The sequence below is a fragment of the Sander vitreus genome, chromosome 18 (assembly GCF_031162955.1).
Source record: "Sander vitreus isolate 19-12246 chromosome 18, sanVit1, whole genome shotgun sequence".
Taxonomy (NCBI): Eukaryota; Metazoa; Chordata; class Actinopteri; order Perciformes; family Percidae; genus Sander; species Sander vitreus.
Genome location: NC_135872.1, coordinates 7,917,050 through 8,205,407, shown reverse-complemented (window position 1 = coordinate 8,205,407; position 288,358 = coordinate 7,917,050). Strand labels below are relative to the sequence as shown.

Here is a 288,358-nt window from a genome sequence, read left to right as displayed (position 1 = left end):
TCAAACAGTGATTTCCATCATATTTGGTATGAGTTTTTTTTTCTGTGAGACAGCAGTCAACCAATGCTACCTCAAGCATGCAACCAGCTTAACTCTTGGGAAATGATTGCACTGATGGCTGTCTGGAGCTCTCCTTTTACTGTTTTACCCTGATGAATCATTTGTATGTGGATGCCTGTAAACCAAATGAGTCATACAAACAATCAAAATCTGTCCACTTAAATGCTTGGTTGAAAGGACACATTCAATACGCAGCCGAACCCAAAATAAATCTAAGAAAATCTGACTTTCAAGTCCAGATAACTGCTTTTCTAATTTCATTTTCTTATAAAATTCAGATGGTTGGATTGATTTCAAGAACTAAACCCAAATTGAATCATTGTTTGCTTTCCTGGAATAACATATTAATTCTGGGAAGAATCGCTTCATCATTCAGTCACATATCACATCAAATCCAAATGAATCAATTTAAACAACAATCAGGATTCAGGTCTTAGGATTCACTTGGCTAAAATTTGAATTATGACAGTCTCAATGTGCAGAGTTTCTAATGAGAAACTAAAAAGCAACTATCCTTGAACTTTCCATTAAAAATGAACAGATTATGTGTGTCCTTGATGCCTAACAAACATGCCGAATGCATTTGCCTTCCATTTATAACATTTTCAAAGTGGATGTTTCAATTATATTGAAACCTGCATTGTTCATTGTCATCAGCTAGCAGTCTTCTTCTTCACCTCTACCTTATGTTGGTTCACTGCTACCGCCATAACTGTTGATCAGTAGCATAGATACAAACAAATCAAGGAACCACCCAACATTGTGTCATGGCACTATTACTGGTTAAAAACTCCATGAAGTACCTTTAAGATTATCTGTTTAAGCCTTACTTAGCTGGGAGAGCATGAAACACACACTGGATCCTGTTATTTTATCCATGCTTATTATATTTCAAGGAAGAATTATATTTGTCATTAAGTCATTTAACTCTAGCCAGTGTTGTTTTAGGACTTTGAATGAAAGATTGTTTTTTTTCCATGTTAGTTGAAAACAGCATGAGAAAAAAAAAAAAAAAAAAACCTTGTGAAAAGCCATGTGACATGCTACCGTACATGTTGATAAAAAACTTTCATGATTTACACCTCCCCATGGCTATCGTTAGCCTTGTCTCTGACTGCCCAGAGGTCCATTGACTGCAGGTACATTCCAGGACCAGGAGTCTATATGAGCTCCATATTGGTTTTTATTAGCAGTAAAGCCTTTAACAGTCCTCCCAGACAGACCTCTGCTTTAGCAGATCCTACACGCCACTTAAATCAGGAAATAAAATGGTGGACTGACAGCGGGGATATACAGCATGATTTTGATGATGCTATGATGGATTTTGCTGAGGGTGAAAGGTTTGTAAATTGTCTGCTTGAGTGTGACTCGGACATGTGGTAGCGTGTGTCACATTATACTGACTGCCAGGCAAGCATATAAAACATGCCTGTTAGATGAAATTATGTTCATGAGGTAATGTCATCTTCAGTATGTGGCCTACTTTTGAATTATGCCAGCGAGGTTTACAAGAAAGGTTTAAATGATTTACAGTATGAGAGGTTTCGGGGTGCCATCAGCATTAGTTACACCATGTGGGAAACAGCCAAGACATTTTATTTGACATATTTCATACAGAAACCACCAAACTTGCCGTTTTTAATGCCAACCTAATGACATAAAGGCAACTTTTGAGAGCATTTTATTTGGAAGATTACTCCGGCCAAGCTGGATTTCTGGATGAATAGTTTCACGCCTTCATACCTCACATCACCAGTTTCTGGCGTTCACAACTCCACAGAGATGTGCACCTCACCCCTGCTAAGTGATCCTTCGTCTCATTTATAAATCAAAGTCAGTATTTTTGGTTATAAAGGGACACTCTATGCAGCTTAAGCTTGCCTACTTGGCCCCACCCGGCCCCTCTCTGACAGTCTTTTTCCTCTCTACCAGGGCAGGGTTACCTACAGTGCCTCCCGTGTTCTTTTCCCTTTGAAGCACTATTTTGATGAGGAATGGTGTTTTCCGTGTGTTAAACATTTCAAAGCCGGGGTGGTGAGGACGATCAAAGCAAATGTGGGCACATGAAGTCCCGCTGCCTCCAGCCTCTCTCCTCCAGCCTCGTAAACCTGAGAGGAAGATGTTTTGGTCGGATGCCGGAAGACCTTTCTTCCTCCTTGTTTTTCAGTGGCTGTGGCCTAATCCAATGTTGATGAGACAATGGTGATGACACCTACTCGCCCTGCTGCTGTCTTTTGATAGTAAAGTCAGGGCTTTCCTGAGGAATCTCCCCAGGCAGGGCTCTCTATCCTCATCTTTGAACATGCACCAGGTTTCCATTAGTAAGACTTGGGGGAGAAACGACTGGGGGCGATGAGCCCTTAACTTTATGAGGCCCACTCCTCATCCTATTGTTTTAAGAGAGAGACAAAGAGTAGCGGGGTATAATTGATGCAGATGCTGAAACAGAGCAGATGCATGGGAATCCTCAAACCTAAAGATGTTTGAACCCTGACATGTGGGGGGAAAGGGAAAGGATAGGAATCATTTATTACTTAAAGAGAGATACAGGGAGGATCTCTGCAGAGTGGCTATTACAGTAAAGGAGGATCCACACTTTATAAATTCTCCATGGAGAGAAAGTATTCGAACCAGCTAGAAATATGTGAAAGATGAACTGCTTAAAAAAAGTGTAGTGCTAATTTGTCCATGAGATTTATGCATTTATATGGAACTATACGGTAAATATGAGCAGCCAGTTAGCGTAGTTTAGCGCAAACACTGGAAACAGGGGGATACAGCCTGGCTCTGTCCAAAAGTAAGTAAGAAACTCTGCCTACTAGCACCTCTAAAGCTCACTCATTTACACGTTATACATCTCGTTATGTGATGACTTTTCTTGTCCTGGAGCGGTGACTTCCTGGGGTCTCTGCTGGTTGCCTTGCAACCTCGTGTTGATGACAATACTTCCAGCAAGAAAGCGATTAAGAGCATTTCCCAAAATGGTAGTTTTATCACTACAAGCGACACCATTTCACACAGTCATTTGATCCATTGTTAATATAAAACATTGATCAGCAGAGCTTTAAGTCTTTTAATGGCCCAAATGTATTGTCATGTGAATTATGAAACGATACTGATCAACATATTGGACTTACAAGCAATTGTTCAACCACCAATAAGGCTTTCTGTACAGCAGCGTGCCACTTACGAGGATCTTGTAATTTTACTGCAATTTTCCAATCATGGCTTATTTGACAGCTAAACATCCAAATGTTCATGCCTTTCTGTGTGTGTGTTCAGCTTTCACATGTCATCTTTCACCCTCCTCTGCTGTTGGATACAAACAAATTCACTTAAGGACGGGTGAGAATGTTTTCCAAAAAAGAAAAAAGGCCTTCAGGACAACCAAAGTCTCCTCACGCAAAAACACTTTTGTGTCAGAGTGAAAACAACTGGTGAAAAGAAGGCTCAGCTTTGTCTGCATATGATAAAGTTTATCCACCGCTCCTCCCACTGCAATAATTACCATCAATAAGAAATTGATGAATAGACTCCAGATGTTGAATTAAACATTCCCAGCCTTCCCTTTGTGTTTGATTCACAGGCAGGATTTGTCGTTATGCAACCTCTCGTTGTCATCCCCATTCACCGTCTCCTCCCCACAGGGACCCTGGTGCTCCTGCTTAGTCACAACAGATGATCAGATGATGCTGCATGAGTTGGACCGATAACACATGGACTCTGGAATTTACTGAAATCATCAACACTTTTAATGCCTGAATAGTCTCAGCGGCCGAAGATGAGGGTAGAAATTGTTGTACCAAATGGCATCTTTCCAACGGTTTATTTACTGTCACGGTGTGTCATTTTCTGTGTGATTGTCTGTGACAGTTGAGTTCGCTGAACAATAGGCATCACGAGATGACACCGGTAAACACCACCATGCTGTAAGTTGCAATGTCTGAAGCTGTCGTGAGAACAAACACATTGACTTTGTGGACCGTCTCACACTGACTGCATTAAGTAGTTGTGATTTTCAGCTGGATTTCATGAATTCCAAGTTAGATAAATCTGTGGTTGCCAACCTGGGGGTCATACTCTCTATGGGGTCACAATATACATCTGGAGGGGTTTAGACATGATCAAGAAGACAGACAATCAGTAAATGTTGCATTTTTATTGTGACATACAGAATCATTTTACCCTTCAGGTCAGAACTGCTCGCAACTTGTAGACATGGGCTTTGGCTCAGGAGGTAGAGCTGGTCCTCCGTTAGTAGCAGTCCCTCTAGTCCACTGCTACACCCCCGTTGTGTTCTTTTAAAGCTGAGACGATCGCTCCCTAACCATCACCACGTGTTTATTATTGTAACTATTGTAGGAGTCATAGTCATTTGAACCCAACTTATGATGTTTCCCGTACTTATTTTAAACCAAACATTAACCATAGCGTTGTCACATCATTAAACTTTATTTTTCAACAGTGATTTGTAACTGTTATAATAATACAAATAATACTGTCCTGCAGAAAAAGGCGTCAGATCAGAAAACACTTGTGTGTCGTTCTAGAGGCCATGGACAACGACATATTTTGTTGTTTAATTTTGAGGACAAAATTGCTTTGTATTGCTGTGTATGGGTGAAAGAAAAGTAAATAGTAACACTTTGTTTGCTAAGACATAAAAGATCTATATGAGTGCAGGCATCCGCAACCTTTGTTACAGGAGTCGTGACTAGAAGAGGGTTACTTACAACTCAGGATTATTTTCATTTATTAATTGTATAAAATGTCAGAAAAATACCCATCCATATTTTCTAAAGCACAAAGTGATGTCTTTAAATGTCTTGTCTTTTCTTGTCTTGTCCGAGCGATCGTCCAAAACCTAGATATATTCAGCTATTCAGTTCTTACTATCATATCACATAAGATGAAGGAAAGCAACACATACTAAATACTAATGCTTTACAGTGAGCACTTCATGCATCTTCTTTGCCTACTCATTCATCTACGGCAGCCTATTCCAATCCAGACAGTATATGTACACTTAAATTACTCCACACCACCTGAGTGAAATTTACTAAGTCTGAAATGTGGCTTGTTTGTATTTCGCATCCCAGCGATAAGGACAGAACGATCGTTGTGAGATGTGAAAACCTGCTTTGCAATCTCGACTGGAAATAGATGTTTACTTAAAACAGTTGCCGAAGGTTAGTTAAATACTTTCCATGAGCTGCAAAGAGAGGCGCCTGTGCATCTGACTGGGACCGAGGCTCGGTCTGTTAGAGTGGATTTACCTGCCCGACATCAGGCCTGTGGAGGACAGACTTGATAGTGTATGAATGAGGTTTCTGCTGAAAAAACATCTCACAGACATCTCCCTCTGGCCTTAGATGCTATTGAATTATGAAGCATTCACAAACATACCTGTGTACATTAATTAACTTCTGGCAACAAGTAAAATTAGCTTTTTAATTTCAAATGATCAGCCCCTTCACCTGACCCAAGGGGATACATAGATCGTCCTGTTGTGTTTATGTAAGGGATAATCCACAAAGAGCCATGCTGATATTGAAAGGTAATGCATGACATACAGGCCAGGTTAACATTATTTTATACGACTGCTGTAATCCCGTGAGTGGATTATCCTGAATATGTGATGGCCACTTGCCAGCAATCACATACACAGCACATACTGTATTATGTATTTTGTTTCAAGGCAATGCATTCTTAATACTTGAAAACCTGAGAATAAACTTTGATTTATTACGCAAAAGCCAAGAAACAGCAGAAATGAGTAGCTCTCCAGCTATGAGTATTCATTTACAACAGTAATCTCAAAGTAATGAAAACGCTCTTGCAAATCAGAATCAAGCACTGGACATGGTGTACATGATGAACACCAACGTCCCCCAGGGAAATGAGGACTCCATGCTAACACTGTACGATTCAGTACATGTATGGCTTTATGTTTTTATTAACTGCTTTATTTGTTTGGTTAATCCCAGTCATCTGCTATCATTCAACATACTGTAGTGTAAACTAGTATCAGGGAGCTACCTGTGACACATGAATGATTCCTTTACTGGGTACGAAGACCTTTTGGACTTTCTCATTACCCTCAGGTAAAATGTCTGCTCGGGGAGCCTGGGGAAACGTATCGAGTAACTCCCACAAATTGTGTGAGGCAAATTGTGGTTTGTTCCATTCTTTCCCTCAATTACAGGCTGATGTACTGTCACTTGGAAAAGGGCAAAAGAAAACTGAGTGAGAGCAGAGCAGAATGATGGGACTAGAATCAATCAATTGACCTTTTGTTGTTTATATTTATTGTTACAGGAGTCTGTTAGTTGAATGGATGTAATGAATGGATTTAAGGGAAACATGTAGAGGTGGTAATGGAGACTGAAAACGCATGCCTGTAAATTAGACAATCTGCTTAATATTTAATGTAACTTATTCTTGCTTTGGTGCATAACCACGACGAAACTAATTGCTAAATAAGTTTTGTTTCCATCGTTCATTTGTTCGTTTGTCTCAACCCTCCCTTTCTTTTTCTCCAATTCACTTTCACGTACTCTCAGCTCATTTGCACACTCTCTTTATCTTGTTTTTTAAAGACTAGTCAAGAAGCAGACAACATAACTTTGTTTTTAACATCAGTACACATCAACAATAACTGATGGTTGTCCTAATATTGATGATAGCAACAACCACTGCTTGCTTACAAAATGGCTGTGCACAAGTTGTAACAGCCCGTGAGTTTCGTGTTTGACCAATTATTACTTTTAGGACCGCAAACTTTGTCCTGATCAGAAAGTGCTTCCCCCTTATTTTGGCACCAGGAACTATGGCTAAGGAACTAAATTAGGAGCTTGGGTTGTCCTGTCAAAATGCATGTAAGTTGTGGAGTTCCTGAAATGGTTCCTGGTCCTCTTGAAAAGTTCCTGTAGTAAGTGTGTGTTCAGGGAGCCCTGGTGAAAGGTAAAAAAGTACCTTGTCTCACATGAGCAATTGGGGGTTTTGGTTAGTTCTTTCAGTGTAAGGCTGCTATACTGTCACTTTTTGAAAAAGAGAAGCGAAAGAAACAAAGTCAGGGGAAGCCTGGCAGCTTTTCTGTTAAAGCTAACCAAACTAAACACAACCTCCCTGTATTCAGGTTTCTTTGGCTTCACAGCATCGACTCGTCGCCCACATCCAGCAGCAGTTCCTGTACGCTCTGCCAGAGACATGTATTTACGTACTGTACTGTAGGTCCAGAACTCCGACTCGGGCCTGAAAACCCCTCTGTCTCAGAAGACCCCCCCCTCCCGCCCCCCCCCAGAACCGAACCAGAACCGTTCTGTGGAGCCCTAAAGGCAGCATCTGTAATGTTACCAGTGGGAGGTCTTCCTGGGTGTTGGACCAGTGCTGGGAAAGCAACTGACAAATTGAATTTCCATATGAATATTTGAGGTTTGACCTGCTTCCTGTGAGGGGTCTCAAAGAATTTCTCAGTCTCCGATTTTAGCTCCACATGAGGTAGAGCTGCGGTAAACAAGTCTCAAACAGATCTTTTCAACAAGACGTATTTGTCCCCCTGTCTTCTGTTATCATCCACTGATACTTAAAACAAATTAGCTTGCATTTTATTGGCTGAGATAATGGAGATCTCTTTTTCAAGAATTGCTGCTATCCTTTTTCAAGGATAGCAGCATGACTACTGTGTTTTGTTAATAACTTATCCATGCTGAGCATTGAGTAGTTTTTCCAGTCAGGAAAATCGATAAAAGATGATAATGTTATGATGCTGAACCATTTTGATCCTTCCTGCTATTGCTGGACTCTTTTAAATGCATTAGATATACCTGCTTATCCTTGTTGTTCATAGTAATAAGGAACATGTCACCTAGTGTAACAGTGGGGTTCATTGATGTCTTTTTAATAGTTTATGGACAATAATGTAACTCGATGGCAGGATAAAGATAATCAGGCTTTGGATACACAGGCAATACTTGATAGTAGGATCAATTTATTGTTGGTTTTGGTCTATTCGTGGAATTTGTTGACAACAAGACTAATATGGAATAGAGCCAGCCTCAAGCTTTTAAATGTGCAGAGCTTATTATTGTATCTCATTAATGTAACTTTAGCGCAAATTAATTATTTCAGTGTCAGAAGACAAATGACAAATGTCAAATGCTGCCTGGATAAAAGAAATACCGTCAATTTCCTCCACAGTTTAGCAAATTATATATGCAGTGAATTCATCATTGTAATTTTTTTCCAGACCATTTGACCTGGAGTTTCCACATCTCTAGATTTCTCAATTCTCTAGATTCAACATGTGGGACAAAGCTTTCTGTTGTGAGCCCATCAACCTTCAGCGGGTGAGGAAAAACAAGAAAGCCTGGAAAATCCATAAAAAAAAAGCCATAAATCTCATGACCTGGTAAAGTACTTGTTGAGTCATTGATATTGATCAACAGCCCCATTTACCATCCACAAAAAGATTACGGTCATTTTGAGTTATTACTTATTTATTCTTCAAATAATCTACAAGTCAAATCAAGTCTATCAGAAACCATCTGTATATACTAAATAGCTATTAAAGGACCAGTCTTGAGTGATAACATACTATTAATCTTTATGAAATGTACGTATGTGTTTTAGACATTTTATTCTGATTTATTTTCTATTAATCCACAAAGTGAAGAGGATTTACAGCTATGAGGATTCAGAGAAGGGGACTTCATGCAAGTTGGTCTTTGCCATATTAAACAAATCATCTTAATCACTTCATACTAGGTTTTTGAAGCTGTTCTGATGAAGACGTATTGATCTCTACGGGATGATTCTGGGAGGAGAGGAAGATTACCGTAGTCTCGTCCAGTGATAAATGACTTTCTGGCAGAAGGGGAGAGTCTTCACCCAGCCAGCAGACTGTTATCCCTTTTTTTAAATATCGCCACGAGCACAAGCCCTGACACACTTCTGGTAATCAGTTAATACAGGAAATAAGAATTTTCAGAGAACTGTGAGAGACAAAAAACAAAGATGCATCAACATTTTGTATTGATGGTTTATAGGGAAAAGTGGTTTAGTTATTGAGCAAATTGACTGTTTGGTTAAGCACTTAAATAGTGTGAAGCTTTCTTTTCTCACACTTGTTACAGGTGCAGATTTACTACATGAAGTTGTTAGTATTTTTTGAAAACAATGAGTCCTTGATTTCAAACAGAAGTTTGTTGCCGGCTGAAATGAGAACTGTTGCTAGCATATTGTATAAGCTGTAGCAACGTTAGCTTTATTACAGTGGTGATTCTAGACCATTTTAGACTATAGTTTTATATCGGAGCCCGCTACAACCTCTTAAAGTCAGTCTAGTTAGGGGGGGCCATAGGCTTAATTTTAAGGGGGCACTGGCCCCCACTTGCCACCCTTTAGAACCACCATTGCTCCAATGTGACACCATCTCCACCTGACTTTTTATAGTTTCCACCTGACTCGTTTGAAATTAGAATCGTAAAAATGCATTAACTTGTTAGTCCTAGTATTATACTTTAGTTTTAAGTATGAGAGATCATTCTAGCATAGCCTTTGGCTGTGTACACGTATCTTCTACTTATAGACAAGGGAAATGGCTTTGAGGATGAGGACTAACTAGTGTATTTGGCAAACATAATAATAGTTATGGCTGGTGTTGCTGGAGTGTAAGCTTACCTAAATCCAATAAAGAGCAGGACAGAGCTGCTAACTTTACCCCTAAACTCTGACAGCATTCGTTAGCCTTGCATGCTAACATTTGCAGCTTACATCAAAGCAGACAAACGCACTGTTTAGTCCTTACACTTTTGATCTTGTGTTTTTTGGTTTTTGACACAACCCTTTCAAAGTCTTATGATGCCAAGTCTCAATTTTACTACACACCCATTCACACCACCTCAACATGTGGAGAAATCCAGAGTTTCAGGCCTGCTTGGCCTAGTTATTGGACAATCACTGTTCGGTGGAGGGTTTTAGCAAGCTGTCAGTACACCTCATAAACTGACCGAGTGTTGCCCATCACTGTGCAGCACCTGGGCCTGAACGTACAGTAGCCGCCCCTGTGTCCTGCAGCGAGGGGAATACAGGTCCACTGTGGCAGGATGTTGACCCCAGTCTCCTCCACCTACTTCCCCTGATGGACAGTATGTCTCCTCTGCAGGTGTGCATCAGCCTCATAAAGGGATGTCTGTGTGCATCATGTTTGCCCTCTGCCCGTTTCATCATTAAGGTATCGGAATGAGAGAAAAAGTGCTGTGGGGGGAAAAGCGACCGGCCTTCTAGGTTTACCAATTTATCAAGCAGCTTTCATGAGTGAGAGGGCCCCCGCTGCAGTTCCTGTCGAACACACGGCTGTGTGTTTGCGAAGGGAACGCTTGCGGTCTGCCCATGCTGGCCTGTTGCCCCGTGTCCGTGCACTCCCCCTCCCCTTTGGCAACCCCTTATATATACCACTAACTGCACATTCACTCTTTTTTTTGTCTCTCACGCCTCCCCACAGCCCTACAATCCCTTTAATTCTCCCTCATTCCCAATCTTTCGTCCGCCTTCACCCTCGCTTGGAATGTTTTTACACAAGAGGGAAAATAAACCGCCAAATACACCAACGCCCAGCACTCAAATCTCCTCCATTTAAAGCGTGAGGGATAAACAGAAGAGGTGAGGATGACTGCACATCAGCTGACATGCAATTGTAAACTTAGCTGCCTTGGAAATGTTTACCCGGACATCCAGTGTCATCTTTGGGTTTTGCTGTTCCTCTCTGCGCCAGCAGAATGGTGCCTTTGTGAGTTAGAGTTCAGCACCTTCCTGGCCCCTCGGCTTCTCTTTCAAGCAAATGCTTCATCATATCCCTGCACGAGAGCAATGGTTCTTACTTGGGCCCCCAAAAGTCCATGTACTACGCAACCCCAGTACTTATTTGTTTTAACCCTTAGGAAATGTGTTTTTAAATCATGCTAATCCAGTCCTGACTTGCCTGACGTGTTTTCTTATGTTAAATTAGGAGGAAGTGCATTTCAATTGCATTTACCTGCACGGGCCACTCAGAGTAGATTTGCTTTGGCACCCAATGAGCTTCTTTTTACAGGACCGGCTTTCATGTATTACATAATGAAATGACCGATGAAGGAGTGAAAAGCACAGTCAGAAATGGAAAAAGGATTTATCAATGCCAAAATAATTTCCACACCATATCCACTGAGTTGAAGTCACAAACGGTTCCAGAGGGGTTTCAGTATTTTCGTCACAAGCCTTTGGCTGCACTGCTCACTGTGGTTCACTTTGGCTCCATTCTCATCTCTGTTCTGTTTCCAGTTCGTGCATATATAAATGTAAAAAAAATCAATGTAAATTTAGCTACGTTTTTGTTTTGCATCTAATGTCACCATGTAATCAAAAGAGGAAGACTGCATGTCTTTCTGCTTTGAGGTTCTAGCCGAGGTCATGAGGTAAAGATGCTGTGGTTTTTCCTTTTGTCTTGCATTAGTAGGCTACTAGTCTGCAAAGAAAACAGTAAAGATAAAGTGCAAAAGTTGTACAGCTATCAAAGGTCAAGTTTTCAGTCATTAACTGATAATGACAATTTTAGTAGCGGCTCTAGTTCCTATGCAACCACGGAGGTTTATGACACCCTTGATATTCGGAGAAACCTACGCTTACATAACAAGGAGACCTGACATACCAGAGCCACCTCTGCAGATGGGAGTTCTCTGTGTGAATTGTTAAAGTTGTCGAGACACTCTGATGGTCTGATGGCTATCAAACTCTGACTGATGCTGGGACCAAGGGCCCTTTGGGTCGCTGAGTTTTCAGGGGCCTTCAGGGGCACAAATTGTCCCTCAGGCCATGGCCAGCTTGGGTCAGTTTACCATGCACCAGCTCTACAGACACAGGGCCCATCAGATAAGATGTCCCAGGACATTCCTAAGAGGCGGGCCCCCTCCTCCAGGGCCCGGGCAAGGATTCCTCCAGGGCGCTGGGGAAACTGCTCCCTCTGGAATGCCAGGATTTGATTGATCCATCGGAGAATCAGGCTAAATCCACAGAGGCTGATCTAGACTCTGGTTCTATTTTCCAGACACACAGGAAAAACTTAAGCTAACATTGTGAGAGATTCATTGTTCTGTGTTGTCAGCACTTACAATGTACAGCCCTAAATGAGGGAAAAGTTCTCTAACTGTGGGTCATTCCTTGTGTACAGGGCATGAAGTTAACTTTTTTGACCACCAGCCAATGTGGCAGGTGGATTTTTAAATCCACCTGCCACAGTGACTTTTTACCAGCCAGTTTTTTTTTTTTTGCCTCATAAAGGTGAAAAACAGGAACAGGAGTGTCTCTATGATCCTATCCTGTCCTATTGATGGTAGCCTACTCGTGGACATTGCAGCGTCATCACGTGCTGTAGTAGGGGGGCCCGCCTTGATAATCCTGCATGGGGGCCTGGTGTTGGCTCGTTACGCCACTGCATATAAGAGATGAGATGACTGACAAAATCAGGAGTAGCCTACGCGCACCACAACAACGAAAAAACACTGGTGAATGCGCACCATAACACATGAGTTGTTGCAAAAAAGTTGAAAATTTTTTTGTATAGTTCTTAAAAATAAAGAAATAAATAAAAAGGAAACTTGTTTTGGGGAGAATAATAATTATTACTATTAATTAATTACTGTGGGCTGAGATTTTCTAGGAACCTTACCAAAAAGGCTCAGGATGCGGCAAATGTTAATCAGAATTAATCAGATATGAACATATCTGTCACTGTCAGTGGATTGCTGATCTTTACATTGTTAGTTAATTTCCTATCCTGGGCTGGGACACACATTCATACGGTTTAATAAAGTACTTATTGGACTTTAACTTATCATTGCACTTACAATAACGAGCATAGTTGTCCTCAATTTAGGTCATCTGTGTTTTTTCCTGCATCCACCGTGTGTGATTGTGTTTGTTTGTGTGTGTGTGCGTGTCAGTCGCGGGGAAACGGAGCAACAGCCCCGCCCGCTGCAGAGAGCCAACAGTATTGAAACAGCAGCCGCTGACTTTAGAGTGAAAAATTGTTACAGCGTACATTGATGTTAAAATGTAGCCTATACAGGTTGGTAGGACGGTCTGTTTTGTTGGTAAATGTGAGATTTTCGAGTCACACACACACGTCTCGTCTTCATAACAGAAACGAGGAAATTAATTTGACCCATTCTCACTCCATAGACAGTAGTCTCACTCCCGCTTGGTCAGTGGCTGCATGTGGGACTGCTGGGATTGTGTGAGTAATGAAAATGCGATAGGGGACCCCGGCTGTCAATCAATGTCTTCTAGTGATGCGGGCCCCTGATTGGACCAGGCCCGTAAGCAACCGCATACCCTGCTTAGTGATAGTTACTGATAGTTACGCGTCTGAATCACTCAATTCTCATTGGCTACCTGCCAATGTGGTAGGTAGATTGACAGTGTTACCTGCCAATTGCAAAATTCACCCACATTTGGCGGGTGGTCGGGTGTTAATTCCATGCCCTGCTTGTGTAACCAGGTAGTCTGAGCATTCATTTTAAGAGTAAAGTCATCTTACAGTGATGATAATATTATTTTATAAACTTTTATTATTATTAAACTACCCATATCTCATCAGGCAGTTGTGACAGTTTTAGAACAATTACTCCCTCAGTTATTGTGGTCCATTGGCTCCTCTAGTGGTGTAATCAAGAGAGGGTAGTAAGAGCGTTTTTTTAGAACGAGCTTGGGAAAAAAAGAGAGACAAGAGAGAGAACGCGAACACAGTTGTAGCGCCAGCAGGTAGCTCTTGTGTAGTTGAAATGGTCTAACCACTTTGATTAAAGTAGAAAACTAGAGAAGTTGTACAACGCCATGGAGCTGCCGACCCCATCCAAACGGCGTGTGAATTGAATATTCCGGTGAGTTAGCTTAGCTGCTAGCTAACAGCAAATTAGCACTTTCAGTGTTGTTAACCTTGAGAATTATTGCTTAATTTGTGTTTTAAAACCAGTCGGAATTAGCTACTAACCTGATGACTCTATAAATGGTATGGTTAATATTGAAATTGTTGTCATTGTACATTTAGGAAAATGTTAACTTAGTTGTTGGTTAATTCAGCTACAGACACGTGTATTTCCGTCCTTTTGTTGTGACTGCTATGTTTTCTGTAAGCTAGTCCATTAAGATGGACAAATAAGATTGAGTTTAAGCTAAAATGTTTAAGTGAAATGTGGTTAAAATGTGTAGTATGTAAGAGTATTTTGTATCCTGAGGAGAAACACAAGTGAACTGTTACTATGGACAGGCTGTTTTTTGTTGTTGTTGAGACTCAGAACTGTGCTGCTCAAGTCACCGTCGTCATACTGTCTCCTGGGGTTCATCTTCATCATCTTCTTACCGCTCACTGGATCTTCGCCATCATCATCTCCACTAGTCACAGGATTTTCTCGTCATCTACTCCATTCTCTGAGGAGCCAGGATGGACAGTTTTACCTGCTAAGGGTGGTGGTAGGAACTTGAGTGCACTCAAACTAATGAAACAGGGTTGAACAAACAAAGACTGATTTAGTATTCCACATTCCATGCATCATATCTGTCGTCCCTGCCCATATGACCCATTCGTTCCCTGCTTGAAATCAAGGGCGCTGGAGGGCAAACTGTGCCTGCCTTACCTCGGCTATGTGGAAGCCAATTTAACTTTTCCCCATACTGTCCCTGGTATGGAAGAGGAAGTGGCAGTGTTGGCCCTGATTGTTCCTGAATGCCACTTTAACAGTACAACCCCATTGTTAGTCGGCACTAATGTTCTACTACGGCTATACTAGAATGCTGTAAAGCATGCAGGGTCCAAGTTTTTAAAGAGGTCAGACAGCTATGCCCTACTCCTTCATCACGTGGCCCGCTGCAGTAAGAGTGAAAGTAAAGTGTGTCCTGTTAAGCTGCATGGAAAGAGCCCCATTTCCATCCCTCCCAAACAGAAAGTACTGTTCCTGGGAGATGTCAGAGTAGGAAAAATAACCTCCAACACCTCCTTCGTCCTTGAGCCACCTGAGTCTTCCTCACTGCCTGGTGGTTTAATTTTTGAGTGTGCTCTTTTGAACATATCCTGTAAGGCTTCCAGCAAGATTCCTGTTGTCATCCAGAACATGACAGACCACCATGTCACCTTACAGCCGAAGCATGTCATTGGTGAGATTTCGTTAGCGAGTACTTGGCCATGCCGTTGGTGCCGGAGTCCCGGTCGGTCGCCATGGGGATGGAGAAGAGGGCACCGATGTGCGTGTTCTCGGGGATGGACAGGGCATGGGGATGGGCGAAGACAGCACCCTGATGCAGCCCTCGATATACCACCACTGCGCATTCCTCAGTTTCCCCATGTCGATGACCGACACCTCGAATTTCAGTTTCAGGACTTTTCGTTTGCTGTCTGGCCTCTCCGTCTCCCCTGAGCCTGAGAGTTTATAGTCTGCATAAGAGTATCTTTGTGAAAGTGTGTTGCGCTGGAGTTCTCTCTACCACCAACTTACTATCTATATTTTTATCTATATTACTTCTCTCTCTTTTCCTCTTCTCTTCCTGTATGTTTCTATCTTCATTTTCTCTTATTTTTGTCTTCTTTCCTCTTTTCTGTTTTTTTGCTGCAGAGAGAGGACAGCGCTCCCTGCAAACATGCCCATCAAACTCTCCAACCACAGAATGTGTGTGAAGTGCTAAAGAAGGTTTTCTTTTTTAGCTCCGTGTGCTTCAACAGTCTAAATCCCAAAGGGCATGCAAATTGGTGTTTTTTCCATCACATTTACTGGAAAATCTATAATTCCTGCAACAAATAGGATTAATGTAAATATTAGTGCTACCCAAAGCAGTGACATCCACCTCCATCCCTCCACAAATTGTCCACGGCATTTCAGCGCACCCACAAACGCCTGGAGGCTCTTTCTCTTTCTTTGTCCAGCACAGTTCCAGATGCCGAGTCTGTGGCCGTGGATGGTCATTCACTAACTTCCCTTGGTGCATGAATGATAGAAACATTAGAGTAATGGTTTGTTTTCATTATCAAGTAATCGTTTAGTCCATAAATAATAGGAAAATCACCCATAACAAGTTCAGAGAGCTCAAGGTAACGTCATTAAACTGCTTTTTTTTTGACCAAGCGTCAAAATCCCCAAAATAGTCAGTTAACAATCATTTAAAAGAGAGAATATCAAAAAATTCTGCTGTTTGACAGTCTCGAACTAGCAAATATTTGGTATTATTTCTATTTGGTAACGATTACTCAAACGTCTGTCAATCGAATCATTGATTAATTGTTTTAGCAGTAATTGTGAGAGTGGATATTTTCTGGTCAACTGGATGAGATCTGAAGAGCTTTTATATTTTGCCTTAAAGCAAAATGAACTAATAAACCAGGACAGTCAAAGCTGAATGATTCGTGAAAGCAATAAACTCAATAAAGTTCAAAGTTTTTCAGCACCTTCAGACAGCTGTTGATTTTTTTTGAAGGCATATTTTTAAGCTCCAGCTGGTAGAAATCCTTTAATAGTACACATAAGACTTGGTGAAAACCTGTCTGAGGTGGTTTATTTTCTTTGCCCACCAGTAAGCCCAAAACGCCTGTAGACATAAAGTCATTCTTTGTGTGTAAAGATTAGCATACTTGCATAAGACAGCATTTTGTTCAAATGGGAAGGTAATTTTAAGTCTAAGGAAGTGGTATTGTTTTTTTTTTTTTGCTTGTGATATTTCTAGAAAGCCTCAAACTAACCTGAAACAGCCCAGTCCTGTTTGGTGAAACTGTGTGGTATGAGATGTAAAATTCAGATCTGCAATGTCTCACCGCAAATTAACTTCACCTTGGATTTTATACCCTGGCTGCAAGCATTTTGTCTGTTAGTCTGAATACCCAAATTTACAGTAAAATATTAAATGTTGCTTATTTTAAACCAAGTCTGGCCCCCAAAACGGCAGCAACATTTGTCTATTTTACTTTAGCAATAAAGAAGAAAGAAATAATGTAAGAAACAAACTGACTGCTTGCTTTGTTTTGGTAGAGCTAATTAAGAAATTAAGCCATTGTAGAAGATTCCACAAGACCTTTCGCTTTGCCTTAGTTACTGTTGCTATGCCTGTCCAGCCTGGTCAGTGGTCTCACAGAATTCCGTGAAATGATCACGAATTGTTAACGTTGTTACGTGGTGGTGTATCAGACTATATCAGACTGCAGGGTAACATTATGAGCTGTGTCCTGCTCTTTATTAGATTTAACAACTTACACAGAAACCACAATCCCTAGGAGGTTGGTTGGGTTTGGGTTACCAGCTAGCATGAAGCTAACGTTAGTTTAATTAGCGAAAACAAAAAGCTTGACAGCAGTAGTATCCAGGACCAGCTTACACACAAGGCCAGGAGTTAGCAATGTTATGCTAACTCTGGGTAGGGTTGCTACTATGAGCAGTAAGCTAGTTAGCTGGACATGCTAGCGTTTGCAGCCCACTTTAGAGCATAAAAACACACAGTTTAATCCATTCCTCACACTTTCACGCACATATTTTTGGTTTTGGAAAGGCTAAAAAAAAATACACCACCCTCTAAATCTATACTGAGAAGGCCTATTGCTTTTACAAGAGGCCCATGTTTTTATCTACATGCCCCAAGCTTCTGCATGTGGAGCTTGACCATGCCTACCATGCCTAGTATTAATTGCTAAGCCATGATTGAACAATCGCTGTTTGGGAATAATAAAAAGAATAATTCCAACCATGAAACAACACCTGACCCTGGCAAATCTGTGTTATAGTTACGCCCCCTTATTGATTTAGGCAGGTAAGACAGCATGTATTATAGAAGTTCTCATATTCCTCATACTCTCGTATTATTTCTTTTCAACCCACATCTCCAGCAGTGACCCCACTCCCTCTCGCTCCCCAGGTGCCAGATATTGTACCAGCGTTGTGGCTCTTTAAGCAGCGGTCGCGTAATATCTGAATAAAGCTATAACAAACATTTTCATAATAAATAGGCTACCTGTGTCTGAATCCATTACTTGTCACAAATTCAATGTCTGAAAAAGGCTTCTATAGATGCAGTAGGTTTCCATCAGATAAATCTGACTTTCTAAATGACTGTAGCCACGGCTGACAAACCAACCCCTGATGTTAATATGGCAGCATCAACTTCTCTTTAAATGTAATTATAATGATTTGACGCACAAGCTTAGAGCTATGATAGACAAATGGAAACTTCTCCCTCATTCCTTAATAGGGCGTGTGAATATTATCATAATGATTGTACTTCCCAAATTTATTTATCTTTTTCAGAATGTACCTATTTTTCTTACAGCCGCCTTCTTTAGTTCATTAGACTCTATCATTTTGCCCTTTGTATGGGCCAACAAGCCCCCCCCCCCCCCGCATCTCTAAAGCACACCTGCAGAAGCCTGCAATTGAAGGTGGTTTGGGCCTGCCTGTTTTGCATCATTATTACTGGGCCTGTAATGCCAGAGCATGGGTATTCTGGAATCATGCTCCAGTCACTGATGATGAGAGTAACCTCTGTCCAGCTTGGCCTGTGATTGAGTCCCACAAGTCAAAGACTGTTGGAGCTTCCCTTAGTGCTGTTTTATTTTCAAATCCAAATCTGTCCATCAAACAACTAAAATGTGACATTATTTTATCAAACTCTTTGAAGATTCTTAGACAAATTAAGGGTGTGCTGAATCTCCCAGAGTTATCCTTTTATGCTCCCATATGTCACAACCCTTCTTTCAAGCCAGGTCTAATGTACTCAGTGTTTACGCACTGGTCAGAGAAGGGACTTGCTACCATTAGCGATCTTTATATTAATAATTGTTTTGCATCTTTCACTCAACTTAAGGAGAAATATGTGGTATCATCCAGCCATTTTGTTTTGTTATCTTAAAATTAGAAACTTTGAAAAGGAGTCAGTGCCCACAACACAAATTTTACCAACTTTTGACTTGTAACCCCACATCCAAAGGTTTGATTTCACAGTTTGTAGCCCTCTTTCCATCAGTTACCGCTTCTCTTCACATTAAAGAAGCTTGGGTTAAAGACACAGGAGAGGAGATTTCAGATGGGCTATGGTCATTGGCATTAGAGAGAATCAAGGCATGTTCTATCAATGCCAGACTTCAGCTTATTCAGTGTAAAGTCATTCACCGACTGCACTTTTCAAAAACTAAACTGAATAGGATTTTTCCCTTTTTCTCTGCCACCTGTGATGAATGCAAGTCCAGTGATGGAACTCTGGGTCATATTTTTTGGGCATGTCCAAAGCTCATAGGTTTTTGGGTGACATTTTTCAACTGTACAGTGCCATATATAAAAGCCCACTCAGACCTGACGGCCTCTTGGCAATACTGGGTTGCTCCACCTATTCAGTGACTCTCTCTATAGAATTACAACAGGCCCTTATGTTTGGTATGGTCATAGCCAAAAGGGTTATTTTAAGGGAATAGAAATCAGCGTCCCCACCTTGCTTTAAGATATGGTTGAATGATACGGTATCCTGTTTGTACCTGGAGGAGCTGCGCCTCCTTGTCAGACACCCATCGCAAATTCCGTAAGATCTGGGGGCCTTTCACAGACCATATTAAGAGAGAACAGTCTCAGGATGAGGTTTAATGGTACTGGACTGTGTTGTACTGTATGATGTGAATTGTTTTCCTATTCTCATGATGTGAATTGCTTTCATGTAATTTGCTTGCTGGGACCCTGCCCTTGATTTGGGCCTTCTTTGACCTCACTTCTTCCCAGCTCCATGGAACTCTGAATTTTCAAAACCTGTGGACATTCTTTTCAGTTTTTGGACTGGAGTATATAGATAAATAGGCTACTGGTATATTTTATATGAACTGGCCAATTATGTTTCTGTTTTGTTTTGTTTTGTTTTGTTTCATCCTGTCTTTTTGGTGTTTGTCTATTCATACTCCCTTTGTGACTGTTATGCAGAAAATCTTTCAAATAAAATTATAAAAAAAAATAATAATAATAATTGCACAATGCACAATAGTTAACGGAACAAGAAAAATAAAAACATGTTAATGAGAAGAAGAAGAAAAAAAGAATATGGCAGCATTAACTCCAGTGTCTCATCATAAGACATGCATTTGCCTGGTCCTTGTCTTGAGCTGCAATTAAAATCTTTCTACACGCTCAAAACAAGGCAGAGGACGGAAGGGAGCGTGATCTACTGTGTCTCCAACTTCAGAGACAGAGAAAGTGCCAAAAACACTAAAGTTGCCAAAATACTTGCTCTATGTCATCATAATCACTAATGTGCATTCATGTGTTGGAGGGGAGAACATTACTTTTACCAGACGCTGATATAATTTCAGAGTAAATCCTTTTACCGTATCCAGCAGGGAGATGGGAAACTAGTCATGCACTGCTAGCAATTACTTTAATGGAAGATTTTCCACATTAATGCAAAAGATACAACATAGGACTGGATAGTATAATATGAATTCAGAGACCCTTTTATATAAAACTGTAGGATGAAACTTTGTGGATGGCTGCAAAAGGAGAATGCATGTATTTTCTCCAGCACCTGGAATCTCTACAGTAAAAAATTGAATCTAGAAATCAAACAGCGGATAAGAGAAGACAGAGCTCAGCATTCTTCTCAGGCCAAACATCCGTCTTTGCCAGTGACGTCTGGCCCTTGTGCATCAACAGCAGCTTTGTGCAGTAAAACTGCCCCTTTTGACTATTTCATGTGCAGCAGCCTGTACGCCGCAGGTTCTGTAGGTGTTCCAGAGTACATCAGCCTCTGGATATGACGTGTGGTGCTGTACCTACTGAGCTCGCTGTGAAAGGTCAAAGTGCCGTGAACAAGCTGAGCAATTGTCAGCACAGCAGCAGCTGTTTGCAGCACGACTCGCCAGCATCTCAAGTCTCAGAGGGGGTCAGATAACTTGGGAAGGAGGAGGGTGGAGAGTCTTCTGTTAGATGTGTGTAAAAGCCAAGTGAGCCTTCGTTTTATTGGGGAGTTTAGGTTTGACATGTCGCAGGCCACACAGCTGCTACAACCCAAACATTAGCCTTCAGTTAAAGATTTTGACCTCTTAGCCTCTTTTCCCCGTGAAATCATCAGCTAAGTGCTGCCAGACATTAATAGGTGTTAAATAATGCAGGTTATGGCCACTTACATGAGGTAATCCCACACTATAATTAACAAATTAACATGGGAGACTGTTGAGTGCATGATCACAGTATTTGTCGTTTTAGTCAGTGTTAACAGGAACCACAACATTACCCTACAATAGCTACATCACGTGGAAGGCAATTAACACATTAACTGGTGGGATAATTATGTGTATGTCCAAGCGCTTGTTTTTTTTATACTATGTGTTTTTTGCTAATTACTTTGATGTAATGAAGTGAAACTCTTGTTATAGTGTATCTAAGAGAAAGAGTGAGTCAGGCAGTGATAACAAAATGTTTGTAAATGCGCACAGATTGGTCTACAAGAAAAAGGGTTCTCATTGTGGGCCGAGGGGTTTATAGGCTGGTGACCAGTGACGGATGGTCACTTTCATGTCCACGGTCAACTGTTGACATTTTTACATTTCAACCAGAGTTACCACATAAACCAATGTTAAAGAGAGAGCCCACTGTATGTATCATATACGTGAATTCTTTACATAACTAAATCAACCATTGCTGCTGGTATAAAATTACATTTGATAGTAAGATCTAGGCCAATGGTTCCCAATTTTTGGGGCTTTTCACCCCTTAACATGAAGCAATGTCTACTTGCAACCCCATCCATACCCCTCATTGCTTGTTGCCTACTAGTTATGTCAAGTTCAACCAGTTATTGATTTAAGTGAATTCCTCCAGTAAATTATCCAGTAATTTGCAAGAAAAAAGAGGAAAGTTAGTGTACACCCTGTGGGGAACCAGTGATAAGCTTCCATCAATATGAGTTTTTTAGGGTGATAGGCCGTGTCCAGAGAGATAACAGCACTGCGTGTAGAAACACAGCTCCTTATTCAATTGAATGTGAAAATTATGGATTAACAGGGTGGAGGTGCTGGTGAGGATTAGAGCAAAACAAAAACAAAAACAGGATTGTTCAGAAAAAGCTGTATTTCTGCCGTTTACCTGACGATTGTTGTGGCGAAGGATGACATGATTGTTGCTTTTACTTTCCAGTGTTTCATGGTCATACCAGCACTTGAAACAACATGCTTCTACCTCCATTTGTTTTATTGATGTAGAGCTGATATCCGTTTGAACACCAGGTAATTCTGGCATTTTTAGATTGTAGTCAATGTTCTGTGATGTAACATGACAGTATTTTCAAGTTTGGCCATTTTTATGCCAACATTTTGTCAGAAAACCTCTCAAATTTAAAACAAAAACTCTGAAATCTAAATTTGATTATAGAATTATTTGCTTTGGGCCACTGGTTTCTTGAGGCAGGCTGTCTGTCAGACTATCCCCACATGATTATTAAACAATCAGATGACTAAAATGTGCAAAAAAAGTTAAAATTATCCCATTTTATAGATTTTTATTATTATTCTGTGGTCAAAGAGGAGTTTCCATCATACTCAAGGTGGGCCACGTTGTTGAATTGCCAGGACACATAAAGGTCATTAAAAATCATCACATCAATCTGATCCAGTAAATTTATTTTTGTTGTAGTGAAATTCAATCAGTGTTTTACCTCCTCAGCCAAAATGAAGAAACATATTTGATTTGAGTCGGGTCGATCACATCCTTGTGGTGTGGCACTGACCCAGTCCTTCACATTCTCTTCCCGCGTTCGGCATGAGCAGCATATGAATTAGATTCAGTGCTTGTGAGGCTTTCTGTCTTCGGATCTGGGTCAGCAGCACCTTGGCTTATATCACCATGTCATATTTACTAACTGGTACTGGGCCAGGGCACATACACACTAAAAGACACCCATAGTGCCCTTATCTATCCTCAGCAAGGGCCAATGTGAAGTCTGGATCACCAGGTCTGTAAGTATTGGTGGTACTAGCACCACTGGGTCAAAGCTTACACCCAGTGGTTTGTGTTATCTGCACAAAATCAGCAAAATAGTTGTGTGTCTTATTATCACAGCAGACGAAGTAGTGTAGCGAATGGTTGCAGCCTCCTGAATGCTACAACACCCTCTCTGCTTCACACAGACGCACTCAGTGAGTTGTTCATTCGCTCCCTCACACCCTGCAACTGTTTGGCAAACGTCCCTCTGCCCGCTGACAACCACAGGCCTGTCTCACAGATCCCTCCAGCAGCCCTCTCCTTTTCCTCCCCCCTCTAAATTTGTTGACTTTACCTACTTCGTTTGGGAAGGAGGAAAAGAGAGCAGTGGGCTGGGGGGCCTCCAGGGAGAGAGAGAGAGACACGAACCAGCCAAAGGCTTCAGTGAGGCAACCTGAAGGCCGGCCTCTGTTCCCCTGAACCCTCAGCCTGACAGGAGAGGTACTGAGGGACAGTGGATAAAAGAGAAGAGATGGAATTTAATGGGAAGATTTCCAATGACGGGTGCAAACACTGATACTGTAACAGAGTAGCTTTTTATCTACATTTTGTGCCAGTGCATTCAAACATCAGTGAAGCAATACTATCACCTTATAAAGTCCATATGGCCAACATGTTAGCAAACAGTTACACATTAGCATTTATTTTTTAGCTGTGTTTGTGTCCAACTGATGAAGGTAATTCCAATATTCACTTTCCTTTTAGCTCTGTTTTGGTCTCCACCAACTCCTGTATGGAATATCTGGCTATTTATCTGCTGCAGGCTCCACTGCCCCATGTACTTTTTGAGTGTCTAGTTGGTTATTATCACCCTCTAATTTAAAAAATGCACTGTCGCCTATACTGATTGTTATAACTGATGAAACAGAAGCAGAGTTTCCTCCACAAGTCTGTTATTTTCTATTATCAGGACACGTCAGAGTGTATTATCGCTCATATACCATGGCTACTTCCCATAGAGTTAAAGAGAAACTGTGTTTGAATCAGCATCCATTTTAATGTCTGTTCTTATTCACAAAGCAGAAGTTCTGTTGCCATGGTTACCTGTAAGTGACAGTTGTTCTTTGTACTCTTTCCACCCCTGCCCAATAACTCTGGATAGTGTCTGGACTTTAAACCAGCTCTGTGTCAGCTTTGTGTGGGCAGTGTGTTTTGCGAGGGTCTGCTGATGTGTTTTGCGTCCTCCTGCGCATTTAGGTGGACCTATGTGACGCGTCTCGCATCATCTGGCGGATCTGAGCAGACCTCCGCTGCTTTGCTCAGCAGGGAGCTCCGTGCACTGGCACCATATAGGGAAGCCAAACACTGTTCATCTAAACACACTGCCCACACTGGCATGACACAGAGCTGGGTTTAAATCAGCAAAATATTTATTTAAACACAACATTGTTGTTTTTAATTGTTTAATTGTTGTGAAAAGATGGCGGATGACAGCAAGGTGCAAGCGGCAGGCACCAGGCCGCGAGCGGACAAAGAAATTAAACTAAACACAGGCATAATGTGGTTTTGCCCATATTGCGAGGAAAGTATGGAAAAGAAAATCGCGATGGAGCAGATGATCGAGGAAAAGTGCCAATTTATACTCGAGTCCACCTGTGTAATGGCGCAAGCACAGTTTTCCCTCAGATGATTAAAAAAGTAGCGGGCATATGTCGATTATAAACAGTATTCAAAATGTAAAAGCCACTGTGTGTTGTTTTAAAAAATCCTTACTTTGGTGCCACCCAATGGTATTATCAAGGATGACTGTGACTGTGGTAGACAGCGCAGAGGCAGCTATACACGCATGACTGCACCAATTTTTTACTTTTTCTCTTTCTACAAACAAAAACTTACTACATCTGAGTAATTTGAAAGATGCAATAACAATATTTATGCTCTACAATTTTTTTAGCTTTCCCAGCACTGATCCTTCATTGTATCCAGTCCAGTGTTTGGGTCTGTCACGTTTGTTTTTCTACAGTCAGACGGCCTCCAAGCTGACCACCTCCAAAGTCTTGTTTTTAAAGCTGCAGGGGTTGAGTGCACGTGACACATACACACTAACACACACTGGAGGGGTCTGTTTTTTGGAGGTGTAAATTACAGGAGTACAGATGAGTGAAGTGAGTGGTCTTTGGTGTGGTTGTATGTTGTTATTATTTGACATTATTCAGCAGCTTATGGCACCCTGGTGTAAAGCCGCCTCCTCTGTCTTTTATCATGAACATAAACAGTAAAATGTGCACATGAATACACACTTTTTTAACAAAGTCCACACACACATCAGGGTGCTGAGTGTCAAAGCCTACTGCACTATCCAAAGCTGTTTACAATACATCTGCACAGTTGTACGTTACATTTCACATGGTAGTGACGGCTGTGACATCTTCACACAATGAGGTATGCAGTCACAGCACTGGAGACGCAGTTTGGCAAATTATCGCTGTAAAGTGTAGTGAAGAAATAACACATATGTCTTAACTGCAAAGATTCAGTTGGTCACTTCAAGGGTTATGGAAATTATTCTGGTTCAAAATCTCTCTCCTGCTGTGTATCTAAATTCAACTGAAGCAGAAAACATAATTTCCACCTTTAGCCAAACAGTTTTTTGATAGATTTTTGTGATAGGCTTTTTTCCCTCACATTTCCTTTCCAGATTTCTTATGTGCAAATGTGAATAACAACTGGATGAAAACTCACATGCCATCATTATGATCCCCTCTGACCGCAGTTTTTGATTCATGTATGTGCTATAATGATTACATGGTATGAAAGTACAAACAAAGATCTCAAACATTTACAGCAATGTTTCTTTTAATGCCCATGTTATGGTTATGGTGTCTTGCTGTGTTGACTCTTCCTCGCCGACTTTGAAAGGCTGTCTGCTGACAGCAGGGAACAGAGACCTGGACCAGCCAGACACAGTTGTTATCAGACAGTCTCCGCTCCATGGATGAGACCGCCCTCAACCAAACTCAAAACACTCAGAGAGGAGGAGAGAGCTGGAGGGGTGAAGATACAACATTAATATAACAGAGATAGGAGTAAAGAGAAGACAGCATCGATGTTTTGGGGTGTTTATTCATATGAAAATAGCGTGTGCTCGCAGTACTATGTGTGTTTTTGCACATCTGTCACAGAGCGCTACAGAAAGTCACGAGCAGGTATGACAGGCCAGTACTCCTCCTCCATTCTCGGCACAGCACTGCTCTGTCAGGAGGCCAAACCGTAAAACCACAGCCTCATTAAAAAGTTATATAACAGCTCAACAGATGCTCACTTTGACAGTCCCTTTACCAAGCTCTGCTGCTTCTCTAATAGACACTGATGGATGTCCCTGGAACAGCCCGATCGCATGATCCCCTCATGATCGAGCACATGTGGGGAATTCACCTAAAACCAGGTGCGTCACCTAGGTCTCTGGGTTTTCCACTGAGCTGCCTTCATGTCAACAGATCTGCACTTTAAATACCAGGAGATTACAATATATTTAGTATATACCCAACATAATTATCACATGGCACGCCAAAAGACACCTGATACTGAGCAGCTGAGGTGTGTTCAGCTCTGCCTGCCACATTGAGGGAAATTAGCCCTTTTCTTTTTTTTAAGCATCGAGTAGCAGCTGTAGATACCATCCCAGTAGCAGGTAGGGAGGAGTAGTGGGAGCTCACTTGGTTTTAGGATGGCACACCTGTGGATGTAACCCAGTAATTTTGATGTACACCTTCGTTTAAACCCTATAGAGCCAAAATAAAGTTGAAGGGTTGTTTGAAGACACTACTCATATTCTGTTAAATGAAGACCAAAACAGGTTTCTGATATCAAAACAGTTTCTACAGCTGTTTTAATAAAGATACCACCACCAAAGCTGAGAAGTGAAAGTCAACGTGGAAGCTGCTGTTTGTCTAATGGCCACTTAATGCTGGATCCAAGAAAATCTGACTGTAGTGAAGTCATGAGAAAATGTCCAGTATCCACTTTCGAAAAAAGAAAGTTCTTTCTGCAAAGGTCTAATAGTTAATTTCACTTCAATTAGAGAAGAAATCTGAGAATATTATCTGATATGTTCCGGTCCCCTTTGAAAACTAGGATCATGATTTATGTATGTGTATGACAGATTGTAGACTCTCTGACTCCAAGATCAGGGCGAGTACATTCAAAGAGAGATTAAAAATGCCCATATGACCAGAGCTTGTGACATGTGTGTCTAAGTGAGCATCCATGTGCGCTGCATGTGATTCTCTGCACAGGTGGATAATGCTCATTCTTGGAAGGATATAGCTGTGATTGCCAGAGCAGGAAAGATAAATTTGACCACAAGGTCACCAGACGGGCCTTTTCTCTGAGAAGACCAAGTCCAGTTTAAAAAAACGAAATATGCGGAGGCCCGAGCCCCCCTGTTTCTGTAGCCCTGGAGCATATCTGGTGGTAAAGGGGGTGGTGACGGGGTATGTGAGGGAGTATCGGACCATAGCTGAGCGGTCCAGACAGAGAGGGCCATTGTATGATTGGACTCACACAAACCCAAACCACCCGACACCCTCCTGTTCCCCCTCGTACTGTACCTCAACGTCTGGCTTCTCTTCGTTACACAAGATAACATTAATTCAATATTAAATAAACTTGGAAATGAGGCCTCGTTTGAAGCCCTGTTCCTTCTCCGTTTTCCTTCATATTGAACCCTGTATCTTCAACAAACCTCCCTGAATCCTGTCTTTAGCTTTCCCCTTTACATCCTCCTTGAATCCACCCGTCACTGTGAGTCTATCTGTACCCTCCATTTAAATAAACAGCTGCTTCCCCAGACCACTGACCTGACTGGGTGACACTACGGTTTAACTGTAACCGATCACTTTAATTGACTTTGGAAAGATTTCCTTTCCTGTTTTGGAACACCTGAGTGGCGAGAGAGTGATCCACAGTTCAGACAGACTCCTGAGCACTCATTTCCATCAGGGAGCCATCACTGAATGTGGACAGTTTACCTTTGATCCTTGGAAATTCAATATTGAGAAGTTACCCAGCCCTTTACAACACTTGGATTTAGACAGAGTCTTGCTACAGATTTTATATACAGAAACACTGCTGCCAGATGATGCAAGATGGCGACAAAATCGTCTGCTTGATCCCGGATTACATCACGTTGCCTGGACCAGCTTGTGATGCTCAGGGAAATCAAAAAGCCGCTATTTAAAATCTCATTGCAAAGCTCTGAGCCATGAGTTTGGCTTTTCTGGTATAAGTCAGTTAATTCAACCAATATTGAAATTATCACATGAGCTTGGCCCCCGCTGTTTGTTTTCCACAACAGCTGTTAGTTGAAAAACCTACCGGCACTTGCATCTGGAGGTCTGGGTATAAACATGCAGAACAAAAATTCAATAAAAAAATGCTTTAACAGAAACCATACACATACATGCAGAGTTATTTCTTTTCCTTTCAAACCGAATATTTTCCAACTTTTCAAATGTGGTGAGCTTCTGGCAGATATGACTGAAAGACAAGATGTTTATTGTGCAACTGTATAAATAGATCAAAAACTTCAAATGACCTTTTTCATCTAATCAATTAGCTTTTGTCTCTCTCACACACACTGCTCTTATTGCTCTTTTGTTCAGATGTATGAGCCTTTATGAAAGAAAGCAAAAAAATGATCCACATAACATTTGATCTTGAAAGCAGGAGTCTTGGAGACAGAAGAGGTCTCAGTGGGATGTCTGACTTTAGTTTTGGTGCGAGGTAACACAAAGTATTGACTATAATTACTGCAGTGGGGCTGCAAAATCAACATCAAGAATCCAAGAACAATTTTAGATCAACAACTGAAATCACTCTGTAAGTAGAACAAGTTTGAGTTTTATAGGTTTAATAATAAACAAATTACATAAATCAATAAAAGCTTGCATAATTACTATGAATGCCCTGACTATACGTAGAACTACTGCCCTTTTTGGGTGTTTCTGTCAAGAAAGTGAAAACTGTAAACATTGTGGCCTGACAACCATGACTCAGCCCAGACAGTCGCTGCTCACATTTCCTCGTGAAAAACTGTGAACATCTTCTGTAAACTGGTAAAGTAAAGTAGATTATTTGTCAGATTTTCCACAATATTCTCTTTCTCAGTTCTCTCCTCAGTGCGCAGTGTGCCCTCAGACTGAAACAAGCTGGGATTCAGTGAGGAGGAATGCTGATTCCTTCTCAGCAGTCTCTCTGATGCCGTTCGATTTGCATAAAACAATATTTGATGTACAAATATTAAATGAAGCATATGAATGACGCATGCTAATTCAGTATAAATTGCCTTCGCCATTAATTTATAACCAAACTTGGCTTTAGGAAGTCGCTTTAATTAATTATGTATAGAAGAAGGGTTATGTGATGTGCGTCACAAGAGGTGGCAAAGAAAAACAACTGCAGGTGTGCAAAAATGTTTTGATATGTGTGAAATAAAACTTTACTGCTGTAAAGTAACAAGAAAAATATGGATACTGAAGGCTGCTTCTAGTGCAAATGGTACAGAAAATCTTCCCCTTCCCCTGATGAAATTGGGACAGTCCTGTCCCGGGACAGTCAGTCAGACACTGTCCTGTACACTGTCCTGTGGCTCCCAATGACTGTCCCAGGACAGTGTCTGGGTGTCACAGGACAATGTCTGACTGAGGAGCAGGCAATCAAATGTTTGTTATTATGTATATATGCTATGCTATGTATATTATTATTTTCTGTCTGGCCTGATTTTCTGTTTTCTTTTACATCCTCGAAAAAAATGTCAATCCATCAATCAATCAATCAATCAATCAATGAATGCATCCCTTCAACTGAGGTTTTCCCCATTGAATCGTCATTTAAAAAAAATAAAAAGTGTTCCAGTGACAGTCAACACTGATTTCATCCATTTCAGCTGATTTTCATTTTTCTTATATATAAACTCATAACATGCACAGTCACATTTTGCATTCGTTATTTAAGAATTGTGTACTGAATTGAGAATTGTGCCATTACAGAGTGCGATTTACAACTTAAAAAATAAACTTGTCAGTGCTCTTTAGTGGACAAACCTATATCTTATAACTTAAATATCTTTGGCATTCCTGTGCTAAAATATCTTGTTACTTACCCGCCTACATGTACGCTGATACCAGTATATCTGCACAAAAGCTAATATTGGCCCAGCTACAATATTTATGTGAAGATTTAAACATGCAAACAGTGAAAAACATGTAATGCTGATAGCAACTCTCACTTCATGTGTAAACATGAACTGAGAGTTATCAGCCTATGTTCCTAAACCAGCGACAAAATAACTTAAAGCTATAGTCAGTCCCTCCAGAAAAACACGATTATGCGATCGCATATTTCAATGCATAATCAGCCAAAGTCTGCATATTTATGCGGGGGCCGCATTTTTTCAAATACGCCGCACTTTTGCCGCATAAATTGCCGATTTCTGCGCAAAATATGCGGGGCTTGCACGATTTCATAATCCCCGTATTTACGTTGCAAAAAAGTCACATATATCTTAGCAGAAAGTTGAAAAATGTTGCGTTTACTTCACACAAGAGCAGCCATTTTCCCCTGTTGCCATGGGAACGTTATGAAGTGAGGTTATGAAGTGAGGTTATGAAGTGACGTTATGAAGTGACGTTATGAAGTGACGTAATTACGCGACGTGAACATCATCGAAAAGCTGCAAACCCCGCGATGAAGCCATGATGAAACCGCAGTTTTTGCAAGTTCCCGCAATTTTTGCAAGTTCCCGCAATTTTTGCAAGTTCCCGCAATTTCATCGCATAAAATTGCATAAATATCCCGCATATTCCATCGCATTTTTTAAGAAAACGTGCCGCATAATCAAGAATTTTTGCCCGCAACAATCACAAAAAAAATTTCTGAAGAAATTTTCTTTCCTTTTTTCACGTCTCCCCCATGAGGAAGTAATGACAACAAAACTGTGATACAAGCCTTCTGTGATCGTGCACCGCCCCCACATCTCCTCCACCCAGTTGCTAGTAGCCAAAGAGGACACGGAGGATTAAAAAAAAACACGATAGACTCTTCAAAAGAGGTAATTATCTTCAGTCTTCTCTTTGAGTTTCTGCGCATGAAAGTCGCCGGACGACACCAGTTTCTGAACATAGCCATACTGAGAAATACAGAGAGAGTTGTGTGGAGCTGATAGTCTTAATTAGCTTTGTAGCAACTCATTTGGCAATAGCATGAATGTAACAGATGTTCATTAATATCAAAAAGTTACACACTAAAGCTTTAATTTTAGCACATGATTTTTCAACTTTATGAATGGCTGCTGTCACTGGAGAGTTGTGCAACCGACTAAACAAGAATGTTTACACAAAAAAAAACTTAAAAAGCATCATGTATGTGAGATCACCCTGGAATTTTAAGATGCTCTTTGATGAGACGGTTGTGCAACTTTTTGGAATCTCTGATGGAAGATAAACAGCAAAAACTGGCAAATAAGAAAAAGGCTTTGAGTTTATTGAGTCACAGACAGAGAAGATTAGACCTGCAGACAGAAAGAGATGAGGGGCGATGTCTTCTTAAAAGGCCTCTTCAATATCACAGGGGCGCGGGATCCTTCACGTTCTCCATATGAGGATCAGTCAATGTTTAGTTGAGAGGGTATCATGCTACTTTTAAACATAGTGAGTCAAACAAGTTTTATAGATAATGTAATACTGTACGAAGGGGAAACTCTACTGACAACAACCTTAGTTAAAGTGTTTAAATTTTCTTGGGAAAAGTCAGCAACACAAATGAAAGATGCTTGTGTGCAAGTTTTAAAAATAACCACAATATTAAAAAGTCACATTAAAACAGGTTTGAGTTTATACTACTAAAAAAGTGCTTTAACTTTTTTTTAAATCTGCATTTTTATATACAATATAGACTTATTTTTTCTACATCCTAAACTGTATCTTGTTAATGTGACACATTAGCAGGACAAAATCCTCCAAGTTTGTAGTTTCCAATCAGCCTTTAAGTCAGACTGAATTACAAATCTGTTGATTTTTTTTGTTTCCCGCTGATGTCATTTTCAGTCAAGATGGAAGCTGTGGGGGAGATTGCATTTCACATTTTTCCCAATGATAAAAGAAAAAGATTTCAGGGTTATTATTTCTGTAAGTCGACTTGCAACAACTCTGAGATGTCTGCAGTGACTGAGAGGTCTGGAGAACAAGGATAGTTCCCAGTTTGTGAAGGGAACAAACACTTTTTCTTCACTACAAGCTGCAAGCCTTGTGTTCTTCAACTGCCAGGTGGCTTCACATTTCCCAGCATTACATGGCCTCCGAACCGTCACCGTCGTCACTTACATCATGTTTAATCATCAAAAAGGTCGACCTTTCATCGGCTCCTGGTCATGAGTTGATAACATGTACAGAATGTGCCACATTCCTCTGGACCTTACCTGGGTAATTTGATTCCCTGTCTAAAGATCTCTATGAATGTCACTGATTAAGTCATGGTTGTTATTGGCCCAAGACCCAAGAGTAACATGAGATCTGCAACTCACTCTGAGCCCATTCTCCAGTATTTTTAAGAGCTTATCAGCAGGACACTGTCAGCTTAATGAGCAAAAAAGTAACTGTTAGGCTGTTATTGTGCAGTTTGTCTGATTTTAGTATCCATGAGTAACAACTGTGGTCTTGTATGTGCATGTGTTTTTCTTTGCACCAATGCAAGTCTGTAGCATCTGGCTGAGGCAACAATAAGGGTCAGTGGGCACAATCATGCTGTCAGTCAATCTTAGGCCGGTTAATTATTATTACTGTAATTAAGGTATGGACGCAATAGGAGAGATGATTTCACGGGGCGGGGATTTGGAGGCTGTAACCAAGCTATTAAACATGTTTACTGGTGACCAAAGACACCAAAATATCACGGTGCAGGTGTAACATCGCTGGAACGGAGCCATCCAAGTTTAGCATTTTATTAATTAAATTGGAATCCGTTTAGTTTTTGATTGACAGTAAAGTAGAATACCTCTCCAAAGAGTCTTAGTATAAGTTCATGACATATTCTCACACTACAAGTTCCAGGAAAACTCTAAATTCAATGAAACCACAAATAACTTTGGTGATCAAGTAAATATAGATTTCATAGCAGAATTAATTCGCAGATTGTTTAAACAAACCACAAAGCATTCCACCAGACTGCAATCCAGTCACATTTAAATTAGGTATTATTTAATTGCAGCCTGTTAACCACAGAGCAGAAACTGCAGCCTTTCAACAAGCCCACGTCTGAACGTCCATTCTTCTCACAGCTCGGTAATTCACAGCAATAATGTATACAACCTAAAGGGGAGGGGGGGGGGCTGTACAGAGGGCAGGAATTTGGTGGTGTTTAAGTCTCTTGACCTCAGATACTCTTGCAATAATAACAGCGGAAGGCTTAGTGAATAATCAGGGCCAGCAGGAGTGTAAGTGTGAGGAGAAGGGAAAGTGAGAAGAAGTGAAGATATTTTACTACTTAGATGGAGGCAGCATTAATGTAGAGGATGGCTCATTAATCTTAATTGTTCGTCAAGATCAGAGCTGTGGGTTTAAAGAGTGTTCACTTTATGTTATTACAACCATATTTTATTATTCGTTAATGGTGACTTTTAAGTGATTTTAAAGATGATGAACACTAAATGAGGTGGCATTAAATCACTTAAAGTTATAATATGCATTTATATATATATATATATATATATATATATATATATATATATATATATATATATATATATATATATATATGTATATGTGAGTCCACTACTCTGTGGTTTTATGAAAAAACTGTCCTGGTTAGAAACCTGTATTACAGTAGACTTAGCAGGTAGTTCATCTATGAAAAAAAGCTACAGTATGTGGCATTTATTGACCATTGTATGGCACTAGTACAATGTCATATTTTCTGTGCAGAATTTGCCACAAACCATAGTTTGTTCTTAAATGTTATGGGGCCTGTTATTCTTACTCAACATAGCTCATGTGAAATGGTCCACAATTTGACCCTTTCAGTACAATGGGTCTAGAAAAGCTGTTTGAATTAAATTTTACATTATTTTATGCCATTCATGAATGCAAGGAACCAACAGGAAGTCAGATGAAGTCCCGGACATGCAGGAAGCCCACAGAGGCATTTCTATATATCCAGTCCTCCTTAATAAATCCAAGTGTGCAGTGTTAATATGTTGCCTGTCTGGCAAGATCACGTGATTGTGTTGTCTGTGTCCTCATCAAGAGGACAATCCAGTAGCAACCTGGCAGTGTGCTTATCAGGCTTTAAAGGAACAGCCAGGTGTTTTCACTATCTATGCCTGACTTTCTCTCAGCTGACCTTTTCCACCCTGTGGGACAGGAGCTCGGTATGCTGCGCAGAACGTGAGCGTTTTTTTTTCTTCTTCACATGGCCATGTGTTGATGTGCAGACTGTTATTCCAGCAGCACAGAGAACCACAGGCGGGTTTCTCACATCTGCTCAGCATGTTGCCGTGTGTTCAGTTCCAGTAGGAGGCTGGGCTGTTCTCTGACCATTAGCTGGTGGTGACAGTGCACAGAGGCAGACCAGTGTTAATGTCACATGGACACACGTGTGGGCCCATACATCTTTATATACTTCTTCTATTTTTCATCCACACCGACTCAACACACCATCCGACAGAAGTAAAGCTGCATTCTGTTCCTGATATTTCGTTGTGGCTCACTGACAGAGCTGTTAGTTCTGCATGGGAGGTTGCATTCGCTGTGTGTCCCTCCTCTCCCCTCAGCTGTTTATTCCCTTTATCGCTGCCTTTTGGTTCAAATTGTAGTCAGATATTTTTTGGTTAAGTGGTCCGTGATTCATGCTCTCTCCAGGTGTGTCTAATTACTCATTGAGAATTGAAGGGTGAGTGAGAGAGCAGTGGAAATATTGTTATAGTCCAGCTGTGGCCAGTTGGTACAGTGGTAAGAAAGCACAGCATGGTGGAGGAGGAGGAAGGAGGCAGGGGAGGGGTTAGGAGGGGGGCACGGGGTGGCACCGGCCCAAATCCATTAGGCTATAGTGCTTTCAATCTGACAATTGTGATTTCCATTGGATCAGAGCACTGTCCCCCCCTGTGCCACTGCACTTAAAAAAAATCCTGGAATCATCCATGGAAGGAGGATGCGTCATCATCCAGCAAGCCAATTTGGAGCCACTAATGACACTCATGCAGTTGTCAAAATGTGTTATTGACAGGTGTTCAATTTAAAGGGACAGTTACCCTAAAAACACAATAAAACTTTTTATCTTCTAACCTGGAATGCTTTCTTTTTATTAAGGTTGTTTTAGTAAGATATACAGCTAAAACAATTAGTTGATTTAATTGACTAAACTGTTTAAACAGGAGAAACTATTCACTTAATCATAAGTTATTTAGCATGGAAGGACTAGGACATTGTAACGGGAATTTGTTACTATTTTTCGGACTTTTAACAGTAATCACAAAAACAAATTGCCTCAAAATTAGCTGTGACAAAAAAGGCAGTAAAAATGAATAAAATAAGGTATGCTCACCAAATGATGTGTGCTACGACTAAGCTCCTTCAAAAGTTGTTATGGCTAACATGTTAGCAAACAATTACCTCCAGCAGACATGGAGCGACATCAGCAGTCAATTTGAGTTAATTTAAAGAGTCGGGTGAAAGATCCGAGTGAGTCACGACAGGTTTACTGACTATCAGTTGAGTTTTCTTTATGCTATCAAAGCACACAACACGCACACAGGCAGGTGAGTTATTATAACAAGTCAAGTGAGCATCACTCAATATCAAGTGAGACTATCAGGTTTTAGGATTGAGGTGAATGGTGACGACTTGTCCATCTCTTTTGCCTTGGGTTAATGAGCTATAGCTACAGTTGATCTTATTACAAGAAGACATTTCTTTTGGTTTGGATGCATGTAGCTCTAGTTTTACAGTTTTACATTTTAGATGTTACACAAGAAAATGTATTTTTCCCCAACAGCATTTTGATTCTTCGCAGTAATATAAACTGATTAGGAATGCTAGAATTGAATATGATGTACACATGTGTGTTTTTCTTGTGTTGTGAAGTGATTTTCCATCAGGTTGAAGAGTTGACAGACTGGTTGCTGATTTGCAGGGCAGTATATCAGCCTTCTCTGGCTCTAGTTTGGATTTCAGTGTTTTAAATACCCATGCAGTTTGAGGTTAAGCTCCAGCCATAGAGATTAGTACCTGAATGTGCAGATGGTAGCTCCCTCCAGAGACCTGGTGGAGCTGTCAGGCAAGGCACGTACCACTAGTAAGGGGGTATCCAGAAAGTAACCAAATTTAACCGGCTTGCAATGTTTTGTGAGGGAAACACACACACACACACACACACACACAAACACACACACACACACACACAAACACACACTTAGGCCACATAGGGATGGGTGTAGTGTTTCATGGATGTGCACCGCTGACGGTACCAAGCTCTGCTTTAAAACGTCTTAAACATGAATCTTCTTTATTGCTTTTACATACTTCCTCTCACAGCTAATTATCCAGCTGTGCATGACTGTGGGGAACAACATAAGCAAGATATCCAGTACCAGTCAAAAGTTTTGAATTTTTTACTGGTACTGTACTGTATATTGTTGAGTTAACAAACTTATAAACATATATAAATGCAGAAAGTATATAGTTTCTTTTTTTCTGTTGCTTTAAAAAATAAGAATTCCATTTGAGTAGTTGAGTGGTTTCTGTGTGTGCTTGTCATGACTGAGCAGTCTTCAAATGTCTTATTTTGTTCAAACAAACAACCGTACAAGACCCACATTTATTCAATATATTATTATAAAAAGACATTAAAACCAGACAATATTAAACATTTAAGAAGTAGCAACCCCTGGATTTCTGGATTTTGTTTTTGTTTACTTTACTTACTTTACAATTAATCAATCAATCATAATATAAATATAGTTTTGACATTGCACACTCAAGCACACAGCTAGATAACACCTTGTGAGATAAATAAGTAAAATGTAAAGCTGTGAAAAAGAAAAAAAGAGTGATAAATGCAAACTGGTGAGAAAGAATTGTGCCTTGGGAAATGTTTTAATTACCTTTTAACAAACTATTTGAAAAATGAATCAGGTCCAATTCAAGATACTTTTTTTAAATCCTTGCATTTTGAGGTCAGGCTAATTCTTGTTGTTAGATAACAGATGTTGTGAAATGGTACAGAAACAGGCCTCTTGCAGAAATGTGATGCTGCGCCATCCTCTTGTGTACAGGACCTCCTTGCCATCGTGTAAAGCTGTTAGTATACTGTGTAATGTATGTACCCAGATTTGGGTACATTGTGTGCTTTAATTTCTATGTTTTTTTTTATCCTAACCCTACACATAAGTTTTTGTAATTCTTTTTGTAATGTAATTACATTTTTTTCAGTTGACAGACTCTTACCATCCTTTTTATACTCTGTGTGTGTGTGTGTGTGTGTGTGTGTGTGTGTGTGTGTGTGTGTGTGTGTGTGTGTGTGTGTGTGTGTGGGCTTGTTTAACTATATTTGTGGGGTCCAAAAACTGGGAGTCCAGTATACTTGTGGGGTCCCGACAGTTTTGTGGGGCCAAAATGCGAGTAAGGGTTAAGGTTAGGCATTTAGTTGTGATGGTTAAGGTTAGGGTAAGGGGCTAGGGAATGCATTATGTCAATAGCGGGTCCCCACAAAGATAGTGCCACAAACCTGTGTGTGTGTGTGTGTGTGTGTGTGTGTGTGTGTGTGTGTGTGTGTGTGTGTGTGTGTGTGTGTGTGTGTGTGTGTGTGTGTGTGTGTGTGTGTTTCCCTCACAAAACTTGCAAGCCGGTTAAATTTGGCTACTTTCTGGATACCCCCTTACTAGTGGTACGTGCCTTGCCTGACAGCTCCACCAGGTCTCTGGAGGGAGCTACCATCTGCACGTTCAGGTACTAATCTCTATGGCTGGAGCTTAACCTCAAACTGCATGGGTATTTAAAACACTGAAATCCAAACTAGAGCCAGAGAAGGCTGATATACTGCCCTGCAAATCAGCAACCAGTCTGTCAACTCTTCAACCTGATGGAAAATCACTTCACCACACACGAAAAACACACATGTGTACATCATATTCAATTCTAGCATCCCACACGCGTGTGCGTGCGTGCGTGCATGTGTGTGTGTGCATGAGTGCAAACATCAGGGCGCCACGATCATCCAAAGCCACATTTAAAGAGGAAAATCCTGACTGGCAAAGCAACAATAACGTGTTGTTAAAAATCAGTGTCACACAGCCTGACAACCTCTTCCTGTCTCAATTTTAAAATTAAAGCCAGTGGTGCGAATCACTCTTTCAGGGGACGCTAGTAATGTTTATTCATCCTTACATACAGTCAGCTGTATATAGCTGTGGAATATTGACTTCATCGCTGAGTGCTCGGAATGGGACAACTGACCTTCTGTGTGGGGCCACTCTTGCATGTCTGCTTTGGCCTGTAGGTTAGAGTGTTGGGATCCTGGGTTAAGAACTCCTCTTATTAATTGCTATATAGCCAAGGGCAGCTTGTTCATCCTGGGTAGAAACAAGCTGCTTAAACTCACCTTCGTTTGTGTGTGTGTGTGTGTGTGTGTGTGTGTGTGTGTGTGTGTGTGTGTGTGTGTGTGTGTGTGTGTGTGTGTGTGTGTGTGTGTGAGAAAAGAGGTGCATGGTATGCATAACTTTAAGAGAGATTGTAACTTTTAGAGATTTCTGACTTCAAGTCCGCACGTAAACCGGACACTGTCAATTGGCTTCTAATTCTTCCACATGTTCTTTAACCCTACTTTATGGCATGAGGTCAAACATGGATTCCCACACAGTCAACTATAAACACATATAATTTAAAGCCGCTACACAGTAATGGTCCAACCACACCGGTGCCACTTACCTAATCTCAGAACTGTGGTAGTGTGTACAGACTGTGCTTCAACTCTCTCAGGGATGGGTTTTGCTCCAAAAGAAATGGTTTGTACCTCGTGTTGTCCCCCATGTATAAAAAGTGTTCACAGCTGTTCTGAACAGCTATACTCAAAGGCAGGTGAAAAGTCAACCGTGATAGAGAGGGGTGATGTGATATTGTTTAAATATGGGGATAACAGTTTTCAGGCATCCATGGTGTTACCCTGAAAGATTGAGAGAGAAGTTCAGTTCCTCTCTTGCTTCTGCACACCTAGCCAATCATGGAGTGAAGTGGATGTGATTGTTGGATTATCGGGTTTGGAAATTTACTCAAATTGTCAGAAGCAGACCCCTAATTCCAACATCAGAGAAAAGGGTTTTCTGAAGCTATTCCCGCCTCATTGTTGGTCAAAAAGACATTCACTATATAGGAGAGTATACCTACTTCTTCTTTGGTAACCCACCCATCTACCCACCTCATCAACTAGTACTACACCACTACATCCGGCCATCTGACAAGCACTTCTGATAAAGCATATTGGAAGCTTTACTCTTCCTTTTGTTGCACCTGTTATGGCAGGACAACTGGCACCTTTATCATTGTATGATAAATGGTTATGCTTTCTCTACATTTTGAAATACTCAATCAGTGTGGTTCTTAGAATCTAGGAAAGATATGGTTAAACCCCATAAACAATCTTAAAGGCCTGTGAGAAAACAAACCACACCATCTTTTAGTCTGGCATGTCTTCTTTCGCTCTGCGCAGTGTGTGATTTTCTTCCCGTAATCTTTGTAGCTTCTTGGGGATGGAGACTGGCAGCCCTGCAACTGTGTAAAAATATTTGTGAGACCAACTGAGGGAGACTGAACAACTAGATCCCGCAGCCGCTGGCAGCAAACCCTTCTGTCTAGACACACAGCCAGATGTCCAGCAGCTACAGACACACACTGCCATCTAGTGTTGCAATGGGCTGTGAAAGGATGAGAGTTCATACCTTCAGCATCTGTTTGTTGTAAAGGGCCACCTACATGGAGATCTGTATGGATCCCACAAAAGGGATCTGCCACTCATCCAAACATGCCTCCACAGCCGACTAGAGGCTCAAATAAACCAGCACTTCAGTCTGAAATTGCAAACAAACAGATGGCAGAAAAGAGATGCCGACAGGCTTGATAACCAGTAACTTTCACAGCATGAAATAGACGTGACCTTTGTGGCCTTATTATGGATGTTTTGAAGCTGAGACATTCAATGCATGTGTTTGGTTTCTCTATGAATAACTGTGGTATGAACCTTAAGTACACTACTGACTGTGGTGGTGAAAAGAACACATAGATAAGCAAACAAATGCAAAAATTGATTTGTCGACTAACAAATCAATCAGAAAACAAATGAACATAACACAATAATATAATAATATATTTTAAACAATAATATGCAATAATATGCAGATTTCATACCATTAGAGTCTGCCAACTTCTTTTTATTTCCCAAACAATATCTCTTCTTTACTGTGAGGAAACAAAACTGTGCACAGAGAATGGAGTAATATTTAAAACAAGAGCCAGCAGCGGTCCCGTTTCAAATTTGTGAGATAAAATCTGAATCTAAACAAGTCCCTGATTATTTGACAAAGTTTGGAAACATTTCTACTGTCAGCCATACAGCTGATGCATGTTAGACATCATTACTTCAGTAAAATTACATCAGCATGTCTCCTGCTGGTCCTGTGAAAGGCCGTTGTGCTGCCCCGTGAGCGGAGGTGCAGATTAAAGGATCTGTAGAGGATAATATAAAGACTTCTATAGAGCTGAGATGCAGTCTAATTGGTTGGGAGGGTTTTTATACCATTCCCCGGGAAACTTCTCCCCAGGACTTAGGAGTCAAAACACTTGCTTGGTTTGAGAACTCCTGGGCATTTGTCCCAGAATCATAAGACAGGAATGCTCAAATCGCTGCCACCTCTCCCTTCCTGCCATCTTTGCCATCCCTTTGATTTTATTTGGTTTGTAGTCTGCGGACGAGGACCTCAAATCATTCATCGTGGCATCTGGCCAATCTGAGAACAGAGGTGCTGTGTGTGTGTGTGTGTGTGTGTGTGTGTGTGTGTGTGTGTGTGTGTGTGTGTGTGTGTGTGTGTGTGTGTGTGTGAAGCACCTCTCAAAACAGTCTTACATAATGTCAACACAATTACCCACATTAAGCTCTAGTGGCTACAAATAAATTCAAGGGCAACAGGCCAGAGCTTTTTCACTCCCTGATCTGAGGGCTTTTATGAAGGGGAAGGGGCATGGGGGACAGGAAAAGACAGATTAGGGAGCAAAGTTGATTGGTCTCTTCAGTACCGTGTCCTCTCCCTCTCTTGATATAAGAAAGTAGCAGATTAGTTTTGTTGTTTGTTTTCAGGCCCAAGGGAAGGAGCTTTGTGCTCTAACTTGTTAATGGCTTCAAATGTTTCACACTTTGAAATGTGCTTTATGTTGACTTTAGATCATAGATCTAGTTCTACATAGGCAGGCTCTGCAGGAAATTCAAAGCGGTGAGTTAACATGCGCAACAGCATATGTTTTAGAAAGTAGCCAAATATGTTTGTGACATAATTTGAACTAATTTAGAGAACTAATTACCTAATTAGCTAATTTAGCTAATCATTTTAGCTAATTTCTACTCTGGCTGGTTCATAAGCAAAATGTCCATCAGGTCTGATAACTGCCAACATTTTCACACTTCTTCGATGACTCTATGTGGTTATTAAGCATGTTGTATGCTAAAGAGTTAGCAGGTTTTGGTCTTGGTTTTCATGCCACACCCCCTGAAAGTTGGACCTGCTCATAGACGGGATTGGTTTTATTTTGTCCATTAGACTGTAGAGAAAACAATCTGGCTGGCTCATTCATGTTTCACTGCAAACAAAAGATTTGCCATTGCAAGTCATGCTGCTTCTTAGCAATAAGCACATCCTGCTACGAGAGACTTGAAGGAAATCTGCAGGAAACCTTGTCATATTAATCCTTCCGCGCTAATGTAAATCTCCTAATACTCTTACTGACTTTGTGGGTGGTTGCCTTTGTCTGAGAAAATCAGATTTAACGGTCCACGTTTATCTCTTAACTTGTTTTTAGAGGAAATATGTTTATAAAAAGGCCCAGAGGACTGGAAAGAGCACATTTTGTGCTTTCTCAAATTTTTTGGTTATTTTTTATATAGTTACAATAGTTATACATCAAACTACTTAAATGAACAGATTCTGTAGATATCAGCAAGTTATCTGACTAGACAGAGGGGTAAGGGCTGCAGTAAATATTTAAGTATTGTATTATTCTTCACAGCTTGGACAGACATAATCAACATCAATAATCCATTTCTAATGGACAATAACGTATGACTAATGTTTTGGAGGAAGAGAAGTTACCTGTGCTCTATGGATTTTAGACCCGTTAATGCACATCATATTTTTGTTCTCTTAAATACAGAAGGCATGCCCTTCTACTTTGCTAAGGGTTTAAGTTAATTGCATTACTCAATTACAATAATTCAATCTGCCTCAATTTTAAGCTAAAACATCTGTGTGCTAATTTGTTTCAAAGCAAAATGATACACTCTGTAATGCCTAACATGTGCTTAGTAGACTGCTATATGTAACAGAACCATCACTGTGAAGTATACAAGGGTTGGACACAATATCATGAACACCTGTACATCTAATGCAATGGGCTTTCTAATGCTGTGTCATGTGGGATGGATGGTAGAGATGGGAAAGATTCCAGAGCTTACATCATTGGACGACTCAGGAGGGTCGTATGATTGCAGTGTGAGCCGTGTGAGAGTTAAAAACATGTTGACAATAAAGCACTGTATCCATAAAATGTGGGTTTAATTGCCTTAAATGACAGACTTTGTGAGACGTGAGATGTTTGTTTACTTTTTCAGACACTAATGTATTATTAAGCCCAAGTCAGATATGTATTTAATTTCCCAGTCGCAAGTCATATCTCAGTTTCAGCATACTTATATATACTTATATATTACATACAGCGAGCCTGTGTTTCAGAATGGAAGTATGGGGTTGAAAGACGTGAGTGTTTATTAGGCAGGGAGACTCTAATGAAAGAAAATTGCATTTTGGGAACTGTGGGATCCAGTGTTTTTGGAGTTTGACACACACTAAGGTCTTAAAGTCAGGGTGACGGCCTCTGCTGATTTTCATTTTTGACCATTCTTTTTTAAATCTGTCTCTCACAAGTCCCCCACCTTTATGGAAGTGCAGTACAAAATTGCTGGAGTACCCCTTTAATTCCTTTCAAGTTATCTATGCTTACTTTGTGTCATGGCTCTAGTCTAGGCATGTCTGTTGGTCCACCACTTTGGTCCAGAATGAAAAATCTCAAAAACTATTGGATGGATTGGCACACAATTTAACAGAAATCATTTCCTCTCATGATGAATCCTAATAACTTTGGTGATCCCTTAATGTTTCTTCCAGCGCCTTCATCAGGTCAAGGTTTAAATGTGTCCAATACTTTGATTAATGACTAAATACCTGCAAAACTATTATGACATTTCATCCCATCAGTCTCAGCTGTACCTTAGGTTTAATGCTAATTAGCAAAGGCTAGCATGCTAACACGTTCAAATAAGATGGTGAACATGGTCAACATTATACCTGCTTAGCATCAGCATGTTAGCATTGTCAGTATGAGCATGTTACCACTCTGACATTAGCATTTAGCTCAAAGCATGGCTGTAGACTTTGAGTCTTTGACCTTTACTTCTGCACAGTAAACCGTGTCTGTACAACAAAAATACCACAATTTTTGTGACTACATTAGATGTTAAAGGGGCGCTATGCAGTTTTGGCCATTTCTTCGCTGTTTTCTCGCTTTTGCTCGCAGGTTTCTCTATAGAGCTCCCCCTATAGGTTTCTCTATAGAGCTACCCCTACAGCTTTGGAATAGATATTTGGCAGCTCCTATGTTTACTCATGTCTGATTCCTCACTCGGTCAGTCTGCCGTTTCCTCTTTCTCGGTTCCTCCGACAGTGCTTTCCTAGCTTTCTGCTTCTTTTTTTGCCGGCTCAGCCATGACGATAGTGTGAAATACTCCATTGCTACCTTGTTAGCCGGTTCCTGAATGGGCATATGTGTGCAGTGCCGTGAAGCAATTCGTTACATCGCAAGACCTGATATCACGTGATACTTCCTGACGCTGAGGCCGGCGACTCGCTGGCCCGAAGTTGCAAGGGTGGTTTTTCAGCTCACAGGCGCTACGGGGGAGCGAAACGACCACCATTCAACTCGAAAAAAGTCATATAACCATTCCAATGACTCCGAAGCTTCAGTTAGGAAGCTCAGTTAAGGTAAATTAAGCTAAAAAAACTGCATAGTTCCCCTTTAACATATAACTCCAGACCGATCTTGTTTTTGGAGCCTGAATGTTTTGTAACATGTCTGTTAAAGCAGTGTTGCTTTTCTCCACAGCATTTGATTGTGGCTTAAACGTGATTTAAATTTGCTAGACCAAGGGTCTTCAACGTTTTTCAAGCCAAGGACCCCTAACTAAAATAGAGACAGAGCAGGGACCCTCTACTACATACTCGTATTGTATAAATTGAATTTGCATAAGAAACTGGGCCTACAATAACGTGTAGGGGGACCTAAAGCCTTTATACATAAATTTTTTTGTATAGAACATTAAGCTACTAATAATTGTATGCATTATTTTATAAATCATGTTTTAATGTTAAATATACATGTGGCACAGTGAATCCTTAGGATTTACTGTAGCTGTGGATGGCCTTAGTGACTACCTTACCTATAGGCCAGTAAGAAGTGGGTTATATTTGGTCAAATATGTTGTATTCATGTTAAGACTTTTGAAAAAACTTTCAAAAATTAACAATAATTTGGAGGCCCCCCTGCATTGACTCTGAGGACCCCCTAGGGGTCCCGGACCCCCTGTTGAAGATCCCTGCTCTAGACTGGCACTGCACAACATCATTTACCAAAGATTTAGCTAAATCTAATCATGCTTCCATCAAACGACTGGAACATTTTGTTTTGGTTTGCTGTTCATATTCACTACTTGGGTTTATTTTCATGTGTGTCTCCAAGAATTGGTATGTTTGGGTTGGTATGTGTAAGCTGCACTCTGATTCTTGGACATGATAAACAAAAACAGCCACCAGGCATTTTCATTTTTGTGGCTGTCTGAGGACAGAGACAGCCATATTTATGAATAAGGTAATTGTAGGTAACTGCCAAAATAAAGGAAACACCAACATTAAGTCTTGGGCCACATGCCAGCTCCTTATGTGCTTTGGCATACATATGACATGTTTCCTAAATGCATTAACAGCAATATACTTTCTAGGAAATCCTATTTTTCAGTGTTTTACTTATAATTGTGGACCATGTTGTTTCCATTGCCACACCAAGATGCTGAATTGAGTTGAGAAGTGAGTGTGTGATACATATTGTTTTCATTTACATCCTCCCTCTCAATGACCACTCACAGCCTGAAGAGACAATATCGTCCTGAAAACATTCCACTTCCATCAGGATAGAAAATCTTCATCATAAGGTGATGAAGGCAATCATTCCGAATTGCTTTGTATGTTTTGGCATTTACGTGTCCAGGACATTTTCCTCTTTCGTAACAAACCACTCACTCAGCCTGGTGAAATCAAAGATATTTGTGGGAAATGCGCTTTTCTGCCTTCTTGCTGAGAATGACATGAGAAGATCAAGCCACTTACACATCACTATGGTAATTATGTAGCAGGAGACAGCATCTGGTTAGCTTAGCTTAGCATACAGACTAGAAACAGGAGTTACTATAAAGTATTTTATAGTAAAAGTAAAATAAGCGTACATTCAATGGGGCGTTTCTGAGGCTAGCAAGCCATCACCTCCCGTTAGCATTCCATTGACTCCCATTCATTTTGGCGTCACTTTGACAGCGAATAACTTTACATCTGAAGCGTTTAAAGACTTTATTTGTCCATTGTTTTTTCTAAAGAAACACGACAATGTATAAAAGGCTCCATTACCTTGTATCTCACGTTATGGCTCCGTAGCGGCCGTTTTTGTAAAAATAGGCTAACGATTGTGTCATAACCACGGGAGTTACTGTCGCATAGCAGACAAATTACCGTATAGTACAGGAGAAGCTCGCAGGCAGTTTCGACTTATATTAACTCCATCCATCCATCCATCTTCGTCCGCTTATCCAGGGTCGGGTCGCGGGGGTAGCAGCTCCAGCAGGGGACCCCAAACTTCCCTTTCCAAAGCCACATTAACCAGCTCCGACTGCGGGATCCCGAGGCGTTCCCAGGCCAGGTTGGAGATATAATCCCTCCACCTCCTGGGTCTTCCCCGGGGCCTCCTCCCAGCTGGACGTGCCTGGAACACCTCCCTAGGGAGGCGCCCAGGGGGCATCCTTACCAGATGCCCGAACCACCTCAACTGGCTCCTTTCGACGCGAAGGAGCAGCGGCTCTACTCCGAGCTCCTCACGGATAACTGAGCTTCTCACCCTATCTCTAAGGGAGACGCCAGCTACCCTCCTGAGGAAACCCATTTTGGTCGCTTGTACCCTGGATCTTGTTCTTTCGGTCATGACCCAGCCTTCATGACCATAGGTGAGGGTAGGAACAAAAACTGACCGGTAGATTGAGAGCTTTGCCTTCTGGCTCAGCCCTCTTTTCGTCACAACGGTGCGATAAATTGAATGTAATACCGCACCCGCTGTGCTGATTCTCCGACCAATCTCCCGCTCCATTGTCCCCTCACTCGCGAACAAGACCCCAAGGTACTTGAACTCCTTCACTTGGGGTAAGGACTCATTCCCTACCTGGAGAAGGCACTCCATCGGTTTCCTGCTGAGAACCATGGCCTCCGATTTAGAGGTGCTGATCCTCATCCCAGCCGCTTCCCACTCGGCTGCGAACCGATCCAGTGAGTGCTGAAGGTCACAGGCCGATGATGCCATCAGGACCACATCATCTGCAAAAAGCAGCGATGAGATCCCCAGCCCACCGAACTGCAACCCCTCTCCACCCCGACTACGCCTCGATATCCTGTCCATAAATACTACAAACAGGATTGGTGACAAAACGCAGCCCTGGCGGAGGCCAACTCTCACCTGAAACGAGTCCGACTTACTGCTGAGAACCTGGACACAGCTCTCGCTTTGGTCGTACAGAGATTGGATGGCCCTGAGAAGGGACCTCCTCACCCCGTACTCCTGCAGCACCTCCCACAGTATCTCCCGGGGCACCCGGTCATATGCCTTCTCCAGATCCACAAAACACATATAGACCGGTTGGGCATACTCCCAGGCTCCCTCCAGGATCCTTGCGAGAGTAAAGATCTGGTCCGTTGTTCCACGACCAGGACGGAATCCGCATTGTTCCTCTTCAACCTGAGGTTCGACTATCGACCGAACCCTCCTTTCCAGCACCTTGGAGTAGACTTTACCGGGGAGGCTGAAAAGTGTGATACCCCTGTAATTGGCACACACCCTCTGGTCCCCCTTTTTAAAAAGGGGAACCACCACCCCGGTCTGCCACTCCTTAGGCACCGTCCCAGACTTCCACGCAATGTTGAAGAGGCGTGTCAACCAAGACAACCCCTCCACACCCAGAGCCTTAAGCATTTCTGGACGGATCTCATCAGTTCCTGGGGCTTTGCCACTGTGGAGTTGTTTAACTACCTCAGCAACCTCCACCAGGGAAATTGACGACAATCCCCCATCATCCTCCAGCTCTGCCTCTACCATAGAGGGCGTATTAGTCGGATTTAGGAGTTCCTCAAAGTGCTCCTTCCACCGCCCTATTACCTCCTCAGTTGAGGTCAACAGCGTCCCATCCTTACTGTACACAGCTTGGATGGTTGATCCGCTTCCCCCTCCTGAGGTGGCGAACGGTTTTCCAGAAGCACCTTGGTGCTGACCAAAAGTCCTTCTCCATGTCTTCTCCGAACTTCTCCCACACCCGCTGCTTTGCCTCTTTCACGGTAGAGGCTGCAGCCCTTCGGGCCCTTCGGTACATTGCAACTGCCTCCGGAGTCCTCTGGGATAACATATCCCGGAAAGACTCCTTCTTCAGTCGGACGGCTTCCCTGACCACCGGTGTCCACCCACGAACTGAACGGCCTCAGTTCGTGGGTTACCGCCCCTTGAGGCACCTAAGACCCTAAGACCACAGCTCCTCACCGCAGCTTCAGCAATGGAAACTTTGAACATTGTCCACTCGGGTTCAATGCCCCCAGCCTCCACAGGGATGCACGAAAAGCTCCGCCGGAGGTGTGAGTTGAAAGTCTGTCGGACAGGGGCCTCCTCCAGACATTCCCAATTTACCCGCACTACCCGTTTGGGCTTACCAGGTCTGTCCAGAGTCTTCCCCCACCCCTTGACCCAACTCACCACCAGATGGTGATCGGTTGACAGCTCCGCCCCTCTCTTCACCTGAGTGTCCAAAACATACGGCCTCAGATCAGATGAAACGATTCTAAAATCAATCATTGACGTTTGGCCTAGGGTGCTCTGGTACCAAGTACACTTATGAGCATCCCTATGTTCGAACATGGTGTTCGTTATAGACAATCCATGACTAGCACAGAAGTCCAACAACAAACAACCACTCTGGTTTAGATCAGGGAGGCCGTTCCTCCCAATCACGCCTCTCCATGTGTCTCCATCATTGCCCACGTGCGCATTGAAGTCCCCCAGCAGAACTATGGAGTCCCTGACTCCACTCAAGGTCTCCAAGAAGGCCGAATACTCCGAACTCTTGTTTGGTGCATATGCACAAACAACAGTCAGAGTTTTCCCCGGAGATGACTCATATTAACTGTTTAAGTTTAATTACTAATGTTAACTAGCATTTTAGTTAGCAATAATTAGCCTGTGCCTATGTTATCGCCTTACATATACCTACGCTCTCCGTCTCTGCAAGATTGGGAATGATTGAGATTTCTCTTGGCACAGCTACCAGAAGACAAAATACTGTCTACAACAGACTGAAGTTACTTTTGAGAAACAGTGCTCGGATAAATTCATAAGTTGAACTGCCAATATCTATCCACGATTTAAACTCTGCTCAAGGCCCTGCTGTGACGAGCAGTTGATGACCACGAACGATGTCCAGACTCAGAGCTCCATTCATGAATTGTTCATCTGTAAGCAAAACAAAATAAATGAATCTCACATTCAAAAAGCAAAGTCCAAATGAAAACTATTGTGTCAATTATTTTGTGGCACATGTAAAAGTGATCTGCAACATATCAGCTTTCTGTTACGTACTCTCATGAACAGTTGCTGTGGGACCACTTCATTGAATGGTTTAGAAGTGAAAATATACCTGCAAACAGAGAAAAGTACTGTGTCATCTAGGTTGAATCTAATGGGCAATACTGTCCTGTAAAGCTCTTTAATTGTCAGGTCTTTTTATAAGTTGATAGGTAAAATATGCCACAGATCTCTATTCCTTTTTCATAGATGACAAACAGACTCCATGTGAAAGAGTTGACATATTATCCTGCATGTTTATTTAGTGTCTAGTGTAACTTATTGTGGTAATAAAAGCTTTTTTTCCGATTCTGATTCTTAAGGTAAGTCAATATTTTGAAGTTTCTCATTATTTTGAGATTCTAAGTCAATATTCTGAGATAATAAGTCAATATTTTGAGATAATATGTTAAGATACTAAGTCAATATTTTAAAGTTTCTCATTATTTTGAGATTCTAAGTCAATATTTTGAGATAATAAGTCAATATGTTAAGATACTAAGTAAATATTTTAAAGTTTCTCATTATTTTGATATTCTAAGTCAATATTTTGAGATAATAAGTCAATATTTTAGATAAGGAAAAGAGTTTTAAACCAGACCACATCGGAGGTGAGAGGCTGAAAACATTCTGTTGCCTTGGCGCTGTATTTGATCTGGTATACTTATTTGTTTCCTTTTTAAGGAACATTGCTTAGGGTGCTATATCATAGCCAAAGGACCGGATCATTGTTTATTGTTTACTTAAGGATCCCCATTAGAAGCACATGGGTGTGCCTCTAGTCTTCCTGGAGTCGTGAGCAGGATGGGGTCATTCAAATGTAAGACTAAAAAAATATGAATGATCTGTTTGGAAAAACTTTGTCAACAGCAACAAACCAATTAAAAGGCAGGTGAACTCCGGCCAACTTAACATTAAATGTTAACGTAACCTTATACTTCTCTCCTCTACAATGCTGTCCTGCCTATTGCTGGTTTATTTCACATTCATTTCACACAACTTTTTTGTCTAAACAACCTTCATCAGGAAGTTGTGAATATTGCGCAGACAATAAGTGTGAAGGAGTTTTTAAACTTTTATGCAAGTTCTGCTGCCCTTCATTGGTTACTTAATAATTCTGAAACCTTCTGTGCAGCATGTAACTGCACTGTAACTGCTGCACATATTGGTAGTTTTCATACTGTATATATCTAGCGTATTCATACTACTGTTAACTATTCTTTATAATTTAAATTACCACTATACATGTGCACATTACTTCTTTGTAAGTTTACTGCTTTTTGCACTTCTGGTTAGATGCTAAACTGCATTTCGTTGTCTCAATACAGTTAAATCCAATCTAAAAGAAATCACTCAACATGATTAATGAACTAATCGTTGCAGCTCCAAATTCCTAATAGGATTGAGATCCTATGAATAGAATAGAAGAAATAGGAGATATGCATTTACACAAAAGGCCATAGGAAGGGATCTATGATCATTGTTTTAAACACATGAGAGCAGGATCCCAATATCACTTCAATACAGTATTGATATTCTCTTCATGCTTCACATGGTGGAATGCTCAGCAGTGGAAAGTAGCTATGTGTATTTACTCAAGAACTTTATTTTAGTACAATTTTGAGGTACTTTTACTTTCCATTTTCTGCTACTTCATACTTCTACTACATGTATCTGATAACTTTAGTTGCTTTGCAGATTCACATTAACAATACAAAATATAATGAACAAATACATTATGATGTGTTATTATCATAGGTTAAGATAAGACTCTTTTTTTTATCCCCAGGGGAAAATCCACATTTGCTCAGCAGTATATAAAGAAAAATATATAAAATATATATGTAAAATTAGCCCCACGTTTACCAGCTGCAACATGTACATGCTGCACACCTTAATGCAACACACACACACACACACACACACACACACACACACACACACACGCGACACACATCACATGTATAACGTTATACAAAAGCAAAACACTGACAGGGTGCATTTTTCTGCAGAATGAGTAGCCTTCCTTTAACTTTGATAGCAGTCTACTTTAAGTATTAGTACTTTAACTTAAGTAAAGGATCTGAATACTTCTTCCACCGCTGAAGCAAAGAAGTTAGGCTGACATCTTTTACAAATTAAAATATGAATACATGGGGGCTAGAAGGTAGAGAAAACATAGCAGGCCTTTTGCATTACAGCCTTCAAGGCACTGGGTGGCGCTATGGCACACTATGGTTTAAATGTGTTTCGTAATATGTCCAGCAGTCGTCGCTAAATCTCTTGGTATTCTTTGCCAAAATCAATCCCACAATCCCCACACACCGGCGGTGTATTCATTTGAATGGTACAACTGTGCAACGCTAGCAGACCTGCTTAGAGGAGTTACTCTTGAGTTTAACTAGATTTTCACGTTTTGGATTTACACATCTGTGGAGACCTCATGACCTGTCACAAAGTGAACCGGTTGGTATTAAACTTTACTGTTTAAATGGTGAAAATAAACTGCCATTTATGAAGCCATATGTTCCCCGAGTTGGCAGGCTAACTAGCTAGGTCGCATTAGCGGCCCAGCAAGTTACTATCAACGTCTCCGTGTATTCTTGATAGTTGAACTACAAGCTAGCTAACAGTTAAAGCTAACTAGCTAGGAGCACGAGCTAACTTTCAGCTAAGGGATGTAACGTTAACAAAATTATCTTCTCCAAATGTCGGCTCTCCAATTTGTAGCAATACTTAAAACCTACTAACTTGAATTAACATGCAGTGACATTTGTTGCAGCTTACCTAGCTAGCTATGCTTGTATCGCAGCAGCCAACGCCTTTGTAACTCAAATGTAAGTTAGCGTTATTGTTTTGTTTATCTCACTTGAATGTTTGTTTTTGGTCTTGTTGAACCACATTGCTGTATGTTAGATCACATTGTATGTACGAGGGAAGGCAACTTATAAGTTGTTAGGCCACGAAAAGTGACTTTGACTCTTGCAACTCTTGAATTTGTCCTCCTATTTTTCCATAATTGTTTGTTCAACAGTGTCTCTTGTTATGGAAGCTGGTAAGCATGTCTGGTAACGAGAAGTCGTGAATGGTCAACCGGAATAAATCCATATGGCTTTCTGCGATCATGCCTGCATTTTTTTGCTGAAAAGAACATGAAGCAGGTATGGAGATGGGAAAGTGAATATCTTGTCTTATATAATTGTGTTTCTTAAGTCCTGGTGACTGTGAAGTACAGTTCAGTGGTATTGTAGTAATAGAAATTGTAGTAGTGGCTTCATTCCCTATCCTTTTGTTTTAGGTGGATATTATAAATAAGGAAGAATTAGATAAAGAGAGGTGAGTCTCTGATCCACATCTGTGGGATTCATCTAACTGTTATCACTCATTCACTCTGTGTCCCACAGATCTTCCCTCTCAGTCACTGGACCATTAAGGCACCTTTCCATAACCATTATCACCATATGTGTGGCTTTGATCTTTACGGTCTTCCAAACTATGACAGCTTTGCATCTGGTCCATGTTTACTTTCCTCTTGGCAGATTTCAAGTCCATTACGGAGTACACAGCCCAGGCAAAGCGAAACGATTGCCATCTTGCAAAAGGAAGGGTTGTCCATTGGTGGAGGTGGGCTTGAAGCTGCACCGCAGAACATCAGATGTAGGCCGTGTCTGTGATCCCGGCATGGCCAACAAAGAAAATGAGCTGACGTGCTCTGATGATGTGCGGGGCATGCACTACAATGACAACTGCGGGCTCCCTGTGAACTCTGCAGAGGCATCCAAGATGGCTGGGGCCAGCTCCAAGTACAGTGACTTAACTGAGGTGAGAGTTAAAACTATTGCTCTGTTGTTGTAAAAATGCAATTATTTTAATTCTTTCTTGGGGTTGATCAAAGTTGCAACACTGTTGCAGACTGAATTCCCTTTCTGCATTGTTTGTCTTTACATACAGTTATCAAAGGACCACGAAGCTATGACTCACATCCTTTTCGGAAGGAACCTACGACTAAAAGTAGCCCAAACACTATGGCAAAAAAATGCCAGTGAATTAGTGGCCTACCTGATAAGGTAAAACAGTAACAACTTACACTGCCTTTTGGTAGTTTTTGTGTTCATTCCTCAATCACACATGCTTCATATGTAATCATATGTTGGTTTCACAGAATTGAAGACACAGGGGTGCTGCTTGACTGCTTACCTGTCTTAACAAACAAGTGAGTCTCATCTGGGTGTTTCACAAATTAGTTTTTTTAACGAATAAGCTTCAGCTGTAATGACTGAACTGCATAATTCTCCAAACATGTATTAAACAAGATCATGTAGCATCATTAGGGCCACAATTAATGATTTTTATTATTGATTAATCTATCTGTTCTTTTTTTCAGTTAACCTGAAAGTCTGTAAAAATGTCAGAAAGAAGTGAACAATGTGCAGCATGGTTTTTCATAGGCTAAGGTTCCATCTCAAACTTCTTGTTTTGGCCACAAACTGTTAAAAACTTAGATATTCAATTTAAAACAATAATTAAATTAATTATTGTCATTTTTTTTTTTTCTTGTTAGATTACTTCAACAATGAATTATCCAAAATGTATGTTGATCAACTATCAATTGTTTTAGCTCTATATAAATGTCTATATATAAATGTATAGATCATATGAAATACACAACGGGCCAAACGGAGCATGAAGTTGCAACATTTTTAGATCAGAGAGGGAAATCCCCAAATCCTGAATAGCATCTTTGTTCTCTTTTTGTGTCAAATTTGAAGATTTTTGCTGATAATGTTTTTTTTCCCCCAATATTTTTTTATACAATTTCATTAACAGTAGAATCCCCGTCTCCCTTTCCCTCCCTCCCCCTCACACATATACAACATCACCCCCAACTCTAAACAATTCTTGAGTCTACATTGAAAATAATATTGATGATAATGATTAACTGATAACTTGACTGAAGTCAACAATTGAGACAGTTTGAGGTTGGTTTTTTTTGTTTTTTTGTGCCTGCCCACATTACTGACAATCGGCTCACTTTCATCTTGTGTTTCCTTGTTTCTCGTCAGCCTAAAAACTGAAGCACCATGTTTGTCACTTGGCTGCTGCGTTGACCTCATGCCCCAAGTGAAAGTGATTCTTGCCAGTAAATATGAAGAGTAAGTGTCACTGAGGAATTGCATACATGTGTAATAATCTCTTTTGGCGTTTTTTCCATTACATGGTACCTGCTCGACTCTGCTGCGGTGCCCCGTCCTCCATTTTTCATTGCAGATTTAGTACCGCCTCATGCCTGAGGCGAGCGTGGCTGGTCGTCATAGCGACGCCGCAGGAAACTGCCGTGACCTAACGCGACACACACACAGAACGTCGAAGGTGTGTTGTTTTGGACTCGGCATGTGGCTGTTGCCACAGCCAGAAGACACATTTTGTTTCAAAAGAAGCTGGAGGCAGCAAAAAAACCACCGCTGTCTAAACTATTTAAAAATGGCGGTTTTGTTCAGGACACCCCCGTCTGTCGCTAGTAATGACGACGCAGTGATTAGTGACGATTCTCTCTGACCAATCAGTAGTCTGCAGGTTTTCACGTCACCTTTTGGTATCGCCTCAGCTCGCTTGGAACCTCGACAGAGGTGATACTAAAAAAAAAAAGTACCTGTTAGCAGGTACCAGGGACTTTTTTTCGTAATGGAAAACCAAAAAAGGCGAGTCGAGCATGCAGCATACCATGTAATGGAAAAACGCCATTTGACATTATATCTAGAAATCCTGGGTTTAAAGTGAATGGATTTACCGTTTAAGTCTTTAAAGATGATTCAGATCTCATCCGAGGAGCTTCAGCTGGTCTGATGAATAACTAATGAAGTGATGAAGCCTCTTGGATGAAATGTCAGCAGTATCTCACGACCTGAACAAGTTAGACACATTTCACATTATGATTTGACAGACTTCTCTGCTTTGCTTCGTCTTTTTTTACAGAAACATAATGGTGGGTTTACACTGGGTTCAGTCCGTCATCAGGAAATGGTGGCCAGAACTTTCTAAGAATGAGAAAAGACTGCGGGACAGTTGTTCAGAAGACAGGTAGGCAATACATACTTAAATACAACCAAGTTACAGCTATTTTCAAACTTAGCCTCAGTTTCCAAGGTTCGATTCTATGCACATTTTTGAAATGACTTAACTGTACAACCAGTGTACAATATTCAGTAATATTAATTAAGTAGGAGAAACTTTACCACCAAAATGTAACCCCTTTTTAGATTAATGTCAGTTGGCGTGATGAAAAGATGGCTCTTTGCTCATGCCTTTTTAAAGTGTTTCTTAGTAATGAGAAATGGCTTTGACCTCCAGACAGGATACGCTATTGATCATTAAGAAGCAAATTCAATATTTATTATGAAATAATGTATGACGTTTTATAGTATTTATCTTTATTTTGCCTTTTACTAATACTGCTACTACTTAATATGCCACCATGCTACCTTTTTCCTCCTTTTATTTTCCTAAGCATTTAGCTCAGGATGAGGTCAAGGTAGGGCTGCTTGATTTTGGGGAAAAATATAATCCCGATTATTTCGGTCAATATTGAAATCACGATAATTTAACACGATTACTCGTTGACTTCTGGAAAGATGTTGCAATTATTGAACTTAAAAAACCGTGCAAAAAGTTAAATAAATCAACAGTAAAAAAAAACAACCCACAACTGTGAACTTTGCCTTAATACTTTTCCTGTTGAAGCTTTATTTTTTTCATTCAGAACACGAGAAAATAAGAGTTTACTTGCAAAACGTAATGAGCTAAATAATTGTTTTTCTCAGTTATTCTGTTTTTGTGATCACTGGGAGCCGAAATCATAATTGCGATTCAATTTTGATTAATCGCACAGCCCTACTTTGTCAGAACAGAGTTTACAAACAGCTCAAGTCACATTGCTGTCTTTTTTTTAAATAGGGACATTTAAAATGGCACCAAAGCTTCAGATTACCAAATTTGCACTTGCTTTTTCAGTGTTGCCCTCTTTGAACATTGAAAAGGTTTATGTGCCTCACATGTGAACTGAAATATTAATTCTGGTATTATATTAAAAAGTTGTCACACTGACCCACTCAGAAGAAGATATCCATTAAAGTGCTCATATTATGCTCGTTGTCAGGTTCATAATTGTATTTAGAGGTTATATCAGAAAAGGTTTATATATTTTAGTTGTACTGCACATTGCTGCAGCTCCTCTTTTCACCCTGTGTGTTGAGCTTTCTGTTTTAGCTACAGAGTGAGGTATCACACTTCTGTTCCATCTTTGTTGGGAGTCGCACATGCGCAGTACCTAGGTAAGGACTACTAGCCAGTCAGAAGCAGAATACGAGGGCGTGCCACACTAGCAGCTAGGCGAGCATTATAACGTGTGTTACAAAGTGACGCACGTTCGTCTCTGAAGTAAAGGCTGGACTACAACAGAGCTGTTTGGAGCAGTTTGTGAACAGTGTTTTCTGTTGGAGATGGTAAGTGCCTTTGGGGTGGACTTTGGGCTTTTTCACTTTGTAAACCTATTACATGCACAAAAAAGATATATAAAACAATAAAGGTAAGGGGAAAATCCAAAAAGCATAATATGAGCATTTTAACTATTGTCTTTTGTTTTAGTTTTTCTAGTTAGAGTTGGTGGTGATGTAGTGCCGCTAATTTCGAACAGCATTTGTAGCCTTGTAGCGCGAGGGCTCGTTGCAGGGGCGCGAGAGAGGGTGTGTTGGGGTTTCTACGGTCACTGGCTTTGGGGTCCTGTGTGCACTCAACGCATATTGCAATGGTAATGTTTGTATGTTTATTGCAGGAATATTGAAGTCATGAAGCAGCGGCTGAAGGACTTGTGGAAGGAAGGAGCCCGATTGTGTTTGGTTCCAGGATCTACGGGAGAACTGGCAAAGGTGAGATAGACGACATTATTTATTGTTCTACTTATCAGGGGTTATTGGATGGCGCATTAGCTGTAAAACATTTGTCTAAATAGAACTGGGAAAGTTAGAGAAAATACATTGAACCGTCCTTCAAAATATGGATTATTCAAATGTTCACTGTCAGCTTTGTCTGTGTTACTTGTTTGACGATTTCATGAAAAGTGCTTGTTACTTTATTTTAACTAAAGCAGTTTTTCTTCCAGTTATGAACAAAACTGAATGAAAACTATTGCAACAGAATTGATTCATCACAACTCTATAAAGGTTTTGAGATGAACATTGTGTTGCAAAGATAAATACAAGTGCTCCTGTTTTTTTCCACCCTCTGTTGATTTTGGGTGAACACAGCCAACCACTCCCATCCTAAAAGGTCTACCATAAGCTTACTAGCATAAAGTATTAGAGTTTGTATTGTGGTTCATTTGTTTCCACCTCCACACCCTGTTTTCTTCATTAGTTTTAAAAAGGAAAAATTGATTCTAAGTCTCAAGTATTGGTTGCAGAAAGCCAAATACACACTCCTTTTTATAGTCAGTTTTTTTTTTTTTAAGTTATCCAGTATGTTGTGATGTTTGTAATGTACATGTAAATGAAATGTTAGAAATTAGTGTTTGAGCTGTGATTTATTAAGTTATGTAAAACAAAAGAATATTTTAATGTATGCACCTTTTCATCTGGCTGTGCTGACAACTAATGTGTTCTTTTCACTTCACGTTTCAGGCCATTGAGTCTTATCTAGCACAGCTTCCCTGACGGTTGTCAATGTAGCACTATGAGGATGTGACCACTACTGCCGGATCATGGCTGTGTTTTGAACTGATAACGACGGCAGAGAAATGGACTGGTTCATTCCGACACTCATTCTGAACTGAACAATTCAGACAACTCCCTCAGACTCTTAAGGAGGGCTGAGAGAGCCTTTCTGCAAAAACACACACACACACACACACACACACACACACACACACACACACACACACCGCAAATGACTGCTTCACATTGAAGTGGACCTTGTGAAGGGGCATATTTAGTGGACCTCCATGAGACTGGGTGTAATGTCGCTCTATGAAGTGCCAAGCTCTTTGTCTCTCACTACGTCACTCTGCCATGGAATGCAAATGTACTTGTGGATGTAACGAATGCTCCGCTGTTTTTATGTGTTTTGCGCCTCGGTTCTCCGGAATCAGGAACTTGAATCTGCAACAGTCTTAAGTTATTAGAGCTCCTCGTGTTTTCATTTTGCCTCTTCATATGACATTTGACTGTATAATGTAAATTGTAAAAACAAGTGATTCTTTTAATCTTTTAAATAAATTTGATAAAAATCAAAACTGTATTTCTTTTAATATTCTGTGCGCGCATGCGTGTGTTTGTGTGGGTGTAACAGTAATGGCCTGTTATAGTGCAGGGGAAAAAAGCTGCTTAAGTCTTGCTCCAAATTTTTTATTTTTTTAAATATAAGGACAACTTTTGGCACAACAAGTAATGTAAGTAAACATACATATTTGCTATTGAAATCTTGCTTAATTTGTCATCCAAAGTGGCCAAACTAAAGTAAACCTGGGTATTAATTAAAAAAAAAAAACAATTTGTGAATGACAAATAAGTCCCTTTAAAATCATAACATTTGCCATAAAATACTTTCGGTCTGACAGCTTTATATTGTTAATAGCTACCAAAAAATTTGTATTTATTCATTATTAAACATTGTGAACATACAGGCATTTAGCAGGTCATGGACATTCTTATCTTACAATTAAAGATTCCAGTGTAAAAGTAAATATCAATCGCATGATATATGAAAAATTAAATATAAAACATAGGGTATCTAAACATAATACACAATGACATCAATAATTCAAAACTTAATCGGGGGCTACAGAAAATAGTTCTTTGCAATATAACTGTGTGTTCACTTTTGTTTTTCATTAGGGTTAATGTATTGTCCAAATTGAATTAAACCAGAAAAGTGTTAAGGTTTGGAAAGGACCTAGAAAATCTTGCCTTATGTATGTGAAATTTACCAACTACAAGTATAAGATTTGTCATGTAACTCAAAGGTGTATTACTACATTCGAATTTAGTGATAATGTCTTTAGGTATAATTGTTGGTGTCCAGTCTTTTCTGTCTTTACAAAAGATGAAGAGGGGAAGTGACAAAACTGTTTTCGGCTCAGCTTCACAAAAAGTCTGTAACAAATTTGGAAACGATTGTGATACATGTGTGCAAAAATATACTGTACATCAGCCATTAACTGTGTGTGAGTCTCGGATTGTGCAATAAAGGTTGTTGGTTTTTTAAAGTGACGTCATTGTCCGCAGCGACAGCTGATGTGCCAAGTCTTCCGCTCCAGAGCCGCTTCCGCTTCTTCTCCAAACTGCTCTTGAATAGACTTAATTTTAATTTGATAAAGACAGCCAATATGTTGCACAGGGAAAGAATACCGCTGCTATGGGTTTTCTTTCAGGCTGTGGTCTTCGTGGCGTGGTGTTTCACTGATATGGAAACGGGGCCTGGCGCAGGTGTATTGACACAGCCGAACGGTGATCGGTTCAAAATCGAGGGAAGAGCGATAGTTCCGGGGTTGAAAACACAAGACTGGGTGTCCACGGCCAGAATCCTGGTGGAAGGTGAAGAATACGTGGGCTTTTTGAGGTAAGAAACAGCATCAGGTACACCCGTTAGCTAGCGAGGCTAGGTAGCATTAGCATAGCAAAGCTAGCTTATACGGTTGCCTGACGTGATCGCACGACAGCTGCTGTCGGCAGATGGCAGGTCCTAACAGTCCTAGCTAACTAGCTAATTTACAGCTTAATAATTGTGGATGTAACTCGTGCCAATCGGGACAACAACATGGATATTTCATTACTACTTAACGTTAGTTGTTAATGTCACTATGAGCTTAGCCAGGCCTCTCGGTCTCAGTTGCTGTAACCATAACAAACCTTGGCCACCAGAGACGTGTCCATTGTTGCAGTCGTACCACCTCGCATGTATCAATAGTATTGGTAGTAGTTTAAATCAAAGGCTTACCACAAACCATCATAAGCCTCCACTGTGTATCAGTTTTCTAATTAAGCAGTAGCTCGCGGCAGGTAGTGGTATGTTGTGATTATATCGCAGCTAATGGTGCCTTGTTCGGCCCAACGCTCCTTAGCTGCGATATAATCACAACAACATACCACTTATAGTCCCATTCCAATTTAAATAGATTTGTATTAATAAATAGTTATGTTCACAATTAAATTGGCCCTCCTGGACAGGGCATACCGAGGCGCTTGCTGTGGGACTCAGCGCACGCACGTTAAGGTTAGCTTACACTAGCAGTTAGCACAGACTTTTTCATTTGCTCAAGTTAAAAGGCTGTTATATACTTCTGCGTTAACTCCACGCCGTAGCTACGGTGTCGTGACCCTTTCAGAGTTCTGGGTTGCTTTGCATTGCGGTGCATTTCACCGTCATAACGCTAGGGGGTGATAAGTCTCAGGTTATTTGCGAGGTGTCTGTCAGCCAGTTTGTTATGTTAGCAAGCAAACTTTAGCACAACTGCCCACAAAGTACTGCTTGCTGGCGAAGTGCTAATTTCAAAACGTTACTGACATATAGACACTTTACAAACGGATAACCCCGTCACTGTAACCAAAATATGTCTGAGTTTATTTGCAAAGCTTATGTTAGTGAACTAGCACGTTGCTACTCCCCACAGTAGGCTGCTTGAAACACCGACTATCAACACACAGGACAAGTTGACCAATCACAGTCCTTGCAGTCAACGCAAAGTTACAAATTTTTGGAGGTGCACGTCGAGCTACGGCGGAGGGCTCGGAGGGGGGTTTGTGGCAATGCATAGGGGTCTGCTGGGGTATTCCGTTGATTTGATGCAGAAGCATAAATCAGCCTTCACTAACTGATTGAAACGGCAGTAGACCAGCAACTGAACGGTCGAGGCAGCAGTAGAACAGCAACTCTGTGTTCCGCGAGGACTCCATTGTTTTTGTCAATGGAGTCTGGTGGCTTCGAGGAGAGCATAGATAGTGGCTTCTTCAGTTCCCCTGTCGGAAAGGGCTGTCTCTGACGGCAAGGTAAAGCTGTGAAAATATTCTAAATATAGCGTACACTTAAAGTGATACTTTGCCGATTTTAAACCAGCACTCTGTGTCATGGCAGCGTGTCTGCAGATGAACGGCTTCTCTCCATGGCACCAGCAGCTATCAGTTCGTTAACCTCATTCACACTGCTGGGACAGGAAACATCATTGCCTTTATCGCTGGCACAAGGAAGTTTTAAAACACTATGAGGGTAAACAACGAAACACAAGCACTGAGCTGCCCAGGAGTTTGTGTAATAGCTGCATGTTTCCTACAGCAACAAAGCACACGCTATGTCTCGCTCGTCTCTTTTGTTTCTCTTCTGTGAAATAAAGCTGCCTTCAAGTGCGGTCGGAAACATTGAGATCTATAATCGATCTGACGGAAAACAGTAATTGTGAAATATAAAGTGTACTTGTGCTACATTTGGGGGGGACTACCCTAGGCAAATTGCCAGATCGCTGTTTCCCTATCACGTTTTGTTTTTGTCAGAAGCGGTGTGCAACAGAATTAGAGAGCACCGCAACAAACCAGTCAGATTGCTTGATTTGAGCTACCTATTTCATGTAAAGCTATATATTCCAGTTCTTGACAGTGCTTTTTGCTACTAGTATATTATTGAACACCTCTTTTCCAAAACCCTAATGAACTGTATACGTGTGCAGTCTTGACAAAATCCAATTCTTGTTACAGAACTGATGGAAGTTTTGCTGTGAATGACGTGCCCTCAGGATCCTACGTTGTGGAAATTGTCACCCCATCCCATAGGTTTGAACCAGTACGGGTTGATATCACATCCAAGGGCAAAATGAGGTAAGACCTTACTATAGTGAGAAAACAGAAAGGCACAGAAACCACCAGGGTTTTCCGCAGCACTTTGCAGTTAAGGCGCCCGCCTTAACAACACGCGCCTGCCGCCTTAACTAAGTCGTTTAAAAAAATAAAAATAAAAAAAATATATATATATATATCCGCCGTGTTACTCTGTCCTGTTTGAGTGGCTGTAATGTACAAGTCACATCAACACAGTCTGTAGGAAACAAGGTAACGGCGAGTTGTCAAGATACCACCAATCACAACGGAAAGAGCATTTGCTGGCGGTGAGTGTAACTGTCATTTATTCACATTTAAAGGGATATATCGCCATTTCACCGTCGCATCGGAGTTTGTCAACAAATGTACGGGCGGCGGGGGCATGCCGGGGCAGAGACGGGGTGAGTGGACTTACCGGAGCGTTGGCATATGACAGGCAGAGAGCATTTATATATGTATCTCTGTCCTGTTCTTCACATCAGTGAGGCTTTCTTCTCTTGTTTCAACGAAGTGAATACATGACAAAGTGACTGGAACTATCCATCACCTCTTGCGCGTGGATTCTCAACGTCCCGGCTGTTGCCCGGTCTTTGAGACACAGCTGTTGTCGTCTGTTAAATCACTACAAATTTTCTGCTGGAAACCATGTTCACATTGGTTGAGTCAGCCTTGCATATTATTCAGCGTACTGTTTAGAGGCATCTCTAACCCACTGAAGTAAACGTGGCATTTCACAGGGCTCGTCTTGTGAACTACATCAAGACTTCAGAAGTGATTCGCCAGCCATATCCCCTTCAAGTCAGGGCTAATGGCCCTCACACCTACTTCATGAAGAGAGAAACCTGGGGCTGGACAGACTTTCTCATGAACCCAATGGTAAAGAAAATGGATTATGTTGCACTAAACTTGCCTAATTTGTATGATGTATACCCTCAGGGGGGTAGAGAGATTTCCAACAGGTCAAATGAGTTTGGATTGAGGTTAGTGAAGTTTTGATGATTACCAGTTACCAGGTGGTGTGCAAAAGTGTACTGCTTTCAAAGGTTACTCAGTAGTCAAACACACAAGACATGCTCATCCTTAATTCATTGAATGTAGGTTGCCTTTATACATTTTCAGTTCAGACCATTCTATACATACTGTATTCAAGTGTAAAAGATAGATCTCGTTCTCTTGTTTTAAATGTATTGTGTTTGTGGCTCCTGCAGGTTATGATGATGGTTCTGCCCCTGCTGATCATTGTTCTCCTGCCCAAGGTGGTCAACACCAATGACCCAGAGATGAGAAAGGTAAAAACAAATCCCTAATGGTGTTATTTTGGAATAGTATGTACAATGACTTTATCTTGCAGTGCCTCCAAATTGTATTAGATGCATTCTGATTAGTTTAATATGGATTTATTAATTGGCACTAGATAGTGAAAGTTTCTAAAAGACTAGCGCTTAAAATGTCAGTAGTTAAAGGACAACTTGTATTCATGATACCGGGGTGGCCTCTAGCTCACCTGGTACAGCGTGCGCCCCATATTGGCTCAGTCCTAAAAAATATCTTAAAAAAGAAAAGAAAATCATGATATAGGGCTGGGCGTTATATCAATATCATGATATGAGACTAGGTATCGTCTTAGATTTTGGATATCGTAAAGTGATGTCATTTTCTGAACTTACCAGACTGTTCTAGCTGTACTATTATTTGCCTTTACCCAATTACTGTAGTTTATTGTATCCACATGACTAAAATCGAAATGTGAAGATATTTTGTTAAAGCACCAATTGTCGACCCTACAACATCGTCGCAATATCGACATTGAGGTATAAGGTCAAGAATATCGTGATATCAGATTTTCTCTATTTCGCCCAGCCCGATCATGATACCGTATCCCTGCCTCATCTTAAAGTGTGAAATCGATTTATTTTAAATTGATGAAGATTTCCATAGTTTGTCCCCATGCTCCAGTATTCCATCTACAGCTGTTTTCATTTCACTACCGTCTTGACAGGAAATGGAGCAGTCCATGAACATGCTGAACCCCAACCCCGAGCTTCCAGACGTCTCTGAGCTCATGACCAAGCTCTTCTCCGGCTCCAAGGGCTCCAGCAAGGCAGGCAGCAGCAGCAGCAGCAAGGGCACCAGGCCAGCTGTCAAGAGGAGGTAGTACTGTACTGTAGTCCACTCAGTCTGTCTAAAAAAGCTTGAGCTATACCATGGAAGCAAGATTTTTAAGTGGCATTTTTTCCCCTCTGGGTCTATTGTACAGTTTTCTTTATTAGATGTTTTAAGCACATCTTGATTTCTAAAATGCTATTGGAAACTGAAAAAAAAAAAAAGATTTCTTTTTCATACTGCACTGATAGAAATTTCTTAAACCCCTGCAAAAGCTGTTATCATTCATTTGCTCTATACTTTCTACATGTAGCTCTACTACTCATCCATCTTGTCTGTGCTAACCCTCTGGTGTGCATTTCCACTGCTGCTAACTCCACTACCTGAAAGAGGACAATATATAAAGAGTTTTTCTTGCTTTTTTTTCGATTTCAGTAATGTGATTGTGAATAAAGATTAATTGATTTTAAGACTGATAAATTCTTATTTAAAAGCCTAGATAAATAAATTACAATGGTATATAACAACTTTGTTTTTATTTGAGACCATCTTATTTGTTTGAGAGTGAACACATGGCCTTCTCATTTTTTGAATTACTGTGTGGCATACTGTATGGCCAGAATTCACATACTGTACATTGCGTGCCTAAGCTGTAACCATTAAAATGGCAATAATTGGCAGTTCAAATGATGAAAGAGCTGTGTGGTTGTTTTCAAGATCTCTAGAGTGTAACCTTTAATAAAGCAACAGTAAAGTCCATATTAAAGTCACAATAAAATGTGTGTGATAAATGTCCTCAGTTTGTGATAAGTCACTCATAGTTGCTGATGGAATGGATATAACAACAAATGACTGTTCATCATTTATAACATTTGAAAAAACCCAACCTAAGGGTTGAGACCCATGACATGGTCCCAGAAAAAAGTAAATGGCGTTACAAGATGATTAAAGGGATAACAAACGCAGAAAATGTTTCACTTCTTCAGGCCTCTAGCAATCCTTTGTCCAGATTGTCCTGTAGCAGTGTGTAGAGAGCACACAGCTGCTGCTTCAATAAAGAAACTCTATAGACAAAAAGATCTGCACGCTGTACTGATGGCTCATTCGATTTTATTTAACAGATTAACATTTCTACCTAACAGATCTTCGTCAGGCACACTAAAGCCATAACCTGTGATAAGGGGATGATTTTAAGGGGTCACAGAGGTTGAGAACCACAGTTTGTGGCGATTATAGTTTTCTTATGATAAACAAATGCCATGAGAATACCAAAACCAACTGTTAGTCTGTCTCTCAATATTTCTGACTTCTCAGCCCCAAGGCCGTTTGATACATGAAGATGTAAATCTTTAAAAAAAACAACAGGATCATGCATATATGATAAATGATTTATTAAAACAGTTGCGGACTGTAGTTTTTAGCGAACGCTAAGTGTATTTTTATAGACTTTTTTTTTTTTTAAATTGCGGATTCTGCACTGGTGAATCTTTACGGCAGCAGAATGGTGTATGTGGGATTGACTAAAAACAAGCTACAGTGCCCATGTTCATTGTAATAAAAGAACATGTCACCCAATGGAACAGTGTGGTTTAATCTTAGGTTTTTAGTAGTTTTTGGACAACAATGGAGGTTTATGAAAGAGGAATAAGCTATATCAAGCTTTGGCTACAAGTCACTTTGTTGTTGGTTTTGGTCTTTTCACAGTTTTTGTTGACCATAAGAAAAAGATCAAATATCACCATACTTCCTTTAATAATGGAGTTGCATCAGACTGAAGTGGCAGAACGTCTGCACTGCCATGGAGTCTTGGGACCAGCGAGACCTCTAATGACTTCTCTGACAAGCTCTGTTCTCCACTTAGCAACAGTCATGCTATTTGTACATGTTATCCATGGCAAGTTTTATTTTGATGCTGTTGGAGCGGATAATACCATTTCTCAAGTACAAATGTACAAATCAGATCAGATTCAAAACATTTGATGTTGAAAATGTTCATGCTGACAAAAGTATAATTCTGCCTCTGAGTTTGTATTCCACTGTTCAAATCAGTACACACAGACTCCATTTCACAAAACTGAGCACACTGACAATGAGCACAGGTTCATTATCAAAGCTCTTTTGCCTCGGCAGAACAAAAGTCAACTAGTTTAGGGAGATAACATGACATTTCATCATTAAAAGACATAGAAGTGCAATAATGTACAACAGCATCACTCATCCATTAGAGAGACATGGTGGCTTCATTATGTTTAAATACCAAGTTTTTTTTGTTTTTTTTAACAGCAATCTGAATATTGACGGGAATAGAGATGTGATCTATTAACAAATGTCATGTTACCACTGTGAAACTAATGCAACTGTAAATGCACAGAAATGTACAGATTAGCCCTTGAACACAAGATGAAATATTGATTGCAAGAGCCAAGATAGAAAACACACACATCCACTAAACACTGATATACACTAAGCATTTACATATACCAATTGGGAGGTGTAAAATCCAACAGAATCAGTGAAATATATTGTTTCTACTATAAATGACTTTGAAATGTGTAACTCTACAATATGTCCTTTATATACAGTGCATGTGAGCAATAAAATAAAGGAGGATTATATAAGGTTTAAAGGTCCTTTAGAGGTTTACCCTCATGCTCATACACTATGTCCGTTAAAAGTATGTTGTTACTAGTTCCTGTAATCATTTCTCCTTTCCACATTGGAGTGACTCCGTCAAGTGACTCCAATGAATGAGATTTGCGCCAAATCCACAGTCCTCCTTACTATTAAAAATGTATTTAAAATGTTAGCCAAGGCTAAAGCAGTATATGGCTTCAGCAGTCTGTCAGCAGATAGCCTGATCCCATCATCGCTCAATGAGAAGATATTCTGATAATTCAACTCAACATTTTTTTGTTTTTGTAATTGGTTACCTGTCATCAGTGTTAAACATAAAGAATCACTACTGTCCAGCAATGTGTTTACTTGAAAAACAACAACTTCAGATCTATGAACATGCAAATAGTTTTTACTTTGGAGTCATGTTACAGTTCGCTTTAAGAGATCGTTTTACCACCAGTATGAAGAGGAGGAAAGATGAACTCTTTGTCATTTTCAAACTTGTAGTTTTCAGCCCTAACCAACACTGACTCAGGTGACATCACTTGAGGCAAATTATCAGACTTTGTGCAGCTCCATCAAGAGCCACGAAAGGCTTTATACTTTTTCACATATGTAGTAGTACTCCCCAACACCTGTAAACAGACTTTGATGTTTAAAATCAGTGGAGTTCCCCTTTGAAATAGATTCATATAATAATCTGAACCCATTTTTTTAACTTTTGTAATAATGTGTCGTCACTACTGGGTTTTACTTTTCTGCAATAATCTGGAGCATCGGTTTAAGTGCTGCATCAGACTCATCTCATTTTCTATCAACATGTACTTTAACACAAAAATAACATGCAGCACCTCATGCTATAGGTGACCGCCAACTACAGTATATATCAAGAACATCCACATGTGGGCAAAAGCAATAAGTCTGCTTTATATTGCAGTTCGCCACATTAAGTCATTTAATTGTTGACGTTTGGGTTTTGTCCACACCAGTACAGCTTGTCCTCCCCTCTCCTCCTCCTCTTCCTCCACTGGCAGAGCAGAAGCATGCGGAAGGTCTTCTGAAAAGTCTTGTTGCAGAGAGCGTAGCACATGGGGTTGATGGTGCTGTTGACGTAGCACAGCCAGTAGCCCAGGTGCCACAGGGACGTAGGGATGCACTCGGCACAGAAAGTGGAGATGAGCACCATGATGTTGTATGGCGTCCATGTAAGGATGAAGGCCAGGAGGATGGCACTGAGAGTCTGGGCCGCCTTCTTCTCCTTCACAAGCACCATCCTCTTCCTCTTGGTGATCTGGTTCTTCAGGACGGGGTCAAGGGGTTTGGAGGTGGTGGAGGAGGAAGGGGAGGCGTTTGTGGTGGGCTGCTCTGCTTCAGGCAGGCAGGGTGTGGCAGTTGTAGCGTTGCCATTTTTACCCTTTGAGCCAGGTTTCAATTTATAAGAGATGTGTTTTTTACTGCTCTTCTTTTGAGGAGTGGAAAAATACAGAGCTTCTGTATAATCACTCACCTGCCCGTTCTTATTACTTTGTCCACTACCTTGCTCTTTGAAAGATCCCTGTGGTGTTTCTATTGAAACATGCTGCTCCTCCTCTTCAGATGAGGAGTAGCTGTTGAAGGAAGTGATCTGATCTGCTTTCACCCATGCATCATCTGATCTGATGGTAGTTTTAGTGGCATTACTTTGGTTGGATGAGGACCACGAGGCCTGACTCCGATCTCTCCTTTCTCTGGTGAAATGAAAGCAAGAATGAATGATAGTTTTCTGTTGTTTAGTCCCCTCTAGAACATTTTCAGTTGCGAGCCCTTGCAGCTCTGCCAGATCTTTGGTCCGTCTCTGCGTCTCCTTGTAGATCCTACAGTAAAGGATGGTCATAACGGAGACAGGGATGTAGAAAGCAGCAATGGCTGTCCCAAATGTGATCACAGGCTCTGTTAAAAATTGGATCTGGCACTGGTCAGGAGGCACTTTTCTCTCTCCTACAAAGTACTGCCAGCATAGAATGGGTGGTGCCCAGAGGACAAAAGACACCAGCCATGCAAGGCCGATCATGATGGCAGCTCTCTTTGGAGTCCTTTTAGCCCTGTAAGTTAGCGGCCTTGTGATGGAGAAGTACCTGTCGAAGCTGATGACGAGTAAGTTCATAACTGAAGCATTGCTGGCTACATAATCCACTGATAGCCAGAGATCACATGCAAGGTTTCCTAAGGACCAGTAACCCATCAGGATATATGTGGTGTATAAGTTCATGGACAACGCTCCTATGATGAGGTCAGCGAAAGCCAAACTCAGTAGGTAGTAGTTGTTTACAGTTTTCAGCTGGCTGTTGACTTTGAAGGACAGCAGCACCAGCACGTTACCAACAATGGTTATCAAGCTGACAATGGCCGATACAGTAGCAATGGTTATAACCTCCCAAACATTGTGGGGAGCGGCCTGGGCATGTGATGTTGGTGTGTTGCTGGCGAAAGTGCTGTTTGGAGGGTTTACATCCATTTTGTTATCAGTCTGCATTACCATTGACAGGTCAGAGAGAGGTGCCCGTTTGTGATTCCATTAAGAATTTTCCTGAAATAAAAAGAAAAGCATTAGTGATTTGTTGATTGATTTGTTATATATATATTTATTATAATATTATTATATTATACTGATGATGTGTTGTTGCAATAGTAATCCTGCTCAGTACGAGAGGAACCACAGGTTTGTTATATTATATTTATTATAATTAATATACATATATTTATTATAATTAATATATATATATATATATTTTTTTTTATTCACAAGAACCTTCAAGCTGTTCTGAAATGTAATTTATTTCAATACACCTCGAAACTTAATATAATAGAATGCATGATAGTTACTGAAAACAATAACATGTTTATTTTTGTATGTAAACATTTTTTTCATTTTAAATTGTATTTATTTTACCCTCGATGAATGGTAGCCTATTTTATATTTCCGGTATTCCTTGAATTATTATATTGTTTAAACTGTTGCTTGTTTCCCATTAGAATAATTAAAAAAAATGTTGACATGCAACTCTGAAATGTAAAATTGATTATTGTCTATACTTCCGTCCACAGATTAAATTATGTATTTTGGTCCAAATGAGATTTGGAACCTACAATCGCCATTTTGTTGTAGGACACCATTCAATGTAACACTCATTACGTTCAACGTTGTGGTGTCACATGCTAAACTGTTCGGCCACAGTTGACAGCAATGGAGGTTAGACCGAACAGAAGCAGGGGAGGCAGTTGGAAAAGAGGTGGTCGGGGTGCAAACGACAGCGGCAGTTTTGGCGGTGAACCCCGGGGCAGAGGGAGAGGAGGCCGCGGCCGGAGTAAAAGAGACCACTACCGCGGTCGTGGACGCGGGGGAAGCGCCCTTGCAGCGGAGTTCCAGCACCGGGTGAGAGAGCATGGAAGTTGAGTTCCATAGGCTGCCCTAGTATCCCGCTCTAACGTTACCAAACCGCATTGAATTTGTTTTTTAATTTTGTAGTTTGGTCACCAAGAAAACGCACACAGTTCTTGGACGATGATGTACAACTTAATAGGACCTCCTCTTCAACTCGGCCTAAAAGTGATATTAAAGTCAGTGTAAATGTCCGCTCATTTGCATCAAAAACGTTTAAATATCGAAAGTTTCTATAAACAAAGTTAACGTTAGGCTTTGTAGATAGATAACCTGAATGCCAAGTTAGGCAAGGTGATATGACGTCAACACGTTTGTCAATAGGCTCGTTCGAGATGAACTGCGCCTTGCCTGTAAAGTGAACGAGAGCAGAAGCCAGCAGCCGGGGGCGGTATCCGCTATCCGCTGTCAAGTGGGACAGTTTCCAGCCGTTTCCAGCAACCTTCAGGCTGAACAGGAAGTCACATAAACACTCACATCCTGTTAAGTCCGATTCCGATTTAATCAAATGTTATCAGACCCATATATCAGCTTGAACACAGTCTCCAGTTGTTTTTGTTATGACAGAGTAGCTGTCAAAATGATCTACATGCGATCTGTGGCTGATTTTAATTAACAACAAGCTGTAGATGATCCGTATTCTGAACAGATTTAGTCTCTGATTTCTAAATGTAACCATCAGCCACACATGTGTTCTGTACAGAATAGAATAAGCCTTTAAATCAGACAAATAGCAATCAAAATCCCTCTAATTCAAAAACAATAACAAGTTTATATAAAACGTCATCATGTTGAGTCGATTCTGAACCAATCATCTGTTAGATCAGCTGAGAGGCAGGTGTTTCCCAGCATGCCCTGGGTCTTGCAGTCGGTGAAAAACAACTGCCTGCGTCTCAAACCTTATATACTGTCTATGTCTCAAACCTGCGGCCACCTTGATCTCGTGAGGTTATCGTTGCCCACGTGTGCATGACGTCAGAGCAAGTCGGGATATGTGCTGCGTTCATAGACATCGGAAGAACATTTTTCCGAGTGAGAACGTCATCGTTCACGTCCCTTCCTGTGGGAATCGGAGGTGGGAAACTCGGGCTAGATTTTGCTAACCGAGTTTCCCAGTTGGTGACGCGTTGTTGACGTTTGATGTAGGCGACTTTGGTTCACTGAACATATTTCAATGACAATAAACTGTTTATTGTGGACAAACGCCTCTGCCAAGAAACATACACAGACATGTTTGCAGCACAAGTCGGACACAAATCTAACCGGCATGCATTGGGCAGCGATCGCCGGTGATCGATTCTGCGCAGACCTGGCTCATCTCGAACGAGCCTAATATGTGGCTTTTTTTCCACACAATCTATCATAGCGATAGCATTTGTAGAGTTGAGTCACATTCAATATAACTAGCCACAGTTCACTGGTTGATTGCTGCGCATTAGAGAAGCGGGTTTGTGTCAGCATAATCACTCCACCCCCTTTACTGTGACTTACATGCATAATGCACATCATGTCATCCTGTCAGTATGTATAGATGTATTAGACTGAGAGTGATCAAGCTCTTGAACACTCTTCCACACTGTTGGATATGACACTAGAGAGTTCAGCTTCATTTCCACTGGGATGTTTGTCAGTTGATGCTCCTGCCATGGTAACAGGTACATAATTACAGTAAAAGGGAAACAATAGGGGCTCTGTAATGATTGCTATCAAACAAATCTCCTTTGGTACGTAGGGGCTCCTTGATTGCAATCATGAAAAAAATCTCCTTTGATGGATACATAGCTACCACGGTGCCACGGAGTTATGACACAGCACCAGAAAAACTAAGCATGCTTTGCCCCCAACACAACCGCACATTTCCATGACAACCTTAGTAAAGGTTTGTGCAGCTATGTCACAAAGCAGCAAGAAATCTATGACACAGACAAATTAGTTCAGTTTTGGATGTTCGTTGTCATACAGTGCGGCATGCCTTTTACCTTGACCCTTTTTGTTAGGTTTAGCTACCAATCATGAATAGGAGCTATGTGTTAGTGACCACTAATGTGTGTGGCATTATACACACATTTTACATGTCTTAATGACTTTTTCACACAATCTGCCATTTCTGTATGTTGTGATCTACACCAGCTGAATGACACCAAAGAATTTAATATCAAAATGCAGTTCCTTTTGTTTCTGGAAAGATGGTGTATTTCAGAGGTTATGTAATTGTGTGCCAGTTGGTGCACATACATTTCACAACCAACAATTCCGGTGGGAACATGGTACAGGAAAAGGAAGATGTAGAATGACCTGCACATTGTCTCCTTAGGACTCTGAAAGACAATTTTTGGTCACATTAATGTAGGATAAAAAACGGGGACCTGCAGTGTCTTTTTTGCAGATCATTGCACCTGCAAAATGTTGTTTATGTGTGCCCCCTGATAATTGCAAGAAGGTACGGTAGTACCTTTATGTGTAATGTTCGAGGGCTGCAACTAACGATTATTTTCATAATCGATTAATCTGCAGATTATTTTCTCGATTATACGTTGAGTCTATAATATGTATATCTCAAGTTGGCGTCTTTTAAATAGCTATTTTCTTTTCTGACAGCAACACTCTAAAACTAAAAGATATTCAGTTTATAATGATACAAAACGGAGAAAAGCAGCAAATCCTCAGATCTAAGGAGCTGGAACCAGCAAATTTTTTGACATTTCTGCTTGAAAAGTAAAACGCCAATTATTTTCTGTCGACCAGTCAGCTCTACAGTGTTCTTCTCTTAATTTGATTGTGGTCAAAGGCTTTTTGAACTTTGGAACACTTTATAAAGTCTGTCCTATCTAGGGTTGGGTATCGTTTGGGTTTTTTCCGATAGCGGTTCTAAAACGCTACTTTTAAAACAGTACTGGTGCCTGAACCAAAATATATATAATATATTTATAATGTATATAAAATATAAAAAAGGAGCACAAAGTGACAGTTGGCGACATTAAAGAACGGCTTGTTTATTGCTAAGGCCATATGGTCACAGTTAAATGATTGATTAATAATGTAATAACAATAACTTATAACAATGACTTATTTCACCAGTAAATTGCTGGTAAACGACAAAAACAAGCACCAGAGGGGAAAAGGGTATTTCACAAAAACTTCAAATGCACCACAAGGCTGGCGAGTTTCAAGTAAACGCACCGTCTGTGTTGTTTTTCCGACAACGGCAGCTGCCTGCGGACTATTACGTCCCGGTGTTGGAATCCTCTACAGAGAAATACAATCACACTTTACACCGCTTAACGTAAGCTGTCAGCATTTTAACCATTGTGTTTAATCCAGCTACTAGCTAACGGTAACGTAGCGTCCCGTGCAGCGATGCTTCTGAAAAAAAAAAAAAAGTCAGGCACCGAAATGTTCGTTCTTATTTGGTCTCGTTACTACCATTTACGTCGGAACCGGTGCCCTATTGGCACCGCGTTTCGGTACCCAACCCTAGTCCTATCCATGTGTCCCACACTACCATCTTGTTTCTTGGGAAATTATTGAATCATGGTTACCTAGTAATCAGTTTGCCTTACAGATGCTCCATGTAAACTAAACTGGTTAAATTAGCTTGATGGAATAAAGTGGATTAAAGCTAAAAGCGTCAGTATGCAACAAAACAAAGTGCTTTAAACTTCTTCAGTCACTTTTCATGAATACAATTGTCCAGAAGTGTGCATCATTATTCCCATTTGTAACTTGAATCACAGATTCCTCCTTGTTCTCTTTTAGGATCAAGATGAAGGGGACAACTTTCAGGGGGAAGGCGACCGGATGGAGGTGTTCTCCAGGAGGAAACTGGAGTCAAACTGGGACCGTTATGAGGTGACAGAGAGGCCGGAGCCTGATGATGACACGCCCACACAGAGAGGAACAGACTACCACGTCCTGCTGGGGTCAGCAGGTAACATCGGTTTGCTTTGCCAACCACACCTGTAGTGGTCAGTCAGCCATGAGCAGGAGAGACAAGTCAGGCATCTGAGCTTCCCAAAATATTGAAATATTCCTCTAATGCTTAGTTTCTTTGACATAGATTTGTCTACTCAACAAAGAAAATAAAGCCAATGCTACAAAAGCTTAAAGGAATACTCCACCCTCAAAATTATCATTTATTTATATAGCAATTACTACCATGTTACCTTGAATTCTTGAATAAAAATGTTTTTTCTTGCATGCCTCCACGTTTAAAAAAAAATCTGTTTATTGATAGAAAATGCACAGGAAATACATAGAATAAAGTGGGTATCAGTAGAAAAATAATAATTTCCATTTTTTTCTAACCTTTTTCTTCAAACATCCATCATAAACATCATTCATCAAAATACCTTGAACTAGCATTACAACACTACAAATAAAAGATCAAGAGTAAAGAAAAATCTAAAATTAAATGTAAAAGAAAAAAAAAAAAAAAAAAAGGGGGACGGGGGACATCAAGGCATCATATCGAAATGCCATAGTAATACTTATAATAACAGCCTTAGTAAATCGTTATGAGCCTGTGTACCACGCATTCTAAAAAAAAAAAAAGAAAAAAAGTGGAAATGTAAGGTAGATTGTATGGCTTCGGACTCCAGTTCTTTTAAGTTCTCAAAGTAGGTAATGATGGGTTGCCATCTCAAGTAAAAGTTTTTCATTGACCCTCTCAACGTAAATTTCACTTTTTCTAACTTAAGAAAAAGCATAACATCCTCCAGCCAACGGGCTAGCGATGGAGGTGTGGTGGGTTTCCACCCTAGAAGGATTCTACGGCCGGCAAGCAGAGAGGTAAATGCAATAACATCGGACTGGGCTCTAGTAACTGTTTCTGAGAGGATACCAAATATCGCGATCAAGGGGTTCGGCTCGATGGTTATATTGAGAGCCTCAGATAAAATTTGGAACACTATTTTTTATTCAAGAATTCAAGGCAAAACAGGGTGAGTAATTTATATACAAATGATAATTTTGAGGGTGACAAATTCTCAGTCCATTGTATTTGCTGCTCCACCATCTTGCTTACGTTTTTACTAATAATGAGCAAGCCATCATTGGATTCAAAAGAGTGTATTCAACTTTTGTGTTGACTTTTAATTTGTGTATTAGCCTTCTCCTGGGATAACGACATGGAAAATTCACTCTGTGTCAAATACTCCACTGAGTTTCATTGTACTAATTTGAAGTTGTCTCTGTATCCTAATTAGTTAAAAGGAAATGTGTGTGTTGGACACAGCTGTCAGACTGCTTCATAGAAAAAGCCTTGTTTGTCTTTGTTTGCTAATTTCATCCTTAGTGGTCTGTGTTTTAGCCCCCTGGGCTCTTGACAGTCCCATCCCTGTTTCTGTTGATATTTCATCTCCCAATGGAACACAAGTAGAAATCTCAGTGCTCTCTTATTAGGGCAGAGCTTGAGATTTTATTTATTTATATATGACTAATTAATAGATAACAGGCCGAATGTGTCACATTTAGCTAAATTTCAAAGCTCCCAAGCGTGCAGTAATTTAGCAATATTGCTCTGTCTGTTGGCTTTCTAGCGTTGCACTTCATGTATTATTAACTGTGGTTTAAAAGTCATGGAATGTTTGGTTTTATATTATCTAGTGTTGTTTCATTTGGATTTTATATATCAACAGGATGTGATTTGGGTATTAAGATGCCATTATTCAAATGAGGGTTACACCAACACATTGACCTTGTGTTAATTAACAAACATCAACCACCAGTCATTTTGTGCTCAAATGATTTGGTTTCCTTTTTTACAACGATGGCATGTAAATGAATTCGAAAGCATGTAAATGAGATTTTCCTTTCTTGCACATTTTATGTTTAAAGAAAAAAGATGTATTATCCATTTATGTTTTGGTACATTTTAAAAGCCTGTTGTGGGTTTCATAATGTTTGAAGCTGCACTAAGTCAAATGACATGTGTCATTTTAAAATAGTTTGCTAACGGTGACAAACAGAGAATAATCAGCTGACTGCCGTTCCCCATCAGATCTATGGATCATTTTAGTGGTTTTCAGCTCGTTGTTTTGGTTTTATGGCCCACAACTGTACTGTTTTGGTTCAGTCTTACAGCTCTCATCAGTGTTATCTTCAGAACCTGTTTCAGTGAAAAGCTCCAACAACCCACTGTGTGCTCCACCAAACAACAGCCAAATTTAGTGACTTTTTGACCGATTTGGTCAGCACAATGGAGCCTTTAACACCATAACAGCCTGATACAACCCCAAATACAGCCCCAAACAATTAATTCAAGTGTAGTTTCAGAGTCTTGGAGTTATAGAAATATAATACAATTCTGGGAGGAACACTATAATTATACAAATGTATGTATACCATTAAAATGAATACATCTACAAGATATGTCTTTAAAATATTGTTTTTATTATCAACCTTTAGGGGCAACCCACATTTGTCAAGCTATTAGTTAAGCATTTCTGATGGATGTGAAAAGTGAAATAGGCCATATTTGGACCAAATTTATTGAATTCAACATGTTATTAAATACTCGCTGAGCAAGTACGGTACATTATTCAGCGTAAAGTCTGACCAGATGTTTTGAACCAGCCATGTTTGATGGTGTTTTATCTATCTATCTAGAAGTTGACTCCTGATCATTTGTGCATGACTTGCTGTTTTTTTTAGCAGTAAGTTATGCCATTTTTAACACAGGATGGGTGTTTAAGCAGCTAAGTTTTTATAGGATTGTTTTTTTTTTTTCTTCCTCACGCCATTGGAGAGTTAGAGAGTGTTGCATCGCCGTGTCTCTCTCCCCTTCCCTTGTAGCATAAATGCCAAAGGTGCTCCTGTGAGTTGTTTGACTCGAATCTCTCGTCTCTGTGTTTTGCCCACATTGTCAGATTAGTCATGCCGTACAGCAAGAGGCTGCCGCTCTCTAGAGGATAGTTAATTGTACGTGGGAGTTGATGCTTTCAAGAGTCGTTTTTCTGGCCAATTAAGGTTGCCGTGAAATCAGGAATCTGCCACAGAAACCTCCCCTTTTCTCTTGGCTTAAGTAAGAGTACTTCTTATTAGAATACTTCTTATTGTGGAGCGTATTTCTCTGTCACTTATTGTAGCCAAGGTGTTGAAGTGTTGAGTATTCTGGTTGGCAAGAATATGCAGAATGTGCAGATGTTATGTTGTATTTTAGGATAGAAATGGCTTAGAGCAGTGCTCCTCAACCTTTGAAATGTATCTTACGAGATTCAGAATCCCAGAGCAGAGAGGTCGAGAGCAGTGCTTTACCCACAGTCTGTTGGAGGCGTTAGATGTGAGTGAGATTGAGAGCTGATTTTGCAACATTTTAGTATCAAATAAATACAATAAGCAGTATGCCATAATCTAAATACAGGGATGCTGCCTGTCATAAGAAGCCACTGATAATGACTCAAAGAGACTGATAATGTTGCCATCCACTGTTGTCAGAGCTGAGCACATATGAACAACCTAAAACAAAACTTTTTTAAATATATATCTGTGTGGGTGGAGATTGTTTTGTACTACCTGACATTAAGGGGCAGAAAGCATTGAAGTTTTGTTAAAGCAAGACCATGTAACTTTTGAAAAATTTTTTTAGAGCTGAAACAGTTAGTTGATTAATTGATTGACAGAAAATTAATCTGCAACAGTGTCGATAATCGTTTTACAAATCTTTCAAGCCAAACTTGTTCCAGCTTCTCAGATGTGTAAATTGCAACTTTTCTTTGTTTTCCATGAAAGTAAACTGAAAATCTCTGGGTTTTGGACTGTCAGCAAGATCAAACAAGGAATAGGGAAACTTTTGTTGTTTTTCAACCTGGACCCTATTTTCCTGTTTTTTTGCTAAGTGACTGAAGGGAACAGCAATCTTTGACATTGGTCAAGTATTAAGCAAGATGGCTGCAGTCTGCAGTCAGCGAAACAAGCTACATTGTAATCTATTGGGCAATTGCGCACCTTCAATTTACGTCCACAAAAGTGCTTGTTTTGCCACTGACAGGGTCAGATTATTTTTATATATATATATATATATATATATATATATATAAGGTGTCTGACAACATTATGGAAAGGATTTCTAAGGAGGTCGACCTTTCTGTTAAAGAGTGATTATTTTTTTAAACATAAAAACATCAGCGAAATTGCTCTCACTATAGCCACCAGACTCTATCTAAATAAACAGTAATTTTATCATTGTAAAATACACTGCATTCAAAGTCGACAGACACAAAATAAAACTATGAAAAGCCGTTTTGGTTCGTCTTTTCACTTTTCCAACAATTGCAACTCTTTTGGTTGAAATAAACACACAGTTTACTGATTACATGTGAAAATATGCTGGCTCTATACATGCTAAAAGTATTGTTATTTTAAATGGAGTCTGGTGGGTTTAGCGATATCGATCTGTGAGCTGTTTCGGGTAAAACAAAGAGGATTTTACTCTTTTAAAAAGGTCTATCTCTGTAAGGATCCTTTCCATAATGATGATAATCTGAGCCTTTCAATGGCAAAAACTGCACTTTCAGTGGACCAAATTAAGGATGCACATTTGCCCTATAGGGCTACATTGCAGCCTGGTTCGCGGCTGCTGGTCACAGCATTCTTGCTCAATACTGGATTGTTGGTCCCATCAGTCACTTACACACAAAAACATAAGAAAATAGGGTCCAGGTTGAAAAAAGTTACCCTTTAAGGAAATTGTGATGCACATTTTTTATTAACATCACATTAATCGAGAAATTTGGCAGATTAATCGATAATGAAAACAATCATTAGTTTACAGTCACATTTACTTTGAACATACACATCACAAACCTCAGTACGACACTCGATACACAGCTCATGAGTGATAAAAGCAAGATGGTGAAGGAGATGAGATAGCAGTTACAATGTCAAAATTAGCTAGTAAGTATAAAGCATTCCCCAGAATAAAAATACAAATAAAAGAAAATAAAAGATAAGTAAAAAGAAAAATCACCCACAAATATACATTCAGGTCAGAATTTTCAGTTTCACAAGGTGGTCTTGGATGGACAGTGTAATCTGCGACCATGCCTGGATGGTTGTTAGTTTGGCCTTGTTGAGGCGTGTAGTTGTACACTCAAGAGAAGTAATAGGCAGTTAGCCAGTATTGTGTTATGGGTAGATTAGGATGGATCCAAAGCCTTAAAGGTCCCATGACATGGTGCTCATTGGATGCTTTTATATAGGCCTTAGTGGTCCCCTAATACTGTATCTGAAGTCTCTTTTATATAGGCCTTAGTGGTCCCCTAATACTGTATCTGAAGTCTTTTTCCCGAAATTCAGCCTTGGTGCAGAATTACAGCCACTAGAGCCAGTCCCACAATGAGCTTTCCTTAGGACGTGCCATTTCTGTGTCTGTAGCTATTGAGGAGGAGAGAGAGGTGGGCAAGGGCGAGAGTGGCGGTGTGGCCTTGACCAACTGCCACTTTGCTCGTTTGAAAGCCATGATGCCTCTCTCTCATGGGTGGGCCAAATTCTCTGGGCGGGCAAAGCAGAGAAAGGGAAGATTCCAGGTCGACCCGTATAAGCTTTCATTTTCTCAAAGGCAGAGCAGGATACCCAGGGCTCGGTTTACACCTATCGCCATTTCTAGCCACAGGAAGGCTGGGGGAACTCATATTAATGTTAAAAAACCTCATAAAGTGAAATTTTCATGCCATGGGACCTTTAATGGTCTGTGAATCGTTCATCGTTAAGAAGGCACAGGGAGGGACTACGTTGTATGACAACATCCAGTAGTGATGACACTATAGAAAATACACTATGGATAATACTAAAGTATTAGTCCAGAAGAGTCTGATTGGGGTGCACTCCCAAAACATGTGCATTGTTGTGCCAAGTGCCTGATGTGGGCAGTGAGTGCAAATAGGATTTGGTACTAATTTCATTTTGAAGCATTTCAATGGGGAAGCATATGCCCGATGTATCAGCTTGTGTATGTGTATGAGTTGATGCGCAAGATTTTTTGAAGCACTACTCAGGTTTTCCCATATATTTTCCCATAATAGAACTGGGCCCAGTGTCTTCAATTCCCTTTCCCACACCCTTTCTACAGCTAGGTGTCCCGAATGGTGAAGGAGTATCGCATTGTAAATGACTGTTACAGTCCCTCTGGAGTTTTGCATGGGTCTGACCCACTTCTCCATGGGGTGCTCCGGAATCTGCTGATCCCAGGGCACTGCATAAGCCTTCATAGCAGATCTCAGCCTAAGATAGAGGAAATATGATGTACCTGGCAGATCAAAGTTGTTTTTTATGTCTAAAAATTGGCGCAGTGCTGCATTGTCAAATAAATCACTGAAGACAGTGACTCCTTTACGAGCCCAACATGGAAATACAAATGGCTTCCCACCTGACTGAAAGTTATAATTGTAATTGTAAAGTTTTATGAAATTTACTTGTTACACCCAGCATTTTTCGTTTTTTCTCCAGACATTAAGGGAATTGACTATGATAGTCCCATAATGTAACTAGACATTTTTGCGACCTGTGCCTGTATAAAGTAAGTCCTCTAAGCGGTGTGGTTTAACACGTGCCGCCTCTATTGCCCGCCATGGGATTTGTGAATCCTGGTGTCTCCACACCTGCAATGACCTAATTTGGAAGGCATAGTAATAGACCGCCAGGCCTCCTGTAAGCTTACTTCTTTGTAAAGTTGTTAGTTTAATTCTGGTGCGTTTTCCATCCCAGATAAGTTGTGACATGAGATATGCATTTCAGAAATAAATTTAGGTGGAGGAGCAACTAGAATCATAAAGAACAGAAAATTTACACGGGGCAAGATGTTCATTTTGATAGTTGAAATTCTGCCTTGCATCGAGACTTGAAGAGAGCCCCATCTATTTAGATCCTGTTCTACTTTCTTTTTTATACCACAAAAGTTTTCATTAACAATTTTATGAAGATTCGGATAAATCTCTATACCAAGGTAGGTGAAGGACATACAGATAGGGATGTCGGCTGGTAGCTGAGCATTCTTAGCTGCTGAATTCAAAGGGAGAATGGCAGATTTAGACCAGTTTATTTTATATCCATATATTGTGAAAATATTTGAAAAGAGTCATAACGTGTGGTAAGGATTAGAGAGGAAAAGAAGGCAGTCATCAGCATACAGCGAAAGATAGTGTCTAGAGTGGTCTACAGTTATAGGGGATATTACATTGCTGTCTCTAATGGCCTGCACCAGAGACTCTAAACAAACAAATCGTGAATTACACAACACAACTATGTACACACATGCAAACCGCCAGACTCTCGTAGAGCCCAAGGATTGCAACAACACACACGCCATAACCATTCCGGTTACGCAGACATGCAAAGCAGTCCCCAACAACCCTTAATAACGTTACTGATACTCCCTGTATTGAAATACAAATAAACGCATAACAATGTAGTTGGGGAGATCATAAATCAACCGATAAAAGGCGATAGACTGAAAAATAAGCTTGTGAGTCCCTCGCAGACTTGGAGCAGTCTGTAAATTAACGTTATATAACTTAGCTGAAGGAATGTTATTTACAGCTCAAGTGATACTGATTAATAAAATGTACGAAAAATATGCCAAGAAGTACAAGCTTACATGACAATAGGCTAGCTTAGAGGCTATTGTGGAGAGGCTGCCTCCATCTCATCTGGTTCCTGTAGCTGTGAAACTCCACGGAGTTGTAGACTGGAGGTCATCTGAAAAGTGTTGCGAAGAAAGTTCTCTGCGTCGGATGGGGTATCAAAGTAATCCAAGCAAGGTCATTTTCTTGTAGATTGGGACAGAAGCTTTTCTCTTGGTGGTCATATCTTTGCTGTAGTCGGGAAAGAACAGCAGGTCGTGGTCAGCGTGCTTAATCTTTTGGGCCCTGGCTCCCTTCAGAATCGCCTGGCGATCGGTATAGTCCAGTAGCTTGAAGATCAATGTACGTGGACGGTTGTTGTTAGCATCCTTCTCTGCGCTGTAAAGTCTATGGGCTTGCTCTATGCGGACAGGTCGGCCTTGCAACGCTGGTATCCACTTAGGTGGATTTGTAGTCAGAAAGCCGGCGGTATCGGATCCTTCCTCACCCTCCTTCAGCCCCACCAGTCTGAGGTTAAACAATCGGCTGTGGTCTTCCATCTGGGTCAGTTTAGAGGTGAGATCGCTAACTTGTTAGTGGAGGCCGTTAACCTGGTGCTTGCTAGCCCTCAGTGCAGCCTGTAGTGAGTCAGTTAGCAGTGTTATTTTGAATAACCTTTTGAGCACTATCCACATCTTTGGCCAATACACCCGTGGTATCCTCTGCATGCTGTATTTGAGTTTTTAGTTCTGCTAATTGCGGGATTAAGATGCTATTAATGGCTTCCTTTACAGCGGTCTGTATCATCAGGTTGAGGGCACTCTGTTATTCTTTCAGCGCCATATTCACTGCTGTGGCAATTGCGTCGTCAAGGTCCTCCTTCGGCATGCTTATCATCGTTTTTTTCTTTAACAGTGACAAGCAGTCCCCTTCTTGCCTGTCTCCCATCTTTCCTTGTGCCTTGATGTCTCGACTTTGAACTAGGTTGGTGGTTTTTTATTAAGTAAAATATTAAGTTAAAGGTGTTGTTGAGGAAGAGCTAGTAAGCTAAACGTGCATCGCAGACCAGTGTCAACCCAGAAGTCCGTACACCACGGGATTGACATTAGAGTCAGATCAATGACTATGATTGTATACTTGTGTTACACTATAAATAAGCATTACACATTATAATATTTTCACTTGTGACTTACAAACGCTTGCTTTAACTAATATGGTAAAAGTTATTACCACTTTGATTTTAACTCTGTAGTAGATTCCTGTAATTAAATGAGACAGGGCTTTACGCTTTTATGATAGTTTTGTCAGATGTGCCATAACTATGTTTACATGCACATAATATTCTGGTTATTGCCCCGACTAAGCTGTTTACATGGCTAATGAAAGTGAATATTCCACTAATATTACCGTTTACATGTACGTGCAAAATATGATTTTTTTCAACGTTTTCCAGCATATGGGGACTTATTGGACTGTGCGTCCCTCTTTCATTCCTTCAACCAGCTTCTCGAAAAGGTCGGCGTAGCGATGTGTGCGCATATCCAAAAACCTGTTGATATCCAAGTCTTTGATGGTGTTTAAAATAGGCTGTGTTTCTCCATATCGGGTCTGCAGCCTTGCAAACTGTTGGCTGGTTGGTTTGTGTACCGCAACCATAGCAACGCACAGAACTGACCATAAGCCGTAAACAAGCAAGAGGCCGTAAATTGGGCGTAAACTGCAGTAAAAACCCAGATTGAGACGCATATTCCGAATGCGCTGTATACATGTCCACAGAATGCCTCTAAAACCCGAATAATACCGGAATATCCCATGTCTTAATCGGAAAATGCTATATTCGGAAAAAGGCCTTATTCGGAATATCCAATATGCTGTTTACATGACCTGTATCAAATTCGGAATATTGTCATATTCGGAGTAATAGTGGAATATTGGTGTGCATGTAAACTAGGGCTGGGCAATATATCAATATTATATCGATATCGTGATATGAGACTAGATATCGTCCTAAATTTTGGATATTGTAATATCGTAATATGGCATAATTGTTGTCTTTTCCTGGTTTTAAAGGCTGCATTACAGTATAGTTATGTCATTTTCTGAACTTACCAGACTGTTGTAACTGTTCTATTATTTGCCTTTACCCACTTAGACATTATATCCACATTACTGATGATTATTAATCAAAAATCTCATTGTGTAAATATTTATGAAAGCACCGATAGTCAACGCTACAATATCGTTGCGGTATCGATATCACGGTATTTGGTCAAAAATATCGTGATATTTGATTTTCTCCATATCGCCCAGCCCTAATGTAAACGTACTCAGTGTTGCTTTACAGCACAAAGGGAAATTACTTTACTGCAGGCAGAGGGTGTTGTCCTTCCAGCACAAATGGAGCTGAAACTAACTAACTAAAGAAATCAGTATTATTCACTCCTCTTCCTGCCCAGGAGAGTAACACATTTAAACAATAGCCTGGTTCAACACCTCTGAATCACTGCACACAACTCTGATTTTTGTTCATATATTAAAAAATGTGAAAAGAAAGTGGAAAATAAAATGACAATGGTCTGATTATCAGTCCACTGTGACGGAGAGAACACCTTCTGGTTCCCCTTTTTAGATACCAATTTTATAATGTATATTCATTTATGAATGGCACTTAGTCAGGGGAAGTCTTACGTGGTTGCAAAACCAAATGCTTCTTTGAGCTTGCGTGTATGTGACTGAACAATTTAATCAATAAACTATAAACTAAGCTGTTATTCATCTAAAATCATTATTTCATGTTCACCACTTTTATTTAAATTAATGAATATTAAAATGTGATTCTAATGTAGTCAAAAATGGTAATATATACACCATTATTGTATAGTTTAAACATTTATGACATTAACAAGAAGTCTTTAAGGTGCTCAGATGAATTGGAAATTTGGACATCCACTAGGTAGGGGTGGGAATCACCAGAGGTCCCACAATACAATATTATCACGCTTTTTATGTCACGATACAATATTATTGCATTTTTAAACAAATTGCCATATTCTGCGATATATTGCAATTTATTATCTTTTTTCCAACTTCAAATTTTGTCCCCAAAAGAAAACTTTGCCAACATTGTTCATCTCACTTCAGTTTTGACTGAAAAAGCAATTGATTTTATTTTTTTTAGTACCAACAAGTTAAAAATTCTCATGTGCAATTTATATAATAAAAAATTATACTTGGCGTCCGTGTATTGATACTGTGTTGCCACGGAAAATATTGCGATACTATGCTTTATCGATTTTAAGTTTTTTATCTGATACGATCGAGAGCCCCAGAACAGCTTCTTAATGAAAGTTGAGATTGTTTTTTCAGCATTTCAAATGATAATAATCGTGTAGAATAATAATAATAATGTAGATAAATGTGACATGTTCAAGATTTAATAGTTATAACAGTTTAAATATTTTGATCAACTTCTAATCATCGAATTCAAGCTTCAGGAAATGTGTGTTCATTTTCTTTTGGTGCATTTTCTTTTCACATGATAACTTTTTCTTTGCCCTGGCACATTCTGCTGCTGTTGATTAATAATTAATAAACAAAATATAATCAACGAAAAACATTCTGATGTATTATTATAGATTCAAAATAAGAATTCAGTGATTCCCCAGTGAAAAAATAACAAGCTACCCAGCAGTATATTTAGTGATTAAAATGACTTACACCTTTACCAGCTGCAGCATTATATTGACGGACACACGCATGCATCAATAATCATAATCCTAATATATTGCATAATGAGTATTTTTTTTAAACTTTTGGTACTTTAAGTATATTCTGATGATAATACTTTGAATGCATGACTTTTACTTTCTACACTGTAGTATTGCTTCTTTTGTCAGTTAAAGATCTGTGTACTTCTTCCATTACTATAATATTGCTGCAGTCCATACATCCCACTCCTTTCATTCTTACTTTCTAGCTAAGATGTTCTGGTGCAGAACCTGTCACTGCTGTTTATATAATCCCCATTTATATAACCTCAGTTTGCTTATATTTCCATTTTACTTTTTCTTTTGTTTAATGTATCCAAATGCATTTGCTGCTGCAGTGATCTCACAAAGATTATCACAGTTTTTATTTGATTTCTTCATGTATTAATTAATTCATACGATACAAATGAATGCACAAAACTGAAAAATCAAACACCAGGTCTCTAAAAACTTCTACCTTTTTTTGCCTCGACGATCTATTTAAAATATATAATGAAGTCATCAGGACATACATTGGCTGACTTTCTACTTGCAAAGGCTCTATTGAAAGCTCAAATGTATTCGGTGTGATTTGTAAAAAATTTAGCCTGACAGGGTATTATGTAAATAGACATTTGATTTGAATTGAAGGTCATGTTGATTTCTGTTGTATTGTGGCCTCATGGATAGCTATTACGAAGCCCTACTGTTTGTCCAAGCATTCATGTGTTTTGATTGAGTCTGATTGCACCTTCTATTAATACATTGTGATTCACAGTGTGAGGATGCAGTAGACCCATTTCATGACTTGACATGAGACTGCTTTGCAAGGATGAAACCTTGGCGCTTTTGATACTCAAAATATTCCACGACCAGGGCTTTTAGAAGCTGCTTTTGTGTCAAAGTGTTTTTATCAGAGAGAAACTTTTGTGAAAGGGCGGGTGTATTGAGTGAATTAAAGCACATCGAGATGCTATCAAACCTTCCGGAATTACTGGCAGTAGACTGTTGTATAACCCCAGGTTGATTTTATTTTCTCAGTTCTCGCATTGTTGGGGGTTAATTGTGCTGTTGCTATGCACACATGGTGCAATTTCCTTGTTCTGTGTGTGTGTCCATGTGTCTGTAAGACTGGGGGGATTTGCTGGGCAGTTATTTACATCCGAACACGGTCATCTATCTGTACACATTAACGCAAGGATCAATCCTCCTCCCCCGCAGCCGTAGTTTACAAAAGTCGCTAATGGGCACCTATCAAGACTCAATCATAATGAGACAAAAGGAAATCACATTACAGCTTCAGTGATTCAGCTAACTAGATTGACAAACACAAGGACGTTTTCCTAACCGAGATGAATATTCCCAATCATGCCATTAATTTATATGTTCCGGTGACGTTATGGATACTTGATTAGCCTTTGAGACTGGAGGAGACTGGCGTCAAAGCAGAGGAATGAGGCTGTTTATGTACTGTCTGCTTGGCAAAAATAGGAAACAAAGCATTACAGGTTGTTCGTTTCCCTGCAATTGCTGATTATGATGAAGCCAGTAGAGGATGGTGTGAGGCCAAATAAAGCAGCAGGTGGATCATAGACATCCCACAGAACAGTCTACCCACTTTCATCCTTAAATACCTGTTCCATTGTTTGAGTGTTAAATATGTTAACATATGTGGGTTTGTTTCAGGCCTGCAATTATTTTCATTATCAGTTTAAGGGTAAATTAAAGTCTTAATGAATTGCCCCAATTAATGTCAGGAAATTGTAAAAATAAATGCACAAGTTCCCAAGCGTTGTAGGTCAAGTTTTCAGATTGCTTCTCAAGTCAAAACCCTAAAATATATTCAAATTACAATTAGGGCTGAACATCTTCTATCCTGATATAGGTTAATTCCATATCTCGATAATGATGTATATCACGATATGACAGGTTTTCTGGTAATTCAATAAAAGTGTCGTCCAAATGATGTAAATGTTGCGCAGCCCAGCCCGATTTACAATCATAAAATAGGGTATAAAATTAGTGCTGCAACTGTAACTAATTATTTCCATTATCAATTCTTCTGCCATTTATTTTTTCAATTAAAAATACATTTTTGTTTTGTGTTATTACAGAAAATAGTCAAAAGATGAGCCCCATAGTCTCCCAGAGCTGAAGATGATGTCAAATTGCTTGTTTTGTCCAATTTACTGCCCAAATCAAACGATATCCACTTTACTATGGAGCTGCAACAATTAAATCAAAAGAAAATTAATTGGCAACTATTTGATGATCATTTAAATATTTTTTTAATGCAAAAATGCCAAACATTCACTTTAAGGGTTCCAGCTTCTGAAATGTGAGAATTTGCTGCTTTTCATGGTGTAACATTTTAGTAAAATGATACATTTGTGTTAAAAAATGTATCTATATATATATATATATATATATATTACAGTTGTCAAACAAGACATTTCATGACATCACCACCATCCAGGATAGTGATAAGCAATGGATCCAATGAAATAATCAGCAAATTAATTGATGAAAACAATTGTCAGTTGCAGTAAGCAGCAAATCTTAACATTTTACAAGCTAGAATTAGTGATTTCATTTCTTCTTAAAGAATTAGTTAAATAATGAATTATTGAAATAGTTGGATATTAATTTGCTGGCGATCAACTAATCGCTGGTTTCAGCTCTAGTTCTGTTTTAAAACTTGTTTGGAAAAAGCTTAGTGTTCAAATACCTCCAAGGATACAAGTTACAAGTGTTGGGATGCCAGTAATGTGACTTTTCATCCCATTGTTTTTTTATGATACCCTAAATCAAATCATCTTACTCCTCATACCTTCCACGAGTAAAAAATAAACACAGAAGACGTCTACAAACCCATACCCAAAGTTATCGAAGCATATGTAATATTCAAGATCAATTTAATAAAATGTATGGGTGTCAAAAGTGACTGTTTTAAACCAACATTGTATAAAATGTACTGTAGAGCTGCGAGTCTGAACTATGAAAGCACTGGTGACAACTGATGAACCCCAGCACTTGTTCCATGATTCATTAATGTAGTAACTCAGGCTACATTTGCTATTCAGTAATGAAGGTGACAGCTGCTCCTATGTGCTGTTAATTTCCTGCCATAATAGCCACATCAAACAGAATATATACTCACCCTCTATGGCTCTGACAAAACACGATCCTCCAGCATTAAATTGGCGTTTGGCCAGGTCTTTGTTATGCTGTTTTTTCGTTTACTCCTTTTTCAGCCTGGCAGAGTACTTCTCTTCTCTATATGTCTTTCTCAGCTCTGTTCGTCTTCTCTAGCTCTCTGTTTCACAGTGTTGGCTTCACACCTTCCCTCGCTGGCTCGCTCTTCCCCTCCCCAGTTTCCTCTCGTTGACTTTTTTCCCTCTGTGGTCCTCTCTCCAACGAGGTGAAAAACACACTTGTCAAATACAGATAGGTCATCGCACAGTCTCTCATCCTCATCAGTTGCTAAGTACGAGGTGCTTTGATGCAAACAAGTTTTTCAGCATCGTCGTGTGTAGTGCTGTATAGCTCCTGAGCGGTCCGGTTTCTTTCTGAGACAAGATGGTAAATGCAACAGCTGTTCAATGTCCATGTGACAGCACAGCTTAGGTGCCTCGTTGGCGCTGTTCAGACCTTTTTCACAGAAGGGTGAATTACTGGAAACGGCTCCTGGTCCTCAGCAGTGATAATCAAGTGGAGATCTCATAAAAGCCTTTTTTTTTATCTTTTGGGAAATTGACGAAAGCCGCAGTTTCTAACTCATTCTGCAAAATTCCAGCAACTCCACTGGCAAGGTAAGCAGAGAAAAGCTTCTTCAATCCTCAAGGCTGCACAGCTTGAATTACTTTTTGTCTTCTACCAAGCTTCTGCTTGCCACGTCTGATAAAGCTGCACAGATGCACGCTGCGCTAACGTCCTCACCAACACGTAGATTCAACTGTGAGCCACTATTAGGAGAAATTCCCACATGGACGGAAGCATCATCCTGTTTCCAAGCACTGAGCAACATGTAAGAGGATGAAGGAAAGGGAGGAAGAAGTGAAGAGGTGGAGGAGTAGGGTGAAGCAGAGGAGGGGAGGAGCTGGAGGAGGAGTCAATGTGGGTGTCTGCAGTGGTTCAGAAAGGGCAGACTGTTTGCCTTTGCATGTTTTTATCAGAGGGCAAATGCATTCACACAACTGCTGTCCCACTTCATGGTGATCACCAAAGTGCAGCCCTGATTGGCAGAGTTTTCAAAGTGCTTTCAGTTTGCTAGGTAATCTCAACTGCCTCTATTGGCGTCAGTGTGAGGTGTTTTTCAGTGTGTGTGCTTTCCTTTTCTGCTGGTATGACCTTCCATGTTCAGATAAGCTTTTTGCTGTAGATACAAAAATAGAGGGAGAAAACAAATAGTGTTTGTTCATAAGTAGCTGCACTTAATTGAGGAAATAATTTTCTTAGTGGTTGAAATGTAAATTTAGTGGAAAGCAGAGAGGAAGAGAGGATATCTGTAGTATACCCCAGCCGATAATGGATTTTTTTTAAGGCCGATTATAATAATATAATATAACTGAAATTAGGTTGGTTAAACGGAGCCATGATGTTTGTTCCAGTAACTTTTTGATTAATTACATACAAAAATAATATACACATACATTGGGAGGCAAAATCTTTCCCCAGAGCCTGGATGAGGAGAAACATGAAAAAGACAAGAGGCTAGTCAAGGATATTAGCTCTTTAACGTCCCCAGCAAACTCTCAACATGCTTTGCACCAATGGTTTTGGTGATTTCCTTAAGATCACCTTTTCAGCCTTGTATCTGTGTCTTACTTGTTGCTGGATTGATGAGCAGCTGTTCATATCAGTAAGCAGCAGAGTGGAGAACAGCTTGGTGACTGCAGTTGACACAATGAGACTAACCAATCGTCACGTGTTGTGGAACGTGCCATCAGCACCCAACACCACACTGACCTGAAGCCTCATACAGGTGAGGAGCAGTGATGAAGATGTTGGTGTTATTGGATGACATTTTTACTAAGATTGAGTTATTCATGAAACCTCACAACAAGAAGTCTGGACCATTTAAGTCTGAAAATTCTCTTTACCCAAGTTTTCTAAGATGTCACATGAATTTGAGTCTGCAATATCTTTGTACACTGTTGTCAGCGGCTATATCTACCAAATAGAGGGTGTTGAAATGATATCTTTCAAATTAAACCTATAGCCATACATTTTCTGTGGCGAGAGGTTTGCAGCAAAGATGGCCGAGTTGTTGCAGAAACATATGCAGAAGCCTGCATTTTTATTTTAATAGGCCACTGACAAACCGCTAACAAAGTGTGATGCCACTGGGCTTTGATTTTAATTTTACATGAAAATACAAACCAGGTGTGAAATGTGTTATTTGCAATGCATTGACTCGGTTTTCAAACACATTTTATTGGCATTATCAACCTGCATGGAACTTTCCCAACCAAAGCAAATGTGCTGGGTTGTGTTTTAATGATACTAGTTAAATTAAATAACATGGCAAACACTAGTCTATATGTTTTTTAAAAATAAATTAAGAGTATTAATATTTGAATCTCCTGGAACACTGCGGTAAAAAGAGAACTCTTGGTTTCCACTCTCTAAATGATCTAATTTTGTGCATTGTGAAACAGCATGCATAAAATCAGTTTTTTCACTACAACAAAAGTATTAGCTATGAAAATTGTCACTCCATAATGCCATTATTATAATGGGGGGTTTATTGACCGTTGTTCATCATCTTCTTGCCCTATAGGCCTTCACGAGGATCCATTGAAGAGCCACTCATTTTCTGGCTCCTTTAAAAAAATCTCATCTTCCCCGAACGTCCTGAAAGGACCACAGCTGTCTAATCCTCACTTTGTGTTTAAACAGGTTGAGTAGACCGGGATCTGAACCTAAGTGGTGTGGTGGTGTTATATTTTTGTGCTAATGCTCAGATCAGTGGCTAAACTCTCTGCTGTGGCAGCAACCTGAGACACCAGCAGTGAAGAAGACTATGAAGCTAAAGAACAAGACCTTTCAGACTTGGTTTGTCCAGCAGACTCATAGATCGTGTTCAGGTATTAGCAGGCCAGACTGTAGATGATGGTGATGCATTGTGTGTTGAATGAGTTCGGGAAGTCCTTGGTATGAGATGTTCAGTTGGTCTAAAATAAGTTATTTCAAACCCTCAGACATCTCGGGGGTGGGAGGCAGTTCCATGCCCAGGCTGTCTCGGCGAGAACTGCTGATCTGGATTGAGACTGTGGTCATTTAGGAGAAGGAACACTTTGAAGAAGTCCTAAATCTGACTGGTATGCTCTGTGGAGGAGGCAGAATCGAAAGACCTGACTGAGGTAGTCAGAATTGTCCACTGTGGCAAAGGTGTTCCCATTTTTTTTAAATAGGACCGAAAGGGTCCAGATAATGGGAAATCAGCTCAGCCTCCCAAGGAAAGCTCATTCTATGGAGTTGGAAAGAAGGCATTAATCAATTGTTTAACATCAGATTGAGCAGAAGCAATGTGACTTCCACCTGGTTGTGGAACTGGCACTAGAGAAACGAGTAGAAAGTTCCCCTTAAACCCTGTAACCAAATGTATCAGTGAACTCTAAGGTACTCTTGTTATCTGTGCACAGTCTTTAAAGCTGTCAAAATATGATATTGAAGATGACTATTGATATTTGTCCACAGATATATAATTTTGTCAGAGCTACATTGTCAGATGACCTTTAATTCCCGAAAGCTAAGCCAATTATTTAAAAAGACTGCGGTTTAGAAAGAAAAACCAAATTAGTCATTTAATGGTGTGATTCTCTGCCTCAATTAAAGATAATTGGTTTGCGTGCTTCACACCTCCCACACTGTGTTGCTTGTCTTGTGGTAAATAACAATAGAGGTGCTGATGATAATGGCACACAAAGCTTTCCACCAGATGCATCCTCATCCTGCCTGAACATTTTTGCATTTCATGTCAACTCAGGCTGCTCATTAGCTGTGACCAACCAAACGTAACATTTGTCATCAGTCAAATGGTCTTTATTTTAACAGTGTGTGCCAAATTCTGTAAACAGGTGTTGCTGTCATAAACAAACCAGGATGACCCTCGCTTCAGGTAGCATTTGAATAACTTATGACTACTTTAGTACATTGAAGTAATATTCCCTCAAGTGTAGATAACAAGAGATCAATAGCAATTAATAGACGGATTGGCTTCTGCAATGGGGCCTTCTTGAACTGGCCCCATTACTCAAGTTACTCGTTCCTCCAAAGTCGCTAAGAGCCTGCCTTTAAATCTGAATGTGGCCTCAGTCTGCAATTGGGGGAACCAAGATGAACGAGCTTCATTAAAAGCTCCAACTGAAACACAAGCAGAGTTTACTGCGGGACATTTGTGCCTCACAGCATCTCGGCAAGACAGTCTTGAGGAATAAGGTCCTCTAATAGAAAGTGGTAGCCACTTACATTTATTAATCTCCTATTGTTTTTTTTGTCTAGTTTTTCAGGGAAGGAAAGGGTAAGATGTTGTAGTTGGATGAAAGTAAAAACTAGGTAAGTTAAAATGTAAACATTTTTAAAAGGTGTATCAGTACTATCGTATATGATGATATGTGATACTACTGTTAAATTAAAGAACACCTTTAAGCTACAAAATAAATGTCAACATACACACTAGTGGAACAAGATCAAGCCACCAAGCCCTGCCACCGTAGCCGACAACGGTGAGTTATTTGAAGCCAAGAGAGGGGGGCTGTAAATCAGGAAGAGAGGACCGTGAGTTTGCAGTGAACATGCCGTTTTTTAGGTCGGGTAGAGTTGACTCTCGGCCACTTCTTCGTGACCTCCTTCTTCTGAATGTATCGACTGGAACACTCTGAAGCGTATACTGCCCCCATCAGTTCCGGCAGAGGCGCAGCACCGATGCTGCTGACACTGGCATCGTCGCTAACGGTGCCTACGGTGCTTCAAAAAATGGGCATTGTCTGTGTTTTGTCATTTTATAACTGTAAGGTGTCGGTAGTATCGGTTCTCGTGACATCCCTATTGTCTTGTAGCCACGAGTACAATGACTGGTCATACCAACTTTATATGTCTTGTAAGTAGGGCTGCACAATTAATCGCAATTTTATCGAAATCACAATATGAACTAGTGCAATATCCAAATCGCAGGGGGGCGCAATATTTGTTAAAGGCATTAAAGTATTGTGATGCTGCAGAGACATCCCGGCCTACAAAATCCTATCCTACAGACTAAAGAAAAAATCTTTGTTTGGTACAGATCCTTGCAAAAAAATCACACTTAAATCATTTTTATATATTTTCAATGAAAATGAGAATAATGATACAAAAATGATCATTCCCTCCAATATCGTGAATCATATCGCAGTCACAATATCAGTCAAAATAATCACAATTAGATATTTTCTTAATATCGTGCAGCCCTACTTGTAAGTTTGTCTTTACAGAGTGCAGGTGGCGGTGTGTGTTTTGTATCTTTTGAGACTGCAGCGCGATGACTCAGTCAGTTATGAGTGTCTCCTGATGAATTTACTACAAGAACAGAGGAACTTGGGATTTCTGGAGCGACTAGATCAAACTGGGGTGGCTGCTCTGGATATCTTGTTTGGATTTTAGTGCTGCAGTGTCTGTCACATTTCATCCGCTCTTCAAAGGATTGAATCATTCATGCGTTCTGGCAGTTTGGTGCTTATTTAAGGTGATCCACAAGTTTGGCTTTATTTAGCTGCCTGTGGGTGCATTGTTCTTATCTTCCTGTGACCTTTGAGGCCTTTTTGTAAAGAGAGAAAAAACCCTGGTAATGCTTTGCTTATGAGAACAAAATCACATTGTTCACACGTTTGTCCCATAAATGTAACACTTACAATGTATCAGTTTGTCAGTTTATGGTGCATATATGGATAGCACTTTCTCAGCTGTCTTTTTCTCTTCTTGCATGGCAAGTTATGACAATAAGCTAAAGCAGCTAAAAATGTCCTGTGTGTTCCTGTTGGAGCTGTGTTCAGACAATTCAGTGTAGCCTGCTTGTTTCACGCCATTGATCCATTTTGAGTCAGGTGTTGATCAGTATTAGCTGTTTACTCTTCTATTCAGCTAACCTAATAGCTGAGGCTCCTTACATCTTTATTTTTTTGTAAAGATTTTTTTTTGGGGCTTTTATTGCCTTTATTTATGGGACAGATTAAGACAGGAAAGTGGGAGAGGACTGACATGCAGCAAAGGTCCACAGGTCGGAACTGAACCCGCGGCCGCTGCAACAAGGACTGAGCCTCTGTTCATGGGGCGCATGCTCAACCAGGTGAGCTAACCAGGCGCCCCTCCTTGCATCTTTATAATGAGGGACCCAGATGTCCCGGCACTCTCAAGGCCAATGGTTATTTTAGCCACAGAGACCAGCGCCGGGAGGCTACATGTGAGCCTAAAGCGCACACTCCTTCTCACCTGATTTGCCTGCTCTGTAGCATGAGTGTCTCTTTGTTAGAGCTAGATAATGTCAGACAGCATGAAGAGAACAGCTTAAAAACTGCTTGTTTCCTATAAAGGATGGCAATAGGCTACCTAGCTCTGAAATTGATGTTTGTAAGGATTGGGTTTAAAGATTACATTTGTTGCATGGTTTGTTATGCGTTATTACTGTGACACCGGCGAGTCTTGTCAATCCAATAAGTCCGGTTTATTATAAAATGTATCACACAGGTCAGTCTGTGTCTAATTGTCATGTAATTTACGTGTGACTTACAATGCTTTTTGGATTACTCTTCAAATACTGTATCTCTGTGCATTGCCCTCGATTATTATATCGTATTATTATTTGGATGTTTTGAAGTGGCTATTACACTGACATTGATCAAAGTACTGTGTATGCTCCACTAGCAGGATGACTATGCACCCCACACATTTTTTGTAATTTATTTTTTAAGATTTTTTTTGGGCTTTTCCGCCTTTAATTGATAGGACAGCTTAGGTGAGAAAGAGGGGAGAGAGGGGGAAGACGTGCAGGAAATCGGATTCGAACCCTGGACCTTTGTGTCAAGGCATAAACCTCTCAGTATATGTGTGCCTGCTCTACCTACTGCTCCAACCAGGCCACCACATATTTCACACTTGATCTCAGCAGTAAATGCATATAAAACCTGAAAAACAACACAGATTGTTGCCTAATAACATCCAGCAAAGTTTTAAATGGACGTCCATATCACCTGTTTGAATATGATTGATTAGATCCCAGCTATGTAGAGCCTGAGCTGCAGCCTCTTACCTCTAAACGAGCTGCACGTCCATAAAACGCACGTCTAATAGAGCGAGGCCTTGACGACTTTGTCACACAGCCTCACGCAATCACCATTAAAAGTTAAGAGTAAATAGCTTCAGCCCTCTTTATTGTTTTTGCCTGCTCTGAATTTTAATTGCTATTAGCGCAGACAGTGATTTATCGACGCATAGTGGGTTTCAGTGCTGTGCCGTGTTAAGCTAATTGGTTTGGTTAAAAAGGCGTGACAGGGAGCACACTGGAGGTACTGTAATTCTCAGAAAGAGGATCAGCTCCATAGATCGCAACAACAAGTTTCCTGCAAGTCTTTGTAACATGTTTTTTCTTGCTTCATTCCTTCCATTTCCTTCAACCTTTTCCTCTTATCTTTCCCTCCACCTTTTCCTAACATTTTCCATCCCGTCCCCTCTCTCAGTGCCTATCAGATGGGATTTGTCACAATAGTAATAACACTCGATCAGTTTTTATAAGCAGCCTTTCTCCAGCTTCTTATCAAGTGAGGATCTGCCACGACAGCCAGTTTAAAAGAGAAGTAATCGTTGAATGATCGGACGCCATAACTCTACTGCTAAATGGAGAAGGAAAGGGGGAGCGGGGAATGTGTTTATTACTCTTCCAGTCAGATAAAAGGTTAACATTTTACTGCAGGTGTTAGTGGAGAATGAGCAGCGGTACTGTTGCTCCTTACATGTCCCTCCTGTTTCTATTCAACGAGTCACCACTCTAAGAAAGAAGGCTAATCATGTCCAGGCTGTGGCTTTACACAGCGAGCGGACCGAGTCTGTGCTATGAGCTGTATGCTAAAGGTGTGGCTCACTCAACAAGGGTGAGTGAGCCAAAACCCTTGATATTTGTGGTGTTTGTGGCTGTCTGCACTGCAACCAAAAAGGGCAACATTGGCGCTTACTGGCAAACAGGACACAGGGAAACAACCCAGGATATGTATATGTAGGATTACATGTATTGTTGCAGCCCCATATTGATTGGCACAGTCCACATGTAAGTTGCCTTAAAGCTCTCATACTTCTTCGCTAATTAAGGCTCCAAACATATTCAATTTAAAACAGACTTTAAAGAAGCTTTAACCTGCAATAGTTTCAAATTAATGTTCTGACCATTGACGTATTGACCACTTGTTTCAGCTCAAATACAGGACTCCTATCGAGGACAAAAGAAGAATCCACAGTATAAACGTTGGTGGCATTATTGCTCCTTTTAGGTGCATGTTGCCATTGAGAAAAAAGACAAGTAATAATACTTGTTCATAGCAAAGCCATCCAGATCCATCCATGTGTTCTCTTCGTCCTGAATCGGTGCCAGTGCTTGACAGTCTCACAGTGCAGAATGAGGGGAGATGGGGGTGAAGATGAACAGCGGCGGGGTGAGAGCAGAGTGGAGTTGAGTGTAGCAGGAAAAGAGCAGAGCGGAACAGAAAGGCAGGAGCAGGGCCACGACACATCCCAAATATAAAAGATGAGAGCGGGACGAGCCATAGATAGCTCAGCGAAGCCGGGGTTGCGAGCAAAAAGACGCATTTGTTAATGTGGGTTTCAGCCAGCAAGATGTCAAGAGACAGGATACCACATTATACAGAAGTTACACAATGCCAGCCAAGCCACTTAGCACACAGCATGAGTAATGCAGTGTTTATTCACTGTGGAATAACTCTGAAGTTCACCGGCCCAACTGACGCACTTAGACAACCATTTGAGCTATGAATTGATCTTTAATCAGTTGTGTACGTTCACGCCGGGAGCTTTACTGGCATATTTAGTTATCAGAATAATATTTAACCTACTTAAATGAGCTGTCAATCTTTCTCTAAAATACCATTCAAATTTCATATATATATTTTTTTTATATTTAATGCTCAAATGCATCCTAAAGGTTAAAGAAGCGAGCTTGGACCGGGAGGTCGCCGGTTCAATCCCCAGACCGTGTGGATAAAAATCTGGGTGGGGAAAGTGAAAGAGCAGCGCTTGTCCCTCCCTCATTACCACCACTGAAGTGCCCTTGAGCAAAGCCCTTAACCCCAACCGCTCCAGTGGAGCTGCTCAGTGGCCAGCAGATCAGACTGTGGTTGTACTGGGCAGCTTCCAGGTATGGATGTGTTACTGTGAATGTGACAGGTCATCGTTGCAAATGAGAAATTGTTCTCAATCGACTTACCTGGATAAATAAAGGTGAAGCATGTGGTTGTTGTTACACGTTGTGTCCAATAGAGGGACTTCTAACATGCCTGGCCTTGAAGGGGACCTACGTCATGGCGCATTGCAAGCAACTTTGTTTACATTCATTTTCCACCACGAGCACACAGTGACAAACACAAATCAACAGAGACTCTGTAATGAAACATTATCTAACTATCTTTCTAAGTGAAGTGGCTCTGTTGTAAATGCTAACGGTGCTCGGATAGCACAATGACATCATGTTAGAAAGCATAGCCAAAACGAAAAGGTGGTGGAGTTGGCCTACAGGTGTCCCTCAGTGGAGCTCTTGGCTTTTCACCCGCCTCCTTTCTCGTCAGGAGAGGAGCAAAGACTTCACATGTTATGCCCTGTCCGGGCTCTGCACATGTATGTGAGTCGGACGGCTGGGTTCAGAAAGGCGGATCAGCTGTTTGTGTCCTGGGCTACTCCCCATAAGGGCAAGCCATTGTCCTGCCAGAGGCTGTCCCACTGGATTGTGGAGGCCATATCATTGGCCTATGAGTGTAAAGGTTTGCAGGCCCCCCATGGCCGGAGAGCTCATTCCACAAGGGGCATGGCCACTTCATGAGCCCTTTTCAGGGCAGGAAATTTGAGCGGCGGCAAGATGGGCTATGCCTCACACTTTTGTGAGGTTTTACAGGCGGGATGTTTCCGGATCGTCCTTGGCACAGGCTGTGCTGGAGGCTATGGCGCCGGGGTCAGCGTGACTCTCGGTTCAATATGATTTTGGCTTCGGGAGATTCATGCAATCTGGGAGTGGTCTATATCTCCCATAGTGAAACACCGAATTAAGTTAGAAAAAGAACTTTAGGTTACTTAACGTAACCAAGGTTCTTTGATAACAGAGTGAGGTGTTTCACCAACACGTCCCTCCTTGCGGAGAGACACGGAAAGAAACCTATCTGGAATGATTTGTAGGGAGTTGGTCGACTGTGATTATATGAGGGGGCGTGGCCCTAGCACAGTTCGACCTGTCGGTCATGGACAGTCGTGGTGTCATTGGAGCTTCCACAGTTGGTCACGCCGAGGCGATTCCCATAGTGAAACACCTCACTCTGTTATCAATGAACCGGGGTTATGTTAAGTAACCTAAAGAGCTTTCAGTCCACATGTATTGTTGACATTAGTGCTGAAATAATTTAATTTAAGTCATTTATTCAAGCTAAATGCCCCCTGTCTGATTCTGACAGTTTTATATAATTGTAAATTGAATATCTTTTGGGTTTTGGACTGCCATTTGGACAGAACAGGCAATTTTAAGATGTCATCTTGGAATCTGAGAAATTGTGAATTTGTGTGAATTTTATAATCCACATTATTAATCGATCGATCTAAATCCAGTGTTTCTGTCATGCCCCCTGCAGAAACTGCTTTTATATTTATTTCTATCATTTACAACATGGTCGTGGAAACTTGTTAACAATATGAACCAAGGTGTATTTATTTGTAATAGCATTATCCAGATCATTAGCAAGATTTTCTTTAAGCATGTTTCGCAAATGAAAACACAAGTCGACCCAAACTGCCAGTTTTTAGGTACAAAACACTTTGGGCTCTGTCGTAATTAGACCGTGTCCTTAAGGCAAGGCAGCTTTATTTATATGACACATTTCAGCACAAGACAAATCAACTTGCTTTACGTAAAACATTAAAGAGCAGTTAAAACAATTAAAAACATCTATTAAAGAGAATATAAAAACAGCTAGAATAGATTAAGACGGGTATAAAATACAAGAATAAAAGTTACAGTTCGGTGTAAGACATGAACAATTACTTATAAAACAAATCATAAATCCTTATTTTTCCTCTCATCCTGTGCGCCCTCTGGCAGTTTAATCGATAAAGAATACATATAAATTGCAGCTCTAGCTGACATAAAGACCAATCGTAGAGGAGCAGGCCTGTTTTTCACACAGCTTGTTGACATGTGTGGTTTCAGGTGTAACAATGTACTTCAAACAGCGTCAGCCCAGAGCAGAGAAGGGATTTAAGCCTCTCACATCTGTTTGGACGAGCAAGAATGAAGAGTTGGCTTCAGTCTCTCTTTCATTTTTCTTCATTCCCCTCTTCTTCACACACACACCCCTCCTCCTCTTTCTGTCTCTGTCTTCTGAAGCTTGGACAGAAGTCTCTCTCATCCTCACCGGCAGCTGTTGCCATGGTTGTGTCAGTGCTCTCTGAACTACCTGGGATGGTATTTCCATGGACACAGATCAGGGGCTGTGCTGGACTGTGAGGTGTAGGAGGGAGGCAGTTTACGGTGTCAGCGGTTCTGTGTGTTGGAGACAGACTGAAGGAGACAGTGGAGGAGGAAGAGGAAGAGGAGGATTAGGGTCTGGGAAGATATTAACCAGAGAGGAGCAGGAGTTGGAAAAAAGAGTGAACATGAGAGTGAGGCAACTGTTGAAGGGCAATTTGTACTCAATGCAGATTTCCCTTTTAACACAGAGTTGTTCAAGTTAGGTCTACAACAACAACAACAAAACAAGAGGGATGAACCCCCAGGGGAAGTCTCACACTGAATCCTGAGTCCTGAATCCTGAGTTGTTCCACTAACACCGGAGTGGACATAATAACATTTGAATGACATGATTATACAGGTTTTCCTGCACTTCATGATGAATCGCAAACTATTGCCTAAATGTTAAAGTGACTCTTTAATGCAGCATTCTGTTTCCATGAGAGAAAATAGAAGAACTGGATTTTTAGAACCGATATTTGAGAACAATGTGAATCGGACAACAATACATTGATTTTGAAATCTAAGTATCGTAATATAATAACAATACAAACATTTGTTCATAAAGATGAAGGGCAAAAACTGCAGCCTACAAATAATTGTATTGCTGTAATTTGTCATCTGCCAACATACAGTACAGTTAATGCAGATACCAATATGTTTGTGATATTGCAATAATATCAGCCTAGAGGATACATTGATTAGGTCCTAGTTTGCATTCTCGGAGCAATTATATTTCTGAAACTATGTTGTGCTTGATGACGTTTGTAGGCCTGTCACGATAACAAATTTTGCTGGACGATAAATTGTCCCAGAAATTATTGCGATAAACGATATTGTCATTGCGAGACCATTTTCATCTAATATAATGATAATGGCATAATAATGCAGGTACACCTTTTCAAAGATCAATACACTTTTATTTCTAAAGAATATTTAACACTGGAACTGGAAGACATTTTAAATATCCACAATATGTCTTTGAGCTCCTTCAGTATGTCGTCTTTCACGCTGTTGTACAGTTGTGGAATTGCCTTTTGTGACACGTATGTTCTCCCAGGTAATTCATACTGGCTGTCAAATGTTTGCAGCATTCCGGGAGTGTTTGTGCGATAGACTACACACTCTGTACTACATTTAACAATTATTTATTAAACACTAAATATTACTTCTTTTTTTTTGACGGCGCCTTAACTGCAAAGTGCTGCGGGAAACCCTGCTCCAACTCTCAACTTGCGTTTCTCTGTCTCTCTCTCTCTCCGCCTGGAGTCCCGCCCACACAAAGACCATGCGACTGACAAGAGGGTTCACTCCTCGTTACGCTAAGGAACCGAGAGTGGTCCTCCAGTCTCTTTGGGAGAGAGCGAGAGAGAGAGAGAGAGAGAGAGAGAGCGAGAGAGAGAGAGAGAGAGAGAAGGAAAACAAACAAGCATGCAAATGGAAATGATCGCGGCCGAAAAAATTATCGAGCTAATTTTTTTTATCGTTCGATTAATTGATTTATTGACTATCGCGACAGGCCTAGACATTTGTCTTTGTACATAAGGCCCCTGACACACCAACCCGATTATCGGCCGTCGGACAGTCTGGCGAGGTCAGTGACTCAAGTCTGTCAGTCGGAGAAGCCGTCAGCATTCATTTTGGGCCGATTTGAGTCCCACTGCTGACCAGTCTGATTAGTGGAGTCTTAACCCAGAAATGACGAGCAGGATGAGCATGACTAGCGCCTCTCAAAATCTAACGAAAATCTTTTAAACTGGCCTTTGTCGATCTGAAATGAAGACAGATTCAGCAACTGCATGGCCTATTCTCGCTTAAAATGTTTTCTTAAATGGTGTACTTTCCATAAAATCATCTCTCAATGCAAATCAAACCAGCCATTAACATAACTAACTGAAATAAAACCATGCCAATCTCTAGGTATGGTGAAGGGGATGTGATGATGTGGGGCTATTTTAATTCCAAAGGCCAAGGGAACTTTATCAGGATCATAGTATCCTGGATCCATGAAATAACTGGCCTTTAAAAATACAAATCTGCCTGCCTCTATGGGAATTTAACATAGGAGTGTGTATACTTATGCCCCCTGTATTTTAAGGAAGAACATTTATTTATTTACGATACATTATTCATTCACAAACAAAATTGGTGTCCTTAAAGGTTGGATTTTTCCTCATTTTTTTAATTATATATATATATATATATATAAACATACATTTTTATAAGTGTTCTTAAAATTTGTTATTACTTGTTTGTCACCAAGATATATTGTATGATTGAGACATTTTACAGTTATAATATACTTGTGGACAAACTCTGTTATACTGATGCCGTTTCTAAATCACCTCGAACATATTTTTGGCATTTCTGTTCTGACATTTCTTGGGATTAATTTGGATTTGTGCATATTTGTGAGGAAAAACTGCTCTGGCAGCAGTTATTGTACCTTTCTTTAATGGTTGTAGGTCCCAACTTGGGGGGGGGGGGGGGTGGGTTACCATGGGTAACCAGATAGAGGTGATAACCATTTGTTAATTAGTTTTCTGTCTTTTCTCTAATCTATGCTTTTAAAAAATTTGAATATTGGATATTTTTACCTCTTCAGGAGTCTAAAAACGATTCAAATGAACCAATGTGAAAAGGGAATTTTACTCTTGGTTGAACAATTCATAGACCCAACCAATCTGTGTAGATGTTTTGCATTGTGTTAAAAGATCACAAGCCAAGATGGGAAACCACTGCTTTAATAAAATAAATATATTAGTGCCTCAGAAGTGTATGTAAAGACGAAATCTTTATAAAGCTAATTAAAGCATTAATTAGCCTATATTTCTTTGGTAACATACTATCAAACAGGTAGGTGGTAGTGTTTATAAAGTAACTGTGACATTTGAGTTTAATTTGACTTCAACAGGCCTCGTCATGTTTAGGGTTGGGCATCGAGAACCGATTCCTACTTCCTACTTTAAACTTCATCGTTTAAAAAATTATCGTTTCTTTATTGGAATCGTTTTAGGATTTGGTTTCAAATTTAACATGCGCAAGTTTTGGTTTCCGTAGCAGCCAGGCGCTTGTTGTGTTGCAGCCTTGGAGCGCAGTAAGCAGCGCTCTAGTGTGGCTTTCTTTTACGTTGAAAAAGCCCTGTAAAACGGCAACCCACCATTGAATCAAAATAAAACGTTCCTCTTTTTTGTGAAATAAGCATGTGACCCGTTTCAACTCCACCCCTCAAAGAATCGGAATTGAGAATCGATAAGAACCGGAATCGAAAGGAAGAATCGCATTTGGAATCGGAATCGTTAAAATCTAAACGATGCCCAACCCTAATCGTGTTCACCTGATTGGATCTTTAATGGTTCTCTGGTTCCTTATTTGAAGGGGAGGTGCTCAGGACATTGTAAGCAAACGATGTTTGATCTGCTTACGATAACGCCTGTCTTGTGAATTAGGTTTAAGATTTTGATTTCACGCCCACCAAATCCAGGTTTTATATGCTCAAAGCCTTCCCTATGAGGATGAAAAATGAGTCGATCTTCCCCATAACAGACACCCGTGTGCCCCAACATAAAGTCATCCAACCCCTTAGCCGTCACATAAAGCTGACATTCCCATTCCCTCATCCGCCTGCCTCACAGTCATTGTAACCTCGATAATGCTTCTATTCGTAAATGAGCTTTTCTCTGCCTGTTTGACAGCAGGGATTCGGCCATCTTGCAGCCTCTTCTTCTTGACCCCTTTTACTTTCCTTGGAGCCAGGCAATCAAGGACAGCCGCAGATGGTGCTCAGCGTCCCCACCTGAAAGGCCCGAGTGTCTTTTTAATGTAACAAAACGAGAGGCTGTACCTGACTGCAGCCACTCCGCCAGGTCTCCCACTGACCGTCCATCTGTGTGTGACAGACTGAGCAGAGTCTGCTGTGCTTGTGTAACAAAGCTGCCAGACGTGCACAGTGTTCAGCATCAGCATGCTTTGATTCAAGCAAGTGAGAATAGCACATCTTCATCCCCATCCTTAAATTCTGTATGTTGCTGGTTATTAAATACATTTTCTTTTAACAGTATTTTATTGGCTGTGAAAAATTGCTTACTGAGGCACTAGAAGGAATCCTGCAGGAGACTCATTCATACTGTATGTACATTTTTGACATACAGTATTGTACTTCAAATGTGAAGCTACAGCCTGGAAAAATATTGGAGGGAGCAAAACATTTCAAACAATCTCTTGGGGCATTTGTGCCTATTGTGATGTACTACTACTTGTACTTTTTTTGGTGCGAGTTTCAGCCCTAATTTTTTTTATCCACATTTAATGTTTTCAAGGCTATTTTGCCCCAGGCGCCTGTTAATAATCCACTACAGTGTTGGTCAGATTTACTTTATGCATTCAATTCAGTCATTGTTTGGAGCTCATACCTTTATGTCTCTTTTTTTTATTTTTTTTTTAGATGCATGACACCTCCATGGATTGGCTTGAAACCTTGTTGAGCTGTTAGCTGCGAAGTAGCTTTTCTTTGTTAGCCAGGACATAGATGTTGACCAGCATGTTTCAGTTTTGTTTCCATATATATATATATATATAATGTAATGTCTACTGTTTTTGTACAGATAAAATAAACGTGTTAGTGAGCATAAAGACCGTTTTATGCTTCTGTGTCGAATCGACAGCGTACCCCCGCAGACCCCTCTGCTTCTACGCCGGACCCTACGCCGTAGCCTGACGTGCACCTCTCGAAGAATGTAACTACACGTCCCTCGGCCGTGGCTTGGTAGCGTTGCATTTCCTCCGACTCATTTCCTTGTTCTCCTTCTCCATAAACAACATGAAATCAAGGAGAGGGTTAACTTTTCCTGCTACAGATTTCCCACCGTGGTCAGAAAGCACAGGGGAGACACTTTGTTTCTCTCACTATGACTCCAGAGTCGGTACTCGCTCCGAAGCTAATCGCCGTCAGTCTCTCACTTCTCCTTCGCTCTATCACCCACTCCCCACACACACACACACACACACACACACACACACGCCGGCTCGACACACACACACACCAGCGCGAAAGTATAAACATCAGGCCACTTATGTAGGCTACGGCGAAAGCTCTGTGTGGAGCCTCCGCAGAACCATAAAACAGGCTTCAGAGGTGTTGGTAGGCATTTTTGTTTTTTACTTTGCACAGAGCCAGGCTAGCTGTTTCCACCTGCTTCCAGTCTTCATGCTAAACTAAGCTAATCCGAATGTCTAAAATCATGTAGCATTCAAGTATTTCTTCCTTCTGTGTTTGAACAAAGAAAAGCTTTCTCTTCTTCGTCTAAAAGTATTCAGATTCACCCTGTTGGTTGGTTGTGGTGAAAGCCACATCCACAACATGAGGGGTTTTAATAGTGGTGCTTCACATCTGACACTGTGCGTCCTTGTTGAGCAGTTTGTACTGGATGTGTTGTGTTTTGACTCAGCACTCCTCATACATGGTTTCCTCTGGACAGTTTTCTCATTTGATCATCTGTGTCCAACAGCTCTGTAAACAAATGTCTCCGAACGTGTGGCGCTGCTGCTGTTTGTGCTTATTAATAATACAGCCTCAGTGCCCTTGTAGTTCCGAAGGCCCTTAGCCAGTTGATGTTTTGAAAGCAAAGTGCTGTCACATGTTCGCCCTGCTTTCACTCTCACACTGATCAACAGTTTACACAAAGCTATTGACTGCTTTACAGAGAAACATTGCTTTGGCATTTCAGACATTTGAAGGTTTGGTGTGAAGGCCACTCGGATTACATGAGCCTGGAGTTGTCTTTGTACTTGTACTTGAGAAATGAATAAACTAAGGGACATAAGTGTTGTTTTGATTTTAACTAAAACACACCGCAGTCCTGCAGGACGTTGACTGCAGTGGCTACATATCAAACCCTGTTCCTGTGTGTCTTTCTCAGGGGATTCGTTCACTCAATTCCGGTTTTCAGAAGAAAAGAACTGGGAGATGGACTCATCTGCAGCCAGTCAGGTAAATCTATATTCTACCCAATCTGCAGCATTCTGCATCGTTTCTTTGTCTTTTCAAGTACGAATCCCTCAAAAAGGCATTACGTCTGGATTAAAAATGCACAACAGTTAAAAAAGCAGAAAGAGCAGAAATGTAGCATTGTTAGCTAGCTAACACCAGTTTGTCGTTGGGGCCACCACTTTAGGCCACAATGAAATATCTGAACTATCAGATAGATTGGCACCAAATTTTGTACAGAAATTCATGTTTCCCAGAGGATGAATCCTACTGACTATTGGGGCTGAAGGATTAATCGTTTTCAAATCGAAATCGCGATATGAAAGAATGCAATTAGCTAATCGTGAAGACCGCGATTAATCGAATGTGAATATTTAGTTGAATGTTTGGCATAACATTAGGTTTAACAATTTGTATTCTTCTTTTCATTATTATATTGACTGTTCTTTCACAAGATGCATGCTGGAATAATGTTACATATCACAGATTGTTTACAGAAATGTCCTATTTTTAGTGGATTTTTCCTTTTGTTTTGTATTACTTTATTTAACATGATGGTAGAAGGTGCAATATGTAGATGCTGCTATTGAACTGAGGCGTATCAGAAGTTTCAGTTTACAGGAAAGTACTGATATTTTTTATTGGAATTGTTTCTTATTATAATTTTAGCTTTTCTGATAAATGTTCAGTTTGACCGTTTAATGTTCCATGCCTATTAAAAGAAAAACACTTATTGCTGGCGATGCATATCTATGTTCTAGAGCCGTTTTGATGGTGTCTCGTGTTGTAATGCTCCATGACATGTTTTATCTGTTACACAGTGAATATTGAACTTTAGCTGAACTTTTTAGATTAGATGTTTCTGACGCTTTTTGCGACATTTATTTTCTGATGCTTTCGACCATTTATGTTTTGTTTTTTGTTTTGTTTTTTACGTTTTTTGACATTTTTCTCCCGAGGTTTGACATTTTGATGTTTTCTTTTTACTTTTTTTTGGCGCTTTTGAAGTAAAAAAAACAAAAACGATACAAAACATTTTTATAGGGGCCAGTTAAATTGACTTTGGGGCAAGTAAGACTAATTTTCACTGTGACAAGTGGAAAAAAAAACCTTAACATTGAACCCTGTCCCCGTACACAGAATAGATCCCCCCCCAATACTGAAATTGTAGTTTGACTTTTGAATTTTTACTCTGATGAAGATCCTGTGGGCTTCAAACGTGGCTGTAGATTTAAATTCTCAGTCAGTTTTCTCTAAATTGTGTGGATTACTTTAGTTTGAGACACATTGAATCTAAAAGCGGTGGCTGCTTTTACAGTTTGTTTCCTTGGATGCTCTCTAGATGTCTGGCGTGTTTGTGGACCTCCCAGCCCTCGCTCAGATCCTTCAACAATTGCCCCTCCATCAGAGACTCAACCTGGAGGCTGAGCTGCATCAGGTAGGCTGTTTGTCTTTATCTTTACTGTAAGAACTAAAATTAAAAACTGGTCTAACTAATTTGGGACTTTGGTTGCAGGTTTAAAATGGGGTTTTTTTTAGCGCTGGGCGATAATTCAATATGATGATTTTTCATCTTTCAATGGAATCATATCGTGATGAAATCATATATCGAGATATCGTGATCTACAATTACGTTGTCTAAATTGATAATAACAAGCACATACTAACTCAATTTTCTCAGAAAATCTGTTGTGAAACATTTTGAGGGAATATCATTTGAGAAATTGCAGCTTTCTTTTAACATCACACTATTTTCGTGTATCATGTAAACAGTCAGTATATAGCTGGACATTTTTCTCTGTCTATAATTTCCCTCGAAACACATTGTTGATGATTATTTATCTCAAATGTAATTGTAGAAAATATTTTGTGACGACACAAATTGTCAACCCTACAATATCGTCGCAATATCGATATCGATGTATTTGGTCAAGAATATTGTGATATCTGATTTTCTCTGTATCGCCCAGCCCTAATGTTGATAAACTCACTACATGCTCTGTGTTTTATTTATTTTTACACTAATCCTGTTTCAGGTCTCTACTCCAGTAGAGCTGCCCACTATGACCATCGCACCTAAACAGGAGGTGCCCAAAACAGCCACATTCACTCCTCTGTCTGCACCTTTAAAAGTCCTCGGCACCAACCAGAAAGTCCCCATGTCCTCAAACCCAGCTTCGGGCTCAGACTCGCAGGTTTCCTCGAGCACTGCAGAGCCGCCAGTGGATGAGGATGGTGATGAAGAGCTGGACCAGCTGCTCAGTTTACAGAAACCAGTCTCGGGCGTTTCAGGAAACCAGTCCGTCAGTGTCGCTGACGAGGAGAGTGCAGTTCCAGAGAAAGGTGAGTCTAATCAGCATGTGTTATTTGAGAACTCAAATATATTTAAGTTCGACATTTTGGGAAATTTGTTTATTCGTTTTTTTTGGGTTTTTTTGGGAGTGTTAGAAGAGAGGATTGATACCACTCATGTCTGTGCACTAAATATGAAGCTACAGCTAACAGCCACTTAGCTTAGCATAAAGACTGGACACAAGGGGAACCAGCTAGCCTGGCTCTGTACAAAGACAACCTACCAGCACCTCAAAATTCACTAATCAACACGTTATATTTTAAGTTGAGGTGACATTTATGACACATTTCTATGACATACTATGACTTTTTAGGCTTTTTATGACATACTATGACTATTTTTTTAAACTTTTTTATGACATAATATACAATGATTTAATAATATTGAGGAGGTGATGCATCGTGATATCGATTTGAATCGTTGACGGGATAATCGTAATCAAATGGTGACACCAGCGAAGATTCACACCCCTTCTATACTATGACTTTTTAGACATGTTTTATGGGATACTATGACATTTCTTGACATATTATACTCTGTCTTTTTATGACATACTGTACTATGACTTTCTTTCTCATTTTTTATGACATACCATGACTTTTTTTCTAATTTTTATGACATACTGTCTGACTTTTATGACTTTTATGACATACTACTATGACTTTTCTCTCATTTTTATGACATACTATACTTGACTTTTTTTTCCTCATTTTTATATATTATACTCTTACATTTTTATGACATAATATATTATGAGTTTTTGACATTTTATGACACACTACACTATGATTTTTTTCTCATTTTTACGACATACTATCTGACTTTTTTTTTACTTTTATATGACATACTATGACTTTTTTGATATATTTTGACATTTTTTTGGACACTGACTTATTTCGACGTACCATACAATTACTTTTTTTTCACTTTTTTCGACATACTATGACTTTTTATCAGTTTTTTCAACATATTATACTATGACTTTTTTCGACATACTATACTATGACTTTTTTTTTATGACATTTGTATGACATGAAATGTATTTTACTTTTTTTCGTCCAATGTTATTATGTCATTATGACAATCGTGAAATGTAATAAAGTCAGTAATTATTTACAGGTGCATGTGATGAATTAGTGGTTTGGACACTATAAAAAGTTGTGCGTAATAACAGCTGTTCTGGTTCTGTTGGAGAACATCACCAATGCAACACTCGGTGAAATTGCACTTGTAACCATTTGACTAGTCTTTAAATCATTGTCCACCTTCAGAAATTAAACTTTAGCATTAAAGGGTTTTAATCACAAAATATTGAGTATTACGTTCAAAACGTATGACATTGTTTTCCCACTGTGTTCTTTCAATCTGCAGCCTGTAAGGAAGCGAAGGAGGTGGTACCAGAGGTGATAGAAAAGAAGATGGAGACGAAAGACAAAGTCATTACAACTCCTAAGTCTGCCTCCGTCAAGCAGGAAATGACCGAGGAGGACCTGGAGAACTGGCTCGACAGCATGATCTCCTGACCATCAAGCACCAAGGAAAGGACTTGATTAAAGATAGAAGATGTATATTAAAAAAAAAACTGGACTTTGGTTTTGAATTCAACCTTGAAAACCCAATTAAAAAGTTGACATGCTGGACAGATGTTTGTTAAGGACTTGAAAGTTGGATTTCTATTTCACCTGGCCTCTGCTTTATACTCATTAAAAAGTGGCGGTCATATATGTTACAAGACAGTACATGTTTGTGAATGTGTCCAAATGTTCCTGCTGCACATGTTTCAGAGGAAGAATTCTCTGTTCCTCGTGAAAGAAAGGGGAGAGGAACTCAGCTGAAATAAAGGGACGGACAGATAGTGAAACGTTGCTTTATTGCGTCAATTACTTTATTCATTTCCTCCCTCTCATCAAAAGAAATGCGGTTTACCAAAGCTACTACATACATACAAATGGCCATACAATAGCAGTTAACAATTGTGTCATCAATAAATCTTGAAACCAGGTTTTCTTTGTTTGGCAGCTCTTCTACTGTGGAGAGAAGTGCAGGTGGGCAGGACACCACAGCTTAGAAACAAAACCAAACTAAGCAACATTTACACAAGGATCATCTAGATTTTATACAACAAATGTTTTCTCTTTTTATAATTTAAAAGCCACAAAACTAGCTTGAGCTAAATCTGCTTGTAAGTAATCCAGAGCTAGAGCACTGCTTGTGTCAGGAGGGACAAAAATGATAAATGTATTTTGCATAGTTTCTCAGAAGGCACATTGGCACTTGATAAACACCTAAAGTGAGTCGTCTCTAGTCCTGGAAGAACCATCATCTGTAATTTATTTCATCTGACAGATTTGAAAAGGCAGATAGTTCTCACTCATGTCATATGATGCCAACTGGATCAACAGTGATCAATACTAGCAGAACATCCATTCAGATGGTTTGGTAACCATTCAGTTGGTTTGGTAATAAGTGACACTAACATCCTGGCGTTAACCTAGAAATTGTGCATATTCAGACATTCAGTTGTCATGCTGTAACCCTTCACATGTATCAAATGTCTACACACAACAAATTGTGCAACAGGTTGGGGTTAAGCAAGTGAAAAGGCAATGTGAATCAGAATCAAAAGAAGAATTTGCATAAAAGAGGCGTCGTGGTAAGTGACTATTTTTCGGTAACAAGGAAGAGGGATGCACAAACCCGAAATGCCAAATGTCGTTCGTCTAAAAATCTCTTTCTTAAAATTATTTTTTTGTGTATCAGAATTCACACTGAATGATTTTTTTTTTCTCGACACCATGGCAGCAGAGAAACTCCAGCAAGTGTTTAGGTTCTGTTAACAGGGTGAAGTCAAGTTCAGTGTCTCTTTCAGATAGACGGAAAGTAGAGAGGCGTGTTTGGGGCACAACACAAGGCTGGCCCTCTCTTAACCCAACTGGTCCTCATATTGTTTACGGAAGCAGTCTCCAGTAGGGAAGAAGTCCCAGCATCTCTCCTGGTACATCTTCCACACATACGACTCCTGGAGGAGGAGGAGGGGGAGGGGGGGGGAACAGATCTGATATCAGTTTATGAAGATATAGATGGGCATATATATATATATATATATATATATATATATATATATATATATATATATATATATATATATATTTTTTTTTTTTTTTTTTTTAAATGTCATAGTATAGTATGTCATAAACATGGCTAAAAAGTCATAGTATGCCATAAAAATGAGAAAATAATCATAGTGTAGTACGTCACAAAAATGGCAAAAAAGTCATAGTATAGTATGTCAGAAAATTAGGGGAATAAAGTCATACTATAGTATGTCATGAAAATGGAAAAAAAAGTCATAAAAATGGAAATAAAGTAATTATGGTATGTCATAAAAAGTGATAAAAAAGTCATAACTTAGTATGTCGAAAAAAGTGATAAAAAAGTAATAAAGTCATAGTATAGTATGTTGAAAAAATTATAAAAGTCATAGTATAGTATGTTGAAAGAAGTGATTAAAAAAGTAATTGTATGGTATGTCGAAATAAGTCATAGTATAGTATGTTGAAAAAAGTCATAAAAAAGTCATAGTATGTTGAAAAAAGTCATAGTATAGTATGTCAAAAAAAGTCATAAAAAGTAATTATATAGCATGTAAAAAAAAAGTGATAAAAAAGTCATAGTATGTCATAAAAATGGCAAAAAAAAGTCAGTATGGTATGTTATTAAAATCGCAAAAAAAGTATCTATCGATAAATTGCAGGAATGTCTGTCTGTCTGTCTGTCTGTCTGTGTGTGTGTTATGCGCATATCTCTAGTATAGTATGTCGAAAAAAGTGATAAAAAAAGTAATAAAGTCATAGTATAGTATGTCAAAAAATGTGATAAAAAGTCATAGTATAGTATGTTGAAAAAAGTGATAAAAAGTCATAGTATAGTATGTCGAAAATAGTGATAAAAAGTCATAGTATAGTATGTTGAAAAAATGTGATAAAAAGTCATAGTATAGTATGTTGAAAAAAGTGATTAAAAAAGTAATGGTATGGTATGTTGAAATAAGTCATAGTATAGTATGTTGAAAAAAGTGATAAAAAAGTATAGTATAGTATCTATCTAAGATGGCGCCACAGACGGTCGACTCGGTGTGTCTGTGCGTGTTGTTTTGTTTTGTTTTGTGTTTTAACTTTGTTTTTTGCGATGGTACCCGGATCTCTTTCTATATTTATACTTATATTGTTTGTTCTGTTTAACCTGCTTGTTTAACTTATTTTAGAGAATGTGTGACGTGCACCTACAACACCAAAACAAATTCCTTGTATGTGTAAAAAACGTACTTGGCAATAAAGCTTTTCTGATTCTGATTCTGATTCTGATTCTATCTATAAATTGCAGGAACGTCTGTCTGTCTGTGTGTGTGTTATGCGCATATCTCTAGTATAGTATGTCGAAAAAAGTCATAGTATAGTATGTCGAAAAAAGTGATAAAAAAGACATAGTATAGTATGTTGAAAAAAGTGATTAAAAAAGTAATGGTATGGTATGTCGAAATAAGTCATAGTATAGTATGTCAAAAAAATGTCAAAAAACAGTCAGTATGGTATGTTATAGAAATGGTAAAAAAGTATGTCATAAAAAGTTCAAAAACATCATAGCATAGTATGTCATAAAAATGAGAAAAAAGTCATAGTATGTCATAAAAATAGCAAAAAAGTAATTGTGGTTTGTTATAAAAATATCAAAACGTCATAGTATAGCATGTCATAAAAATGAGAAAAAAACGAATAAATAATTTCAGAAAAAAGTATGTCAAAAAGTTTTTGTTAAAGGGTTACGATCAATATTTACTTCACAAAAGTAATTAGCAAAGACTGCTTCCATGCCGACCGTGATAGGGCTATGTGTCACAAATCCTACAGGGTTTAGGTTAATACATCAAAGTATCATTTGGATTAGGACCTAAACTGAATGATCTATAATGCCTAGTGCCTTTATTTTCTGCAGAAACACTAAAGACTTAATTGTGTTTACAACATCAAAGCTTTGTGACTTTAGAATTTTATTTTCAGTCTGCTAAATTTGTGACATAAAAACAGTGCACATCCAATAAAAAAAAAACTTGAATCTTAGGCGCATGACAATAACAAGTTAATATAAAAAAGGCAAAGTATACCCACGCTTTGCTTCTTCCTCCTGCTGAGCTCTACTTATGTAACATAACAAGTGGGTTGAAATGTTCCACAAGCAAAACCTACTGAAGTTTCTGTAACCTTCCTTTGCTGTTTTAAGATTGATCAGACGTATGATCTCACGGAAGAAAATGCTGTAGAGAAGTTACGTTTTCCAAACATAGGTTTGGAAACTCGTCACGTACCTGACCCGTGTGTTCAGTCTCGTCCTTGTTAATCAGGTACATTAGGAAGAACCTGCACACAGGTGGAACATGATTGGTGTGAAAAAATGTCCACATTGTAAATCAGAAATACATACTGATTTTGCTGCACTCACAGATAGTTAGCTAGGTTGTGCTCTTGTAAGGTGTGGGTTTCAAACCCGTGAGGCGTCCGGTCAAAGTAGTCATTCCCAATGCCACAGATGAAGCATTTGGTCTGAAAGAGGAATAGGAGGGGTTGTTTTCATTTTGATACAGGGATACAGACGGTCAACCTATACTTAATACTCTTATTCTCTACTGTATATAGGTTGATTTCACACCTGTAGGTTTGTTCATTTGGCCCGGAGAAATAAGACATGTTTGCCTTTTAGTTCTGGTTGATGTTCACACTGACTTTTTACAAAATAATTAAGAACTGGAAGCATAAAGTCTTAGACTGACAAGTAACTCATTGAGTTTTTTACTGTTATATTACAGGAAAAAATAGTTACTGTTGTTTCCCTCACTTTTAAAGAGGACCACGAACACAACACACTCCTTATACACACAGTTTCGCTCCTGGCTGCACCCGAGTCTTACCTCCATGTCCTCCTTCACCTGCTCCTGCTGGTCTCTCAGCTCACCAAAGGCATCAATGATCAAACCTGAAGGAGGGTGCAACAGTTGGTCATAGAACTAAGCATGACTTATAACACATTTTTAGTGCCATTTATGCTTTAGGATGATGAACACCAATAAATGGCATGACAAAGTAAAGATGGTGTACCCTGAATAATGGCCAGCAGGATGACAATGACAAAGAAGAAGAAAGTGATGTCAAACAGGATGCGGTAGAGCTCATAGGGGTCTCCAGCTGGGTCCTCCAACTCGTCTCCAATACCACCTCCAGCTCTCACACCCACGTACATGTGGAACAAATAGCACTGCCAAGAGAAAAACAGGAAAGTAACTTAGAGCTTTCATTTTTAAGATGAAAAGTAATAAGGTAGCTACATCTCAATGTGTGTCCTTAATTTCACAAAAAAGAAAAAAAACTATATACCGTTTTGAAAATTAATCCTGTACACAGCTCATTAACCACAACCTGCTTTCACACCAAGATGACAGCCAGCAGGCAAACATTTGAAATAAAAGCTTTGTCAAATCCAGACATTCAACTAAATAAATATATATAGTCAAAGGTAACCAGGCATACCGTCATCATATCGTCACACTTCATGTCAGGCTCGTCTTCATCCTCGCTCTTATTGTAGAACTTTCTGAAGAAGTTGAAGGCCACCACGGTGTAGAGATAGACGACCACGGCCAGCAGACCCACAGTCAGCACAAGCTAGGAGGAGAAAAAGTCAATTGAAATACAGAACTTGCATGCATTGGAACATCATTTCATTTGACCTTTAATTATTCCCAGGCACAATTTGAGCTGAGAGTTGAGATGGCACAAGCACCTTTTCTTGTTTAAATGTAGATTTTGAGAGTAATCTCTGTTGCTTTTGTCAGAGAACTGAATCAGCATCAGGGCAGTTTTCTTTAAAAGAGAAAGTTGAGCACAAAATAACTGCAAATTTTTTTAAGGCCTTTCATCAGTATTCAAAGACTTTGGAGACCTTCAGCAATTTAGTGAATCAAATTCACGGCATTACAGAACTTCTTCATGCCCCACCAGTGACCTGCAATGTACCCGTTTTAATATTTGCATGCTGCCAGTTGCATTTACTGTCAGAAAGAAAATAAAGATAATAGAAAATAATAAAACCTTGAGAGAATCTAAATGTTTCAACCCATATTTCAACCATTTATTCACTGGCCCTAACCCTTTTATTCAATTGTTTTAGCTAACTATTTTAACTGTTTATCCATTTCTTTTAAATGGACTGCATTCATATAGCGCCTTTCTCCCTTTCTAGACAAAGCGGTGTACAATTTTTCAACTCTCTCAGAGCTGCCATGCTGGCCTGCCCATCAGGAGCAACCTTGCCAATCTTGTGATTAAAGGATGACGTGCTCTATCTCCAAAGCCAGGCTTTTGACTGGCTATAAGTATTTCAATCATTTATCCATATCAATTTAGCTAATTATCTGAGCTGTTTAAGCATTACTTTTAGCGACCTATTTCAGTCATGCATAACCTTTAGCTAACTGTTCAGACTTCGCAGCTTACATACTTTCAAATCATAGTGAGAAGTAAATCAAAACCGATCTTATCTTTAATTTGTCTGATGAATAAAGAAAGAAACTAGATACAAGTTATCTATACCTCGAAACCTTTTTTTTTTTTCAATAACCCTGTTTGATAAAGTGTGAATAACTGAAAATAAGAAATTTCTGAAAAACAAAAGATTATTCTTGAGGAAGTTATGCCACTTATCCAACAGTCCTGTCGCCCTTTACTTTTATTCATTAATTTATTTCTCATGATGTTTATTTCTAGATATCCTGTGAGCTGGAGGACTGAGCATGTTTATCTTTTTTTTCCAAAAGATAATTTTTTGATTTGATTATCTTGGTGTTAAATATGAATCACGATGCTAGTTGTTTTGTCCCTATTATCTACCACAGACCACATGTACTGTACATGCAGAGTATTTGCAGAAACAAGTATCTCAATGTTAGATGAGGGCCTAAAATAACAGTATTTCGCCACATCCTTCTAAACTTGTAACAATTCAAAACCCCATAAACATTGTCTTAATTTTAGGCTTTGTAGTTATGAGTAGGAGCTCAGAAAAAGGAAAGTTATAAGAAAAAGCTGCTCTGTGACACTAGTATGGAGTGATTATTATTGAGCTTATTATCTGTACTCTGGCTTCCTCTGCTGGTTGAACTAAGTACCTGCTTGCCGTTGTGAGTGACAGAAGACAGGATAGTGCGAAGGGTCTTGAAGCCCATCGCGATGTCCAGCAGATGGGCAGCAAAGAAGAAGTTGTTGAAGTGTCCAAAAACGGACATGGTGGCGTACCAGATCAGATACAGAAAGTACTGCAGGAAAAAAAGACTATTCATTAGTGACAAATGATGGTTTAATAAAAAACATAACAAAACTTTTCATTGCACTGCATATTTGTATATCTGTCCTTTAGCATGTACAAAATGTTATAGTAGAGTTTGGCATATTGTGACTCATGAAGATTTTGCATTTCTTTAAAGGTCCCATGACATGGTGCTCTTTGGATGCTTTTATATAGGCCTTAGTGGTCCCCTAATACTGTATCTGAAGTCTCTTTTATATAGGCCTTAGTGGTCCCCTAATACTGTATCTGAAGTCTCTTTTATATAGGCCTTAGTGGTCCCCTAATACTGTATCTGAAGTCTCTTTTATATAGGCCTTAGTGGTCCCCTAATACTGTATCTGAAGTCTCTTTAATATAGGCCTTAGTGGTCCCCTAATACTGTATCTGAAGTCTCTTTTATATAGGCCTTAGTGGTCCCCTAATACTGTATATGAAGTCTCTTTCCTGAAATTCAGCCTTGGTGCAGAATTACAGCCACTAGAGCCAGTCCCACAATGAGCTTTCCTTAGGATGTGCCATTTCTGTGTCTGTAGCTTTAAATGCTATTGAGGAGGAGAGAGAGGGGGGCAAGGGCGAGAGTGGGGGTGTGGCCTTGACCAACTGCTACTTTGCTCATTTGAAAGCCATGATGTCTCTCTCTCATGGGTGGGCTAAATTCTCTGGGCGGGCAAAGCAGAGAAAGGGGAGGTAACCTTGCTCCTTATGAGCTCATAAGGAGGAGATTCCAGATCGGCCGTATGAGCTTTAATTTTCTCAAAGGCAGAGCAGGATACCCAAGGGCTCGGTTTACACCTATCACCATCTCTAGCCACTGGGGGACCATAGGCAAGCTGGGGGAACTCATATTAATGTTAAAAAACCTTATAAAGTGAAATCTTCATGCCATGGGACCTTTAAAACACTTTCTTGCATTACAGAATAACCTTAATAACCAAAACCATGATCACAATGTAAACATTTGTATAGCTCCTTTAACTTTTTTCACTTTATTTCTCCCACAGTGCTATGAATACAAAGTGCTTTCAGTACACATAAAATAAACTTACATTGTCAGTCAGAACCACGCCCATTTTCCAGATGTGGTACTTTGTATCAATGGAGCTTAGCCTGCCAACGAGAAAACAAAATGTTCAATCACAGTAATGGCATTGCTCTACTGGATTGTTTAAGCTTAGTGATTAACTTTGATATCTGAACCCATCCAACAGCATCAGTTTATAGGCACTTATGTCAGGTAATGCTCAAACTTTCAGGCCTGAGTGGCTGTTTTAGCTCAGTCGGTAGAGCAGGCGCACATATATAGAAATTTACTCCTCGACAAAGCGGCCGTGGGTTTGACTCCGACCTGTGGCCCTTTGCTGCATGTGATTCCCCCTCTGTCTCCCTTTTCATGGCTTAATCTGTCCTATGAAAATAAAGGCCTAAAAATGGCCAAAAGAATTATCTTGTCGTGCGCCTGAGTCAAGCCTTAATTTAAAAGCCATTTAAGTACAATTCTTAACAACCTCTTAAGAGAAAGAAACGTTTGTGTTTTTTCGGTGGTTGTAAATTGAGAAAATTTGTTTTAAATTGAGTGTAGTTCTCACCAGGAGAGCAGGGAAGCTTCCTTCTCTACAGTCTCCACTGTTGGGTCAAAGTCCAGAGCGCTCTTATCCAGACCTAAGAGCTCAGCGATGCGTTCAGCTCCATACAGGTCACCGTATTTGTTGATCACCTACACATTCAGAGGTAGGACAGCAGAGATCAGCTCGGTCCCTTGACATCTAACTGAGAAAGAAGTCTAAAGTCTGTTCTAAAGACGATGCAGCGACCCAGAATGTTCCAGGGTCTGCCCAGCAAAAACTTAATTTTACTACTATTTTACTACTTATCTAGAATGTATAACACATGCCAATATTACCCTGACGTAACATGTATACAACTACTGAAAACTGCATTACATCAACAATTTTCTAATATGGATTCTTGGAACAAATCTTGGTCTTGACATTAAAATGATCAACAAACCTTGATATGACTCACTAGACGTCCAGATTGACAGATACAATATTACTACATATCTAGTTATATCTTTTATTTTTGTGTCAGGTTGATCAGTTGTTACTAGTTTGTCAGTTTTGAGGGATCCTAAAAACACACTTTACAGTATTGTAACTTTGACCTGAAATTCTTCCAACACTCACCTTGCGCTTGATAAACTTGTCCCAGTAGTTGCTGGGGAAAGACCTGTTATAGAAAATACAGGTGAGACTCAGCAAACAAATAGTTTCATTAGAGCGATCTATTAGAAAAGCTTTAATAAAACACACACATATATATATATATATATATATACACACACACATATATATATATATATATATATATATACACACACACATATATATATATATATATATATATATACACATACATACATACATACATACATATACATACATACATATACACACACACACACACACACACACACACACACACACACACACACACACACGCTAAATGTGTCAGCCCACAAAATGTGTCAGCCGGGAATAATTATTGATTTATCTATCTTTCTTCTTTTTTTTGATGTGATTAAAATTATTATGGCAGCACAAGTTTGTTTGTTTAAAAATGAGAAAATCCAGGTGAAAACTGGTGCAGTTTATTGAAGCCCCTCATGCGTTAATAGAATAATTGTTTATTCTATAAAAGGTCGGAGAAAATAAGGAGAAATGCCCACACGCAATGTCGTGTGCTGAAGTTCTGGACATGTTTTTCTGCCCAAACAACAGTTAAAAAACCCCAAAAGTATTGAGTTTATAATAATATGAGATGGAGAAAAGCGGTAAACCCTCACGTTGGAGAAGCGGGAACCTACAAATGTTTGACATTTTTATTTGATGAATTACTTAAAACGATTAATCAAATAATACTCTGAACTTTCTCATGCTGATCACCAAGGTGGGAGACAGATAAACAAAAATTGATTTTTATGATACTGATGGATATTGGAACAAGCAGGATTAGGTGGTTATCGTCAGTTTACTAGAGAAAGTGGTATGTGTGTGTTGGTGAGGAAAAGATAAATCTTATTTTCATTACAAAAACAAGTTGTTAAATGAATCACAAATCATAAAGAGGATCCAGATTTCAGACTAATGTTAATGCCAGGTGTGAACGAGGCCAGTGTCCTACGGGGTGTTGATGACGAGGCGATCCCACTGGCCCTTGATGTCATCGTCAGACGGCTGTTCGGTGATGTAGAGACCGTCAAATTCAAGCTTCCTGGCAATCTCCTTCTCTCTCTTGAACACCACTAAGGGAACCTAGAGGCAAAATATTAACAATGGGTGACTAAAACTGTAACTTATACAATGGGATCATCTGCAAAGAAATTATTCTCAGCTCAGTGAAGTCTGTTGAAGCAGTAATAGTTTAATGAATATACCTACCTTCAGACAGTAGTACCCAACCAGACAGACGAGTGAGATGACAGTGTGAAATATAGCCAGGAAGCGCAGCGTTGGTAACATGTAGCCAGTGCTCTCCTGCAGGCTAAATTCATCCATGTCGAAGAGTGTGTCCACATCATCCTCGTCTTCCCCAGCCCAGGTGCTTTCCTCATCGACTTCTTCATCAGGTTCAGTGACCTAAAGAGCAAATAGTATATACCACATATACAGTACAATGAATAATCTGTCATTTGCTTTTTTCCCCACTACACATTTCTTACATTTGCGTATAGTTTTGGTTTCACTCTTTGTCCTTCAGTTTCCCTAAAATGATTGCTGAGAATGTTAATAGATCATTACATTGAAATCAAGGTGTAACGTTTTTTAATGATACCTCTGGACAAGGGATATGTTTAGTATTCCCCCAACACAGCATAGCAATGAATGAACAGAAAAAAAAAACTAGTGGCTAAATCAGACTGCTTAAGCTTCACATCGGCTCCAGCTGAACTTCTGAATGCATTTTTGTATGGAATGAGTATTGTTAAGAAGTTGGCACTGAATGTCTGGTCTTGTACAGCTAATTGTGTTAAAACAACATTAAGAGAAGTTTGGCTTCTTTTGTTGAATGAAAAAAAAAAAGGTTTTGATGAAACACAAGTTGGAGAAACAATCATAACTAAAAAAGAAAGACTAAATGTTTAGGCTATGCCGCTATATTTTGTATATATACTGATATTTTCATACTTTCTCTAAAATAACATAACTGAACTACATCACACAAATTTTGAATTGACATCAAACTGGTGAGCAAGGTTGATCAGTTTGGGGTGTGTGTGTGTGTGTGTGTGTGTGTGTGTGTGTGTGTGTGTGTGTGTGTGCATAAGAAATATCTCAATATTATGATATGGTCATCTGCCATATCATACATAAAAAGATATTGGAATATATCATATATATTTGATACGTCGCCCACCCCTTGCTATGTTTACTGTCATCTACAAGTTTTCATACGAATTTTCAATTTGAGTGGATTTGAGTTGAGTGCCAGAAATACATCAATCACAACAATCTTTTAATCATGTCATTTTGTTGCACTCTCTGCTTTTAAAATTGTTTAATAGCATATTTTATCTCAATGCATGCAACTCTTAACTCCTACTACTAAACAGTAGTGGAAGGACACGCACATTACATTGCAGTTTATTCATTTTATTTGTTTTCTGAAAATTCTGTTAAAAATTGCACTAAATATGGATGGAAACTTGACTTGAGCTACCTTGTAGAAGAGAAGAATGAAGTTGATGGCAAAACACACAAACAGAGCCAGGAAACGCAGGGTGTAGAAGTTACGAGCCAGGTAGTTCTGTAGGGAAAAGGTTTAATTAGACTGCTTTGTTATTTCCTATCTGCATTCTGGAAATAATTTATAGAAAAAGGAACGAGCGCTGAACCAAACAATATTGAAGAAAAATACATTATAAAACTATTTAAAAGAAAGCATAAATAGTGTGAGAGCTTACCACAATCTTGGTCATTAAGACGTCCAGACCAGCAACGATACTCAACATTAAGGCGGGTGTCGCCCCTTTAGGCTGACTCGATCTGGTCTTGGGCTTCTCCTCCGCCACTGGCTCCTTGGCCTCCTCTTTTGGCTTGTCCTCCTTCTCCTGGTTCTCTGTGCTGTATTCAAAACAGTTCGTTTTATTTTGTATGATGATAATACATTTTCCTCTCACTTAATTTTACTCACTCTGCTTTCTCTGGTTCGTTCTTGGGGGTTACAACAGGCTTGGCAGCAGCTTTCTGCAAGAGAAGTAATACATGGGCTGAGAGACTGAATGGAAGTGATAATGGTAAGCAGGTATCTACAGGGTTTAAAATCATTAATTCAATTGTGACTGCAAACCTTTTGATCAGTTGTGGACGTCTCTGCACTCAACTCGGAAACATCACCCAGGCCAAGCTCAATATGTTTTCCTCCTTCCCTCTTGGGATTGGACAGCATCTCCAACATTGCGTCCACCTCTGCCAGGTCGCCTGCTGGTGATATGGCATCATCTGAACTTCCTGTTGACTCTATGGCCTCCACTTTCTCTCCTTCGATCACATCTCCGTGGATACCGAACTGGGTTGGGTCAGGCATGTTTCCGAGGATGTCCGTCACCTTTATGTTCTTGGCTCCCTCAACCAGGCCACCACCAAACATGGAGGACCAGATGACGTGGAAGAACCCAAAGATGAGGCCATAGATTCCCTTGAAGAAGCCGGTGAAAAGCATCCAGAAGAAGGAGAAAAAGCTGGTGATAATCTCCTTGATGCTCAGCTTTTTGATTTTCTTGAACTGCTTGCGCACATTTTTAACCGTAAAGATTTGGCGGACATGGCCAATCTTCTTCTTGACTGAGCGGCATGCGGTGGTGAAGGCTGAGGCCGACTCCAGGGTGCCCTCTTCCTCTCCAGCCACCTCGTCCATGACACCGTGTGCTTCTTCCTCTTCCTCCTCCTCAGGTTGTTCACCCACATCTGGCTCAGAGATCTGTGAGGCTAGCTGCATCTCAAAAATTGTGTCCTCGCAGAAATTCACAAACATCTCCATCTTCTCGCTCTCTGTGCCCTCGTTGACCACATCAAAGATGAACTGACGCTTGGACTCTTTCACCTGCGGCTTCTCCCACTGCTCACGGCTTGACTCGCTGATCTCAAAGTACACCCTCTCAATGCGCTTTGCGCTGCCCATGATTTCGATACGACCCAGATAAGGCTCGAAGTAGCTAAGTACACTCTCTGCCAGGTCTAAAAAGGTGGCGAGTCTGGAGTCATGTGGCATGTGTTCAGACAGGTTGGTCAACAGCACTGCTATGTTGAAGCCAATATCTTTAGCCGGCTCGTGGAACCGCTCCACAAACTCTTTGTAACTGAACATGTCATTCTCATCGGCCTCTGCACATGAGAGCAGGAATTCAATCTCAGACTGGCTGTACTGCATCTGGCTCTCCATTGACTTCTGGAACTCCTTCTTTGAAATAATGCCTTTACACTCAGGGTCACACTCTCTGAAGCTGTCAGAGGACGTCAGGTCCTTTAGTTTAAGGAAAATATCGAAGAACTTAAGGATCACCTCCACATTGTTAGAAGACTCCACCAGAGTGTCAACCATCTGCTTTCCAATTGTTCCGTTCACCACATTACCTAATCATACACAAAGATGATGCATTATATACTATAGGACTTGTACAGAAAGACATTACAAATATTTTGAGATGTCAACAGATTTCTTTGACAGTGAATAACAGCTTTAGACTCTTACCCTCTAGCAGAGACAACAACATGACAACCATGTCCTTCTGTAAATCCATCAGCTCCTTCAACAGCTCAATCTGACTGGCATCCTACAAGAAGATTAAAGTATTTTTGTTAAAGCTTTGATCTGGAAGAGTTTTCCCAAAGCAAGAACAAAAAGTTGTTTAGACTCTGTATGTTCACCTATTAGCCTCTCAGCAATGTACAAGTAGAAGAACTCTTATTGTACCTGAGACAGCTTCATTTGCATGTTGGCAAATACATGCAAGAAGCCCACAACTGCATCCCACAGTCTGCTGTGAGCTAAACTCTGCTGGTTCCCAATACACGGGCCCTGTAGAAAAGAGATTGGGGGGGGAACCCATCATTAAATATAAACCCAAGAAACCCATCATTAAATATTTGATGAAAGTAATTCCAGGATTTAACAGTGTTGTCTGAGGGATCATTTTGTTACCTGAATATATTCAGTCAGTGAGTTGAATATCTGCTTGGCAACATGTAATGCTTTAGAGAAGTTGAATTTCCCAGTCTCATCAATGACATCTTTGCCAGAGTAGTACCAGTAGAAGTCACTGATAGACTCCTAGAGAGCAGAATGACATTGGTAGACAATGATAATGGTGGTGCATGTAATAGTAAAAGGTGAAAGGTAATAGGGTGTAGATTTTGTGGCTTTATATTTGTGTTTTACACACCTGAAGACGGAGCAGATAGTCCACAGTGCTGATAATGATGTTGACTGTGGTTGTGTTTCCAGTTTGAGTTCTCAGAAAGTTTTGAAAATCTGATGAAAGAAAGAAAGAAATATTTTCTTATCCCTGTCCTTTCCACTGTGTCCTCGTGGTGCAGTGCGGAAACAAGTTATAAAAACAAAACATTGCTCCATTTTTCTATAAAAATTCATGACTTTAAAATACACAAAAGTGCAACCTCACCTCCATTGTGCCCCTCGCACAGAAGTTGCAAAAACCGGAACAGATCTTTAGTAAACTCATCATTCTGTAGCACCTTGGAACCTTAGAAGAAAATGCAACTGTGACCCTACACAAAGTAACTTAAGTATTTATTCATCCAACATTAGAAGGTCTAATAATGTGTAAAAAAAAAAAAAAACAACCCTTAGAAGCAACTTAATGAGGCAAGCAGGACAGGTTTCATGTTTGAAACATGTTTGAAGTCCAGTGCCTTTAGATTGCAGGTTCAAAACTGAATCCAAAGTGCATTTTGTAAAGATGCTCTTACATTAAAACAACAGTGAAACACTAGGACATTTCCATAAGCTGGAGGAAGCCTCAACACTTTCACATGTAGGCTGGGATTAGGCATGATGAAGCACTTTAAAAAAAATCAACCAGATAACCCAGTTAACAGAGTTAAACAAAATGAGCACAAATACATTTCTGTGAGCATATAAAACCATGTGAAAGTTAGACATATGTATGTAAACCAGCTTTGTGAAATAGGCTCAAATCCAATCCAATCCAAAGCAAGACAAAGCTTTGCTTAGGCTGTGGAAGAGTCCACAAACTTTCAGTCAAACCCTTAAGAGGCGGCACTGGTAGCCTTAGAACAACAGATTTGAGCATCAGTAATAGGATTTGCATTAGTAAATGTTAACATGAAGGGAATGGGAACAAATAACACACAAAAGGACAGGCAATGGATTCTTGAAAATCCAATTTCTGTGTACACTCTGCATGCACAGTTTGTCCCTACAGACATCTGGGGGAGGGAGAGGCTGGGTAACACTAAAGCAGTGATTATGGACCACAAATATGGAGGAGACATTCAGGATGGAAGCATAGCCATATCAGGATTATCTAAATTTGCTATTTACCCTGCTGAGTGTGGACTGCCATCGATGTTTTTTTATTTAAATGACAGGAAGGAGAAAAACAATACACGAAGACATAAGCAAAAAGAGAGGACATTGAGTTACAATACGAAGAATTATGAATAGATTGGGTACGAGTGAAAAACAAAGTCATGCAGTTACAAATAATTTTAGACGAGGGGAAATCATAGGCCTGGGTTGTGTCTATGTTGTATCCAACTAGATGAGTACCAAATAAGAAAAAAATTTGTCACGGTGAAAGTTTCATAAGTCACAGAGTAAATACACCCATGCTAAAGTTGACTAAAAAGAGGAATAAAAAATCATCTTTTGGAAATTGATCTTAATGCCTTAATTAAAAAAATGAGGAAAAATCCAACCTTTAAGGACACCAATTTTCTTTGGTTTTATTTCAGTTAGCCTAATAGCTGGTTTGATTTGCACTGAGAGATGATCTTATAGAAAGTACCCCATGCCAATCTCTAGGTATGGTGAAGGGTATGTGATGATGTGGGGCTATTTTAATTCCAAAGGCCAAGGGAACTCTATCAGGATGCATAGTATCCTGGAACCATGAAATGGATTATTACTTATGCTTAGCACTGTAAGTAGTAACAGTGAATTGTTAAACACAGAACTCTGGACTGGAAATGTTTAGCAGAGGACTGAATGATGAAAAGACAAACATAGTTTGATGTGAAAAGCGTCAAGTGAGGAGTGTTTGTGTTGAAAGTTGGAGAGAAATTCGTTTTAATGCTGGACCATGTCCTCTAAGACAAGTTTTGCACTGTTAACAGCCACTCACAGACCTCTGCTCTGAAATAACAGGATACATTCATACCTTAATATCATCACAAAGGTTAACAGAAATTGGGGTTATACTCACACCTAGTCCCATCCTACATATTACACAATCCCATAATATATTTAAAACTCACGCCTGCTCGTTTTACTACAAAAGACGAAGTAAAAGATAACCCACTGACGACTTCAGTGACTGCAAGACTGTAGCACAAACTGCAAACTATTTGTATTTATCAAAATTCACATTGATAGCAATGTGATTTTGATTGTACGAGAGCCATACACAAACGACTAATTAGGAACTAGCATTTATTAACAGCTCTGACACTGAGGTTATACTGTTGCATGGTTCAGCATTAGTTTAGTGAAGGGAAAATTATAGGATTTTTGTTGTTTTGTAATCAAGAGTAAAATAAGGTGCTTTAACAACAGGTATCTACTGAACTTCAAGAGAAAATTGTGTCAGGAATGTGATGCTTAGAACACTAGGGAAAAGAGGTTGAATCCAACTGCCCATCTAATAAGACATCTCTTAACTTACTTGAACCCTCCTCTGTCACCATGCCAAGTCCTTCTGCTTTGTTCTGCCTCTCAAATGCATTCAAGTCCAAGACACTAGGGAAAGAAAACTCAAAAGTAAAACAGAAGCACTTGATGTCGGCACAGAAGTTCTTTTTTACAGTACAGCTAATATAACGGTACCTGCAAGACTGCATCAGTCCTGAGAGACTCTTGAAAAAGCCTGCATCTCTTTTCTCTTTCAGGTAATCAAGCATTTTCTGGAATAGGAGATGAAATGCATTAAATATCCTACTGTCAAAAACAAGTGCTCCTGCAGTGTCGTCTCTGAATATATTAGGTGTATATATGTTGATAGAAGGACGGAAGAATAAGAATGATACAGTTAATAGGACATATAGATGAATGTAGTTGGATATCTGAGCTGAATAATCTGACCTGCTGAACTTGCACATTGCCTCCATTTAATATGGAGATTCCCAGTTTGAGGGTGCAGGACACCATGGGGCCCAGACGACCTGATGAAAAAGGAGTAGCGTAGGATAAAAGCTGCAAGTCAACAACATGGAGGACAGAAGCAGGTTTGTTGTTTTTAGATTAAAGGTTGGCCTTTTTGGGTTGTTGTTTTGCATTAAAATGGCCTTATAAGTAGTCATTGTTTCAAATGCATTTGGAACTCATATGGAAACAAAACTTCCTGAGTGAACCTCAGAAAAATTAAACTCTTTTGGGTGGCAGTTGTTTAAGGCAGGGTGATCCACCAAATCTTACCAGCAGGATGCAATTCTGATATATTTACTATACTTAAAATGTAATAAATCACTTACAACTTATTAAAATAAGAAAAGAATAAAATGTCTGTTGACCCAAGGAGAGCCTCCATGTCAGTGGATTACACAAGTGGTTGAACTGTCAAATAAAAGGCCAATGAAAACGCTTGTATAACAGCAGAAAGGTTACAGAATAATTTCTTTTAAACTGCCTGCAAATTGTTGAGCTGCAAAAACGTTTAGCTCATCATCACCTTTACTGGAGCCGATCATCTGCAGCACCATCTCTGCGGCCCCACGGGCGTGCAGCCTCGCCTGCTGATACAGGATCTTCTGCTTTTCCATCTCTTTTTCCTGAGGAACAACAAACACAAGTAAACATTTTATTGTGAATTCTTTGCAGGTAACAGACATAAAAAGGTTTGGTAAACAGTAAGATAGTAGAGACAATAAAAGGACAATTTTTAAATGACAGAACCATTGTTAAGAGGATCTCTGCCTTGATGAGAGCATACCTCAAAAGTCTTTTCTTTCCCTTCCTCCTCTTCTTCCTCCTCATCCTCTGCACAGCTCTGAAGACACAAAGGTCAACATCCAGAGCTCATCTTTTAGGTTATTAACTCAAGTCTTACCAGATTTATTTATACATAAAAATATCTACCTTTGCCATCATGTCTGCATACGCAATATACAAAGGATCTTCTTCCAAGTGACTGAAACGGAAGGAAGTCAAGTCAAAAGTTATCAGTATCAAAACTAGTATCATATATTTTAATTCCCATGTTATACTACATGATACAACTAATTACTAAAATTATTTATTGACAATAAAAAGCTAAAAAAAGGCATAATTTAATAAACCAAAAATGTTTTCTCTACTAACTTTGCCTGCCATAAAGAAACGTGGGATAAAATCTGAAATCATTTCAAATCTCTCACCTTCTCTCTGTCAGAGCGTTGTGGCTGAAGTGGAGGATAAGTTGGTGGAGAGGGTCTGGCTGGATCTCAGCCACCTCCTCTTCCTCCTCCTCCACAATTTTCATTGGGGTTTTCTGCAGGAGTCCACAGGTGTGAACAGTTAGCGCTGCCCAAGTCTGTCTGATCACTAATCATCCTTCTCTTTTTTATATTTTCACAAACCTACTGACAATTGTACACATTTGTCAAAACACTGAGATGAGTCAGTAACATTGAACTAGCACTGGCATGCAGATGAGTTTTTGTCATGTCCTGGTTATCTGTGGAAAGGACAGGGTGAGGAAGTTAAGAGTGGAATGATGAACAGCATTGGAACCAGTTTTCAAATACATGCATGTTACAGCAACAGATGCAAGCAGTAAGCCATTTAGTGATATGACTTTGCATATGAAGAATGACCCTGACAGTACAGGAGCCTGACAAAGAGCGAATCACAACTACACAAATCTCCACGAGTTTAAACTAATCTGACAGATTTATAGAATAAAACTGACAATAAAAATAATCTTCCCAAACAAGAAGCAACTGTATCTAAGGCTGAACTTTAATCTTATTCAATGGCACAGTTTTAGTGTCTTGATGAATTTGCTGCACATCTGCGTACAAAGCTCTAATATGAAATGTGATCTTCACATGACTACGCGAGCATGCCACTGACGTCACGGTCACAGAATGTACTGTAACGTTACCTTTACACGCACACTACAGACTTACAGAGTACAGCGAACAGACAACTGATGGGTTGGATCCAGATCTGACAGCCAAACAGCTAGTGACTACTAATGAAAGGCCCTCCTTACCACTGCTGTCAGAAAGGCATAGCCTGCTTTTTTAGAGCTGTGAGCGCCGGAGCTGGCCCTGTGTCTCCTGAGTTGGTCATGCAGCCTCTGACCCCTGACGGATCTCTGTTTGAAGGATTTTGCACGCCTAGAGCGGGGGCCGCCCCTGGGTGCTTTGGGCGAGGTCCCCACCCGGGCGCGCTCCCAAGGCTCAATGGGCGCGGACCTAAAGAAGCATTCGGCAGACAGGACTGGCAGAGGGGTGCCAACGCAGGGCACGCGGGGCAAGGGCAAGGCGAGCCCAGTACTTACTGCCAGATCCTGAACTAGCTTCTCCTCAAAGGAGTACTCCTCTGCCTCTATCCAAAGTCTCTGATAGGCCGGGATGAAGAAGTTGATAGCGCGATGCCTGGGAAGGGGGGAGGTGGAGAGGAATGGAGGGGAGTGGGGAGGGAGGTACAGTGGCATTAGGGTGGGTTCTGGTGAGTTTTTGGAGGAGACAGGAAGGAGAGATGTAGGGAGAGGAAGGGGTTACAGGAAGTGCATTTCAGGCAGGGTGGTGATTGGTCAATGTGGGACCCACTGGCTCTTCTGACTGGTCACATTTGATCTCTAAAATAATGGTAGTTACTTCCATCAGGTTGTAAAATTCAGTAGAGGAGCATGCACACTTTAGGGGAGATATGCAGTTTTCCAACAAATTGGTGCATTTCTTGCGGTTATTAGAGTAGATCACATAATTTCCTTAACATAGATGCACAGATGTGTTGTAAAACTGCACAACCTTTGGAAAAATGTCATATGAAAAACAAATCTTTAAATCATCATAAGAGCAGAAAGCAAAATAACATGAAACAACTTTTATACTGTATATTACTGTAACCAAGCAAACTTTTGTAAACCTGATAGCCAACTAATGAAAGTCAAAATTGTATTCAATAGATTTCTTTCTTTCTGTCTTTCTTCTTCTCTCCTTTCTTCATTCCTTCCTTCAGGGTACACCTGAAATGAGACAAGGCCTGCAGCTCACAGTGTGTTTCCACTTTCCAAATAAGTTTGTTTCAGTCAATTCTTAGGCTCATTCTAGCTGACCAATCAGAATCAACAGTGAAGAAACAATTGGTTGCTAGGCAGATATCGGTCCACAGCCTGGTGGATGAAGGGGGGGTTGAACAGATGAAGCATTCGCCCTGTGGTTTCACTTTACCGTCAGCAGGGAGAACAGGCGGTCAAAGCTGGAGGCTTTGAATGCCCTTTCCAGCCAAACCTCCCGATAGCCATTCAGGAAGTAATTATTATTTTTGTATCTGAGGGAGGATGAGGTAGTGTTATGCAAGAAAACAACACAGAGGAGAGAATGTCGTTAGGGAGGTGATGAGGGGTTTACGTGGGCACACAATCAAGAAAAGAATGCCCCACCCACCTTCTATGACTACTTGGTGATTGCTTGTTATGTACGGTTAGATTGAGACAGAGCAATGTTTTTTTTTTTTTTTTAAATAGTTCATGTCAATTTTTAATTATTGACATTGTAAATCAGTTCCACAACGGTGTAAAAGAGAATCACCTGGGTAGATTGTAGAGTGGAGCCATGCGGAAACAAGCCACCACAGCACGCTTACGCTGTTTGGACAGCAGCTTATGCATCACACACTTCTTATTTCTCAGAGGCAGCTCCACCTGAGGGACAAAGAAATAACTGTGGTGAAACGCCAAGTGGGAAATGTAGTGACAACAGAGATGATATGTGCCTGGTACTGTATTATGTGCCTGGTACTTTATTATGTGGTGTTATTGCTGCATCCATTATCAATTCATCCATTACTTTTTCAAGTGATTTAAACAGCTTGTTCTGTCCCACCAACAGTCCCAGACTTAAAAATATTACATTTAAAATTATATAAAATATAGTGCTGTCAAACGATTACAATATTTAATTGCGATTGGATGGCGTCTCGCGTTCGCCATCCACTTAAAACGTTACGTTAGTCTACTACTCTTTGGCTCGCAAGCCCAAACAAGTGTGTGCGGCGTGTCCGTTTTGTTTCCGGTCTAGCTAGATCCGGTGTGGTGTTGTAGTTTTTCTAACGTTACTAGTTGTTGCAACAGCATGTGAAAAAAACTACAAAGTTTGCTATGCCAAAAAGAACGTTAATCTCTTGATTTTAACGCCGTTAAAATGGGTTTGCGTTAACGCCATTTATAACGCGTTTAACTGACAACACTAATAAAATACAGAAAAACCGCAAGTTCTTTGAGCAGATGAGTAGATACCCGAGTAGATATATCTGTGATCTACTTTTAAGTTTGAAGAATAATATTGTATATGCTTATCTTTTATGTTCTGTGATGTATTGTTGACTTGTGGGTAGAAATAAAAGGTAGGAACTGTGTTTCTACCTGATCCAGGTGGAAGACTGCAGCTGAGATGCTCTGCACTCGGTCCACTGTGTGTTCTAAGTTTGCAGGCTCCTCGCTCTTTACCACCACGTCCTTGTACAGGTTCATCTGCCACTGGACTGCTGGGTCATCAGACTACGACGCAACAACAATCAAATCAATAAATAAACAGCAGCCTTATACTAATGCTACAAACCCCAATTCCAATGAAGTTGGGACATTGTGTAAAACGTAAAAAAAAAAAAATACAATGATTTGCAAATCCTTTCAAACCTATATTCAATTGAATACACAACAAAGACAAGATATTTAATGTTTAAACTGATAAACTTTATTGTTTTTTTTGCAAATTTTGAATTTGATGCCTATAACATGTTCAAAAAAAGCTGGACAGGGGCATGTGAAATCAACTTTCCTTTTAACAACACTCAATAAGCGTTTGTGAACTGAGGACACTAATTGTTGAAGCTTTGTAGGTGGAATTATTTCTCATTCTTGCTTGATGTATGACTTCAGTGGCTCAACAGTCCGGGGTCTCCGTTGTCGTATTTTGCACTTCATAATGCGCCACACATTTTGAATGGGAGACAGGTCTGGGCTGCAGGCAGGCCAGTCTAGTACCTGCATTCTTTTACTATGAAGCCACGCTGTTGTTACACGTGCAGGATGTGGCTTAGCATTGTCTTGCTGAAAGAAGCAGGGACGTCCCTGAAAAAGACATTGCTTGGATGGCAGCATATGTTGCTCCAAAACCTGTATGTACCTTTCAGCATTAATGGTGCCTTCACAGATATGCAAGTTACCCATGCCATGGGCACTAACACACCCCCATACCATCACAGATGCTGACTTTTGAACTTTGCGCTGATAACAATCTGGATGGTCCTTTTCCTCTTTGGCCCAGAGGACATGAAGTCCATGATTTCCAAAAACTATTTGAAATGTGGACTTGTCAGACCACAGCACACTTTTCCACTTTACATAAGTCTATCTCAGATGAGCTCGGGCCCAGAGAAGCCAGCGGTGTTTCTGGGTATTGTTGATATATGGCTTTCGCTTTGCATGGTAGAGTTTTAACTTGCACTTGTAGATGTAGTGACAAACTGTGTTAACTGACAATGGTTTTCCGAAGTGTTCCTGAGCCCACGTGGTAATATTCTTTACATAATGTCAGTTTTTAATGCAGTGACCAATTTATAATTCACCTGTGGAATGTTCCAAACAGGTGTTTTTTTTTTTTTTAGCATTCCTCAACTTTTTGTTGAGGAAGTCTTTTGTTGCTCCTGTCCCAGCTTTTTTGGAACGTGTTGCAGGCATCAAATTCAAAATGAATGAATATTTGCAACAAAAAAAACAATAGTTTATCAGTGTGAACATTAAATATTTTGTCTTTGTAGTAAATTCAATTGAATATAGGTTGAAAAGAATTTGCAAATCATTGTATTCTGTTTTTATTTACGTTTTACACAACGTCACAACTTCATTGGAATTGGGGTTTGTACTTAACTGCTCTTGCTGCTAGAATTATAACCATACAAAACATCATCTCACCTTGTCCTGGAGATGGTAATTCTGACGCAAGTGCTCCTTCACCTCATCATCTGTGTCTTTCTATGAAGGGAAAGGGTATTCATAACAGAGAAAAAATGCAATGCAGTGTTAATAAACTATTGTTATCATTTAAAAGTAAGTAGTCAGACTGAATGTCTACTGCACCGAAGAAGACATTTTAAGTTGGTAAATGGCTTTAATTTGCATCACAACAATGCTTTCTTTATTTTTTCCCGCAACTCCTTCTGGATAACGCCTAACATAATGAAATGAAGGCTGAAGTCTGTAATGCAAAGAAAGACCATACAGACTGCTGTGACTTAAAGTGGCTATTTGTAACTTTTCGGTTTGTGTTGATTCTAGCCGCCACTTTAGACAAAAGCGGTAGTGTTTTTTACCACACCTGCTGTCATAAAGGTCTTTTCTTTACGCTGCTGAATTACCCACTGTATATTACTGAGTTAGCGTTCCCGGGAGGTCATATAGTTGTGATAAATGTTTTGCCCAGACAGAAAATTATTCATTTACACAAGGGTTGCATACGGTAACTTAGCCTACTTGTAACGTGTCACAAGCCAAAGCATTAAGAGTTTGTTCTAGCGCCGAACATAATAATAACTTTATTTACATAGATTATATATATATAGCTTCATCAGCCATAGCTACAACAGATAACTTCTAGATACTCAGTAACAGACTTTTCCGGTGTTATACCGAAATCTGCGATCCATCAGAATGTGTGATTGTAGAGCTTGTCTACCTGCCGTAAATCATTTTGTGACTTTGCGGGGAAAATCGGAGTCGTTAGTCTCATTTGCTGTTACAGGTCATTTATGATCATCAGATGAAAAAGTTTCAGAAATTTGCACTCTAGGGACTTCTAATGAATGAACTTTCTTAGAGGCCCAACTTTCAACTTCATTAATATTATCCATCAGTGTGTCAAATTATAAGACCTAAAATAACTTAAGATAATGCCGAATATAAGGACAGCATAATAAGAGATGGAGTACATGTTGGACCGCCTGCATAGAAAAAGGGACCCTAAAAAAATCAACATAAGAATGTAGTTTGTTAGGATTTAGGTGGTCTAAAAGTCTTTGCACCAGGTCCTGTTTTTGTTAGCTTACCAGACTGTAGCGTATCTTGGCAAGGGAGATGAGCTCCTGGTCTCCTGGGGTGCACATGTTTAGGCCGACTGGCAGCAGCTTCTTCAGGGCAGCCACGATCAGGGAGGTCTGGATGGAGTAGTACTCGCCTCGGCGGCGCTTGTGTTTCCTCTCCTGGTCCCCCCCTGACTACAGAGAAAAAGGAGACAATCAATCTATAAATTGCAGGAACGTCTGTCTGTCTGTGTGTGTGTGGGTGTTATGCGCATATCTCTCGAACCGTTAGTCCGATGGATTTCAAACTTGACAGGTGTCTTGCTACGGGCACGAGTAAGTGCAGTGCCAAGTTTGACGTTTGGATTAGAAATGCAAAAGATATCATTAAATATATATCGGTAAAAGAAGTACACATTGGCTTTTGCCGCTGGCCACTCCCCCTCTCACACTGCATGCACACTGACTGAGCACTAAACCTGTTTGAGTCGTGACTCACTCGGATCTTTCACCCGACTCTTTAAATGAACTCATGAGTCGCTCATACTACACGAGACAACACCGTATCTCTCGCTCTCTCTCTGCGCACACACACACACACACACACACACACACACACAGGTGATAAACCTGGTGGTGATTAACGCAGATATGTGCTGATTAGCTCTCATAACGGGCCAGGTGGGTAGCGCACTGCCATGAGTCCAGGACGCTAATGTCTGGTTACTCCACATTTTCATTGTGATTTTGTGATTACATTCTGAATCTGCAACGTTCTCTGTCTGTAAGTTAGTAGTAGGGTATACAGGGGAGTTGCATTTGAAGTGGTTTGGGGTCCTTCTGTAAGTAATTTTGGGGTACAATTTGGTTTTAATGAATTCTACAAGCAGCAATACCACAGTGCCAAGCAATCAGCCCGTTCCAAACAGACACATTTTCAACGGGCACTGCACTAGTGACATCTTAAAGACACATCTTTTTAGCATTGCCATTGCTTTCCTCAGAGCAATTATTTGATCTTGCCCTATCTTGTCTTTCTAATTTAACTTGATCCTATGTTATTGTTCGTTCGTTCGTCCTTGTTTTTTTGTAAATGTTATAATTATTTGCTTATATGTACAGCACTTTGTGTGGCACTTTATACATGACTTGAGCTATATAATTAAGTTTTGTATTATACTAAACTGTTGACAAGCAAAACTTAAATTGTATCTGGTTGTGGAATATCCTATCTGTTATGTCCTGTGTGGTTTGTATTTTCTGTTTGTCTTTCTATTATTCAATTATTTATTAAAATGTATGTGTTTAAATACACACAGTTTATTGAAAAAAACAAAATTGTATTTCCCAAATCCAAATAAAAAAATCCTCAATCCTGTACTTCATTTTATTTCATTTGTATCAGATTGATGCTTTTGTGTACTGTATGTTTTCTTCTTTCAACAAGGCAACTTTTGAGAATTCACCTTTCTCTTAACCGACTTCAACATTTTAAATGAAGCACTCAAATCAAATTTAACCACCAGAACTGAGATCTAATTTCCAATGAATAAATAAACTGTCTGGCTCTGCCAAAACAAATAAACAACTCATAGTGACAGCTTGTTGGGCGACTGCTGGACCAAACACTGTCAATATCCAGATTTATAACCCGACTTTACTACGTCAAATGTCCACATGAAATATGATATGTCGTAAACCGTTGCTTTAGCGGTGAATTTAAGAGGTATGGACTTATACAGTTGATTTGTAGAACATCTTACATCTACATTCAGTGCATGTCAGGGGAAGGACTTTTCCCTTTCATTAGGAAAGTCTGTGAAATATAGTAGCAAGAAAGGAAGCACTTGGGGATCCTGCCAGGAAGTATTCAGGTTGTTTTCAGCTCTTCCAAAGTGCTGACACAGCGGAGGGGCAAGCAGGATAAGAGCGAGATTAAAGTTAGCCCAGAGAGAACTAAGATGTACTCTTCTCCATCTCCCGGTTTCATTACAAGACAGATGTCTTTCTATAATTAATAGGTCCCTTTCCAAAGAAAAAGAGTTATTCTTGGGAGGCCTGTGAGTTAGCTCACCTTTACTGAGTAAATGTTATCTACACTATTTTGAATCTTAAGGGGCTCTAATAACTCAATTATTTCTTGGTCTGGCAATGACATGTCATGGTTTACAGAGAATTTCTGACCCACATGAATTTCAAGCGGACAGGAGATGTTTCAATGTTGATTCCTACTGTTCCCTAGTAAAAACTCAAGGAGTGCTTTCAATGGGTCAGTCATACTTTTGGACACCCCTGACATTTGAAGTACTCAGCCATGCTATTCGTTTTTACTGAAGACATAAATATTTAAAAAATGGCTCACAAATATGAAATCACTTTAAAAAAAAGACCAAGGATACAAAGACAATACTTGTTAGTGGGATCAATTAAATGTTGGTTTTGGTCATTTCATCGCTTTTGATGTAAGAACAAATCTAAATATCAATAGACTTATAATTTTAAGTAATAATCTGATTTTCATTTAAATAAATGTCTGTTAAGTCACTACTGCCGAATGAGGTGACACAATGGTGATTGAGCCTACAGCCCACTGATCAATGCACTTGCATTTGCAGTATTATGAACCAAGGTTATAATCGTTAACGAAAACGAACGAAATAACAAAAACGTTAACTGAAATAAAAATAAAAACGAGGCATTACAAAAAAACGATAACTAACTAAAACTGTAATGTCTGTTTGTAAAACTAACTAAAATAAAATAATCAAGTAAATGTCCTTAGTTTTCGTCTATGTCAATGTCTTTCATAGAGCAAATAACGTTATATCTTTCAGAATTGACATTTCCGACCATAGACCTGTTTTATACAGTCTATGCCATAGACATATATAGTTTCTGACTGGGAACCCAGAAATTCCGACATTCCATGTCAAATTGAACACAACATAGTCCATGCCCCTCGCCTGGCATCATGGTGGTACCGAAAGTCGGAAGAAAGCGGCAGATTCCTATTTGATTATGACTGTGTCAGCAAGTGCCTTTCAGTGGAAGGTGGTAAAATATGTGGACAATTTATTAAAGGGAAAAAATCCCACAAATTAGAAAGTACAGTTGTGTTCAAAATAATAGCAGTCCAACATCACTAACCTCATAAATTAAATGTATACACTTTTTGGTTCATTTCACACTGAAATACTCAGCAAAATGGGTCGTTCCAGACATTGCTCTGAGGAACAGCGGACTTTGATTAAAAAGTTGATTGGAGAGGGGAAAATATATAAAAAAGTGCAGAAAAGTATAGGCTGCTCAGCCAAAATGATTTCAAATGCCTTGAAATGGCATCCAAAGCCTGAACGACGTGGGAAAAAAACGGTCAACTACCATTCGAATGGATCGAAGAATAGCCAAAATGGCAAAGGCCCAACCAATGATCAGCTCCAGGAAAATCAAAGAAGACTTTAAGTTACCTGTGAGTACTGTTACGATCAGAAGAAGGCCATGTGAAGCAAAGCTATCAGCTAGAAGCTCCCGCAAAGACCCATTGCTGAAAAAAAGACATGTACTGAATAGGTTGAAATTTGCCAAAGGACACATTGACTGGCCAAAGGAGAAATGGTGCAACATTCTGTGGACTGATGAGAGCAAAATTGTTCTTTTTGGGTCTAGGGGCCGCAGACAGTTTGTCCGACGACCCCCATGCACTGAATTCAAGCCACAGTACACTGTGAAGACAGTAAAGCATGGTGGTGCAAAAATCATATTATGGGGATGTTTCTCATACTGTGGTGTTGGGCCTATTTATTGCATACCAGGGATCGTGGATCAGTTTCAATACATCAAAATACTTGAAGAGGTCATGTTGCCTTATGCTGAAGAGGAAATGCCTTTGAAATGGGTCTTTCAACAAGACAATGACCCAAAACACACCAGTAAGCGAGCAAAGTCTTGGTTCCAGATGAACAAGATTGATGTTATGGAGTGGCCATCCCAATCCCCAGACCTCAATACGTGACAATGTCACCCCATAGAAAACTTGTGGGGTGACATCAAAAATGTGATTTCTCAGGCAAAACCCAGTAATGCAGAGGAATTGTTAAATGTAGTTCAATCGTCCTGGGCTGGAATACCTGTTCACAGGTGCCAGAAGTTGGTCGACTCCATGCAACGCAGATGTGAAGCAGTTCTCAGAAATAATGATTATGCAACTAAATATTAGTGCAGTGATTCAAAGTAAAGCAAACCTTTGAGACATTTTTCAGTTTATACAGTAAATGTTTGAGTTTTCAAAGAAAAATATCCCTTTTTCTTCACTTTCTGTAAAGGTATAACACAAACTTGATCAATTTTGGTCATGTTTTGATTTGGAATTGAATGTGCACTGTTCCCAATGCATTGATATTATGGAATTAAAAGCTATTCTAAGGATTTTGAGCATTATTCACTTTTTTAAACACACTGCTATTATTCTGAACACAACTGTACATTTGAGAAGCGCGCAAAGGAGGCTAACCTAGCTTACCTTAACAAGGTAAAGGAGAACGCCCCCTTTCCCTGAAACAGAAGCTAACCCCAGTACAGGGCATGGATGTATGGGTAGAGGGCCAGGCAGTATGACAGAGACAATCGTAGGACAGAGAACATTATAGGTTAGTAAATACGCAGGAACACTAAAAGCGTGAGGAAGTGTGGGTTAATGTGTGTATTGATACTTGGATGTCTACACAACTGTTTGACTCGATTGACTTCAAAAAGTTCAAAACACCTGTAACAACAAAACATCATGAACAGTATGTCTTCTTTAGTCTATTGGCTATTTAGGTTTTTTCCTGGCACACGTCACTTACGCATTTTCCACTTACTGCGGCGTCTTGTGTAGACTGTTTACATATTTGTGCTCATCATATGTACATTTTATGTAACTTACGGGTGTTATTGTTGAATACATATTTCTAAAATTGTATGATCTTTTTGTTGAGTTATTATTACACAATACTTTTTCTGATCTTTTTGAATCTTGCCCCTGACAAATAACCCAAATTACAAAAAAGACTAAAACTAAGACTAAAACTAATAAAAACTAAACTAAAACTAAGCATTTTCAAAAAATAAAAATGAAACTAGCAAAACCGCTTTAAAAACTAAGTAAAACTAAACTGAATTTTTAAACAAAAAGTCAAAACAAAATAAAAATTAAAACTAATGAAAAATGCAAAACTATTATAACCTGGTTATGAACTGGGTGTCTGGCGACATTCTGGGGAAAAAATCACAAGCAGCGCACAGTTTGTGACGCAGCAGTGGTTGGTACGACAGAGAGGGTAGGCGGAGCTAACACAACAGACTCGCTCTTTGACTCACTTGTGTGTGAAGCAGTGTACTGTTATTTTCAGTCTCTGCTAGGTGAGATAAGTGAGATCCCACAACACACCAGCAATTTCTCTTTTTCAGTGTTCTCTTTGGAATCTTCGATATGCTAGTATTCACCCATATCACATGAAATATCTATTATATTTACCTTGGACATCTTTGCCTTGCCCTCTCCAGTCAGGAAGCCCAAATTATTGATCTCATTCTGAACCACAAAGTTTTGCTCTTCACGCTTAAAGTTCTGGATTCAGAGGACAAAGAAAAGAGGTTAATCAGGAAAGACATCATCAAGACCAGTATCCTGGTAACAGACGTCATATTGTGATATGACTACTAGGTTGAGTAGTGAGACTTACATGGGACTTGCACCAGAGGATGAAGATCTCTGCCACCATCCTGAAGAGCTCAGTGGAGTCTGCATCGGGCTCCTTCAGCCACCTGCACCTGGAATGTACAACGACACGAACCAGAGACTATTGAGTTTCATGAAGATGTGGTACAACTATGCAGGACACAACAATTTCATAACTCAATAGATCAGAAACAGAGGTGGATAAAGCTCAGGGACTACATGAAAATAATAATGCTGTCTGAAACTGAACAAACTGTTTGCAAATCAAAATCCCCCCCAAAAATCTTAAAATAAAAACTAATCTCTCTTTGGTAAAATTGTACCTGTTGTTGTCCACATAACGGATGAGCATGGGGTAGAAGGCGTAGAGGTCTCTGCAGAGCACAGCAAACTCATCCAGGATGAGCAGCTCGGCCTCCTGGTTGTCACCTTTACTGTCGGCCTTCAGCAGCTCCTCTTCAGCCACAACCTTCGTTTGCAGCACATCAACAACTCATCTCCGGCAATCAATTAATTAGTATAAATGTCCTCACACACGATCCCATCCAACTCAGTGGTAATATTCTCCTTCCTGTATGCTCTCTCAGTAAGTAACGGTTGTATTTTTAATCTTAGTAGGTGATGTGACTGAGCATACAGTTCTTGGACTAGCTCCTCTGACTCCTGACAGCTCAATATTAACACTGTAAATTCAGCAGCTTAGGATGGAGTCAGCAAAAAAATCTACTTAAACCATAGGTGTCATTAAGCAGTGGATACAATGTGGTATACCATGTACGTCATATTAGAAGATCTCACCTTGACTGTCTTCTTCCTCAGTTTGTCCAGTGTGGGCAGGAAGTGGGTTCTCAGCAGATCTGCTCCAGCCTTGCAGATGATTGGCTGAGAGTATACTGGAGACAAGAGACAATGGAAAATATATATTCTGGACATGGGCAACTCAGACAAACAGACACCAAAATCATTCCTCTGTCCCTGGAGATTATTGGCTCTAGTGTCAAGTGTCACAGCTGTCAAACTATATTTAGCATTTAGTTTTAGAACAACCACAAGTGTTTAAGTTAGATCAGCAATTGTGGTTTACTATTGTCTCTGAAAACACAATAGTACTAAAAACAGGAAATATAAGTCAAAGAAAAGTCAAATACATGACAAAGCATGCATTTCCCTTATCTGTCGTTTGTAAATGTGTTAGAAATAAAATAATTTAAATGTGGTTTTAAAAAGTGAGAAAATGCCTCAGGCTATGGGCCCCACAACAGCCAATTATATTATCTGGCCTTTCCTGAACTCCCCCTGAGGAATGTGCACTGAAAATGCAAATGTTCTACAAAACCTAATAGTTACACTTTACTTGAAGGTATCTACATAAGAGTGAGATGACACTGTCATGAACGTGTCATAACAAGTCATAAACGTTTATGACATAACACTTCTTTTATTAAGTGTCACTCGGTTTTTGTAATGACAAGTTATGGTTAGGGTTAGAGTTAGAGTTAGGGTTCATGTGTCATGACAGTGTCATGTGTTCATGACACTGTCATGTCACTCTTATGTAAACACCTTCAAGTAAAGTGTTACCAAACTAATATTAACACTAGGTTACCACATGGGCTTTATCATTTAAAATAACTTCCCAGAGTTATTTTTGTTATTATGAAGTTTGATTGGAAATCTAACTCTTTCCTTGTTTGTTAATGTTTTTAAAAGAGAAAAGCAATGAGGGTGGTTTCTAGCTCTGTTGAGAACAAAACTTGACATCTAATGAAATGTAAATACATATTCCCATTAAGCAATTCATTTGTAAAATTATCTCACATTTCCTGACAACCCAAAATAACTTTTTATAATCCCTGACTTTGCAAGTCTAACAAAAACACAATCTGACCAGTGAAAATCCCTTTCAAATCATATTTATTCTTTCTCTAACTGCCTTGAGTCTGGCTCTTACCCGCAATCCTCTTCATCCAGGGGGCGTCATCGATGCCAAGGTTGTTGTTAAGCATCTTGAGGATGTTTCCCAGGATGATGCTGAGGTGTTCAGAGGTCACCATAGTGCAGCAATTGGCACCTGGAGGTGAGTTTTCAGGACCTTTCTCCCACCAGTAGGACAAATAGTTACACAGCATGGGAAGGATCACTTCAATGACCTGCAGGAGACAGGCTGAAGGTGAAATGTCTGTATGATTGATGTCATGTAGGCATGAAAATAAATGTACATCTCGATTGTACACTGATAATGTCTTATAAGAGCCTTACACTCAAGCTCTGTGTGAGTTGTATTCCTACAGTGACACATTCCAACTAAATGTACACAACTTAAATAGTTAGTTGTGTCTAAACTGTTTTTAAATTAAGGAGATTACTTCAAAATGGTCATTTAGATTAGATTGTAATATAATATTCACCACACATTGCAACGTTAAAATTATATCTTGTTAAATTATAAGTTTTGAAAAAAAAGATCAAACTAGTAATAAAGTAAATAAAACCTTCATTAAAGGGGTACTCTGGCAATTTAGGATTGCAACTCAAGAGAGACATAATGTTAGAATATAAGGTAAAAATTGATTGAGCAAAGGCTGAGATATCCTAACTTTTAGTCCCGCAAGCCCTATAAACAATGGATCCCACTAGGGTGGAACGGTACATGTATTCGTATTGAACCGAAACGGTACGGGCGTCTCGGTTCGGTACATGAATTTACAGAGAGAATACACGGTATAAAAATAAATAAAACTTGCGTGCAAATTAATTAATGTAATGTGGAACTACTGTTACATACGCGTTTCTTAGGGACACCTAATCTGAGTCGAGCTGCTTCGCTGTTTGCTCCGCTGTTAGCTCCGGCGTTAGCTGTTAGCTCCGCCGTTAGCTTCGCTGTTTGCTGCTAGCTCCGCTGTTAGCGTGTGAAGCTAACGCCACAATTCGCCAACTGCTCTGTGTAACCGAAGCTGCTCTTTTAACACCCCTGCTCTGTGCATTCACATATGAGAGCAGCGCTTGTCTCCCATATCACACTACTAGATGAAGTTCCAGATGGAGTCTGGAGATGATGTGGGGTAGCCTACTTACTGTTTACTGTTTACATCTTACTTTATACGCTTCAGGCTGTTGCAGCTAGCTCAGGGGAGAGACTGGATGACACTAGGTGTTAAAGCTTGAGACATGCACAATAAAAGAAATTGCCTCCTGCATTTTTGTTATGCTTTTCCCTCCATTGTACCGAACCGAACCGTGATGTCTGAACCGAGGTATGAACCGAACCGTGACTTCAGTGTACTGTTCCACCCCTAGATCCCACTCATAATGCAAATCATTTGCAAACTAGTGACCATGTTTTTGTGGGACCAAAAGCGTAAAAAATGCAGCTGTTTGTATTAAAGTAAATTTCTAATCAGCCCTTCAGACCTGTGGCATGTCACTGTAGCGAGCACCAGACTCTGAGACATCGCTGACATCTTTCAGCAGTCTGTCAAGACGAGGCATCTCTGGAGACATCTCCTCTACCGTGTCCGGCATACTCAGGACTAGAAAAGGAAAACACAAAGACAACAAAAAGCAACTCAAAAGCATATACACAGCAATGTCAAAACATTGTAAATGAACGGGATAATAATAAAAATTAGGATCAAGTGGACACTCACTGGCTCTCTCTCGGGGGGTCTTGGTGTTAAAGACAGACAGCGGGTTGTGGGCATTTAATTGGGGCTCCAGGAACGCCACAGGCATGGCTCCCACCAGGGTTGCCAGGCTCTCACCCAGCGCTGGAAGATGCCTGCAGATCAACATGTAAATTAATAAAGTCTAATTTTAAAAAAAGCACACCAAAAATAAACATTGTTGCAACATACAATTTGTCTTCAAGTCTTAAAACACACTGTTTCAAAAGAGTACTGTGACCCCAAGGTGCATGATGTTAGTGGTGGTGACCAAACATTTTGGGGTCATTGTTAGGACAATTTTAACCTTCAATCTTTACCACTGGGCTATCAGTACAGAGAGCCTTCGCAGAACACCACATGGCATCAGGATTCAGACATAATTTTAGACCAAACTGCCAAGGTATGGTTGTGATCAACTTTTTACTGGTTATTTTACAGCTCAAGGTGAGAAACTACAGTTCTCTTTCATAGCATTCGTTTCGATGTCTCACTATGGGATACGCCCCTCCGCGTGTTCACAGAGGCACTTGTTCCATTACGCCAGCCCTGAGTGGCTGGCAGTCGTGACGTCCGCGTCAGTGCCCCTGCCTTATATACGGCTGACGCAGCGTCACCTGTCATTCAATCACTTCTTCTTACTTCAGGAGCCAAGCTCTTGTGCTTTCAGTATCTATTAGGCTAATTAGCTTAACTGTCCACAGACCGGCGCGAACACCTCTGTCACCGGGCGCTATTAGCCGAGGATACCACAGCAACTGCCTTCACCATAGGTAACATTAGCTGCATATGCTCTGGGCTGTCTCCAAACAGTGGAATATTTCTTCTAGCTAGTACAAGTAGGTTTAGCTACTCCAAACAAGCTCACTCTGCTGCAGGGTGGTTACCTCACCGCCCTCATCAGCTCGTTCTAGCTAGCCTTAGCTGGATTACCATCTCCGGCTGTTTCGTCTCCATCCTTGGCGCAAGCTAATGGATACGGCTGCAAAGCTACCTCCAACCACGGAGCAGGGAGACGCCTGGCTCTTCTTGGCACATGCGGTAATAAGATTTCGAGCAAGGACATGCACCAGGTCTGCTCCATGTGCCTCCAACAGCTAACGTTGTAACGCTAGCCGTTAGCAGCGTTTGCATGGCATTGTAGCTAAACTGGAAAGAGAGGATCGTGAGTTTGCGGTGAACATGCCGTTTTTTAGGTGGGGTATTGTTGACTCTGGTATGTACCTGAAGTAGAAGGACATGACTTCGGCCACTTCTTTGTGACCTCCACCTGAATCGATCGACTGGAACACTCTGAAGTGTATACTTCCCCCATCAGTTCCGGAAGAGGCGCAGCACCGATGCTGCTAACACTGGCATCGTCGCTAACGGTGCCTACGGTGCTTCAAAAAAATGGGCATCGTCGGTGTTTTGTAATTTTAGAACCGGAAGGTATCGGTAGTATCGGTTCTTGTGACATCCCTATTTAGGACAGTGGATCAGTTGTTTGTGTCCTGACTGAAGCCCCACAGGGGCAAGCCTATCACTAAACAAGGGCTCTCGCAGTGGACAGTGGATGGCATTGCAGCTGCCTACTGCAGCTCTTGCCTTCTAGCGCCTGCTGGGCTGAGGGCCCACTATAGCAGGGGTCTTGCGACCTCGTGGGCCTTGATCAAAGGGATCTCTATTCAAGAGATTTGTGAGGCGGCTAGCTGGTCCTCGCCCCTGACATTTGCAAGGTTTTGCAAGTTGGATGTAACAAGACCCAGCCTTCCCAGCCAGGGGCCTTGACACAGACATCACGACTGCCAGCCACTCAGGGCTGGCGTGATGGAACAAGTGCTTCTGTGAAAAACGCGGAGGGGCGTATTTCATACTTGAGACATCAAAACAAATGCCAATCAAAAAAAACGGGTTACACAAGTAACCTAAAGTTTTGGGAGAATTTAACGCCGTATAACTCCCAGTCACTCCACATAATTGTGTTTTTAATGAAAGATGTTTCACAGCATGAACAAGTGTTACTGTTGTGTTCTCTTTCCCCTGGGCCATGAAATCCTTTTTATTTCGATACGATTTTCATGAAATGTGATCGTTATCTTGACTAGCCAAAGATTAAACCTCTGTCATCAGAGAAACTATGGCATAGAAATCATAGTCAATTTTTTAATAAGAGTAAACAAGGTACCATAAATATTCCTTCAAGTCCTGAGTGCATTTGTCAGAAATCAAAAAAGTTTAACAGCCATATCCTTATTAACAGTGACAAGTTAAATGTAGTTTATAAATTGCTATTTCACAGTTCCTTGATACCTATTCTCAAGATGACAGAAATCATAGCAAGGACCCATCATTACCAAGGAGTCTTAAACTTGATGATTAAATATACAGTACTGTTCATGTGTAGAACCAAAATCTATTTTACACCCTGCTGCATGGTTTAAGAAAAGTTTATCCTCCTACTGTACCTCTCCACAAAGACGTTCTTTCCAGTTCCCAGAGAGTACAAACAGTTCACGATTCGGTAACAGGACAGCTGTACATCATCCACTGAAACAAACAAACATATTCATCAAGCACACTTTTTTTTATAAACGTACTTACATTACTTAAAAGATGAAAGGTGGAAAAAGAAAAATAAATAAAGTAAATTATTATGACTTAAAATGTCTATTGTGTAAATGTAGACTCTGTATGCATAATAGGCATGTAAAGACGGTGTTTATACAAGACCAATTGTCTCTTTTAAAGTCCAGTTGGGGACTATAATAGACTTGTAGTCCTTTCTGCAACACCCCATCTCTTATTTATAGTTTATTGTTTTATTTCATTTTTTATTTTGTTATTTTCCTCTAGGAAACTATATAGTGTGACCATGGCATGACTTTATTTATCAGTGTACACTCACCTAAAGGATTATTAGGAACACCTGTTAAATTTCTTGTTAATGCAATTATCTAATCAACCAATCACACAACAGCTGCTTCAATGCAATTAGGGGTGTGGTCCTGGTCAAGACAATCTCCTGTCCAAACTGAATGTCAGAATGGTAAAGAACATGAGCATGGCATGGTTGTTGTTGTCAGACCGGCTGGTCTGAGTATTTCACAATCTGCTCAGTTACTGGGATTTTCACTCACAACCATTTCTGTGGTTTACAAAGAATGGTCTGAAAAAGGAAAAACATCCAGTATGCAGCAGTCCTGTGGGCTAAAATGCCTTGTTGATGCTAGAGGTCAGAGGAGAATGGGCCGACTGATTCAAGCTGATAGAAGATCAATTTTGACTCAAATAACCACTCGTTACAACCGAGGTATGCAGCAAAGCATTTGTGAAGCCACAACACGCACAACCTTGAGGCGGTTGGGCTACACCAGCAGAAGACCCCACCGGGTACCACTCATCTCCACTAAAAATAGGAAAATGAGGCTACAATTTCCACGAGCTCACCAAAATTGGACAGTTGAAGACTGGAAAAATGTTACCTGGTCTGATGAGTCTCGATTTCTGTTGAGACATTCAGATGGTAGAGTCAGAATTTGGCGTAAACAGAATGAGAACATGGATCCGTCATGCCTTGTTACCACTGGGCAGGCTGGTGGTGGTGGTGGTGTAATGGTGTGGGGGATGCTATCCTATCAATATTGGACAACATTTCTAAAGAATGCTTCCAACACCTTGGTGAATCAATGCCACAAAGAATTAAGGCAGTTTTGAAGGCGAAAGGGGGTCAAACACAGTATTAGTATGGTGTTCCTAATAATCCTTTAGGTGAGCACATGAGAAGAGGAGAGAAGAAAACCTTTTTTTGAAGGCAGTGGCCTTATTAATATGTATATGCAAATGTATCTAACTATAAATCGGGTAATCTCTGCATGTGTGTGTCTCTGAAATATCTCATGAACAGTTCTTCCAATCTACTTTACACTTGGTTTCCTGGGTACCCTATGAACATGGGTTTTGGAATTTGGAGCAGTTTGGACAGGGTTAAATATTGGATATTAATAAACTGTGAATAAAACTAAACAACATGAACTTGTGTATTGTCACAGGTGACCAAGTCTGTTCAGTTACTTTATTGTTTATTTATATGTTGTTGTGTTTTTTTATGTTATATTCATGTTTGTTTGTTTTAAATAAAATCTATATACACAAATAAAGTTTAGAAAAAAACAGCAAAATAGTGGGTGTGATAACACAAACTCACACAGCAGGTCCACTTCAAACCCGTATGTCGTGATGTGCTCAAACAGGGCAGTGAGAATGGGCAGCAGTGCCACAGTCACATAGTTGATGCTCTGGGTGACGCTCTTCATCTGGGCACGGGACTGCATGAACTTCCCCAGTTTTAGCATCTCCAGCAGCTTATCCAGGTCCTCTGCCGCGTTCTCAAAGAAATTCCGAAACCCGGCTTTGACCAGCTCTGAGCCAGACTTCATCACCGTTCTGAGAGAGAGGGGAGGAAACACAAGGGCTAGTGTGCATCCACAAGACTAGTTTGTAATTGTCTACTTGATGGATCACTGTACATACAGTATACAGACAACTATGTGTGCTTACCTGGTGTCAAGTGAGTGAGTAAGGATGTGCAGACAGCTCACCATAATTGCAGAGTCACTTCCTGTGAGAGAGAGATATTCACTGTAGATGTGGAAAAAGATTGAAAGTAAAGAGGCACATGGGCATACAGACAGATGCAATGCCAACCTTACCAAAGAGAGAAATCCTGTGTCTGACAAGAGCTGCCAGCTTACAGAACAGGCTGGAAAAGAAAGACGGTAAGAGCAGATTTGAACAAAAGGCTTCAGACAGAACAAAGAAGAGCTGAAAAACGCAAAGTAAGCAAGAAAATAAGAAAAGGTCTGATGAAAATATGAAAGACAAAAATCCTGCACTCATTGAGCTAAAAGGGAGGACTTTATGGCAAAAAATAAATAAAAACTGAACAGCTAAAACCTGACAATAGAAATACTGATTAAACAGAATATGTATTGCTTCTATACAGTACCTAGTGACCATCTCCTTCTCTTTGTTAGAGGCGCAGCCACAGCTGCTCAGGTTCTTGCTGGGCGTGGACAGGAAGTAGAGACAGTGGTTCTTTAAAGTTTGATCTGTCAGGGGAAGCAACACCTGGAGAGAAGAAATGCTGCCATGACACTAAAACTTCAATAAAAGCCTTCTTAAAAGTATATTCAACAGCTTATCCGTGGTCGCAAAAAGTGTTCCAGACCTTGGCAAAGAACTTGATTTCCTGGTCATGAGGTGATTTGTCCGTCTTCCCACTGGTGGCCATAGCCTCTGGATTTACAATGATGTTGAGTGGCAAGGTCAGCATTTTTGAGAGTTCCGAATTAATGTAAAAGCACCTCTAAGTGCCATTGTGTTTAAAATGCCGCACACTCACCAAGATGAGCAATGAACTCCTGGGCCGAGTCAACGTATTTCAGCAGCCTTTTGAGAAACTTGTAGGCAAAACGCTTCTCCATGGATGATGACTCCTGCTCTATGTCCTTCAGACCTCTGTCAGATGAAATAATCACCAATAACTTATGTTCAGCTGAAATACTCTGTTTTTCCATCACATTAATGAAAGCAAAGTTTGTCAATATGCTGTCAATGCTAATTCATTGCTAAAACCTTTGGGAAATATCGTGATTAGAAAAAGATACCACTAATGCTTAAGGTTTGAAGTATACAATACAGTCAGCTTTTAAAACTGCTTTGACATTACAGTATGCCTATTATTTTTTCTTATTTCTTCAATGAAGGATAAATTGGAGTGAGAGAAGGTTAACCTTATGACAGCATAGCCACTGATCTGCAGAAACTTGAAGAGCTCCTGGGCCTTCTCTCTGTCTCTGTACTTCTCTTTAGCCGTCAGGGTGTCATAGGGTACCAACAGTGGGTGGGTCCCTCCTCCTGACAAGTCAAATCAAATTCAAAAATCATTTCAAATGTATTTCACACAAATTACTAGTGGTAGCATTACTGCAGCTCAAGTGTATTTTTAAACTGTACATTTACATACCTTTGCTAACGAGTTCAGCTCTCTTCTTCTTGGCCCAGATGGTGTGGTAGTTTTCTGCAACCACCTCCACCATGCCCTGCAGATACAGCAAAAAATGTCTTGGTTTTGTGTTACAAAGACAACTCTCACACTGAGATTAGACCATATGTGCCAAATTATTACAACACTAATCATATTATTATAATGACAACAACGATTATAAAAAGTTGAACAAAAACCAACCTGTAACTCACGAGACAAATTGACATTGTGCAAGTCCATCGGAGCAGGACTGAATTCATTGATCTACAACGTCAGAATAAGACAATACAAGCACACAACCAGATTTGGTTATTAAAAACAATAAATGCATTCGAGTTATTCCACAATAATTCTCTTTAAATCAATGTGTAGTTTACTACTGTACTACTGTGATTCGATTGATCTGACTCAAAGCTTTTACATTTGCAGTTCTTAACATTTTGGAAGCTCTTTCCTGGAAAGAACGCCCCTGGTGTACAAGAAGTGATACATGTTAATTAAAAACAGCAAAAGCTGAGGCTATTTAGCACAAAGGACAAATACAACCTTAATAAAGGAGAATCATGTGAATTTATGTCAGTAAGGGAGATAGTAAATAAGTATCACAAAGGAAACATTTGTTATAACATTATTGTTATCATTATAAGTGGATTATACATCAGGATGTTACCTGAGAGTCAGAGATCTTTCGCTGTTTTTCGCTCTCTTGTTGTTGTAACATGGCGTCTCCTTCCTTCGTCCTCTCAATGTTCCAGCCCATAGCCAGCATGCTCTTCAATGACTCCCTCACTGGCCAGCGGTATGTTTCTCTTTCCTACATATTGCGCGTACGTACACACACACACACACACACACACACACACACACACACACACACACACACACACACACACACACACACACACACACACACACAATGTGACAGTTCAACACAGGTTAAAATGTATACAAGACAAACACATCTGATCTGGAAATGAAACAACTTCCTACATTTTCTAAAGGAGGTTATTTTAATAATGTAATGTTATATAGTTTGGCATAAGGCATGCAAAAAATGTGTTGCGCCTTTTATGCGTTTCTGAGGTTCCCCTTGACTAAATGAATGACCTTTTCACCTCGAACTTGATTTAAGTTGTCAATAAAATACATTTGAATTGCCTGGAACACAAATACTTATACTTGACCAGTTTCCTTCCTTACCAGTCATGTTTTCAAGTTGGCCAACTTTATTTTGTGCTCTGAAAAAATTACGACACTCTGGCTCTTCCCCTTGATACAACCAACACCATTTTTTGTTGCCTTTAAACCAACTTTGCCACTGAGAGGGGTTATTTTTAAAACTAAAACTCATCTACCTGTAAAAGCTGTTAAAGCTAAGATTTATTTCATAAAGAAAGTAACTTGTGTTTGATACACAATCAGCAGTTAAGAGAATGCTTACTACTCCCCTAGCGGCGACTGCGTATGTACCAGTGTGCATGTACCTTCTCACTCAGCGCTTTGTAAGGCTTCAGCAGTGGATGGGTTTTGGCCTGCTCATTCAAGCTGTCTCCATGTTTCCAGCATGCTGACACCTGCAACAACAGTTCATTGTAGTCCATGTATTATACTGCATTCCAGCTATATAAACTCAGTAGTAGAAACACTAATATATTGTGAGTGCTTGCTGTCCAGGCATGCTACTGTACCAGACAATGTAGAGTACAATCAAAATGTAATTGTAGTTAGGTATTTTATATGAGAGATGGCATAAATAAATGAAAAAAAACACAAATGAAAAAAACACAAACCACATGGACAGGGACTAACCTTCTCTGAGGACCACTTGTCATGGGAATGCTCTGCATATTTGTTGGCAATGTACTCAAGTTTTTCAGGAAGAGAGATACTAGAGAGTGGAGATAATGTTTAAGTATGTTTTGTTATTTCAAATTCACTTTTACTTTGTTTTGATTTGTAGACAAACACAGATTTTACTTTAATTACCGTTTTTAAACTGGCAAAAGTTTTAGATGTTAGAAAAATTTCAACATTGTGCATTTTAATCTATGACTCTAGGAAAAACATAAGCAAATTCCTGTTTTTAGACTCACTTGGCAGTGTTGATGGGTTTGGGATCAAAGTTGCCCTGTGCATCCATGGATGCCTGTTTCTCCAGTGTTGCTCCAAGACTTGCATCCACAAAGTCTGGAGGCAAGGCTCCAGCGATGGCACACAGGCATGGCATGGCTATTTTGAAAAGGTCAGCATCATACTTCTACAGAAGAGACAGATACAGCAGAATGAGGAAATGTCTGCTTAGCTATTAGATGTAGACTGTGCAGACTGAGCAGAGAAAAGAAAATGAGGCTAAATGAAAGAAAGAGCTGGAAAAGTGTCAACCAAGGGATGGCTTGTCACAGACATATATGATAAATGATTCAACTGTTTTGACTTCGCCTCAGCTGCATTGCTCACAAGCACTTCATTGAGCTTTCTCTTCACGTCCTCTGACTACAAAGAACTTTTCTCATGAGAGACTCACTCGGATGTTGAAAACTGAAAAGTTTTTCGGAAAACAGAATATAAAAAACAAGCAGAAAGAGGAAAGCATTCTGAGAGAAAACACCAGTAGAATACTAAACATTTTGTTATGCAACAGAGAGGGATTTAAGGAACATATTGCCCTGCCTCCTGATACTTTCAGAAATAGAAAATGAGCAAAAAGACAAATATCTAAAGGAAATACAGAGAGGTAATACAGTTTTCCAAAATCATAAATAATGTCCTGGTAGGGCACATCCTCTCGGCTTATCTTAATAAAGATTTGATAGAACAGGGTTTCTGGGTATACCTTCTGGGAAAGGGAATCAAAGATTCCCCAGAAGAGTTTCTTGGTTAGGATGAGCTCCTCCTCGGAGGCTATGCCAAAGCTGCCCATACCAGAAGGCAGGGAGTAGTACTTCCAGTTCTGCTCATAGTGGTTGGTCAGAAGCTAGAGATCAGAGATACAAGAAAACAAAACGTTTTCAGTTCACGTTGATAAAATATTCTTGCACATCAATGACCAGAGCGGTGTCGTAGCACAAAATCAACATTATACATTATACTGTATTAGATGTATGACTGCATTCAGACATTTATGAAATGCTTGGGGGGAGGAAACGATATTATGTCTGGGTGTTCAACACACAGCAAGTGAGGAGGATAAATGGATTGTGAAATACAAGATGCCTTTTGAATGTTTGTTATAATTATCCCATAACTCTTTCAACTAAAGAATCAAGCACAATAGTGACAAGAAACTCTGCCCAGTGTCTCACCGTGAGAGGTATCCGGCAGTAGTCAGTGAGCATGGGAACGTCGAACACCAACCGCCTGAGCAGCTGCTGCATCATGGAGGGACGCAGGTGCCTATAAAATACAAGGATTACATTATTTAAACATAAACATACAGAAGCAGTGAGTAGAGACTCCCTAGATATCATAAGTTTGACACAGTAGCTACAACAACTGCAGATTTAATATAATACAGTATATATACACACACGGACACCGCACTTATCTGATATAATTCTCTTACGTGCAATTAAACCAAGCTGAGCACCTGAACAGAAATATGTACTCATATCAACTGAATGAAGATAAAAACATTCTGTAATGTGACCAGAAGTATGTGGCAGACAAATACTCTATGTACCAAGCTGCATGAAACAGGGTCAATTGAGGTCAAACTCCAAAATGGCTGCCAACATTATGTGGGTAAAATCCTTAATTATCAGTGTGATCATTCTGAAATACCAAATAGGTTTATAATAAAGTATAATGTTGCTGATGCTAAATTTGGCCCAGATAAAGTTAAAATCACTCAAATAGTATGGCAGGATTACTCTTTGTTACTATATCGATTTTACAAGTCGATGTGCCATAACAGAAAAACAATGCAGGCCTAATTTATTAGCCAAATAAACATACCTACATAAATAACAAATAGTATGAATTCCTACTGTTTGCCTTCTTTCAATCTTTATATTCAAGATTCAAAATCCTTTATTAATCCCACAAGGTGAAAATTCACACTGTTGCAGCAGCAAGGGATAAGGAAAGTAAAACAAGACATTCTGAAGATAACCACACAATAAATAAATATAAGTAAAGAGAAAAAATTGTAAAATGTATTTAAAGTACTGCATAGGCACATTATTGTTGCACGGCAGTCCTAGTGTGTGTGTGTGTGTGTGTGTGTGTGTGTGTGTGTGTGTGTGTGTGTGTGTGTTTGTCCATGTGGTCTGGATTGTAAAGTCTGACAGCAGCAGAAAGGAAAGAGCTGCGGTATCTCTCCTTGACACTTACAATAACGAAGCCAAAAATATCGTATCATATTGTTTGAGTCTAAAGTGCACAAAAGCTTGATAGTTACCCCTGAAGTAACATTGCCCTTAATCTAGTATACGTAATGCCATTGTAATCCTGCAGTTTGTCCTACAGCTTGACAATGGCTGTTTGATATGTGTTGCACAGCCATTTGACAGTAGCCTTGTTTGAAAGTTTAACATGGTGCAGCCTCTGTAAATCTCCAGCTCCCCTTTACTCTTTTGTCTCAGCTGATTCTGAACAAAGCTTGGCAGGCCTTACTTGCAGATAGCCAGCAGACACTCCTCGATGGCATCCCTTTGGGCTTTGGTGAGTGAGCGTCCTTTGGACAGCCGGTAGATAGTCTGCAGCGTTGAGTCAACCAGCTGTGCGTAGTGCTCTGTGCTGCTAAAGAGAGCGGCACAGCGAGTGAGCAGAGGCAGCAGGGCCGAGCCAATGTACCTGTTCATGGCCAACGCCTGTTCAGTGGTGCTCAGCACTTCCTGTGGAACAGAGAACAAGTACATTGAAGGATGGATAGACACAGTAAACATCTCCCCACATGTGAAGATTAATAGAAAGTTGGAGTGAATACAGGCTCCTGGCAATAGCTAAAAGAAACATTATGTGGTTCTACTGTAGTAAAGGGAAAGTGGAATTTAAAAGACTTTATTTTCCTTGATGTCACAGTTGGGAATCATTTTAATCAATCACTGAGGTTTTTGGAGAAATTTCTGTATATTCTTAAATCTAAATGTTACTTCTTCACAGATAACATTTTCGATTGCTAGCTTTTGTTTTAAGATTAGTTTCTATAAATGACGGTCTGCCTGTCACAGAAAGTGTTAACACGAGTCTTGGACACCCTAAAGGTGCCCTGTGAAGTTTTCTTGAAAACAAAATGTACTTTTAGATTCAGTGTTTCTTACCAAAACACTCCTTGAGGGTTAACAAACTTGTTGCATGCATTTTCTTCCTCATAAAACATTCACAAAGCAGTGCAATTTGCATGAATTAAAATGCTGTTTACATCCATGTTTGCTAGCTTGCAGTCTTCTACTACACTACCTTTGTTGGCCCCTTGTAATGATTCTTGGCTCGTTACAGGCACCATATGTTAATCAAACATGAAACCAACAGAAGGATGTGAATCGCGCTGCCCATGTGCTCATGCACAATACAAACAAAATGGAAATCCACCAGCCTTAAATTAAATCTGATTAGGTAATGCTGGAATAAAACAAGTCTGCATGCGACGCGAAGAGCACCTTGGCAGTGCCCAGGAGATGTGTTTTCACTGTAACTTGTGTCCCCCACTAAGTGTCTCCCATCTTCTATCATCATCTATGGGTTTCCATAATGTAGAAGATAATCAGCTTTAAACCAATTTGGCTGATATTTTACGTGAACGCTGATTATTTTTCCTGAGAAAAGAGAACGGTGAAATGTTCACAGTGGTTCAATGGTGAACCACACATTGCCGCAGTAAAAAGTTTTATATCCCTACAAGACTTTTTAATACAGACCATTTGAATACTGATCATATTACTCAGTCTCATTTTACCAATAATTATGTTAATGTTTCTGCCAACTCGGCAGTCATAACAAGGCTTTGCTCTGATTGTAGTTTAGATTGTAGTACAGAACTGTGAGTACTGTTATTATTACGAAATGACAAAAACACCATTCAAGTTAGAAATCTAACTGGAAGAGATAGAGAAGACATATTAAATATTAACACCTGCTAGAAGCCAGAACTTTTACTTTGTGCAGGTGTAGCTAGGTGAGTTCAAAATGAAATAAAAAAAATGAAATAAAAAAAATTAAAAAAAGAAAGGCGAGGGGGATATGTGTTGAAAGTTATTTGGGTTTTCTCTCACTCACCGTGTCCAGAGACGCAGAGGCTTGGAGGTCAGGCAGGAAGCCGACCTCCAACATATGGAGCAGGAAGCTCTGGTCCTCGATACCGTACACTCGTTCCAGGAAGAGCACCATGGGGGCCTTGTGGTCCGGACAGAAACAGGCTGACATGTCGGGTTCTGTCACTGTGCCATCTGAAGTTTAAACACATTTTAGGGGAGAAAAGTTCTAGGTTAATGTGCCGTTTGTAAGCACTGTATTTATTATATCTATTTAATTTGATCAAAAGATAAACAGTGTAGCATCACGGGTGTATTTATAGTAAAAGTAATTCTATACATGATAAGCTATGGAAAGTTATTAAAAAAGAAAAATGGTGTAATTGCTGCTGACAATCTTCCTCCACAGTAGAAACACAGAGAGAGAAATAAATAGATATTTACTCCTGAATGAAGCTGAGAGGATTTTCAAAGTGTAGAGATATGAATTTATTTAAGTTTACTTCATCTAGCACTGTGACTTCCAGTACATACTATGCCAGCCAAATCATTTTTTTTTTATATTTCTAGGCAGTAAAGTAGTGTGGCAAGTTAGTTCAGCAAGTAGCAGAGAAAATTAGAATCTGATATACTGTGGCTTGTGTTTGTATATTCGGTTTAAATCAAAATGGTTTATCAGAGTGAGACTAGTTTCAGCCTTGAATACAGTCCAAAGATCAGTTTTTGCATCAGCTTTTCTGTCACTTTTAGCTGCCATTAGAGGTTTCTTCTAGACTGGGTAACCCCAGCCCGATCTGCCGGAGATTTGATTTCGCCCTGTAACTCAGGCTGGAAACCTGTACATTTTTCTATCCTGCTTCCGTTACAAATCTGCGGGGACCAATCACAAACTGGCTTATCCAGCTGGCGCGCTATTGGCGGGTTTAACACAATGACGATAGAGAAGCAACGGCAAGCAGCTTTTCGTTTACATTCAACATGGCGGCAACCGGAGCACAGCAACCCGTTGCAAAGTACAGGTCTGATTGGTTGAAGGACTATCCAACTGCGTACAGAGTCATTTCAACTATGCTCATTGATCACGCCTCAGACTCCCCAGACTACTGTTCAATCTTAAAAGATTGAGCTTGGTCTGGTGATAGCCAGACTAGGTTTCTTCCCAACTACATTTTAAAACTTAACATTGTTGGTTTTTGTTGCTGCACCTGGGTTAAGTATTTTTTTTTTCTGCTGCCATTCAACTTTCAACATCAGCTTACACGACTTCATGTAGTAAACAAATGAAAACAAAAGCCACCACGACCAACATACCTTTATTAAGCACAGGCATTTTGAGGGGGATGCTGATGATTCCCACCAGGTCTGTCGTGGGAACCAGAGAGCGCAAGATTGCTCGGATACGCAGCGCCTCACCTTTACCCGCATTGATAAGCTGTAATAGACACAAATAGGAAATATTTAACTCCCTATTTCATTCAGGTCATTGTAGTGATCTCTGTTATTATATAGAGGATATTAATAACATGAAAGGAAGTCTGTGCATGAAGAAAAAGCTCCTCACATGCATCTCAGGAGCGCAGCGGCCCAGCAGGTCAATAAGAGCTGAGTAGAAGGACATGATGGCGTTGCCCATGTGAATAATTTCACCTTCTTCCTCACCAGACCTGAAACACACAAACACTCTGTCACTGTGACAACATATTTTGGGATACTGCAAACCTCCCTAGTAGTATATGGTACTATATATTGTCAAGCAATTCTGTTATGTTTACATTGTCTTGTCTTTTTTTCATAGTCATAGTTAATATTTAATAATAAGCTATTGCACTGTTCAATCCCTGCACTACCACTATTGCACACACTCTATCATAGCACCTTATTATGGTCATTGTCACATGGTCAGTCCATTCCAGACCTTTGTAATCACTTCACCAATTGTTAACTCTTTACATTTCTGTGAGTTATTTTTATGTATGTGAGATATATGTGTTTGTTGTGTAAGCTACTGGATGCCTACAATTTCCCTCGGGATGAATAAAGTAAGTAAGTAAGTGTCTGTCTGTCTGTGAAAACCCATACATTCTACAAGGTAGTTTGAGACCAGAAGAGCAATAGATGAGCAATTTTGTGAGCATTTAAAACAATGTTTCGGCACAATACATGATCTCCTTCCAGGCTACTGTGTTACACATATTGATTTTGACCAGCTTCCCAATCCCTCTCCTCACTTCATGCAATAATAACCGTACCCATTAAAATGCAGCAAGCGTGTAACAGCCCTTGCATACTAATGTGAGCAACAACTTCTACACAGCTTTACTCACAGCTTCCATCAATGTCAAGGCTGCTATATTTGTTTCTCTTAAACCTCTAACCAGACAAGTATCTCTGTATGATGTCTTTATGTAAACGTTGTTTTAAAATGTCTCAGATTTGGTTATTCAAGACTTACTGAAACCATGAAAGAATACTGCTCGATGGTGTTTTAAGCCCCCAACGTCTCCTTCCAGGCAGTGCTGCGACCGTTGACTTCAAGGCACCTAACCCTAACCCTTACCATTGCCTAATCCTAGTGCCTTCCAGGCAGCGCTGCCTGGAAGGAGATGTTGGGGTCTTAAACCACAGATAAACAAAGAATACTATTAATTCAGCAGTTTCTGTTGTTTTTCAGGAGCTTTATAACAGATTTTATTGTATTTTGATAATAAATAATAATAAATAATCACTTACTTATATATCACTTAATAACCAAAAAAACAAATCACATTCAACTGCTGTAGTTTCTCTGGGATCACCTTAAATCTCAGTTAATGCCGTGCCAACAGCACGAGCAAGATTTTGAGTTATCACAGATAGTTTGGGAGCCAATCACGGTCCAATATGCAACTTACACAAGTGTGATGTGGAAACTTGAAACTCCAGTGCACATCGACAATAAGCTTAAAGTAATCACATAGGCATACGTGTATGAGTGAGAATGCAAAGATGTGTTTTGATGTTTGCTTTTTAAAAAAATGTTTTGCAATAAAACCATATCGGAAAAATTATTGTTATTTAAAATTATTTTTAAATGTACTTGTGTATTGCCTGTTCAAAACGTGGCCTCCTGTATTGCTGCTTGCAGCTTTCTCCAGAACCATTGTACCCTGAAATAACTCACAGAAGGACCATTAAGCACTTAATATGCCACTCTCCCGTATACTCCTTACTTACTGTGTACTTCTTCTTTAGAGAAAAACATTGTTCTACATTTACCTGACAAAATGTTACTGGTTACATTTCAGATTCAGATTTTTCTCACAAAATTCACAATTAAAATATGATGCATTATTATTCATTGAACTATCCAGCATTATATTAGAGTTGAAATCTCCACCTTGAACAGACGTTAAGTAAATTTAAGTACACTGTGCTGATAATTCCTCTCTTTCACGTTTTCAAGTAAACATGCGAATGCAAGACTTCCAGCGGTTCCAACTAACCTGTTTCAATAAAAGGAAAGTTGCACAGTGGATAAATAATTAAAGTCTATGGTGATGAATTTCCTGTTACGGAGGAAGACCTTTTACTAAAGCAATTCAATCAGATGATACAACTTCTCAGACAAACAGAGTAATAGACTCCTTTTCTTTCCAGTTCCTTTGTGCAGGCTTACACAAAGAAGTTAACTTCAATCTATTCCCAGTGATGTGAATGAAATATAAATCAAATTCAAACTGATATAGCACTATTAAAAGTCTAATAACTATGAACAATGCTGGTTTAGCTAAGCTCAGAAACAAACTGGTAAATCTTAATCTAATTTATCACCAAAAAGATAATGGGAGACTTTATCACAAATGATTACTTCAGAGACACTCAGTGGATTTTTATGATGACTTAAATGCTGATTCACAGGCTTTCCAACCCTGACTAGAATAAAAGGATGTAAGAAACTGGTGTGGACCCCTACCCAGTAGTGACCACAGTGGGGGTACTGGGCAGGTCCAGGGCAGGGTCATCAGAGATCTTAATGGCTTCCTTCATGGCAGCCAGCAGACCTTGACCCCCCTCTCCCCTCAGGGCGGGGCCGAAACACTCTGGACGCCTGATCAGCAGCTTCACCACCACGTTGGCATTTTCCTCCACACTCTCACCTGGTTTACAAATACAGCAGGACAATGGACAGTCATATATAGGTAAGGATATAAGTTATCCCCAAAAGGACAGGTCAGAGTCTACTGTATTTACGTCATGTGCTCAGTATGAGAGTCAACATACCATTGCAGAAGACGACGAACCTCAGGAAGGACAGGTAGCGCTCTCCCTCTATAGGGTTCCAGCCGAGGTCGGGGTAACCCTTAGCAACCAGCATGGCACAACTCTGAAGACCACAACCTGCCAGGTATGTAACCACCTACACACACAAACATGCACAATTCTGTTTCACTCCTGGGTATTACAACATAATAGCACACTCTGTCATTTTGACTGTCAGTGTCAGTGTCAGTGACACTGACAGTCAAAATGAAAGCATTGAAAGCATTTGCTGAGCAAGCTTATTCAAACGGCACAAAACCATACTTCATTTTTCACCGAGAAAACGTGGGTGGCATGAGGTTTAATTTCTGTCTGACTCACTCTCACTCTAACGGTCAGCAGGAGATGTATTAATAAATCCTCTCAGCTATTAATAATGCAAAGAAATCTGCTAATATCACAGAAAGTACTGATCAACATTTCTTCATTTAAAGGATATATTACCATCAAGACTAATATCATCCTGTCCCAGTACAAAGCGTTTTAGACTAAAAGGTTGTTTCCGTGCACTATATAAAACTAAATGTAAATTGTTTTTTTTCCATCTCAGCATGTTACATGTAATTTGATTCAAATTCATAATTTTACAGTGCCTGTAGTATTTAACACTAAAGTAAGTCTATTATATGACCGATTCATTTGCTATGACAAAGAATGCCTTGAGGTCATACTAAAAATAAGAAACCCTGGCTGGTGATCTAATCAGCCTGAAACCACTAGGTGCACTTAATAAAAATGGTTCAATACATTTCAGCCTCAATCATTCATTTGCAGTCAAACATGTTTGTTTGTGTGATGAAAAAACAAACCTTCTCCAAATCAGGCTCCTCCAGGGCCAAAGCCAGGCCGTTGTTGTCCATCACTGAAGATGCTGCAACATCCAGCGGAGTGGAGCCCCGCATTGCCTCAGAGGCTGCATGCATGCACACGCACACGCGCACACACACACACACACACACACACACACACACACACACACACCAAGTGTTAACAGCAAAGTACTCTTTACATTTGTTCTGTACTAAACGACAGGGGGCAGTCTATCTACATGTGTTATTGTGATAGTCTCTATTCTCTCTCTTGCAGTCCAGTAGCAGGTAGTGGAACAGGATCATAAGAAATGACATACTGACAAAATTAAATTCAAACACTTAATATTTAGTTTGCCTTTAACAATAAATATCTTATTCCCAACTCTTGCAAATCCAGCAGATTCACATACAACACCTTATTACTAAAACCACTTTACATGGCTATGAACTGAAAATGCTTCATCACTTCAATGCTACACTATTTCTTCAGTAATATTTGACACTCAATAAGAGTTGCTAACATAACGAACATTTTCACAAACCTTACAAATATATGCTAATTTTTCATGTATTAACTCCGTCACTTTTAATAAACATTTGTGTCTCCTATCTATTACAATAAACATTAATATTGTAAAAAAAAAAAAAAAATGGTGCTGATAATTAGTTATAAGTTAATGAATCCTCTGCGACTCAATGTGCAATAACACTCCCTGCCTACATACAGTACATTGTTACATTACCATTGAGCACCAACTCTGAAAATAATTGTTCACAGGCAAGCAAGACAAAAAATATACCAGTTATTGGTTTGTAATTATAAATTGTCCTTAATGCAGGCAAAGTCTCAAAGAAACAGAAAACACAAGGCACGTCTCCCAGCACCTTTACATTGACGTTTGTGATTTATGAGTAAGCAAATATGAAATGTTTCATGTTAGGCATAGCAAACTGGTGTTTGCATTCATCTGTCCTCTTCACATCATGAGAACCTCTCCTCTTTCACAGGCAGGAGCTTTAGTTTACAGCAGCAGCAGGAGCCCAGTGACTCATCAGTCCTGCACTGCATGACTAAATAACCCCCATCCCTCTCTGCCATTCTTCTTTCTCTATCAGCTGCCTCCTTCTCTGCCCCTTTCACTCTCTAACTGATACACTGGCATAATGTGGGCGATACGATTGTGTCTGCACTTCAATTAGTTGAAAATCCTTTCTAGCAGGTGGCACCTATTGGTTTCAGTAAACATTTTTAATAATTTTTGCAGCAGCAAAAGGACAATGTTTTAGTTCCTACAGTGTGGTAAATACTTGAAGAAATTCAAAATATCAAGGAATATATTTACCTTCTCTTATTATTTCTCTCTTCCACTATACCCTTTAACTTTCTCTCACCACCACATCTTCTTCCCCTTCTGAAAATCGTGCATCCTCTTCTTTAATACCTTCTGCTCATCCTTCATATTGTCTTCCTTTCTCCGTGTTTGGTGTTTTAAGCCCCCAATGTCGTCTTCCACTAGGATTAGGCAATGGTTAGGGTTAGGTGCCTTGAAGTCGACGGTCGTAGCGCTGCCTTGAAGTCGACGTTGGGGGCTTAAAACACCATCGAGCTCCTTTCTCAGGATGATATATTTTAATAATAGTAGTAATAGAAGAAAATGCTGTAAGTCACATTTTATGAATCTACCAGTACTTACCCAGCCCGACACTGCTGTTCTCCAACAGGTAGCTCAGGTGGTCAAACATGGCTTTCTGGTTCTGGCGGCTGATACGACAGAAGTAGCACAAGAAACGACAACAGCTGGCCACCATCTTGGGGAAGGCGATCTCCTGTGGGAAAAAAAAACAAAAGTAAAGATCAATATTAATATTACTAACATTGACATGGTCAACATTATACAGTACTTGTAACCCATTACATTTTTCATTGAAAGACATGGTTCCTATACATCTAACCTGGATTTTCCACCAGGCGCAATGGTGCAGCGTTCAGGTTCCATCCTCTGTTACGCGTCATGCCACACCGGGAGCGTCTCAGAAGCGCAGCGTCTTGCCTGCCCGATTTTATTGTCTCTATAAGTACTTCAAAGAACAATCCCGTGTTTATTAAGCTAGTATCTACCTGCCACTCCAACTACTCCTGTAATTAAAGTCTATGCCTTCTCTTTTCTAGCGTTGTCTTTATAATAAGGATCAGTGGTGTCTATTATGTTTTTGGGAGCCATGGCGCCTCCAGAATGCAGAGCAGACGCGCGTGGTGGAAAATAGGGGTAACGCCAGAAACACACTGCACGCGAAAACGCCGGACACACAAAAAAAACCCATACAGGTTTAAGGTGACTTTTTTTTGACATTTCTGCCTTTATTGGACAGGAATGCTGAGACATGAAAGGAGAGACAGAGGGGGGAAGACATGCAGGAAAACCATCACAGCTTGGATTCGAACCCTAGACCTTTACCCTAGACGCTCTACAAACTGAGCTAAACGGCCACAGTTTAAGGGGACTTTGGCTGTCTTGACTCCTCAGCTGTGACACACGATCAGGCAAAGGGAGAGAGAGACTGATGGACAGACAGAGAGACACAAAGTGACACGCACGCACGTACGCATGCACGCACGAGTAAAGTAGTTTTTGTCCACACCGGAGATTAAAGTAAATTGCCAGAAGAATCTATAGATACCAGAGAAATGAAAAGTACACTCTGCATATATGAACAGCACAGAAAATCACATTCATCATCAGACAAGTTGCTGAATGTTTCTACTTCTAAAAGCCAAACCAATATCATATTTTTCATGTGTTTAAGCTTTGTGAAATGTTACTCCATATTAATGCTACCTGTGTGGTAAAATGGTGCACATTTTATTGAAGGTCTGGGTTGAAGAATAGAAAACATATTGTATATTATATACTGAGTATGTTACAGAATTGTAACATATAATCAATATGTAATTGTAAATATTGAGTAAATATTGTAAACCTTATACATTTACAAGCTGTGGTAATGCCACTAATTATGGCCACAGTAAGGGAAGTGCACATATCAAGTGGCAGTAAACTGATCTGGAATTTATGTCTGAGACTGCGTGATGAGACAGCCACAGTCCGATGTGAAGGCCTGAATGTCTCCCTGAGGTCTTTCTGTCTGAGGTTTAATTCATGCTTGGCACTGGACTTGGCATTAAATCACAACCATCTCTTCCAGCTTCTGTCAGCACTGCCCAAAAAGGACAGGCTTGAAAGGCCTCCCCTTTCACCCCTCTCTTGCCCTTCTCTGCCCTCTCCATTACCCTTGTGGTTTTTCAGAGTATTAGGTTGTTGATCTTGGCTTACTTCACCTTCTTAGAATACAGTTTGTTTTCCTAAGATCAGTAATACGACATATTAAGCTTAAAAGGTTAGCCTCTGTAAAGGCTTTTCAATTAAATTCAATTAAGTTTAAACATCAACACTTCCATGGCAACTGAGCAAACTCAGTCTGCTGATGAGGCATGTCAAAAGCTCCAGAACAAGCATTTAAGTGGGTATTAAACTGAGATTGTTTGTCAACTATTTTACTTTATAACAACTTGACAGCACTGTGGTGTACTGACCACAGCTAATACAGAATGCAGTAACGCTTTCGTACCTGTGACTTGTCTCCTCCCAGCACGTTGACCATGACCTCCATGACAGTCTCGTGCATGCCCAGCACTCTCATTAAGTTGGGATGTTGGTAGAAAACCTTGTTGTTCATGATGTCGCTGTGAACACAAGAAAGTGGTTTGTGAAGGTCATGATACATCCCAAATGTTTGAAGCAATATACAGCACATTGGAAATACTGCACAGTTGAGAAAATGTATCTAAGTGATGTGCAACGAAGAACAACTGTGTAACGAACTATCATCAATCATCATATTTTTACATTATAATTTACATAGTATTAAAACAAACTTGATAGAAGTCACTGCTTTTGTTGCAACATATTTTCTTACCCGAGTCCATCAATCATCAGTTTCTCCTCCTCTTTGCCCATGCGTACTGACAGAAGTGACCTGATTTGACCTAGCGATACCAACAGGTTGATGGCATCCTGCACAGACGCAGCACTGATGGTGTAGGATTTCTTCATTGCCCGGAGAAGCTCCCCGATGCCATCATACTGCCTCCTTAGCAGGCTGAACATCACTCTGACCAGTTCTGGGTCCTGGATGTGAGACTCCTGAGCCCAGCTGGTTATGGTCTGGGAGATCAGCTCCTTCAGGTTGGCTGGAGAAGTGGGAATTAAATATCCAAACAGTGAATAATTCTATAGAAGTAGTAAAGTTAGTGCAGCTTTCCTATCAGAGGCAATGGTTTAGTGGTGGTATGACTTGACCACCACTAATCTAATTCTAACCATTCGATGTCATTTGGAAACACTGACATGGAAAGTTGTTTAATCGGCTTTAAAATAACTTACATGCAAAAAAAAAAAAAAAAGCAGCGTCAATAAAAAACAACGTCCTGACATTTCTAACAAACTAGAACTCATCGGAGCTTTGTAGGGGGTCAAAACAATTGCCAAATGTCAACAACTCTAGTCAATTTTCTTATATACAATGTCTTATAATAACGTGCTGTGCAAAAATTTGCCAGATTTACAAGAGGTGTTCAGTGGTACAAGCACAATGAAGTAATATTGGGCTTGCAGTCCCATTGTGTTTATGCTTACTGTGGCTAAGTCAAGGTTCTGTAGCTGTGTTATTTGGTCCTATATATGAATCAAGGTAACACTCAGATGCACACATATATTAAAGGAAAACACAATTTTAGAGGACTATAAAAATGGGATAATAAATTACTGTGTGGAACAACAGCCTCTTCAACATCACACTAGCTGGTTTATTAGAATTTAAAGTCCAGCAACCAGAAAAAAAAACCATTATTGATGTGTATGGAAACAAAATGCTGAGGCTAGCTTATACTGTAATATCTGCTCCAGGTCCAACCATGTGCTGCATCAGGAATGCCATTTTAAACCTTCAAACAATGGTTCACTGTATTTAAGTTGATTCCTGGTAGGAAAAATGTATTATTCAGTTTAAATTATCATACAGGTTTTTGCTACTCATGATCAAACATACAGTATAATTTTATCAGAAGCCTCATGGCAGCTCCTTGGCTGTCAGCAGCACTGTGATTATTACATTAACAACTTTGAAGTAATATATGACTGGCTTGGCAGTCTGGGAATGCAGTTAGGTATGTGTTATCGGTGACTATAAAATAATAATAATAATAATAATAATAATAATAATAATAATAATAATAATGATATTTTTTAAAGCAAAATGCAGCTACTACAGAAGCTACTAATATACTCAACCTTTTTCTTCTGTGGCTTATAAACGGTTAGGGAATAATTTACTTTTGCTTTTCCTTTAAAACTTGACTCCTTGGAAGAAACTGTCTGACAGTTTCCAAGGACTGTTGAGAAACAGCTGCGTCCTCTGTTCCCCAGGCACCCTTTAAAAAGTTTTTTTTTTTAATAAAAAAATAAAATAAAATGTCTCCACCTACTACATGCATTTATAGTAGAGCACAAAATACAAGATAGATAAATAGAGACAGATGAACATTTCCGAGGTTTTTTGTGCGATCCTTTGAAACTTTGTTTTAAGGTCTCATCAAACTTTAATCTCACGGACAAGCAACAATAAAACTGAATACAACTACAGAGGAACTCGGTGAACTGTAGTGATAAATGAAGAGCTGTCGCTAAATGTCGCACCTCTCCAAATGATAACATTGTTATTCCAAAGCTATCGCTGAACTTTATGTCAAAACAGCCCAACATCTCTGGCAAACGAAGGGTCAGATTCGAGCAGAATCCTAATGAGACGAGAGAGAGCGAAGGGTAGGGAGCCAGCTCTGAATGTCTCGCAGATTCACATCTGCTCTGCATCGTCTCAAACAGTGGCTCACATGGGAGTCATCGCTAACACAAAAAATACCCTGTCTGCAAGCTATTCTGCAAATGACCACACAGTCAATATGGTGCTATTTTTAAAAGCGTTTCATAGCCTGCTCCGGGTTTTCAGCACATACCAAACACAAAGTTGGCCGTACTGTTAATTGTAGCTTTAACAAAATATCAAACCGGTCATTTGCTTCTATTCATTTTTCTAAACACATATAATGAAGCACAACTATATAGGCGCAGTGTCTACCTTATCCAGCAAGGCTGAAGTTAACCACTGACAAAAGAATCCTGTAGTACTATCTGTATGAGTCCCGTCAAGATGTAGTCAGGCCACTTAAAGTAGATGTAGAGTGATGTAGGAGTGAATAAAAGGATAATTTACTATCAAGTTCTAACATGTAGTATTTATGTGGAGCACATAAGCAACACAGTCCTTAGACTATTACTAAGTACAAAGACTCAGCTGTCATCAGCAGGCAAAATATGGAGCCCTGACAATGAACAGCAGATTTGATTTTGAGGATGTGTTAAACAATAAAATTAGCTTTGTATTAGTTATATTAGTGTAATGCACTAATCTTTATACACAGTGTTCTCCCGCAGCCAAGAAAGCTCTAGTTGGTGAATTGAATTGAGAATATGTTGGGTCTTTTGATGATGATGAACTTACAGTAATGATTTTAGTTTCAAAGCCTTCATAAAGTGGTTTGATTGATTTTCAGATTATTCACTAGGATGCATAATACTAAATGTACAGATATGACATTGATATAACATTTACATGTTAACAAAAATTAGTATGATAGACTTGAAGAGAAACAGCTTGTTTCCCACCCATAATTTACAGTAATACGCCTACTTCCATATGATCTTAATATGAGGTCTATCAGAATCATCTTGAATCACATCATCTGTCCACTTATGAAGCTGTTCAATAATGTATGCTAGGTGTGGGAGGCTGGAGTGAAGCATTAAAAATGTATAGCAGAGAGTCTTACTGTGGTTGTCCATTATTTGAAACAGAACATAACAATGCTTTCAGCAAAGGGCAGCAGAAAAGTATATTGAAACCACTGACCCCAGATTGAAGCAAAGGGCTTGCCAAACTAGTAGCTGGGCAGTGTCTTATGTTTTGTATCATTTATGATGGATAAATCTGTACCTGGTTCAAGGTTTTTCAATACAAATTTGATGTTTGATAACAAAAGTGGGGTATCAAAGAAATATTTTACAATGTGTTACAGCTTATTTACTTTCCACCAAACCTTTAGCTATTGAATAGATATTGATATGATGGCATGCAACAACACTAAAATCCTGTGCAAGTTATGTAGCACAAAAGTTAGTCTCCCACTACTATCTGCATCATTGTTTAAAATAAGAATGTATCTAATGATGTCAGTTGAAAAGAGTTTACAAATTTGGGTGTGTAGGGATTTTCACCGTTGACTGTTGTTGCCCTGTAATGAAACTTTAACTGCGCTGGTTTGACGGTGCACTTGTATAATGCCTTTTGTCAACAGTTTGCCATTTTTTAAATCACATAATACATTCAAGGTTAGTCTGTCTGCATCTTAGTTTTTTGATTTTGTTGCTATTAATTGTGAACTGAAAGTGCATCTGAACATCTTCCAATGTCACAAAAATACTGAGCTATGAGGTGTTCAGAAACTTAAATCAGCCAATAAGTACACTTTCAAGGCCATTTTCCTCTTTGGTGTTCAGAGTTACTTACTGGGAGCTGCCTGTTCCTTCTCTGTGGGTTCCTCCTCTGTTTTCTGAGGTGGACCTTTGATCTTGTAGAGTAAAGCGAGGAGACGGCCTTTTATAGAAGTGTCCTGCTCTTCCTCTTCCTCCTCAATGGGAATTCCTGCAAGGGAAAACTAATTTCTGTCAGACACTCAGAAATTCAACATTTTGTATCAAGTGCTTAAATGCGCACAGAGTTAGTTGCACTGGCCTTCAAGTTCAACTATGTCAAAGGGTTTAAGTGTAGTATGTTAAGACACCAGTATGTTGGTGTTTTAATATTTCTGATAACAGGTCAGGTCAATGAGACTGGTACCCTCCATTTCACACCAGGCACATGACAAGTGTTTATCACACCCCAAAAACCATTGCATTGTTTTTTTTAGTCAAAGATAAAGAAGAAGGCACAGAGGGGTGTGCACTCTGCGTCTATATGTGCCAGGCATGGTCTGATACTGTTCAGGGTGTTGCATCGTCTCTATGTGACTGATGTGGGATATTTCCTGCCTCGTTGGGGCACATGTTCTAGTTGTGCCCAAAGTTATCCAGTTTCTGGGACTCAATATTCTTGGACACGGTTAAACCTAACCCAGGGTTGGCTGTATTTGGAGTACCAGCAGAGGACAGTCCTCTTACAGGACCCTCTCTCTCTGTAGCAAGATTCATAACCCTTCTAGCGCGTAGATTAATTCTATTGAACTGGAAACAAGCACAACCTCCCACTTTCACTATGTTGATCAAACACATCATGCAGCACCTAAAACTGGAAAGACTCAGATATACACTGCGTGGTTCTGTCGAAACATTTTATAAGACTTGGCAACCCTTCATTGATATAGTAGAAGCTAGGCAATAAATATCCCCTTGGCTCTTACCTTAACTCTTAGCTATGATAACTACCTGAGGTGTGTCAATAAGTATGTGGAGCAGCTTTGTACTATTATCTAATTGATTATCTTTTGAACAGGACCTGTTGTGTTCGTGTATGTGTATGTAAGTGATTTTGTAAAACTATTTCTGTAATATTTTATAGAATTTGTATGTAATATGTTTTCCTTCTAAAATACAAATAAATAGACGTTTATCTATGAACTTAAAGCAACAATATTTGTAAAAGAATTGAGGGAGCAGTTGGACTCTACCACAGTGCAGTCGCAATTCTTCATGGAAGGAGTTGAGTTCATTCTGGAGCTCCTCGGGGCAGGGGCAGTCCTCCCCTGCACTGAAATTCAACAGGATGTTGATCTGCAGGGAACAACAATAAGGTTAGAAGCAGAGAGAAGGGAGGGGAATATGAAAAAATTGTTTTACAAAGCATGAGGTACAGGAAAAGGAGGAAGAAATAAGCAAGCAAGCACACAGGAGTGCGTGAAAGAATGCATAAAAGAAGGATGGCATCCAGGGAGGATAGCACCATTATTATTCTGAGTCATAACTCAACAGCAGAAACTTGTGTAGTCTCACATGGGCTGTTCAGATAGAATCTGCCTGATCAGTACAGAGAGAAATAGTCTGAAGAATTTTTCATCAAGTCTTGTGACGAGTAAAAATGAAAACCTTTAAAGTAATTTTTAATGATATGACTTAGAAATAGCTTTAATGATACATTATTCCAAATAGCTACACATCTGCTGTGTTTGCTGTATTTTACAAGCTAACAAGCCTAAATATACATGAGATGCTTTCTTGGGCTAAGCAAATGCGGAGTCCAGCTTAGGCTTATCTGATGTCTATTTCTGGCAGGGCTTTTTAATAAACCATGGGAGGAACATACAGCAATCTTGGAGAATGTTGCCCACAGTATACACCTGCTGCTGACCACTACAGTACTTATTCTTCAGGGATCAGAGTGTAGCTGTAGGCGTGTGCTTATCTGCAAGCAGGGACGTCGTTAGGCCTATTTTAGGGGGGCTCAAGCTACCCCAAAATGTTCCTAAGCCCCCCTAAATAATAATAAGAACAACAATAACATTTTGATTTATCCTCATTAATATTTAGAGGTAACAAATTATATATATATAGAGCTACAAAAAAATAGCCGAAAAGTCGGAAGTTAGACAGAAGTACAAAGAGTTGTTGTGCTATCAAGATGATGCACCGCACCGTTTCGTTGCATTGGTGTGAACTGGCAGCTTTCAGAGCGTAACTGGAGGATTCATCTCGTCGCTACTCTTTGGTCTGAACTCGCAATGCACCCTTCCCCCCACACATACACACACCGATACACACGTTAATGGTGAAAGGAAGATTGATTACACGTAGTGATACAGAGTGAAATTGTAAGTTGTTTTTAATTACCTGCTTACCTTTAGCTACGTTTTCTTGAGGTAAAGGAAAGGGGATATTTTGGTTTGCTATGGAAAACTATAGTCTAGCTAGAGCGAACGAGCGAAATACAAGAAATGGTTAACTTAGCAAGCTAATCACAACTCTTTATTCATTGCCAATAATATAACCTATCTAGGCATATTCTAAAACAATATCAATCCCCATACAATGTTATTGTCACTGAAAACTAAATGTCATAGGGTCCCTGTTAATGCTATTACCGTTGTATCCTTCAATTCATTGAGCAGATGGATATTGGAAGATATTTCAGCAGATAGAAAGAGAAGCAGGAGATTGGCAGGGCAGTTGATTCTGAGGGAGCCGGCGTGATTGAGGTCAGTAATGGTCTATAGGTCTAAGGATTGTTTGGTTTTCTTCTAACAATAAGCATTTGTTGGCAGGTCTAGGTACTATGCGTAGCCTAAACTAAATGATTGCATTATATTTATATGCTAGCTATATTCTAACCAATTTAACTTGCTGCATTCATTGGCTGTGATAAATTAAATAAATATGTAGATGTTGCCTAAATGTAGGCTAGGCTAAAGATGAGCACATGCCCACAGATATGTGAAAATAAAATGAAAGCAATCCTACATACAGTACAGTCATTACTCCAAATCTTTTATTCCTTCCGCCATCAGGTTATTGTATTTAGACAGTAGCCACTTTTAATAGGATCCCTATTAATATCTTACATGATAAAGTATGCAGTGATGCCTATTTTTTTCTTTTCCTCGTACTGCTATTTGTCATATTTGTTTAACTTACCAACTTATTAGCTGTCTGGCCTCTGTTTGTCTGTTTTTGGACATTTTTGGATGTTGTTTAATGTGTTGGATGTTGTTTAATGTGCATTTCAAAGTCATGAAATTAGCATCAGGGTTTTGTTTTATCTTAAAGGATAAGACAGAAGGAACAGATTAGAAATGGAAGAAGAGGATATGTCTGTCACTGTTTACTTGTTAACATATTGGTTTCTTGACATAAGTGTAGCTCTAATACAGTAACGAAAGATGTGAGTCCAAAGATTTTGCAAACGCAAGTTGCAAATACCCTGGGGGCTAAGCCCCCCCTGTCTTTCAATCCTAGTAACGTCCCTGTCTGCAAGGTTTTGCAGCTCAGAGGAAGTGCAATTAAATAGGTTGAACATGAAAGCTTTGCAGCCGTGCAGATCTAAACTTTTGGCTGGCTCTTTAAGGCACTCCTGTATTGTATGGAAGAACTCTACTCGGCACAAAAGCAAGTGATCTGAACACATACAGAAAATAAAGGCTGGGACGTTCTAGCTACTGGGAAGAATGAATAATGTTGTAACCCTCTCTTCCTCTCGACTCTGGGGCACACTGAAAGAGATATGGATGTTAAATTGGGACTACTCATTAGTTACAAAGATCTGAGCCCCTGGCACTTCAGTGTGCTGACGCAGTTATTACAAGATAGTTTGAAAAACACTGAAAGCATGTGGCGTAAGGGAGAGCACAACTGAGATCCATGAATACACTTTAGTTTGGGTTATAGTATGCCAATAAGGAGCAAAGTCTTAATCACCGGGACATATATTTCAACTGCTTCTATTTGTGCTTTTTATATTTTAAAACATAAAAAAGCAAGAAAAGGGGAAGCCATTGATTTTGTAAATTAATTTTTTCGATCATCCAACAGTTAAATGATAACATGAATGCAAGTTGGTCCAGGCATTCCCTGTATGCCTAGTATTTACGGTGCATAGACATGACATAATAGTAGAGCGAGACCAATATATAGGCCCATAATGGTAATTTAATAAAATAGTCATTACAATTTAATCCCAAATATGGACATTATGAAGAGCAGCTGTAACCAGAGTAACAGCTAATGTGAGACTAAATAAACAATAAGGGTTACATTGGTCCATACGCCCCTAGACTGACTATTGCAGTGATGGCATCGCACAATGAAACCTGAGTCTGACCACTCAAAAGCGAAAAAGGCAGATTGCTTCAACATCTGTTGGTAAGAGCAAATAAACCCTTAAAAGATGCGATTATTTTTGGTCTTAAAGGTTCAGATAGCACATGCTGCTCTGTCTGCTGGTTTGATTTAGGGTTAGTTAGGTTTTAGGTTTCCTAGCAGCATCTATGGCCTCCTAATATTCTGTTAATATTGTTGTTGTTTTTTAACCTGAGGTTAAAACACCTTGCACCTATAAACTAGTGGATTGATGCCGTTTCTGCAGGTATCCTGACCGGTAGACTTGAAAACAGTATAATGCAAAGTCACCCTTTTGGGACTAATAACAATTTTTTTTCTCTTAAATGTCAGCCTTTTAGCCTCAATTTTATAATGTAGCCTCACGTATTGCTCAATTTACCCTTTGGAAATACCAGCTGAAAATAAAGTTAAGGGACAACATGAAACTAAAAGGCACTCAGAGAACTACAAAACCCTGAGCCTGTGCCTCAATGTCATTGATTTTTTTCACCTGAAGGCTCGAGTGATCATTCTGGGGATTTGTTCCTATTTAATACTTCAAACCACCTTGAACTTAAATTACAGCTCAGACAGGATGTAAACAGTTTTTCATGATATATGTACATCCTGGTTGGTCTACTACAATACTGTACCTGCTCATGTGGGGGTGAACGAAACTCTTTAGTCTTCTTGGCAGTGACGGCGGCGGACATGTTAAACGCCAGCATCAGCTCATCGTAGCGGAACTTCTGGTTGAACTGCAGCTTGGACACGAAGCTGTCGGAGAAGGAGACGATGGCCTCGATACGGTGCTTCAGCTCACAGTCGCAGAAGTAGTGCAGCAGCTCACACATCTGAAAAAAAAGACACTAATTCAGCAAGAATGGCAATTTAGAGTACATTTAAAATGAACAGTTTATCTTTCTCCCTGTGCCTGTATTGTTTGATGTAGTTCTGAATAAGATCATTTTCTTATCAACTGATTGGTTTTTCTGTGTGTTAAAGAGAGAGAAACCTCACATAGTATAGCCATTTCTAAGAGATTATCTGCCTCCATCTCCATAATACAAAGATCAAAACTGTGTTTGAGTTTTAATGTGTACAGCGTAGTGGCTTTTCTGTCATTGATAGCAACATTAGTATTCAACCACCAGCCTTGCTTTGCACTCAGGCATTCACTTCTCATTGAGAGATAAATCATAAACGCTCTGAATTGCTGACACATGAGGAATCAGTGTACTGAATCCGATGAAGGCAAATATGATGGGGAAAGTTTTAATTTAATTAAAACCTAGGAATATTATTGATGGACTTAGTTTTATGCAAGCATCTCCAATCTCACATTTAATTGCTAAAATGTTTTCATTACCTGGCGTTTGACAGACTCGGGCAGCGACTTCTCCAGCAGACCTTTAACTTGCGGTTTACTCTCCTTTGTCTCCTCCTCTCCCGCCTCCACAGCCTTCTCCTCGTTCTTGCTCACTTCCTCCTTCACCCCCACCACGGCCACCTCATCCCCCTTGGCTTCCTGACCCTCTTTGGCCTCTCCGAACACGTTGGGGTCAATCAGGAGGAGAATCAGTCTCACCTCGTCACTGGTTAGGACTCCCATTATTAAGAGCGTTCCAATCAGCTTCAGGATGGGAACGAACTGGTACTCCACGCTACCGCCTACCGGGTCTCGGATGTGTGTTCCTCCGCCCTGCACGGCCTCAGTGAGCATGCTGATGGCTTTCTCTTTCAGAATGTCCAGAGGAATCTGGGGGCTGTAGAGGAACTGCTGGCGCTTTGTGTCGATGATGCCGACGGCGGAGAAGTTGACCCGAGGTTTGAGGGAGGTGCTCAGGCCAACGCCAGGCAGCGAGTGCCGCTTGGACTCATCAGGGAACAGCTTGATGGAGCGGGTCTCATCCGTCACAGGGATGATGAACTCGTTGTTCATCATCAGGCGAGCCTCCTTTGCAGTCTCAAGATGGATGCTGGCAATGAGAAGAACATCAGCTCAATCATCGCGCACATCTGGAGGCATTGGCCATTATACTTATCAGGAAATAACCATTTAGCATTTTCAGTCTAGGTTTAAAAATATCTTACCCTAAGTGGTATAAATGTGCAATTGGTAAGATTTGTTTATCCCCACAGCACATAATTACCATAATATATCTATGGAAGGTGACAGGGTTGTCGATCAATACCAGTGAGTCAGCAATTACCTGACTAGCTGCTGAGATGCTGAGCTCTCAAATGCATTGTGGACCATAATCACGGGTTTAGGACAAAACTCCCCACCCACAGGGATGTTAACATCCTCCACTTAAAAAAATATTTTCACTAATGGAGGTAAGGATGATGTCTTGAATGTAGCAGGTGAAATTCACAATGTATAATTTATCCCAATTATGTGTGTCTGTGGTTGAGAATTTATTGACATTATGTGAAGAAAAGAGAGACCCAATTACACTGGATTACACCGAGGCAAGATTATGACAAATTTACTTTGTGCACTTGTGTGCGGCTCCATCACGCTGTTCATAATTAGATTCTCTGATGAGTACAAATATTACCAACTTTTTCTTGTGCATGAAAGTTAAGGTTGTTAAATTTCAACACTTATAACATCAAAATCAGAAAGGGTTTTATTGCCAAGTAAGAAACACAAAGCAATTTGCCTTGGTTGTTGGTGCATACATTATCATATTAAACATTACTATGAAATTAACAAACAATAAATACAGAAACAAATATGTACATCTAACTGTTAAACATTAAGAAAGAAAAAAGAGGCTGTATGGATTAGTGCAAGATGTGCAAAATGTTGAGGGATGTGCAAAAGTTCAGGATATTTAGAATGTTAAGAGTACAGGTATATACGTAGTCCAGGATGAAGGATTGAGAGTGTATGTCAGTGTAGACTTTCATTTTCAATCATTGACAGCAGCATTTATTATATTTCCCACTACAATTTCTACTCTTCCATTTCTTAAATAAAAAGCCAATTTCCCAAATTGGAGGGAAGTAAATATCTAAAACAAAATCAAATCTGATTATGTTAAATTTAAACTGCAAATACCACACCTGATAAGGACATTGTAGAAGCCCTCTCTCAGCATGCCAGAGAGGTACTGGTTGTCAATGGTGTAGAGGAGCTGGGATTGGTCCAAGTGGCTACAGAGGGCGTGAGCAACTCGGGTGTTTCCCAGGGCACACAGGGCACAGTACAGCTTCAGTGTGTGGTAGTGGAACTTTCTCAGGTCTTCATGCTCAGATAACTCCATGATGTCCAAACACCTAGAAGAAAGCAGGAAATAAATGTGGTAATGGAGAACCATTTACACTGCAGCAGTTTATTTATATATTACATTACTGTAGGTGGAAAACTAGACAACCATTGTTTTTTTTTAAGATTATTTTTTTTGGAGATGACAGCTGAGATATGAAACATTTTTTTACTGGAATTGTTGGGAATTACTGGAACTATTGGGTCTTTGTAAATTATAGAGTGTGGTCTAGACCTACTCTATCTGTAAAGTGTCTTGAGATAACTCTTGTTATGATTTGATACTATAAATCAAAATTGAATTGAACATAACATTGTACTGTAGGACTGGACCAGTCATGCACAGCAGGTAAAGGTGTTAACAGTATATGTTCTAAGCCTACATCACATCCTTGTTGCACACCTGTTCTCCTCAGGTATATGTACGGCTATCATCTGAAGCGGTTCCAGACACTGGACCACCCAGCCGTGCCTCTCGCTGACCCGAGCAGTCTCCACGTTGAGGAAGGTGTTTGGCATCCGGCTCCACAGCACGGACACGATGGTCTGCACATCCAGACGTGGCGGGCACTGCGGCACTGGGTTCCTGTGCTCACTCTTAAATATGGCAGACGAGAGCGGCATCGCATCCTGGGAGCAGAGGCAGAAGACGGAAATAATATGAACGATAATATTCAAAAAGGAAAACATTCTTAACTAATGGAAGTGGTTTTGGTTTTAATAATTTATCACACAACCTGGAATAAATATTTTGATTTTAAAAACACTTCTGTGGAGGTTCAGTGGAGACCCTGAGGGATCCTTGAGCAAACTTAATTAATATTTCATCTAGAATTATTATCCTGACATCATACCAAATAGTGTGTGTGTGTGTGTGTGTGTGTGTGTGTGTGTGTGTGTGTATGTGTGTGTATGTATATATATATATATATATGTGTATTTCTTTATCATAGTTTAGTTCTAACTGCTACTACTTGAAGTGCTGATAGAGCTAAATACTTAATGACTGCAAAAATGTCCAATATTGGTCACAATATTACAGTTACAACGTGGGTCTGTTTACCAGTTTGCAATTATTTGAGGATAGGACATCAAACATTAAAGAAGACCCATGCACAATTGTTCTTCATACTGGTTGATCATGGTGATCTATTCATTACTGTAATTTAGGGCTGTGTATTGGCAAGAATCTGGCAATATTCAATATATTGCAATATATTTTGATACTGTGCGTGGGGCGATATATTGCGATATATTTTTAAAGTATAATTTTAGAAAAACTGCTTTTTACAAAAAGACATGATGTACATAAAAGTCAAAGAAGTTTACTTTAGGTAAACAATTCAGTACACAGAAAATCAAACTGCCAGTTTGGGATTGTGGTTTCACAGGTTCTTAGTGAGCTAATGTTTATACGCTAATGTTCAGCCGTAGCTACGTTGTTAGCTTCTAGCAAAAAGTCAGGCACTGCTAGGCACTGTTAGGCAAAGACAATAGTGGTGTTTCAGCATAGCCATCTAGCAGTAGGGGGTTTAAACACAACATAAACGTCAACCACTGTCTTACATGAATATTTTTGAACGTTTAATAAAACGTATTGCAAAATAAAATATCGCGATACTCAAGTGTATCAATTTTTTCGTACACCTCTACTGTAATTGAGGTTAGGTGTACTATAGTACTAGTAAATGAGGAATTTAAACATATTTTAAACTTTTATACACACAATATAACATTTGTTCTGGCAATACCAACATTCACTGCTACACTCCATATCGTGTCCAAGCACTGCATATTGTTAGATTTGAAAAGAGACAAACCTTGATCTTCACAAATTCAAACTGGAAAAGGTTTGCACTGGTGGGGAGGACAAACACAGCTGGGAACAGCTTGGTATTTGGCTCCACCTGAAACAAAACAAACACAACAAAGCTCAGTCATCAACACCATAGATTTAATCATTCAGATTCATAGGATTTAATCATGCACCAAACTGAAAGAAAAGGCAAGTCTGCCCTAAACTAACTCCTTAGTGGAATCTAAGTTCTTATTTTAGCTCGATGCAGATCTGATGATCAGCATTCTGCTCTTTCTAGTGTCAGTTCTGGTGGCAAATTCAACAAATGTCAGAAGGATTTTAACCTCTAAGGCCCATGGATTAGCTGGTGTTTTAAATTCAAGCTCAATGAGTATCAGTTGGTGTACTGGTGACAGCCATCTGAGACAAAAGATGAATACAAAGAGAAATAAAAAACAACTGAAGCCATAACAGGACAAGAAGCTTATCATCAAGTCAAAAGCCTCTTGAATCCCTCAGAAGAATCCCTCCTTTAAAAAAAAAAAGAAGCTGATTCACGACTAAATAGGGAGAAAATATTAGGCACAAGGAGGAGAACATAACTTGGGTGATAGAAGCTCCCCAAGGCATCATTTTGTGGTCTAGTCAGGTATTCAATAATATGCGTTTTAAAACCTATGATCAACAAGGCAAGATGAGGATTACCAAGCAGATGTCTGTCTTTGACTCTGGTATTGAAAACAGATGAGAATTCGACTGTGTAATTTCCTAACTGCCTTTCTGCAGGTCTAATTTACAGCAGTGCAAATTAGTTTGTTATCTGAAGGAAAAATAGAAGGGAAGGTATTCTGAGTGCGTGCTGGCAATACAAACCTGTCTTAGTGCCATCCTCCCAAACACTTGACTCCTTTTCTCCTAAAACTATATGCCGACTCTTAGGAATACAGAGGAGAATACTGTATGTTTACCACAAGAGAGAGAAATAATGACTGCACATACTCATAAGTTTATGAGGCAGAGTGTTCTTGTGCGTTAGTGCTCCACAACCCACTAACTGGGCTATTATCCTTATTTACCTGATATGTTGCAGACAGCTCCTTGCCGTTGGCAGTGAAAGACACCAGGCCAGTGGCCAGGTCGATTAGACAGCCGATCTCCAGGTCAGAGTTGGAGCAGCTGGAGGAAGACGGGCCGACTGCGTCCGCTCCACACACCATGTAGCAGTTACTCCTCTGGACACTGCAGCAACACCAGCAGAACATGAACTTGGCATGAATAAATCCATGCAAACACGAACAACCACAGGACAACAAAGACGATTGAAAAACAACTACCTTGTGCACAATATATTTTCATTACGCGTCACATTCATTAATCTGTATTGACTTGTGACTCTTGCCTCATTCATATTCATTCTGCTACACACAGACGCTCTCTTCCCCATTTACTCCCCTGAATACTGAAGGAGGATGAAAAAAGGATGAGATGCAGTGCCATTCCAATATGGGCTTATGGGTAATCTAGAAGTCTTAGTTTACCACACTGGTTAAAATGTTTTTAATTTATATAGGCTTGACTGGGAACCATTTTAATGATGATGATGATGATGATGATGATGATGATAAAGATATTGTGTTGATTTGTTTTTGTAGTATAATGCTGCCAGGTCACCTGCATCTTTGCTATCTTAGCATCAAGCACCATAATGGGAAAAAAAGTCATGGACATTATTGTGTTGTCCTTGACATTTGTTCGTAGATGCTTTTACTGCAAATCATTTATGGTATGAGTAATTTAAAAGTGTGTTCAGAGAATGATTGTTTTTAAGTAAGTCTAAAAAAAGTTGAGGACAACCGTTCAACAACCGTTGCTCATCAAAGACCAAATGAACCAAAACTAACTTGTGAAACAGTATTCAAATGTTACCATTGTTCATTTAAATTAATTTGCTAATTGAACATGGTCTATGGAATTACATGGTACCGCAGGAGTTCATTTCCAAAATACTTCTGCCTTTATTTTTGCTATTCCCAGATACTCCCTGATTTCCGAGAACCCAGTACCTCTGCTGACTCTCCCTGTCTACTTTACATATCTCTGTCATAATATCCTATAAACTCCAGATATATAGAAAAAGTAGGGAGCTTGCCTTTCATGGACCCGGCCCCTCTCGTCTCCCAGGGTGACGGTGACTGTTCGTGTCTTGGCGAGGCTGAAGTTTTTGCTATAGTAATGATAGTCTGGTGTGACCCAACCCACCCACACTGACGCAGGGTCCTGTCCAGCAAACACTCTCACTGAGTGGTAGTACTGCCATAAAAAACACAGAGCACAATACGTTACGCATAAGGAACAGAGAGCAGTCATCCATAACAATATTTTTCAGATTTTTATCTTTGAAAATTTGGGTTGATTTACAGTTGTGATGCTTCCATAGTCAACAGTTCCATCTTCTTTTGGAGGATGGCTGCAGAGACAGAAATACATACATAATGTTTTAAGAGCATCAAAGTGATCTGGGAAAAAACACTTTCATTTTCTTACTTTTATTGCAGTTGCCAAGCAGAGCAAATAAGCTCAGACTGAGACTAAATGATTGAATCGATTAATCTGACATTGCTACTAGTCAGACAGGCAACAGTTAAACAATTCCACTGCTGTTCCAGTGTACCGCTGATGTCTGACCTGAGCTTCAATGATTCGTCCAGTAACTTGTCTGCCGAGTAGAACTCCACAGGCATGCTCAGCCTACAGTAGACCATGTCACTGTTGCTGTTCTGCGTGCCAAAAGTCTTGTGGGTGACCTTGAGGCAGGGAGGGCTGTCTACCGTTCCGTCGATCCTCGTCACCTGAGGAGTAAGAGTCAGAGAGAGGGAATCAAAGTCCAAAGAAGGAGATCGATCAACATTATCAATACGTTCATCATCTATAGCAGCCCTGTTCATCATAGCTATGTTTGTATGCATACTGCACGCTACAAACTGGCCAAACTTGTTGTTACTGGCTACCAAAGCTGCAGGTTACCAGTATCCACCTAAACTATCCGAATGAGAATCCTTGTTGCCATAAACATAACGGGACAATACCAACAGCCACAATAATGATAATGAAAAAGCTTCTTCACCTCGATATGCATGTGGTCTTGGGGTATGTTGACAAAGGTGGGAAGGCGCTTGCTGAACCACATGGTGATCTCTCTGTTCATGTTGACACCGAAGGGCTCAAACCCTTCCTGAAGACCACACATGGTGTAGTACTTGAAAGTGCTGGCGTCCTTGCCCAGGTTTATATGTCCAATCTGAGTCACACCCAGACTGCACACAGGGATGAAACCTGGAGGAGAGTTAAGGGACATTGGTGTGTTTGCCAGGCCAATATTGGTCTATTCTAAACAGCAAATATATCATCCAGTCACGCCATCCCTTATTGCAATGTGAAGTGTTCCTTCCCTTTCTTTGCACATTTAATTAAAAACTAACTCAGATGTTTTCCTACCACTAACGATGTAATCGGTCTCTCTGCCCTCAAGAAATACATTTAATAAAGGTCCCATATCATGCTCACTTTCAGGTTCATACTTGTAGTTTGGGTTTCTACTAGAAAACATTTAAATGCTTTAATGTTCAAAAAACACATTAGTCAAACACTTTCTACCTATATATAGTATAATTGTGACATCACAACCATACGGAAGTCCTGATGGCTTGTTTGAAGGCACAGTTTCTGAAGACTGTGCATTCCTCTGTGGTTTGAGTGATACTTTCACAGTATTTATATAGTACCTTGACCTGCTTTATAATAAAAAAGACATGAAAATCTCACTTTTTACAATATGGGCCCTTTAATTAGTCTGGTGACTTTATAACCCTGGCAAAAAAAATAATCTTGGGACACACAAAAAGGATTTTTTTTAATTTACTAATAAAAAATGATTAAACTAAAATTTAGCACACACTATTTTACAAATGTGTACCTTTACTGCGCATTGGAAAAACTCAGTATCATGTATGTTCACTGTCTATAAAGCAGAATTCATTACTCCATCAACTAAAACAATAATTTAAATCACTTAATTTTATTCCAATGTGACTCTCTCTGTCTTCTCCTAAAGCATGGTTCATTTACAGAGTAATGGGCCATTGCCACAATGGACTTCATTAAATTGCAAAATCATTAGCATTTTGTACAGTTTCTTTTGTTTTGCCTCATGCAAAATGTCAAGACAATCCCAGTCCTACCTCTGGGTAACTTGTGGATGAAACACAGAATAAATAAATGAATTGGCAATAAAGTCACTGGATTATGGAGCCCTCACCGTCCTCTGTCTCAAAGTCAGTGAAGCAAAGCTCAGAGCCCTTGCTGGTGATCAGGAGCTCTCCATTTAGGGTGAAAATCATGGATTTGTCCTCCATGTTAATCATACAACCGACCACGTCACCCTTTTTCCAAGTTTGTCCAAAGTAGCGGCTGCCTGCGTGCATACGTCGACCCTTAAGAAAAAAGACAAAGCTTGAAGTTTGTGCAACATGTATTATACGGTCTTGCTAATGAAAGGCTATGATCAAAGGCTACTGTACAAGGTGCCACAATATCGTGGAATCAATCAATGGTAATATCGTGACAGCTCTATAACAGAGATAATTTCTATTAAGAACCAAAAAATTGGTCATTAACAATGTATATTTTTATACTAAACTATTTATTTCATCCACTGAGATCTAAAATGTATCTCATACACTGATCAGTATTGAACGTCCACAGAATTTCAAAGTAAATCACAATTGTAATTGTGTCCTTTAAAACTCAAAATATTTAAAATAACTTGTTGCCAGGCCAGTCATCTTCCCTTCTATTACTTGTACAGCCGTAATACAGCAAGGATGGAAGAATGATGGCTGCTGCTGAAGTAAAATGGTACAATATGTCCTAACAGAGCTGGTTTACCCTGTATCCATCGAAGACGAAGGCCTGGTCATCCGTTCCCAGTTCGACATCGGGCCTGCAGCCTGGTCTGGCCCAGCCAACCCTCATATCGCCTCCACTCAGGGCCTCAAACTCAAAGTACCACTTTCCTGTTTTCACTGCGTATGTCTGCTCCACACGGAAGAAGCGGATGTTCTCAACGTTCTCATCTTCCATCATATGGGGGGCTTGGGATGAGGGAAAAAATGGATGCTTTGACTTTATAGGTTAGTTAAATAACGACTGACACAAATGATATGTAGCTAATTTTAGGCAGCATTTTTAGCATCTGTATCAATGTATACAGTTAGAGCTCAACTGATCAAGGTTATTGGCCAGACCACTAAATATGAAAATATGTAGTGCACTTAGTATAATACTATAATAATTAGTGCATACAGTATCCCAACAAAGTCAATCCTGATGTTGAATAGATTTCAACAAACTGGCAAGTAACAATTTTGAAAACTGTAGTGTTAAAATGCCAAATGAAACTTGACAACATGTAGTACTACAGCTGCCCATAGCTGATGGCTGCACATGTGAATTTAGGTCAAAATATCTTTGTAATACTGGTAAAAAAAAATATAATTAGTCAAAATATCCCATTGTGAATACTATATTCCTGTTCCATGTATATAGGATTGGACTTTTTCTGCAAATCCCCACTTCTAAAATGTTAACTAGAATACAGCCGTGCTTGCACATGATTATACTGTGTATTCTAAACTAGTGAAATTATTGTATACAGGTTTCATTGACCCTACAACAGTCAGTCAGCCTAAATTGTAGCTGGCCCTGGGAAATTTTAACTTGGCCAAAAACATTAAACCAGGATTTATAAGGGATTTGTGTGGCATCAACTGTGTCAGTAGTAACATGTTCTTACCCTCCTGGTCTGGGGGGTCGATGTCATATCCATATCCAACCATGGTCCTGATGGCCTCTCTCAGACTGTCTCTGTTTGATTTCTTTGTGCGCTCGTCCAGTAAAGCGTATGGCACCAGGCGAGGATTACGCCTGCTCTTCAAATCCTGACACGAAAAGGAGAAAAAACATGCTAAAACATGCTTATACAAAAGAGGAAACATGCAAGTAGGATAAAGACAAGCATATACTGTTTCAGCAAAAATCTCCAATAAAATAACAAATGTATTAATAACTATACTCTAATTTAAAGACCATACTAGTTATACATTTTTAAATGAAAGGAATAATGACTTTTACCTGCTGGATGCCATAGGTCCATCCTTGTTTAATTCTGTCTTTGGCCCACACGTTGTGTGCATTCTCGGCCAGTTTATCAACTAGAACCTCCTGACCTGCAGTCAGTTTCACGTCAGAGAGGTCCAGTGGCGCAGGCTTATAACCATTAGACATCATGTAGCTGCAAAAGAAACATTACAAAAGTAAACACTTTAGCATTTCATGAAAACCATGTTCCCGTTTCCCAAAACACTCAAACAACCTTTTTACAATCTAGTAACAAAACCAGCGTACAACAATCAGACATTACAGCTTGAACAAAAGGCAAGGGAATACCATATCAAAATAACTTTCTAAATAAATACAACCATTACAAAGTAAATAACAAAAATGCTACAGTATCTGTGTATGTGTTTCAGACACGTGTTTCTTGACAATAGTAACAAAACGATTTGTTACCGTTTTCAAAAGGACCCCCCTAATGAGATAAACAAAAAGCTCTAAAAAGTACGTGGAATTTAAATTTAATTAATGGTGTCTTTCAGATTGGGAATACTACAATCAAAGTAAGCAATGATGCCTTTGTTACCATAAATAAACTCAATCCACAATTATAGAATGAGTGTATTCATGACTCTTTCTTCCAAAATGTACTACTATTATCAACATCAGTAAATCTGACAATCATATTGCTACAGGGATATTCCATAACATCTAGACTTTAACCGGTTGACATCATGTAGCATACAAAAAAATGCATCCTATTTGTTTCTTGATATTCAAGGGGTTGTCATAAGAAAACAAACTGCCAACTTACTCTTTGGGAAGTTTTATTTTCTTCAGATCGTCCTCAGCGTTAACATAGACCTGGGAAACATGGCATCCAAGAGCCAACAGGGTCCTGAGGGTAAAAGAGATATTTAAAGGAGAAAGAGAGATAAAGACCATAACTGATATCAATACTCAAGACCCATTACACTTTGTTTCAACCTTATACCAGCAGAATCTATTGAGAAACTGCTACATTTTTAACACAGCTCATTAGCCATTGATAAATCTTAGTCAAACGATAATTACATTGTGAATAGTAGCCGGATATGTCTGTGTGGATACATGGCTTATTGAGCAAATGTTTTTACAGTGAGATGACTCAGTAGTTGGCTCAAATAAGCTTTGGACCCAAGATTTCTTACAAATCAATACTGGAATTCACTCAGGAGATGCAAGTCATTACAAGCGCTGCTTTAATCTGAGCCTCAATCTGCTCACGTTCAGCATTTCAGCAAGTAGCATTTCCATAAATAGGTAACTGGATTATTTAGCGATCTGCCCAGCCTTACTTAAGTGTTTCGCTAGACATCTGCACGTTGTAGTTCCTTTCAGTTTCAGGCAGCTTGCTGAAATCCACAAGGCAAGGGTGCTGCCTCTTGTTGTCATCACGAACCTGAGGAGAAAGCAGTTGTTGTCACATGAGGAATTCATAACAAACTTTTCCATCCATAACTGCGAAAACACCCCAAAAGGAAAATATGATTAAGCGTGGCTCAGTGTTCAGAAAATAAAAAAAAAACTGGACTGCAGCCAAGCAGTCTGCAGTGGACATTGGCGGATGCATTTTTGTTTGTTTTCCACATAGACTACTTCTAGCCTCAGGTGGTTTTTGTTTTTTGTTTTGTTTTTTAATAAAGCAGATAAAAGCCTTAATCAGCTCAGAAAAGACACAACTCACACTGGCAAGAGCCTCAGCTGTCTGTGATCCAGTCAGAAAGAGAAATGTTCTGCTGCGCACAGACTCTCAGTGACTCTTTCTCTGATAATCTTGTGTTATTCCATGGTTGAATAGAACTGAGGTGCGCAAAATGTATAAGCAATACACAATAAGGCCAAGCACTCTGATACAAAAACAATGAAGCCGTATCCAACTTTATTATTATCCTACTTGCCAAGTATCTGCTGCTTGTCTAAAGAGAGAGGCTTCTGTCTTGAAGTCAGTGCAATGTCACTTTGAACTCAGAGGTTTTTTAAAGCAAATTAAATACCAAGCAGCTGTTTGGACCTAACTGTTGTCCTTAATAAACTGTAAGACCAAAGTTTCCCCCCTTAGTGGAGCTTTCTCCCAGTCTTAATTAATGTTGATGCCACGCTCGGAAGGTAAGACACTCATTAAGTTTGTTAAATGGCCACTGTGGCGACGGCCTCAGTGGGAAATGATTCTGTGATAACCACTACAGTACAAAAGAGGCAGCGTGTGCGTTTAGACTTCTAACAGACTTTCGTCTGCAGTGAGCAGGAAGAGTGACTGACAGTTTAATGATGGGAGAGAGAGAGACTAACTGTGAAGGCAAGAAGGGTTGAAATCTCAATGTTATAAAAGGCCTCACTGCTGTTAACCACTTCCTACAACTACATGTCTGCACATCCAACTGAAAATTAAGAGTTTCTGACCTAATAAAATAATTACTTCTAACCAACCAGAATATACAAAGTAGATCTGTCACCAATACCCTTTATGGTAATTTTTCGTGTCTTCAAATTGATATTCCAGCCGTAAAAAAGGACCATACTAGAGGTCTCTTATATTTTGTTTGTAAAAGTGATTAATTTTTGTCTTTTATTTTAAAACACTAGTGCCGTGCCCGTTGAAAACGTGCCTGTTCGGAACGGGCTCATTGCTCGGCCTCCAGTATTCCTGCTTGTAGCTTTCTTGAGAACCGCTCAACAACTTCAACCCAAAAAATGTGCTTCCTTGGGTCCTGAGCAATACACCTGCCATGCTGGAGTATACGTGTCATTTGCTAACAGCTAGCTATTTGGGACCAGGCTTTTTCCAGGAACAAAAGCAATAATTACGAAAGTTTGAAGATGCTTGAAGTGTTTGAGTTTGTTACAATGTAACTTCTTCAGTGTAACAGTTACTAGAGGTACCCTCTTAATACAATACACAGTGTGTACATAACACGCAGCTAATAAATATGTCCCGTAGATCTCAAGAGCTCAAACTGGAAAATCTTATTTCAAAAGTTTAAACACTACGTTTGTGCGCAACACAACATTTCAGCTGTTGTGAGACCGCTTTCCACACGCGCGTTTGCCGTGAAAAGACAGCTACAGGCAAAGGAATTTCTTTACATACGCTTTTTTCCCTTTCATTCTTCACCTGCCCTGAAGGCATGTAAATTCCCCAACGATTTTATGTTTTTAATTGTCAGCAAAACTAAACTCTTAGCTCTGAATACTTGAGAACATATCGTTCATTCTGTTTACTTTTAGTAAGGATTTAATATTTTCTTCTATTTTATTCTGTAGCTGTTTACTAACAGGCCAATATCAGTAAACCGAAGCAGCAGTCAACCCCAAACTGCTGCCATGTACTTCAAAAGGACATAGATATTAGAGTTAATGAGCCATTAACATGCATTTTACTGGAGAGGGCTCATTTGACCTTTGTCAGCCACCCTTTTCCAAATATACCCAGGGTGTTTTTGTGTGTTGAATGATGATGGATAGCAGCTTTACCTTGCCATAGGTCCAGCCCAGTTCAATCTTGTTCATCCCCCACAGTTCGTGGATGTTTTCTGCCAGCTTGTCCCGGACGTTGTCCAGGTGAGGGGGAAGAACAATCTGCAGAGAGAGAAGGCGAACAGATGGTACAGTTGGGTGATAAAAAGATGCCAATTGGCCAACAAATAAATTCCTCCTGACTTTACAAGTATTAGAATTCTGTGGATTGTAGCAACTTTCCCTTTATTTTGGCTTTGTTACACCAAGGTATTAGGTCTGCATTTGTGCTTTAGGGCTACTGTAGAACTGAATAATATATAACTGGTGTGTAACACAAACTGAATTAATCTCATTGGAGAGATTCCTGAAACCCCCCAAGGCTTCAAAAACGCATACGATTTATTTTATTTTCAAACAATCCTCGTACAAAAAGGAACAGCAGACCACCAATAGCGTGGAAATAATCAGCAATGTTGGCTGCAGTTGGTAAATATTTCAACTGTTTTTGAGTTCAAGCTCAATTCAGGAAGTGGATTTTCTTCAAAATTTCAACACTGAAAGTATTTCAGTAACAAGTAAGAATGTTATCTCTGTGACCTAAATAATAACCACAAATCAATGTGCTGTCATAGTCACAAAAATGTAACCAAAATAGATGTTACAGTATTTTGAAAATGTAGTGTACAAGTGAATAGAGCAAGCCTTCATACCTAAAATAATCTCTAGTTTATTTTATTACTTCTCATTTTTAAAATACACATACATAATATTAATTAATCATTTTGCTGTATCTTGAATTTACTGACAGTAGTAAAAGTAATATTTCCCTTAATGGTGATATCCTCACCTGGCTGGTGTCAACAGGAGTGGGGATGAAGGAGGCCTGAGAGAGGAACTTGGTGGTTCCCAGCAGGTCACGGACCCCCTCATGGTCCCTCTTGTACTCCTTCACAGGCTCTACATGCATCTTCTCTTTGGGCAACAGCGCCTCGTAGCATGGAGAGTAACCAGCGGGTGGCAGGAACTTAAAATCTCCGTGGCGTCCACCCAACAGGAAACGGGCCCTTAAATGAGAAGATATATAAAATTGAAGGATGTTACATAATAATATTCTGACTCTAAACTTCACCATAGGTATTTTAAGAGTTTCTTTTTACTTTCAATGAATTTCGAAAACCTACAATTTTCTACTGAATTACAATTCAGTAAACAGCACTCCACATCTCTGGCATTACTTAATACCAGGGCTGTAATTTAACCATCTTCTCATAAATCTTTCTGCCACAAATGCATTTTGTACCTAGTGTCAATATAATTAAAGTTTTAGGAAGATTGTGGCTTTTAAGGAAAGACATCAGTTTTCTTTGTATGGTTCATTGTTGCTGACCAGACAGGAGGCCAATTAAGGAAATTTTACATTTAAAACTACATCATTAACTTATATTTAAAGTGGTCATAGGCTGACAAGCTGTACTGTAATTGCATCTCAATTATAAAAACAGCATTGCAAAGAATAAAAACAAGCCATTCTATTGGGATTGCATCGTTGTTTCATTTCCCAATTATAAATGTGGAGCCTCACTTGACACCGGCAGAGAAGCTGACGACGGGGAAGAATAAGCCGTCGGTGTTGAAGTCCTCGAACATGCCCTGGACAGGCTGCCCGTTGATCCTGAAGGACATACTGGGAGCGCCCAAATCTAGACAGCAGCTGACCACATCGTCTGAGTTCAGCAGGTGCTGGTTAATGGAGGCCACGGCCCTTGGGACTCGGCCTAGACAACATCGGGTGGAGACAGAGAGGGAGGATGGATGGCTGTTACAGCAACAAAGTCATTGCGAATGTAGGTCAGAATGATGGGCGAGCAGAAGAGAGGGGAGCAGAGAGGTGGAGAGATGTGTGATGAGTGCTTTTTAAGGGATGACATAAAATGGATGAGAGGAGGTGATGGGTAGATTTGGAAGGGAAGAGAGGTGAAATAGGTGTTATGGTTTTAGGATGAGAGCAGAGAAGAGGGGGCATTCAAGGACTTATAGTCTCTAAGCATCAAGTCGACAGTTAGCTATACAAATTCAAACTACTGACGAGTCATACCTGCATATCTGCAATTAGCTAGCCTTCACTTTTGCAGTGTGTTTGCAACTTGAAGATGTATGTGTATTAAATTCATTAGGGAGGTCTAAGGTGGTAGCCTGGTCCTACCAGACTCTCGTACATTTCATTTGTACAGAGAGTCTGGCCACGCTCCATTGACAAGTGTTAACTTCCATGAAGGCGGGTACTCTGTTGAAGTTTAAAACTATTGGATCTGCCCAGAGCCACTCTGGATCTGCCATAACCAATCGCTAACGTTTGGTCGTGAAGTCGGCTTAGCATCGCTAGTGTTCGCCTTAGCCAACTCCTTCACCACTAACGGAGCGAGCTGGAAAATCAAACTTCAACATCATGGCCACCAACAAAACTCAGCAAAGATTGTTCTTGCTTGGGATTTAACGTCTGGATATTCGGCAGAGTTGCCACAATGGACCGAATGGCTTCGCTTGCATCTTTCTCCGCCACCATTACGGAACCAAAGCCCATCTACGGAAAGCCTTTTCACTCCCTATTCAGCCCCATTATACCAAATTTGGCTGCAGTTTCACCAGAGTTCCACTGGGAAGATCGCGGTCCAGTGCAAAATCAATGGGACTCTATGGAGCTAGACGGCTAAATGTGTCTCTTTCGCCTGATTGTCGTTGAGAAATCTCAGATTTAGTAGTTTTTGCAAGTTCAACATGGATTATAGGTTGAAAGTTAAATGAACGAGTACTTAACATGCTAGCATTCTGCTAATGAATGCTGATTGGTCAGTGAAGGACTAATTACGACCAGACCTCCCGCTTGACGGCATCCGAAGCAGAACCAGAATGTCAGAGTGAATATTTCAGCGTGGTCTTTAAAACATTAGCAAACCTCTTTCTAGCACGTGTATTGAGAGAGTGGAACTTCCTCCCTTACTAGAAATTCTTTAACGGAACTCACCGAAGGTTACCGAACCTCACATCATCGTTCTCAGCCAGTCCCTCTGTTTGCTGATTGGACCGGTAAAGAAAGAATATACCGCAAACCCAGACGTAGTACTGAAGGAAAATGAAAATTTAACGGAAGTACGTGGGAGGGCGGAGCCAGGCTACTAAGGTGCAGGTTTTATGGTGGAATTTTATATCACTGTCAGTGCTCTGACTTTGTCCTGAATGAAAAAATGAAAAGGGTAACCTTCAGAGAGGTAGAGAGGCGACAGCAGGCTTCTGCATTATTGACAGTAAGTTCTCTCGAGGCAAAGTCCTTCCAAATCCACAAGACTTTTTGTATTGTACACCATGCTGCCTTGGAATTACTTCACACAAATTAGCAGAGAAAGATGTTTACCAGTTTATATTATATCAAACAGACAAAACAGATCCAAGTCAAAAGTAATAATATAATTTAAAACATAGCTGCTTTACTTGTTTATATAAAAAGTTGATTTTAAATCTTCTTTTAACATTTAAAAAACAAACACAAAAAAAACATTATTTCTGAAGAGTTTAACACAATCTCAGCTGATCTGCTTCATCAGAACAATTCTAAATTTGGCAGAAAATAGTGTATTCACGTAGGACCTCGTCACTTATAGCAAGAAGCGGATTTGAAAAATATGTGTGTAAGGCCTATAAGTAAATGCACTGGGATCCAGTGGTGCTGGTCTTATATAAGATGCCTACCTGACCAGAGATGAAGTCCATCAAAGCTGTAAGAGTAGAGGTCATCCCCGACACCGTTGCCACCCCATCCCTCTCCTCCACCGGGGTACGGAGCATAGCCTTTAGTGTTGGCCCAGCCCACCCTCAGGTGGGTCGGCTCTCCGGTTACAAAGTGGTCCACTTGGTCGGTCACCACCTCAAAATACCACTTCTTATACTGCGCTGAACCTTCAGCCACGCCCAAGAAGATGTTCGGCCTCATACTGGAGGTGATAAGAGAGGAAGAAGCTTATACAGTATGATGCAAAGCGTGTTTAATAATCAAAAAGTAGTTAAATCACAGAATAAAAATCACTGTAGTACATTCTGTTGAAACCCAAAAGCCACATTTCCACAAAATGTCCTCCCATCAACCCATTCAAAACATCACCTGGCTGCTGGGAGAATATCTTGACACAATAAGGCACAAACATCTATATTACATTTTAGCCAGTTATGATGATGACTCACTTAAAGTGAAAGTTTGAGTCCATAAACACTCATTCACATAAATTATTCACAAGTTGATGAATACAATTATTAAGAGGCTTTTTCTCTTTTTTTAACCTCTGAACATCATTGACCAGTCGAGTCTGAAGCAGCAGGTCCCTCTTTGGAAGCAGGTTGTCACAGATCAGATTCTGATTGGTTCTCACTGCCACCCCGTTGCAAACACAGAGAGAACACAGGACATCCAGAATCTACAAGAGAGGAAAAGTGGAGATTACACTTAATGTCAGCCATTTTTTATTGCTCCCCTTTGTTTTTTAAGTGTTGCACAACTTCTCACCTTACTAAGATGAGATTCCACACCTTGCTTTTCAGTTAAATTATCAGTTGTTCACTCAGATTCTCTGCAAGCTGTAATGCTTGTGGCATATGTACACTCTATAAAGGGCCATCAAGTCAACATGGCCATAGGCTTCCACCTGCCACTCATGAAATGGCAGCTGTTGTTTACAAGGATGCCCTTTCATGCCTGGTACAATTTACAGGGTAAATATTAAGTTGCTGTGACATTTGAACACAGCATGTAAAACACATGGTAGGAATGTCAACAAACACAAGAATGTTGTTAGACATCAGTCCTCATGACAAAGATTGAAATACATTTTTCTAGTTCTAACTTGTTAGCTTGACTTTTGTTCAAAAGTGATTGAGGTTTAATAAACTGATATGTCTGTGTACTGGGTTTAGCTTTGCTGTTGTCACCCATTGCAGAGGGAGAAGAAAGGATTTAGAGGCTGAGATAAAGGTTATGCCCACTACTATGGCTTTTGGAGTCAAATTTGGTTTTGTCCACTAAGAGTACACTTGAAAGTACTCAAAAATCATCAATCATTTTTTTTTTTGTTAGTTTAACATGCTAGCCTTAGCATATCATCATCCTGTTGTTAAAGTGCTCATATTATGCTCATTTTCAGGTTCATAATTGTATTTAGAGGTTATATCAGAATAGGTTTACATGGCTTCATTTTCAAAGAACACCATATTTTTGTTGTACTGCACATTGCTGCAGCTCCTCTTTTCACCCTGTGTGTTGAGCTCTCTGTTTTAGCTACCGAGTGAGGGATCTCACTTCTATTCCATCTTTGTTGGGAGTCGTACATGTGCAGTAGCTACGTAAGGACTACTAGCCAGTCAGAAGCAGAGTATGAGGGCGTGCCACGCTAGCAGCTAGGTGAGCATTATAACGTGTGTTACAAAGTGACGCACGTTCGTCACGGAAGTAAAGGCTGGACTACAACAGAGCTGTTTGGAGCAGTTTGTCAACAGTGTTTTCTGTTGGAGATGGTAAGTGCCTTTGGGGTGGACTTTGGGCTTTTTCACTTTGTAAACCTATTACATGCACAAAAAATATATATAACATGATACAGGAAAGGGGAAAAAGCATAATATGAGCACTTTAAAATGCATGTTAAAATGCCAACATTAGCATCCAGCTCAAAGCACAGCTGTGACTAACGAAAGCTCACGCAAGTTTGAAAACACACAAAATTGTGGTCAAAGTTGTGTCTCCATATTTTAATCCATTCAAAAGATTTGTTTTTCTGCTGTGTTATGAGCGTCACACAGTCTCATTGGCTGCTAGCACGGCTATATTTTTTGTTTTGTTATTATTGACAGTATCACACTGGGTTAGTTATTATACTTAGTTATACATGGAGTTACAGTATATGGGTTCAAACCAGGAGGCAACTGCTGTCATATTATTGCCCACCTTGTGGTTGCGTCCATGCTTGTAGAGCAGAGAGATGATGGATTTAATGTGACCTCTCTGAATGATGTTTAGAGCCTCCGGACTTTCTACCAAGATACAGTGGAGGACTTCCAGGATCCCTGAGAGGTCAGACAAAATATTTGTCATTATCAGAGCAAATGTATATTAAATAGACCACATCTTAGGATCAGTAGAGGAACTTTTCTGTGAAATGCTATAAGGGTTTGGCATTTCCCATAATACCTGATGAAGATTCCAGTCTCTCCAGTTTGCTGACCAACCAGTCCAATTTGCGGGAAAACTGGGTGCAGTTGTTTCTGTTCCCACGAATCAGTGCGGCTGAACAAAAGATAAAGTTTCCACAAGGTTTAATTAAAATACAAACAAGGTTTACTAAAGACATGAACCAAATAGATCCAAGCAGCTGACTTGTAGCTAAGTGGATGTTACAGACGGAATGACTTATAATGAAAAGAAGTTCACCATTTATCTGTGAACATCCTCGGTCCAGAGGTAGATATTCAAATTCAATCAATCTGACACACCTGACCAAAATACATGGGACGGATTTTGAAACCACTGTGAAGTCAGGCGCTCTATGTTCTATAAAAAGTTGAGGTGTAGTCCCTTGTGCCCTCTCTCTGCCACCGTGGTGACATTAACAAGTCTCCTTATTACTTTACTGTCTCATTTTTCACCATTAGGATTTAGGGACACTAGACTGATAATGGCCATGAAACAATTTTACAGTACTTTGTGCCCAAGGAATACGGATGGGTGTCTAATCTCTTTTAATTGTGTCTTTTCGGGAAAGCTATCGTTCAATATGAACACATGGATAGAGCCAAGGGGCAACGATGTTCACTCTGAGTTATGTGAATGTAAAATAAAGTCAGAGACAGAGAGGAGAACCTGAGGCTACACAGACTACAGACTTCAAAGAACGGTTACATTAGCATACACTATAATAAGTGATATAGAAAGCCACCACTAATTGCCACCAATTAAGTAGGACAGACTAAGCTTTTAGTAATAATAATACTTACACCATTTCAATTTCAATGAAAAGAAACAATCGTAAAAAAAACAAAAAAGAAAGAAAAAAAAGGGTTTGTGCGTTGAATCCAGCATCAACAGACCCATGTCTTTTTGACACTTTGCACACGGAATAAATTGATTATTTTATCTGAAGAGCCTCCTAAAATCTTTCACTATGGGATTAAAAGCCCATATCTGTAATTCATTATGCATACCTACTGTACACGATGTATAATACTGCATTCTAATAACTTTACACCAGAAAATCTTGTTTTAACTGACCTCCAGTGGATAAATGTACAGGTGTACAATTCATACAAACCTTTATAATGCACAATGATATGTCAAAGAGGTAAGTACCTTGTCAACTACAGTACAAGGTACTACTGGAGAAACAACCCTAATGATGATTTAACACCATGGAGGAATTTGATGTCCACGTCCTCATCAATAAACAGATAAGTTGACCACCTTGGCAGATAACTAACTAGGTGTGCTCCTTTATAATAATATAAGACTGGCAGAGTTACTATGGGAAGGAGTGGAGGTCAGGACATGCACAATTCATCATGCAAAACCCTCTTTGCCAGACCGCCTTCACATCCTTGGGGGTGACCTCTCTGTGGGCAAGACTGGCGCGTACTCAGAAGAGTGTATTTGTGTGTTTAATGTGTGTGCATGTGGGAGTACATGCTGGGGAGGTGAATAATATAAGGGCAGTCAAGGTGAGCCGAGGGGAAGCCGTTGATGGGAAAGGTACTATGACAGCAAAACAAACAAACCCAAGAAAAACTTAAAAATAAAAAACATTTTCAGGGTCAGAGCTTTAGCATTCATGACTCGACACAGGCCCCGAGAGGACAGCATAATGCCAGAACCTGTGATGGCTGGCTTTTTGTTAATGACGCTATTATTTCTTCAAATATGCAGCTCAATGCTTCATAATGTGCTGACACTGATCTCAGAGAACGATGTGACCTAAATGGAAGGCAGAGCAGATTATCAAAGAAGAATCCAAGAAGCATTCTGTCTTTGCATCTCTCTCCACTCCCTTGTCACAAATAGTTACAAATGGATGTCACGTAAAAAATGTCACCAGCTGTGAACTCCAGATGTGGCATAGAGGACAACAGGAGTAGGGTGGAGGGAGTTTATGGAGGAAAAAGGAAGGAAAGAGGAGAAGAAGAAGAAGAAGGAGAGGAGGAGGATTCGGTGAAGACACTGTGGAAGATTAATACAGCGTTTCTACCCAGGGTCAACAGTTGACAGAAGATGTGGATATTTCATGTGATTCATCACTCAGGCCTGCTTACCCAAGAGTTCATAGAGGAGGTTGAGAATGTCCTTCCATGCTGCGCCCGCCTCCTCCCCAGCAACTTCTCCAAAATGGGCAGAACTGTTGTACAGGTTCATCCGGTCGATGCATATGGACAGGAGGACCAGCATGCCCTAAGAAAAAGCAGGATCATTACCATGAATAATCTGTGATTCACCTCATTACACAGGCAGTATATTCCTTTTTGTAACAATATGTAAAATACATTTCTTAAACTTCACTAAATAGGGTTAACTGAAAATAGTATTTAAAGTCACATGATTGACTATATATGAAGAAATAACTCAAATAACACATCGGGATGAAGGCAATATAGGAGACAAACATTTTAAAGGAGCTTTCACACCGCTGCACGGTAAATCCTTAGTCATTTCAATGAGGGAAAGGCTGCAGAGCGATAGAAGTTTTGATCACAGTGGTAGGGGTAATGAAGCGGCTGGCGCTCATGTGAACGTGCACAGAATCTGCTCTGCCGCCCAGAGTTCACCATCCTGAACTTCTGGCAGTAACCGCCAGGAACCACTTTTCAAAATGCTTTGCCTTTTTTTAGAAAACGCTCTTGCAGGTAGGCGGTTATAACACGGCGGTGTGAAACCATTAAGGGATTAGAGCTGCACAACTAGCTCCAAGTTCATTTTGATTACTTAAACTCTCTGGTCTTACACTGACCCTAAGATTAAAAAATAATATCATTAAACAAGGGACACATTTTCTTGCACATCAAGGAAGCCACAAATACACAAAACAAACACTAGAGAAACCTAACTCATTTTTTATTTAGCCAGGGAAATGTCTCATTGTAATAAAAAAATATTTTTCAGGGCACAACTGGGGCTTAGGATTTTGGGGATTCAACATTGGGCCACAGCAGGTCCGACCAAGGACCTATGATGCATATCATTCCCCGTCTCTCCACTCATTTCCTTCTCATCTCTCTACATCTCCACATTGTCCACTCTCACCTCCTCTTTGAAGAGGTCTTGACGTTTGATGAGTGAACGGAGAAGACACTGTTTCTCCTCGTGCTCCAGCTCTGAATCGGGCTGTTTAAAGTACTCGATCAGGTCGTTCAATGTCTGCAGCACCTCTTCAACGTAACCGGCTACCGCCATGGACTCACCCTCCGCAAGGCTGTCCAAAGCCCTGGGGGAAAGACAGGAGAGGCCAAGACTCAAGCTGTAAAACTTGAAATAGACCCAGCAAGAATTAACATTGTGTGGATGTTTTGTCATGTTGTGAGACAGAAAAGACAGAGGAGAATAACTCCTTGTCATTACTTGATAAAGTTGGCAAAGAGGAGTGTGGTGTTGCGGATGATGCGAGCAGCCCGAGACTCCTCATGCTGACAGCGCTGCAGGATAAGCCCATCGTCCATGTGGCCCTCAGAATGCAGGCACGCCTAGACAAGGACAAAAACACAAAGAATATGCATTTCATCATTACATGAGGGCCAACACCATCAGATGTATAAGGCATTAAAACAACCAGACATAAGTCCAATCAGACTTTTGAAAATGGATCTGCATATTATTTATTATTTGTTGCAAATAGTTGTTTTAACAGTTATTCAAGTTAATGAAAGATGCATACATACACAATCACAGCCTTACCTCAACAATGCTTTTTGAAAATACTGAGATAGAACTATAAAGTTATAGCAGACACTCAATAAGCCATTGATCCCAAAGCTTTAAGAAAAGCCCTTTACTGTATGGATGAATGTATCAAGGGAGTCTCCTGCAGCTAGTGTTATTACACCACTATGGCTCAGTGAAACCTGACTCACTGTAATCAAACAGCATAATCGAGAAGAGGGAGGAGGTGTGTGTTTGTGTGTGTTTGGGGGGGGGGGGGGGGGGAGTTCTAAGTGTAGCCTGACCATCACCTCCAACATGTCAGGTGGATTGGCATGCTGCCAAGGCTGCAGGGACTGCCTGGCGCCAGTTTGAGGTGGCGTCTGATGTCCCTGGAGGCGTGCCCTGCAATGAGCTATGCTCATTTGCCACCCTAACCCCCACCCCAATAAATAAATAACTGTCACCCTCCACATGGCCAATTATCACGTTTTAATGGGTTGCATTATGGGTGCAAGATGGGTGAGTGTCAGGGTAAAAGGGTGGGGCATGCGTTTAAATAGCCAACGCACTGGTTTGATTGGCTGTGATTTGCTACTGTGCACATGGGCTTCGAGGTGTTGGAGACAAGCTATGGCAGGCATTCAGGATCTTACCGTAAACACATAGGTAGACAGATGTCTGATACCAAATACATAGTTATTTGTATCACTATGCAACAGTGCAATGATTGGTTCATAATTATACAACGGCCATTTCCCCCTCTGAAGTATGACTAGCCTGCAATGTTCCCAAATACCACAATTTATTGTGAATTGCAGGAATAAAAACCAGAGCTGTAATGAAACCAGAATATATCCAATATTAATATACTACACATCACAGTATGGCAAATGTATGCAAAATCTAAATAATAAACAAACTAATAAACAATGTTTTTGCGGAAGTTGGATTGTTCTGTCAGATTATTTTAAAATTTAGCTTGACGTCAACTGGCATTCTGATATGATCATTTCATCATTGAAAGTCAAGTCAATTTAACAATCTAGAACTGTAGTCCAATCATTTTTACAAGAACCTGCCTTCATCATAATAACTACACCGACACATCTTTTTATTAACCGTCTAACATTTGAAATACCATTGCTCATAATGCTTGAATGGAAAGTCTTTTTGATTTGTACGTGAATAATTCAGTAAAATGTGACCTCTGGCCTGATTCAGTAAAATGTAAGGTGTGGAAGAAATGTTTTATCCTATTTACCCTTCTTTTCAGGGGTCCTAGGCGAGATGATTTGGCATCAGGCGCCAGGTAAGAAAGCCACAGTCCCGTCGCCACATGCATGACGAAGCAGACAGAGTCTCCGTACTTGATCTCTGGTACTCCCATGCCTTCGATGTCCCTCTTTGGGCCTGTGTCACCCTTTTCCTGTTCACATTAAGAGGCACATACCCACATTACCAAATATACAAACAGAGAAAAGCAGCACACACACAGACACAACACACCGGCATGGAAATATGACAAATGAAGATATATTGTAATAAGATGGTAATCAGAAAGGCAGGTTGAGGAGAGTACATTCATTGGCCTGCCGGGAGGTTGCTGCTGGCCTCATTAGCTCTGCTACATTTCTGGCTCGGCAGAGATGAAGTGATGCCGCTGATTGCAGTCGACAGCAAGTAGCGGGTAACATATTAACTCATTGTTCAACATTGCAAGGCATTGAACTTTTTAGATACAGGAACCAAGTGGCCCCAGTTTGGGTGGAGGGTGGAGGTAGAAGAGATTTCGAAATACAGAGAAAATAAGAGTTTCTATCTATATTTATTTTTCCAAAGAAGCATGAATCCCCAGTAATCATAAAACACCTGCAGGAACAGTGATTACTGAGGGCAATTACACTGTTGACAGGAAAATTAGACCTCCGCAGTGGACAGCACACAGGAGGATTTCACACTGTACCTATTGTAGATAAAAGGATATCTACGGGGACACAATGGTACTCTGTGAAGGTGACTCATGGCATTGAGCGGATTGATGTGGCTGTAGCCATTTCACAAAAGGGTAATAATGTAGGATTAATTACACAACAAGCTAAGAATCCAGGATATCGGCTACAGTATAGATATTTTCACAAATTTCAGCTAGATCCCTGAACGTGAGGGAGTTTTAACACAAAAGCGTACACATGAAAGCATTACCCTATTGTATTAGGATCTACAGTATCTAGCTCTAACTTGAAATAAGACAGATGGAGGTAAAAAAAAAAATTATTTAGCTTTAAAACAAGATTAGTAATCAAAGTCACTGGACCACAATGGGGCAGAAAAACATAAACCATCTAAACTGCACAATTCACAAGTAACACCTCACTGAACAACATCTTTAAAATACCCATTTTCAATTTGAATTTCAAGTAGGTTTACAGTTTGGAAAAATAAATATAGATAGAAACTTTTTCTCTGTATTTCGAAATCTCTTCTACCTCCACCCAAACCGGGGCCACTGTGCTCCTTTCTCACCGTTATTTTTGGCAGTGAGACTATTTTTGGCATACACGCTATAAACAAAAGAACTGTAGAGCCCACGGATTGAGAGAGTTCAAAATAGAGTGTGGGATAAAAAGGGTGGATAATTGGGGAAAGAATGAAGCGCAGGCAAATGAAAGAATACAAAGTAGGTATTCTAAAATCCCCCAATGCATCACAGTGAATTCCCATACTGTGGTGGTGATGTCAAATTACTCTAGACTCCCTAATTGAAAATGGCGACATCCCAGCCAGTTGCTATTAGGTCAGTGGAAAACATGAATGTTTCCTCCAACATTTACAGGGCTGTTTACTCAGCAGCTGTGAAAAGGTCACTTTATTGTGGCACGCCATAAGCTCATTAAGAGCTTACAGACCCGTATCGGGAGTCTTTGATGAAGTAGTTTTTAATGAGGTAAGTTGATGAAGCCAACACAACACCCAGGACAGCTTTTAAATGGTCTAACTGCCTTGCTCAAAGGGCTCATCAGAGCTAGTTGTAAAAATAGAATAAATGTATTATGCTTATATAGGGATAGTGATCACTAACCTTGGAGGCCCTGAAGCAGAAGGCAGTGGACGTGGTGTCCGACTTGTCCCGGTCCTGCAGGACCAGTCCGCGGTCCTCAGTCAGGGCCAGGTAATGGCCAGTAGAGAGGTGGCGTAGTCGGAAGGACTGACCCCAGCGGATGTGGCTACCGCTCCAGCTAAACACAGAGTAATGGTGTCACAAATTTTGGATCCAACACGGGATTGTCTGTTTTCTTCAACAATGGAAACCTCATTTGGCTCACCGAAAGAAGGCAGGAAATGTCTGGTCAGATTTGAAGTCTTGTTTACTTATTCCTTGTTCAGACAGTTGCTAAAGTGAATCACAATGTTGCTAGTTTTAGACCTATTTAGGAAGATTCTTCTGTGGCTGCTTACATTTACTAACATTAAAATTTTAAAATGTATGGCTTATTTTGTTAAATGAAAAAAAGGAGTGTGTACAAAATAACAAACACAAAAAACTGTCTCTCCCAGTGGAGCACAGGTTATATCTAAGAAACTGAGATATTTATTTTCATTTCAATTGCCCTTTTCTGGAGGCTGATTAGTTTCATTAATGGCTAGAAATAACAGCTTATTAAACTTGGGTGAGCTTTCATTAGTCACAGCTGTGCTTTGAGCTGGATGCTAATGTTGGCATTTTAACATGCATTTTAAAGTGCTCATATTATGCTTTTTGGCTTTTTCCCCTTTCCTTTATTGTGTTATATATCTTTTTTGTGCACGTTACAGGTTTAAAAAGTGAAAAAGCCCAAAGTCCACCCCAAAGGCACTTACCATCTCCAACAGAAAACACTGTTCACAAACTGCTCCAAACAGCTCTGTTGTAGTCCAGCCTTTACTTCCGTGACGAACGTGCGTCACTTTGTAACACACGTTATAATGCTCACCTAGCTGCTAGCGTGGCACGCCCTCATACTCTGCTTCTGACTGGCTAGTAGTCCTTACCTAGGTACTGCGCATGTGCGACTCCCAACAAAGATGGAATAGAAGTGAGATGTCTCACTCGGTAGCTAAAACAGAGAGCTCAACACACAGGGTGAAAAGAGGAGCTGCAGCAATGTGCAGTACAACAAAAATATGGTGTTTTTTGAAAATGAAGCCATGTAAACCTATTCTGATGTAACCTCTAAATACAATTCTGAACCTGAAAATGAGCATAATATGAGCACTTTAAGCAATAATTAAACAATGTTAGTTGGTTGAACTTCCAAAATCATAACTCCTGACATTATGAACTAATGAAAAAAGACACCACTTAATTTACATGTTAACAGGAATTCCTTCTTTTCTATAACATACTGTTCTATTTCATCTTTCATTGCGGATTAAATCATCCGAATTAGAATACTTTTTCAGTGTTTATAAAAGCAATCTGTATGTAGAATGAGAATGTCAACTGAGAAATTTATAAAGTTGAACTTTTAACATTCTCTAGATGGTTAATGCAGTGTTCAAAACTCTTCCCTCAGCCGAAAAGGAGAACATGTGCCTTTAATAGATGCACCTGCGCCATTTCAAAGTGTACAGACTCTGACAGGCAGTCCCAGTGAGAGCTGGCAGATGACGTGACTGGAGGGAAATTACGTGGGTGGCCAGTTAAAGAAAGGAAAGGGGGAAGAAGAGGGGGGTGAAGAGAAGTAAATCGAAAAAGATGGTAAACAGAACCTCACCTTCTGAAGGACTTTGCCAACTAATTGGTAGTGACAGTTCAAGGGAGAGGGAGGTAAAGTTGATTTATAACGTAGCTGTATAAATATGTAGCTGTGACATTTGTACAGAAAGCACCAATTCTATTTATTCTTCATGAAGAGATTCCATCAAATAAGACAACTCCTCTATGCATTTCTGAGATTTTCTGAGTTTATTTTATTCACTACGTGTGTGTATTTGGGTTGGATCTCACCTGATCCGGAGAGGTTCCAGTCTCCAGAGTGAGCGGGCCCTTGACGCTCCCTTACCAGCTTCATAGTTGACTATCCTGAGACACAAAGACACAAGTGGGGACTTCTATTATTTATGAGTCTTTAAAGTCACAGTGGGAATAAAAAAATGTGACGAGTTTCTGCTACTGCTACAGTTCTGGCACAGGGAATACCAGTGATGTTGATGAGGTCTCTCTGCACAAACATTTGGACAAGAAATTCTTCCATGTGACATAGTATCTTACAAAAACCCAATTTTTGCAATGGATATACACATATACTAATATTTTAAATTCTGCATGTTTTATGCTGACGGTATTAACATGCACTGGCCATGGAATTTGGATTAATAAATCTTGTAACATACCAGAACATCATTTTACTTAATCTTTTAGTCGGATACAAAAACATATTTTTTTGTGCTACCGATTCTAGAAAGAGAAAATGTACACAGGCATCAGGGTTAAAATGGTAGACGTTCAAGGATATTTAAATGCTTGGCCTGTGTCTGCTTACTATAATCCATTCTTGCCCAAAATTAACCAAGAAGATATCGCCTAAAATTGGACACAAAAAGGATCTGAACGACAATTCTCAAACACACAAAAGTGGGAAGAAAAAAACATGACTGAATACTCCTTTAACTACAGTCTGGAAAGATTTTTCAACCTTTATGGAGTTTTGGAGCTGCCTAATTGCAACATTACTTCCTTTTATACTGGTATATACATTCACAAACAGTATCTGCAAGTCTGCAAGGCGAAAAGCACTTTGATCAAACAGCACTTTAGCCATCAGTAAATATTGCAGAAATGAGTTGTTTTACAGTTTCATCATCATCATCCCCAAAAAATATTTTCTCAGTGGTTAAGTTTCAACGATTTTAAACTCACTGGTCACAAGACAACTTGTAGATTAACTACATTTAGTTGAATTACTGAGCTAATTATTTACTAACCTCTGCTCCTCCTGACTCTTGTCGGCTCCAGGGATGGTCAAGCTCTCATCATGCCCATGACAAAGACGCATCACATGTCCACCAGTTAGATAGCCTAATAATAACAAAAACAACATTGTGATACAAGATACTGAACACTTTCATCTTTGATAATGCAAAAAAATATCTATCTTTATTATGGGTTGATTGGTATATTAGATACAAGAAAACCAATACTACTTAAAGACGATGTTAAAAATGCATTTAACTGTCTTGGATGAAAGACAGTTGTTATAGTGGTTGCTTCTATTGTTGCTGGGGCCATGAACTTGCCTACAGCCACGTTGCCTGAAGAGCAGGTAGGCTGGACGTTCCACAGGGTCTGCATGAAGGAGGCGTCCACATTGATGTTGCCATTGGAGAAGGAGAGGTGCTGCAAGAGAGAGGCATGTTATACAGGGCTTTAGACAGAAGGGTGGAGACTGCCAGTAATGTAGTTGGAGAGGGAAAAATAGAAGAACACTGAGATTCAGCAATACTGCACAAAAAGAGGGACATATCCTAGTGTTGGGATTTGAAGAAAAGATTAAAACAACTTTGTGTCCTTCCTCTGGAGCTGCAAAACAGTGTTATAACTTTGTGGGCTAAATAGCCCCGCTTCATCAATGTTTCTCTATGCAGCAATGTCCAGATAATACTCTTCAATAATTCCTTCCAGCAGAAACACTTGGAGCTGCTCCAATTTCCCTACAGGCAGAATCAAGAGGCGAGTGAAAGCTCAGAATGATCCTAGCCTTCAGCTACATCCTTGCAATGGCAGAAACATGTAAATGTGGTACATCTTGTTCCATCTCACTGAATTCCCCTGAAAACTATGTACTTGTACATCAAGTGGGCAAAATATAACCATCCATTTTATTAGTCTGTCTTGGTGTAAAAAAAAACCTTTCCTACATGTTGACAGATGACATGGATTGATGAGTGCTGTGCATAAAAATACTGCAAACCAGTGTGTGGATTACAATTGTATGAAGTCAAACCTTTTGTGCACCAGCTCTCCTTGATATGATTTTTTCTTCTTTTTTTTAAATTGTCCTGCCATTTGGGTACCAGGCTTGAACACTACATGGAGAGCAGCAAAGCAAAACTGCTGACACAATTCAGCCTAACTGGATACAAAGGAACAAACGCCTATGTCCTAAAAAGACTGTGTCCCAACCTCTATGAATGTTCACAGCAATAGAGTGCTGATTGCTTTCACCTGAATTTCTGATGTATCCCATTCTTCAAAAGCTAGGCTTCTGTCGGGCCGAATAAGGTGAGGATTTCCCATCAGAGGAAATGAAAGTCTGTCTCTTTGCCAGTTTTGCTTTAATTGCACATTTCCCTCCCTGAAGGGCCAGAGCAGCCACTAGAAGCCAGCGCTGCTCACTCTCCTATGCATGGCACGTCGCTGTCCCTCCTTCTTTCCATTTCTCTCTCTCTTCCTCTCAAAATCTCCCTCTCCTCTCTCTTTACCAAGTAAGTTAATTGAGGTCGGGTGTATAGCTCTGCATAAGGGAGACAGCATTAACTCTAAGCTCATCAGTCTGATGGGTGCCTTCCCTAAAACAATATTTTAAAAAAAGAAACTGCACAGGAGAGCTTTACAAGTTATCAGATTTGCATTACAGATAGCAGTGTAAAGTGTTCCCCTTGAATTGCCTGTCACTCTGAAGTTGGCCAGAGTGAGACGGGTATCAGAGCTATCCGACGGCTATGAAACTTACCAAAGTGCCTTTTTGAAACAGACAGTGAACCAAAGCAGATAACTCCAGCTATGTGGGGCGCATAATCTCCAAAAAAACAAGCATCCCTCTCTGCACTTGGCACAATGTCTAGCTCTACACTCTTGAGTATAGAGGCAGACAATTCTGTCTGACATGAAAACATTTTACAGAGAAATAAGGAACCCCCAAAAACAACGGCACAGAAATTCGGGATTATGCGAGATCTGACAAGCAAACCAGACAAAGGAAAATTAGAGATGAGACAGTGTGCATCAGAATCAAAAGACTGTATCTGAGGTATCCAGACTGTCTGGAAAACTGTAAATATTCATGAGGAAAACCTCTTATCTGCAAATAAGAAATTAAGTGGAGGCCTGCTGATTTTATGAGAATTGCGATGCAATTAACCCATCATCTTTTAAAAAGGCATAATGCGTGATGGCGAGTTTAAAACAGATGTTTCTCTGGTGATGATGCTCAACTGTAACACTGTCTGCTGGTTTTTGAAGAGGAGTAACCGTGGGAATGCTTTGGTTCATGGCGTCAAAATCAAAAAGCTAACTGGCCATACTGTCTAATCATTTGAACTGTTACTGTCAGCAAGCTGGTGAATCACACTTTGGAATTGCAAGCTACAGATGAAACATAGTAGTATGTGCAGTGCAGTTTGTGCCTGAGCAAAATAGATATCATTTTGCAAGTAATTAGTACAACAATAAAAGTAACAATAAACAGCACTGGCAACTTTCTTCTGACTTCTTGATAAGGGTTAATTACTTGTGTGCATGTTTTCTTTAGATAGTTTTGGATATTTATATTACTTATTTATGTATGTATCAATTCCACACATGGATAATTAAGAGTGGGGTTTTTCCCCTTACCTACTTATTATTGCTGTTTTTGTTGACCTGGGTAGCAAGCTGCTGATACAATGGCAGGAGTAATCAGAATCTTTGTGCCAAATGTCTACTTCTTTAACCTTTTCACCTTCTTCTAAGTTTAAAAAAAAATCTATTCGTGAGATATTGGACTTGACCTAGATACCAGGTATCTCTCTGTCGACACGCTGACTAGGATCAGGTCGTCTCCGATGCGAACTTTCTCTCCCTCGGATCTCTGCTTGGAGGCAGGGTGGATGGTCCACCAGCAGGCCTCTCCTATTGACACAAATACACAAAACATTATTCATACATTGGTGATCAAGTAAAAGTGACATACATTTGAGCAAGTCTATTGTCCCACACATATGTGCCATTTTAGATAATCCTGACTCCTCTCTGTTGTTAAGGCGACTGTCTGAGTGTCAAAAAGCATAAAAATAGCGATCATCCGAGAAAGACTGAAGGAGTAGTTGAAGTATTGTTTCTGCTTGACAAATGGCATTTCGGAAGTTCAGATGTCAAATGTAGCACCGTAACTGTGTTTAACAGTGTTTCTCCCATGGATATTGATTCCATCTCAAGGTTAGGTCGACCTGAAATGCCTACTCAGGAGAACTGAATTCAATTAAAATGTAATGTAAATGCCTGTTAGTCATACTGTACCTATAGAATCTTCTTGTAGTCCGACATCAAATGAGAGCTTGTCTGTCAGAGACCTTGATGTCTTCAAACAGGTCAGGTACTGGGGAGTGAGTGAAATGAATTAGTCTTAGATCAAAGGAAACATTAAGACAAGTTGAGAGTGGAAGTCAGCTCTTACTCAAATGACTAATAAAAAAAATATTACTTAAATTCTTATTTCAGCATGTGCCACTAAGCTCTACTTCACTTGTCAATCATCAAATCGTATTGTTGATACTCACCATATCACTGAAGGAGTGGCGAAGGAGAATGGCATGACCGTAGAGCAGGGTCCGGTGTCCACCCCCCTGACCCCCCTGGAGGAAACACAAATTACCATGATATCCTAGCATCCTTGACCTCTGGAACTTGTCAGGTTTGACTTATCGCATAGTCTGCGTTAGTAACCTCGACTTCTACACCTCTATGTCAGATATTAAGTTAAGAGTCTCCTCTGATTTTGACCCTGTGTGGGTAAACTGCACAGGAATAGATACAAGTGTTTCCTGTCTGTTTGTATTTGTGTATGCCTGAGTGTTTGAACGTTGTATTTTGTTTGCTTTGTGTATGTATGTTTGTTTACATATTGTACTGTTAAAAAAGGAAAACAGCCAAGTATGGCTCTCTTCTTTGTTGACCTCTTAAGATACAAACAATACTTGACAATTACTTTTTTGTTTACTCCTTCACTTTAATTGTGTTCGCACTACTTCAATGTAATGTATTTTCCGTTGTGCCATATTTTTCATTAAAAAAAAAATATATATATATATATATATATATATAAATATATATATATATATATATAAATATAAATATATATATATATATATATAAATATATATAAAAGGATTAGATATCTCCAACTTCAGTCCTCCATTCCAAATGCAAGCAGGAAACAGACAAAACTTAACAAACAATCAAACAAACCTACAAACATATACAGTACCACACTCATTAGACAGCTTAGCCATTCTTGTGACAAACAAGAATAATTGTGACACACTGTAGCACAATGGAAGAGGAAATGTGAGGAAATAGTTGAGCAAAAAAGATAAAAGATATTTCTTCTCCAGCACTGGAGGGGATTAAAGAAAATTCTACTCACCCTTTTAATCAACCTCTAGCGGCAGAAAAAAGAGAAGGTACCATAAGCAGTGATATCTAATTCATCTCTGTATCAACTTTTTTTATTGGGTTTTAGGATTGTGAGCTGGATAAACACCAATTTGGAACAGGCCTAAAGCAGTAGTGGAGTCCTTTTTGGAGTTCATTTTCTAATCAAGTTTCTTATAACATTTTCTCATAACGTTTTTTTTTAGGGCTGTCAATCGATTAAAAAATGTAATCTAATTAATTACGTACTCTGTGATTAATTAATCGAAATTAATCTTATACATAATTAACGGTGCCTGAACCGATACTTTTTAAGAAAGTAAAAAAAGAAAAGAAAAAAAAGGGTATTAAACAACAGTCGGTGACATTAAAGAACGGCTTGTTTATTGCTAAGGCCATATGGTCAAAATTAAATGATTTAATAATGATGTATAACAATAACTTATTTCACTAGTAAATTGCTGTTGAACGACAAAAACAACCACCAGATGGGTAAAGGACATTTACAATAACTTCAAATGCACCACGATGCTGTAGTTTACCAGTTTCATTGAACGCACCGTCTGTGTTGTTTCTCCGACGGCAGCTGCAGATTGTTACATACCGGTGTTGAATCCTCTACAGTAAAACACAGTCACACTTTACACCGTTTAGCGTTAGCTGTCAGCATTTTAATCGTGTTTAATCCAGCTACTAGCTAGCGGTAGGCTAACGTTAGCTGCTGTCGAGTATAGTGTTAACTAGCGTCACGTGCAGCGGGGGCTGTAACGTCTGTTTCAGAGCATCAGAGAGAAGCGCAGATATATCAGTGGCACCAGATTTTCGTCTGTATGCAAACGTCAATATGGAATGGATTAATCTGCGTTAATTTTTTTAACGCGTTAGTTTTCTCTTAATACATCCATGTTACATATCGGTGTTGAATCCTCTACAGTAAAACACAGTCAAACTTTACACCGTTTAGCGTTAGCTGTCAGCATTTGAACCGTGTTTAATCCATAGACAGTATATAAGAATGGACCAACAGATCCCATTGCTCTGGACGGAGACCAGTGAAGGCCATTAGAAGCACTTTTTCGGTGATGGCTGAGCGTTACTGCGCAGCCTCCAATTTAGAGAGACGACGTAAATGTGCCGTGTGCAACGTGTCTGAAAGTTGTAAGTCTTCTGGTAGCTGTGCCATGAGAAATCTCAATCATTCCGAATACTGCAGAGACGGAGAGCGTAGGTATATGTAAGGAGACAACATAGGCACAGGCTAATTATTGCTAACTAAAATGCTAGTTAACATTAGTAATTACACTTAAACAGCTAATGTGAGACGAAACTGCCTGCGCGCTTCTCCTGTACTCTAAGGTAATTCATCTACTATGCGACAGTAAGTCGCGTGGTTATGACACAATCGTTAGCCTATTTTTACAAAAACGTCTGCTACGGAGCCATAACGTGAGGTACAAGGTAATGGAGCCTTTTATACATTGTCGTGTTTCTTTAGAAATAAACAATGGACAAATAGAGTCTTTAAACGCTTCAGATGTAAAGTTATTCGCTGTCAAAATGAATGGCAGTCAATGGAACGCTAACGGGAGGTGATGGCTTATTAGCATCAAAATGGCGCCATAGAAGGTTCGCGGTCCGAGGAGAAGCTTACCCCCTTGGTTTAATCCAGCTACTAGGTAGCGGTAGGCTAACGTTAGCTGCTGTCGAGTATAGTGTTAACTAGCGTCACATGCAGCGGTGTTTGTGTTGCCTGTATCGTCTGTTTCAGAGCATCAGAGAGAAGCGCAGACATATCAGTGGCACCAGATTTTGGTAGCCAGGGTTGGCAGGAAGAAGAATTTTACAAATAAATGTTCCAATTAATGATCCAGGCAGAACATTCTCGTCTCCCTCCTTCATTTTACAGTCGAATGGTGGCTAGAACGGCTCCGGGTCAAACGTCAATATGGAATGGATTAATCTGCGTTATTTTTTTTTTAACGTGTTATTTTTTTCTCAGATTAATTCATCAAAATTAACACGTTATTTTGACAGCCCTAGTTTTTTTATTTTATTTTTTAATTATAGGACAATTTAACCCTACAGTCACAAACCTATAACTGTTGCTCAGACATTATTTCATATTTATTATTGTCACATTAGAAATTTCTATTTTCAGGGCTATAAACAGACAGTGAATTCTCGCCAACAATTAATTTAGAGTGTTGAGTCTACCAGATTTTACTGTCTTTCGAGATGACAAACAATATTTAAACTCCTCATACTGTAGAAACAGCTGGGACTAAGCCCAGGACTGGGACTGTGCTAACCAGTGTGCACACGACACTGCAGTGTTTATCCAGTAAGCAATACATGGAGGCTATGCCTTTTCTTGTCCAGTTGTCAACATTAATTTGTGTTTGCTTGCGGGGTCACATTTAAACTGACCTAAAGGGAACTCCCAACTGTCCCCTGAATTTGAACCCAAACTAATTCTCTTTTGGCTACCAAGTCTCTCCCAGATGGCTTGTATATGACGGACAAAAAAGGAAACCGAGTTTGATCAAAAGAAAAATGGGAAGAGTATCCAGCAACAGCTGGGAGTGAGGGAGGGGGTACAGAGAGAGAGAGAGGGGCAGCCTGTATTTCAGGCCTGCTGACACATCAATGCCAGGAACTGTGACCTTTGGTTTGGTGCCCCTCCAGTTGTAAGAACTGTATCCTTAACAGCTTGTTACTGGAAGTGCATTTGTGTTAAAAACAAACAGAGAAGTTTGACCCTTTTGTACGCATGTATGTGTTAGGGGAGGAGGTGGCGTGTACAGTTTGTGTCTTACATGAATGCTGAAAGATTTTGGAATTGTAATTGGCTCACAGGTCAACATCTTGTGACAAGACATTAAGCTAGACACCAAAATCATCCTTTGTGTCATGGTAGATTGCTGGCTCTGTTACTCCATACCAATACGCAGCACACAATGTAGGCTACTTTACTGACTAATATATGCACACTAGCCAGGTTAAGTTAGTAACCATTTAGCTTTAATTGAGTCCTGAGCAAATATTAGCTACATTTGTGGATGGCTTTGCTTTTTGGTGAAGGAACCATCATGAGCATTCGGTGCAAATATTAAAAAAACAAAACTACCACCAGAGGACTGGTAGGTTACTGTAAACGTCTTGGCAACAATTAATAAGAATTCAATGATGACTGGACCCCACACTGTTGCCAGTTTGTGTAAGCTACACCTAGCTAGCTAGCCAAAATTAGGTGCAACACTAATGTTACCTAATAATCTTTCTGTTCACTTTCCCATTTACATCATTAAGGTAAAGTTAACCTTAACGATAGAACAGCAACACAACCTGTGTTAAAAATCACCATAACGTTGACAACATCGCTCCAGAACGCTGCAGTTAGCATTTATTTGAGAGCTATTTAATGTACCTAGCTTAAAAAACTACTGATGCAACATAGCCAGCTTCTAGACATGTCTGCACTGAGCAACCCAGGCATTGATTAAGCGCCATCTTTGATTTTGTATGGTTGGAGATCACACAGCGCTGTGGAGAGTTGGATAACCCGAAATCGTGTTTTGACTGCCTGACATCGACGTAAATTCTTCTGAACTATGTTAGTGGTATCACGTAACGTTATGTTTGCAGTCTATCATTGTATTTCCACAGACAGTGCCAAGTATTTTGATTGTCATCATCACTACAATACGGCCATTGTGGCGCTGCTTTTTTTTTCTTTGCTGACTGAACATTACATAACCAGCAGTGGTGGAAAAGTACAGCTATTAAAAATTAAAAATTAAAAATAGTAAAGTAGAAATACCGCAGTGTTAAACCTTTACATAAGAGTACAAAAGTAGGCATAGCGTAATAGGTATTAGCATCAAAATATACTTAAGTACCAAAAGTAAAAGTACTTCACAATAATATGTTATTGTATTATAACTACAGATGTGTAACATTACTGTACTTTTTTAAATTTTTACTTTATATACTTCTGGGTAGTTTGTAAATTCAATTTGTTGGTTATATGTTGTATTGTAATCTCAATCTGCAAAGGAACAAGGCTAACTAAAGTTATCAAATACATGTAGTGGACTAAAAAGTACAATGTTTGCCTTTAAATTGTAGTGGAGTAGCAGTAGCAAAAAAAAAAAAAAGAAATAGTAGTACCAAAAGTGTGCAGTATTATTTTTTTAATTTAACATTAAAAATACTTTACGGTCTGTAAATTGCGCCAAAAGTGCCAAGGCTATCCAATTTACAAAAAGAAAGGGTGTAAGCAGCAAATATTTGGTGTTTAAACTTTATACTGATAAATCACTTAACTTTACACACATCAATGTTACAGATTTTTACTGTTGATGACTTTAGAAGCAGTGTAATGGGCCAGTATAAAATACAAACTACCTCAAACACATGGATGGTTTTGGTGGCTGTTCTTATTACTGATCATTGAGCCAACATCCTGAACACTGATTTTTTTTTATTTCCTTGCCTGCTTTGCTTTACGATAATGAGTGTGCTTTCTCTTTGCTAATAAAGCCTGACAGAGCCATTACACTAAACCATGACTAAGTAATTTACCTAAATGTTCACTTCATAGCAATAGCTTATCTTATATGGAAGAGCATGAGCATGGGAAATAGCACACTAATCACTTTTTCAAGGCCCTGAAGAAGAGAGTCATGCCAGACTCATTTGCTAAGTAGGCCTACCATCTGATATATTGATTCTCATGTATATATTTCAATGCCCTCTCCTTCAAATCATTTGGGTAATGAGACAGTGATTGTGTTCCATTTGCTTTATATTTACTTCATAACAGTCCATCAAAATATGATGTACACCGACCATGATGTGTAATATGTGAAAGTTAGGAGAAAAAACAAAGAAGAACTATACATCCGGCCATGTTAGTCTAAAAAATAAAAACCACAAGTGAGGTATGAAAAAAATGAAATTCAAGTGTAGTGTGTTGGCAGTCCAGTTTGTTGTATGAGTTATATGAAGAACAGATAATGAATCCTTGAATCGTCTATAACAGCTTTGCTCAACAGTAGTGCATTTGCAAACTCTGAAATCAAATATGATTTCAGGACATTTCCTCATATCAATATACCCTTAAAATCAATTGATGTTAGAGACCAAACCCAGAGAAAACAGAGCAGCACACCCAAACCACAAAGTAAGTTTCCTGCCAACGTGTGGGTTTTCAGATCCTTTAATTTAGATTCAGTAAAATAGATAAACAAGGGAAGTTATTACTAGCTTTGGTAAGCAAAATCTATGTAAATTATGTGTGTGTATATTTTAACAGCACAAACTGTAAGCTGTATACTAAGGCCTGAATCATATTGCATTGAAAGCTAAAAAAGGTATAAGCAAAGGAGAAGCAGACATTATCACTTGAAAGTGCTTGCACACTTGCACACAAAGTAGTCTTTAGAGGCGAGGCAAAATATTTGACTCCTGTGCACAAGGTGAGAGCAGCAACATCTATTTCAAGATTGCCATAATTTAAAGTTCAGAGACATCTGTGACAAGCTAATTGATTGTTTCCAGACTGGCTGAGGGAAAGAGAATGTGTTGAGCTGCAGTGAGGTGAAAGCTTAATTTACTATCCAGAGGGAGTCTCACGGAAATAAATGTATTTTAATATCCATTTGCACAATATGTGCTGAGATGGAAACATTGAAATGTATTACTATTAGCTCAGTGTCTCCCTACACTGCAGTACCTGTCATGGACATTTAAACTAAATGCTCCACGCACTATAAATGCAGCTTTTATGGCAATCGAGACATGGGCGTTACTTCAAGTGAAAGTGCCCGGAAATTCAACCCTTTCGTTTGGCAGTCTGTCATGCACAATGACAACATGATGGATGAATAAACTGTTGGACCTACCCATTTTTCATGGTCAGCACTCTAGTAACACACAAATACAAATGAAAATAATGTGTTATTGAGTTGTGAAGCAGTTAATTACACAAATGAGAGCAACAATAGAGAGAAGAGGGCCCTCATAGTGGAAAGGTAAAAGAAGGGCGATTTATTAGCCTTGCTACCAGAGAGTTTGTATTCAAGCCAACTTCATGGTGTCTTGCCAAACAAGGCCAGCCAACAATGTTGTAATGTTGAGCACAAAACAAATCTGCTACCCAGGCTAATAACAATGCAGGTCTGAATCACCGGTGGAGAGGACCCAAGCGGTACACAAAATAACACACTTAAAGAACCATCTGTGCCAGAAGGCTATTGTGCATGAAAGTACAGTGGTAGCCAGAGCCATCCAGCACAACACACAATTTGGGCTATCTGGCATTAGTATTGTGGGATTTTGTACTCAATTCATCTTGCAAATAGCACCGTAATGCTGTGTCATGCTTGGCTTTCTCTAATTGCTGCAGCTGTACTGCACAATGATTCATCAACCAGCTTTGTCATTTCTGTTCCTACATAATAATGGTCTGTCTGAAATATTAGCTAATAATGATAAATGGGCCCATCAATTGAGGAATGCTTTCAAAATCGACACAGACCATGTGTTTCTAACAGGAACAGTAATGAAAAAAAACCACCACCACTAAAAAGCAGTTTCTTGTATGTCGTGGTTTGTTAGTCCAAATTTAATGCTGGGATCTATTTGAGAATTAAGCACTGTTTTCTCTTTGTTTTTCTCCTCAACAAATTAGCACTTCATCCAAACGTGATGCCATCCCTTTTCATCTCTTGACCTCCCCCATTGGGTCTAGAAGGGCTGGGTGATGAGATTAAATGACACCTGAAATGACTCTGTTGCAGTGCAGCAACATGAGTGAATACAAGCATTTGACGGGTTTACAGACCACACGTAGCCCACCGTAGTGCTTCATTGCCTGTCGATGACACCCTCGTGACACTCAAAAGATCTGATTAAAGATTACTTACCTGCTCTAATAAAACATGTCAAGTGAGCAGGAGCGGAGTAGGGAGGAAGGGACACTCACTGTTTATCGTAAATCAAGAGAGCGGAGGTTAAGGAGAAAGGAGGCTGTGGATGCAGCAGTGCAGTAACAGATCATTTCCATCCTTTCTTTGACCCCTGACGGCCTTTCATTATCATTGTCTTCTGATCTCTTTTTGCAAAACAGAAAAGTGTAACAGGGAATGAAAAGAGACTGCTTCTATTTAGAATTAAATTGCAATTCTCAGTGTTAACGCAGTTTATAGTATTGCAAGATGTGGTCTGTCTGCTTTGCCTTTAGGATGTAATCCAACCTACTTATTGATTTTTAACATTCAGTTCTATTCAGAGTCACAATGTAGTCCAGAAATAGTTTTGTAGAAGTATTTGCAAAATAATCACACTCTGAATGAGTAATTAAAGAATTTAGACATGTTAGACCTGGCAACAATAGGCTTTGCTGTGCTTGAAGGAAGGTTTCTGATTATTAGATTTTCTGCTATTTATACAGTGTTATGGGTAATGCATTAGAGTGCTCAGCTCATTACAGTTATTACAGTAATCAACACTGTTTATGCTTGTTTCATTAAGACACAACTAGTAAAGTGGATTTTATTTAGGGTTTTTATTAACTTAAAAAACACCTATTTTTGCAAGTTCATGACACTTTAACGTGTATGTCAATTGTACTTTTTGTTTGTGTATGCAAGTTTGTATGTGCACGAGACAGAGAGTGGTGGGGTATAAGTGGGAAGGAGGGTAGTACTCACCCCTTCGCTGTTCTGCCCAGTCATAGCCAGCATCTCCTGCAGGGCCCGCACCGACAGGGACTGCTCCAACACAAAGTTACAAATACACAAGTCTGGAGGAACATACTGAGGGTTGGAGGGAAGAAAGGAGGGAGGGATGGTAGGAAGGAGAGGAGGACAAAGGGAAAGAAACATTAGTCAAAGAGGCATTGACAAGGTGCTTTGAGCAAACAGACTTCTCACCTGGGTACAAAAACAATGCGTCAGGACTTTACTCTCTTTGACTCTGTTTTTGCCCTTTTATGTTACCTGTATATCCTCAAACATATGCTACTGCACCCAACTTCCCTGATCTGCAGAACCAATTTTGTCGTGACAGTGGGCAGATTGTGAGACTCAACATCAAAACACTTCGTATGGTTTTCTTAAATTTGAGACTGAAGAACTCCGAGCTAAATAATTTCTTTTAAATGTATAATTTTATCAACATTTATGATGCTCACTGACATTGTAAAAGTTGACAAGCGTAGTGTCTAAACAGTTTGATAAACGGTGACGTGCAGGCTGTGACCTAAATATAAATTGCAGTGTCAAGTTATAGCTCCAAACTGATGCCTCTTATGACAAAGGTAAATAAATATATATTTACATTTTTATTAAACTTCAAGAACTGACATCAGAAAGATATCTAATTTAACATTTTCCAAAACCAGCTGAGAGTGTGAGTGACAACTAGACCTCCAATTTCAATTAGGTGCCTGTATGCACATTTTTCTACTGTATAGCACGTTTGCTGGGATCTGTCATGTCACCTTCATTCTGGTGACAGTAATGCTACTTATACATTATTATTTTCTATTCATCTTTATGCATCTTAAAGACATTAAACTTAAATAACAGGGAGATGCAGTACTGTAAAGTGTGTTGATTAATTAGACGCATGCACACATGTAGGCATGTAAGATTGTATCTACATTCTCATATTTATTTCCACAGCAGTTATTGGTTACTAAATGAATTCCAGGCACTGATCTGAGAGAACAGACCAATTGAAAGGATTAAGCTGCTCAGTGAGGAATGGTGCTTATTTGAGATGGTCCAATACCATTTTTTGCTTCCCGATACCGATTCTGATACCCTGAACTTGCGTATCGGCCGATACCGAGTACCGATCCGATACCAGTGTGTCATATATTTTATTATGTTTTAACAGCTGTATACTACTATCTCTGTATGGATGATATGATGTGTAACAGCTGTATACTACTATCCCTGTATGGATGTGATATTATTTCTATCTTTGTTGTCAGTCTGACTCAGGTTAAACTCTTTCTGAAACATGAACAATGAACGCCACAGAACTTTCTTTTATTCTGCAGTTTGACAGTCAGTTATAACGGAAAAATAACATAAATAAACTACTTTAACGTAGATTTTCTTTAGGGCTTTATTACGTGGTATCGGATCGGTGTATAAACTCCAGTACTTCCCGATACCGATACCAGCGTTTTAGGCAGTATCGGAGCCGATACCAATACTGGTATCGGTATTGGAACATCTCTAGTGCTTATACATAATTCTGATTGTTCTTTGCTTTGACTTGTCCTTTGGCTGTCTTGTCCTTTGGCTATCAAAAGGTGTGCAGCCTGAGGTCGCAAATGAGCAGTGATTAGTTTGGCTATAGGGCTTATTCCTCAGCACACAGCGTTGTTTGGTTCCTGCTACAACAGACTTTCAGTAAATTGTTTGTTTGTCTGAATTAACTTCACTGAATGTATTTAATCTTGGCAGCATGCATTAAAAGTTTACAAAGAGCAAATGCAAAGAGAGAATACTGAAGAATATTGGGCATTTGAGATTAAATGGTGCTAGTAAATTACACAAAAGCAATTCAGACACCTGTTCATTATCTGCATCTGCTTGTCAGAGTATGAAACATTAATTTACCTTGTGATGTGCTAGATGGCACTGTTGATTAACATTACACTGCACACATGTCTAATCAATAACACGTAAAGCTTAATACCTCCCACACCCTCGTATCAGATCATATACCCACCCTCATTTCTTTGAATAATCCAAATATTAGGTTACACTTTACTTGAAGGTATCTACATAAGAGTGACATGACACTGTCATAAACGTGTCATAAACATTATAAACATTATAAACAAGTTTGCTATAAACAACGCTTCTGTCATTAAGTGTCATTCGGTTTTTGTCATGACAAGTTAGGGTTAGAGTTAGGGTTCATGTGTCATGACAGCGTCATGTGTTCATGTCACTCTTATGTAGATACCTTCAAGTAAAGTGTTACCAAATATTATTTAAATTGAATATTCATTCAACATTTCATAACAATAGCCAGCTTCACATAACATGTTATCTGTCTCTGCCCGCAGAAGAGGACAAGTCATGATATAAAGGTGTTATGTGAATGCCCTGACTTGGTAACACAACCGGCTGACCCTTGACCTCTTCAGTTAAGTGAGAAATGTGAACATAGGGGAGGGCTGCTGGGTGATAATGAGGATGGCACTGCTCTGTAACTCAACACAAACCTGCAAGGGAACCTCCAACACCGCTATGTGTGCAAGAGTCCAGTTCTGTGAGCTGCAACCAACAGCCTGCACACATGTTGTCTACTCAGATTTTCATCATTTGATTGCATTGACACCAAGACAAGACGCTTCCAGTGACAACAAATCTAGTAAATGTCATGTAAAAGGACATTTCTTTTAAGCTAACAGCCCCACAATCTAGTTATCTCACCACAGAACTTGAGACAGGGTCAGTTAAATATTTATGTTTGCCTGCAAGAGGATCTTCATCACTTGAAGCAGCTACACCTGTGCCGTCACACGACCTTTCACATTGATAACTCTCAACTTGCCGCAGACCTTACACCTCTTATGAATTATTCATGGCCAATATTCCATTTATCATACTTCTTCCAGGGATGGGCAGACATACTGAACATTCTCCCTTTTCTGGGAATAAAAAAGACACTGTCTCAACAGTCACAGTGACCTTTTAGAAAGTCTGCAGAGAGCTTAACACAATATAATAATATAAGCCGTGAAAATGAGTGAAGTGATCCTTCAAAAGATCAAACAGCATTTAACAATCTAGAGGCTTGCATCATATTGCATGCTATTCAAAAGAGATTAAATAAAGTGAAATACATTTTTTCCATCTTCTCAAGGTTGTCCGCTATAAATCCTATTAACTTCCTCCTTGCAAAGGCAAGCAAGCTAAAATGAGTGCTTTTTAAATGTTGAATAAAACTATGTCACAATAAAAGGAGAAATCTGGTGATATATTTTTGTTATTGTCAACAAATCCAATGAAAACTACTCAACCACAAACTGTAAAATAAGACAACCCAGTAAGTTTTCTTTGGGGCTGCCTAGATCAGAAAACATGGGATTCAACAAGCCATTCAGATTTAGCTACTCTTCCTACATCACATGCAGGCTCATTAGAATAAACCACCCCCCATCTGAGTATCTCCACCCTCGGCTTGAGAACTAGCTTTGTAAAGGTGTGCCGTATTGTTCTCGCAAGCCAATCAGAGCAGACTGGGCTTTTTGGGAGAGGGGCTTAAAAGAGACAAAACATTTAGTAGAAGTTATGATAACAAGGGTATGACCTAAATTAATCAATGCAGAAATAAGCAAATAGGTCTGTACAGTTTGTACTGTACATGTATATCAAGCTAAAGGTTTTTATATACACTTGAGCGGCATTCTTACAAACTTCATACAACGTGGTTAAGACAGAATTTTAGGAGTTCACTTAATTCTAAGATAGTATTTTTCCTTTTGAATATTCAAATCTATGAATGAATGACACCACTAATGGCCCCAGCGTACAATATGTCATGGTAGTAAATATGTGGAGCAAAATCATATTTAAAAAAAACAACTCTTCTTGGATCTAATTCACTACAGCTTCATGTCTCCCTACCAGGAGCAGCAGGCAGCCAGGCTTCATTAGAGTCTAGGAAATGAGGTGTCAACCCCTGAGATCCGCCAGCAGATGACAGCCCCTCCCCTTGTCCAAACCACAGCCATCACCCTCGACATTCAGCCACATTTCACACCCAAAGAGGCCTGAAGCATTGTCACCAGTGGTACCCAAGGTGAGAGGAGAGAGGTGTTTGTGATGGGCTGCCTCGAGCTCGGCAGGTGTTGCCCTCTGACTCAACAACAGTTCCAGGTGGGTGAACAGAAACAAGTCAGAATCATAATCAGAATCAGAATCAGAAATACTTTAATAATCCCAGTGGGAAATTATTTTTGTTACCACTCCAGGTATACAAACAACATATCCCCAGATTTTACTCAAAGTCTTACTGCTCTGTCGCTCAATTAAATCAGGCATGACTTGATATGCACAGCTCATAAACATCCTGGTGTAACAGGGTTTATATTTTATGCCATTCCACTTGCCATTATTGTTATTTAATATCAATGTAGAATTATTGGCTCAAGGGCGCCCCCTCTCTGCAGTAGTTAAATACCACTAGCTGTTGTGTATTCATGGCCAGTTATGAGAGACGTGCCCAAGGTGAGTTGCCGAATGCAGCACGGAGTACAAATATTGTGTATTTGTGTCCGTATATTCATTGTATGAACATATGTGCACTGTGATTTATGAACATATTAATAATAAGAGTTACAAGTGGATTGTTGTACACTTGTGCACTCTTGTGCACCTTTTGTGCCAGAATGTTAAAATAGCGGCATAATGCACTTTCTAGCTAGCCTCTGTGCTAAAACAACATGCTATTCTTTTGCTGCGTATAAGCTACTGTGAGCCAACTGTATGACTGACATACTCTGTTCTTATTCAGATAATAAATGGGCCCATCGCGGCATAAAGATCGACTAGTCTCCCGCTCGTCATTCATCATTCTACACACAACGCAGAGTCGAGGGGTTGCTGAAACCAGCCAGTCATAGAAGTGCGACTGAGTGTGGTTACACTGGCATTGGAGAGTTTTTCGGTTGTGATCATGTTACGACTCTGACACAAAGTAAGTGTGAAGCCAAATATAAAACAGTAAGAACATCATGAGTATACTATTGTTCTTGCGCTCCCTATTAAAATGTCAAACATAACTGAAAATGTTGTGACTAATGATGCACATAATGGTATACAACAAGTATGTTCCAATGAGGAGGCATATTCTCCAGAGCCAACACGATCTGCTTCATTTCAACATTTTTTTCAAGACCACACAGTACATTTAGTGAAAAAGAAGATTAATGAGACATGTAACAGCGCACTGACAATTTTCATCGCACAGTCACAATAAGAAACGTCACTCTCCTAAAAACAAAAGTAGTCAAAATATCATATTTGCCTGGGCCCAACCATCACTGGCATGCACCACTTCAGAAACAAGTTCATGATCCATAACGGGCCCCATGAACACTGTCAGTTGTATTTGTTGGGGTTCTGGCTAAGCTCGAAAGCACCACAGCCGGGAACTGAGCCTGGGTCACCGCAGTGGTGCAGGAATGTTTTTCCATCGCACCATCAAGGCACCCATTTTTAGATCGTTTTTTATCTAGGTAGTTGTAGGCTACTTTGCACCATAGGGGCGTCTACTTCATTCCCACTTTTCAACTGGAAAGCTCATCTTAATTAGAGTGGGGGGGGGAGGAGACAGAGAGGATAAACAGATGGGTTTCAGTAAAAGACCTCACAAGTGCCTCTTTGATTTACACTATCAGGAAGAGAGACTGCCAAGGAGCAAAACAGCACTGCAGACTTAGCTTTGGATGCAACGTTATTTTATGCATCTATTTAATTATGCAGGGGAAATATATTTTCAAAGGAGGAAAAGTCCCAATTTTATTGTTAAAGGATCCAATTACTGAAATATGTAATACATGTACAGTATATAAGAGGGGACACAAATATAAAACAGAGATACTAATACAGCTCCAGCTTTTGTTGTCGCTACACTTAAATCAGAATTAACGTCCAGGTTAAGGAAACCCATCTACATTTGGATTAAACAATGAATGAGACAACATGCCTAGTTTTCAAAAAATTAAATGTCTGAATATTGATATCTGGGCCAATTTCAGGAAGCTGAGTAAGCTGCACTCAGTTAATTACATTTCAGGAGTGTCTCTGCTGGATATTAGATTTTGTAAATCCTAATTTTGTCATTTCATCAAGAAAGCAGCTTTTCCTCTATCAACCTGCTGGGTGTCCGCTTGAACCCCATGGGATATCTCTGCTGTTGCCAGGGGATACATGGAAAGATTGTGAAAACAGCTCAACTAATTTGAAAATAAAATGACAATTTAGAAATATATATCCACATTGAGTCCTGTAACACCTGAACACTACATGTTGCTATCAAGAGCCTGTTAACTAGTTAAACTTTGCTAATGGGCAAAGAAGTTAAAATAGTTAGCTTAACGTGATGGATAAACAGTTTGAATCAATAGCTAAAAGTAAGAATAAACAGTTTAAATTGTTGAAATAGTAAGATAAAAGTAAGGATAAACAGTTTAAATAGATAGCTAAAAGCAAGAATAAACAGTTAGCTTAAAGTAAACAGTTTAAATATTTAGCTAAACGTGATGGATAAATGGTTGAAACGTCCAGTTTCTGCCACTCCAAATGATAATAGTACAAATGCAACCTTACTAAACCGACCTAAATATTGAACATGTATAAACATAATTATAGTAACTTAATATTTAATAGTGTTGAATAACATCCACTTCAAAATGTTGGTGTCTGACTGGCTCCATAATCAAAACACATTTGATGGGTGGTGTCAAAGAAAGCTTACTGAAGCTCCTCTATTCGTGCATATTCCTGCACAAGGCCGCCATTTTTATATAGCAAAAATACCATCAATAGCGACCGTAATTTGTTTTATTCACTCAACACAGATTTTAAAAAATGGCAGCCTGCAAAACTATAGAGTACACTGAGGCGTACAACTGATGAAGTGTAGACATTGTTGCCGATGAAAGGATTCAGCGAGTGTTGTGTTGAAGATGATGTCACGGCAGTTTGTTCAGTTTCACGCTACGTCGCCATGGTTATGGCATCCAGCTGAGAATCCCGCCCACACTGAGGGAGTATCTACTTCCAAACAAAGTAGAGAAAAGTACTGATACCAACGGTTAGTCGAGCGGAGCCGAACCATGCCGTGGAAAAGAGGCATTATAGGGCTGTGGGGTTAAAAAAGATAAATAAGGTTGGGAATCCCTGCACTAACACACAGAAAATTAAAAGAAAGAAAAATCTATGAATTATTAGCTTGAAAGATGATGGTTAGAACTAGTTTTCAGCCAATGTATTTTAGGAAGCAAAGGTATCCAGAGTACTACCTCAACTTAAAAGGTCAATCATATACTTTGTAGCTTTTATGGCTGCCTGCTTCATGCCAAACTGCCACTGACTTTCCATGTGTGTCTTCATAATATCTACAGCACAAAACAAAGCACATCCTCACCTTAGCTTCAGATGTGGATTCCAGGTAACACACACGGTTTCCCAGTCCTTCAACGGCCAAGCAGAACTTGCGATGCTCCTTCTGGATGTTGGCCACACACTGGAGCACCACCTCGTCATCCTGCCAGAGGAGAGAGAGGAGCGTTAAAGCCAAACATTTTTTGACAATGACCTATCCAAATAAAATAAACAAGACGGGACAAGAAGAAAATAATCTATATTGGCTCAGCTTTGTTGCTTCTCATGCCACCCTCACTCGGAATCAAAATATACTGTAAGGTTTTCAAACTGACACTCAGATATGCACCTCTGACATATGGAGGTTACTACTGCTGCTCGTAAAGCTTTCACATCAAAAGCGGCATAAAAGAAACCATTTTGTGGTATGGGGTGGAGGCTGATCCAAAAAACTGTAGGGACAAGAATAGGTGAAACGTATTCCCATATACATTTGTGACGTAAAATACGACATGCAGAGCAACAAGGTAACCCCATGCAAAGGGCATTTTAAATGTAATTAAACTGTCGAGGAAATCCGATAAAAAGGAAATATATTGTCAAATTCAAACGGACAACCATTTCAGCAGCAGAAGAGAAAAGAACAGAAACTAATCATCAATAGCAGCAACAGCAAAGCAGCGTCGAGTAATACCGTTTCTAAACCTGTTACGCAGCCTTTGCTATCTCTGTGGGAGAGGAAACCCTCGATTCAATCAGTGCAACCAATAAATGAACATCTGTATCTGTCAGGGTCGAGAAGGTCTGGCTCCATTTGGCAACACACACACATATTGATTTGTTTGTGTACTGTATTTGTGTGTGTGTGTGTGTGTGTGTGTGTGTGTGTGTGTGTGTGTGTGTGTGTGTGTGTGTGAGAGACTCCTGCCAGCTCACGTCCCACACTAATCTGAGCTGATGGTTGCCATGGTTCTGGCTCCCACCTCCTTCACAGCAGTATTAGCTCAATAGATTTAGATACAGGCTGTACAGCACCCACAGACACAGGAGGCATGATAACAGACCCTGACAATATTCAATGGTAACAAACAATGGCACTCTGGACCCAAAACTAGAAGGTTTAGTGCGATCGGGAAGCTATAAGTCTCCTTGCATGGCCAGACTATTGTGTAAAGAAAATAATTTAAGAGGCTTTTTTTTTTTAAAGATTATTTTTTGGGCATTTTTAGGCCTTTATTGTGATAGGACAGCTGAAGACATGAAAGGAGAGAGAGAGGGGGAATGACATGCAGCAAAGGGCTGCAAGTCAGAGTCAAACCCGGGCCCACTGCATCAAGGTGTAAACCTCTATATATGAGTGCCCGCTCTACCAACTGAGCTATCTGAGCGCCCGCGCTACCAACTGAGCTATCTGGGCGCCCGCTTTTACAGTTTCTTGAATGCACCTCATTATACCGTTATTCCTGCATAAGAAAGCATTGACTACGTCTCTTGTATCCAACAATAAATGAAAAACAGTTTTTAACTTTTAACACTGTTGTACAGATGGAAATCAAATAGAAACAAAGAGAAAAGTTGTCTTTGCAAAATCCAGAATATTTTTTTAGGAATAGAGACTTTTCGTCGAGATTGTTCATCTCTTTCAGCAGATGTAAAAGTTCAAACAGACATTGTAGGAGGCCCTAACCCTAAAGTGAGATGTTCACATTATATGTTGGTGGTGCATCACAAATTCTTCTCTGGTTTATATAGGAGGTGTTTGCAATCAAAAAGGTTCTGACTGTACTATCGTCTACCTGAACAATTACACACTTTGAATTTATTAACCAAGCAGTATGACGCTGTTCTTGTAAAATCTTGCACTACAAATTAAAAAATTTGTTTCTTTACTAATGGTAAAATATGATGAACAAAATCACAATTATGTACAGATCAAGTAATTCCTGCTTTAGAGATGTGATCAATTCCACAGAAACGCTGCTTAAATAGAACAATGTGACTGAAATTGACTAATAAACAAATGATTAGTGGTCCAATTAGTACAGAAGCTAATTAGAGCTGAACCAATAAAAAGGCAAATTATTCAAGTCTTGGGGATTTACCAACAACCTTCTAAAGATATACTTTGGTCAGTTTGTGTTGCAGGGCAATAAAAAGTCTATCTTCAAGCACTTTTAATGAACAAAGTGAAGCACAGTAGAGTTAAATGTCACAGTGAAGTGGATTGAGGGGCCGAGCTGGCACAGCAGTCCATACCAGCAGCATTTTGAAATACCCCAAGACCCAACTATGGGCTTCAAGGAGGTGATTACTGATAGCAGAAAGCATCAATGTTGGCTCCGAGTCACTGCTGCAGCTTTCCCGGTAGTTGTGTGATGGAGGAAGCACAGCTTGTTGTTTCAGGCTACAGATAGGGAAACTCAATATGGCCACGGGATGAAGGAAGACTTGTCACCTCTTTAAAATCAAGTAAATACACCTCTTTCTTTTCAGATGTTTGTAATTGTGGTGGCCTTATGAACCCACCAGGACCTGGCACTATTAGTGGAATATGCCATAACTATGTGTGTATGTAGCATGCCTTTTTTAAGGCTTATAAAACTGCTAACAGGTGATTTTTAGTGCACATGGGACCAATTATATGACATTTTTATTTGTTAGTATGGAAAATCCTTATATAATATTATAAGATCACTAAAATGCTACACTGAAAGCCAGGCAACAATACAAACTTGAATTGTAAGTGCAAAAACATTTTTTCTCACTTTAAAGTGCAGTTTCAGAACACTTCAGAACCAGAAGTGGTCAGAGTTGCACTAGGATCAAAAAGCTACCCAGTCATCTGAGAAGTGTGAGGCAGTAGGAAAAAGAGCAGAATGGATGATAATGCCAACATACTGTACATACCTAGTGTGTATGGGAGGGTTTAATGCCAAGAAAGGATACTGTACATAGTGGCGTTCTCTCGTTAAAATCCAATCGCTATGATCCGATCTCAACAACTAATGAAATAACCATGTGTACCCACAGCCGAGACACTTTAAGACACTTTCTGCCTCTCTCTGTACCCCTGACTTGATCCCAAGCCAGAGAATCTGGCGAATCTGAGGCAAAGTGATCCTCGCAGCAGCAGTGGGACCATCTGCTAGACAGCTAAAGAGCAGCATCAGTACTATGTATAGGGCCCTGGCCTGCAGCAGGAGGAGGTTGGGTGGCTGCTTTACCCAGCTTCCAAGTGTAGAGCGGGAATTTGACCCTGCCCTCTCCCAACCCGACCCTACCCATCATCACTTCGATATCCCTTTAGATCCTGCAGGTCCGACAATTCTCCACCCGATCAAACAAAAGAGTGTCACTCTGGTTTAGAGCCACTGGCACTTGTCTTCAACAGACCCTAAACGTTTCCCACTCTTCTCTTGCTCTTATTATTTTATTTCTTCGTCTTCTTTTTCTTCTTCGTTTACTAAGCAGCCAGTGTTTCCTTAACAGACAGCGACAGGTGTATCTGTGTGTGTGTGTGTGTGTGCGCCGCCCGATGCATCCACCAGCCGAAACCCGAGAGCTACAGATGCTCTGGCGTGCCAAATAAACTCCCACAACTCACCCGCTGCTGCCACCAATGTGAACTTGAGAAAATGTGAATCTGTTCAATCCCTCAGCGCTGCTATTTTGACATGCATGCTTTGCACATGCTCAGTGAAGATCAACAGGCACACTGAGTAGGAAAAAAAGGCAGATTGGGGGTTAAACACTGCAGGGAATTAAGAAAATCCCAGCACGTTTGGTCTCCTTGCTCACACTGTCTCAGTGTATAGTCTGTCTAAATTGCTCTGACTGCTCAGGAGTCGTGTTTCTCGTAAATGTCAGGCAGGGTGCTAAGTGCAGGTTGAGCTACATGTTTTTAGTGAAGCTTAGCTCACACCATGGAGAGAAAAATAGATACAGTGTAGATGTGTGAAAACTACAACCTGATAAGCCAGATAAAGGCTGTCATTGGTGCCTATATGAGCACCATATTTTAAGTGAGATTAAAATGCTAGTTTCTGTTAGAGCCTGTATCCAAAAATTGTGACATAAACTTAGTATCACAGCTAGCACAGAGCTCTGCACTAATGAGTGATCTGTCAACCACAAGCACCTGACTATAGATAACCAAGTTGTTATTCACCACCTTACAGTAGGCTAAATTTAACTTCCTAGAGCTGTAGGAAATGGAAGAAATAGTGATGAGAGTGTGAAAAAATGATTAAAGGCAGCGGAGAACCAGACAAAGTGCAATGACAGGGGAAAATAGGACTTGAAGCCAAAACAGAAAAAGATGAAGATGTAAACAAGAGGAGGAGAGATGGAGGAGGACTGAAAAAATTGCTTGCTACATTTTAGCTTGACAGTGATATTTTTTACAGCCAAAGAGACACTGTATATCTGGTTCATGGGAAAGCGATACTCTAGCAGGTTCTGCCCCAGTCGGTCACTACTCCGTCTATTTAATCAGATCAGTTAGTCAATACAGTTGGCTCAAACAGAAACAGGGATGCAACAGATCTCTATTAATAGGCTGGGTAAATGTGGTGATGGTGTCTGACTGGCTCCATAATTAAGATCAGCTCAATTATCTCTGAGGTAAAACAAATGTTCCAATTATGTACAAATCTGTTTAAAAACAAGGTACGTACAAGACTAACCATTCAGGTCTACCAAGCTATTTGACTGCAGGATTCATTAAGTGGTTTAATAGATCCTTAATGATAGTACTCCTTATCTTTGAGTGACAGACAGTGGACATTGAGTCAACATTCATGTAGTCTATATCCTTGACGTTCCACTTCCGGGATTGCTCCGTTGCCGCCGGAAAATCCGCCGGATTTCACTCATTTAGGCCGAATATCCATTGCCTTGGGCTTCCTTTGTTTTGGCATTTTAAACTCTGGTCGATTTATGAGGACTATGGTTAACCTCTCAGATCTCTGCAGGGTAAATCCAGACAGCTAGCTAGACTATCTGTCCAATCTGAGTTTTCTGTTGCATGACTAAAACAACTTTTAAACGAACACGTTCCACCAAAACAAGTTCCTTCCGAGCCCATTTTGCAGCAACACTGCTGCTTTTCTGCGGTGCTTAGCTCCGCCCAAGATGATTCTGATTGGTTTAAAGAAATGCCAATAAACCTGAGCACGCTTTCCTTCCATCCCTGAATGCTATGTGGAGGAGCCAGACTCTCTCCAGCGTGCTTTGGAGGAGGGTCTGGCAAAGCAAGACTAACATTCATGTAACTTCCAAGTCTTTGTCAATGTCATAAATAGTATTTGTTCCAGTTAGTCGGTCAAGAAATAGCAGGGTTCAGTTTATGTAGTACAGTACATGAATAAATGCCATGGAGACAGCTGACCTTATAGGTTTTTTCTTGACAAAAAGTAATTACTATTTATATGAAGGGAAGTCTAATATAAGGCATTAAAAATAAAAGCCTACACGTCACTATTATTATATTATATATATATATTATAATTAGTGAGTAAGATCAGTGTTGGTAGACGTGGAAGGCTGGGAGAAAAACTTTGCAAGTTAGCCATTCATTTGGCTCAAATATTGATGTCTTTGGAGAAAGAGACAAATGAAGATGGAGCAAGAGTAGGCAACAGAAAGAGAGATAATGTCCTTTCACGGCACTCTGATGCATAACACCAGTTCATCTACTCAGTTCTGTGTTTAAGCAGCAGTAGCAGTTCCACTCGGAGTGGGCTGCATTTCCAGTCATTTTCTACAAAAGCCAGACTGCTTTTTGTCATACGCAACTGATTCATAAGATGTTTCAATGAATGAGATCAAGTCCCTTAACCAAACAGCCATTCAGCTCCACAGTACAAACAGAAGGAAGTCAATGTGGAGCCGCAGTGTGTGCTAGCAGGAAAATGTCAAGATTTAGACCATTTCATATTAACTGCTTTACATAGCACTCATACTTATTACAGATAATGACATGAATGTGTGTTTTTCCTGAATGCAGATGAGACACATTATGGACCTCTCAGATAGAGAAACATTAGAACAGAGGACCTAAGCAGTCTTGTTCAGAGATGCCACAATCAGTAGGTTCTTTTGCAGGATATTGCTCTCACCAAAAGACTACATATTATTTCTGACCTCAGGATTTACACACAGAGATTTGTCACTGAAGATGCATTTACATTATGACATCCCTGTCACACGTTATGTGCAGACATACGCGCATGCATAATGTGTGTTGTTGTGCATATAAGTGTGTGTGCGTGTCTGAGACGACATCATCAAAATGAATTATGCACTGCACATTTGAGCTCTGTATTAAAAAATGAAATAAAATTCCGCAGTCAAGCATGTTTTGCCCCGCAGTACACTGCCATGGATCACAGAGTTTGAGATTTATAAGGTGTTCCTATAACAAATTGGATTTTTTTGGCTTAGTCTGTACGCATATTGCTTTAAATAATAGAGGGCCCCCATGCACGCAAGGCTGATGTGTCTACCTCAGCAGAAGCGCTGAGAAATGGGGGTCCTCCGGTCAGGGACGAAGCTGGAGCCTCTCTAAAGTCCATCATCCTGTCTGATGAGACAGAGCGGACACAGGCGAGATGTAGTGGGGTGTGAAGAGGTAGATAGAAGACTGTGTGTCTGGCTTTGAGGTGAAAAAAGAAGTGCCGCGGTGAAAAAAGAAGTGCAGATCAGGTGAGGTGAAAACATTCACATGAAGCAAACTTAAGCCTTCTTTTCTCCCCCTAAGCTCTCAGCTCATGACCCAGGCCGACAGATCTTTTTACCCTCCATCAGCAACATGAAAAGGTGAGTACTTTTCTTTCCGGAATAAATTTTACACAGGGGTCAGACTTTGATTCCTCAGACACACCGGATAGCTATGGGTCAATAAGGGGACGTGACAAGATATACATTCAATGAGCATTAAAGTGTTTCGTAGTACATCAGCGGCAGTCTGTGACAAGGTAAACCTCCCTCCCTTACAAGGGCTGGAAACCTTTTTTCCGATCCATCAAGCTACAAGATGTCGGCTCTAGACAGCGGCTGTCATGGTTGAATGCACCCAGCAAATAGAAAATGGTGTTTCTAAGATGTTGGTGGGCTTACTGAAAAAAAACAAAGATGATTGAATTATTAGCAAAGTGACACAGAATCATGTTTTCTGAAAGTGAAAATCCCGTCTTGTCAAAAAATAATTTAAATGGCATCAGTAATTTAAACAATGGATCATTTCTAAGCAGCGATTGCCATTAATTTGTGGTGCCCTTAAGCAAGGCTAGCAACCAACTGCACCAGCAGAGCTCTTCGGTGACTGTGTTGCAAGGCTTCCTGTACAAGAGCTTTCATGCTCAGCTAAGTTAAAGCCCCTTAAAAAAACTTGAAATCTTAAAGTGCCTATAATTGATATTCTTATGAAAACTATGTATCAAATGATGACGTGAAAACCATGTCATAGTTTCAGCCTATTGTTTAGCTGTCCGGCTCACAACTTGAATGTTGTGGTTGACTCTGACGGCTCTTTTTTCTCGTGACGGTTTCTATGACGGCAATATTTATTCTCTTGACAAATGCAATATCCCCCATAGTTGTCACAGACACACTACCCTTAGGAAAGTGTTTTATAACCTGTTTATATTTATTACTTCTACTCTAACAGTCTGTTTTTTTCTTTCTTTTTGGTATAGTATGTTTACAAGCTTCTTGTTTACAGTAGTATTCATACACAGTATTCATAATTTATTATATTTTGTGCACTTTGTATAGTGTCTAAGTTTGTTGCCTTATTTTATTTCATTTACCTTGTATAATCTTTTTTCTAATTTAGTCGGTGTGCTTTTTCTTTGCCCTTAACTTTTTTTACTTGACTCACAGACCCTGCACAATATTTCCTATGTGCCTGGACTGTTTGGTGTATGCACAAATGGCAAATAAAAATCTTGAATCTTATAGCATTGTTTTTTACCACAGCAGGCAGCTTCAGCAAAAAAGCTCTAAAAGCCCACTGTATACAACCTACTAAGCACCAAACAAAGAACAGACAAAGTTACGACTAGCTGGTGAACATAGTGGAGCATTTAGCAGCAAAAGAGACCGATATTGCCCTCGGTAGTTGGTGGAGACCAGAGGCAGAGCTAGAGAGAGTGAACATACTAATATTACATTTATCAGGTGGACACAAACACGACTCCAACTGAATGCTAATGTTGCTCCGTAACTGCTGAATATGTAAATAAGCAACTGTTGTCTAACAAGTTCACCATATCGACTTGATGATTTTCGCTGCCCCAAAGTGGCAAAAGGATCAGTTATTGCAGGTTTAAGTATTTCTCTATAACACTAAATATTCATGACTAAATAAGCAACTGTCAAAGTTTTTTTTTTTCTTGAATAGGTAGGATTCATATTTGCTTTTTTAGGACAGTGTGGATTTGTGACTAAACCACCAACTGTCATCAGATTCTGATTCTAATGTTGCTGATTGGTGCACAGAAGTAAGTGATGTCACCTTTTTCCAACTGAGCCCCGTCCACTTCAACACCAGCAAAAAAAAAAAAATTAATTATTATAATTATTTGGGTTGAGAGTCCATTCAGGCTGCTGCTACTCCTAGATTCTACTGCTAACTCAACCTGGACCACCACAACAACATACTGCACTGTTGCTCCTGCTGAAACTGGAATACCAGTTAAATTAATTTGTATTTTGGATTATGGTGTAAAACTTGATGCACACAGTATGGAATGACATTTGCATTTAGAGCCAATATTCAAAACGAGGTATATATAATGTTAGCTAATTACATTTTTTTAAATTTACATTTTAGTAGAAGTAGAAACATAATGTAATAGTAGGCACCCTAAGTATATCCTTAACATTACAAGCCAATAGATTATTCTGCAGTTAATTAGTTTAGTTCTTAATCTTCTTCTGAAACTAGTTTTTACAAATCTTCAAACAACTCCATACATTTTAATGCAACTCAAAAAAAAGGAGTTCATCCTGCATTAAATATTTAACAAATAGTCCATTCTTAAGTGATCAATAAGTCAATAATAAGTGTTATTTAACTAAACAGAGCTGCCCCCAGTCAAACCCCTCACATCTCATTAACACATTAAAAGCATCTTGGTTGGGGGTGGCAGCAGGCTCGCTGTCCTTCAGCCGGAGCTGCCAAAGAACACACTGTAGCTTTGCCATCGTAGCCTGCTCAATCAATACAGAGGAAATCCTTCCTATTCAATTTAAATCAATCTGAGGGAGGTTCACCTGAGGTGCCTCTCTCTCCGTCTCACTTTCCAACTCTCAATGAACAGGCAAACTTTGCAAGGGCATCAACTAGTGCAATATAGTAAATGCTGCATAGGCCTACTGTGCTGGAATGATGACTTTGAGACGGTATAGATTTTCTTTGCACAGAGAAATTACGAGTCCATAGTGCTTCTTACTTTCCATTATTCCAGGTTGTGTAGCACAGTTGAGATATCTGGGCTCAATTTCCAACAATCAGGAGAAGCTATAAGCTCACATTTATTCTTTCGTATAGCTTCTCCTCAGACTTGTTGATATGAAACAATTGTAATAGGTTTTGGGAGATATTTTTGTAATCTGTTTTTACATTATTGCAGTTTCACCAAAAACATTTTCACCAAAAACTTAACGTTATTGAATCTTGGGATATAATCAAAGCCCCAGAACAGCTACTGAAATGACCTTTTGAGGTGAGATTGTTTCGTCAGTTGCTGTTTTCAGGGGAAATAATTAAGTTTAACGTTAAAGTTTTAAGCCAATGTGGACGAGAAATCCTCAAGTAGGCCTACCCAAAAAAATAAACATATAAACTTCCATGACAACTCTGTCCTGCTGATGAAAGTAGTGACATGATCAAAAGCCCAAGAACAGTTATGATATGTTGAGATTATTTTATTTCAACAATGTGTTTTTTTTCATAAAAATAGTATCTGGTGGAAACTAAACATTACTAATTTAGGCAACAAAAAAACATCATAAAATATGGTTAAAACTTAAAAATAGTATGAGAAAGGAACCAGTTTTCACTTAAAAATCAAACGCATTATTCATTCATCCCCTACATTTGCAGGGTAAGGTATTGTACATTTTTAGCATATGCTATTAACATAACTATGCACATGATTCTCAGAGATTCTGTAGATTATCATTATCAAACCATAAGGCCCTCTTTGGTTTTATTTTTATACTTTTTTTTTACATTATTGCAGTGTGTTTGAGTTAACCAGTTTCAACTCAGTGTCATATTTCATCACACGCTGCTTCCAGACAATCAATTACTCACATCTGCAGAAAGAAATTGAAGAAAATAATTTCTAAAAGGGCACTTGAAGAGCACGGACCTCCGCCAATGCCAAATGCCAGATCTTGCATTGTTAATGAAAGTGAAAGATAGTTTGTGTATCCTGCTTCTAAAACAACCAAGATGGTGTAGTGCTAGCCAAATGTATGTTAGTGTTGGTGTGCCTACCTGTTCTGCCTAAATAAGAAATCTTATTTATCGATATATGTGTAGAATGTCAGTCTCAGACAACAAAATTATACAAGCTTTAGCCCACATTGATTTTAGCTCTGTCAGGTATACATCTAGACTGTGGAGACATTGGTGCTCCTGTTTGTATATTACAGGTGAAGGTTGTTGACCTTTTGATTAATTTATATAAACTGTACTACATATTTATTGCTATATTTTTGTAAATGTCCTTTTTTATTGCACTATGGACCTTCCATTTGTGTCCTGAATAAAGTCATTATTATTTATTATTATTATTATTATTATTATTATTATTATTATTATTATTATTATTATTATCATCATCATCCAGCCTGTGATTCAGATCCGCTCCAAACATTTATTCATTGGCCCATGCTACATCCTTCCACCAAGTTTTATGAATATTTTCCGTAATCCTGCTGACAGACAAACATAACCTCCTTGGCAGAGGTAAAAAGATATTGCCATAGAAACTATTTTAACTTATTTGGAATATCGTTGTGGTAATATTAAGATAGGTCTCCTGTAAGGTTTGCATTTCCCCCCTCCTCATTTTGACGGACACTTGACTCCACTCTTGTCATACATACTTTGACAACTCTTTCACACCAATTTCATCAGAGAAACTCAACCAAATCTTGCCATCATCACAACATTCATCAGAACATAAGTTTACACTCTTCATCCTTTGGTTTAAGATCCAAAACCTAAACTCCAATCTTCTCCAGCCACCTGCATGCATTACACAATAACTGGACGTAGGCTACCCTTCAGTAGTAAACCCTTAAGCAAAGATTTTCAACAAACACAACGTGCCGAGCACACCAGAAATCTACCAAGTTGCACCACATTCATACATTTGTAGATTTGTAGACACTTGCTGTGTTCAACTTGAAAGCCCATTGACACTGTCCATCACTTTGACACTGTTTTACTGTATATTACCATGTGGTATCAAGCATTTGATTTCTAAATGCTACTTCATTCCTATAAAAATGGTGTTAAAGAGTCACTGGTCTTGTGCTGCCCCGGGTGTGGTTCAGTGCCAGGGGAGCAGAGCTGTATGTGCTGTGGAAGCATCATCTTTAAAAAGGCTAAATTTAAACCCCCAGAGTCTGTGCCTTGGTATGCCGAAGGCTTCCAGAACATAAACTCCAAATAAGCCCAGAGGAGCTTCTGGTGGACTGCAAGCCCCGATCACCTGGTTTTAATAAAGACGTAACAGTAGCTCACCTGGAAAACTAAGTTAAAATTGAACCTCATATTTCTAAAAAAGTTCAGGAAAAACCTTGATTGACCTTTAGTTTAACCCCACTTAGTAACTGTAGCTGCTCCTGCCAAGCTTTCCATTCTCACACAGCACACATACGCAGTTTGACGATAACGGTGGAAATTTACTACACAAGTAAACAAAAGCCGACTTTCTAGCTAACTAAACCTTTAAAAAATTAAAAAATGAATTAGGGCTGGGAGATATCGCCAGAATCTTCTATCCTGATAGGTCATTTCATATCTCAATAACGATATATATGGCATGTTTTCTGATAATTTCATGAATAGTCTATATGAAATAACCACATGCTAAGCTTATTTTTGTATACTCCTGTGTAAATTAAAGGGGTGATTGAATGCAAAACCCATTTTACCTTGTCATAGTTGAATAATGACAGTTTAGTGGGTAACTAGGACATACATAGAACCTCAAAATCCCATTGATACCTCTTTCCTCTGCAATCTCACTATTTGAAACTGCCTCTGAAAACGGGCAAATTTCAACGAGCCGCCTAGTTGACGTCAACTCTGCGGCTCCTCCTCATTTGGCTCTAGTCTCTATCTTTGTCATGCCCAAACATTTACATAGGCTACGCCACTGATCTGAGGTCAGCTTAGTCTTCTGAATAGGTCGCGTAGATCTCAGAAATTGTATACATTGTTAATCTGCTATTTTACCACTAAATTCACTTCTGAGACTTTTTTATGCGAGAAATCAACTGTGTTGAGGTCAAATATGGGCCGTTTTACGAAAATTGATGTCTAATTGCAAATTTTGTCCGACTGTGTGTCGGAGTTCAGCGGTCGGTGCTGCCTGCGTTGCTGCCTCGCCACCGGCCTGCCTTCCTTCACAGACCCCGGCCTGCTGTGAGGTAGATGGAGCTCCGTCACGGCTGGCAGCCCTACGGCATTCCATACCTGCGCAAAGTCACCGTTTTTTGGGTTAATGGACTACCAAACGCCGCTGCCCTGACAGAGCTCCAGGGCCTGCAGCTCCCCCTCTTCCTGCTAAATGGCCGGTGTGTGTGAGTGAGAGCGCGGTCAGCGAGCTTGTTATGCCAGCAATCTCTTACCACAGGTTCCAGTTAATCTTATAATGTGTGTAATTATAATGTGTTGAGTTATTTAAACAAACGATTGGGGAAGTAAACGCCTCTTGTCCGCGAGTCTCATTGATAGAGCCTGCGGCTGGATGGCGCTCTTTCAATGAGAGCAAGCCAGCCTCCTCTTAGAATTCCTCTGGAATTCACAAAAATGCATTAAATTGAAATCGGACACCATTGTTAGCTTTATAAGACCTTGTGGTAGATGTTATATAAGTGGCGTGACGAAATTCAAACTGAAATATAGCTACTCTAGTTATGCCAGCAGCTGGCAGCCAGGATTAAAAAAACATGATGGACTCTTTAGAAAAGGTAATTATCTTCACTTGAGCTTCTGCGCCGTAAAGTCACCGGATGCCACAATCTTCTGAACATAGTCATACTGAGAAATACAGAGAGAGTTGTGTGGAGCTGATAGTCTTCATTAGCTTTGTAGCAACTCATTTGGCAATGGCTTGAATGTAACGGACGTTTATTAATATCAAAAAGTTACGTGCTAAAGCTTTAAGGTAACCACCAAACCAACTAGTAAATACTATTTTGTTATCATCTGCATGTGTAGTATGCCATTTTTCCATTAAAATATGTATCTCTGGAGAGTTAAAGAACTGTCCAAGAAAAGTAATTTCTAATCAGTTAAGCAAAGGATTTCAATGCACTGTGAGTTGTTTTGTCATTAATTTAAACTTTAGTATCTCCATTATCAGCTTCAGGGTCTATAAAGTTACAGATAGGACTGCAGTGGTCTAACATTTTCCTCAGTTTCCTTAGACAGAGAAGCTCTCATCGCTGCCAGCTTTCCCAATGTTACACATCAACAGCAAGGTGAGACTGGCTGATGTCCATGCTGAAATTAAATCACAATGTCTGGACTTCCATCAACACCTGACAGTCATGTCCAATCACAGAAGACTTTGCAATTTTATTTCTTAAATAAATATCTGACTTGGAGGATTTCCAAAACTGAAACAAAAACAACGCTACAAATGCAATCAATTGAGCGAAAGACAGGCCATTTGTAAAAAGGCTTATGCCATAATGTTCAACAGCTTGTATTTGTATTGTATTTCAATTAACACTTTTTTTAGGGCTTCCTGTGAGGGCATGTTTCTCACACCACTAAGGTTTGATAACAAGGCTATGTGGAGCTCAGGGGAACCCCCCTTCTCAAACCGCTGTTGTCATGAGATAACCAGGATGCCATTGTGACAGTAGATCTGAGAGGCATGGGTCAGCGTATAACTAGCATCACAAATAGGATCTGTTAACTGCAGGGCCCTGCCTGCCATTAACAACCAGCCAAGCCTTCACAGGGATTACATATAGATTAATAATATACTATGTATATCAACATCTCAAAGCCATTAGAGATTTGAGTGCACTGTTTCAGCCAAATGGGCATCCTATGTAAAACCAGAACAAAGAGAACGTCACTTAAAAAGGACCACACCAGCATGTTTGCATGTTTTAGTTCCTTTGAGGGCCACATTTTATAAATGAAAAAATGGTAGTGTAGTGTTTTGAGAGAAAAGAATATATTAAATTGCATTATAGGAAATGTAGGATCCAGGAACTAATTACTAGGAATTAAAAGTCAGAATATCTTGGCCTCTGCTGCTACTGCTCAAAAGTCCCCCAACCTCTCTGTGCGGCAATCTATTAGCGCGCTGTCAAAGTGAGTTATGTAGCCCATACTCTATTTCCTTGACGTTCCACTTCCGCGATTGCTCCGGTGCCGCAGGAAATAACGCCGGATGCATGTGTTTTCTGTATCCTTCCGCTTTCTTTGTGTTGGAATGTTAAATTCTGTAGATTAATGAGGACTATTGTTGACTGCTCCTCAGATTGAGACAGCTAGCTAGACTATCTATCCAATCTGAGTTTTCTCTCGCGCGACTATTTTTACAGCGGAGTTTAGCGCCGCCCATGACGATTCTGATTGGCTAGGTTTTTCATATCGTACAGAAATGAACTGAAGCCAATGGTTGCCTGAGCAAATACTGTTAATCCACATAACTAAATCACAGCAGCATTGTTTGCGGAACGGTTACTTGTGATGGAAATGTAGTGATTAGGAAATGGGCTAAAACATGGAAAACCACCGGTAAAGTCCTTGTAATACAAAATCTTGATAAATATATTAGCCTATTTAGACAGCAACAGATTCCAACCAAAAAATAAAAGTAAAAACAAATTTGGGAACTTGAGATGTATACCTTTTCCTCACTTTTTGGAACATGCCTATTGGATTTTGGGTTTAGCACTCCACTGAAAAGTTCAATTGTTGACAAGCAACCTCCTTTTCCAACAAAGTAAAAACAAACTGCTATGACATAAAGGACAGTTGTGTTTTATAAATCCATGGCAACTGAAAGTGGGGGCCCAGATACATGAGGGGTCCTGGTTCAAGGTTTTCAATAACACTACAAATTATACCAATTACAGGATATCTGACGATTCAAACCCACGATTCAACACAAGGATAGGCCAACAAAATAAATGCAGAATGATATGGTATGAAACCAGGTAGGCTATACCAGCTGGGCATGCTGAATAAATGAGAATCATTGTTCTCCATGCAACACCTGGGTCACAAATCTTCATGAGGCTAGAGAAGAATACGTGCGCGACAGATATTTCCACCACACCAACATACAAGCTGTCATATCATTTACAAGGATAACTGCTGTGCATAACCACATAGAGACAACGTAAGCAATCTGCGTCAAACTAAAATAGTAATCAGCAGGAGGTGGCTTGCGTGTGAGCACAACTTATGGAAACTCTTCTCCCCTGGGAGGAGAATACATCCATAAAAAGAAAGAAATAGCCGAATAGAAGAAAATAAATGTTTTTGCACAATGCCTTCTCGAGAAAAAACAACACCGATCAGAAAGCAATGAAGGGTGGAAAATGATAAGGGGGGCACCAGCAGACGGGAGTCTCATTGAGATTCCCCACATCTAGAGTCCTGTCGACAGGTGCGCCGTGCCCGCAGGGTGCAGCATGCAACCTGCAGCAACTCCCCCCCCCAAAAAAAAAAAAAATCATTCGTGCACAAGCAAAGTCAAAATGAACCACTGACGATGTTTTTTCTTTCCAAAACTTCCACAATAATCCCAATTGGATCGGTGATTTACTTAATTGATGTGCTGTCTGTCGCCTCTGAAGGCGTTAATTGGCGAAAGGAAACCGAAGTGCAAGCTATGAAACGGCTCAGCACGCACCCATGAAATTATCTTTACTTACAGTTCTCAAGAACTGGATCTCGTCTTCCCCTTCTCCGCCCTCAGCCATGGCTGTGAAGGAGCCTGCACAGACTCTGGAAGCCACCACTGACTGCCGGCAGAAATGCGATGCTGTGCCTCTCAAGCCGATATTAGCATACAGCTCATCCACAGCCATATAGGGCAGCCCCGCCGAGCCCCCCCCCCCCTCCTCTTCTCTTTTGCTCTCCTCTCCCACCTACCTACCCCCTATGCCTACCACCCCCCCCACACACACACACACACACACACACACACACACACACACACACACACTCTCTCTCTCTCCCCGCTCTTCCTCCCCCTCCTCCCTGCGCCCCGATGCCAGCAGCAGCAGTGCGGACCAGCGGGCGGACGGAGCCGGAGCATCAGAGGACGAACCCCCGGTGGAGGTGGCGGTGATGCTGCTCTGCTGGTGTTGATGATACTCAGGAGCTCAAATACTTCTACTTTTAAAATGTTTGCGGTGAAATTCCTTTTGCAAGTCAGCTGAGTCAGCACCTAACGGCTCGCTGTCTGGCAATGACGCATGGTGGTCAGAGGGTACAGCTACTTGGCTGAATGTAAAGGTATGAATGGCCACCTCACCCTCATACAGCTGACACATCACACTTGTGTCAAAAGTCTGCGGACATCACATGTAATTTTAGTTTACAGAAATAGATCACAACTTGCCTGTTTGTTGCTGATTAAGCATGCACACTTATACTGTCTTGCTTAATTGCACATGTCCCTATTTATATTTATGCACGTTACTTTATCCTCACTTCTTGCCAGCTTGCTTATTTACTTAGGCTACTTACGTTCTTTGCTTATTCATCTGATAGAAATATGTAAGAGTGATAAACTCAGACTCAGCTGTTTTTAGATCATTTATATGTTTAAGTTGGCTCAATGTCTGTTTGTATTGCCCTATAGAAAAGTCTAATGTGGTCATCATCAGTTAGGCTGCAGTTGTATGTGTCATTTGAAACTAGCAGGAAGAACTACCAGTGGCTCTATTAAAGCACTGTGTTGCTGAGAAACGGACATTTCACCGTGCCTGTCCACACTGACTGATTTATACTGACTTGATTTAATAAACATGTTAGTTTAAAACATTTTAGTAAGATATGAACCATATTGTTTCTCATTTTTAAATGAAATAAAGACAGCTTTTCAATGAGTTATAGTTTCCAATTCAAATCTCACAACATTAGGATCGCATAAAGGTTGTCTAATATTTCACTCACTTTATAACTTTATAATAATAAATGTCACACAGAGGCTGTGCAGTTTGTAACACAGAAAACCCATCCATCCAAATTAGCTTGATTTTATCTACCTTTTCCGTCAGCAATGGCAAATTAACAGTCAGGTGTCTATATGTGCACTTCATATGGTCACAATCACTAATCAGGAGACACAAGAAAATATAGAGGTCCAGATCAGGTTTCCTGCCAAGACATTGCTGACATCTAGTGATCATGTAATGAACTTACAGTCTAACTGTGTACTGCACTACAGAGCCAGAGTCTGACTTTTTTTTTTCTGTTTTACCATATAAAAGATATATTATACCATAGAAATGGATCTGTTTTTATAAAAACATGTACATTTTGCTATTATAAACAGGTAAAAACCACACTACAGTAACTGCACCCTGCAAGTTAAGGGAAAATCTATTTTGATTCACACACTCACACACACACACACACACACACACACACACACACACACACACACACACACACACACACACACACACACACACACACAAACCATTTATTTATGTTCACATGAAGAAAAATGGTAGGGACATAAATATTACAGATGCAGTACAATACATACGCAAACTCATGGGCCAGTGGCAGGCAGCAGGTCTTCACAGTATCACGTAATAAGCACAATACTCAGTTCTTAAGGGTATAAGTAGCAATGTCTCTGCCATATGTTGCGGCTGCCATAATAGCAGATCTGGCACAGCTTTGCAAGCTGTTCAGCCCTCTTTTTGACCATCCCAAGTTGTTGCAGCCCTCTTACTACCAACCAGTGTATGTGCCAAATATGAAAATGAGTAGTCTGCACCTATAGCCTAGCTCTGAGATGGTGTTTAGGAGTGGTTGGTATTTAACTACCTTGGAGTAGAAAGCCTCTGCCATGCTGGAATCAACACACACACACACACACACACACACACACACACACACACACACACACACACACACACACACACACACACACACACACACACACAAACACACGATGCCCTTTGGGTTGTCCAAACAGACAATAGTATTTGATTTTATCTGACAATTTCTTTTTTTGCCTATAAAGGCACTAAATTGACATTTTTATGTCTGTTACACACTTTGGTAAGTAGCCTTTAAACTTCAAACCCATTTTTCTCAACTTCACTGTGTTCTTTAGTTAATGGCTGTCTGTCATTGTAAGTCAGTATACTGTATTGCATAATGTATGACCTGAAGCCCTGTCTAGTTTTTATGTGAATGCATCAACAGTTTTGTGCTCCATACTCTTTAAACAATCAATCATGTACTAATATAAATTACATTTACATATTTGTTAGTCTTTTTTTGAGTAACCCAACACATCATTATCCAAACTATCTGTAAGGATGTTGTCGTTGTGGTTTTAGTGAAATTAACATCTGTTTGCTTTCTTTAAACTACTGTAATCCATCAAAGGCAGCTGGCCAGTAGGTCAGATTAGCCCGGTGTGCACTGACCAGTGTGCAGCTCAGCATGGTGCACAGGTGACCTAGATAGAGTCCACGGTCAGTGTGCCAGGAGGGCAGATATGACATTCCATGTTTCTGGTAAGAGATTATACACAGCTTTTAAGTCTGAATAAGAACATTTAGGCTACTTAAGTGCTGCACTGAAGCATTTTAATTTTGAGATACTTGTGTGTTTCCATTTATATATATATATATTAATACTATAATGTATGTAATGTATTTGCTGTTGATACTTATTTCTACTTAAGAAATGTTTTGAATGCAGGACTTTACTTGTAATTGAGTAGTTTGCATTTTAGTATTGTTACTTTTACTTAAGTAAAATATCATTATTCACGTCTACTTCTTGTGTGTGCATAACTGTCTTTGTCACATTGTCAAGAAAGAAGAAAAGTCATTGCAAAAAAAGTATCACACAAATACTTACACAGCTAATTGGTTTACTGTGTTGATCCAGTAGATTGATGTCCAGAGGATTAGATTGATTAGGAGAAAAATCCTCACTGAGCCTATACCGTCTGTCTGTTTAAATGCTCCACCTCAGTACAGTCATCAGAGCATTAATGGTAGTGAGTCTTATCTGAGGAGCCAATAGGAGTCACTCGAATTCTCACGAACAGCGCTGATTGGATGGAACTTGTTGGTTGTCTTCTGTCACCTTAGTGTCGCCTCAACAGAAGGACGTAACCTGCTGCTGCACGGAGATGCAACGGATACAAGTAAGTGAATAATAACATGTTACAACTGTAATGATCATGTTCATCAATGATTAATCTGCTTATTATTATTTTTCTCTTAAAATGTAGTTTAATATCTAAGAGAACTATCAAATATCTACATCAGAGAAGCTCCAACCACAGAATTTCACAACTTGAAGTTGGCAATTCATTTTCTTTTTGCACTCAGGTTTCTACTCTTGTGCACCCATACAGTCTGTTTTTATGGTTTGGTGTAGTCTTAAACCCTGAGAAACATCTCATTCTGCTTTATTTCTTATGACAAGTAAATTATCTACAAGTAGACACATACATGTTTAACTCATTTAAAACAAATGTAAAATAAACCTTTATCTTTCTGTGTCAGGATTCATGTTGTCCAGTGGTCTAACCGCTCCAAAGAATACATTCATGCTGATTCATGAATTATCTCCTGCTTTTAATCAAATAACATCATGGAGAGCACTCGTGCTACCTTAAACCTCTACATCCCGATCAGGGAGAGGAGCTATGTGAGTCCATCCCTCTCCCACTGCAGGGGCCCAGCTTCCCCCTTTAAAGCCCCTCTGAAGCATCACGGAGGACTAACCTCCAACTACGAGGAGGAGGGTCGGGCTGAAACCATAAAGCCGGGTCAAGCAGACAAGTTTGGCCTTTCGAACTTGAAAGAAACCCTTAAAGTGTTGGATGACTCCTCTGAGTTCTGGCTGACAGAGTTGTTCCCGTTGTGTTTGGAGTGCCAGACTTCCATGAGCATGGGAAACCAACAGGGCACGAAGATTAAGCCTAACTTTCATGGTTATGCAGAGTGTCGCAATGCTTTACTGAAATCCCCCAGACTGCAGATCCCTCGGAAGAGGAGGAGAAGAGTAGATGGGTTTATTTACACCGGCGGCCTTCAACATAACTCCAGGATGACACCCGGGACTCCACAGGCACCTCCGAAGGCGAGGAGGCTGACAAAGCTCCGGAAAACGAGCTCTCCTACCTTTGAAGAGTGGGATTTAGAGGAAAACAGGTCGAGTGTCTGCACTCCTGCAGCCCGGAGAAAGAGAGTCATGGGAAAAGAAAGAGTTTCAATGTTGGAGGAGAGGAACAGAGGTCCAAAGAAGCTAAAGCCAGCATGGAGAGTGAAGCTGCCTGATGCTCCGTCTGCAAATGTTCATAGATCTTCCAGCAAAAAGAGCAAGGATTTATCTGTGAAGGAAGAATGTGCTCTCCCTGACTCTGACACAGACCTCTCAGAATATGACAATGATTTGTACTCAACGTATATATCTCCCATTAGGAAGACAGAAGACAGTAACAGGAATACTCAAAACGCCCAGATCTCACAGGCAGCAAGAGACACAGATGAGGAAAAGAAGGCAGAAGGTGTAGAGGAGAAGTCCTCTCAATGGAGGTACGAGGAGATGGGGAAGAAGGCTGCAGCATGGCGAGTAATGGACAAGATCAAGGAAGTGGAAGGGATCATACGTCGGGTGAGTCTCACCAGTTCAGACTGGATAGAAGAAGGCAGTGACAGGAAAGATGAACCTCAGTTTATCTCAGATGGATGCTTTGAGGAGACCCAGGAGAAGGGGTGCAATGAAGACGAGCCTCTGCTTGCTGAGGAGCTTCAAGCTCTGGGTGAAGCTCTGAGTCAGAGTCTGCGTCAGGTCCTGAAGATGGAGGGAGCAAAATCAGAGAGTAAACCCTTCACAGAGGCCAAGAAAACTTTTTACGAGCCAAACCTTGTAGGATCGACAAGAAGGCCTCTGAATCTACCGTCATATTCTTGCCACTTCACCTCTACTGTGCCAAATAATTCGTCATCATCCTCTCTTTCACCCTCGCTGTCTCTGTCTGCAATCCTGGATGTCTCTCCAAGAACATCTAGCAGCTTCGAAGGCATGTCTACCATCCTATCGCCTCTATTTACATCCAGTCTGTCCAGCCAGCGCTCTCTGCCTCTGAGCCTGACCGAGCAGCATGAAAAAGTCATCTCCGCCACCACAGTGTCAGGGACAGGAATTGATGAGAAGAATAGCAGGAAGAGTGAACAGAATCAGACGTACAGACGCACCAGTGAGACAGAGGCCAGTCAAGACTATCTACTTTCTTCAGGTAATAATGCTACTACAACAGACAACGAGTCATATATATGTAATTAAATATGTAATCAAAAATGAACAAAATTAGTAATTGAAGCGTAAAAGTATAGCGAAATGTGAACACATTTCATTGACAGAATGTTACATCACAGACACCCCCCAATTGGGGGAATTGACTATTCTGAAGCATTAGGTTTTCATAGCTGTTTTTGCTCTTATCATAATGTGCTTCATGGTCAGTCAGTGTACGGTGGATTGAAGAGGACAAAATACTTTTTTTTGTAGCTAAAAGGGATGCGTGTGCATAACAGCATGACGTTGACTTAGTGGTTGGTTAGTGAACAGAAGAGGAAGAAGAGTAGTCAGCTTTAAAGGTGGTACATGCTGAGTCCTGAATGGCAGATTTAACATTGACTAAGACACTGATTGTAATGCTCTGAATTTAGTCTGGTGGTGTCTGGTCTCATCCTCGCACACATGCATGCACGCACTCTCTCTTTCTCACCACAGCTGCTGAAGCAGACCTTAAGGATGTGTGGTAGCCTGTAAATAATGACCCCTTGCTGGTTTTGACATACCACCACGTGTGTGTCTGTTTGTGTTCACTCAGGCATGAAGTACTACTGAGCACCTGATGTGGATATAGCCTCGTAGTCCTGCGCTGGCACTGACCTGAGGCAGCCAGAGTTTCTAAAGAAAGAGCAGCAAGAGAAAGAGTGTGTGTGTGTGTGTGTGTGTGTGTGTGTGTGTGTGAGTGAGAGAGGCTTGTAATAAGAATTAACCATGTTGGATTTCTTTGTCGATAGATGCAAAGAAACATAATAATGTGGATTATATGATACAATGTTGGAGCATCTTTCGGCATGGATTTTATAGTTGAAAAATAAACATTGGTCATTAGAGTACAAACTCATGCTGTACAGCTAAACTTTGATCAAACCCACAGAACTTTATTTTATATTTCTAGGAGATCCCCACATTTACAAAAGGTACTGTATATGTCACAGACTGGATTGTTTTTGGAAAGTTATAGAAAATGATGCACAAGACATCTAGATTGTTTGCTATTTGATAAGATAAAATGGAGAAGTCTTGGGTTGTAATATCAGTTTAAACATCATGTAGTTTCAATGAAAAGCAAGGAGCGGATATTCAATATAGTGTATATGCAGAAACAGTGTTGAATACAATTATTTGAGCATTAAAGCTCCTTCAGGGGAAATAAAGAGAAAAGTATATGTTAAATATAACTGCAAGCAGCAATGAGGGGGCCAAGCAGTACACTAGCAGGAATGGCGTTGCAACACTCACAGCAACTTTGATGGCAAATGGATAAAGAATGGCTGAGATATCAGCTCATTTACTTTGTTACAGTGCCCCTAAAGGCCAAATTACACCAATGTCCTTGTGCGTTCTCACAATCAAGTGCTAAGTCCCTGTACCAAGTTTGGACTTCATACATCCTGTGATTATAGTGCCCCCATAGTGGTCAAAGTTTATTTTACGTCCTCGGGATTGGGTCTTGAGTCCATGTACCAAGTTTGGTTTCAATACGCGAAAGCGTTGGTAAGATATGAGCTCATTTCCTGTAACTCTAGCGCCCCCCTAGTGGTCGAAGATCACCAAATTTATTGTGCTTCATCAGGATAGGGTCCCAAGTCCATGTACCAAGTTTGGTTTTGATACGTGAAAGCTGAAGATCATCTGTGCTAAGTTTTGTGAAAATCTAAGACATTTTGTGACCTGTGAAAACTTTTTAGTGTTTTTGATCAAATCCAATATGGCGGAAGGTCCAACATGGCGGATATTGACATCATGGGGTGTGTTGAGTTAGGCGTTATCCAGGGATTCCAACTATATCTCGATGTTCAAAATCGGGCATACGGTTCAAAAGTTGCATGGATGCAACACCAACTTTGACCCATTGGTGGCGCTAGACTGACTGTGGTGCAGACCTAAAACTTGGTGAAATTAATTATGGGACTGTCCCGAATCAAATTTCACAACTTTTTACTGTACGGTTCTATGGGCTGCCATAGAAGGAGGAAAGATAGGAAATCTGTAAGATGTAATATGTAATAATAAGAAAATAATAAGAAAAGGTAGAATCACTATGGGCCCAATGAATAAAACTGTAACTCATTGAAATGATTGCTCGAGTCTGGCAGCTAGATCAGTATATAGTTGGATGTCTCTTCCTCACTTTTTAGGAAATGAGAGCTGGACCAGGCTGTGCAGCAGGACGCCCGGCTATCTAAATAGGATTAATGCTCTGAGCTTTGTGAAATAACAACACATCTTTACAGGATGATGATTAGAGCAAGAGGAAAGACAAGCAGAGCCTTCTGAGGGGTTTAATCTCAAAATCCTGTGTTCTTTTCATCGTGGTCAAATTGAGCACATAACACATTTCCATAAACTGTTTAATCTGGCTTTGAGGACGGTTATGTGTCTGCTGAATGTCACACAACTGGCATCTCTGTTGGCGTTCTTATCTGAAATGATACTGATGGATTTACTGTAGAATAGCTTCCTCTCTGTACCCACAAGATAGAGCGAGGACTATGTGACCAGCTCGGCAATAAATGGGGAAATTCTGGATGCAGGAAGTGAAAGAAAACAGTCCTCTCCTTAAGGTTCAGCTGCCTTTGATCACACCTCGTATTAGCTACATGTTTTTATCCAAATTGCCCTACAGGAGCATCAGTACATTTGTAGCTTGGCCAGAGTAGGAATTAAACCCCTAATTCCCTAATTCCTAGGAAGGGGATTGTTCAACAGAAAACAGATGAATGTACTTAAAATATGTATCCAAATGATTTTTTACTAATAGTTTTGTGTGATAATTAAATCCTTAAATCTGCAGTGTGTACTCTAATAATTTAGTTTTTCAATTAGCATGTTTGGCCAGGGATCAGTGGCTGTCAAGCATACACACCATGCATCAGTAATCCATCCAATATACAACACAGGGGTGGTAATGCTTAAAGGTACTCTAAGCGATGTCACGCGTTTTTTAGGCTACAACATTTTTTGTCACATACAGCAAACATCTCCTCACTATCCGCGAGCTGCCTGTCCCCTGAACACACTGTAAAAAAAACGCGGTCTCTGTAGACAGCCCAGGCTCCACACACGCCAACAAAAACAAAGTGGCGCTGAAGCACAGCAGGGAGGGGACGGGATGAGGAGGAGGGAGGAGCGAGCTAGTCTCCGTTTTATTTGAAAATACTTTGAACGTCAACAAGAAGTAACGTCACCCAACATTGCTTAGAGCACCTTTAATAAAACACAATAGCAAAACATTTCTATAAATAGCTAATGTTGTATGTGCATGGTGTATGCATTTATTAGGTCAGTTAAATCTGTACATCTTGGGAGCAGCTTTCAGGGTGCAGGCTCTATTTTTCTGTCTTTTGTTTTTTAGATTAGGATATGTATGTTTTTACTCTGCTTTGCATAAAGAATATAGTTACATATTTAAAAACTTAAAAAAATAAGAATAAAAAAAGAATAAACAGACTCATTCTGAAGGCATTGCTGAAAACACATGCGAAACATGAGCGATTGAGAATTTAGAAATGAAAGAATTTTGTACACTTAAGACACCACACTACTCAGACTCCACACACTGTAGAGGTTGGCACATCAACAAAAATAACTCTTCAACAGGTTTTGGTAGTTAATCAGTCATATGTCTTTATTAGGCACAAAACATTTCCACAAGAATAACATCTTATACACATCTCAACCATTGACTATGACCCAATGCTGTAGAGGACAATGAAGTAGTCATTGGACATGGGTGACAACTATTGTAAGGCGAAACGTTTTGAAAAAAAACTAAAAAACTGAAAACTGAAAAAACAAAACTATAACAGAGAGAGTTTTTGCTATCTATTTTAGCTGAAGTTTTGTCTTATATCCTCATGGTGGCACTATAGCTTAATACACAAGTTTTACTCTGCAGGGCTTGAGAATCAGTCAGAGATCTCTGTGTTGATTCATTCGGCACTCTGCCCAAATCAGAACTGATGCCGTTTTTTTTGTTTTTTTTAAAGAAACAGATCTTCATCACAAGGAAAAACAAAACAGATGTGTGCCACTTTCACTTGTATTTTAAGATTCCCTAGCAATAATGCTTCTGCTCTAATCCCAATTTGACTCCTTTTCCTCCAGATGAGGCACTGCAGAGACAGGAGAAGATCTGGCAGCAGGAGGTCGAGGAGTCTCTCTCCTTCTGCAGGTCGCTTTCTCATCCATCCAGACCGAAACACATCGACTTCCTGCGCATCACTGCCCCGGAAGATGACATCACTGATGCACCGACATCCACACCCCTCCAACCCGAGTTTCAGGTGAGTATAGCTTTAGAGACTGGATCTGTGTTTAACTGTCTAGATGGAGAGTTTTTACTACCACAAACTGAATGTCTGCGGTTTTCTCATCTGAGCAAATGACAGCATTTTAGCCAGTTACAAGGACATAATCACTTAAGTTAGCTGCTGTAGTGTTTGACTAAAATGTCAGCTTGCAGATTATTGGCTAATGATGGTGTGCCAAAGTAATCTTGAGCCAGTACCTAACCCTTTACATGCTTCAGGGGCACACACTTTTAAATAGCACATCATGTAAAATTCTACATGAGTAGTAATTAGCATGCGGCAATGGGGGGCAGGGGGGTAGGGGTGCGCGCGCATCTATTTTCTAGCGTTCTGATTGGTCGAGAAAAAAAAAAAAAATAAATAAAAAAATAAAAATTTGTTGTACCCACTGAGGGGTAGGGACCCCCGTGAGAACCAGAGTCATGACTGCCCTGAGTGGCCTGTCACAGTCTGGTGAAGTTTTAAATCATGTAAGTAGTAATTAGCATGCGGCAATGGGGGGCAGGGGGGTAGGGGTGCGCGCGCATTTATTTGCAGCGTTTTTTTATTTTAATATTTTTTTTATTTTTTATTTATTTATTTATTTATTTTTTTCTCGACCAATCAGAACGCTAGACAATAGATGCGCGCGCACCCCTACCCCCCTGCCCCCCATTGCCGCATGCTAATTACTACTTACATGGGTGGTGATGGATGCAAGTTTGAATAAAGAAAAACGTGTTGCAGTCTTGTTGTTGTGGATTTGGACTTTACTGAGATGCTCCTTTGTTTGTGATGCTTTCCGTCTTAATTTCAATGAAAATATTCTCTTAATGGCACTGTGAATAATGCTACATCATCATGACATTGACTTGCATTTTCACACTACAGTGAGAGAATCTAGTTCCAGACCCAGGTTCAACAAACTCATACAGTGTGCGTTTCTGTGACAAAGAGTTCCTTGTGATTACATAACAGAAAGGATTTAATGCGACTCTGTAGGTGCATTGTATAAGCAATATTATCTGTATTAGCGTGAAATGGAGGTTTACTGGGGTTTAAAGCGCTTAACTCTGCGTCTCTCCCCCTGTGTGCAATATGTGCAAATATGGGTATTGGTTTTTAATATGTTTTACTTTATTTTTGGGGGGTTATTTTCCCTTTGCTAAGCAAAACCGTGTTTTATTTTCCATTAATTATGCCTATTCTGGCACTGTTTTTATGTTCATTTTTGTTAACTTGCTCACCAGAAATTAAAGTATAAAGATTTAAGTACCATATCCAGTTGAAGCTACTCTGAACTTTACATGCTAACATCATCAGCAGAAATTATTTGGCAAGTTTACGACTGCAACTTTTTAGTAAAGACAATTTTACTACAGTTACACTATATTGTGTTCTGGGGATCTACTGTACATTAGGCACACACTGTATGTCTGCTGCCTGGTGCTGGACACAGTCTAGTGTGTTCAGCAGTGTTGTGTATATGCTCTCTAATTTTCATGGGATTATCTGGATTCATTCCTGTTACATAAAGGCCACGGTGGCCCTCCCTCGGGAATGCAAAAAGCACTTTATCAGTATTCGTATGATTAAGTGTTAAGTCACCGCTCCAGGTTACAGATACATCGCCGAGTAAGAGAAAGTTACACAGTGTAATGACGTACAGTAAAAATGTCGCTCACCTGCTGCTGGCTGTGATAATGTAATATAAAAGCAAACAAGGGCGGACATGAGAACTAAGACTAAACCAAACACGAACCGGTGAAAGAGGAAGCTTATAGTCTCATTTAGATTTTTTTTTTTTATTCAAGAATCCATAATTAACAGTGGAAAAAGACTCTTCCTCATGTACTTTCTGTGTTCTTTGGCCGATAGGTGCCTGTATTTGTGCATTTATTAAAATGTTCTTACTTTTCTGCATTCCTGTTTTTCTTTGTGATATACTTTTTATGTCAGCTGATGAGAAGTGTTTTCATATGGCCCATCTTTAAATACACTTTTACAATGTTGTATTTAGTTTTTATGGTACACTGTGCTTTATTCTGTGTTTGATATTCATATATAATAAAAATGTTGCCATCTTAAGTTTTAATGATCTGTGGGCCTTATTCTTCATATTGTATTATTTATGTTTCATTTATTTAACTTTTATCAGTTCACCATTTTATTATTTATTACATTTCTTTGTTTTTCTCTTCTTTTTATCTAAATTTTATTTTTGTATTGATCTCTTCAACATGCTGTTCTTGATTGCGACACGTGTTCACTTGTTTTAACTTATATACACATCATTTTTTGTTTGTTTGGTTTGTTATACTTTTCTGACTTACTTTTTACAATCAAATTCTTCCTTATTTTGTATTGACCATCAGCTTGACTGTGAAACAATTTATATCCTTTTTTTGAGAATGTATTTACTTTTGTTGGTTTGTTTGATTGATTGTTTATTTTATAAATATTTCTTTATTCCCTTTTTATTATCAAAACTTCCCTTCTTTTGTATTAATCTGTCACTGACTTGAATGTGCATAGTGAAGGCAAGTGTATCTGTCAAATTTGTTTTAAATAATGCATTTACAACAATATAAACTAATTCTAAACTAAACCAAGTACTTTATGTTTCTGTCTCTCCACAGTGTATGTAGATTTAATGTGAGCTGATTAACAGTACAGTGTAGGTGGGGTGGGACCCACTAAGAAGCTCAGATTAGCCGGATGTTGCTCAGTACCTGCAGGAGAGCTGAGAGACCTCCCTCCAACTGTGGATTTACAGATCATAATGTTTAACAAGTGATCCCTGCCAGTCCTATTTACCCTCCTTCAGCTCTGGGTGTGGTGTCCCTCCATCTGTTCTGGGTGGCTTCTTTTTTGCCTTACGACTCACGGATCTGTCAGAAACGGTGGCTGAAGTCACCATCTGCTTCTAATTACACTGACAATCTGCAGGATGACATCCAATATAGTGCTCTGTAAATCACAACAGCAAGTATAGAGGAGCCGGAGGGAAAAGGAGGCAGAACTTGGAAGCTACAACCAGGACTTGGAGCCGACTTTTAATTGTGGTTGAGCTGAGTCAGTCTAGCCGGCAGAGCCATGGAGCCGGGGCTTGGAAACTTTTCACTTGCATTTCAGTGACTAAGAGCTGCTTCCAGCTGCTTTTTAGGTTTGAAAATGTAGTTCTCCGGTGAGACATGAAGGAGCTGTTGTAGCGGTGAAAGAATAAATATATTTCTTTTCAACAAACTGGAGCAGAAACAGGTCGGAATTTCAGAAGCGATATGACTTTGACTTTTAACATTTCTTGCATTATTATTAATAGTAAGTGGAAGTTGCATGATCCTGGGAGCAGTTATACAAAGTAGTGCATGCCATACCGATGCCTGAAAACCAATTACACCTTCTTATCCTGCATAAGATAGCACTATGTTGCACTTTAGTCCAGATATGAACAGTTTAAATGGTAACCACAATGTTGACGTTGTGGGGAAAGCTTTATAACGCCCACCACTTTCTTTTATGAGCGACTGATGAGCGATGGAGGAGCAAAAAGCCATCCTGAAGTTTTTCAGGACTCTCTCAGAGGAAGAGAATGAGGACATAATGCAAGAAGACAAGGAGCGATCACAGAGTTTTAATGTAAAGAAAAATGGGGATATGACTTTTGAAGGTGCTGTGGAGAACAGTAGAGACTCTTTATCACATGTTATATTGCCTAATGAAGGGGAGAAGTTGACCTCTAACTCAGTTGGACATATAACTAGGAGAGAAGCAGGAAGTGACTCAAACATAATAGAGGAGGAGAGGAATAATGTCAACCTAACAGAGCAGCAAAGCGTGGCTGTGAACGCTGAAAATGGCTCAGAGAAACAGAGCTCTGCAACAAATGAAGACCAAAATAAGATTCCAGACGGACACTGTGACAAAGTTAACAGCTGCAGCAAAGAGGATTGTCACATATCGGAGAACTCGCTGGATGAATGTGCCTTGAAGGAATCTCTGCAACCAAATACAGGTTGTGTTGCACCAGTCAGTCTCAAGCAGGATGATACTGAAGAAGACGACCAGAGAGGAACAAAAGACAATAAAAAGGTTCACTTCAGGGAAGATGTTACAAGTAGTTCCAGTTCGGATGTGGGTTTTGACCCCGAGGAATCTGCCAAAAGTAGATCTAAAACCAAACATGTAGTAATAACGTTGCCTCGGACTGGACCTGCAGTTGAGGAAATGGTTGAACCGATAGTAACACCAACACTGGAGCAGACCGGTGGACCTTCCTGCTTTACAGATGACGATGAAGAGGAGAGGGCAGGTGCAGAGGACAGCGAAGAAGAAGAAGAGAAAAGAGATGCATTTCCAGACTTCTGCGCCCAACCTCACCATCCTCTCAACCCAAAAGACACTTCAAATATTTGTATAACATCTGCAGCTAACAACCCTCCACCTGGATCCACCTTCACCAGAGCCACCTTCACCCCAGGCTCCCCCACCGACAAGCCGCTCCCGGCCCTCTTCAGCGGGCTGAGGGTCCTGAGGAAGGGGGTGGTCGGGCCCGAGCACGACACTGTGGCCCAGATCAAACCTTCAACTCAAAGAGCAAGGAGGGAAATCTACCCAGAGAGGCAAGGGGATGATAAAGTTCAGGGGAGCTTCCTGGACCAGATCTCCAATTTACTAAACAGGGAAAAGAGAGGAGATGAGAAAGAGGAGAGGGAGGGAATGGAGGCTGAGGGAGACCAGGATGAGAATGAGATTGAAGAAAGTCAAGAGGATGAGAGGAAAGACCTTGAAACCGAGGAAGATGTTTTAATCGAGTCCACGAAACCTTCTCTGTCCAGTGCAGAGGCTGCATTCGATGCCTTCAAAGCTTTTTTCACCCCAAAGCCTTTGAAGAAGGACCCAGCAGAGAAGGTGGACCTGGAGGCCGTGAGGAAGAAGATAAAAGCAGAAAAAGATGTGCTAAGAGCGCTTTTTGAGAGATCCTCCAAAAAGACGCCAGAGAAGAAAGACTTACCTGATGGCAAAGTACGAATTGTGTATAAATCAAGCGTCAATTAGCTTTACCAGAGCCTTAAATTGGAATACTGACCTGTGTGTAACGAAGCTCTATTTATAATTGATTATGTTATAAATCTGTCAAACTATTTTTCCTTGTAGTCAGAAGCATCCACCTCAGGAGAGGGAGAGGAAAGAACTCCTGGTCGTCTACAAGCCGTCTGGCCACCACTTAAAGAGGAAAAGGTTGGGCTCAAGTACACAGAAGCAGGTACTTAAATCTTTAAACATTCATATTTTTGTCATACAAACTTTGGCTTTTTCCAACTTTATTGTTTTGGCTCACACAGACTCCTCTTCTGTATGTGTAAAAATGTGTTCAAATTAGTTTTCTTTTCTTCTAGCCTCATTCAAATCCAATATGCCGAAAAGTATTTTTTCCCTTTGTTACTAACTGAGCTTGCACATTTGATGAAGGTGACAAAATACAGAAATGAGCACAACGTATTGTTTACTACACTAAGCAAGGACATGTGGCATGTTTTATGTTACATAAGCTATTGATATTCCTTCATTTTCCAAAAGTCATTTACAGAAAAGATAATTGTGTTATCCTACCGAGTGACATTACTTATGCTTTGGGTAAGTAAAGCAATAAAAATGGACTCCTCATATTATTTAGAATTTGAGAGAGGAAGTGCTGTGTAAAAAGTATGTATTGCAATCTGTAAGACCACAAACAGAAGTAATATGGCTTCATCATTTCCAAATGTCACAAACATTAGGAACAGTCATGAAGTTTCAAGCTGATGAGTGTTAAAGAGGGTTAAAAAACAACAACCAAATAATTAATTACACACACATATATATATATATATATAAATATATATATATATATATATATATATATATATATATATATATATATATATATATATATATATATATATCACCACCCTTGTAGACTGAAAATAAAAATCCACACAGATGCATTATGTTAAACACTACGTTCTGAATGACTTACTTTGTTAATTTGAGAGGGAGTAGGAGTGTTTGTTCTGTGATATCAAGCTCTACAGCTTTGGTAAACACAACTCCACCCTGTGTGTGTCCACAGCAAACCAGTTTGTAAGACTCCAGGGCCCCATTTCAGAAAGCAGGTTTAGTGAAAACTCTGAGTTTGTTAACCCTGAGATGAGGGAAACTCTGGGTTTTCTGTTTCAGAAAGAGAGGTAACTTCACCTCAGAGTCAGTTACTATGGTAACTGAGCCTGTGAACCTAACCTGGTCGGGAGCAGCTTTTCTTCAATAAACCTCGAGTTTCTCTCAGTCTCCTCCGTCTGACACAGCGCTTTTTCATTTCCTCATCCATTCATTCAGTCTGTATCAGGCGCATTTTAGTGCAGTTTGTTATCTGCATGAATAAAAAAAAAACAGGGTTGGTTTATTAACTGTGTTAGGCAAACTATAAAACATTTTTTTTCTTAAAACATGGCATTTCCTTTTGTCAACGATCCCGTTGATGAAGAAGCTGCTTTTCTTCTGCTTTACTTCGCAGGGTGTTATATGTTGGGAGATGATATTGAAGCCCCGACATTTTCATTTCCTATTTGAGCGGTATCGTTTTTCTTCCCAGTCTATCAGTTATGTAACATAACCTTATCCGTCCTCATATCACTAACGTCACCCATCTTGGGCATGCTCTACATCCTAGCAGATTATTTGTGTCACTTACATCTTTTTTGGAAAACGGCAGTTTTCTTTACAACATTGGTGATTTTAGTAAAGCCGCTGTATAGCAAAGCGCCGTCAGAAGAATGTGACTCTCCCTGAAATGTTTTTGTAGTGTTCCCTGGACACAAACCAGTAAGAGCCATTAAAATATGTTCCACAGGATTGCAGGTGAATGATGTAAACCCTTTGAAATAAAAGAGTATGAATTATAATTCTCGTTAATGATGGTGCTGCAGCCTCAGTGGGATTAGTAGACGTAGTACTCTTTCACCCGCAGTATTGCACCTAAATGAAATAGATTATAGGTTCAATATCATTTCACCAGTAATATTAGGCTATAGCCTACTTATGATTAAATATGATATACACTATATTGGAATATACGCATTTACTCTTGCAGCAATTTTCTCCCACACAAATTCTCTCTCTTTTGCAGCAGACGCTGTGTTGTTTTTTTAACTTGCTGTATGTGCGCATGAGTATTTCCCAAGGGGGTAAGCCTCTCCCCAGAACGCGTAGCTCCTATGGCGCCATTTTGATGCTACCAAGCCATCACCTCCCGTTAGTATTCCATTAACTGCCATTCATTTTGGCGTCACTTTGACAGCGAATAACTTTACATTTGAAGCATGTAAATACTCTATTTGTCCATTGTTTATTTCTAAAGAAACACGACAACGTATAAAAGGCTCCATTACCTTGTACCTCACGTTATGGCTCCGTAGCAGACGTTTTTGTAACAATAGGCTAACGATTGTGTCATAACCACGCAACTTACTGTCACATAGTAGAGGAATTACCGTATAGTACAGGAGCTCGCAGGCAGTTTCGTCTCACATAAGCTGTTTAAGTGTAATTACTAATGTTAACTAGCATTTTAGTTAGCAATAATTAGCCTCTGCCTATGTTATCTCCTTACATATACCTACGCTCTCCGTCTCTGTAAGATTGGGAATGATTGAGATTTCTCATGGCACAGCTACCAGAAGACTTACAACTTTCAGACACGTTGCTCACGTCACATCTACGTCGTCTCTCTCAGTTGGAGGCTGCGCAGTTTCGTTTGTTTGTGGTTGTTACCATGGTGAATCGTAGTATCATGGCTCCATTCATGCTGCCTTTTTATTGTGGTGGTGTACGCGCGTGAACCTACTCTGAGTTGATTGAACCAACTCATATCAGCTGTTCTGAAACCGAAAACTTCTGAGTTTCCCATCTCAGGGTAAATCAACTCAGAGTTAGACTCAGTTTGTTAAACCTCCTTCCTGAAATGGGGCCCTGCACCTTCAGCATGTGAAGAGATTGTGCACACTGGGGTTACACGTGACACTGATTACTGTGGTGCCTTTAAGCAAATTATTAATGTATTAATGAAACAAGTCGATTTTTTTTAAATCCCAAGGAGAAAATTTCAGTCCAGTACAACACCATCACTAAGATTTCAATGCTAAAGCAAAAATATATATATATATATATATATATATAGAAAATAATAATAATAATAATAAATATATATATATATATATAAATTTAAAAATAAATAAATATATATATATATATATATATATATATAAATAAAAAAAAATAAAAATAAAAAAAAATATATATATATATATATATATATATATATATATATATATATATATATATATATATACACTCCTCTTTGACTGTTGCGGCTTCTTTCTACTTGTTTTCTAAAAGCCCCTTAAGACGCCTTGTAGATATAGACATTTTAAACAAGTTATCTTTCAAATTATATTATTATTAGCTTGCTTTACTCACAATTGTGTTGACTTGGTTGGCTTGTCAGGCTGGCTTGGCTTCTGTGGTTAATCCAAATCAAACAAGGTTGTTCCAACACACATTCAACAAAGAAAATAGGCCTTTACAACAATCAGAACCAAATCTCTCAAATAAAATTATAAGCAAACTTAATTTTCTAGAGGCTTATGTTAAACTTTAAACAGTTGAGAACAGGTGTCTTGTTGTCTGCATCTTAAGCTTCAACTTCTCCTCACCTGTCTCTATTAATTGGCTGGAGCACTGTGGGAATTGTAGTCCTATAACGTTCTATGGCCTACAGAGGATACCACGAGATTGCAATATTCTTTTGAATATCTACACAAAACAAAAACAAAAATGGCTCCAACAATGACAGTGTCAACAAAAACTGAACACATCATTAAAGTAACATTATGGCTGAGCTGAGGATTATCAAAGGTTGTTTTAGCAGAGATAAAACTATGTGCTACATGTGTACTTTCAGGACAGTAAATACACTTTCTAACTGACCATTCAAGAAGTCCATCCATTAGCAGATACATGTTTGATTAAATAGTTGTCCAATGGGACAGTGAGCTGTGTGCCAGAGTCTGTATTTTCTTACATTTGAAGCTCTACTGCCATCATCTGGTCAAGTTTTGTAATGTTAGAATATCCTCAAACACCCCTCAGCCTCCTGCAGCGGTAAAACATGAATTTGATTTGTCATGCAAAATCAGTCACAGTTCTCAAGTGTCTCAAAGTTACTGTAATTTGTTTGTCTTCAGCTTGTTAACAGCCACATCACTAATGTATCCATTGTGTGATAAAGAAAGCGCTCTCAGGCCTTACAGCTGTAATAATGAACATCTGTTTGTGGTACTGTAAGCTGTTGTAAAATGTTCTTCTGCTCTGTTTCCTCTCAGAGCACCAGGCTGCTCTCCTGCAACTGAAGAGAGAATGTAAAGAGGAGCTGGAAAAGTTACAGGTCAGTAAGGATACAGTGAGGTGTTACAGCCAAATGTATGTATATACATAAAGGACTCGTTCGACATTTTGGGATATACGCTTATTTGTTTTCTTGCCAAGAGTTCTCGGCAAGAAAGCAAATCATGTATGTACCAAATGTTGAACAGTTCCTTTAAGAACAATTGCTACTATCATCCTCATTGATGTCAAGTTTGACTAGCTCCAGTTTTTACCTGTCATGTATTAATTATCATTACATTAGAGTCTGAAAGATACAACTTGTGGTCTTTTAGAAACCTAGAAGGTATTCCCAGAATCCTCAAAGAATAAAAAATGTATGTTTAGTTCTGTGACTGTAATGATGAAACACAAGAGGCTCAAATAGGGGCTGAGTCTTAACTAATACAGTATTGTTTTCAGGAGGACTTTGGTCAGGAACTCTCCAGACTGAGGGTGGAGAACAAGGACAATGTCGCCCGTCTGGAGCTCACTCTGGCCGAGCTGCAGGCTGAACTCTCCCAGGGTGGGACCCGCCAACGTGGGGAATGCAAAGATGTCGCTGTATCAACGGGAGATGACTTTTTAAACAAATCCTTCCGCACAGTCTGCATCCAGACCGACCGGGAGACATTTGTAAAGACTCCTGAGGATGGAGAAGGTGCGGGGAGAGCCTACACGAGCCCTCAGCAGCAGAAGTTGACCCCCAAAAAGCTGGACCTGGCTTCTATCAGCCTCAGCCTGGCCGGGCAAAGAGACGATACTTTATCTTCCCCATCTTATGACCCTCCATCCCAAACTCTTCCTCCAACTGGAACCATGCAACCTCCATCAGAACAACCACCCGCTCCTTCTCAGACCACAAAAACAGACAATCTGCCTCCTCCTCCACCTCCGCCTTGTTTGTCTTCCCCCCTAAACCACATGCAGCCGTCAAATGGCCCTCCACCGCCGCCACCTCCTCCTCCATCCATGCCTGGCCTTATGCCCCCTCCACCTCCTCCTCCTCCATCCATGCCTGGCCTTATGCCCCCTCCACCTCCTCCTCCATCCATGCCTGGCCTTATGCCCCCTCCACCTCCTCCATCCTTGCCAGGCTTAGCTCCCCCTCCACCTCCTCCTCCAGTTGGGGTCAATGTTGAAGTACCTCCCAGGAAACCGACAGTGCAGCCTTCTCGACCCATGAAGCCTCTTTACTGGACCCGAATCCAGATCCAGGACAAGAAGTAGGTTCACGTTTAATAAGAACATACACAAGATGATCTTAAAGCTTTAGTGCGTAACTTTTTGATATTAATGGATGTCCGTTGCATTCAAGCCATTGCCAAATGAGTTGCCACAAAGCTAATGAAGACTATCAGCTCCACACAACTCTCTCTGTATTTCTTAGTATGGCTATGTTCAGAGGATTGTGGCGTCCAGGTGACTTTCCCGCGCAGAAAGTCGAGTGAAGATAATTACCTCTTCTGAAGAGTCCGTCATGTTTTTTTAATCCTCTGTGTCTTCCTTGATTACTATCAACTGCGTGGGGGGGGGGAGTGCGCGGTCACGGAAGGCTTGTATCATGTATATAACAGTTTTGTTGTCATTACTTAGAATTCCTCATGTGGGCGGCAGAAACTACGCACTTTAGCTTCAACCAAAATCAACAAACACTGTGTTAATTCACTGTCATGTCATTTCATTTGAAGTTTAATTAAAAGATGTCTTCAAATGTAAAAGGGCCTAATAAGCCCTATAGCACAAACTGGCTATTGGATAAATAAATAAGATGTATACAATGAATGTCTTAAAATGTAAATTGAATCTGAGATGTTGAAGTAAAAAGAAAACATCTTGGACTCTAAGCAATAGTGATGGCCATTTTTTCACATTCACATTCAACCATTATCAAGTAATCGACAATATAATGAAAATAATTGTTTGCTGCAGCCCAACACTCTGACAAAAGTCTAATAGATTAACACATATGCTGATTAAACATAATGTCCTCTCTCCCATAGGAACAAGACACTGTGGAACATTTTAGAGGAACCAAATATAATAAACGCCAGCGAGTTTGAGGATCTCTTCGCCAAAACCACCACACAGACCAAGAGGAAGCCGCTGGCAGAGACTTACCAGAAGAAAGCCAAAACCAGGAAGGTAACATGCAAAATGAATCATGCACACTTTAATTTCTGGGATTATTTGCTTTATGTCGCTTGTCCACTAGAGGGAGTTCATGCTATCAAGTCTACAGATGGCAGATCATTCAATAAAGAGCATTATAGTAAATCTAGATTGAGACACAATTATGAAAAAGCTTTTTTGTCATAGCTTACAGGTAGTTTTTTTTTATCTTTATCTGTCAAATAAAGCATTTTATATTCAACACACAGTTGTGATTTATTTACTCTCTTTACATTAATCATTTTCCACTGTTAATCTGTCTGTGCAATCGTTTCCTCCCAAATCCTGAATTTATGATTGGCTGAAATTCCTCACCTGGATTACGTTTGTGTTTGCTGCATTTGCAAGCCTTAGGACACTATTGCTACAGTTTTATTTGTATAGAGTACACAACATAAGAGATAAGAATGTGTTAAACATTTAAGAGAAAATGAAAAATAGAACACAATTAAATAAAAGAGGCAAAAGAAGATCCCATTTGTTCAAACCTGAGGTTACAAATTAGAGTGAGGCATGCTATGACCTTTGTTTGTTTTGCTTTATCTTTTAACAGTAGACTTTCCACTAATGACTCACTAATGGTTTCTAGTGGTAAAGGTGGTCATGGTAACTTTGTGTGTGTGTGTGTGTGTGTGTGTGTGTGTGTGTGTGTGTGTGTGTGTGTGTGTGTGTGTGTGTGTGTGTGTGTGTGTGTGTCAGATCATTAAGCTGTTGGACGGGAAGCGCTCTCAGGCCGTGGGCATCCTTATATCTAGCCTCCACCTGGAGATGAAAGACATACAACAAGGTGAGTTATGGAGCACTTCATTTAGTTGTGTGCTCGGAAAAAGCTTGGGTCAGAGGTTATTACCTGTCAGGTGCTGATATTAGGAATGACTGCAACAGGAAATACACTTCATGTACAATATGGTAATATAATGCAGAACCTCAGATTTCATATACAGGCTCATTGTGTCCTTGAGCAGCTCAAATACAATTCTGATTGTCGTTTTGATTATTTTAAAAAATACAGCTGAATAAAGTATGTTTTCCTCAGCCCCAGGGTATGAAAAGTACATTTTATAATACTTTTACTCAAGTTACTCCATTTTTACTGTACTTTTACTGTTACATGTACTTTTACTGTTAGTATTTTTTTTAATTGTAGTATTGTTACTTTTACTAAAGTAAAGGATCTGACAACCATCCACCACTGGCCAGCATTGCCATTATTTTAGCTAGCTTAGAAGCTATATTACATGTTTCCATATTTATACATATTCAGTGTGTCCCCAATGATAAAAAATTAAAATAAAAACATGAAAGACTATCATAAGAATCACATCAACATCGAGTGTGTGAAATCAAACAAACACATTTCGAACACATTAGACTAGAGGATTACAGTAAATCATTAAACTAGCGGTATTTCCCAGCCAGTCTTGGGAACTTGAACCTGCAGCCTTCATCTGTGAACATTCAGGTAGCCGCAGCTCCCTGAACATCACCCTTGTTTAACTTGAACCCCGGCATCACACTGAAGTTACCCTGTATTTCATTTTGAATATGAGCTGTTGATGAATTTAAAGTACTATTAAAGGCTGAAACCATCACCACAATGTCAGCAAGACAGTTACAGAGAGGCAATCTGCATTGCTAATCGCAAACTCCTAAAACTGTAGAAAACAGCAGACTGAGAGGGATGTGTTCATGTTCCTCTGGAGAACTGGGGGTCTCTGTTTGGCCTCTTTAATTTTCCTTTGTTTTATGTTCTTTTCTGTATATTTTCATAGTGTCCTATTCACTGCTGTATCTTCAATTACATTGAAATCTGTGCTTTTGTTTTTACATTCTCTCTTCTAGCTGTCCTGGCAGTGGATCACTCTGTGGTGGATGTCGAGACAATTGAAGCACTGTATGAAAATGTAGGTATTACAACACACTTTATGGCGAGTGCAAGTGTACGATTATGAACCCCTTCATTTATATTTAATTGTCAATGTGTCAGAGAGCGCAGCCAGAGGAACTGGAGAGAATCAAGAAACACTACGAGACATCAGAGGAAGAGGAAGTTAAACTGCTGGACAAACCTGAACAGTCAGTATCTCACCTGCAAACAAATGTTCAGAGACTGCACCAGTAATTGATTGTGTGTACGCTTGTGTGTGTGTGTGTGTGTGTGTGTGTGTGTGTGTGTGTGTGTGTGTGTGTGTGTGTGTGTCCTCTTACTGTTAATGTGGTTGTGCAGGTTCCTGTATGAGCTGTCTCAGATCCCAGACTTTGCAGGCAGAGCTCACTGCATCATCTTCCAGTCAGCCTTCATCGATGGGATCGCATCCATCCAACACAAGCTCAACACAATTTCATCTGTCTGTAAGGTAGGAACAAAAGCACCTGCTACACATGACCTTTCTTCTCATTATATATCAATTCACTGACATATATACCTTTTACAATTATCTCCATTTCTCACCCAATATACAAAATATCCTAACAAGTGTTCAAGATGTCTGCTGTTTACATGCATTTCACTGATCAATTCTCTTTAAGTAGCACCTACATGTCTGACTCCCTTTAGTTCAATGATAAGATGTTCAGTGTATTTTAGGTGCAAATATAACAGGATTTTTTTGTGTTTTCTTGCTCTGTCTGATCACAATTGGATCATCCTGAGCATGGTGCCAGCTGTCTGTAGTTGATCCCGTGTGTGTTTCCTGTTTTGAGACTCTGCTGGAGAGCGACGGTGTGACAGAGGTGATGGGACTGGTGTTGGCTCTGGGGAACTACATGAACGGAGGCAACAGGACCAGAGGTCAGGCCGATGGCTTTGGCCTGGAGATTCTACCCAAACTGAAGGATGTCAAGAGCAAGGTAAGACCTGCATAACTGTAGTGGCCCCATTAGAGGCCACTTTATCTCCACCTATATTCCTTGAGCGAGCAAAAGTCTTGCACTGTATGGAGCTAAGTTTGGTTTCAGTACTCAATGAAGTCAGGGATTCGGCCGTTGTTAAAAGAACTTTGTATTAAAATATGTATATTAATTGAGCAAATAACACGTCCTGTCTTTATCATGCAAGGGGCAATCCAACAAACCCCATGATAATAACAGAAAGTTCATTCATATTTGTTTATCAACTTTTTTCACTTAAAAACATATCAAATCTGTCTGACTGATCCCATTTACACCATTCATGCAGTCTGAAATATCATGCATTGAATTATCTTTAAAGAGATAATACATTTTCTGAAATGGTTTTAATGAAGGCTCTGTGATCTACCAACCTGCACACTAAGGTCCTACTTTTTACTGATGTAGTTTCGATGCTTTTCTTCTCAGGACAATCGTATCAGCCTGGTGGACTACGTGGTGTCGTACTACCTGCACAATGTGGATAAGGTATTAGTTAAAACAATTATCCACACCTATTCTAGGTTGACCATATATATATATATATATATATATATATATATATATATATATATATATATATGCTCTGTAGCGGCTAAATCCAACCAGCAACTGCCGTTTGGATTTTATCTTTCTATCGCACTATAGACAGTTCACATTACAGTGCTTTACTTAGTTTAAATTACTTCTATTTTAGGTAAATAATATATGGTTTATTGGTGAAATATCACTGATCACTTTATAAGGGGGTGATACATTTTGTCCCCACCGGGGATAAAAATAATTCAGCAAAGGCAGGGATATGTAAACCAGAAAGGGGGAAATCCAACGCATCCCCCCCGCACCCTGTATATATCTATCTATCTATCTATCTATCTATCTATCTATCTATCTATCTATCTATCTATCTACTATCTTTTATCTATATATATATATTTTTCCATTTTTACTGTGATGAAGACACAGTAGTGTCAAAACTAAAATTTCTAGTGTTTCCTGCATCCAAAGATACAGTTAATTTCTTTCCAGTTCCTGATTTTATTGCTGTGTTTTAATTGTATTCCACCAGCACTCCGGCACAGACAAGAGTATCTTCCCACTTCCTGAACCTCAGGACGTCTTCCTGGCTGCACAGGTCAAGTTTGATGACCTCATCAGAGACCTGAGACAGCTCGGACGAGATCTGACAAGTATGCAACGTCACCAGTGCAACCTTTAGCTATTCCAGCTCCCTCTCTTGCAAAAATAACCGTCTGGAGTAATGAATGCCAATACTCTTCTTCTCCTCCTCCTCTCGGTTCATATTATAAGATGGTAATCCACAAAACATTAGCTTTACTTTGAACTTCAGAGTACATGTGACAGGGTGACCGGAATAGTCTCGCCTTGTGGTCATTTTGTTGTGTGTTTTTGTTTGAAAACCTCAGCCAGGCTGTGTAACTCTATCACTCTGATTTTGAGAGGTTCCCACAGACCAAACCTCGGCTCAGTCTGGCATCATTTTTCCTCAGACATCCCCCCACACCCTTACAACTCACCACCCTGGTTTCTCATCACCAGCCCCAGCTATTGAGTAACTGTTTATACTTAGGGCTAAAGGCCTGCTTCTTTTACCAAACTTGAGTTAGCTAAAGCCCCAGAACAAAAGATTTCCTCTCGTCTTTCTTATCCTTCTAGCCTGTTCTCTTCTATCTCTAAGTATGCCCTTATGACGCCATTCAGCATGCCAGGCAGTTAAAGTCACGTTGAGGACAATGCTTACTCTTACATGTGTACGATTGTGAGTGAGTGCATTGTTGTATCCCTATGTATACAGTAGCATGTGTTTTTTTTTTTGCATTTCACTGTGCGTGTATTCAGAGACTAGCAGGAGTCTTTCTGCTGATACAGGCCTGGCGCCTTTCAGATCCAGCTTCTAATCCTCCTGCCCATCAGATCTCCCATCGTTGTGCCTTTGTGCCCCTGTCGCCGGCGCAGGGAGACCATAGCTTTCCACTTATGTAATCTCCAGACCTTCAGTATCTAGAGCATCTTTGCACGGGCCTCTGCAGAGATGCACAGATCCTTAACCTGCTCGGCTGTATCACCTGGGCTCCAGTGTGGCCCCCAGATGTGTGCCGAAGATAGCTTTCTTTACCTTTCAACACAACTTTGTCTTAGTGGCCTGTTTACCCAAACCGCCGTGCAATCTGGATCACCCGTCGCAGGTTTCCTTTTGTTCTGCCTGTTTGAACTGCCCTCATGCCTGGTTTCTGTCGTTTTTCACTCTCCCTGTGTTTTCTGTTTGGTTGGTATGAAATGTTTCCCAACAAAGCTACAGGGAGATTAGTGTCTCTTCAGTCATCCATGTTGACTGTTTAAGGAAATGATCCAAAGACTATATTGTGTTAAAAAGAGCGTATTCACTGTAAAGGTTAATCCAAATTACTAGAGAAAACATGTTTACTCACTTACATGTATCTAGACATGCAGATTTAGCTTTATTTGTCCAGGTTTTGAGATTTCGTCCTCGAGCCCAAATACAATGGAGGTCTGTAGAATTTTATCATGCGGCTCACACAGCATTAGAAAAAAAACCATTCATGACCAGCAATACATTTTTTCAGAAACTTCCCTGTTTACTGTCAATAATTAGCCTGACAAGCCAGACCCACATTACATTTGCTGCCGCTAGGATGCGTCTAGATTTCTAGGCTAGTCAACAATCCCTTGCTGTCAATAGTTATTGGCACACACATAACATAAATAAGCCATGGCTATATGCATGGAAACGTTAAGATAAGGTCTGTCAGTTGTTTGGTCCAGATCTAAATATACTCTATAAACTATCAGATGGATTATCATGAAATATTGTGCAGACATTCACGATCCCCAGAGGATGAATCCTACTAACTTTGGTGATGCACCTACTTTTCCTATTGTGTCCATATTGTGACCAAATATGGAAACAGCTTTCTTTATTTTTACACTTGTGAAGTGTCTGGGCACATTTATGCTATTTGAATGTTTCCTTCTTGGAGACTTTCTGCTTACTCTAACGTACTGTAGCCTGTTTGGTTTCCTTTCTATGACATTGCTGTGATTAAGGAGGTGACTGAAGTAAACATCAAAACCGTAAAATCTTCTCACTATGAAACCAAATCACTGCTTCAGTCTCACATCTGAAAGCACCACACTCCTCATCAGCCGGCTCTGTTTATGTGAGGGTCTATAACCCTCTTCGGTCTGGAATAAGCAAACTTCTGTCGAACACAAAAGGCAGACAAAAGAAAGAAAGAAAGGAGAGAGAGATACCCGCCTCCAACGTTTACACAAATGTTGATCGAGCGTCAGGGTGGGGGTGGTGGTCTGGGGGTGCAGGGGCTCAGCTCCCTCTGCAGCCTCTATTATGACTGGCTCTGCAGACTGGCTCCTCTGATCCACTGATTGGATGCAGAGCAACATGGAGCCACAGACTGGCAGAGGAAGGGAGAGAGCGAGAGAGAGAGAGAGAGTTTGCAGTCGCCATCTCTGGGTACATCTGAACAAGACATATCTAAAGAGGAAGCTGTGCAGATAACCTCCTGCTGGGGCACAGGTGGAGCTAGCTTAACTGGAAACTAACTCTCACATTGCCAGACATATCTCCACAGCGCTGCAACCCAGAACTATCGCTCCTCTCTCTGTCCATCCATCACACTGTAGTTATGGATTAAAGCTGCAATAAAAAAGCAAGTGATTTATGAAATTAAAAATTTAAATATTAGCATAAGAGAGTTCCATTTCCCAAATAAACACACTGTTGTGGTCACTGTTGGGGACGTTGAAGCAAACAAATCAGAACTTAGAACTGCAAAAGGGAAAAAGCATTATGCCCAAAGAAAGCTAAACTCAACAACAGTAATGCATACAATGGTTTTTCTTTCCTCCACAGCTACGCTTTGCCTTTTCTGAAACCAAATTTAGGAAATATAAAAAGAAAGGTTAAGTGTATTTTCCCCCTTTTCCTGAACTGTTCTCTTGTTGCTTTTTCATTATCAGGATGCGAAAAAGATGTACAGAAGGTTTGCTCTGATTCTCCTGCAAATAACCTGCAGCCATTTAAGGACAAGATGGAGGCTTTTGTTCTCAGCGGTGAGTAGTTGTGGTCGTATATTGTGCAGCTGCAAACCCGAGTTTCACTTTTAAAAATAAAACAAACGTGTCTACACCGACACATGACTATGGTTGGATTTAGGACCAGCATTATTTTACAATCAATAAATTTGATTACTTTCCGGAGATGTAGTTCTTCTTCAACCTCTTTTTTCTTGTGTTAAACAGCTATTTTCTATATATTTGTTTCCGTATTTATTGCTTGTTTCATATTGATGAAGTGTAACTTACTTTGGCAATAAACCCTTTTCTGATTCTGATTCTGAACATCTGATACCATTTTAATGCTCAACGATACTGAAGCTACAGTCATTTTATATTTAAATATACAATGCAAATAGTCTAATAGTCTAGTTTAGGAACCTGTCAAATCTCCCCCCATGTATTTCCCCCGTATGCCCCATTTAAACTATTCCATTGTCTCTAACAGTCAGTCACTGACCTAAATCTCTTTGCCCTTCGTCCTAAAGAGTGTCTTTGGTATCTGTGTGTGTTCTTAAAGTAGATAGGATGGATTCAGAGTAAAGGCTAGACACTCAGATAGGGATCAGACAGATTTGGCAATGACTGAGAGACTCCTGCCTGAGAGACACACCGGCAACTGGGAAATATTCATCCAACTAACCAATGTTGAAAGATATTTATTTTGACCCATCTCAAAATGAATCCAGGTCCTGCGTAACAAAGCTTCCCGTTCCCAGTATTTGAAATGGCACAGATGCATTATATTTGAAATGCTTGTTTCAAATATCACCACATTTTCTGCCCGTGATGAAAAGTGACACATCAAAGCTTCAAAGTAAAGTGACTAAAGAGAGTGGGCTCCAACCAGAAAAAGCTGGACTTATGTCAGATCTTTTGTCCCTTGAATCATGTGTCCATTCAGAACGTATTCAGACCTTCACTTTCTTCATTTTCTTATGTTGAGTGTAGATTGATGAGAGGGCAATTTTATTTAAATGATTTTAGCATAAGGCTGCAACATGACAAAATGTGAAAAAGTGGAGGGATCTGAATACTTTTTGAAATCACTGTAAAACCATTATAGACCAACTGGACTGTATGCATCTTTCTGACAGGATTTCTGTCATTTTTTCAAGCCTTTACTTCATCCGGAACATGTGAAGAACACAATAAATTAAACATTTTCCCTCTAAAATGCAGTAGGTATAAAATAAAACATGTTATAAGATGTTTAAGATGAGCATCACAATTGTAGCAAACAAAGAAACTAAGTTTTAATGTGTCTTTATTCACAAAATATTTTATAAATTGGTCTAAAATAACAGTGAAACATCGCCAAATTATCTATTTTGCTTTCATAGAGACCAAATGGTATTAACTGTTTTTTGGAGGGGAATCTGGCTATAACTAAACATTTATCTTGTCTGTTTCTTTGCAGCAAGAAAAGAACACGCACAAGCTTCCTATCAGTTGATGACTGTACAAAAAAGGTTGGAGAATTAAATTGTTTTCACTTTGTGTGCATCAAACTGGCCTTTATCTGAATTTGGTGGTTCAATTTCATGTCATAAATATCAAGCAGCTACAAAAATGTTTCTACGCTCAGAAAAAAAAATATTTTGTCCAGATTTGACAAACCAAAGCAAATCTTTGTTTCCAGTGTTGTTAATTCCAATTCGCCAATTTTGCATCACATTCCTCTTGGAACATCAGGGAAACCTGTAATTATGGTGGTTGATGTTATTAATTTCTCCTCAATTTCCAAATACATTCCTGCTGGATATCCAGTTGTGTAGTTTTTGGTTTAGAAGTCTTTTCTGATTTTTTTCATGTTAGAAGGTGCTGCTATACTCCATTACAGTCTCCGGCTGAAATGAAAGATGGTACCATTTGCGTTGTAGCAGGGTTCAAATAACCGTATACCTGTATCGGGTGTGATCTAGCATCTACTGTTAAACTGCTGTGGAACTCTGCCAGTAGTGATTGCTATAGCAACATAATGTTCAACTGAAACCATCTGATTCAAGATGAGAAGAAAAATTACACCTACATCTTGGTTTATTGTGTTTTTAATCTGCTTTCTCTCTCTTTTTTTAAACTTGCTGTTCAGTTTTCAGGACTTGGTTCTGTACTTTGGACTGAAGCCCAAATCGGGAGAGAAGGAGGTGACCCCTGGTCATCTCTTGATGCTCTGGTTTGAGTTTTGTGCCGACTTCAAGGCCAGGTGGAAGAGGGAGATCAAGACCATCTCTAACGAGAGGTATCAGATAACCCTGTGCATCTCTAGAACCACCACTGCTTTAAAAAGCTGGATTTTTATTGAGTAATGTCTTGTTTCTTTTTTTATTTGACTGAACTTGTATTGACACTGGCCTTATTTTATGTAGCATTTATTTATTTGTCTTAAAAAAATGTCTGCCACTAAATGGTTTAAGTATGCCTGCACTTGGACCAATTTTCTGGCTCATACATTGAATTGATACTGTAAAGAACTTAAGTTTTCATACACATGCCAAAGAACTTGACACGTTGTTTCTGCAGATTAAAAGAGGCTCAGCTGTCAGTGAAGAGAATCACAGCGGAGAAGAAGGTAGAGACCAGAAAGATCAACCCCAACAGCCTGGTAAGACAGGATTCAGTACAGTAGAGTCCATATACTGAAGAGGCAAAGAGATTTTCCTCCAAAAACACACATTTTCTAAACCATGTCTTGAACATGTAATGCAGATAAATACATGCACATTCACACGCATATACTCTGCTCTTTTTCTATGTCTCCATAGAAAGTATTACCCAAAACAGACAGCACTTATTACGAAACACTTTATATTATAAAAGGCTCTTTTGTCGTTCTGCTTTGACTGAATTGTGTCCCCTGAATGTGCAGTGATCGATAACACTGATCATGATTTACTCCCAACAGAAAGAGAGACTGCGTCAGAAAGAAGCCAACATGTCTTCAACATAGAGACTTACAAAAGGAGGTATACAAGACTGATACATCGTGTTCATACCACTAGATGTGGACAACGATACCAAACCAACTGTTTATTAGTTAACACAAGATTAACGCTACGGATTTAAAAAAAAAAAAACTATTACGTTTACTTCACAATGTAGGACTCGCATTCATTATTCACTGACTTTTTATATAATTTGCTATCTAAAAATGTAATAAATGTGCAATATTTAGAATTTCATGTTATAAACTTAAGTTCTGTAATTATATTCTTATATTGAACTTCCTAGGCAAATTATTTGCATTGATTTCTACTTCTTTAATCCTAGAACATTGTTTTCTACAAATAAAATCATTGATCAGAAAGTGTGATTGTATAGCTTGTTTTATTCACAAGCAAATTTACAATACATGATGCACATATTATACACAGTCATAAAATGAAGTGGCCTTTAGCAGTGCAGGTTGTAATAAAAAAAAGAAAAAAAATCTACATCCTGATCAGTTTCACATCCCACACAGTGGGAAAAAAATTCAACCATCCCAGTAATTTGAAGAAGTGTCCTTACACTTGTATTCTGATGATCCATTAGCCTGCATGTCTGCAACAAACAAACCTACCTTAAGCTTAAACACTTTTTTTTTTTAGATCATCAGTTTACTTAACTAAACTCTGAACGCTGGGAAAGTCCCTGTATCTAAACTCCTCCACATCTGTTAACACAAAATTGACTTTGTGGAAGCAATGACTGATAAGTGACAAGATATTCGGACAGCGTGATGGATTAATAATTGCAGCTCAAAGTGTCATTTTTCTCTCCATTAATGATTAAAAAGAGCTCAGGTAAGTTCCTCACCTTCCTATTCCCACTTTATTCTCATGTGTCCTTTAAACAAAATACGCTTTCCGTTCGTTTTTTGCAAAGCAGCACTTTTCCTCCAATGGAAGCGGATAGGCTATTATCAACCTGGATGTGTCAGTTTGCGTCTAATCCTTATCTATTGTTGTGCAGCGGCACTGCTTTACGCGCTGGATCCGTTTCTTCCTGGTGCTGGGTATCTGACCCGGGCAGAAGAGGGTGTAAGTGATGGTGCTGAAGGTTTTGGGTTTGCAGGCAGAGCAGGACTGAAAGGCGTCTCCGTCCTGGTAATTGTGCCTCGGGATGTAAAAGGAGTTGCATTGTCCGTAGCAAAACCGGTTGAGGATGGTGCGGCTCAGGCAGCCCTCCTCTTGGATGGTCTGCTTGAGCGGCTGCGTCTTACACCAGTCCAGCCGCAGGTAGCGACGCTCCGTGACGTGCAGCGCCTCCTGACTGGACTCTAGCACTTCTTCGGTTGGGGTTACAGACCCCATCCCGCGGGAAATTAGTCCACTGAGGGCGGGTTGTTGACATCTATTCGATTCGTTTGGGTTGTATTTGTTTTGGTGTGGGAACGCGCCTTGAATGGTGGCAGCATCTGTGCTCCTAAGCGGGCAGAGCAGCAGTGCCAAAACTGCTGCAGAGATCAGCACTGATTGTGTCTTCATCATTGAAGCTGAAGGAGGAAAAACACAAAAGTCAGTCATTGGTAGAGAGAATTTTACGCATTTATTTGAGAGGGTTTTAAGCACTGCTTTTACGCGCGCATTACGCACCAAATAAGCAATATGATAATTGAGGAGTGCACATAAAAAATAAAGCAGCATAAAAATCAGCAGTTACTAAATTGATTTACCTGTTTATTTAGGCTCCTCACGAGAAAACGTTATCCAGTCAGACAGTTTACAGCATGTGTTTCTTCTTCAAGTCTTTCCTCCTCTGTAGTGGCTTTATGAATGGCACACTGAGGGGTTTTCTAAACAGTTTTGAGCTTCAGCAGAACACGCCCCCAAACCCTGATCCTCACTATCTGTCTGAAAGGAAGAAAGAAAAAACCCAACTCCAAACGTGTCAATGCAGATAGATCATTTATTTGACTTTACAGAACAAAAATGAAGTGACACAAAAGATTCAGTGCTGCCTGTAGAGACTCATTACTGCAGTATGGAGAAGACAATAGATACAGATCTAAATAAGAGGTACAATTTTTTGCCATGCCACAGTGACATAGTTCACAATCACCCCTTAAATGACAAAGCAAAGCTGCTACAGTTTACAATTAACTTCCAAGAATGTGATTTGTATTGAATCTTTGCTTCTGAAGACACGGAAGTGATTAACTGGTTATATCAAGACAGAAAACTTAAACTTCAGAAACTTCAGTGCGTGGAAATGGATTTCTGTACAGTCATGAATAATAACTCATTCGACATTTCTCCAAATCAACAAATCTTTATACAACTTCTTATAATACAGTTGTAGATATACTGTACACTGCCACTCAAGATGTTAACACATTGTATTTTAGCATTTTGGGTAATAGTTGAATCGCATCTTTCCCCATAAATAGCCAAGATCTTGAAAATTATAATCAGATACTGAACACTATAACTGATGTTTGGCTTACAATCAAATTGCAGAGTAATAACAGTTGGCTTTTTGAGCATTATGGTTCGTTCTTGACCTTGAACAGCAGCTGACAAAAGAAATCTTAACACAAAGTCCAATCTACTTTGAGCTTTGATTTTCTGATGAGTTTTTGCATTTTCTCTGTCATGAGTCAGAAAAAGCCCTAAAATGTTTCTGTGGACCAAGCAGTCGGATCCTAATGCTTTAATAAAGGCAGGTGTATGTTTAAAATAAGAGCACCAGTAGTAAGACAGATATACAGTATGTTCTGCCTAATTAGTAACAAGATCTGGGCTAATTAATATGATTACAATAAAAAACATGAACTACTTTCAAGATGCTTAATTATATCTGCCTACTATTCCTTATTTCACAGTACTTGCACTGAAGTCACAAATCCAACGCTTATTAATCAAAATGCTTAAATATGTTGCGTTACAAACTCGTATCTGAGAGTGTTGCAGGCGCAGGAGTTTAGGTGGTGGATTTGCTGGCAGCAGAGACGATCGGTGCCTCTTCCTCCTCTTCCTCAGAGAAGTGAGGAACAGATTTTTTGGCGACCACATTGTCCAGCCGCTGGCCCATTAGATATGGGTTGACACTCTGCAGAGAGGCAGTGAAATGTATTACTGTACACACTGTAAACATAAAAACTTCAGGGTGAGATTCTTAGCTTGTAGCAGAAAATATCACTTGACATCTAAAGCAGTGAGTTTAAGAGTACATCGCTCCCTTCAGAGACAGAGTTTAGTGTTGGTGATGTGGTTTCTCAGACAATAATACAAAAGAGAGAAGACAACAAACACGATACCCTTTTTCTTCTTTTCGGTCCTCCCTTCAGTTTTTGGTACAAAAGCTCCTTGTTCTGAAAGGAAACAGACACTCAATCATGTATCCGTTGTTTTACAGCCAGTCCCTTTGTTCCTAACTTACAGTCAACAAATTGCCTGAATCCCTACTCAAGGAATACAGACACTTAAAGAGGTATTTTCTTCAGACCAGACCAAGAGACAGGAATGAATCCATGCAAATTACAAACAAGTTTTGTTTGATCTTGTAAATGGTAAAAGTCAGAACACCCTCTCTTAGTTTTCCTGAGAGGGTTGCACTTCCATTCTTTGGTGACATGTAGCTCTTATTTCTAAGCAATGTATGCCAAGTTGCTTTGAACAAAAGCATGTCCCAAATGAATGTAAAAGGAATATTAAATATGTATGTTTCACCTGGTTCACATGTGCACCTGATATTGTGTTTAAAGTTAATGTAAAAGCAGGCATACTTGATTTGCAGGTGAAAAACTGGAGAACTCAGCGGTAATGAGGTATTTGTGCATGGTATTATTTTTCTGATAATTAATCACCCGTTTCATCAATATTTGCTGTTAATTTGACTCTCTTTGGACTGTTGTTTGGACTAAATGAGCAATCTGAAACTCTGGGAACTAAGGAGCACATTTAACCATTTGATTGATCCATGATAAAAAAAAATAAATAAAAAAAGTTACAGTCCTGCTCTGTACTCACCCACTTCGCCAGGGCCGGGTAGTCGTGCTCTGGGTCAAATAGGTGCTGGTGTTTTTGAAACTCTCTGCTGAACTCGGCTGTGTCTGGAGCGTTTTCCAAACAGCCGTCTGCTGCTGTGAATGTGATGAGGCACAGAAATGAATTTCCAAAAACAGCAAATTAATTCAATAAAGAACAGAAAAGACTCAGTACTGTAGTACTAACAGCAACATTTGCCCTAAAGTTTATCCTGAGACATTAGTATGAGAATCAATAATGAACAAGATTTTCTACCGGTCTTTCCCAGGGGACAGGGGTTCGGAGGGTCTGGGTACCCGTGATCTTCACTGAAGTCTTTGGGAACGTTGTCGCCGGTCAGCTCGGCCACAATGTTGGGGATGTTGCCAAAGGGGCCGAGGTGTTGCAGCCCCTCGTGAGCACCACCTTGTGGAGATCAACAAGCATTACAACCACTACAAAAACAGCAGCACTACCAAAGCTTCAGAATACAAGTACAGACATCAATGTATCTATAGCATCTTTGGCTGCATATAACCCCTGAGAAATGATCAATGAGATTACTTGCATTACGCATTTGAATGGGTCTCAATAAATGATAAATTAATCTGCAACTATTTTGATAATCGATTCATTGTTTCAGTCATTTTTAAAGCAGAAATGCAAAAAACATTTCTCTGGTTTCACCGTCTCAAACCTGAGGATTAGATGTTTTTCGTTGTCGTGTGAAAAAAGTAAAAGCGGCCATTAAGGCAGATGATACAGTGGGACAAAGAATATATCACTGTCAAAATTGACCTAATTTTGTGTCCATTTTATGTTAGAAAATCAATCATGGCTCACAATCAAACCCAAAGCAATGGGTTGTTTATATCCCGTGTTAGTGTTATTTTTATATTAGGCTACTTTTTTGGGTTGTTTTATCAGAATGAGGGAAAGAAGAAAAAATGGACAAAACAAAAATACTGAATTAAGACCGATGATATAGGACAAATACTGTATAGTAGCCCAACGTTATTTTAAAATAAATATATAAGCTACAGCCTCATGTGTTTGACAAGCACTTGCATAAGGGAGACGTGGACAGTAGATGGGGGTGCAACTAGCACCCCCATCTGCATGTCTCCCTTATCATTTCTGCTATAGAATAGGCTATTTTTCTTGGTTTCACCAACAACAACAAAAAGCACCCAACATACCCTGTATGCTCTGAGGCCCGACAATGTTTGTGGCCTGATGTGCGGGATACTCCACCCTGGGCCGAGCGATGCCCAGCTGCTCCATGACGCCGTGCAGGAGCCGCTGGATGTCGGCCTCAGACACCTGGTCCGCCGTGCGGGGGCTGCGGGCTGGAACTCTGCCGACATGCAGGCACAGGAGGAAGCCGAGCAACGATAACCGAACCGCCGAGCCCATTTCTGTCATCTGCCGAAGAAAAGCATTAGCCTACCGTACAAAAGATGACAGTAATCATGTGCAAACACTGCTGCAGTTTCTGTTAGACACGTGACATGACAGGTTAATTAGCTAGTTGCCATATCGGTGTGTGTGTGTAGTGATGCTTTCATGTTATCTGTTGTGTAGAAACCGTACAACGCTATACATTGTCTGTAAATGGAAGGTGCGCCACTCACTCTGAAAACAGAGCCAAGGCCGATGAAATGGTCTATAAATAGCCAATATGTCTATTAAACGGATAAAACACCATCAATTATAATAAAAACTGTATTTAATTACATTTATTATAAGACATGTATACTTTTATTGCGAGATAACATCACAAATGACCAAAACAGGATTTTTTGTGTATCTGTTCTTACCTTACCGTATTGGTGATGGTTGGACCTGCGTACTGCGCGAGACCTCTATCAAGCTGGCCAGAAGAAAATCGTGTTTTTCCGGTCTCCAGAATAAAAGCTTGCTTCACAAACACGATGAAAAAAGTGATTTCAAAATGTTTCTCGCCAATTTTCGCCGACATTAATTCATATTAAGTTGATTTAGCATACATTTTCTCCTACTTTATTTTGAAGAAAAAAAACTAGGTCCATTTCCACTGTCAGCAGAAGTGCCCATTACGCAACCTAGCAGGATGATGCGATCCACCTCACTTCACGGTTCAGATGCAGTTGCTAAGATACCAAAAGTCCTCTCTTCTCATTGGCTGTTAGATTATGGCAATTATTGGCCCACTAAAACTGAAGCGAGAGGAGCCACAAGGAAAGTCTCTGCTGCTGGGATCATAATATATCATCAAAACATGGTCATTTTTAATACATTTCTGAGAAGAAATTATCGTCACCATTATCATCTGCAACTATCTGTTTAGGTGGTTAGTGTGATAAATGACTCACCAGCATGCATTGTGATTATATTAGGCTAAATTAAGAGAAATCAGGCTACAAACTAGCCTTTTTTGGCTTATCCAATTTGTTTTAATTTTTTTATATTACCGTTTTCACATGTATTTTTATTTTTTTGGTTTCTTAAACCTTCACAGCCCATTTAAAAAAAAAAAAAAAATTCCAGGCATTGAGTTTAATCTTTAGTTTGCATGCATGCATCCATCCATCAGATTTTTCGAAAAAATTAATTTATTCACTTGAAATAAAGTACGGTGAACGCATTCTTGCAGTGAAATAAATAGTCAAATACATAAATTCATTAAAATGTTAAAACTTAACTTAAGAACTGATTTAAGACACTAAACCACCTTATAAATATAAACCAGTTCATCATCAGACATAACCTTAAATGCTGCAGTAACTTGGGGCATAGCCTACATGACAACTTCTTATTAAAAAGTTTACAGTGAAAAGCATTTTCTCCTAGGTGTGAGCTGTAGTCTCCCGGCACCAGTGAGCACAGGAGAGCTGTGTGCATCTTGTTCTCTGGTGAACCTCGGGAAACGACCCAAACGCAGATCTCTGAAAACAAACCAGAAGATCAGTTTTACGCGTTTTAGAGTTGTAGTTTTTAAACTGAAAAAGGGTCAACAACAGTTTTAGAATCCCTAAAACTAATAAGTACAGTTAAATATGTATATTTTGCAACAGTGAGTAATTGTTAACAGATTATCCACACACACACACACTTTACTTTTTTAGTCTCTCCTGCAGGGTCTTGCATGCGTCTTTGCCAAGGGGGCTGCCGCTGTCCAACAAAGTCGTTGCAGGACTGAAATCGTGTTCTATGGACAATTTTAATATCACGCTCTGTACAAAACTGGGACATTTTAACTGTTACAGCACCATTTTCTTCATATTGTGTTTACCTGCACGAGGCATACAGGTCCTAAACAGCAGGACATTGGGGAAAGTCTCGAGGCCGAGGCTTCTCCTGAGTGATGGTCTGTCTCCTGAGGTGAACTCTTGGCTCTGCTCAGAGGCCGGAGGGCTGACCTTCGATTGAACCCAGGGCATCGTCTTCACAGACCGTGTCACTGCAAGTGTTTGAGCAAATTAAATGAAAGGAGGCTTTCAGGTAAGACAAAGCTAGTGGCACTATTCCATTTTTCTAATGCTTTATACGTTTTACCTTTAAAACCGTGTCTTTTTCTGTGTCCTCTCTTTGTATCTTTCAGAAAATGGAAATTCATCAGAAACTCCATACTGTCCATTACAGCTTTAGGAATCACACCTAAAGCAAATAAACGTTGCAGACATCCAGTCAGTAAACATATATCCTTAACTAAATGAAAGTGTCAAGACAGAATGATTTGGTTTGTTACCGAATAAGTCAGGCTTATCAATGAATGTGCGTAGGACGAGAACTCTGAGTTCCAGTCGCATTTCAGACATCTCTGCCTTGTTGGGAGGCGGTAAAAGACACGGAGCGAAGACGATAGCGAGGTTGGAGCTGGTCATCAAGTTTTCGGGGCATCTGACAGCAGTGCATTACATTTAGAGAAATTAAATTGGTATTAAAAATGTGTGGAATCCTGTCTAAGAACATCCTCATTAAACTTACACTTTAAAAAAAGAGAAAAAAAGGAAATAGCCCATCATTTTAGGCCATTTCTACTTGCTATCACTTCAGACAACTTCCCAACCTGGGGTCAAAACTACCCCATCAAGGGGTTTCTCGTTAAATCAAAAGGGGTACCAAGACGATTACAGGGATGACAACTCAAAAATCTATTTGTTACACCAAATTGACTCTTCCCCATTTTCTTTGCTCTTTTTCTTGTGAAATAACAGATACTTTAATCTCTTTAGGCTTTTAAAGACAATCTTTCCCCACATTATTTTTCTCTCAAACCTCTGGGAGACTGCGGCGAGGAAGTCAAACAGGTAATGCAGACAGGAGGAGTTTCTGGCAGGTAGCAAACAGGACAGCAGCTGGAGGGCTGAAGTTCTGTCCTGCAGGTTGGACAGCGACTGGGCTTTGAGCAATGCTGCGTGGAGCTCAGGGGGGAACAAAGGCTCTGGCAGCTCCCTGCAAAACTGTTTGATGAGCGTTGCAACATCGTAAGGGAGGGTTGCGGACAGACACCCTTCTCCTCTATTCAGCTTGGCCTGAAACAGACACAAGGAGGGCAACATTATTGACATATTGCCACATCAGATTAGATACAGAACCAGTGTTTGCTCAAACAACCAGATGGCGATATTGCTCCAGTAGAACTTCCATTAGTAAAAAGGTCAATAGGTTACAATCTCACCCTGAGGGTCTTAATGCGAGGAAGAGAGCCTGGTTTTCTGAACAGGCCTACAGTCCCAGCACGCTCCAGAAGAAATGAACACGCATCCACCAAAAAGCTGAGACACAACATGATCAAACAAAGGATTCATCTCTGACCTGTTACGGTTTAATATCAGAAACTTTCTCTACTACTGCTCACCAGGGTACCAGTCCAAACACAGGAATGTATTGCCTGGGTAAAATCTCCAGAGGAACACCGAAGAGCTTTGTACCACCGATGAACAGTCTCTCCTTTTTCTTCTCAGAGCTCTTCACAGTTATCCCATAAATAACTTGAAGGTGAAACCGAATCACATTACAATCTGTAACCTTCATGATTTAAATTTCACTGAGAGATGTTAAAAAGTACGCAGTTCAGCAACCTTATACTGAAACACCACAATCTGCTTTACTCACTTTGTAAAATCACTGGTGAATGAAGGAGGCTGGCTTGATAATGCTCATTCATATCACCTGTGGCACAGGTGAGGAGGAATGAAAGGAAAGTGTTGTGTTCATGGCACATGGGGAAGGTGGGAGATATGAAATTTTAACTTAAAACTAAAATTGACTTTAACTTTTGTGGTAAAGTATTGGTCATGATAATCATAATCCCAATCAAAATCTCAGAGCAAAAGTAAGTTGTTCAGCTGTGAAACACTCATAAAGAGCAGCCACACCAGGCCTCCTAAGTCCATAAACACACTACTTTCTTTCCATTGTGGCCTTCCATCCACACAGTTTTTTGTTTGCATGTTCCAAAATGTAGCTTTTATAAAACAATTCCCAGAATGGATTAATCTAAAAATGCATACAGTAGATATGTACGTATGTAACCTGGGTTTGGACAGATCTGGGGAAAACTGTATTTTCCCACTATGCACTTTGGGCATAGAATAATCTGCAAACAGATCTAAATTCTTTAATTCCAGCACCTGATGGTAAAATATGTTCTTAAAGAGAAAAAGACAATTTTCTGTGATATATAATGAAAATAATTAAAAAGCGTTTTTTTCTAAATCAGGTTTTTCAAAGGGGAAATTACAACAGTTTCTTTCTTAAGTGGAAAAATGAAAGATCATCTATTAAAAGTGAAATCACACATTAATTAAAGGCATTTAAGAGCTGAATCAACAGGCATATTGCCATCTTATATGTTCATGGACATGCTCACTACCTGTATATTGAGACTCCAACACTCCAGACTGTTACTGTTAAAATCAACTATTTTTATTAAAACAGAACATGTATATACAGCAAAAGACACAGTAGAAATACAGATATGGATGGAAAGCTGGTGTAGCTGGTTGGTTTGTTTTTTTTGGTGCTGGTTTGTAAGTTTAGAAGCACTTCCTGTGGACGATGGAGGGGCCAGCCTCATCGTACTCCTGCTTGCTGATCCACATCTGCTGGAAGGTGGACAGGGAGGCCAGGATGGAGCCGCCGATCCAGACGGAGTATTTCCTCTCAGGGGGAGCGATGATCTACAGGGAGGAGAAGAGGTACAGGTTGGTACGAGAGCATTTAACAACATACTGAGCTTCAGACACTTCCTGTCAACCTGATTGAACTGGTCAGGGCTCGTCGATGAGAGCTCACCTTGATCTTCATTGTGCTTGGGGCCAGAGCGGTGATCTCCTTCTGCATACGGTCAGCAATACCAGGGTACATGGTGGTTCCACCAGATAGCACATTGTTGGCGTACAGGTCCTTACGGATGTCAATGTCGCACTTCATGATGCTGTTGTATGCGGTCTCATGGATACCAGCAGACTCCATACCTGGGCAGGCGAGAGGAGAAAGTGTGACCATAAAAATGTGTTTTAAAAAGAGATTTTAAAGAGGGCACTGAAATATCAAAAATGCAATAGGCTACATTATTTTTGTGGAATTTCAGTTTAAAAAAAAAAAATACTATTATTAATTTGAAAAAGAAAAGATCTCCCTTTGGCCGCAAGGTGAAGTACATTCGCATTCACTGCACATATGAAACATGATCAGATATAGTGTGACTTGCAGAATATGTGGTGTTCACAGCTGCTGAGTGTTGGTGATCAGCTGTTATGACTCACCGATGAAGGAGGGCTGGAACAGAGTCTCCGGGCAGCGGAAACGCTCGTTGCCGATGGTGATGACCTGACCGTCGGGCAGCTCGTAGCTCTTCTCCAGGGAGGAGGAGGAGGCGGCGGTGGCCATCTCATTCTCGAAGTCCAGAGCAACGTAGCACAGCTTCTCCTTGATGTCACGCACGATCTCACGCTCAGCTTGAGGGAGAAAATCAATCACAGTTTAGTTCATTACTCACACATGATGTATAATCTACAAACAGCTTTCTGAAAGAAAAAACAACACCTTTCTCTTACAAATAAAACGTATAATTCATGAGCTATACATTGGGGTTCATGCTGCCATGCCATACTTGGTATGACCAGTTACTTAGCTCAAGGTGGCAAATGTTAGCCTAAAGGTTAAAGTAAGACTGAAACTTAAAATATGGAATACTGCATTCTTTCCCTTATAAATGAAACGTTGAATTAATATTCATGAGAAATAAAACCAACCCTTGCTCAATTATATAAAGTCAGTGGTTTTGCTGTGACGGCCTTACTTTGCCTGTTATGACCAGTTGCTTATGGGGGTTCATCCCCATGTTCCCAGGGTCCTATGTTCTTAATATAAAATTGTAAGAGATTGGTAAGGGTTATCTTTGTAGTTCAAGTTGTAAATGGATAAAGGGAGATGGCCGTTTCTAAATGCAGGTTGAATGGTAAAAAATACGTTTAGCCAATGTGGAGATATCAATGTCTAAAGAAAATAAAAGCTAACTATCTTGCCCTCAAATTTTAGGGCGTAGGTATCAAAGAGTACTAGTATGTTTGCTGACAATACTTGCACTTTTACTATGTAAAATGATGAATGCAGGACTTATACAGTAGAGTATTTTACACTGTAGTATTATTACTAGTAGCGGGCCTACTTCTGCCACCACTGCCTGTAATTGTCACTTGTTGCCATGTTGCCATGTTACATACATAGTGTACATGAACCTCCAGAAAACCCTTTCTTAATCTTATAAGTCATCCGATTTGTGTTTCCAGTTAGCTGCTGGTGCTTTTCTTACCAGTGGTGACAAAGGAGTAGCCACGCTCAGTCAGGATCTTCATCAGGTAGTCAGTTAGGTCGCGACCGGCCAGATCCAGACGCATGATGGCGTGGGGCAGAGCGTAACCCTCATAGATGGGCACGTTGTGGGTCACACCATCACCAGAGTCCAGCACAATACCTGTCCACAAAAAGCAGCAGTTTGTCAGAAGACAACACATAAAGTGTGTGTATTTTATCGACCTGCGATGTTACACAGTCATGGAGTTTATGGTAGAGACTCACCGGTGGTACGACCAGAGGCATACAGGGACAGCACGGCCTGAATAGCCACATACATGGCAGGGACGTTGAAGGTCTCAAACATGATCTGGGTCATCTTCTCCCTGTTGGCCTTGGGGTTGAGGGGGGCCTCAGTAAGCAGGGTGGGGTGCTCCTCTGGGGCCACACGAAGCTCATTGTAGAAGGTGTGGTGCCAGATCTGTGAAACAGGAACAGTGAAGACTATGTTAGGGATAGAAGTAAAATGACTCAGAGCTAGGCTCCAATAATAAATAAAGATATATTAAGATATTGCTGTTTTTCTTCACCTTCTCCATGTCGTCCCAGTTGGTGATGATGCCGTGCTCAATGGGGTATTTCAGAGTCAGGATACCCCTCTTGCTCTGGGCCTCGTCTCCCACATAGCTGTCCTTCTGACCCATACCTACCATCACACCCTGAGAACACAAAGCAAACACATCTCAGAATCTCAGGAACAACACAGACCCATACAGACAGCCTGTGATGAAGCTACAAAAAATTTAACATTTTAACAGCTTGTGGGTCTTTCAGAATTCCTACCTGGTGACGGGGGCGTCCAACAATGGATGGGAAGACAGCACGGGGAGCGTCATCACCAGCAAACCCAGCCTTGACCAGGCCAGAGCCGTTGTCGCACACCAGGGCGGTGGTCTCGTCGTCGTCACACATGTTTGGTCTATTCTGGGCTGGCCTTGTGTACAAGACAGAGGATGGAAACACAGGCAAAACGTCAACACAACGTTTTTAATATCCACCGGAATGTTTACATCAAAACACTGAACATTATTCGCTCTCTTAAAGGTTCTTAACAAAGTTTCAGTTAATCAAGGTGAATATTTGCAGGAAATAATACCCCTATCAAGTGTAATATTTACATTTAATTCTTATATAACATGAAAAAAACAAAACTGCAATCCTGAGAAACACTGTAGCACTATGTTTAGTATGAAGACACCTCTGAGTGCTCTAATCTCCTCTCTCTGAGTATCACAGCTGCCTGGAAAGCCAAAACAGGACATCCCCCCCCCCACACACACACACACACACAAACACACTCATAGGTCTATTTAAAGCCTCGGGACGCCTGTCATCCTCCTTTGCCCCCACAACCTGTCCTCTGTATCTCATCATTATTCCAGGGCCAGTTAACAGCTGAGGCGTTGTGTCTTTTGACAAGTGGCAGGAGGAGGCCTGGTCTCCTCAGCTGTCGCCACATAGTGCTCTCCTCTGTTTGGAGCCAGACCATGTGCTCTGATCCTTCCAGGATCTCTGGACACAGCCTGCATCCCAAGTGCATCCTGCATCCCCCCCCCCTCTCATACAGGCTTCCTCATTCAAATCAAAATCTGTACAGTAAGTTCAATTTAAATGGCTGTTGTTGCATTCTCGGTATTATTGACATGGAATTCAGCAACTGCGAATGAGACTTATGAAGCAGTAAAATTGTGCTTTGACAAAACTCTAAATGAGCCAATTATGCAATTACCACTAAGCATCTCTGGAAAATCAAACATCTATCTTATCTGTCCACTCTTACATTCCTCCTCTGAGGTTGTCCCTCAAGACTGACTCTGATCCACCAGGCCTATATAGTTGAATTTTATATAAACTTTTGCAAATCAATGCCATTCATTGAGGCTATAAGTTAGGTTCTTCTTCTGACCAGAGCACAAGTATAATAATCTCTTCAACTTAAAATCAATTTAACATTATTGACACTACACTTGCAGCTAAACATAATTGTTTCATTTCAAGGTATTAAACTTTTTTTTTTTTTAAGATTTTAGAAAAAGTATAGAAAAAAGAAGTTATGTGCAAAATAATTTAAGAGGTCATTTTTATTCTAGGGTTTCCATAATGTACCAACCTGCATTTATGTAAATAGCTACTATTGATGCAGGAAAATGACTTGACTGCTTTTCATTTTCATTTAACCAGGAAAGCCTCCATTAGATTAATAATCTATTTTTTTAAGAATGCCCTGGCCAAAATAGGCAGACTCGACTTTGATTATTTAGGGTTTCAGCGAAGACTTTTTAGTTTCCCACAATGCTATGTGCTACTTCAGAGGGTTTTCATCTCTTTCATGAAAATACATTTTGTATAACACACTGAGTTGTTTGGTTCTTTTTGATATTTAAACAGTCAAACTTAATATACTCAAATCAAAAAGGTATATCAGTATTGATTGAATCTAATAGGTTTCTCAGATTGTATCTGAGTTGAGTTAGAGCTTCATGGCTGCCACACCACAGCAAGCATCCCATCCCTGCATCCCTCTTTCATCTTTCGTATAGTCTGCAGAGTGCAGGTCATGAGGTAAATCTGGATGATCTGTCCATATTTAGCAACACTCTCTGAACTTTGAACGCCACCAATTTTCCAATTATCTTTTTTTTTCCTTTCTTTCAGCTTTGCCTTCTCTTATATTCAGCCCTCATCTGCCCCTAATCAGCCCATTATCAGCTCTGATCTCAGAAACTAAAACCACTATAAACAAAAAAATCCATGTTGTTGCAGTAAAATGTCCTACAGCAGCAGAATCTGCTCATCCTTCCTGATCCCTACGGTCCAAAAAAACAACAACGGCTGAAATGAAAGAAGACTGCAAAGGGACTCACCAAGTTGTAACCACAAGACTGGAGTTTCCACTGGGACAAAGGGCCGAGGCTGCAAGGGGGTCCTTAAATACGTCCCAGCGTCCTGAGGCTGGGGGGCCGGTGGGCGGGCTCAGGAGTTCACACAAGCCCAAATTAAGTGCTGCTTAGCAAAATGGTTCAGTAAAGTGGATCCTGTGTCAGGGACTCCATCAAACTGGAGAGATGTTGCCTTGGAGAGGAAAGGCAATGGACAGTAGTGCGGATTAGTGGGAAGTTTCATAAAGGCTTGACTGGACAAATGGTTACATTACAGTTTGATAGTGTTATTAAGGAGCTCTAAGATATCCTTAAATCACAACATGCACATTTGAGACTACTATATATGGTTTTTACATTAGTATGCTGTATCTAAATTGTATTTTAGGTGTCAAATTACTTTCTTTAAGAATAAATGTATGCCTTTTAAATTAATGTGACAGAGAGATCAGGACACTAAAAACCCTTAACTGCAATGTCATCAACAAGATAAGTTCAGATTCTTTCCTCATACATAGCAGCATCTTTTTTTCACACTTGTACTTTGTGGAGCTTCCTTCAGGTCCCTAAGGATGTGTTAATATGACTAAGCTCAAGCAGGGCACTGGGGAGGTGGGTGATTGGGGGGGTGCGATTGTAATCTGAGATCTTGTCTGAGCAAGCTGGTGAAGGAGCCGTCTAAGGGGGAACCTGCCTGTGACAGTTTGCCAGTGTCATGGCATGTGTGCAGAAGGAGGAGGGGGTGGGGGGCAAAAACATGCCAGACAGCTGAGAGGCAATATTGTAAGAGGAGGGTGGGAGCTGAGGCCAGGGCCCAGACCTCCAGCAGACGAGAGATCCCTGGGAAGGCCTGTGCATGGAGCGACGAGCGCTGGTTCTGAACTCTGATTGGCTCCAGTGTCTCCTTTTAGGGAAATGGAGTAACAGGTACCAGCGGCTGCATGTCGCCACAGACTGTGGCCAGAGCTCAGGCTCCTTATTCGTCACCTCACACTGCCACCACAGTGCCTACGTCCCCATGCCGGAGCCCTATTGGGCCACTGTGAGTGCAATAAGAATGTAAATACCCCCTAACACTTTGAAATATTCCATTCGTAGCCGTGTGCTGTAATGCACCTCAAAGGGAGACGCTACTAACCTACTTGTCCATTTCATACATCTTACAAACTACAGTTTTGGGTGAATATCCTGGTGAAGTCTGCAAAGTGTATTATGTCTTATAAAGAAGGTCATGTAAAAATCCACTGACACAATAATCAAAAATGTAGACATTCAGTTCACCTTCCCATTGAATGAAGAAAGCAGCAAATCTCTCACAATCGAGAAGGCTGAAGTAGAAAAAAAGTTTGTCTTTTGTCTGTTTTTGAAAAGCAAAATGAAAGACAAAAATACTAAACATAAGTTGACAAGTTGCTCTGTGTACGCTCTGTAGTGATGACGTTACCAAGAAATCTCTATGATCATTCCAACGAAAGAGAAATACTTTAAAAACAAAAAGTAGGATTTGGGATTACATCTCTAAAATATAAAGGCATGTGACGATCCTGTTCCTGAAGTTGGACACATGGATTAATGTTATTAGGTTATATCAGTATTGTTCTTCTGGCCACAGTAAAGCTTCTATATATATATATATATACTTCTTTTTTCTTTTTCTTTTTTTTACAGCAGCAGAGATAGTGAATAAACACAGTCCTTTAGGAGCCCTCTGCAACATCAGTCAGTGGTGGAAGAAGCATTCAGATAATTTACTGGAGTAAAAAATAACAATACCACACTATAAAAATACATGAAAAGATGTACTTTAATAAAAGTGAGTAAGCAAAGATCAAACTCAAGCATCAAAAGATCAGTATTCATTATGATGTCATATGTAAGTGGTACTTTAATATTGTAGTTGGTTGGGGAAGTCATTTAGAACTGCTTCATATGCTGTTCAATCTATTATAATAATATTATAGCATAATATTTTATAAACCGATCATATGTTTTGGTTGTAAAATCTTTATCTAAAAAGTAACCTGCAATGTTAGGTGTTAAATACATGTACAATATATTCCTTTAAATTGTAGTTAAAGTATAAAGTATATGAAATGGAAATAATCAAGAAAAGTACCTCAAAATTGTACTTAAGTACGTTATTTGAGTAAGTTTATTTAGTTACGTCTGACTACTGACAACAATGAAGTTTCTACAGGCCACAAATCCCAAATCAGAAGTTTCACAAACAAAATATTCGTCATTCCCTGGTGAATAACAGAAATGAAAACAAAGTAACAACGACAACGTTTCATGATTCTGAGTTGATAAGATTTACACCAACCAAACAGTACATGTGTCAACAACTCATATTAACTATCTTGTTCAGTAAAAGGAACAACTGCTGCATATTGTTGAGCAGAGAGTAGGAGTCAGAAACATCCGTTTCATCCAGTTTTTGGATGAAACTGGTGCTGTGTTTTGTCAACAGCGCCCTTCAAGTCAAAGAAGCACTTTTTGGCACAGTCCTATCTTTATCAC

General features: G+C 39.9%; 9 protein-coding genes across 11 annotated transcripts; 4 read left to right on the top strand and 5 right to left on the bottom strand.

Annotated features, from left to right (window-relative positions):
* The first annotated feature begins 51,603 nt into the window (after positions 1 to 51,603).
* On the top strand, positions 51,604 to 58,571 carry katnbl1 (katanin p80 subunit B-like 1). Its single transcript, XM_078274309.1, has 10 exons — positions 51,604 to 51,754; positions 52,323 to 52,449; positions 52,587 to 52,624; positions 52,828 to 53,110; positions 53,240 to 53,355; positions 53,451 to 53,501; positions 54,352 to 54,441; positions 55,262 to 55,366; positions 57,117 to 57,210; positions 57,961 to 58,571. The coding sequence occupies exons 2-10, from the start codon at positions 52,441 to 52,443 to the stop codon at positions 57,991 to 57,993; spliced, it is 819 nt and encodes a 272-aa protein (XP_078130435.1). The 5' UTR covers positions 51,604 to 51,754; positions 52,323 to 52,440; the 3' UTR covers positions 57,994 to 58,571.
* A 973-nt stretch (positions 58,572 to 59,544) lies between these two features.
* Positions 59,545 to 65,040, top strand: emc7b (ER membrane protein complex subunit 7b). The gene is made up of 5 exons (XM_078274310.1): positions 59,545 to 59,896; positions 62,023 to 62,142; positions 62,880 to 63,018; positions 63,351 to 63,431; positions 64,142 to 65,040. The coding sequence occupies exons 1-5, from the start codon at positions 59,664 to 59,666 to the stop codon at positions 64,295 to 64,297; spliced, it is 729 nt and encodes a 242-aa protein (XP_078130436.1). The 5' UTR covers positions 59,545 to 59,663; the 3' UTR covers positions 64,298 to 65,040.
* Positions 65,041 to 65,345: 305 nt separating this feature from the next.
* Positions 65,346 to 69,413, bottom strand: chrm5b (cholinergic receptor, muscarinic 5b). Its single transcript, XM_078274308.1, has one exon. The coding sequence runs from the start codon at positions 69,377 to 69,379 to the stop codon at positions 67,817 to 67,819; it is 1,563 nt and encodes a 520-aa protein (XP_078130434.1). The 5' UTR covers positions 69,380 to 69,413; the 3' UTR covers positions 65,346 to 67,816.
* A 626-nt stretch (positions 69,414 to 70,039) lies between these two features.
* aven (apoptosis, caspase activation inhibitor) lies at positions 70,040 to 110,404 on the top strand. The gene is made up of 6 exons (XM_078274490.1): positions 70,040 to 70,273; positions 74,036 to 74,207; positions 106,245 to 106,315; positions 107,655 to 107,750; positions 108,349 to 108,655; positions 110,037 to 110,404. The coding sequence occupies exons 1-6, from the start codon at positions 70,085 to 70,087 to the stop codon at positions 110,186 to 110,188; spliced, it is 987 nt and encodes a 328-aa protein (XP_078130616.1). The 5' UTR covers positions 70,040 to 70,084; the 3' UTR covers positions 110,189 to 110,404.
* An 895-nt stretch (positions 110,405 to 111,299) lies between these two features.
* Positions 111,300 to 239,754, bottom strand: ryr3 (ryanodine receptor 3). The gene is made up of 107 exons (XM_078275395.1): positions 239,599 to 239,754; positions 223,484 to 223,603; positions 216,010 to 216,114; positions 214,201 to 214,221; positions 207,421 to 207,495; positions 207,161 to 207,239; positions 206,661 to 206,773; positions 204,181 to 204,280; positions 203,869 to 203,962; positions 202,892 to 202,966; positions 200,984 to 201,140; positions 199,166 to 199,330; positions 197,605 to 197,726; positions 197,290 to 197,470; positions 196,305 to 196,440; positions 194,197 to 194,292; positions 193,954 to 194,072; positions 192,300 to 192,433; positions 191,715 to 191,956; positions 189,553 to 189,745; positions 188,818 to 189,034; positions 187,986 to 188,090; positions 185,810 to 185,913; positions 185,287 to 185,370; positions 184,491 to 184,650; positions 184,153 to 184,297; positions 183,246 to 183,451; positions 182,617 to 182,791; positions 181,426 to 181,634; positions 180,987 to 181,150; positions 180,720 to 180,768; positions 180,451 to 180,611; positions 179,378 to 179,540; positions 178,324 to 178,410; positions 176,907 to 177,133; positions 176,302 to 176,514; positions 174,596 to 175,205; positions 173,880 to 174,080; positions 170,088 to 170,190; positions 168,932 to 169,066; positions 165,227 to 165,500; positions 164,879 to 164,993; positions 162,946 to 163,078; positions 161,249 to 161,352; positions 160,401 to 160,536; positions 160,093 to 160,276; positions 157,702 to 157,804; positions 157,452 to 157,572; positions 156,166 to 156,335; positions 154,564 to 154,784; positions 153,252 to 153,342; positions 152,783 to 152,923; positions 152,043 to 152,206; positions 151,759 to 151,837; positions 151,434 to 151,523; positions 150,620 to 150,763; positions 150,151 to 150,213; positions 149,929 to 150,004; positions 149,696 to 149,819; positions 149,305 to 149,420; positions 149,131 to 149,198; positions 148,909 to 149,030; positions 148,613 to 148,662; positions 148,461 to 148,521; positions 148,108 to 148,346; positions 146,369 to 146,450; positions 143,907 to 144,037; positions 143,671 to 143,789; positions 142,211 to 142,409; positions 141,058 to 141,152; positions 140,583 to 140,728; positions 140,264 to 140,351; positions 140,056 to 140,148; positions 134,568 to 134,735; positions 133,438 to 133,497; positions 131,887 to 132,021; positions 131,054 to 131,166; positions 129,799 to 129,895; positions 128,669 to 128,781; positions 128,391 to 128,442; positions 128,245 to 128,301; positions 127,984 to 128,083; positions 127,398 to 127,477; positions 127,143 to 127,219; positions 126,982 to 127,055; positions 125,640 to 125,654; positions 124,738 to 124,818; positions 124,498 to 124,586; positions 124,257 to 124,385; positions 124,029 to 124,133; positions 123,807 to 123,888; positions 122,406 to 123,688; positions 122,250 to 122,302; positions 122,020 to 122,179; positions 121,776 to 121,862; positions 120,497 to 120,694; positions 120,240 to 120,370; positions 119,243 to 119,285; positions 118,646 to 118,773; positions 118,106 to 118,166; positions 116,881 to 117,027; positions 115,244 to 115,378; positions 114,815 to 114,971; positions 114,628 to 114,692; positions 114,162 to 114,262; positions 114,028 to 114,079; positions 111,300 to 111,684 (listed from the first exon to the last, which is right to left on the bottom strand). The coding sequence occupies exons 1-107, from the start codon at positions 239,752 to 239,754 to the stop codon at positions 111,589 to 111,591; spliced, it is 14,667 nt and encodes a 4,888-aa protein (XP_078131521.1). The 3' UTR covers positions 111,300 to 111,588.
* A 12,567-nt stretch (positions 239,755 to 252,321) lies between these two features.
* Positions 252,322 to 271,471, top strand: fmn1 (formin 1). Its single transcript, XM_078274566.1, has 17 exons — positions 252,322 to 254,553; positions 254,686 to 254,794; positions 258,948 to 259,009; positions 259,411 to 260,213; positions 260,991 to 261,132; positions 261,859 to 261,946; positions 263,002 to 263,063; positions 263,147 to 263,235; positions 263,387 to 263,516; positions 263,863 to 264,009; positions 264,478 to 264,537; positions 265,118 to 265,238; positions 268,069 to 268,161; positions 269,585 to 269,636; positions 270,257 to 270,406; positions 270,688 to 270,769; positions 271,070 to 271,471. Exons 1-17 carry the CDS (start codon positions 253,066 to 253,068, stop codon positions 271,112 to 271,114), a joined length of 3,723 nt encoding a protein of 1,240 aa, XP_078130692.1. The 5' UTR covers positions 252,322 to 253,065; the 3' UTR covers positions 271,115 to 271,471.
* Position 271,472: 1 nt separating this feature from the next.
* Positions 271,473 to 272,920, bottom strand: grem1a (gremlin 1a, DAN family BMP antagonist). Its single transcript, XM_078274567.1, has 2 exons — positions 272,822 to 272,920; positions 271,473 to 272,641 (listed from the first exon to the last, which is right to left on the bottom strand). Exon 2 carries the CDS (start codon positions 272,634 to 272,636, stop codon positions 272,094 to 272,096), a length of 543 nt encoding a protein of 180 aa, XP_078130693.1. The 5' UTR covers positions 272,637 to 272,641; positions 272,822 to 272,920; the 3' UTR covers positions 271,473 to 272,093.
* Positions 272,921 to 273,036: 116 nt separating this feature from the next.
* Positions 273,037 to 277,034, bottom strand: scg5 (secretogranin V). 3 transcript variants are annotated; one of them, XM_078274472.1, is made up of 6 exons: positions 276,935 to 277,034; positions 276,314 to 276,539; positions 275,391 to 275,540; positions 275,118 to 275,230; positions 274,406 to 274,459; positions 273,037 to 274,197 (listed from the first exon to the last, which is right to left on the bottom strand). In XM_078274472.1, the coding sequence occupies exons 2-6, from the start codon at positions 276,537 to 276,539 to the stop codon at positions 274,069 to 274,071; spliced, it is 672 nt and encodes a 223-aa protein (XP_078130598.1). In that variant the 5' UTR covers positions 276,935 to 277,034; the 3' UTR covers positions 273,037 to 274,068. The 3 variants fall into 3 exon arrangements, with proteins under 3 accessions (XP_078130598.1, XP_078130600.1, XP_078130599.1); XM_078274474.1 differs by having other exon boundaries at positions 275,118 to 275,227; XM_078274473.1 differs by having other exon boundaries at positions 276,940 to 277,033.
* A 4,027-nt stretch (positions 277,035 to 281,061) lies between these two features.
* On the bottom strand, positions 281,062 to 285,848 carry actc1a (actin alpha cardiac muscle 1a). Its single transcript, XM_078275020.1, has 8 exons — positions 285,824 to 285,848; positions 283,743 to 283,893; positions 283,490 to 283,618; positions 283,185 to 283,380; positions 282,919 to 283,080; positions 281,870 to 282,061; positions 281,397 to 281,578; positions 281,062 to 281,281 (listed from the first exon to the last, which is right to left on the bottom strand). Exons 2-8 carry the CDS (start codon positions 283,869 to 283,871, stop codon positions 281,138 to 281,140), a joined length of 1,134 nt encoding a protein of 377 aa, XP_078131146.1. The 5' UTR covers positions 283,872 to 283,893; positions 285,824 to 285,848; the 3' UTR covers positions 281,062 to 281,137.
* Positions 285,849 to 288,358: the final 2,510 nt, after the last annotated feature.

Bases quoted from the DNA above. Each gene is read 5' to 3' on its own strand.
- emc7b (XM_078274310.1), top strand. From the start codon at position 59,664: ATGTTGCACAGGGAAAGAATACCGCTGCTATGGGTTTTCTTTCAGGCT. The intron at 62,143-62,879 runs GTAAGACCTTAC...GGCATTTCACAG, and splicing joins ACATCCAAGGGCAAAATGAG to GGCTCGTCTTGTGAACTACA. The intron at 63,019-63,350 runs GTAAAGAAAATG...TGGCTCCTGCAG, and splicing joins ACTTTCTCATGAACCCAATG to GTTATGATGATGGTTCTGCC.
- scg5 (XM_078274472.1), bottom strand. From the start codon at position 276,539: ATGACAGAAATGGGCTCGGCGGTTCGGTTATCGTTGCTCGGCTTCCTC. The intron at 274,460-275,117 runs GTGAGTACAGAG...GTTTCCTTTCAG, and splicing joins ACCCGGCCCTGGCGAAGTGG to AACAAGGAGCTTTTGTACCA. The intron at 274,198-274,405 runs GTATCGTGTTTG...GCCTCTCTGCAG, and splicing joins GACCGAAAAGAAGAAAAAGG to AGTGTCAACCCATATCTAAT.
- actc1a (XM_078275020.1), bottom strand. From the start codon at position 283,871: ATGTGTGACGACGACGAGACCACCGCCCTGGTGTGCGACAACGGCTCT. The intron at 283,619-283,742 runs GTAGGAATTCTG...TTGTGTTCTCAG, and splicing joins TTGGACGCCCCCGTCACCAG to GGTGTGATGGTAGGTATGGG. The intron at 283,081-283,184 runs GTGAGTCTCTAC...TTTTGTGGACAG, and splicing joins TGCCTCTGGTCGTACCACCG to GTATTGTGCTGGACTCTGGT.
- fmn1 (XM_078274566.1), top strand. From the start codon at position 253,066: ATGGAGGAGCAAAAAGCCATCCTGAAGTTTTTCAGGACTCTCTCAGAG. The intron at 263,517-263,862 runs GTAGGAACAAAA...TCCTGTTTTGAG, and splicing joins CAATTTCATCTGTCTGTAAG to ACTCTGCTGGAGAGCGACGG. The intron at 268,162-269,584 runs GTGAGTAGTTGT...GTTTCTTTGCAG, and splicing joins GGAGGCTTTTGTTCTCAGCG to CAAGAAAAGAACACGCACAA.
- ryr3 (XM_078275395.1), bottom strand. From the start codon at position 239,754: ATGGCTGTGGATGAGCTGTATGCTAATATCGGCTTGAGAGGCACAGCA. The intron at 180,769-180,986 runs GTCAGACATCAG...CTGTCTCTGCAG, and splicing joins GACGAATCATTGAAGCTCAG to CCATCCTCCAAAAGAAGATG. The intron at 160,537-161,248 runs GTTTGTTTTTTC...TTGTGTGTGTAG, and splicing joins AGGAGCCTGATTTGGAGAAG to GTGGTTACATACCTGGCAGG.
- chrm5b (XM_078274308.1), bottom strand. From the start codon at position 69,379: ATGGTAATGCAGACTGATAACAAAATGGATGTAAACCCTCCAAACAGC.
- aven (XM_078274490.1), top strand. From the start codon at position 70,085: ATGGAGGTTAGACCGAACAGAAGCAGGGGAGGCAGTTGGAAAAGAGGT. The intron at 74,208-106,244 runs GTAACATCGGTT...TGTCTTTCTCAG, and splicing joins CGTCCTGCTGGGGTCAGCAG to GGGATTCGTTCACTCAATTC. The intron at 106,316-107,654 runs GTAAATCTATAT...GATGCTCTCTAG, and splicing joins ACTCATCTGCAGCCAGTCAG to ATGTCTGGCGTGTTTGTGGA.
- katnbl1 (XM_078274309.1), top strand. The intron at 53,111-53,239 runs GTGAGAGTTAAA...CTTTACATACAG, and splicing joins AGTACAGTGACTTAACTGAG to TTATCAAAGGACCACGAAGC. The intron at 55,367-57,116 runs GTAGGCAATACA...TGTTTATTGCAG, and splicing joins GACAGTTGTTCAGAAGACAG to GAATATTGAAGTCATGAAGC.
- grem1a (XM_078274567.1), bottom strand. From the start codon at position 272,636: ATGATGAAGACACAATCAGTGCTGATCTCTGCAGCAGTTTTGGCACTG.